This window comes from Carettochelys insculpta, chromosome 23 (assembly GCF_033958435.1).
Source record: "Carettochelys insculpta isolate YL-2023 chromosome 23, ASM3395843v1, whole genome shotgun sequence".
Lineage (NCBI taxonomy): Eukaryota > Metazoa > Chordata > Testudines > Carettochelyidae > Carettochelys > Carettochelys insculpta.
Window position 1 is genome coordinate 8,671,240 of NC_134159.1, and position 279,291 is coordinate 8,950,530.

Here is a 279,291-nt window from a genome sequence, read left to right on the forward strand (position 1 = left end):
GCGATGGTGCCCATGCTATCGGTGCTGCTGAGCTAGGCTGGGGCCCCGGATGCCCGCGGCTGAGGCTTGGAGTGAGCGCGGCTCGGTGGTGTGTGGGTCGGTGCAGAGGCAGGCAGGCGAAGTTATTAATTGCCATGTTACACGGCCCATTTGCAGCCTTTCCTTGTCTGTTTTGAAACTGTGAAATGAGGCGCAGTAATCAAGGAGGGTTTTAATAACCATCCAGGCTCTGACATTTAAATTACAGATGGCATTTTCAATTAAACAGGCGCTCTCGGCAGGTTTAATTTAGCTATCAGTTCTGCTCTGTTCTTTAAGTGCTTTCTTACAAACAGTGATGAATTTCAAACAGGTTCCAACAGCAGGAGTAGGGGCTGCGTGGCTACTGAGGAGGGACCCCGGGGCTGGGCCGAGTGGTGAAAGCTGCTCCCTAGGTTCGGCTTGTCTGCCAGGTGCCATGCACACCCTGCAGCCTCCAGCACGCGCACAGGAAGTGGCGGTCCACCTGCACGCACAGTACACTCCTCCTCCTCCTTCCCGTTGCTGACGTTCTGTCGCACATGCACACTGGGACTCGGGCAGTTCCCATGCAGCAGGCCCTGGGGGCGTATACGCCTCTGCAGGCATAATGCTCGGTTCTGGGGCTGGTGTCGTTCAACATCTTTATCGATGACCTGGATGAGGGACTGGACTGCACCCTCGGCAAGTTTGCAGACAACACCAAGCTAGGGGGGGAGGTAGATTCGTTGGAGGGTAGAGAGAGGATCCAGAGTGGTCTGGATAAATTGGAGGACTAGGCCAAAAGAAATATGATGCGGTTCACTCAGGAAAAGTGTAGAGTCCTGCACTTGGGGCGGAAGAATCCCAAGTATTGTTGTAGGCTGGGGAGTGACTGGCTCAGCAGCAGTTTGGTGGAAAGGGACCGAGGGGTTATGGTGGATGAGAAGCTGGATATGAGTAAACAGTGTGTCCTGGTAGCCAAGAAGGCCAATGGCATATTGGGGTGCATTTGGAGGAGCATTTTGAGCAGATCTAGAGAGGTTGTTGTTCCCCTCTATTTGGGATTGGGGAGGCCACATCTGGAGTATTGCATCCAGTTTTGCGCCACCCCCCCGCCCCGCCCAGTATAAAAAGGAAGTGGATGTGCTGGAGCAGGTTCAGTGGAGGGCAACAAAAACAATTAAGGGGCTGGAGCACAAGACCTATAAGGAGAGGCTGAGAGATGTGGGCTTGTTTAGTTTACAGAAGAGAAGGCTGAGGGGTGATTTAACAGCAGCCTTCAACTTCCTGAAGGGGAGCTCTAAAGAGGAGGGTGAGAAACTGTTTTCAGTGGTGACTGATGGCAGAACAAGGAGTGATGGTCTGAAGTTACAGAAGGAGAGGTGTAGGTTGGGTACTAGGAAAAACTGCTTCACCAGGAGGGTGGGGAAGCACGGGAATGCGTTGCCTAGAGAGGTGGTGGATTCTACATCCTTCGATGTTTTTAAGTCCTGGCTTGAGAAGGTCCTGGCTGGGATGATTTTGTTGGGGTTGATCCTGCTTTGGACAGGGGGCTGCACTCGATGGTCTCCTGAGGTCCCTTCCAGCTCTGTGATTCTGTGAATCCACCCACTCACTGCCCTCTACACAGCCCCTCTGCCTCCTTCCCAGATACAACCCCGGCCAGGAACACTCACATGCATGTGCCCTGCCCTACCCAGTTATCAGCTGCTCTGTGCAGAATACCTGCCCTCTTTCCAGCACCTGCACTCTTAGCAGGAGCTTCGGTCTGATGTATGACTGGGTATTCCCATTGTGTGCCCAGTGTGCAGTCTGTCTGTCTGTCTGTCTGTCTGTCTCTCTCTCTCTCTCACACACACACACCCCCTGCCATCGTGTGCCCAGTGTGCAGTCTCTCTCTCTCTGTCGCTCTCTCTCTCACACATACACACACACACCATCGTGTGCCCAGTGTGCAGTCTCTCTCTCTCTCGCTCTCTCACACACACACACACACACACACACACACACACACCCCCCACCATCATGTGCCCAGTGTACAGTCACACACACACACACACACCCTGCCATCGTGTGCCCAGTGTGCAGTCTCTCTCTCTCACTCACTCACACACACACACACCCCACCATCATGTGCCCAGCGTGCAGTCACACACACACACACACACACACACACCCCACCGTGTGCCCAGCGTGCAGTCACACACACACCCTGCCATCGTGTGCAGTCACACACACCCCATCCTCTGCAACCCCTTGCAGATATCTGCTGTTCCCCATACAAACAATTCATCTACTGAGCTACATGCCCCCAGCAATTACCGAGACCTGCCTCCAAAACACACGCACCGTCTTGTATGGCTCTCCCCATGCAATGCTTCCATGCTCCCTTTCAGCACATGCCATCCAGCCCCCCACCCACCCAGTGGGGCTGAGCTACCCCCCACCACACAGCCCTCCCCATGCAGGGTGAGCCCTGCCCTACTGGGTCTGGAGCATCCCAGCAAGACCGGCAGAGCCAGCTCTGCAAAGAGGCAGCAGGCCAGGGGACTGGAAAGGAGGTGGTGGGAAAGGTGGGTTAACACAGGGCTTCCTGCCGCTGTGGTTTGCTCACGTCTTCCTTGGTTGTTGGCTGGTGGGTGACCTGTGGAGCCGGGTTTGTAAGGTGGGTGGTTTTTGTTTTTTTACAGGCTCGAGAAGCCGTAGCTTATCTCCTGCCTGTGTGTGCTGCCCTGCTGGGAATCTCTTCCCCACAGGAGGCTGAGGGCTGTGGGCCCAGAACCTCCGGTGAGAGCAGAGAAAAGGCCTTTGGGGCTTGTTTCTTTAGCTAGGATGCAGCTTGTTAATGGCCCCCTCCTGCTGCAGGGAGTTCTGCCCTGACAGGCAGCCTGGGCTGTCATTTGCAGCTGTCAAGCAGGCGGGACTGCCCCACCCCGGCTCTGTGAGCAGTGCTCTCAGGTGTGAGGCAGGGAAGGCGGGGAAGGTGAGCCGGCACCTCCCTAGCTGGCCAAAGCAGAGCCTCAGGAAAGATTTAGGCCCCCCTCCCCATGGCTCACATTCTGCTCCTTGCTATATTAATTCTGCCTTGGGGGCCTGAGCCCTGATTTGCAGAGTCCTTCTCTGTGTCGGAGGGACCAGCAGCCCAAATGGTGAGATCTCTGCAGTGCACCACTATAGAATATGCCTCCTGACCCCCCCATTAATGAAAGATTGATTTAGGCCCTGAAGCATGTGGATTTCTACCTCGCCGTCTCTGTCATTCGGTTCTCCGTCTCTCCCCAGGCTGGCCTGGTTGACAGGAGGCTGGGCTGCAGGTGCTTAACCCACTGTCTGGGGAAAGGTGCTGCCTTTGTGGCTGGGTGGCCATCAGCGTTCCTTGTAAGCTGAGCACTTGGGCAGCCACCCAGGAGAGATTCCTGTGCCGCCCAGCTGATTAGCAGAAGCGCCTGCAACCACCTACAGGGGGCAGCAGGTGTTTCTATGGTGATGCACATCTGCGCATGCTTGGGTGCATGTAACAACATTTATTCCACCCCAGCTGGAAAAAATTAGAGGGAACCCCGGTGGCCACCAACGGGGAAGAGGCCTGATGTGGCATAAGGAGACTGTTACACATGAGGGGAGCCGAGGGGTGACCCAGAGGACAAGCCACTCCCCATTCACAAATGAGAAGCTTGTTCTGCAGCAGCTGTCACAAGCAGCTGCCTCCTTTCTCGCTGCTGTAAAATGGGGGCACAATAATTTCATCACCGTGAATGATCCTAGCACTATAAGCTAAGATAATGATAAGGGTAATTGAATCTCATGGTCTGGGGATAAGCTGAGCTCCTGCAGGAGATCAGGAAGGAATTTCTTTCCCTTCTCCTTTGTGCTGCAGCTTTGCGCAGCTGGCTGGCTGCGCTGGAAGGTTTGGTGCCTTCCTCCTTGGGCCTGAGCCGTGGCTGGAGGATGAGCACTAGCCTTGAGCAATCATCTGTCCCCTCCGTGAGGGCCTGTTTCTCTTGGGGATGTGCCCCCTCATGCCCTAATCAGCAGCAGAGTCTGAGCCGGTGTTTGCCTCATGCTGGTGTGATGCCAGGAAAACAAAGGCAGGCAGAAAAATCGATCCTGTAATTGCAACTGAGAGAGGTGGGTGGCGTGTGTGACTGATGGAGGCGATCGGCATTTCAGGGCTTCGGAGAATTGTTCGGATGAATGCCAAGAACCAGTCTCACCATTAAGGCCATTGTAAATGGAAAGAGGATGGGTAGGAGCTCTCCTTTGGGAGGAGCCAGGGAGAGAACACTCTTCTCCAGCTTTGTGCTCACAGCTGGCTGGTAGCCAGAGCTGCCCCAGCTTTCTGGAAAGTAAGGTTGGTTGGGCCCTATTGCTTCTCACGGGTTGGCTGTGTCACCTTGTGCCATGACTGCATGCTCAGCAGGTGCAGGCCACCTCAGGCAGTGGCTGGGGGGCTTTCTGAGATTGACAAGATGCTGGTGATTCTCATCCAAAAGGCCTCACTGGTATAGGAGGAGACCTAGCCCCTTGGGTCTGATCATATGCAATTATTTTTAGGCTGGAGGGTGCTTGGCTGCCAGTCAGTGTTGTCTTTTAATCCATGAGCAATCACTGACCTCACTGAAACTGCTGGGGATGCTAATCACCTGCATTCAGGTTAATCAAGGGAGCACTTAAATGCCCCTGCATTTAGAGAGAGCTGAAACAATAGCAGGCACTGCTCCAGGTTGTGGACAGCGAAGGAAAACTGGAGTGAGAACTAACTCAGGGAGAATAGGAAGGGTTTCTTTGGACCCATTGCCCACGCAGGAGCTGGAGCTGAGAGTGGAAAAAGCAAACAGTTTCTGGGAAGGCCTGGGAAGCCCTGGTGAGTAGGTGTGGGAGAGGGCTGAAAAAGAGAGAGTTACATTGGGCATGGGATGCGCTGGAAGGGCAGGCTTGAATTTATGAGCAATCACACTGCTCCTGTTCCGGTACCTGTCCTGGTCAGGGAAACGGAACTTTGTGTGTATTCTTTGTAAATGAACTATAGTATGTCAAAATATATCAGCCTCAGGGTATCCTCCTAATGGAAACAACAGAGCAAGGCCTTGAATATTAGCTAACTGCATGGCCCAAAGGACAAAGTAATTACAGAGCCTGTGATATTTTTCACCCAAGGTGGGGTGGTAACATCAGTATCCTGGCCAAAGTGCAACCCAGGTAATTGCATCTTGTCTTTTTAAGTGACACCTGCATTTCAACTGAAGACTTTATTTTTCTTCATGTTTTGTCCCAGACTCATGCTTTGTAACCACACACACAAGCAACTGTTTTCACCTGGAACTAGCTGAATGTGGGAACGCTTGAGAGTGAAATCTGAATTTTGCAGTAACTGCGTCCTTACCTTCTGACCTCCATGTCCAATCCTATTGGTGTGATTTTTCATATGCAAGAAAGCGCAGGCCAAAACTCGTTCACCGAGATTATTCAGCAAATAATTGTGACTAACAAAATTTGCTAGCAGTCCTGAGTTTTGATGATTCATAAATGGGGATAGATGGCAAAATCCATTTATATAATACTTCATTCTGCATTTCTCGCCCAGCTCTCATTCTATTCCCAGAGGTGGCTGCAGTTCTGTAGCCTATGAAAGTGATCTTTTCATATTCCTTCCCAAGTTCAAAGTGGTGTTATGGGCTTCATTGCTTTGCTTATGCTCATTGTGAAGAACAGCTAGCCAGAAAACTCAAACAGTAGTAGCAAAATATTTTTAAGTGCACCATTAAGAAGCAGGAAGCCGGCTAAACAGCCAGGGGAGCCACTGGATAATCGAGATGCTAAGGGAACGTTCGAAAATGGTTGCTGGGTTGATTCAGCTCAATGAGGCTCATATGTCCGGCCCTGGTCCCATTTCAGAGTGCTGCAGTGGGGAAGCAGGTAGTGTGGCAGGGACAAGCACTGGGTAGCAGACAAGCAGACTCACATGCTCGCACCTGTTCATCTATTCCCCTCTAGCTAGCGAAGTCTTTACATAACACACACGTGCGTGCTCACACATTGTAATATCACATCAGCCAATGCTCCTATTCCCATTATCCAGAAGGAAAGTGAGTCCCAGAGACACTAGGAGACTGGCCCAAGGACACACTGAAAGTCAGTGGCAGAGCAGGATATTGAGCCCAGGTGTCCTTACTCCTTGGCTAATTCCTAAGACCTGGATCATCCTTCCACACCCTGTCACTTCCCACTGAAGAAGGCGGCACCAAGCTGCAGACAGGTGACTTCAGGGCACTCAGAGATTAATCAGGAGAGGGGCAAAAGGGACAGAGGTGAAGAGACAATGATGGGAAGGGGGAGAGACGAAGACAGAGATTGAGGACTCAGAAGAGTGATGGAGATTCGGGGAGATTTCTGTGCCACGAGGGAGGAGGGAAGGGGAGGCGGCCCAGCATCCAGGAGAGGGTAAGTCTTGCAAGTGGCTGTGTAGCAGCTCCCCTAGTTCAAAAGCTCAGAACCTGAAGCCCTTACGGGCAGGCTGGACACGGCTCACCCACGGCCGGAGACTGGGACTCTCCACTGCGGGGGCCTGATGGGATGTAGAAGGGCCAGTGATTCCCCTCTGGCTTTTGTAAAGCTCTCCTTGCCGGTGTGGGGGAGGCAAAGCCTTAGGGAAGGCCATGAGCCATACACTTGGCATCACCAGCCACTGAGCTCTTGCCTTCCCAGCTGAAACCCTGACAAAGGGGGGCCATCCAGGTGTACAGATGTCCAGCGTCATCCCCCTGAACCCAGCGCTGGGCTCCGGCCTGGGGCTGATTCCTGTTCCCAGAAGCTTTAGCGCATTTGCTTCTCCCCGACCTCAGGTCAGTCTTGAGAGCCGAGAGGGACGGTGCAGCTGTTCTCCTTCTGAGCCCGGAACAGGTCTGCCCCTTCCCCTCACGTCTCCTGGGCTCCTGGATGGCGTCTTCCATCCCAAGGCACCTGCTGCAGGGCACGTGAGCTGGGGCTTCCGGAAGAAGGGCCCTGGGCTGGACAAAGCCTGCCATGGAGCCTTGAGTTTCACTTCTGTCCCGACCCCCCTCTGGGCAAAGGCTTGTCAGTGTCCCATTGAGTGACCGCAGCAGGAGCAGGGAGTGGGTTTGGACGGCTCGCACTAGGAGCAGACGCTTCCCCTCTTGAGCTCGACTGAGGGAGCTGCGTGACGTGCAGGGGTATTATTTTGTCCTCAGAAGGAGGCTGCTGGAACTGAACGGCAGGGGAGGCGGCGGGACGAAAAGGCCCCAGCCTCCAGGGAGCGTTGCGTGATAGCGGCAGCACGGGTGGCCGGTGGCTCTTCCAGAGATCCGCCATGTTGGTTAGTTCTTGACTTGCTCGATAGTGACTGTGGGCTGGATCCATTCCCCTAAACCTTCCAAATCAGCCTTCCGCTGACCTGCAGCCCGGTGGGACCTTCGGCAGGCGCTCTGCCTGCCGCGTCCTGCATGCTGCTCAAAGCAGCCAGCGGCAGGGGCCATGTGCACCTCCGGGCCCCGGGCCCCGGGCCCCAATGGAGGGGGAGCTTTGTGCACTAACCCTGCCCCCAGCACCGTCTCACAGCTCCCACTGGCTGGAAACTGGCCAATGGGAGCTGCCTGAGCCGTGCTTGTGGTGCAGGCAGATCAGGGCGGCTCCCCCTGCAAGAAGTGTAGTGAGTGCTCCGAGAGTGCCTGGCCCCTGCAGCCAGCTGCTTTGAGTGGCGTGTGGGGGTGGGGCAGGCAGGAACCCTGCCCCAGGGTCCCACTGGGCTGCTGACCCGGTGTTGCCTAACCCCACTCCTACATCCCCACCCCCTTCCACACCCCAACTCCCTGTCCCAGCTCACAAATCCAACCCACTGCACCATCCCGCCCCACCAGCCCCTGCAGCCCGATCCCCTGTCCCAGGTCGCAATCTCCTCCTACATCCAGACTCCCTTTCAGGGCCTGACCCCAGTCTCTCTCCTGTGCCAGCCTCCATCCCAGACGCCTTCATCAGAGCATGTGGTCCGGGACCACTTACCAGATTCTTGGAGGAGCCCCCATTGAAAATGGTTGTTCACCTGTGGACGGGACTCTGCTTGGGGAGCTTTGGGGAATCATGCCCCTGTCCCCATTGCCGCCTGGGAAGGGAAGGAGCCGGTGTCTGTAATAGCCTCACAGAGCATGCTGGGAAAAGTATACATTTAAAAAAAAAAAAAAAAAAAAAAGCAGACCTAGGCAGAAGCACCGTTGTCCTTTGGTAGCCAGAGAGAAGGTGGGCCCGGTTAATGCTGGGGAGAAGGTTTCTACATTACTGGTGAGCTGAGCATCAGGCGTCTCGCTGTCAGAATCGCTGGGATTTCCATGGTCAAAGCCTGATCTTCCAGCGACGTAGTGGGATGTGTTGTCTCACATCCCAGTGATACAACGCTACGAAACCAGGATTCCCTCCTGGCACCCCGAATTTCTCGAAGGGCGCTTTGGCTGGGGCTAGTGACCTGGCATGGTGTGAAGTGGGTAGAGCTGGTCTGTCTCGATGAAGAGAAGACTTAGGGGTGATTTAATAACAGCCTTCAACTTCCTGAAGGGGAGCTCTAAAGAGGATGGGGAGAAACTGTTCTCAGTGGTGTCAGACGGCAGAACAAGGAGTAATGGTCTGAAGTTGAAGAGGGAGAGGTGTTGGTTAGATATGAGGAAAAACTACTTCCCCAGACGGGTGGTGAAGCACTGGAACGCGTTGCCTAGAGAGGTGGTGGATTCTCCATCCCTCGAGGCTTTTAAGTCCCAGCTTGACAAGGTCCTGGCTGGGATGACTTAGTGGGGGTGGATCCTGCTTGAAGCAGGGGGTTGGACTAGATGACCTCCTGAGGTGCCTTCCAGCCCTGTGATTCTGTGAAATGGTGAAATCAGCGTATGTGCATGACCTCCATGTGTATGTGGGCCCATGCACGTGGGCAGTCGTGGGCCTCCCTCTTTCTCTCTCCCCCTCCTTTTTGCATTGCATTCCAGCCCCAGCAGTTGAAGCAAACGCACCCATTAGGAGCGGCTACTGCCCTTGTGGGGAGGCCTCACTATTTTCTATTGCCATTAATTGCCCTTATCTAACGATTTGCCAGCGCACATTTTGCGAATTTTGCAAGGTGGGAATATGATCATCTGAAGCAGCTAATTGGGCTACGCAGTCTCCAAGGCCAGCTTCAGACTCCTGATTGCCTGTGTAGATAAGCCAGGTGATGAGCACTCTGCACGTTGAGGAGGGCAGGACTTCCACAGGCGTAAGCCAGGCTGCAGGGTCAATGAGTCAATTTGAAGGTGGTCTCCCAAGTCAGAAAGACGGTCACAGCGCATCAATTGGGCTGGAGCAGTCAGAAAACCAGCAGCGCTGCCTAGTGGGTAGTGCACGGGGAGCCCAGCTGAGATTCCTGGCTTGTGTTTTTACCTGTGCTGTGTGACACTTTGCAGCTGTTTTCTCTCCCACCCTGTAGTTAGTTCTGTTCAGGCTGTAAGCGCTTGGCTGCAGGGAAGTCTCTTAAGATGTGTTGGTACAGCGCTGGGCGCAGGGAGATGCTGCCTTCCACTGGGGCCTTTACGTGCTACTGATGCACACAGAATTAGTGATGTTAAACCTTGGTGGATGGAATAAAGAGGACCTGAATTCCACCCCTCTTCTGCAGTAAAAAAATGTTGGGGCAATGGCAGTGATCAAGCCCATTCGGAACAGGTGAGATGGGGACAACACCTGTGAGGCCCCGGTTATTAGCAGGGTTGAATGCAAACCTGCCTTGCTTGAAGACTGAAGTCAGAAGGGATCTGATTCCTGGTGCTGCCTGGCACCTTTGTCTGCTTTGTTTGCACCTGGGCTGAACGGGTGTGTCCCCCTCTTGGGGTGGAGTGGAGAATTCTGATCTGGGTAGCATCTTGCACCTGATTTGCCTAGGCATACCTGGGCAAAGTTCATGTGACTTCTCCCTCTTGGGACAGATCCGCTACAGGCAGGCCTGCTAATGGGGGCGGGCAGCTGCCCCTGGGGCCAGTCATTTGAAAGGGCCCGGGGCTGTCAGCCGTGGTTACTATGAAGGTGGCCAGAGTTCTGGGCCATTTAAATCACGTCTGGAGCCCTGTGCAGAACAGCCCAGGTGGCACAGAGTGCTACCTGGAGGAGACACGCCACAATCTGGGCAGGGCTACGGACAGACCACACGTAATCCCCCTACTTCTGTCCAAACCCCTTCTGCCAAAGCCCTGCCACTTCCAAGGGGCCCTGTTGTTGAGCCTCCACCCACTCCCATCCAAGTTGCCCAGGGCCTAGTGAAGTGTATCATCAGTACTGACTATAAGATAATTACCTTCTACAACTGTTAGCTAATGGCAAAGGTCTGTGCTGCGACAGTGAGGACACAGGGAGGCTGTTACAGCTCCTCAAATTCTGGGGTGCTGGAGGATGGGGCGTCTGGAGCCAGTATCCCCGTGCTCGGAAGTTAGTGCTTTTCCAATGCCGGGGTGAGGATCATAGCTGAAGCATTGCATGTATTATTCTCTGTTTGTTTGAAGCCACAGGTTAGACTGACTGTCGGAATAAGCTTTTAAGCCCCAATCTCCATAATTAAACAGGTAGAACGGAATCAATTCCGGTCGGTGTCATAGGAGATGGATGTTGCTCTTCCCAAGCTGCTGGCTGCAGGCAGAGCAGGATGTGGAGGGCTGGAACCAGGGGGCTGGCAAGTGGGTTAAAAAGGAATCAATGTTGGCGCTGGAGAGCAGAGCTGCTGAGCGGCTTTCTGGCAGGTACCCAGCGATTTAATGATGTGGTTAACATCTCAATAGCAGGGCAGTGTGTTTGCAGAGGAGGGAAAGGACACCAGCGCAGCCAGCTTTAGACAACTCACAAAAGGTTAAATGTTTTCAGGAGCGGCACCTGCTCAAAGGATTGAGCCGTCGGTGCTGCCAGGCACCTCAGAGATCCAGGGATGCAGGCCCTGAAGTGCAATAGTAGCTATGCACCCCATCTCTGCTGCTGCACCCCAGTATCAACCTGGCACCCTTGGCCATTCTCTGGAGTAACACGCGTCTCTGCCTTGCACCCTAACATTAGCCCACTCCTCCAACTGATCCCTTTGCACCATAGCAAAATAGTCTCTGGTGCAATCCAGGTCTTGCCCTCTACATGCAAGGCGGCAGAGGTGACCACCCATGTCAAACCCTCGTGACTGCTAGGAGAAGGAAATGGGGGGTGGCTTGGTAACTCATGGGCTCCTCCCCACTGGCATGGCGGCAGCATGATGGCAGCCCTGCTCCCTCTCCCTAGCTTACGCTAGCAACTTGAAACCCCTCCTCAGAAAAGGTGCTGCCAGCTCTGTCAGGACTTTACCAATGATGAGACAAACAGATGCACGTGCCACAGCCCTGGCAACTCTGATCACATGCTGAAATGGCCCAGCCCAACAGGGAGAGTAGATCAGTACCCACCCAGTTGCTCAGTTTCTTCCCCAAAGGGATGGCACTATGTCTCGTAGCATAGGAGGGGAGGCTCGTGAGAAGCAGGTTCTGTTTCTGACTCTGTCGTGGACTCCCTCCATGACCGTAGGCAACTTTGATTCAGTTGCCCCATCTGTAACATGGGCATAATGGGACTTACCCTACTTTCTAAGGTGCTTGAGATCCTTAGCTGGAGCAGTGCCATATGTCACAGGACCCCTCTGCTTCATGAAAATTACCTGATGAATATGCATAACTCAAAGATTCTTTATGCAGAGTATATCATGTGACATGTCATTTTAAAAGTTTTAACCTGCTGGGTCTGTACACCTGATTGTTGTGCATGTATCTTGTATGCGAGGTTAGAAATTTTAAGTGGGAATTTGGTTTATTAGTCCAGGTGCGCTAGTAAAGGCCATTAGTGATACTTTAGGAATTTAATGGGCGGGTGATCAAGTCAGCAATTTCTGAATGCTTTTGTGTTTCCTGTAAGCCCAAACTGTGGTTGGTACTACAAAGACAAGTGGCCGGGCCCCTGATGCTGAAACCCATTTTGGATCCGGTACTTTTGCACTCACGGTAAGAAAAATTTGAACTGAACACAAAGAACTCCTGCCTTGGGCAGCAGGGGACAGTGGGGGAGTGGCTAGATCCCAAGAGACCCCCACATACCACCTGCAATGCATGCTGGAAACATCTAAGACTGAACAGGGGGAAGGATTGGGCCCAAGTTCGGAGGCTGCCTAGCTTGCAAACGAGATGAGTAGAACGCCTGTTGGGGTAAGAATTTGCACGTAAGAAGTCTCTCGTTAGAATACAAGTAGTGTATTAGGGTTAACTAGTGTGTGGGGTTTATTTTTGGCTTAATAATTTACTTTGATCTCTCTGTTTTCTCTTCCTTTGCAATCGCTTAAATCCTACTTTTTTATGCTTTTTGGTTGTTATCAAGCCCCATGTAAATGATAGTTATCTGGGTGAGCAACCACCATGCATCTCAACGTTATAAGCATTCTCTGTGTGAAACTTTCTACCGAGCAAGACAGATTTATTTGGGGTTTGGTCCTCTGTGGCAGCTGTGTTCCTGGCTGCTGTCAATGGCTCTATAGCTGCGCCCTCCCAGGGCTGAGCTGGTTCAGTATCTGTGTCACTCTGCTATGGGGCTGTTAGCCCAGTTCTGTGCCTTGGCCAGGGAGACCAGAGCTTCTGGCCCAGCAGGACAGGATACAGAAGTACCCCAGAGGGCAGGCAGGCAGGCTCAATGGCATGATCAGCGCACTGGGTGAGAGCCCTAAGGGACTGCTGTGATCCAACCCATCGCACGGTGGCTGTGCAACGTGCTGTTACCGTGACAATAACCGTTCCCCTCTTCTTGCTGCCACTGTCTGTCCATCCACGCAAGCTGCTGTCCTGTGACTGGCGGAAACTTGTCCAACTAGCTGATGATGTTTTCGGCTGCCCGAGGAGGACCACTTATTTGTGAAGGAAAATAATAAGCCAGCAGGGAAGACGTCAGGCTAAGCAGAGCAGAATTGCCGCCGCCTCCTTTTGCCTCTGCCAGCCGCTGATTGTTGACTGTAAAGGGAACGGAGGGATTTAGAAGCAGCATGGTTCTATGGGTTTGTGCAGAGCTGTCATGAGTAAAACAGCAGGCGCTCTGCGTCTCGGTCTGCGGCGATGCTCGCTGGGGACCCAGGTCAATCGCCTGCCCATGCTGCAGTGTGGAGGAGGGAGAAACGGGCAGCTTTAATTATTTCTGCAGTTCAAAGGTCTGCGCGGCCATCTGCTGCATCCCCGGCGTGCGTGTCCACGGAAGGCCATCGCTGCAGCGGCATGCAAAGGAGAGGAAATCCAGCGCATTTGCTGTTGTCCCACTCTGCTGGCAATGGGAGAATCTTGAGATGGAGCGTGAGCTTAGGCTGAGCTCCCAAAACTCTGAGGCCTGTCGGGCCCCTCTGAGTAGCAGGAGGTGAGGGAGACCCAGCCACCCCTGCTCTGGGGCTGCATCTCTGCAGAAGCAGGGCGCTGCTGGGAGGGAGTTCACATCCTGCTGGCCTTCCAGACAAGTGGCACTACTGTGAGGAAGCCCCAGCTAGCCTCCAACCTGACTGGGCACTGTTAGTAAGAAATGAACCTTACCGGGGTCCAATTCGGTGCTGACGAGGCACCACAATGATCTGATGTGTCGCAGCAAACAAAGAGATGAGCTATAGGTGAAGGGACCTAAAAATAGCCTAAACTTCCCAGGCGCACCAGACTACAAGCAGCAATTAGACACTTAGCCCCTCTCACAAAACCCTTTAGAACAGACAAAATAAAACCCTCCGCCATTGAACCCCCAGGCTGATTAGGGCTAAAATTAAAGGCCTGTGAAACCTTTCCATGGAAATGGGGCCAGCCAATTAGTGGACTTGAAGAGCTTAAGAACGACGACCTGAGAGAAATCAGCACGAGGTTAAAAGTTTCCAGGAGCTGCACGTTCCCAAAGAGCTGAGCCACCCACACAGCCATGTACCTCAGGGATGCACCCCTGCGGTGCAACGACAGCTCTGCACCCCATCATGGGCAAGTCCCGTTACATCCATGTCACAGAGGGGGTGGCACAGAGAGATTACATGGGAGAAATCAGCAATTCAGAGGTTGCCCGTTCCGCCTGTAATGAACAACTTTATCTCGCCAATGATCGCAAATGTCTTACTCTTTAACTGTATGGTGGATGGGTCTGCTTTGCTTTTCCTCATGGCCATACGTGCCCCACAGGTGGGAGGAAAATAGACTGTTGAAAGTCTTGAATGGCACAGACCAGTTGGGTAGGAAGGACGGTCAAGGAGGTGGGGAACAGCTCTGGGGTTTCATAGACCAGACGTCAACTCTGGGCTCAGACACAGCCTTCCTGTGTGACCTTGGGCAAGTCCCTTAATCTACCCTGTGCTCTGACCTCTATCTGTGAACTGAGGTAACAGCAGAGCACCCTCAGCAACTTTCCTCTGGGTATGCACAGCTACACTCCCCCTGCATTGGCAAATTGGTGCTTGGAACGGCTGCCATATGAAGAAAGATTACAAAGACTGGGACTTTTCACCTTAGAAAGGAGACTAAGGGGGATACGGTCGAGGTCTAGAAAATCTTGCGTGGTGTGGAAAAAGTGAATAAGGAAAGTTATTTACTTGTTCCCATCACATAAGAACTGGGGGTCACCTGATGAAATTAATGGGTAGTAGGTTTAAAACTAAAAAAAAGGAAGTTTTTCTTCATGCAGCACAATCGACCTGTGGAACTCCTGGCCAGAGGATGTTGTGAAGACCAGGACTTTAACAAGGTTCAAAAAAGAACTCGCTACATTCCTAGAGCGAACAGTTTACCAGTGACGCTTCGGAGGGAGATTCCACGGTAATTGTTGCAGTCGCTTCTGTCTCCTTTGTTCTTATACAACGTTACAATGTTAGCGTCACGCATATCCTGTGGAACCTCACCCTCTTTCCAGCACAGGCACAGTAGCTCATGCAGGGGTTCCAGGAGTGTGTCCGCGGCATGTTTGATTACCTCTGGTGGTATACCATCCTGACCAGGGGCCTTTCCTGCTGCAATGCTGTCGATGGCTGTCTTCAGTTCATCCACAGTCGGTTCTTGATCCAGTTCGTCCATTACTGGTAGGAGCTCGATGGCATCGAGGGCTGCGTCAACCATGACGTTCTCACGTGAGTACAGCTCGGAGTAGTGCTCAACCCAGCGCTCCATCTGTTTGGCTTTGTCAGCAATAGCTTCACCAGATTTGGATTTCAGAGGTGCCATCTTGTTCTGGGTGGGTCCTAATGCCTTCTTGATGCCCTCGTACATTCCCCTGAGATTACCAAAGTCAGCACTGGTCTGGATGCTGCTGCATAGCTGGAGCCAGTGGTTGTTGGCACAGCGCCTGGCTGTCTGCTGTACTGTTCTTCTGGCCTCTCTAAGTGCTTGCTGGGTACTCTGGCTCGGTGAGCGTTTGTACTCCAGGAATGCAGCGCGCTTCTTTTCAATGACTGGAATCATCTCATCGGAGTTAGCTTCGAACCAGTCGTTCGTGTTTCTAGCTCTTCTTCCAAACACCGACAAGGCCGTGTTGTAAACTGTATCCCTCAGATGTTGCCATTGGGATGTCGCATTGACGCCCCCAGGGCTGCTGCGCAGATTTCCCTGGAGGGTCTCTCTGAACTTCTCAGCTTTCTCCGAGTTTACCGTCTTTCTGGCATCATCCTTGGCAGACTCCAGAAGATTGCTGAGAGGGTGTACCCCAAATCGCAGTGCGGATTCCGCACAGAGAGGTCTACCGTTGACATGGTCTTCTCTCTAAGGCAGCTGCAGGAGAAGTGCAGGGAGCAGAGGAAGCCACTCTACATAGCCTTCATCGACCTGACCAAGGCTTTTGACTTGGTCAGCAGGGATGGTCTGTTCAAACTGCTCCACAAGATAGGCTGTCCTCCACGGTTACTCAAGATGATCCAGTCATTCCACGAAAACATGAGAGGAACCATCCAATACGACGGCGCATTATTGGATGCTTTCAGAATCAGGAGCGGCATCAAACAAGGATGCGTGCTTGCTCCGACATTGTTTGGGATCTTCTTCGCACTCCTCCTGAAGCGCGCCTTTGGATCTTCAACAGAGGGCATCTTGCTGCACACAAGATCTGATGGGAAACTGTTTAACCTTGCAAGGCTGAAAGCTAAGACTAAGGTGCGAGAAGTCCTCATCAGAGACATGCTGTTCGCAGATGATGCTGCTGTAGTGTCTCACACAGAAGACCAGCTTCAAAAACTGCTGGATCAGTTCTCCAAAGCGTGCAAGGACTTTGGGCTTACCATCAGCCTAAAGAAGATGAATGTACTTGGTCAGGATGTTGCTGAATCCCCATCAATCAGCATTGACAACTATACGTTAGAGGTTGTCCACGAGTTCGTTTACCTCGGGTCCACCATCACTGACACCCTGTCGTTGGACACTGAGCTAAATAGGAGGATCAGAAAAGCGGCCACAACTCTGTCCAGACTCAGCAAGAGAGTGTGGAATAACAACAAGCTGTACACTCACACCAAAATGCAAGTCTACAGAGCCTGCATCCTCAGCACCCTCCTTTATGCCCGCAAGACTTGGACCCTGTATGCCCGCCAGGAAAAGAGGCTGAACGTCTTCCACTTGCGCTGCCTCAGGGCGCATCCTTGGAATATCATGGAAGGACAGAGTTACCCACACTGCCGTCCTCGAGCAAGCTGGAATCCCAACCATGTGCACCCTCCTCAGGCAGCGTCGACTCCGCTGGCTTGGCCACGTCCACAGGATGAACGATGGAAGGATTCCGAAAGACATCCTGTATGGTGAGCTAGCCTCTGGCAAAAGACCTCCAGGACGCCCCCAGTTGCATTTCAAAGATGTTTGCAAGAGAGACCTCAGAGAGGTAGACATCGAGCTGGACAACTGGGAAGAACTAGCAGACAACCGCAGCAGATGGAGGCAGGGGTTACACAAGCCTTCAGAAGGGCGAGTTGAAGATCAGACAGCTAGCAGAGGAGAAGCAAGCGCACAAAGCACAATAAGGACTTGCCAGACACCCACTACATCTGCAAGAGATGCAGCAAGGACTGTCACTCTCGTGTGGGTCTTTATAGTCACAATAGACGCTGTAAATGAAGTCCTCAATTGAAACTTTAAAGGGCGCGATCCATAGTCTATGCAGACTGAAGGATGCCTACTACTACTACATTCCTAGAGGACAGATCCAGCAATGGCTATGAGCCAGGCTGGGTAGGAATGGTGTCTCTAGCCTCTGTTTTTCAGAGCCTGGAAATGGGTGATAGGAGAGGGATCACTTGATGATTCCCTGTTCTGTTCATTCCCTCTGGGGCATTTGACACTGGCCACTGTGGGAAGACAGGATCCTGGGCTAGATGGACCTGTGATCTGATCCAGAGTGGCTGTTCTCATGTCCCACAGGGCTGGCTCTGCGCTCCCTCTCTGAGCGTTGTGACCTGGTGCATGTCAGCCAGTGGGACCATGACCTAGAGTACAGGATCCCAGCACCACTCGTATTTGGCCAGAGGCTGAATTGTAATGACCATCACTGAAACTTGGCCCTATGACCCCTCTGTCCCTGTGGGCTAAACCTGAATAGCACTGTGACCCTGCGTGCTGGGATGAGATGCCACTTGGTCTGAGGGCCCTGGTTTGAGAGGGCTCTCAAACCAAGTGGCAACTGCCCTGTTAGCCCCTCACGCCAGGCAGCCCTGCCCTCTGCTGGCGCCTCTCCAATGATCTGCACCAGGGGTACAGGCAGATAGCCGCTCCCTCGCCCCCCAGGCACCTCAGGGCTGGAGGGGAAATTTTGATGCCAAAATCCACAGACAATGGTGAAGCACTCAGGTACGCCAGGTGTGAGGGCCCTGTCAGTACCTGCCAGTCAATGCAGACCACACAAATAGTCTGCTGGGGGCAGTTGTTCCCCACAGCTCATTTAGGGCCTGTCGCAGGCTCTGGGCATGTGCCATGGTTCTGAGGAGGCCAAGGAACTATCTAGGTAGCAGTCGCATTAAAGCTTTCTTTGTCTCCCCCTCGCTCCTCCCCCCATGTGACTCCTCCAGGACTCAATGGCTTTGTCTACACAGCAGAGCTATTTCGGGAGACCTCAGTGCTCCGCATCAATGAAATGTGCCCGTTATTTTGAAGTATTTTTCGAAATCATGGGTGCGCTGTTTTGGCCTCCCTGTAGTCCTCGTTGCAGGAGCAGCAAGGGATGCTTTGAAGCAGCACACACTATTTCGATTTTAGGGTGCTGCGTAGACAAAGCCCATTAGTGCTGTAGAAGATTATCGTCGTTAGTCCCAGAGACTCTCAGGCAGGAAGAAAATTGGTGTGATTTCACCTGCTTAACACCGGGAGGCTGGCATCAGGAGGTGCCTGATCCAAAGCTTGTTAAACTGGATGGAAGTTTTCCCATGTTGGCTTCAATGGATCAAGCCCAAAGTGGGGAGAATTGAGGTGAAATTCAGCATTTTCACACCTTGCACCTTTTCTTGCCCGGCTTTGCGAGGACTGTTTCTTTTTTTTACTGACTCCAGCCTTCCTGTATGGATTATTACACTCCCACTTTGGCACTTTAATAAAATATGAACCACCCTGAGCACGGGGTAAAACCTATAGGCTTGATCTGCCTTATTGTCTGCACTTTAACCAGCCCCAGTTTCCACAAAGCCAGGGTTCATAAAGCTGGTGTAGCCAGGAAGCAGGCGGGTGTGATGTTTGTGTGCTTGTGCACTTCTGCAGAAGATTAGCCTTGCATGGCTGCCGGCTTTTCAAATGTTGTTTGGAGACCAAACTCAATTTTTCTAACTCAGCCGAACTGGTGGTGCAAAATTCCTGGTGTGAGCAGAAGGGATGGTGGGTTTTTTATTATTATTATTTTCAATTTTTTTTCCTTTTTACAAGGAATAATTCATTTTTCTACTGTTCCAAGCAGACAGTAATTGATCTAGGGTTTTGCAGCTTGCCTGCCAGAATGGTTTCATTCTTAATGTAGGAATAAAACTCTGTTAGGTCAAACACATGGCAATAAATACAAGAAGAACATTAGCTTTAATATATTGGATTATTCCACTCGGTGGTGACGAAAAATCCAAGATCTAATTCCCCGGGCAACACAAGCAAAGAAAATCACTTTCCTGGCCCATTTTTCACCTCCTGAGTCATTTTTGTCTGTCAGCGTGAGCACTGCAGGCTTCGAACAGCCTCCATTTTTTTTTCTTGAACAGTGTCAAAGAGAGAAGTATTTCCCCTGATTCCCACTAAATTGGCCACAAATTCACTCCACAGCATCTTTTATTTCTGGTGGTTATGGATTCCCTCTCTGGCAGGGCACTCGGTGCTGTCAGTGGCAGGGGAACAGTGATGAACTGAACAGGTTCGTGGCTGTAAATGATGCCCCTGGAGTCAGGCACTAGTGGGTGGGTCAGAGGTGGGCTTTCTCCTCTGTCTTCCTGCCATACCAGTGTTGTACCATCTCTTCTACTGCTGTGCTCTGTCATCCATGCCTCTGGCTTTCCAATACCATGGTGCTCCAAGGCCATCCACTCCCATCAGAGTATTCATCCTGTACCACCATCTACCACTGCTGTAGTCTTTCTCTGTGCCATCTGCTTCCATCATCACAGGCCACAGTCCTCACACAGCACAGTCTTCCATTATCTCCCATGGTCTTCTGATGCCCAAGTCTTGTATCCAGTTTCATCATCCCTAGTGGCCCCTTGGCCAAGTTTTCCAGTGATATCTCAGGGAAGCAGGGTTCCATCTTTTATAATCCCAGAGGCCCTTCACCCTTTTCATCCCAACAGAGTTCCCTGATAACATGAGAGGAGATGTGGGTGAAAAGCCAAAGAGGCCAGCCTGACTGTAACCTTCTTATTGCATCTTACCATCTTGCAGGTCAGGGGAGAAACCTCACTCTCTTCTGTTCCATATTCACAACCTCTGATGCTGAGGGATGCTGAGGAAGCTATTGGTGGCAGGGGGAGCACCTAGCTACTTGAGTCTTTGCATTAAATGCATCTGTCCTTCCACAGTTATCACTTCACCAAAGCAGAGCTCCTGTATCTAGTCCCTCTCTGTCTGGATTTGTCTAAGACCAGACTCCATAGTTATCTTGCTGGCAATTAATTGGCTTTTGTTCAGCAAGAGTGAACAAGATCTCATCTTAATCTTCTTCATTATTTCTCCTTGTACAGCAGAGTCAACACAAGATTAGGTTTAATTTACCAAAAAAAAAAAAAAGGCACCAAGTCATTGCTCATATCTGGATCCGGATGTTATCTGCTTTGCTTTGCAATACTCCATAGGACAATGTGGAAAAGCAGCAGCTCAGCACCGTTCTGGAGGTGGAAAGGATGTGTCATGGCTGGAGAATCCTGGGGATTCCACTCCTGTGGCACTGGGATTTCTCTCCCAGCCCCCGTGGGAAGCTCCAGCTTCCGGCGGGATTAATCCTGTTTCCCAAGGACAGGAGGGGCTCAGCACAGTGAGAGAGTCCACTCTGCTCTCTGGGTCTGTGGGGGATGGAGAGCCTTGGAGATGGAGCTTTGGGAGGCAAGGAAGTGAGTTCAGACGGACTCTCTGCCTGGTAAAGAATCCCTGGAGAGATGCTTTGCTCTGCGTCCTGCCTCATCCCAGCATGGGCAAGGCCGGCTTCCTTGAAATAGCCCCTCAGATGTACCTGCTCTGGGCTAGAGAAGCTCCCTTATGGGTGAGAGGTGAGGTCTGTCTTTGCTCTCTCAAGCTGATGCTCCTCATTCTGGCGATTAGGTTTAGGCTGTGGGCATCTGCCACACGGCAAAGTGACCCCGTAACATCAGCAGGTGCGGTTTGGCTCAAGGCAAGTCAAAGATGCCACTTGTTGGTACTCCCGACAGGACACATCCCACTGTGTCTCATGTGGTCCCATTGCGAAGGATCCAGAAGGGTTGGGAGGTTGGCTTCAAAGGTCAAGGAGCTCTTGCTGCATGGGGAGTGTGCGTACTGGTAGAGCAGCTGGAGAGCTTTGCACATACACACACTGTCTCTAATCTTAACAGTTACATTCAGGTCCCGGCATAGCAGAGATCTGCTTGGCCAAGCCTGTCTCTTCCACTGGGCTCCCCTGACAATGTTTCCTACATCTGCATGGAGCACAGCTCCCATGCGTTCCACAGGAAGGAGTCCCATTACCAAAGCCCACTTCTGTGCCCTGGGAGATCCCAGAGCATCTCCCCTAGGCTGGGATTGGATGTGTCCCCAGGTACGCAGCAGCCTAGTCAGGTGCTTTCCTTGCATTGGTTTCTTTTTGGCCTTCCTTTCCTGGGGTCCCCTGGCCTTGGCAGAGTGACAAGTTGCTTTGCAGTTTAATGGGTCTTTTATCCCTCTAAGCAAAACAGCAGCAGTGGCTGGGTGACTTTGAGCTGCTTGAATGATAGGAAGGAGGTTCTCCCTGGGCATCTGCACTGTCTCCAGGACTCAGGCTCCCCCATGAATTTGCCAACAGGCCAGACCAGGAGTGACTGGCTGCACGAGGACAGGAGATTGGGATGAGAGTTTTGCAGTTGAACACAGAGAGTAGCTGAGCTCCTTTTTGCACCAGCCCTGCTAAGCAGAGCCTGATGTTGCAGTTCCAGGAAGGCAATGAAATATCACATCAAATCACAGCGTCACCAGGCTTGGGTTTTTTCCTGCCAAAATGAAAAACTACAAAATATTGTGCTGGGTCTAAAGGCATATGGTGTTTCAACTGAAACTTGTTTGTTTGGGGGTTCGCTTTGGTTTGGGCGGCTTTGGGCTCATTTTTAACAAAAATAAATCGAACAAAATGTCAGAATGAAATTGCTTTGCGACAGAATGCTGTTTTGCAATGAGCAGATGAAACATTTTGTTTCCTCAAGGTCGAAAAGAAACATGTCAATGCCTTTCGGGGGAGGAAAAGTGAGTTTTCATAGAATCCAAGGTCTGGAAGGGAACTCAGGAGGTCAGAGTCCAGCCCCCTGCCTTAAGCAGGATCAACCCCAACTAAATCATCCCAGCCAGGGCTTTATCAAGCCAGGACTTCAAAACCTCTAGGGATGGAGATTCCACCACCTGGCTCAGTAACGCATTCTATTGGCTGAATTTGACACAAATTTGCAAATTGACCCAAAACTGCCCTCTTTGAGGAGTAAATGATTGTTGGGGATAATTTTGTCCAGCTCCCCTGCAAAATGCCCCAGAACACCATCGGCTTCTGTAGCATTAGAGTAACTGCTCAGAGCTATTCTTGCTATTGGACCTGCAAGACAGCTAGGCACATCCACCTGCCTCTCTCCCCTTCCCCGCCAACACCCGGAGTCCCATGTTCCCTGTAAGCTGTGCGCCTGTGCATCCATTCAGGAGACATTCAGCAGAGTGCCCAGAGCTGGTTTTTTTTCGTTTCTCCTGGTGGTGCACATTCACACATTCCTCAATGCACATAAAACTTACTCTGCACATGGCCAGAAAAGCTTAGGGGGAACATTGGCATCCACCAGAGTGTGTCCCTCCCTCCTGTATAGCAAGGACCTTTGGGTTGAAGTGCCATATCACACTGTTTCTCAACTGTGGTACACATACCCCTAAGGAGTACGCAAGAGAAGTCTGGGGGGTATGCAGCTCTTGAGCTGCATGCAGCTCTTTGAGCAATGAAATGCAGCTCCTGCTCAGAGCCACACGCCAGGAGAGCTCACCACTGCTTCCCCCCGACCCCAGCACTTGGTGGGAGAAGAGTATGGTGGCAGCTCCTGTGAGCGCCAGGCATTGAGGGGGAGGCTGGGGGGGACTGGCTCTGGAGGAGGGGTGTGGGATTGGGCTACAGCAGGGGACTGGAGGTGCCTGGCTCTGGAAAGGGGGGTATTGGGTTAGAGTGGGGGACTGGCTGTGGGGGAAGGGGAGGGTATTGAGCCACATATTATATATTGATTTTTTTTTTAATGTGTGTGTGTGTGTGTGTGTGTGTGTGTGTGTGTACACATATAGATATAATTTATACATTTATTTTATGTATATTTATATCTATGTCTGAAAGTTGTGGATGCTGGGGGGTGCTTATCATTTTTAAATTGGATACTCTATTAAAAATGGCTGAGACCCCCTCCTATAGCAGACCAGTGCAATCACCCAGGCCATGGCCTCAAGCGGGTGTGGTCCAAGAGAGGTGTGGGTATGAATCAGAGGCAGCAGGCTCCTTGCAGAGCCCTATAGGAGCCAGCTGGTGCTGCAATGACAAACCAGCTTTGTGTTCCCCCATCCAGTATGGACAGGGACCTCTGTGGGCAGAGGCGTGTCCCCTGCAGGACCTAAACTGGCTGGATATGGAAGTGAACCTGACACTACAGGCTGATCAGTCTCCCACTGACAAGAACTATTTGGAGAAGGACACAAACAAGCTGTCCCCACCTGTGGTTTTTGCCAACTCGTATGCAAGGTCAAAGGTCAGTACATTGAATGGGGACCTTGGAAAAGCCAGAAGTTGGCAAAAAGGGGCTGGTGGCTGAGTAGTCAGTACTTTTCCTGCTGTATGGTATTAAACCAATGCCTAGCATAGCGTGTGAAGGTGCTGTATTGCTGGAGGCTCCTTTGGTGTAGTCAACACTTCCCAGCTCTGTCTTTGGAAGAGCAAGATATTAGCCAGGACCCTGAAATTCATTTCTGGCTGTGTTAGAGCTATGTTGTTAAACTTCCCCAATATTTGAACTAAATGTAGTAGAGTCTTTCCCTTCCTGTACTAAACAGCTGTGTGGTGTTGAAGTGTTCCACCCCAGAGATGGCTGCACTTGTGAACAGGGACAGCCAGGTTGCCCTTAGATTCACAGAGAGCTGAAAGGAGCTACAGAGATGGAATATGCTTTTAAAAATAGCAGGGAAAAAAATGGAAATTGGCAAAATCAGCTACTTTGGGGGTTGTGGGGGTGCAGACCAGCTACAGTGATTGCAAACCAGAATCAAGATACAGCATTACATTTAAAAATGCCTTAAAATATTCCAGGTACTTTACACTGCAGTGGTAATGACTCCCAAGGAGGCAGCCAGTAAAACCTCGGCACTAGAGCCCTGCACACTGATGCTACAGCCAGGGTGCCCCCTGCAGGTGCTGTGACATAATGACCTCGGCTGTGGGCTGTTCCTGCACAGCAAAACTGGCAAGAGCTTCGCTAAAATCTTGGCCTTACTGACCTCGCTGAGAGTTTTGCCTTTGATTTTGGTGGCACTGGGATCGTATCCAGAGCCCCCCTGGGGCATACACAGCATGTGGGGCTGCGTCGGCTACCTGCAAATTAGAAGTATCAAGTTTTTGGGTGCCCCTACACAGCCTCATGTGACTGTGCCTAGGGATGGCCTTGACCCTTGTCTGCTGGTTCTTCTCTGGCCCAACCTCTGCCCCCCAGCTGCTGTCTTGGACAGTGTCATCAGGGCCTCCTTCTCCCAGCCTCCTTCCTCTCCCCACACCCCTCTCCACATGTGCTCCTATTGGCCAGCTGGCCACAGAGTTGAGGGCTCCCTTCTGCCACACGGGGGGTGGAAAGGAGCCCTCAGTCCCTGCAGCTCTGTGCCAGCCTCAGGGATGCTGAGCCCCAGCAGAAGCCACGCGTTGGGGGGTGGGGTCAAGGGAAGATGCAAGGGAGCCCTCAGCCCCAGCAGAAGGCACACTGAGGTGGGGCAGAGGGAAGGTGCAAGGGGGCAGAGGCACAAAGGAAGGCCCGAGACTGGCAGAAGCCTTTTGTGGGGACCAGGGGCAGCTGTAGGTAACTCCCATAGGGCCCCATAAATTGTAAGGAGAGCCCTGATCTCACCCCTAGATTCAGAGAAAGAGAAGGAGTGAGACAGTCTGGCAGATTAAAACCCCCTTGAGATGCAGTGAGCAAGGGGGTGCAGCTTGGGGGTCACAATGGCTATTTTACTGCTGCTCTCCTGAGATTCTTAAAGCACTCTGCAAAGGTGGGAGAGCCTCATTAGCTGTGTGTCACAAATGGGGAACCTGAGGCATGGGGCAGGGAAAGTGACTTACTCAATATCTCAGGGAAATCAGGGACAAGGATAGGGTGGAATCCGGCTCTCTTGATTCCCCTGCTCTAGCCAACCAATTACACTGCACCCTTAAATGTCTTCCTGAGGAGAGCCATAATGTACAACAGCGTCCGGGTCTCCCCCTCTACAGCAACAGCTTTGGCTTGAAGTGTTCTATGAAACCAGTGCAGTCAGCCACCCCGTGTCCTAGGGAGCGTGGGGTCAGACGGGGGGACAGCAGGGAAGGGACATGCCTGGGCCAGGGCATGGAGTGCAGAAAATGGAAGGAAAGGATATCTTGACATCAGAGTGGAAGCATCTCCTGGCTGTCCAGGTGCTATGAATTTGAGATCTTGGTGTGCTAACGCCCAGCTGCCTAGTGCTGGCTCACAACACCCGTGTAAATTAAAGGGAATCAATCTCCTCAGGAAACTGACTGCTGCAATTGGGCACGAAAAATACCAGATCGATTGCTCTTCTCCTCCTGCCCTCCCCATCCCTGAATCCAGGCAGGGGCGCGAACTCCTCCATCTGGCCCCAGAAATCCCCTGTGGGTAATAATAGCGGCTTTGTGTGGAAAATTCAATTAGACCCAACAAAGAGATGAATGTTAGTGCTTCTTCAGCAGGCCCCATCCTGGGCTGTTCTGTTCCTCCGTAAGAGGCTAACGGCAGGGGCTATTGTGAGAGAATCCTTTCAGTTCTTGTGACTTTTATAGCTGGGGCTGGCTGGAGCGGGCTTTTCAGAAAGGAAACCTGTGGTGGGCTCTGGCCCAGCAACTGCTGCAGAGGGATGATTGGCCATTGTGTGTGTCAGATGCTGCTTATGAGATGGGACACCAGCTGTTGTGGATGCATATAGGCTGTATCTAGTGCTTTGCCCCTGGCATCTCTCTGCGCTGTTGATGGGTTCTGGCCATGTTTAGGTAGCTATTAAGCTGCTTTTGTACAATCTCCCCCTCGATCCTCCCCTCCTCTTCAATTTCCAACTGGAAACAGAAGATTGCTCTGTCACCTGCCTTGCACTGTTGTACGTTGTTGCAAAGAACATGTTTGGGAGCTGTTGTGTTCCACCCCAGAAATGGGTGCAGTGTGCTTTGTCAAGTGTGAAATAGCATTATTCTCCTGGCTGCTTTTGCATTGGTACAGGCATGTGCTTCACCACTCCAGTCCTGATTTAAAGGTAGGTCCAGTGTTACTTGTAAGCTGGGCACTTGGACAGCCATCCAGGAGAGAGTCAGGTACTGCCCAGCTAATTTACAGAGCACCCACAGAAGGCAGCATGTGTTCTATGGTGGTGCACACCCACACATGCCTCAGTGCACATAAAATTCATTCCACACGTGGATGGGAAAAAATAGAGGGACTATTGGGTAGGTCTGTTCCAGAATGGCAGATGAGGTTGGAGATGGAGCCTTTGGTTTTTCTGAGCCTTGATGTTCCAGTAATGACAGCTTTTGAGTTTATTTTCCTTGGAGATTTAACTTATTTACCGGGGGGAAAAAGATGAAGATATAAAGACAAAGAAAAAAAGAATAAAAAATAAGAGCAAGATGTCTTTAACACAATCACCTGAATGTAGGCATCCTTAGAGCACACATTCATAAGTGAGGGGCCTTCAATCCAGCCATCCTTAATGTGCATGTCCTTAACTGAAGCATCCTTAACCCTGCCTCTTAGAATCATCCCCCATTTATTCAGTGGGGAAGATGGCAGGGAATTGCTGCAGGGGTTGTGCTCATTTCCCAGGAGGCAGGGAAATAACGGAGCAAGTGGGGTGGGGGGGTGTCTTAGACCATGGAGGGAGGGAAGCCAAAGCAACAATGGGGAGTGGGAGAGGTGAGAAGGGGAAGAGGATGCAGGCACAGAAGAATTCAGCTGAGGGGGGCCCAGGGAGTATGTACGCTGATGGGCACAGTGCACCAGCTGGCTGAGGGGAGTAACTGACATTAGCTGGTGCTTGGGATAAGGAGGAACTTCAGCAAAGCTGACCCTGCTGCGTGGTGCCAGGAAAGGCAGAGTGATCAAGCAGACAGTGCACCGGACTGGAAATCAGGAGACTTCTGTTCCATTTCCAGCTTAACCGTGGGGGAGGCCAGTCTCTGCCTCAGGTTTCCCTTCTGCAAAATGGAACCTGGTGCTTTGAGATCTGCTGAAGGGAAGTGCTATTGTACTCTGTAGGGCAGAGCCTGCCTTTTTGTGCTGTGTTTGTAGCGTGGGGCACTGGTCCATGGCTGGGACTGCTGGGCCCAAGGGTAATACAAGTAATAAACAGGAGCTGGGTGGGACAGGAAACTCTGGTCACCGGAGCTGTCCGTGCCGTAGCCCTTCAGCGGCACAATGGTGTCAAAGAGTGCAGACCTGTCTGCTCCTTTGTCATGGGTACATTAACTCCCACTGGGTCCCCGTGTATGACACCTGTGGAGTATGACACCTGCGCCCCAGGAGTTACACAGACACGGGTTTATAAGGACCCAGCCATGCTCAGGGTGCCTAGTAGATATCAGTTGTGAACTGGTGGACACTTGGCTCTCAGAACAGTGGGGTGGGGGCCTTTGGGTAGATTGCATTGCTGGCTGCAGCAGCCAGGTGTGCATGGCAGACACAGATAGGGATGGGGAACTAAAGCTAGGGCCATGGAGGGCCAGCCAGAGCCCCAGGGAAAGCCTGGGTGTGCTGCAGCACCCGCACCTCACCACACACATAGAGCTCCAGCACTATAGCTGCAAAGAGGGCCAGACGCAAAGCATTTAGAACAGATGCAAGGGACAGGCTTTGCAAAAGCACCGTGTTGGCATCCCCCTCCTCCCCAGTGGAACTGCCACAGTGGAGTGTGGCCACTCCTGTATCAATGGGGGCAGGGGGTTCTGGGAGACGGGAGCTGGGTCCCTGGAAGATTTCTTCTATCGGCCGAGCTGGGTCTGTGCGGGGGGTTTTCAGGGTGTCACTGCGTCCCGCGGGGCTGACACGGGCCTCAGCCCTGAGCGTTGCCGCTCACTTGATCTAGTTATTCAGTATAGACCAGGCCTATGGGATTCAGGCACCCAACACCCATTGCCTCTCAAAGGGAGTTTGGCACTTCCCTGGTGGGTGTGTTTTCAGGGGGACCCCCACCCCCAGCAGCCTGGGCCTGCTGACCAGTGAGTTGCAGGCTGCGTCAGCGCTGACAGGCCCAGCAGTGCCTGGCAGGCTAGGGGGGATTTTCTGCGCTAGTTCAGGGATGGCGGACCTGTTGTGGCACCACAGCACCATCTGCTGGGCACAGGAGATGCCAGCCTGGAGTATGGACGCTGGGCCTTGCCAGCTGCTCCTGGGTCCCCACAGCAGGAGGTGCCCAGGCCTTTGTCTGAGCTCCCTGGCCTCAGCAGAGTGACAGGCCAAGCCAGGGGCAGGGGTTGAAAGGCAGGGGGCGGATATGGAACCGGCAGGACCCTACTGGGCCTGGGTACTGCCAGCGGAGCCCCGGGCAGGCGGAGAGGCACAAGAATGCCACCCAAGTGCATGGAGAGTCTGATGCCCTGAGCAGCTCTGGCTGCGCTGAGGGGGTCAGTGGCAGTTCTGGGACCTCCCTTTAGAAGCGGGCAGGAGTCAGGCTCCAGCCAGGGTCTCTGAGCACAGGGCCGCTCCTCCTTTGTCTGGTGACCCCGTTTGCTCTTCCCCGCAGGCCAGGCTGAGCTGCTGCACTTCCCTCGGTGCCTCCCGCTGGCCGACGGGCAGGGAGGGCAGGACTGCTCCGCTGCAGCCGGGCACCGACTGCTGGTGGAGCGATGGGGGACCCCAGCGCCTGAGGAGGTGAATGTCGCGTCTCTGCATGTTCCGTGCAGGCCGAGGGGAGCCACAGCAGCTGCTTTCCTCTCCAGATGTGCACCTGGCTGGGGGAGCTCAGGGCCCAGAGCCCTGGCCCTACTCCCAGTTTCTAGGGAACATGATAGCAGGAGTTTTGCTTGTGCTGCAGATGAGCAAAATTCCTACCATGGCTGGTTACATTGATCTGTCCGTCCCAGGCCCTTGTCTCTCTCCCACGAGGACCGGCAGCTGACCCGGAGCAGGATATGAACGAGCGCCCTGCTGGCAGCTGTGAGAGCCCAAGTGCCAGGGATTGCAGTAGGGATGGGTACAGAGATCCAGCCCAGTAAACAGGGAGTTAACACTGGGTTTTGGTCCCACCAGCAGCCTAGGGCAGAGTTGTGAAGCAAGGGAGGGGACTCAAGGTCCAGCCAGGAGCTCCAGGAATGCCTGGGAGGCAGGTGGAGCCCGATCCTGGGCTGTGAGTAGGCAGAGGCTCGCCCCCATTTGGAAGGGGGCCGGCTCACAGCCCAAGGGGAGCCCTTTGCACCCACTGGCTCTTGGCTCTTAGAACCAAATGCACAGGAGGGGACACAGGCTGGGGGAAGCTTTTGTTGGTGCCAAACCAGCTCATGTGTACGCCAGGCCCCCCAGGGATGATGCCCATGAAGGTCCCAACGTTCTCTCATCTTTTCTATTCATGTGCAGAATAATTGCTATGCACCGAGGCCCGTGTCAGTGTGCACCACTGGTGGAAACAGACACCTGGCTCTGGACACTTTGCTAATTGTCTGGGCAGTGTTTGAATCTCTCCTGAGCGCACTGCTTACAGGAACACTGCTGGGGGGGCCCCAGATTTACTTCTGTTTCTTTGGATGTTTGATTGGTGGGGCTGCAGCCCGTGGTCTGCAAAGCAGGGGCAACAGGCTCCATCTCATAGGCCTAGCCTGTTCCCTAATGGGACAGGGATAGCTGGGATATTGGGCTGTGGGCTCCTTAGGGGCCGCAGGCACCCTTGGGCTGGAGGCAGCAGGCTAGCTCAGGCCCACCCCCACATCCCTGGCACAGATGCAGACACGCCGGCTGGAACACACCATGCTCTTATTTCTGATCTGCAGCCAGAGACAGCCGCGGGCTTGGACAGTGGCTGAGATGGTAAGAGGGCTGCTCAACTCACATGCAGCCTGACAGGGGGCCAGGCAGGCAGGTGGTGGCTCAGCAGCGCTTGCCCCAGGGCTTCCTATGTAATGAAAGAGTCTGATGCAACTTTCTTTCTACTTTCATAATTGATGTGGTAAGCCCAGAGGGTACCCGGCGGGTGCCAAAGGGCCAGGCCCAGACCGTGCCGGGTCGGGGGAGTGCTGAAGGGCCAGGCCCAGAGGGGACTGGGGGAGGGCACTGAAGAGTCAGGCCCAGCGAGTGCTGGCGGGGGGGGATGTGTCTAAGGGCCAGGCCCAGAGGGGGCTGGGGTGGGGGTGCTAAATGGCGAGGCCCAGAGGGTAAGAAGCAGTTCTGAACTGGCAGGCCCTGGCACAAATGAAACACTGCTCTCGCCGTCCGTAAAAGCCAGGCGAGCATGTTTCACTGGGTCATGGCGCACTTTGGGGCTAAGGCGTTCAGTTGGATGCGGAGCCCTGACAGTCCAGACAACATGGACAGAGGGACAGACAAACTCTCCCTCTTTCTCACCTGCCACCTGCCTGTCTCCTTTGTTCGGGCACATGGGCATAGCCCTAAGCAGTGTCATGAGGCACCCGGTGGGAGCAGGCAGCAGTGTTACCTTACGGGTAAGCATGTGGGTTAGTGGTGGAGCTGTGGTGTTCAGAGGGCCTTATTGTCCTCTTCAGCAGACGCCATTTAGCTGCAGTTCTGTAGGCTCTGGAAGTGTGATTAGCAAGGGGCTAACTACAGGCGAGAGGCTGTGGTGGCTTCTTTGGCTTGCTGCATTGCCTGGCTTTCCCTTCCACCTCTTACCTCAAGTGCGCTGTGGACGAGTCGGTGCTACATCCCACAAATACAATGCCCTGGAGCTTCCAGGCCAAGAAACGCCGGTGATGGCAGAGTGGGGAGCGCAGGAAAAAGTCCATTGTGAAGCACTTGGAAGAGGGGAAAGTGATCAGGAATAGTCAACATGGATTCACCAAAGGCAAGTCGTGCCTGACCAATCTGATTAGCATCTATGATGAGGTAACTGTGTCTGTGGACGTGGGGCCGTCAATGCTTGTGATACACCTTGACTTTAGCAAAGCCTTTGATACGGTCTCCCACACTTTCTCGCCTGAAAGTTGAGGAAGTCTGGATTGGATCCATGGAATGTAAGAGGGATAAAAGTGCCTTAATGGTCGGGCCCAATGGGTGGTGGTCAATGGCTCAATATCTGGATGGTGGTTGGTTTCAAACAGAGTGCCACAAGGCTCGGTTCTGGGCTGGTGCTGTTCAGCATCTTTATTAATGACCTGGATGAGGGACTGGACTGCACCCTCAGCGAGTTTGCAGATGCCACCAAGCTAGGGAGTGAGGCAGATACATTGGAGGGTAGAGAGAGGATCCAGAGTGACCTGGGTAAATTGGAGGATTGGGCCAAAAGAAATCTGATGCGGTTGAACAAGGAGATGTGCAGAGTTCTGCATCTGGAGCAGAAGAATCCCAAGCATTGTTATAGGCTGGGGACTGACTGGCTAAGCAGCAGTGCAGTGGAAAGGGACCGAGGTGTTAACATGAATGAAAAGCTGGATATGAGTATACAGTGTGCCCTTGTGGCCAAGAAGGCTAATGGCATATTCGGGTGCATTAGGAGGAGCATTGCGAGCAGATTTAGAGAAGTGGTTGTTCCCCTCTATTCGGCACTGGTGAGACCATATCGAGAATATTGTGTCCAGTTTGGACCCACTGGTATAAAATGGATGTGGATGTGCTGGGGCAGGTTCAGCAGAGGGCAGTGAAAATGATTAAGGGGCTGGAGCACGACATATGAGGAGAGGCTGAGGGGTTTGGGCTTGTTTAGTTTACAGAAGAGAAGACTGGGGGGTGATTTAATAGCAGCCTTCAACTTCCTGAAGGGGGGCTCTGAAGAGGATGGAGAGAAACTGTTCTCAGTGGTGGCAGACGGCAGAACAAGGAGCAATGGTCTGAAGTTAGAGGAGGAGAGGAGTAGGTTGGCTATTAGGAAAAACGACTTCACCAGGAGAGTGGTGAAGCACTGGAATGTGTTACCTAGAGAGGTGGTGGATTCTCCATCCCTAGACGTTTTTAAGTCCCAGCTTGACAAGGTTCTGGCTGGAATGATTTTGTTGGAGTTGATCCTGCTTGCAGCCGGGGGCTGGGCTAGATGACCTCCTGAGGTCCCTTCCAGCCCCAGGATTCTGTGATTACAAGCCCACAGGAGGGGCGGTAGAGATGGAGAGTGCAGGGGAGCAAGAGGAGATGGAGGTGGGTCAGAGCAGTTCCCTGCCTTGCAAGGTGGGGGCAGGGTTAACCACTGAGGGGGCCATCTGCAGAGGAGATGAACCTGCTCTAGCCCAACCCACCCAGGAGCTCTGGGTCCACCGCTCAAGCGCTCATTGCTCGTACCTTTAGCTCTAGAGGTGGTGATGGGCCAGCTAAGACGGTGGCTTTCCTGCATGCTCTTCCCTGGTCAGTAAGGCACACCATACAGAAGAGGTGGGGGAGATGCTCTTTAGAGGAAGTCTTCCCTAAGGCCCACCCCCTTTCCTGTCTACAAAAAGCCAGAGCTTGGCCCCGAGGTCTGGAGTTAGCCCAAGCTCCAAGAGAGGAGGGGCGCATGGAGAGGAGAGTGACAGTCTAGAGGCAGCTGGGTCTGGTTCCATTCACACACACGCTTTCTCTCTCTCTCTCTCTCTCTCTCTCTCTCTCTCAACCGTCGGGATTTATTTCCAGCTCATCTGGTGGGGCTCAGGCCTTCCTACAGACGTTGGCTTTTACTAGCTGAGCTGCTTCCTGTGTGTCAGAACCAGACAGGGATCCAGGTTGGGCTCCAGTACGTTCCCTTCCTGGGCCCAGTCTAAGACGACAGGCACGCTGCTCTCCCGAGTGCCTTGCATTACTAACACTAATAAAGAAACCAGTCTCCCCGCACAGCAAACTTTAATTAGGAGGTAGGCAACTGTTACTACAGATGGGGAGAGAAGCTAAGTGACTTGCCTTAGGCCACAGAGGGAGCTGAGTGGCAGAGCTGGGACATGGGACATCCGGGGCCTGCGTTGAGACCACAGGACCATGCTTCTCAGTGTGGACTGCGTCTAATTCTGGTAAGCGGCACTGTGAGTCGCTGCTCGGTGCGTCTGCTGGGGAGGGTTTAAGGTCTAAGGTTACATCAGTCCAAAGCAGAGGAAAGGTGCTGGAATTATTTATCGCCAACTCTCCTGTTCCCCCGACTCCAGCCTGGGCAGCATCCCAGAGCAATGCTGTGGCTGGCTGAAAGGGGAAAGAACTGCAGTTTATAAAAGCTTTCTAAGGGTCAGTGCATGGAGGGATGCAAAACCAGCCAGTCCCAGTCCCCGGAGGCGTGGGGAAGAGACGCTGTCTCTCCCCGTCTCAATGCGGTAAGTCGTGTTATGGAGCTCCTGGAAGTGGCACCATGCAGAAACCATCCACAGCCCACAGAGGATCCACAGGATCAGCTTCAGAGCATGGGACCCGGTTGGCTCGAGGAACCCCTACCCGCTAGGGCTCCACCATCACGCTGCTGTTGGTCACACGGACCCCGTACCATCCCTTCCAGAAGAGCGTGTCCTGGCCCCCGTGTTCAAAGCGCACAAAGCGAGCCCCAGGACCGTAGGCAGAGAAGGTGTGAGAGAGCTGAGGGGACAGAAAGAGACAAGCTGCCCCTGAATCTCCCCTCCGTAGAGTGAGGCTCTAACCCCACCTGTCTGGGCCCTGCCGCAGGGGATCATGAGCAGCAGGAACCCTGAGATCTCTGATGGTCCTCAGGCCCCAGTGCTGTCATGAGGCCACCAGCAGCTTTCCCCATCCATGCCACGTCCCTTACCCCCCCATCCACTCAGGGTGGGTCAGCAGGTTACGGAGCTGCATGGAACCCAGCTCCATGACAAAGCCACCACACTTGTGCACCAAGGTGACCCCAGCACAAGAGGAGAGATGTGCTCCCAGGGGAGAGGACCCCCCCCAGCCTTCACCCCATCCTGCTCCTTTCACAGCTGAGAAAGCTCCGAGCTCACCAAGAGAAACCTCTTCCTGTCATGATTCTCGTGGAATCATAGAATCCTATGGGTGGAAGGGATGTCAGGAGGTCATCAAGCAGGATCAACCCCAACTAAATCAGGACCAACCCCAACTAAATCATCCCAGCCATGGCCTTGTCAAGCCGGGACTTAAAAACCTCGAGGGATGGAGATTCCGTCACCTCTCTCGGTAACACATTCCAGTGCTTCGCCACCCTACTGGGGAAATAGTTTTGGCTAATATCCAACCTACACCTCTCCCTCTGCAACTTGAGACCATCGCTCCTTGTTCTGCCATGTGTCACCACTGAGAACAGCCTCTCTCCATCCTCTTTAGAGCCCCCCCTCCAGGAAGCTGAAGGCTGCTATCAAATCACCCCTCAGTCTTCTCTTCTGCAAACTAAACAAGCCCAAATCCCTCAGCCTCTCTTCACAGGTCACGTGCTCCTCACCCTGCCCTGTCCCGTCTCCCTGGCTCTGCCCATCCGTGGCTCACCTCGGTCCAGTCAGCATCATTATCCTGCGGAATGGCGATGGTGTCACTCATGTACTCCGCCAGCACGTCCTCGTGCTCCGACAGCAGCTTCACATGCAGCTGGTAGAGGCAGCCAGCATCACTGCGCCCCGCATACCTGCAGAGAGAGCCAAGCGGCCAGCCTCACCCTCGCTGGCCCCGCGGCTGCTCGGGAAACAGGTCAAGTGCCGAGAGCAGCCGAGCCCGTGGCCAGCACCCTCAGCTGCTGGCACAGACAGGGACAAGTCACGTCCAGGAAGTAAAGCCTGGACCACAAGGAGCATGGGCCTGTCTCCCACCACTGCCAGCAGCAGGGCGTGCTCGCACAGACCCAGAACTGGTGTGTGCTCACCAGCGTGTCCACAAGCAGTGTGGAGCACCCACCTGCCCCCTTGCCGACCTAAGCAAGGGTTGGAGATACGGGTCAATGGTTCCCAGTCCATACCTCCCTTCTCTCCCGCCATTGGCCTTTCCCCTCCCTCCGCTTACCAGTCCTTTGCCACAATCTTAGGCTGTGTCGTGTCCATCAACTCCTCCCAGTAACCCTCCGCCCTGAGGTCAATGACCTGGGATTTGCGGCACCACCTGGAAGATGAGAGTTGACCGGGTGAGTGTGGCCCTCATGCCTACATGGAGTAGACCTCAGCCAGAGAAGTGGGCAGCCTTACTCATAGGAGGTGACAAAGTATTTGTGGATTCCGTCGCTGGGAAATTCTTTTCCACGGTCTCCCGGCAGGTCCTCAATATTCCAGCCGTCACCGCCGTTCACCACTTCCCCCCAGTGCGCTAAACCCTCTGCAGGTGGCAGAACAAGAGAGGCTTTGAGTTATATAGTCACAGAGCCTCAAGCATCTTCGCTTTCCTCCCCGGGGATTTCTAACATATCCAGGCAGAGTGCCACTTGAGTTGTTCCGGACTCCCGCAGGGAGCCTGGTGACTCCGGCGGCACTGTCTGCAGTGCAAGGTAGGTTTGGGCTGAGGGTCGGAATTTACCCTCAGTTCTCAGCGCCACCTCTCTGACCTGCCTCCCTTCACCACCCAGCTCTGCCCAGCATTTCAGACTGATCTGGGTGCACATGGCAACAGTTTAACTACTGGGTGATGTTAAATAGCTGTGTGTGTGGACCAGGCTCCAAAGAGAGGCTTTTCAGGGCAATTTCAGACCAAAAATGTAAGTGTGAGCAAAAACAAATGCCACAGTTGATTGCAATGGTTCCATGAGTGTTTGAACAAGTCCAATGAAAACTGTTTGTGTTGTATTTCTGCTTTCACATTGCTGCAACTCTGTGCCAGTGCAGGAGAGGGGAAACCGATGGCGTTATTTCCTTCTCCAAGATGAAACGAAATGCACAGAACTAGCATTTGGCATCAGTGGAGACAAGCTCATACCATTTGTGAAATCTTTCTTAGGCTACTTCTGCACTATCCCAAAAGATTGACCCCCTCACAGTCGATCTTCCAGGGTTCGATTTTGCATGTCTACTATGGACATGCGCAATCACCCTCTTAGGAGCTGCACTCAACCCCTGTATTCCTTGTGAAACATGAGGAGTAAGGAAGGTTGACGGAAAAAACCTAGTATGGAGAGCCAATTTAGCTGAGCACAGATGAGTCGACTTGAGCTGCGCAATTGCTGTATCTAGAACTGCGTATCTGGTCAACTTACTTTACCTCATGTAGATGTAGCCTTAAAGCATTACTAAGAGTAAACTTTGGCTTTTAAAAGTTGGAACCAGTATTTCTTGGGTAAAGCCAGCAGATCCTGGTCATCTGTGCATGGAACTGAACCTGGAGCCTCTACTACCCAAGTGAAAAGCCAGCTGGCTAGTAGCTAAGGCAATAGCGCAGATTTGTTATTCTCTCTGGCTACATCTACACTACATCCAGCTGTCAAGAGACGTTACTGTCAGACGAGATCTTTCAGCAAAACTTCTGCCAACAGATCACTTCCGTACACACATAAGCGGATCAAAAGAGCAATCCTCTCTGTCGACCGAGAGTGGCCAGACGGCCCAGCCGCACTCTCCACAGAACGGCCAGTCGGAAGGTCAGCAAACAGGACTGCCCAGTGAACCTGAATCCCTGTCTACTGACAGAGGGCTGCCCCCGTTTCTCCGCCCCAGAACGTCTACACGACTTTTTTGTCGACCAAAACGGTCATCAAAGGTGTTATTCCTCAGCCCGGAGAGACAGAACGCTGTCAGCGGAAGTGCCAAGTTTCTTCGCCAGACGGTCGACAAAGCACATTTTGTGTGGAGATGCTCCGCCCTGGTTTTTCAACAAAAATCTCTAGTGTAGACGTAGCCTCTGTGTGATCTTGATGCACCTAGATGGGACAGCACCACACCCGGGACTTGTTTTCAGCTCTCCTCTAATGGAGCCAGAACAGACAAAAAGCCGCCACCACCAATGCTCCCAATCTTTTCCAACCATGTGTGGAATAAATTTTATGTGCACCAAGGCATGTGCACCACCAACGAACGCAAATCAGCTAGGCAGCACCTGAATCTCTCCTGAGCAGCTAGATAACTGCACAGCTTCTAGGGAACACTGATCATCACCCTTCCCTTCAGCCTGAGCATTTTCAGGATTGTATTGGATTGTTGGAAGCAAATCATTTCAGCCGTTGGTGAGTGACAAAGATTGATGCAGAATGACCGAATGGTCCATAGGCAGAGCAAGAACCAGGGGTTCCTGAGCTCTCAACTCTGCCACAGTCTCGCCATGCAGCCTTGGGCACATCATTTAACAGCAGATTTTTCAAACAAGTACTGCTCATGTTTTCTTTTGAAAATTCTCCTTTGGCTTTGAGACCCAAGTACTAGCCAAATGCCCTAGAGACCCTTAGAAACCAACCCTGTAAGGGAATTGCCACTGAATCTACAGCAGAGCCAAATGGTTCTGCAGTCCTGTGTCTTTACTGGCGCACAGTCCTTCCTCCTCTTTTTGAGCCCCTGGGGCTGGAGGGAAGGTTGGTTTGTGGTACCCGATTGCACAGTGCTTGGAAAGCATAAAGCACCACAGGTGGCACTGTTGTGGTAATGCTGCATTGGCCACTAACCTCACTGGGCCTGCACTTACGCCCAGTCCCAGCTGGTCTTTGTGTAAAGAGGATTCAGTGCCTGCCCACCGCCCTCATTAATACAACCCCAAAGTCTGATGCTGTTAATTTAGTCACATGCAGCTGCACAGGTTGCTGCATCCCACCCCAACCCAGGGCCTCCAACAGTGATCAGAGGTGCGCAGTGCTCAGTAACCAGCTATCACCGGCCCCTCTTCCCTGGCCGGGCTAAGAAGTTAAACAGTTCAATTACTCGCCTTCGCCACATGGGTTCTTGATTAAATTCCTCTTCCGCTTGCTCAGGAAGTAGAACGTTTGCCAGTTCTCAGCCTCCTCCTCAGGCTCCGCCCCGGTGAACCCCTCCTGCTGGCACTTCAGGAGCCAGAGAGCTGCTCCGTCCACGAGGTTTTTCCACTGACAGCAGACCAGGCGGCACACCAGCACCAGCTCCCTGGCGGGCATGGAGGCCAGGATCTGAATCAGAACAGCTTCAGGGAGGGATTCCATGCCCTGGCCAGGCTGGGCAGAGCTTTGAGAACAAGGGAGAGGATTTAGAACCCCGGAGCAGGTGATCAGTCCTTGGGGCTGGTATCCCACCTCTGGCAGTAGCCAATGCTTGCAGCCTGAGAGAAAGGGACAAAAGACAACCCAGCCCATGTTGCACCTGGCTGTAGGGCAATAGTGGTTAAGGGGGAACCGAATCCTCCTGAACCCAATGCTTCCTGACCCCTGAGCATCTCCTACCCTGGAACCTGAGGGTGGGTTATTCCTACAGTGCACTGACAAAACAGCAGAGCTTTCTTACTAAAGCCTGAGGCTTCCTGTGACAGAGCTACGATGTAGTAGCCCTAGGGTAAAGCTTGTTGGGTGCTTGAAGTTGGGCTTTTTCACTGGCCAGGCCCAGGGTCATCCGTATGAATTCTGGTGCTGGCTGCAGTCCAAGCACCTGCACCTCCGTCCTCTGCTTGGGGTAGGGAGGGTGACAGTCCATCCTGTATTTGGGACACCAAAAAGGCAGCCCGACTAATTTTTTTAAAGGGGACCAATTGTTCCCTGTTTGGGCCCTCCCCCCGAACCTTTTCCACCACCAGCTGCACAGGCAGATCACTTCCCCAAGCCTCAGGGGAGCGTGGGCGGCTGCCGTGTCCCTGACACTTCCCTGGGGAGTGCTGGCACCTGCTGCTGCTTCTCTGGGATTCCCGGAGAGCACTGGGGGCTACCACCTCCTTTCTGGCTCCCCAGGGCTTGGTGAAGCCAGGAGGAGCTGCCCCTCCCCATCTCCCAGTCCCATATTTGAGACCGGAAGATATGGTTGCCCTAGGGGAGGGGGGCGGTAGCTCTGCAGGAGAAGGAGCTGTGTGGGGCAGGAAAAGGGCAGGGAGGCTGGCGGGGGAGCAGGTGGAAGGGGGAGTGGTGCAGCTGGAGCAGGGGCAGTGGTAGGGACCACTGGGGCTAGGAGGTGAAGAAGGGGGATTGGGTCACTGCGACTGGAAGGCAGCTGGAGCAAGGGGCAGGGTCCCAGGGGCCACCAGAGTCGGCACTGCCTGTGGCCAGCACTAGGCATAAACAGCATGGGGCATTAGTAAAATGAGTGCACAGTGGTGCCCTACTCAGCTGCCTGTGCCTCTGAGCTCACTCCTTCCAGATGTCTTACATGGGAACCAGGCTGTTTGGAGAAAGAGCTGTTAGCCACCCGGCCTTGCTGGTGGAGTCACTTCTAGCCAACAGGCCACAGGCAGGAGGGTCTTTGGTCTCCCTTCACAAGGTGACTGATGTCTCTGTGTGTGCCCCGTGATGGTGCCCAGATACCAGGGTGATGGGCACACTGCAACTTCCTGACATAATACACCAGATTGTGGGGGGGGTTGTCTGACATTTGCAAGCCCTTCATTTCACTGAGGGGTCCCTTCGCTTGTGCACTTGGTGTAATGGGAAATATCTCGGGCGTGTCCCCTCTGCCTCTTCCCCCACGGAGGTTTAGTGATCCCAGCAGCTGGGTCAGAAGCCTCCCTTAAATCTCGCCTGCGGTCAGTGTGTGGACTTGGAAACCTTCCACACCATGGAGGCCAGCCCTTGGGCCCAGCCTTTGGAGCCGGCTGAGAGAGAGTAACCAGAGATGAATGTGCAGATTCCAAACACATCACTGATGGGGAGGCTCCATGACGGTGCTTTTATCCCACCTGACTGCAGCTGCTGAGGCTGCAGCAAGATGCGATCTGGAGGGGACCTGATGAAACTCACCAGGGAAATAGCAGCACCTAGTGCGGGAGGAAAGCCATTCACTCCATCTCCACAGTGCTGCCAGGAGCAAATGGAACAGAATGGGCAAACTGGCACTGAAGTGCCATGAGCAGCCAGTCCCCGGCACTAAGTGCTGTGTCACTTGAGCAGGGCGGGATCCAACACTTGCTGCTGTTGGTTATTCTGAGCCCAAAAGCTCTGCCTGTCAGCTGTCTCCCCTCTGCCCTGCACTGACAGCAGAGAGCAAGAGCCCTACAAAATTCCATGGCTATGCACAGTGGTTTCAACCCCCTCCGACCCGCCCAGGCTACCAGCTCAGTGTTCAACATGCAGGAAATCCCCAAAGGCCAGAACAGGCCAGACACTGATCAGACCGGCTCCAGTCCCTGCTGCCTTCCTCAGCAGCAGCAGCTGCTACACCTGCATGGACAAGCTCAGCACAGCTCCAGACCCCTGGGTTCTCCTTCATCTCGTTGCCCCAGCCCTGCTGTCACTTCCTCCCCTCCATTCCCAGGGATCTCCCTTTCCTCTACAGTGACCCAGGCAACTTCCGTAGGTTCCACTTCCAGCACTTTCTCTAAGCAGGGACTCACCATGGTAACCTCCACTAGGTCCCTGCAGCCCTGCCCTTGCCACACCTTTCCCGTGCCCTCTTTCCCTGGCTGCCATAGCCTCCGAGGAGCACTCTCTGCCTTGCCAAGAGAGCTGGGAGCACTGCAGGGTTAAAGCGCCTCTTCTAGCAATGCCTGGAACACACCAAGGATGCTGCAGCACAGGCAGAGGCTCTCGAGCAGCAACCCCCATCCTGCTGTGGGAGAGGAACAGGAGATGCTGAGATGTGCCTACCTCTGTCGCTGCTCGTGAGACGGCTGCACCCTTCTGGACTGGGCTGTCGCAGGCAAGTAAGCAATGCTCCAGCAGAGCCCTGCCCGCATAGTGCAGGCAGAAGGGGTTCCCCTCTTAAAGGGACAGTGCATCACCTGCTGCAGTCCATGAGGCTCTCGTATTGGATCTTCCGATACGGCAGACCTGGCTAGAGAGCGATGTGTGCCTGAGGCTGGGAGCTGGCCAGGGACTCCCAATTTCTAAGTCAGGCGCTGGGTGAGCTTGGGCAAGTCACTTGTTCCTCTCTACCTCCCCATCAGTCATTGGGGGGGGATGTTTACACCGAGCACCCTGCTGTTGGGAAGATGAATGTTCCCTTTGCCACCCCATGTTCCCCCTGGCACTAGGCACGTGTGTGTCTCATGCAAGAGCTCAGGGCAAGGGAACACCAAACCGCATATTAATGGTGGGGGGGCGGAACAGGGCCTGCTGTGCAGAGCTCTCTCCAGCTGTATCCCATAACTATAGCTGAGGCGCTGCGCTTCACCTCTGGGGGGCCACTGGAGCTCTGGAGGTGCTTGTGTAACCCACACACCTAGGTGTGGTTCACTGTGCCATGTGGTGGCACCTGGACCACAAACATGGCAAAAGAATGAGTCTCCTCCACAGGCTTAGCTGGGAGCCAGCTGGCTTTTAGCTCCAGCTGTAGAGGCCCGTGCACTAAGCTCCAGAGGTCCCAGGTTCAAGTTTGGCTTTGGGCGTTACACTTGCCCACTTTGAGTACTGGCTGAGGGGCATCCAGCAGCTGTAAAATGAGGCTTCTCAGCGGCCACACTGATGAGGGTAGCTAGCTAAATGAGGAGGAGAAAGCAGATCTCTTAAGGCACTTTCCCAAACAGGGGGGCAGGGCGTGAAGAGTTCCAGGCGGGGGCATGAGGCAACTCAGCTTCCGCCTCTCAGCCCCTGCCATGATACGGGAGTGACCCAGCACAGTGGCTATAAATAGCAAGCAGCTGGCAAAGACGCATGTGGAGCTGGGGATGTGGGAGGGGGCGGTTTGGGGCTGAGGGATTAAACCTGGGAATGGGCGTAAAGCTTGGGGACAGGGGGTAACAACTTTGTGTGCACGCTCTTCTTAAAATAGGGGTGACAAAGTATGGTTTCAAGTATCGGAGGGGTAGCTGTGTTAGTCTGGATCTGTAACAGCAATAAAGGGTCCTGTGGCACCGTATAGACTAACAGAAAAGTTTTAAGCATGAGCTTTCGTGGTCCAGCATCTGATGAAGTGAGTCTGTGCTCACGAAAGCTCATGCTCAAAACTTTTGTTAATCTATAGGGTGCCACAGGACCTTTCGTTGCTGTTAAAGTATGGTTTGGCATTATTTATTAAGGACCGTCTCGTATTCACAAACACTGTGGCTCTTGAAATACTGGTTTTGTAACTTAATTTGAAAAAAAAAAATGTCTCTTCTCACTATTCTGGTTGCAGACTCCCTGGTATAGCTATATTGGTAAAGCACGCCTAGTGCAGAAATGACTTCTACCAGCAATACTACTACTACTACTACAGCAATACTGCTTTCTGCCCGCATGGCCGCTTCAGGTCACTGCCCGCCCCTGCCGTACAGGCAGCCTAATCCTTACCCCCCAAAACTAGCTAGTCTACCAGCATTAGGTTACCATATAAAAAAAGAGGGCACCCTTGAGAGGGAGTGTATCGGTATCAGTATCTATCAACGTATCTTATATTAACGTGTTATATGTAGTACATCAATGCAGGTGAGTTGGTAGATACTGATACCAACACTCCTTCTCGGATGTGCCCTTTCTTGAACGGTCAAATAAGGTAACCGTTTGCCTAAAGCTACAGGAGTGGTTGTATGAGACCCCACTCCTGCCTTATCTCACTCCTCTGGCAGGGAGTGCCACAGGCTGACCATGCACTGCATGAAGAAAAACTTCCTTTTCTTAGTTTTAAACCTGCTACTCATTAATTGCACCACATAACACTAACAACTAGCAGGTTTAAAACTAACAAAAGGAAGTTTCTATTTCATGCAGTACGTGGCCAGCCCGTGGAACTCCCTGCCAACGAATATTGTGAAGACCAAGACTACAGCAGGGCTCAGAGAAGGAGACAAATTCATGGAGGACAAGTCCATCAATGGTTATTAGCTAGGAAGGGTTGGAATGGTGACCAAAGCCTGTGTTGGTCACAGGCTGGAAATGAATGGCAAGAGGCCGATTGCTTTTGTTGATCACCTGTTCTCCTCACTCTCTCTAGGGCATTAGCCTCGGGTGGAGGATGGGCCTTGGGTCTGACCTAATGTGGCCGTTCTTTGAGCATCCTGGAGGGCCCTAGCTCACCTGCCCTGAGGTTGTAGCTGCCTATCCCGGGCTTGTCAGCCTGCAGCCCCGCACTTGTTCCCATCCCCCTTAGCTTCAGCTCTTTAGGAGGATGGATTGTCCTGGGCCCTGCTCAGGAGCTCCACTAGCGGTGCGCTCGGCGCTGTACAAAACCCAGCCGCGGCCGGGGAAGAGGCGTGCCCAGGCGGACAGGCCCCGGCCGACTTGGCCCCGTGACAAGCGGCGCAGCCGCAGCCGCTTCCGCGGGCTTTTGCTTTCCTTTCCCTGGCAGCGGCCTTCCTCTGACCGGGGCCGGAGCGCGGCGGCTGGGGCGGCTCTGCAGCCGGGTAGGAAGCGGGCGCGGCCGGCTGCGGGGGGCGCACGGGCCGGGGATCGGGAAGGGAGGGAGCGGTCCGCGCGCCCCCTGGCCTGGCCCGGCCCGGCCCTGCCCAGGGGAGGAGACCCAGCGGCGGGCGGGGCTGTCTGCAGCGGTGGCCTGGCGCGGCTGCAAGCGGCCGAGCAGGGCCAGGCCGGATGGAGCCGCGTTCCTCCCCGGCCGCTGGGCGGGCTCCCGGCCCGGGGCCGCTGCTGCTGCCCGGTGTGGGGCGTGCAGCGCGGGGGCCTGGGGGTTGGCCCCTCCCGGGTACAGAAGCGCTGGTCCAGCCGGGGTGCGGCCGAGCGCCTGGAGCCGGCGGCGGGTGCTGGGCACCTCCCGGGGAAACCTTTGCCAAGGTGGCAGCTCGGTCACCACTTGGCAATGCAAAAAGCCCCTGCAGAAGGGCGTGACCAGCTTCCCCCTCTCCCTTCCGGGCTGGTCCCCCCCGTCAGATCGGCTCAGAGAGACCCGGACTTGTGCAACCCCCACCCCCGGTCTTTAGTCTCCTAAGCATGTCCCACCCCAGTGCCAGGCTAGACGCAGCCTGTGCAGGTTGCTTTCTCCAGCTCCCTCCGTGCCCCCACTTCTGCCTTCTTCCTGGCCTGTAGAGCCCTGGGCTCCCCAGGCTGCAGGTGGGACCACTCTTTAGGCCAGTATCTGGCCTGTTCTTCACCCCAATCTGCCCCTTCATTGGAGCTAACCTGGCAGGAGCTAATTAGGTTCTGTTGCACCCCTGCCCTGCTAGGCTCCCCTTCCCCCCCAGGCGAACCTGCCACCACCCCCAAAACAAGGCCAGCTTGCTCCCATCCTCCCATGGTGACCTGTCACATCAGGGCTTTGTCTGTGGCCTGTGAGACACTTTGTTTACTACTGCCCTATCCTAGGTGACCGTGTTCCTTAGGTCAATCTTGCAGCCTACTGAGAGGAGGGAGGATCTCACTTACCTAGGTTGCCCATCGCAGAGCTAGGGAGACAACACGCATCTAGAAAACAGCTTGTGTCTCCCCACGACTTAAACCCTCTCTGGGCATGTGTGTGTCTGATGGCCGACAGCTGCTGTATTTTCAACTGGTTTGATCTGTTGAGACTTAACGTTGCAAAGAGGGAAGACTGCAGCACTTACAGCTGGACACAGGAACTTTTAACATGAGCTACCCCGTGTTTGTGAGTACAACACAAACTTGGAGCCCCACATAAAAACACTGGTAGATTATTTTTCTGGCAAATCCGTTAGAAAGAAAAGAACCAGTCCGATCAAATAGTGGCCAGGTGTTTACCACAGTGGCAACTCGAGGGCCCATGCATGTGTAGGTACATATTTAAATACATATACAGTAGGATCTCAACATTCGCGGGGGTTCGGTGTTCAGAACCCTCTGAAATGTTGATTTTTGCAAATACGGGGGGGAGGCGGGGGAGGGGTGCCCAGGCCCGGGGGGAAGCGGCGACTTGCAAATAATTGAATTCGCGAACATTAAGTTCACAAATTGTGAGATCCTACGCTCTGTGTGTGTTTGTGCGTGCGTATGTGGTGGTTGAGAAACATGGTCCTAAGCTAATCTGGGGTCTTGAAACAAGTGTCATTCAACCTTTCCAGATTACTAACAGAGCAGAAGCCGTGCTAGTCTATACACTATCAAAACAAAAAGCAGTCAAGTAGCACTCTTCCAGATTACTGTACCCTTTGCAGGAGTTAGATTTTTTTTTTCACACCACCAAGTTACACTTCACTTAAAAACTTCTTACATGCAAAAATATCACAGAAGACTCCTAGTGAAAACTTGCTGACTCTCAAGTAAATGAACTGGAATAGAAATGCTGAATTTACATTTCAGCGTAAGGCATATGAAGCGGTAAAAACAAGTCATTGTCTGAAGGAACTTTTAGATTATACTGACTTTACTAGTGTTTTTATGTTGAAGGGGCCCTGGAGGACCTTGGTGTACCCCCAAGGTACACAGACCCCTGGTTGAGAAACACTGATCTATTTGACTGGAGGATGTGAGCACGTTTAGCACTTCATCTTGACTGACAGCCTCATGCCCTGCCCTGTGGGGTGGGGCTAGCGAGTCCCAGGAGTGTGTAGGCCAGGGGTGGCCAATCTTTTTTCATCGGAGGCCACATGACGTGTTTTTTTTACATCTTCTGGGGCAAATGCAAAATAACCCCAAACCCGCTCTGCCCCCTCCCCCCTTCTCCAGGCTTAATCCCTCTCAGCCCCAAACTCAGGATTAACCTACCTCAGAGAATGCCTGCTCTCCCCCCACCCACACTGCTCCTTCACGGCAGCTGCCGCCTCTTCCTCCTCAGCACGGCTACGGGGCTCCCGCCAGCTCTCCCACTCCCTTCCCCACCAGCAGCGCGTGCGGCTCCCTGCCCTGCCACGCTGAAATAATGGGACTCAATTCAATCGGTTTCATGGCCCAATCTCTCCTACTGGCTGTTAAACCCATTACATTGAGTTCCATTATTTCAGCAGGGCAGGAGGCTGGAGGAGGAGTCAGCTCCCGGAGCCACAAATGGCTCGTTGAAGAGACATGTGCGGCTCTGGAGCTGCAGGTTGACGACCCTGTACTCCACAGCCAGCTATCAAAATGGTACCACTGCCGACTTCGTGGGCCAGGCCATGTAGTGGCCACCCCAGTGTAGGCAGAAGCATTTGAAATAGGTTTCTCCTAAACAGCTGCAGATCTCACCAGGAAGACATCTGGCCATTATCTTTGGGCCGGCTAAGCCCGGTTACCCTGCATTTGGCAGAAACCAATCGACTGGATCTGTGTTCGGATGGTGTTTAGATTCCTCTAGCTTATGGTTCAAAGCCCTGTGTGGAGGTCAGGGCTGTTCTGAGGAGGGGTGCAGGGTGTGGGGAGCCACTCCCCAAGTGCTCCTGGCACTGTAAAAACTAACAGATTTAGTTGGGCATAAGCTTTCATGGGTGAACACCCCCCACTGCGGCAGATGCATGGAGTGGAAATCACAGAAGTAGGGGGATTATATATACACACAACCATTATCACAAGATGGGAGTCACTAATCAAGTGTAGGGCCAGTGTTAACAAGGCCAATTCAGTCAAGGTGGATGTAGCTCAATCCCTGCAGCTGATGGGGAGGTGTAAATACCAAGAGAGGGGAAATTGCCTTTCTAGTACAAAAACCATTCTAAGTACATATTCTGTCCTAATTTCATTGTGTTAAATCTGCAAATGAATTGCAGCCCTGCTTTTCTCTTTATAGTCTGGTTTTGAAGTTGGTAGAAGGACAGCTACTTTTAAATCTGTCTCCTCCTGGTTTTTGTATGTTACGTCTCTTGGCACAGGTCTGGACTAAATGTTAAGGTCCAAGTAAGGTATGCAACCCCAGCTATGTTACTTATGTAGCTGGAGTCTTTGTTAATTCAGGCTTTGGCGCCATCTCTGCTGAGGGAGGTTGATGGGAGGGCATGGGCCTTTCGACTTCCCTATTTCCTAACAAGGGGCAGGAATGCTGATGCTGACGGGGGTGTCATGTGAGTTCGATTTAGTGCATGCATATTGGGCAGGCTAAATTGAACTCTGGAAGATTGACCATGGCAGTGTCTATCTTCCCAGAAATGCAGACAAACTCTTGATGTCTGCCTAGCGTAATGCTTTGCAAGTCGTACTTCCACCTGTCCTAACTCCCTTGCTTTCTCCTTCCTTTCCCCACTTCTGCCCCAAGTCACACTGGGAGACCTGCTTTGCTTAGTGTTTCCAGCCTTTCTTTGCTGAATGTGCCTGGTGACTTTCCCCGGCCTGCATTACAGGCTGCTGGAAAGATGGCAAACATCAGTGACCTGCCTGAAGATGTCCTGGTTGAACTGTTTTCCTTGGTTCCTGCCCGAGAGCTGATCTGTCATTGCCGGCTCGTCTGCATCCTGTGGCGGGACGTGATTGACTTACCCACTCTGTGGAAACGCAAGTGCCAGCATGAGGGTTTTTATGATGCCAAGTGTGACAGGAATATCCTGGACTGGAGGATCTTCTACTTCCTCTGCAGCCTGAAGAAAAACTTACTGAAAAATCCTTGTGCCGAAGGTTGGCTTCCTTTTCTTGGGAAGCGGGGATGGGAGGGGAATTCCTCAGCAGCTGTGAGGACAGTGAGTTTCATAGCCCAGTGCAATCCTGAGCTTTTGAGCCTTCCTCCACTGTGAATTATGTGCCCTGGTTACACCCATTTGAGTTTGGCTACTGATCTAGTTGTGCCCATGCAACTACTAGCATCTGCAAGTGAAGCTGCACCCGGGGAGCCTTAAGTGTGGTGCTGGTGCAGCCATACCTGTGGCTGTAACCAGAACAAATCCCCAGCAGAGGCGGGACCTCGGCAGCATGAACACATGTAGCCAGTGTAAATGACATGGTGATAAAAACAATGGTTGCTGCAGTCTGATGAACCCTTGGCACCTCCACTCCCTGACCCCACAGCCAACGGTGGCCCTAGCGTGCCTGAGCAGCAAGGAGGTGTTACCTAGGTCACGCTAGGGTAGGCGAAGGGGATACTGGAAGTATTTAGCTGAAAACTTTCATACAAGGTTGATGTAAAGTGGCGGCAGCAGCGTGTCTGCTTGCTGGAGGGCCTGATCTGTGGCTCTGACACTTTGCTGCGAACAAATGCTGCTCTTAACACTGGTGCTGGCCGACAGCCATGCTCACCCACTTAAGAAATGGGCAGTAGACATGAGGCCCAAGGAGTCTCCCACAGGGAAACAAGATACACTGTGAAACCTGAAAACATCAGGTTCTCAGACTCATCTCCTTTCCCTTTTGGCGATGAACCTTCCTCTTGCTGGTTCAGTGGCCTCATTGCCCCCTTTATCATCCCATCCTAGAGGGCTTTCAGTTCTGGAAGCTAGACTCAAACGAAGGAGACAAATGGAAGGTGGAAGACCTGCCCGGAGAACATGGAAGAGAATTTTCCAGCCAACATGTGCACAAATACTTTGTCACCTCATATGGGTAAGAAGCAGGTTCTCATGCTTTGAAGCTGGGCCTGGGGAGGAGAGGGACCCCTGGTGATCTGGGAACATGAGGGACTCCAGGCAGGTGGGTGGAGCTGGGTCCAGGAGGAGAAAGTAGTAACTAGTTCCCTTGTGGAGACAGAGGAAGCATCTTCTCTGCCCCACTCGGAGGCCTAGTGTCAGCCAGGCAACTTCTCTTAAGGGCACTCAATGGCTACAAAGGCAGGGAGAGCTTTTCAGCACAGATGGAAGCTGTTCACAGCTTGGATTCTTGTCTCTCTTCTAATATAAGCGGTGGCCAAACAGCTTGTGTAAAGGATTGGTAAATGGACTATAACCTAGACAGAACTTTTTCTCGCTGTCTGTTGCCAGTAAAACTGAGCAGAGTGATTTCAAACTTGTGTGATAATCAGATTCAAGCTCTGTGTGAGTCTGATTCCAGCAACCCACAGTAAAAGCAGCTGAGTAGGGGTCAGAGGTGAGGATTAGCTGTTGTGGAGACAGCAGGGTGTGTGCTGCTGCATCGCAGAGCCGTCTGCTATCCGGGCGAGCGTGTTAGTAGTCCGGGCATGAGCCCTGGCTGTTAAGGAAAGGGAATCACTAAACTCCAGTGCAGAGAAGAGGAAATAAACTCAAATACAAGTTGCATGTGATGCTGAAAACCTGTGTGACTTGTTCTCAGGCTGTGTCTAAAGTCTCAGCTCATTAACCTAAAGGAAGAGGGTTACTGGGATCAGCTGATGGACGAAGTACGGCCTGATATTACAGTCAAGGACTGGTGAGCATTTACAACTAGATTCTCTGCCTATGCTACAACTGTGGATTTCAGCTGGGACTACATCAGTGGAGCTCTTTGATTCTTAGCCTCCGCAGCTCCTAATGATTTAATACAGAACAAGTGAAGCCTGGATTGTGGTGCTGGTCTGGGAGGGATCATAATCTAGTTTTGAAAGTCAGAGCCAGGACTCTGGAATTCCACCTTGTCACTGGCTCACACATCTGTGCCTCGGTTTCCCCTCTAGGGGATGATGATATTTTCCATCTGAACAGCTCTTTGAGGTAGTGTAAGGAAACACACCAGTTAATGGTAACATCACATTATGAATTAGTATAGAACTGGAGACACCTTTGCCAATGGGTGATGCAAGCTTGCTTTCCCATCTTGCTGGCACATTTCAACTTCGATCCATTTCCAAGCCCTTCTATAAAATGACTAGCCCTTGCCATACGAAGAGCAAGGAGGGCTTGTCTCTGGCATCGGACATCCCCAGAAGGGTGACTGCCCCCCCAGCGGGTGCGTATAGCTTTCCAGTGTCTGATCGCTCATGGTCTCTCCAGGTACGCTGCCAGGTTTGACTGTGGGTGCCGTTATCAACTCCGAGTGCAGCTGCTCTCTGCCGACTACATCGTCCTGCATGAGTTCTGTCCCGAATCAGTGGTCATAGAGCAATGGAGTGATGCAGAGTGGAGAGAGGTGAGCAATCCAAGGAGCAGCTGTTTGAGCAGCAGCTTTAGATCAGTGCCATGGTTTTAACATGTGACTCTAATCTGAACAATGACCAGATCACAATGGGCTTCCTTCCCCAGCACATCTGCTCTCTTTGGGCGTGCAGCAGAGCTGAGAGAGAGAGGTGGATTCAATAAGGAGTGAAAATGTTCAGCACTTCCTGTATCTATTGAAAAATGGACGGTTGAAAGAAATGCAAATACTGAAATGTTAAACTGGTGCAAGATGCTGTGTAGATGCTGGTTTGGTTTCTTTTAAACCTCTTGTGCTCTAACTAAACTAAATAGATAAACCAGAGGAAGACCTCACCAGTAAAACTGGGCACCTCAAGTTATATTGGAAAAATTGTGTAGTTAATCCTAAATTCAAAGTACATTGGTCTTGCCTGGTCTGTGGATTAGCTCTGACTTTGGAGCTTTCCTTGTACGTAGGCAGGATTTTCACTTGATATCCGTATTGGTTGCAGGATACAACTGACTGACATCAGGGTAATTCTCATTATCGAAAGTGTCAGTTGGTGGAATCATTTTTATTTTATTTTTAAACAAGTGTCCTGACCTACTGCCATCCTTATTATCAAACCCAGAGCTCTTTCAAGCAGAGTATGCCTATTGCTGTTCTGGTTTGATTTTTCAACACGAAAAATGTGCAGCTACAGGAACCTAGTTTCTCTGCTGTCTCCTGCTGTAGCAAAATATTCTGGTGGTTTACATTGCAAAGCCTGAAGAAGATGATGATTTAAAACTCCAAATATTTTCTAATAAACCTGCACCTATCGGAATCTAGCGTAACACTAAACACCTCGTTAACAGATTTTACTGGCTCTGGCATCAGAACACTTATCAGATGTGAATTGAAAAACTTGGAAAATTGATGTCCCCCTCAACTGTAACATCATTTGTGTTCTGCACTTCCATCACTGTAGCTGAGAATAGTTTCACTCTCTGGCTCTTAATTCTTCCAGTTTGGGTGCTCTTGTGGCAGGGAACCGTTGGTTAAGATAACAACCAGCCATTGCACTGACATTTCCAAATCCTTCCTGAGCATGCTGCCGTTAACATTTTGTCAGAACATTTTATTTTACAGAAAGGCCAAGCTGAGTCAAATGTCAGTAGTGTGTCCTCTTGAGCATGTCTTTAATTTGGTGTCTGAATTCCCTGTTCCCTTTGTTTTGAGGTTGGTGATGTTCCTCTTTCCTGAAAGTTTTATTTTAAAATACTTGCTGTGGGCCTCGACATTGTTTATTATGGGAGAGGTGCCATCCAGAGGAGTCATTGCAAGCAGCAGCTGGCCTGGAGTGAAGGGGGAAGCTGGGAAGGAGAGGTGACTTGTCAGAAATAGAAAGGCAGTTGAACTGGTGACTAGTGACCTAAAAAAGATTAAGAAATTGGTGAGGGCAGATCTACACTAGACCTGAAAGTCGTCGATCCTAGAAACACAACTCCAGCTACAACAGTTGCATAGCTGGAATTGACTTATCTAGGATCAACTTTTCTGGCCATCCTCACTAAGAGAGGTTGATGGGAGAAATCCAGGGATCAACTGTCAAGCCCTGATAGTTCGATTTTGTATGTCCCCACTATGCGCACAAAATAGAACCCCAGACGATCAACCCTGACTGCATTTATCTGCTGGTAAGTGTAGATGTACTTGTAGATAAAGAGTTTCAGAGGTAGGGGGTGTGGATGTTTCTCTGCTTGCTTTTGTCCACTTTGCACATAGTAGGAAGATTGATTAGGGGGCTGGAGCACATGACCTAAAAGCAGAGGCTGAGGGATTTGGGCTTCTTTAGTTTGCAGAAAAGTGAGGATGATTTGATTGCAGCTTTGACTTCCTGAAGGGAGGGTCTCTAGAGGATGGAGAGAGGCTGTTCTCAGCAGTGACTGATGGTAGAACAAGGAGCAATGGTCCCAAGTTACAGTGGGGAGGTATAGGTTGGATATTAAGAAAAACTGTCCCACCAGGAGGGTGGTGAAGCACTGGAATGTGTTACCAACAGAGGTGGTGGAATCTCCATCCCTAGAGGTGTTTAAGTCCTGGTTTGGCAAAGTCCTGGCTGGGATGACTTAGTTGGGTTGATCCTGCTTTGGGCAGGGGGCTGGAGTTGATCTCCTGAGGTCCCTTCCAGCCCAAGGAGTCTGTGATTTTTCTGGAACAATAATGTTGGGGGGTGGGGGGGAATAGGTCATAGAGCAGGCACTGTGAGTCAGGACAGGAGTTGCTACAGCAGGGTTGTGGGTCTGCTGCTGGAAGACTCTGGGCACCAATACAGGTAATCCAATGCAGTATCCTCCCAGGCATTGCGCTGACAGAACTGTCCAGGTGGAGGGACTTATGTCACTCAGACTGCTATAAATTCACTGGCTGCAGCCCAGGCTCCAAGAGCCACCCACCTGCAGAGCTGACACAGCTCTGAGACTTGCTGTCTTGGCCTGGTGTTGGGTTTTTGCAGTGCAGACACACTCGGTCACAGGACTAGGGCTGAGTCCATCAGGAAAAGTGAAAGATTTCTCTCTTACCCTCAGATCTCTTACACCTTCCGCAACTACAAGGCTGGAGTTCGTTACATCCTCTTCCGGCACGGAGGACAGGACACCCAGTACTGGGCAGGCTGGTATGGGTGCAGAGTGACCGATAGCTGCATCACCATCGAGCCAGAAACATCTGCACAGAGGGACCAGAGGAATACTCTGCTCCTGGAACCAAAGGACATTCCTAGTGCTTGAGTTAACCTTGGTGAGCTTTGCCAGTTTGGATTTTAGTTGGTGTCCCATTTCTTTTGCCTCCCTCATGAGTGTGTTTTCATACCCTGGCTGACATCTGACAAGCAAGCACTCGGGTGTGACAGCCAGCCTCCAAGCTCTGCCCTCCAAAAGGGCTCCTCTTCCCTGCATCTCCAAATTAACCTCATGCCTCCCGTCCAGGTCAGGCAGTGGGGTGTTTCTCCCAGCACAGGGGGTGTGCTTCTGGGCCACTGTCTGATAAGGAATCTGCTTCTCAAAATGCATGGCCCTGGCTGCGGCACAAATGGCCTTGTGACAGAAATGGAGACTCCTGCAGCATCTGGTTAAAAGAGACCTTCGAAAAGATGGGGACTAGGAAATGAGGGGTGTGCCTTTGGCTCACTATAGAACAGCTGAGAGATGTAAAAACCCTGAAAAGCTTCGGAGGATATAAAAAAGTGTGCTAACTCACGACCCTGCTGCTCACTTTCTGCCCTCTTCGTGTTAACTGAGCTGGGATTTAAAAAGAGAGGCCTCTGGCAGAGGAGGCCAGATGACTGAGTTGACAGCTGGGGGGCTTGGTTAGTACAAGTATCCCTGCAGGAACAGTTGATAGCAACAGATGTGAAGGAAGAGGGGGAGCCTGGAGGAAGACAGACATAAGAACAGCTGTCTACTACCGTTACTGTACCCTGACCCTGAAGTAAAGGGGGAGGCTGTCAACTGACTAGAAACATAAAATACAATAATAGCCCCATAAAATACCAATCGTGGTAGAGACGGAGGAGAGCTGGGGAGGGATACGATCAGTGATTAAGGCCTGCAGGACTCACAGGGAGCCCCTTGAGATAGGGATGGTTGTTGGCTGTTAAGAAATGTGAGTTCCCAACAATCTGCACTAGACTGCTTTCTTGGCATCGCTACTCAAACATCTGGATTCCCCAGGCAGCCACCCGTCCCTGGAAATTAAAACGAGACTCCAGAGTGTATTGCATAAAGCAAGCAACAACCCAGTGGCCAGGCCTCCTTCGTATGCTGAGAACAAGAACAACCCCTGGGACCTACACCCTCTCCCTCTTTCTTACTGCTTGGAGAGAAACTAGACCCTGATTTCAACCCTGAGTGTCCCTGCCAGCTGCAGATTGACCAAGTGAAGTGAAGTTGACGGGACCAGGCTGTAGCTGTATAGAACCTTCCCTGTACGCTTGCACATCACTGCTTTAATGTTTGCCTAAAGGGAAGGTGTAGCAGGATCAAGGACAGTAATGGGCAGGGGGAGAGAAAAGAATCATTTCCCCCCCACAAAGTGTCTGCCTTACACCCGAAGTGCTTGCACTGCTGGCTGGACAGTTGGAATGAATAAAGTGGTGTTTAGGCATATGCTTAGTGTTAGTCAATTTCTTTATCTCCCTTGTCTAACCGAGTTCTGCTCTCTGACACTGGCGTGGGGCACCAGGTGACTCCATGGTGGCTGTCTCACTGATAGATCATCAAAGGAGCTCAGTGCACTAAAGGTGTTTCTGTGCCAGCCTTGCCCCCGTTACGTAGGCACCAACAGCAACTACCTTCTTCCCTCTTCTGTCCTCAGCGGTACCGTGGGATTTAGCAGGTGCCCCACTGAGGTGGTCTGCAACCCCCCCTCCCTTTTTTTTTCTTTTAAATAAAGGGCGTTGTACAGAGTTAACTGAAATGCCCCAGTAAAGTTAAGGTGAGTTTTGCGATACATTTCAAGAGTAACTAACTCCTCCCTCATACAACTCTTGTAGGTGCACAGACCAGGGAACAGACTCCTGAGCTTGCAGCATATTAGTCCTGCACCACAGAAAGGACCCTGAGCAGGAGATGGGCCTATGCCTCATTGACAGTGCACCTGCCTATTGTTTCCCCCAGAGGATGGAGTGGAGACCCTTCCTAGAGAGGCAAGAGGCTGGGGCTGTGTCAGGGCTGCCTCTGCACTCTGACACCCTGAGTGCAGAAACTGGAGCCTGCAAGAGACCTTAAAAATACTTCACCTTTAAAGTTTCTGCTTTAAAAAACCTCCCCAAGATCACAGACTTCCTGACCTCGGGGGTAGTCGCTGCCCTCACTCAAGTGAGAAAATCCCTCTTTAACCCAGGAGAAGACACTTGAGATGTCTCCCTGTGGGGTAAACCCCAAGCTCTTAACACTCCCTGAGGAGAGAGCTTAGAAACAAAGAGCTGCAAGCTGATAGCTGGGCCTTTCAGTCTAAAGCGTGAATGTGCACAGACCCTTCTCTAGGACAAGATATCAAATCCCTGCCTTACAAAAAGTAATTTATTCACAAAACGAGAAAACTCAAAAACATTCTGGTTGCAGCACAGAGAATTACGTCTCTGGGATTCAGCTTAGAAGTTACAGAGGAAAGACTCACCATTAACCTGAGAACCTCCACACCAAGTGGCAAAATGAAAATAACTTGATACTGTCTGTCTAAACGTTTCCTTTCTACTTACATATCTATGTGCTGATTATGAGACAGCCAGGAGATTTACTGGATTCATTGACACATTTTTGGTCTCTCCCTGTTCCAGTCTCAGTTTCTCTTTCTGAGGCTACTGCTTTTCTCTCCGGAGCCTGTGCAGAGGAGCAAGTTTGGGGTCAGCCTCCAGCTGTGGCTGATCCTCTCCTGCAGTACAGATTGCGGAAGGAAGCAGAGCAGAGAGCTTGATAGCAGCCAGCTTTCCCCAAAGCTTCCCAGCAGCCAGGCTTGCACCAAACAGCTTGGATTGCAACAGTCAAGTCCCCAGACTTCTTAAAGGTGCAGAGGCCAAAAACTGTACTGCAAAGCAGTAAGCATGCTGGATCCATTAACACGCCTTCCCAGCACAGCCACGCGTTCCCTTTCTCCAGGCATAAGGCCCAGGTGCCCCTTCTTTTATCATTACATGTTTGTTTTTTTTGCAGAGTCAGAATTTGTTTTTTGCAGAGTCAATTTGTTTTTGCAGAGTCAGAATGCATTCTAAGCATTACAAAAACCACAGCAAGTCCCATGGTACCCCCTGACTTGCAATGAATGGTCTCTGGGCTATGTACAAGTCTGAAATGAGGCATTGTAAGTGGTACATCTGGGAGCCAAACCTGCTTTAGAAAGTGTGGAGGATATGATCAGAACGTAATTTAGGGTCCTAAAACCAGGGGGGCGGGAACAATTTTTATAGTGGGGGTGCTCAGAGCTTTTGAACCAAACTGGAATCTCTGGCACCCCTAGTTCCAGCACTGATCCCCAACCCTGAGTTTTTACTCTTTGTCCTGGCACCAAGCCAACTGTCCTGGAGCATAGGTCTCCTGTGACAAAGGGCTGTATCCAGTAGCAATCAAAACCTAGAACTTGAATCGTCCAAACTGCTGCAGGTTAATTACAAAGGGGAACATACGCAGTTAGGGCCATGACTAGTGTACATTAACTTTAGTCTGGTATTGCCAGCTCGCCTGATTTTAATGCATGTCTCATGACATTTGGTGTTTTTCTTAAAGGCCCAGGTCCTGGAGTCAAGTGATTTCATGAGATTCTCAACTTTTGCACTTCAAGTGTGTTTCTAGACCTCGCAGCTGCAGAGAAAAACCTTGCAAAGGTGAATTGAGTGCATGCTAAAAGATGGGAAGCCAGAGAACCATGTTTTTAAAATCCTCTTATTAGTCCCAGAGGAGTAGCCATGTTAGTCTGTATCTGCAAAAACAACGAGGTGTCCCATGGCACCTTAAACATGGTGCGTGCATAACCTTGGCTGGCTCCCCCAGCCTCCGCTGCCTCACACCCCTAACCCCCGCAACTGCTGGAGAGGGAGTGCAGCGCATCACCCCCAGAGACTGACACTTGCTTCCGGACAGGTTGGGGGGCCCTGCTAATTGCAAGGACAAAAAGAGGGGCCCGGCATACATTTGCTTGCCCTAGCTAGATTGGGAAGAACAGGAGGAGGCAGACCTTTAGGGGATGGCTCTCCAGGGGCAGAGAGAAAGCCCAGCAGGTGGGATTGGAAATGCCAGTAGGATGGCTGGGGTATAGGTAGGGCTCCTCTTCCACTACAATGCCATGGAACAGCGTTCCAGCACCACCTTTTCTGGTGCCTCCATTTTGGAAGGTAGCTGAGCAGATCTGAGCTGCACGTGGTTCTTGAAGGAGCCATTTGCAGCTCACGTGGCTGCCACTGACATTCTTCCGACTCCCTGCCTGCAGCGCTGCAAGAGGACTCGATTGGTTTTACCGCCATTAAACCAATTAAATTGGGTCTGTTCAGCGTGGCTGGGAGCCGCCCCTGCCATGCTCTGCATGAGGGAGGCTGGAGGAATGGTGCAGCTGCAGTGAAGAGCAGACAGCCCAGTGAACGAGCAGCAGGGGGCAGCAGCACACAGAGCTCCTGACCTGGGGAGGGTAAGTCACTGAATCCTGGGTTGGGAGGGCAGTTTGAGGCTAGGGAGTGTTCAGCTGCCTGTGGGGGGCAGGGGGAGGGTTAAGCTGTCTGGGAGGGGGGCTTGTTTTGAGGCTGCAGAGGGGGTTAAGCCACCTAGGGTGCGGGGGGGGCAGTTTGGGGCTGGGGGGGTTAAGCTGCCTGGGGGCACGAAGGGGAGCAGTTTAGGGCCACAGGGGCAGGGGGGTGGATTTGGGATGGTGGGGGGGGTTCAGCCACGGGGGGGCAGGGGTGATTTGGAATGTGGGGGGTTAAGCCTGGGGCTGGTTTGGGGCTGCGGGCAGTTCCACCACCTTTTTTTCTACAAAGAAAGCACTGGCTATAGGTCAATGCCACCTGCACTACCCAGCAGTAGGGAGTGGTGAGGCTAGACCCATATTACTCATCTCCACAAACTATAATGTCTTGGAATAACAAGGAGCTGGGAGCGTGAGTTAAATCTGACGTTCCCTTATCCAGTCTGCCCCCCACCGATTTACTGTCCTCTTCTGCATCAGTTTTGGGGCTCTCACCAGCCCACTGGGAGATCTGCGTAACTATGACTGGGTCCCATCTCCATCTCCATCTCCATCTCCATCTCCACTGCAGCTCGGACCTCCACCTCCTTCCCTGGCTTGCAGGCCCTTCTCTCCTGCCCCGCCGCAGGCAGGCAGGCAGCTGCCTTTTCCAAACCCGCTTCTAAATTGGAGGCACCTCCCACTTTTTTGGGTGCCCAACTGGAAACCCCTTGGTCTTGATTTTCAGAAAGGGCAGGAGCCTGCCGGCCCTCGTGGGCTTCATGAGGCGAGATGGGCCTTGGGTCTGACCCACTGTGGCCGTTCTTTGAGCACCCCGGAGGGCCCTAGCTCACCTGCCCTGAAGTTGTAGCCGCCTACCCCGGGCTTGTCAGGCGGCACCGCCGCACTTGTTTCTGCCCCACACACACTTGGGCTTCAGCTCTTTAGGAGGATGGATTGTCCTGGGGCCGCGCTCAGGAGCTCCACTCGCGACGCGGTGCGCTCGGCGCTGTACAAAAGCCAGCGCCGGCCGGGGAAGAGGCGTGCCCAGGCAGACAGGCCCCGGCCGGCTTGGCCCCGTGACGAGCGGCGCAGCCGCAGCCGCTTCCGTGGGCTTTTGCTTTCTTTTCCCTGGCGGCGGCTGTCCTCTGAGCGGGGCCGGAGCGCGGCGGCTGGGGCGGCTCTGCAGCCGGGTAAGAGGCGGGCGCGGCCGCGGCCGGCTGCGGGGGGCGCAGGGGCCGGGGATCGGGAAGGGAGGGAGCGGTCTGCGCGTCCCCTGGACTGGCCCTGCCCAGGGGAGGAGACCCAGCGGCGGGCGGGGCTGTGTGTGGCCGGGCGGAGCCGCGTTCCTCGCCGGGCGGCCTCCCGACGGCCTGGCTGGGGCTCGGCTGCTGCTTGGGGCGGGGGCGTGCAGGGTTGGGGAGGGCTGTCTAGGGCAGGGCGGGGGCCCCTGGGGGTTGGCCCCTCCTGGGTACAGAAGCGCTGGCCCAGCCGGGGTGCGGCCGAGCGCCTGGAGCCGGTGGCGTGTGCTGGGCACCTCCCGGGGAAACCTTTGCCAAGGTGGCAGCTCGGTCACCACTTGGCAACGCAAAAAGCCCCTGCAGAAGGGCGTGACCAGCTTCCCCCCCCCCCCCCCCGTCAGATTGGCTCAGAGAGACCCGGGCTTGTGCAACGCCCCCTCCCCCCCCGCGTCTTTAGTCTTCTAAACTTGTCCCACCCCACCGGTTGAGAAATGTGGTCCTTAGGTAATCTGAGGTCTTGAAACAAGAGCCGTTCAACCTTTCCTGATTACTGTGCCCTTTTCAGGAGTTGGATGTGTTTTGCCTACTGCCAAGTTACACCTCACTTAAAAACTCCTTACATGTAAAAACCTCACAGAAGACTCCTAGTGAAAACTCGTGGACTTTCAGATAAATGCATTGGAATAGAAATAATGAACTTGCATTTCAGCGAAAGGCATATGAAGTGGTAGAAGCATCATTGTCTGAATGAGCTTTTAGATTGTACTGACTTTACTAGTGTTTCATCTGTAGCCTGTTGTAAAACTAGGCAAATATCTCAATGAGATGATGTGACCCTGGAAGACCTTGGCGTACCCCCAAGGCTACGCATACCCCTGGTTGAGAAATACTGATCTATTTGACTGGAGGATGTGGGTACATCTTTGCCCATGAAAGCTTATGTTCCAAAATATCTGTTAGTTTATTAGGTGCCACAGGCCTTCTTGTTGATGCTGATGGGGGCACCCTGTGAATTCAATTTAGTGCATCTCTATCGGGCAGGCTAAATCTAACTCTGGAAGACTGACCATGGCAGTGTCTATCTTCCCTGAAGTGAAGACGTATCCTTGATGTCTGCCAAGCATAATGCTTTGCAAATCAGACTTCCATGTGACTTAATTCCCTTGTTTTCTTCTACCTTTCCCCACTTTTGCCACACGTCACTGGGAGACCCGCTTTGCTTAGTGTGTTCCCAGCCGTTTGTGCTGAATGTGCCTGGTGACTCTCCCTGACCTGCATTATAGGCTGCTGAAAAGATGGCAAACATCAGTGACCTGCCTGAAGATGTTCTGGTGGACCTCTTTTCCCTGGTTCCTGCCCAAGAGCTGATCTGTAACTGCCGGCTCGTTTGTGTCCTGTGGCGGGACGTGATTGACTTACCCACTCTGTGGAAACGCAAGTGCCAGCACAAGGGCTTTTATGACGCCAAGTGTGACAGGAATATCCTGGACTGGAGGATCTTCTACTTCCTCTGCAGCCTGAAGAAAAACTTACTGAAAAATCCTTGTGCAGAAGGTTGGCTTCCTTTTCTTGGGAAGTGGGGATGGGAGGGGAATTCCTCAGCAGCTGTGAGGACATGCTGCTGTTAACACTGGCGCTGGCTGACAGCCAATGCTCACATACTCAAGATATAGGCAGTGGAGATTATGTCCAAGGAGTTTCTCTCCCACAGGGAAACAAGGTACATTGTGAAATCACTGGGAAAGGTTTTCCAGTCTGTTCAGCATTCCTAGGGCAAAGCTGCCGCCTCCCACCCTGTGACTCTTTTTAAAGTGAAAACTTAAGAGTCTTGCAGAAAATCGAGGCCTGGGCTGAAAACATCAGGCTCTCAGACTCATCTCCTTTCCCTTTTGGCGATGAACCCTCCTCCTGCTGGTTCAGTGGCCTCATTGCCCCCTTTATCATCCCATCCTAGACGGCATTCAGTTCTGGAAGCTAGACTCAAACGAAGGAGACAAATGGAAGGTGGAAGACCTGCCCGGAGAACATGGAAGAGAATTTCCCAGCCAACATGTGCACAAATACTTTGTCACCTCATATGGGTAAGAAGCAGGTTCTCATGCTTTGAAGCTGGGCCTGGGGAGGAGAGGGACCCCTGGTGATCTGGGAACAGGAGGGACTCCAGGCAGGTGGGTGGAGCTGGGTCCAGGAGGAGAAAGTAGTAACTAGTTCCCTTGTGGAGACAGAGGAAGCATCTTCTCTGCCCCACTCGGAGGCCTAGTGCCAGCCAGGCAACTTCTCTTAAGGGCACTCAATGGCTACAAAGCCAGGGAGAGCTTTTCAGCACAGATGGAAGCTGTTCACAGCTTGGATTCTTGTCTCTCTTCTAATATAAGCAGTGGCCAAACAGCTTGTGTAAAGGGTTGGTAAATGGACTATAACCTAGACAGAACCTCTCCTAAACGTCCATTGCCAGTAAAACCGAGCAGAGTGGTTTCAAACTTGTGTGATAATCAGATTCAAGCTCTGTGTGAGTCTGATTCCAGCAACCCACAGTAAAAGCAGCTGAGTAGGGGTCAGAGGTGAGGATTAGCTGTTGTGGAGACAGCAGGGTGTGTGCTGCTGCATCGCAGAGCCGTCTGCTATCCGGGCGAGCGTGTTAGTAGTCCGGGCATGAGCCCTGGCTGTTAAGGAAAGGGAATCACTAAACTCCAGTGCAGAGATGAGGAAATAAACTCAAGTACAAGTTGCATGTGATGCTGAAAACCTGTGTGACTTGTTCTCAGGCTGTGTCTAAAGTCTCAGCTCATTAACCTAAAGGAAGAGGGTTACTGGGATCAGCTGATGGATGAAGTACGGCCTGATATTACAGTCAAGGACTGGTGAGCATTTACAACTAGATTCTCTGCCTATGCTACAACTGTGGATTTCAGCTGGGACTACATCAGTGGAGCTCTTTGATTCTTAGCCTCCGCAGCTCCTAATGATTTAATACAGAACAAGTGAAGCCTGGATTGTGGTGCTGGTCTGGGAGGGATCATAATCTAATTTTGAAAGTCAAAACCCGGACTTAGGAATTCAATTCCCAGCTCTGTCACTGGTTGCCATGATGTCTGTGCCTCAGTTTCTCCTCCAGGGGAGGGTGATATTTTCCATCTGAACAGCTCATTGAGGTAGTCTAAAGAAACACACCCGTTAGTGGTAACATCATATCATGTGTTAGTAATAGAACTTGACGCCTTTTGCCAATGGGCGATGCAAGCTTGCTTTCCCATCCTGCTGGCAAGTTTCAACTTCGATCCATTTCCAAGCCGTTCTATAAAATGACTAGCCCTTGGGCTTGTCTCTGGCATCGGACATCCCCAGAAGGGTGACTGCCCCCCCAGCGGGTGCGTACAGCTTTCCAGTGTCTGATCTCTCATTGTCTCTCCAGGTACGCTGCCAGGTTTGACTGTGGGTGCCGTTATCAACTCTGGGTGCAGCTGCTCTCTGCCGACTACATCGTCCTGCACGAGTTCTGTCCCAAATCAGTGGTCATAGAGCAATGGAGTGATGCAGAGTGGAGAGAGGTGAGCAATCCAAGGAGCAGCTGTTTGAGCAGCAGCTTTAGATCAGTGCCATGGTTTTAACATGTGACTCTAATCTGAACAATGACCATATCACAATGGGCTTCCTTCCTCAGCACATCTGCCCTTTTTGGGCACATATCCCTAAAATTATTTCTTCGTGGCCCTGCAGTAGCAGCACAGTTGGGGGAGAGGGAGGTAGGTTCAGTACGAGTTACAGATGCTTAGCATTTCCCTTATCTATTGAAACACAGTGTTGAAATGCAAATATTGAAATATTAAACTGGTGCAAGATGCTGTGTAGATGCTGTTTTGGCTTGTTTTAAACCTCTTCTGCTCTGACTAAGCAGATAAACCACTCTTAAACTCTAGAATACTGAAGGAGCTGATCGAGTAAGTATCGGAGGCTTTAGCTATCATCTTTGAAAAGTCCTAGAAGTCAGGAGAGATTAAAGAGCCTCTAAAAGGGGCAAATATAGTGCCCATCTATAAAAAGGGAAATAAGAGCAATCCAGGAGACTACAGACCAGTCAGTTTAACTTTTGTGCCAGGAAAAATAACGGGGCAAGTAATTATGGAATTCATCTGCAAACGTCTTGAAGAAAATAAGGTGATAGTTAACAGCCAGCATAGATTTGTAAAGAACAAATCATGCCAGACCAATCTGATAGCTTTCTTTGATCAGTTAACAAGCTTTGTGGAGAAGGGAGAAGCAGGAGATGTGGTATACCTAAACATTAGTAAGACATTTGATATGGTCTTGCATGATTTTATCAATGAAATAGGCAAATATAACTTAGATGGGTCTGCTATAAGGTGGGTGCATAACTGGCTGTATAACCTTTCTCAGAGAGTAGTTATTAATGGTTCGCAGTCATGCTGGAAGGGCATAACAAGTGGATTTCACAGGGATTTGTTCTGGGACCAGTTCTGTTCAATATCTTCATCTACAATTTAGATGTAGACATAGAGAGTACGCTTATTAAGTTTGCAGATGATACCAAGCTGGGAGGGACTGCAAATGCTTTGGAGGACAGGGTCATAATTCAAAATGATCTGGACAAACTGGAGAAATGGCTGAGGTAAATATGATGAAGTTTAATTAGAACAAATGCAAAGTGCTCCACTTAGGAAGGAGCAATCAGCTTCATACATATAGGATAGGAAGCAACTGTCTAAGGAGGACTGCTGTGGAAAGGAATCTAGGGGTCATAGTGGACCACAAGCTAAATACAAGTCACCAATGTGATGCTGTTGCAAAAAAAAAAAAAAAAAGAGCAAACATGATTCTGGGCTGCATTAACTGGAGTGCTGTGAGCAAGAATCTAGAAGTCATTCTTCTGCTCTACTCTGCACTGATTAGTCCTCACATGTAGTATTGTGTCGAGCTCTGGGCATCACGTTTCAAGAAAGATGTGGAGAAACTGGAGAAGGTCAAGAGAAGAGCAACGAGAATGATTAAAGGTCTCGAGAACATGAGCTATGAGAGAAGACTGAAAGAACTGGGCTTGTTTAGTTTAGAAAAGAGAAGACTTAGAGGGGATATGATAGCGGTTTTCAAGTATCCAAACCAGGGTTGCAAGGAGGAGGGAGAAAAATTGTTTTCCTTGACCTCTTAGGATAGAACAAGAACTGCTGCACGGGAGGTTTGGGCTGGACGTTAGGAAAAGCTTCCTTAATGTCAGAGTGGTTAAACACTGGAATAAATTGCCTAGGGAAGTTGTGGAATCTCCATCACTAGAGATATTTAAGAGCAGGATAGACAGAAATCTGTCAGGGATGGTCTAGATGGTGGTCTTAGTCCTGCCACTGGGGCAGGGGCCTGGACTCAATGACCTCTTGAGGTCTCTTCAGTTCTAATATTCTATGATTCTAAACCAGAGAACTAACTCACCAGTAAACCTTGGCACTTTAGCTTACATCAGAAAAATTTTGTGCAGTTAAACCCTAAATTCAAAGTACACCACTGTTGCCTGGTCTGTGGATTAGTCCTGACTTTGCAGCTTTACATGTACAGAGGAGGGGTTTGAAGTTAAGCATCTTCCTGGATTGGAGGCCACAACTGACTGACATCAGGGTAATTTTTGGTGTAGACAATGTTAATCAGTGGAATCAGTTTAATTTTACTTTCAAATAAATGTCCTGACCTGTCACTCATCTGATTCTCAAAACAGAGCTCTTTGAAATGGAATATGCCTTATGCTGTTCTGCTCTGATTTTTTTTTTTTTTTTTTTTTTTTTTTAAAGCAAGGAAAATGTGCAGCTACAGCAACCTAGTTTCTCTGCAGTCTCCTGCTGCAGCAAAATATTCTATTGGTTTGGCTTGCAAAGCTTGAAGAAGACTTAAAAATCCAAATATTTTCCAATAAACCTGCCACTATCAGAATCTAGCTTAACACTGATCACGTTGTGAACAGATTTCACTAGCTCTGCTGTCAGATCACTTATCAAGCTTGAATCGAAAAACATTGAAAACTGACTTGCCCCCGCCACCCCCACTGTAACATTTTGTGTTCTGTGCTTCTGTTATTGTAGCTGAGAATAGTTTCACTTTCTGACTCTTAGTTATTCCTGGTTGGGTGGTCTTGTGGTCAGGAACTGTTGGTTAAGATAACAGCCATTGTGCTGGTATTCCCAAATCTTTCCTGGACATGCTGCTATTAGCCTTTTGTCAAAGTGTGGGGTGTTTTTTTTGTTTGTTTGTTTTTCTTGTTTAAAGAAAGGCCAAGCTGAGTCAAATGTCAGTGGTGTGTCCTCTGTAGTGTGTCTTTAATTTTGAGTCCGAATTCCCTGCTCCCTTTGTTCTGAGGTTGGTGATGCACCTCTTTCCTGAAAGTATTATTTTAAAATAGGTGCTGTGGGCCTCGCCCTTTGCTTAATATAGGAGAGGTCCCAGCCAGAGGAGTCATTGCTCAGCAGCAGCTGGCCTGGCGACCGGGTGCTGGCAAACAGGGTGCGTGCTAACAGGAGGGAGTTTGGAGAGGCTGTCCTGGAGGAGGAGAAGGAAGGAGCAAACTAAAGCACCTTGGGGTAAGTGGCTGCTTATATTTGGAGGTTTTGGGCTTGTGTGTTTGTTTGGAGTTTGGAGTTTGTTTGTTTGGAGTGCTGAGCTGAGTGTGTGTTTGTTTGTTTGAAAGGCCGTGTGCTCAGGCAGGCAGGCAGTTGGAAGCTGATTAGGTTTGAATTGAAACACCGTGTGCTGATTGGCTGAGCTGTAGGCAGAGGGAGGAGCTATCAGGGAGGCTGAGCACTTAAACCCTGCTAGTAAGCGACCAGGGAGCTTTGCGACCGGGTGCTGGCAAACAGGGTGCGTGCTAACAGGAGGGAGTTTGGAGAGGGGAGTTGAGAGGGGGAGCTTGGAGGGAGCCAGTGACTTCTGTTGCCCTTAAACTAAATCCTTTATAACAACCTCTATCTGAAACATTTAATTAACCCTCATATATAACTAGAGTAGGAAATGGAGGCAGAAGCCCAGCAGCAGAGTGGGGGCTATCCTGTTTATTGTGTCGAGTGCAGTATGTATGACTACCTACCCTGTGGGCGGGTGGCGTATGTGTGCGCTCGATGCAAGGAGCTCCTGGCCCTCAGAGACCGAGTGCGTGCTTTGGAGGCCAGGGTGGCTGAACTGGAGGAGCTAAGGAAGGCAGAGGTGTTTGTGGATGAGACTTTCCGGGACATAGTAGGGCTGTCCCACCTCCAATCTGACAGTCCTGAGGCTGTTACGGAGGATGAAAGGCTCAGGGAAGGAGAGCAGTCAAGGGGAGCAGAGGGAAACCATCCCATAGTTGGGACCCTCCTTCCAGAGGGTGATGTTGTATCCTCTCGTGCCGAGGATACTTCTCCGGGGGAGGGAGCGCCAGCTGTTAGGAAGAAGCAGGTTTTAGTAGTGGGGGATTCGATCATTAGAAATATAGATAGTTGGGTTTGTGATGACCGGGAGAACCGTATGGTGACTTGCCTGCCTGGTGCGAAGGTTGCGGATCTCTCGAGGCATCTAGACAGACTTATGGGCAGTGCTGGGGAGGAGCCGGTCGTCGTGGTACATGTTGGTACCAATGACATAGGGAAGGGTAGAAGAGATGTTCTGGAGGCCAAATTTAGGTTACTAGGAAAGAGACTGAAATCCAGAACATCTTTGGTGGCATTCTCTGAAATGCTTCCAGTTCCACGCGCAGGGCCAGATAGACAGGCAGAACTTCAGAGTCTCAATGCGTGGATGAGACGATGGTGTAGGGAAGAGGGGTTTAGATTTATTAGGAACTGGGGACACTTTTGGGGTAGGGGGAGCCTATACAGGAAGGATGGGCTCCACCTAAATCAAGGTGGATCCAGACTGCTGGCATTAAACATTAAAAAGGACATAGAGCAGTTTTTAAACTAAGAGGTGGGGGAAAGCCGATTGGTGCGGGGGAGCACCTGGATCGGACGGAGACTTCTCTTACACGAGGCTCCATAGACAGGGATTCCCTAGAAGTTAGTCAGATAGGGAACGTGGGAAATAATATATGGGCAAGATCAGATGTGAAACAATCGTGCATAAAAAAATCCACCACGTCTGTGAAAGGCGGACATATAAATAGTGGTAGTTTTCTAACATGCTTTTACACTAATGCTAGGAGTCTGTCTAATAAGATGGGTGAACTGGAGTACCTCATATCAAAGGAGGAAGTTGACATAATAGGCATCTCAGAAACATGGTGGAATGAGGACAATCAGTGGGACACTATCATACCGGGATATAAATTATATCGGAAAGACAGAACAGGTCGTGCGGGTGGCGGAGTGGTACTATATGTGAAGGATAATATAGAATCAAATGAAGTAAAAATCCTAAAGGAATCAAAATGTTCCATAGAATCATTATGGATAACAATTCATTCCTCTAACATGAATATGGCATTAGGAATATATTACCGACCACCTAACCAGGACAGTGATAGTGATGCTGAAATGTTAAGGGAGATTAGAGAGGCTATCAAAATAAAAAACACAGTAATAATAGGAGATTTCAATTATCCCCATATTGATTGGGTGCATGTCACCTCAGGACGGGATTCAGAGATTAAATTTCTTGATGCCTTAAATGACTGCTTCTTGGAGCAGCTAGTACAGGAACCCACAAGGGGAGAGTCGATTCTCGATCTAGTCTTGACTGGAACGCAGGATCTGGTCCAAGAGGTAACTGTTACTGGACCGCTTGGAAATAGTGACCACAATATAATAACTTTTAATATTCCTGTGTTGGGAAGAACACCGCAGCGGTCAAACACTCTGGCATTTAATTTCAAAAAGGGGAATTACACTAAAATGAGGAAGCTAGTTAAACAGAAACTAAAAGGTAGAGTAATTAAACTAAAATCCCTGGAAGCTGCATGGAAACTGTTTAAAGACACCATACTAGAGGCCCAACTTAAATGTATACCCCAAATAAAAAAACACAGTAAGAGACCTAACAAAGAACCACCATGGCTAAACAGCCATGTTAAAAAGGCAGTGAGAGAGAAAAGGGCAGCTTTTAAAAAGTGGAAGTCAAATCCTAGTGAGGAAAATAGAAAGGAACATAAACACTCCCAAATTAACTGTCATAATGTAGTAAGAAAAGCCAAAAAAGAGTTTGAGGAACAGCTAGCCAAAAATTCAAAAAACAATAGTAAAATGTTTTTTAAATACATTAGAAGCAGGAAGCCTGCTAAAAAAGCAGTGGGGCCCTTGGATGATAAAGATATAAAAGGAGCGATCAAGGAAGACAGTGCCATTGCGGAGCGATTAAATGATTTCTTTGCTTCAGTCTTCACGGCTGAAGATGTTACAGAGGTTCCTAAATCTGAGCCAGCCTTTTTAGGCGACAAATCTGAGGAACTCACTCAGATTGAAGTGACATTAGAGGAGGTTTTGGAATTAATTGATAAGCTGAATAGTAACAAGTCTCCAGGACCAGATGGCATTCACCCAAGGGTTCTGAAAGAACTCAAATGTGAAATTGCAGAGTTATTAACAGTGGTTTGTAACCTATCCTTTAAATCCACTTTGGTACCAAATGACTGGAAGACGGCCAATATAACACCAATATTTAAAAAAGGCTCTAGAGGAGATCCTGGCAATTATAGACCGATAAGTTTAACATCAGTACCAGGTAAATTAGTAGAAACACTAGTAAAGAGTAAAATTGCAAGGCACATAGAAGAGCACGAATTGTTGGGCAAAAGTCAGCATGGTTTCTGCAGAGGGAAGTCGTGTCTGTCTAATCTATTAGAATTCTTTGAAGGGGTTAATAAACATGCGGACAAGGGGCACCCAGTGGACATAATATACCTAGATTTCCAGAAAGCCTTTGACACGGTCCCACACCAAAGGCTTTTATGTAAATTAGGTGGTCATGGGATAGGAGGAAAGGTCCTTTCATGGATCGGGAATTGGTTAAAAGACAGAAAACAAAGGGTGGGAATAAATGGTAAATTTTCACAATGGAGGGGGGTAACTAGTGGTGTTCCCCAGGGCTCAGTCCTGGGACCGATCCTGTTCAATTTGTTCATCAATGATCTAGAAAATGAGGTAAGCAGTGAGGTGGCAAAGTTTGCAGATGACACCAAGTTGTTCAGGACAGTCAAAAGCAAAAGGGATTGTGAAGAACTACAAAAAGATCTCAGCAAACTGAGTGAGTGGGCAGCAAAATGGCAAATGAAATTTAATGTGGGTAAGTGTAAGGTAATGCATGTTGGAAAAAATAACCCAAATTACACGTACTACATGATGGGGTCAAATTTAGCTACGACAGATCAGGAAAGGGATCTTGGAGTTATAGTGGATAGTTCTCTGAAGACATCCACGCAGTGTGCAGCGGCAGTTAGTAAGGCAAATAGGATGTTAGGAATTATTAAAAAAGGGATCGATAATAAGACAAAAGATATCATACTTCCCCTATATAAAACTATGGTACGCCCACATCTCGAGTACTGCGTGCAGATGTGGTCTCCTCACCTCAAAAAAGATATATTGGCATTAGAAAAGGTTCAGAAAAGAGCGACTAAGATGATTAGGGGCTTGGAAAGGGTCCCATATGGGGAGAGGCTAGAGAGACTGGGACTTTTCAGTTTGGAAAAGAGGCGATTGAGGGGCGATATGATAGAGGTATATAAAATCATGAATGGTGTGGAGAAAGTGAATATAGAAAAATTATTTACCTTTTCCCATAATACAAGAACTAGGGGACACCAAATGAAATTGATGGGTAGTAGGTTCAAAACTAATAAAAGGAAATTTTTCTTCACACAGCGCACAGTCAACCTGTGGAACTCCTTGCCCGAGGAGGCTGTGAAGGCCAGGACTCTATTAGGGTTTAAAAAAGAGCTTGATAAATTTTTGCAGGTCAGGTCCATAAATGGCTATTAGCCAGGGATAAAGTATGGTGCCCTAGCCTTCAGTACAAGGGCAGGAGATGGATGGCACGAGATAAATCACTTGTCTTCTGTTCTCCTTCTCTGGGGCACCTGGCATTGGCCACCGTCGGCAGATGGGATGCTGGGCTTGATGGACCTTTGGTCTGACCCAGTATGGCCATTCTTATGTTCTTATGTTCTTATGTTCTTATGAGAGAATGGGGAAGTGAGCTGGCAGAAAGGGGGAGGCAGTTTGACTGGTGACAGGTGACCTAAAAAGGGTTAAGAAACTGGGTGAGTGCACTGTGTGCTGAAGGCTGTGGTGCCTCACACCCGTTGCTAAAGCAGGGACAAGGGATTGTGAGCCTGTTGCTGGAAGCCTGTGGATACCAGTACAGGTAATGCAATGCAGCATCTTCCCAGGCATTGCACTGACAGAACAGTCCAGGTGGAGGGGATTTTGTCACTCACACTACTGTAATGTCACTGGCTGGAACCCAGGCTCTGAAAGACACCCTCCTGCAGATCTGAAACATCTGAGACTTGGTGTTGGATTTTTGCAGTGCAGACACACACTCAGTCACAGGATAAGGGCTGAGTCCAGCAGGCAAAGTGAAAGATTTCTCTTTTCCTTTCTTACCCTCAGATCTCTCACACCTTCCACAACTACAAGGCTGGAGTTCGTTACATCCTCTTCCGCCACGGAGGAGAGGACACCCAGTTTTGGGCAGGCTGGTACGGGTGCAGAGTGACCAACAGCTGCATCACCATTGAGCCAGGGATAGCGGCACAGAGGAGCCAGGGGAATACTGTGTCTGGAACCATAGGATCGTCCTAGCACTTGAGTTAACCTTTGTGAGCTTTGCCAGTTTGAATTTTGGTTGGTGTCAGATTTTTCTTCTCTCCCAGCCTTCCTCTGACAAGCAAGCCCTCAGGTGTGACAACCAACCTCCAAGCTCTGCTTTCCACAAAGGCTCCTCTTCCCTGCGCCTTCAGATTAACCTCATGCCTCCCATCCAGGCCAGCTCATGGAGTGTCTCTTCCAGTGTAGGGGGGTGTGCTTCTGGTCTACTGTCTGATAAGGAATCTGCCTCTTACATGGTGTGGCCTTGGCATTGGCACAAGTGGTCTTGTGACAGAAACGGAGACTCCTGCAGCACCTGATTAAAGGAAAGCTTCAAAGGGATGGGGAACTAGAAAATCAGGCATGTGCCTGTTGGTTCCTACAGAACAGCCACGCAGTGTAAAATCTGTATGGATGTAACAAGGTGGGCTAACTCACCACCCTGCCACTCACTTGACTTAAAGCCTTGTCCTCTGAGTGCAGCATAGGTCATCTACACATCTCTTCCACTTCACTCTGTCTTGGGAGAGAACTTCTAGCTGCCCGTGGAGGTACCCCAGGTGTGGTCCTTCAGTCTCAGTAGTTATTCTCCATGTTGTCTGAGGTCTTCCTTTTTTGCGTTTTCCTTGTGGGTGAACCCTGTGGCTCAGCTTCTGCCCCCTTCATGTTAATTGAGCTGGGATTGAAAAAAGACAGGCCAATTGATTGGGGTGGGGGGTACAGCTGAGGGGCTTGGTGAGTACATGTAACCCCAGCAGCAAGAAAGAAGAGGGGGAGCCTGGAGGAAGATGGACATAAGCAGAACTAGCCACTGCCACTGGACCCTGACCCTGCAGCAGAGGAGGATGCTGCCAAATCATTAGAAACATAAAACACAATAGCAGCCCGCAAAATACCAACCATGGTGGTGACGGAGGAGATCTGGAGGGGATATGAGCGGTGATTAAGGACTGCAGGACTCACAGGGAACCACTTGGGACAGGAATGTTAGTTGGCTGTTAAGAAATGAGTTCCCAACAATCTGCACTAAACTGCTCTCTGGGCATCGCTACTCAAACAGCTGGGTTCCCCAGGAAGCCACAAAAGCATCCCTGGAAATCAAAACAAGACTCCAGTGTGTATTGTATAAAGCAAGTAACAACCCAATGGCCGATCTCCCTCATATGCTGAGAACAACCACCGCCCCCCCACCCCCCCCCCGGGACCTACACACTCTCACTCTTTCTTACTGCTTGGAAAGACACTAAACGCTGATTTTGACCCTGAGTGTCCCTGACAGCTGCAGATTGACAAAGTGAAGTGAGGCTGATGGGACCAGGCTGTAGCTGTATAGAACCTTCCCTGTGCTCTTGGACATCACTGCTTTAGTGTGTGCCTACAGGGAAGGTGTAGGGGGATGCTAACGCCAAGGACAGGGCTGGAGGGGAAAGAGAAAGTTTTTGTTTTTTCCATAAAGTGTCTGCCTTACATCCGAAGTGCTTGTGCTGCTGGCTGCCCACTTGGAATAAAGAAAGTGATATTTAGACAGAGAAATTGACTAGCGCTATGCATATATCTCCCTTGTCTAACAGAGTTCTGCTCTTTGACACTGGCATGGAGCACAAGGTGACGCCATGGTGGCTGTCTCACCAACAGGTCATCAAAGGAGCTCTGTGCACTAAAGGTGTTTGTGCCAACCTTGTCCCCAGGCACCAATGGAAACTCTGCTCGTGCCTTTTCTACCCTCACCAGTAACATGAAGTTTGGGAGGCACCCCACGGAGGTCATCTGCAACCCTATTTTCTGATAAAAGGCATTGTTCAGACTTGTGAGAAAACCCCACAATAAAATCAAGGTGAGTTTTGCCATAAATTTCAACTCCTCCCTCGTTCAACTCATGTAAGTGCACAGACAAGGACCAGACTGCTGAGCTTGCAGCATGTTAGTACTGCACCTCAGAGAGGGCCCTGACTGGGGGCCAAGTGGGAGATGGGCCTATGCTACTGTGACACTGCAGCTGCCTCTTGTTTCCCCCACAGGAGGAAGTGGAGACTGTTCCTAGAGAGGCAAAAGGCTGGGGTTGTAGTATCTTTGCCATAGGAACCTTCTTTTTTTGAGGGAGGCCTGAGCCGCAGCAACAGCAGACCCCTAAAGTAACTGATGTCAGCAGGTTGTGGCAGAGGGAGGCCCAGCGTCTTGTGTTCCTGGGGACGTGTGGGATCCAGGAGATGTTCTCTACCCTCTCCTAGAACTTTCCTCTGGAACCATGTGGTCATCCTTTGCAGTGTTAAGAATTAGCCCCCTGGGTGCAGGGGTGCCAGTTACACTTGGTCACCGATGGTACGCTGACCGGTAGTCTGTGTACATCTAGCGCAGCCACCTTTGACAGAGTTCAGTCTAGCTCCACCCTGGTAGAACTCACTCAGTATTTTATTGAAAACTCTACCGATCACTCACTGACAGTGGACACGTGTTGTACGTAAGGCCCCCTCGTTCCTGTTGTAAATGGGGTGATTTCAGTGGAGTCACAGCAGGAACGAAGCTGGCTCCCAAGCTTGGGCCTCCAGCAGAACACACCAGCTTATCCAACTGGAATGCACAGAGGGGCACAAAATGGACATTAACAAACAAGTACCCATGTGCAATTGGACTGCCCTATTAAGGCTTAAATTGGGCTCATAAAAAGCAAAATGAGAAGTCCTGATTCCCACTTGTATCTGTGGATTTGCACACTCTCTCTCTCTCTCACTCTCTCTCTCTCTCTCTCACACACACACACACACACAGCCTGTTCACAAGTAGGAGTCAGTTCTACATAGAGCGGTAAGAGCACTTTAAACCATGGGCCCAGGGCCCTCTGGAGCTGCTCGAGGGACATTAAGTCGCTCAGAAAAAGCACCTATTCACAAGGTAAACTGCATCCCCCTAGAAGACACCTGATTCCTCTGGAAGAGCTGAGCCTTGCACAAGGTTGAAGGTGCTTAGAAGAGTTAACCTCAGGTACCTTTGTGGGCCCTTTCTTCTACATAAAGCTGCATCTGGAAGAGAGAAACAAGAAGGGATTAAGATCACCCTGCAGGGTAACCTAACAGGGGATGTAATATGCCCAGCAGGAGTAGGTTAATTCCTTCTTAGCAGAACTGCACTGCAGAGGGAGGAAACCAGACAATCACCTGGGTCTTCTCCACAGTTTGCACCTCTGATCTGACTATTTGTATGAAGGAATTTAGTCTTGCTCCTTTAAAGGAGCTCAGTTCCAAGGAGAGCCCTGAGTGCTGGGCACATTGCCAAGAGGTGTTCTGTCCTTCCCAGTCAGATGAGTGGGCAAAACGCACAGCTTCGATAGGCAGGAGCTATAATCTAACCCTCCAGCAGTTGGCTGTGCTAGGGGCTCTCACTTCAGAGAGCACGGAGCGGGATTGGGTGTTCTGTAGCTTGCCCCAGTCCCCAGCCCTGTACACACAGATGGTCTGAACCAGAGCTGAACTCCCTGCATAGCGGGGGCTGGGATAATAGGGTCAGGGCAGCCTGCCACAAACAGGCTGCATACTTTAAAAGAGGAAGGTCCCTGCCCTCCCATGCTTGCCTGGGCTCAGTGCGCTCACTAATACCAGCCTCCGAGCTCAGCAGGAGCTGCTGGAGTAAGATGCTTCATGGCAGTGTTGAGCCAATGCCCCATAGGTGACAGATTCCCCTCACCTTGGGAAGTAGGAATTGACTGAAGTAGCGTTCATGCCAGGCTGGGCCCAGTGCTTTGCTCACCTTTAAGATATCTGATGTCATGGTCTTCAGGGGGATCAGCCGGGGGTCATGCATGTGCACGTCTTGCTCATCTGCCAGGATCCATGGGAAGTCCTGGTGGCACAAATGGAAGAGCTTTCCTCAGAACAGGAAGAAGGACCTGGGGAGAATGCACTCCCCTTTCTGGGCTCCTCAGAGGGCTGGAAATGGGAGCAGTGTTGGGTGGAAGTAACAAGGACCCACAGCCACCTCTCCCTTTGACTTTCTGCACCCCGCAGGTGCCCTGCCTCCCCTTCTCCCCATTCATTGGGTCCATGATAGAGGAGTCAGGCGGGACACATGAGGATGTGAGTAGGACCATATCTCAGGCATGGGGAAGAGCAGAGGCAAAGCATGTGCCTGAGCAGAGGAATATGGGGAAGACAACCCAGCTGTGCTGGGGAGGTAAAGAGGAGCCCACAGCTTCAGAATGGCTTATAGAGGAAAGCCTCACTGAACAATACCACATCACCCATCCCTCAGCCAGGATTTAACCGCAGAGGCTGAGCCAAGGTCACCAATTACTACGGTTTCATTCTCCTATGCACCCCGAGACCTCACTCTCTTCCAATTCCCTCCCCAGAGCTCCACTTCCAGGCCTCACCTCTGCACTGGAGCTACAGCCTAAGAACAAATCAAAGCTGGTCACGGCTCCTAGATGGAGAAGGTGCTCATCACCTTGCAAGATCAAACCCTTAGTGACTTGCCCGTCTGGAACACAGGTATGCTATTTCCCCTTGGGTGGTGTGAGGCAGTGCTGGGTAACATCCACGTTGGCTGCTGGCCTATCCACCAATGTTTCCCCTAATTTTTCCCATCCATGTGCAGAATATTTTTTTCCTGCATGCACTGAGGCGTGTGCAAATGTGTACCACCAGTAGTAACAAAAAAAAAAACTTAGCTGTGGGCGCTCTGCTAATCTGCTGGGCATAACCTGAATCTCTCCTGAGCAGCTGCCCAAGCACACAGGTAGTAAGGAATAATGCTGTTCACTGAGCCCTCGAGGCACTGCCACCCTGCCTGCTTCAGGCCCTCCTTTGCAGGGCTTACACTTGAGCTCTTTATATAAAACCGGTAAATTCCACATAAACAAATTTGTCCCCTTCCCAGCACCACGGGCTGTCAGTCAACACCTCCCACTGCTGGCAGCTGTTCCCCCATCCTCCAACAGACTATCTGCCTGGGATTCATCTTGCTCCAGTCTCAGGCCTACCTGAGAAGCCAACCTACTTCATATGGCCCTAGCCAAAGTATCTCCAGTAGGAGCCTTCCTGCACCCTGCAGCGCTCCCTGTAACTGGCTGTGCCCAATGCCCCTCAAAGGGCCAGACACCTACAACACTGCTTGTAAGTTCTAACTGCAAAACTTCACACCTTCCTTGTGAAGGAGAGGTCTTGGAGATCTCTTCTAGACACCAGCAACTGCTGTGGCCCAGCGCCTCCATGAAAAAATAATAATAATAATAATAATAATAATACAGTCCCATTGATGAGAGGAGAATCCTAAACTGCAACAGCTAAATTCACTTCCCTTCTTTGCTTGCAGTGACCTGCGTGGCAATGAGCGGACGGAGGCATCACCTACCTTGATCACCTGGATCTTTTCCATGTTCCTTGTGGCAGCCTCCCGTGTATGAACCAGGACAGTGAAGGTGCAGCCTACAAGGGATGGGGCAGAGATGCGAGGAAGGCACTGTAATCACGTGGCAGGAGGCCTGGGAGGTAACAGGGACCAGGGTATGAACTGGGCAGTCCCCAGACAGAGCTCTCTCCTCTGGGTGTTTCGTCCACAGTTAGGTGAACCCTAAGGCATGTTTCTTTCCAAAAGAGACTGGGAAGGTAACCCTGTTGACTTTGCTAATGCTCTTCTTAATGCCACAATTCAAAAACTGTGCGCTCCACCTTCCCCTCTCCAGTAAACCTATTGCTACCTCCAGGCCAATGATGCAACTGGCCCAGGCCACCTTTTATAGGGTTAGAGTTTTGCTCCAGTGCTTTTTGATCAAAATTTTATTTCGATTATCTCTGCCAGCTGGAGGCCGCCCTCCACCCCAGAGCTGGTTGCAGTTCAGCAATACTGCATGTCTCATTAGCACAATTCCCTGTGATTGTGTGGGTGGGGGAGTGTTAAAGCTCGTGTGCAAAAGATTAAAACCTCTTAATCTCCATTTGAGCATCAGTGAGAGCAACTGTTCAAAGCAAACTCTCTGCTGTGTTTGTCCAGGAAAGACCTTTTCCCATCCCTTGTGCAAAATCAAGCACTGAGACTATCACTGGAGCAGTTGTCAGATCCCTTCCTATAAAAGAGGCGGCTTTCAGTCCTACCTGGGGGGTTGTTGTCAAGCACGGCATCACACACACTAATCTTCAGGATGAAGGCACGCAGCAACTGCTCCACATGGGACAACAGGGAGTCTGAGCTGGGGAGGAGACAGGTGGTTATGAGCGCTCCATGGCCCAGACATAGTGGTTGTTTCCAATATCAATTCCCAAAGTCAAATACAGGGCAAGGGAAGCAGGCATTGAATCACGGGACTGGTAAGAGGAAACCTTTACCTGATGGAAAGCAGAGGTGGCTGAGTGATCTCAAAGACAAATCTCTCCACTGGGTGGTGCTCTTTATCCAGGATCACCACCACCACCTTCTCCACATCATTCTGCAAACACAGACACAGGGTCAGGAGCTCTCCCGACATCACTGCACTGTATTCCCAGTGCTTTAGAAGGCTGTTGGATTGCTCTGGCTACAACTAAATTCCTTATCAGTTTATTATTGAATATGAAATCCCGCCTGGGGGTGGGGAGGAGCAGGAGGGACCATGCGCAGGACTTGTAGGGAACTGGAATCCACCCAACAGGACTTTGCTCTATAGCTATTGTTACATGGAGAGGCAACATGCAGACATCAGAGGCTTAGCCACACACAAATTCAAAGGACACCAGCAGTAAGGCCATTTCGGTTCCACAATTTAATTTATGAAAAAAATAGCATTTTAAAATCCTAAAGCCATTATACTCAATATATTGGAGTTGCAATGGCAAGAGTGGAAATATTAAGCCAATGATACTCCCCTGAGCTGTTAGCAACCAATCACTGCAGTTTTGTGGCTCAGCCACAAAGTGAACCTGCCCTATTTCAATCCTCCAAACTGAGCAATGCCAAACTGCGAAAAGGAGGAGACAGACTAAGGCAATGAGCTGTGCATAACTGGACCCCTTTACCCACGTGGAGCTCACTGCAGAAACAGGGCCTCCAGTGCACCTCTAACGTTGCTTACATTATAGTGACTTCCACAAAGCTGTTCACATGAGTAAAATTATTTGTGCCTAAGCATCGCCAATGTATGACCTTTGTAAAAAAAAAAAACAAAACATTTCCATTTTAATCATTTGTAACGTGTTTCAGTTAAGGACTGCGATGGGGTTCAGGAGTCCCCAGTCTCTGCACCCCGTCCGCAGGCAGGCATGACTCTCACTCAGCAGGTAGAACAGTGGGTTTATTAGCCGACAGGGCACAGCATCATACAGAGGGGTCAGTGCAGCAGGCAGGGACAGTCAGTCAAATCCATGTTGGGGATTTTGCCTTGCCCCCTCCTTTCTCTCTCTCTCGCTCGCTCGCTCTCTTCCCCCCACCCCAGACTAACTGCTTTCCAACTCCCAGTTACAATTCAAACCCATCAGGCTCCACCTCCTCCTTTGTCTGCAGTCCAGAGGTGTCACCTGGTCGCCATGGTTACCCTCAGCAGGAGCCCCACACCCTCTGTGAGCCACTCGGGTACACACACACACACACTCTCGCTCTCTTCCCCCACTCCCCCCCATCACAAGGACACATGTATAGTTTGTAGCCTGCTGGTGTCCACGCTTGTTTCAGGGTGAATAAATGAATAGCACCAAACCTGGATTCTGGTTGTGGAAAAACGTATAGACACTGATTGGCTCGCTGTACTAAACATAGGAAATATGGTCACTTACAAATACTGTTTCTACAAACATTGGGACAATTTATTTGACAGTCCTGTTTATGACCAAAACAGCTGCGGAGGGGCAGAAAAGTTACGCTCAGCACAGGGGTCTCTGTCATGGCCTCACCTTCTCTAGCAATGGCTTCACACAGTGCAGTGTATCCTGGATGTACTGATTCAGCTCTGGGTGACAGGACATCTGTGCAAACAGAATAAGAACTCAGTGCTCTGTTCTGATCAAAATAGAGAAGGGCTGGTGGACAGCAGGATCACCAGAGTTTGCTATTGTGATAGCATATTTAACCACTAAGTTGCCAGGTCCAATCCAGCAGAGGTGAGTGGTGACTGGAAGTTGATAGCATAGGATGACAGTTCAGCAGCTTATGGGAAATAAGCCTAGTGGTGTTTGCCCACAACTAGCCTAGCCAATGCCCACCTCAGAATTGCTCTACTGAGTGACAGTTCTTCCCAGCCAGGATTAAGGCAGTGTGGGGGGAATGCTGTACTGCTGCTGCCTGTGATCTTTCTGCTCTGTACGTAAGTGTTAACACTTCAGGTTCCAGTATTGCTAATTCATCCCTTGCAGGGCTACTAACCCCACTTTAAAAAAAATTAAAGGTTTGCATTTGATCAAATATAAACTAACTTAGTTATGCACCAGCCAGAACAAATTAATATCCAATATCTCACTCATGCCCAGAAGCTGTTCCAGTAGTATCCCCTCAAGCTAAAGCATTAATAATAATACCTCCCTCATATATAGCACTTTTAATCATTCAGCATGCTCTCTGCTTAACTGTATTTTCTCATAGCCATAGATCTACAGGAGATTCTCCTACCTGGACTGGGACATTGTATTTTTTCCTCTTCTGAAAGATGCCAATGGGATAAACTTCTCTAACATAAAGGATGAGATGAACTGCCACTTCCAGAAACTCTGAAAGAACATCTGCAACCACTGGAGAACAGAACAAAAAGATGGTGGAACAAAACCAGTAAAGAAAAACAAGTCCAGCAAATGTGTCACAGCTGCAGGAATCTGCTGTTTAACTGCTCTCCGTGATCTTATCTTTACACCGGTTGTTCTAAAAACTGCAGTGACTGTCCTCCCAAAGCGCTTTACTCTTGAGACTCTGCATTCACCACTGAGATGTAACCACCTGTAGGGTGGAATGCACCAGTTATTTTCCACCACAGCAACACTGCAAACAGTTATGACAGGAAGTAAAGAAGAATCCTGTAATCCAGCTGAAACTGCAGGTAAACTGGATGAAAGTAGAAATTAGTTATACACCCATGTTGAACTAATGTAATTATGCCACTGGACTAGGATTACTTTACAGGTCGTCCTTTGAAGTAATAACCAGAGCTTAACTTGTGACTTCCAAACACCATAAATAAGGTAATGCAGCAGTCATAACGTCTGACTTGCCATACTACAGCATAAAGGTGTCCCATTTTCCCTGTACAGGTTTTATCTCAGTCACAGCAGTAGCTGCAAGCTGAGGGATAGAAGGCAGAGCCAAATCTATCTTCCACAAGAGTTACGTGACACTCTGTGCCAGCTGGAAGCTTCATGCGCTTCTGGGGAACAATGCAATATACTACCTTGTCCAAAGTTGAGATCCTGCCGGGTGAGGGTGGTCATCTTTCCAGTAACCTGCAAACGGATTGGGAAATGAGTTTCTGTGTCTGTTCTCAGCTCAGGGAGCAATTCAGATTCCTCTCCCCCATTTCCTCCACACCCACACTCTTGCTTCTCTCTCTCTCTCTCTCTCACACACACACATACACACACACACTAATTGTTGGTTTGTGTAAAAACAGAGTCTAGATTTTGAAAGGCCACATAGCTCCCATCTACTTGGCCTGCCATTGTGGTTGCTCACAGATCTGATCTCAGGATCCCAGTTAAAGGGTGAGTGGGTTACAAATCACAATTTTGTACAAGATAACATCTGTCTGTGTTCTTGATAGCACCCCAAATTGTGAATGTGAATTAGCTCTGAATGATTTCTGTTGTTTGTGAATAAGGTTTTTTATTTTTTGTTGTTTTGGGATTTTTTTTAAAATTAAAGAAAACCACACCCATTTGCCTGTGCAGCGAAACTAAGATAGTCCCTTTCAGGTTCTCCTGTCCTAACAATGTGCAGCAGTATTTAAGTTGCAAACACTGCAGGGGGAGTATTAAAATTAAACAGCAACATTTCAGTGATGTGCAAAAACTTTTTGTAAAACCAAACACCCCTCTCCTGAGGTATTATTTAGCCTGTGTTACACAGCAGCTGAGCACCTTGCAATTGTTCGTGCATTTATCATCTTAATATCCCAAGTACAAAAGCATCCCTACCTGGGACACAGACTATGAATTTTAAAGATATTTAGGCAGTACTGCACTCAGTGCCACAATGCCTATCTGATTCAGAAACCTAGATCTCACCTCTTCAAGGGACCAAGGTACTTTGGAACCTAAATTCAACTGTCACCTGGTGCACCTAAGGCTTTTTCTTTCTACTGGTGGTGCACATGACCCATGCCTTGGTGCATATAAAAAAATTCTTCCTCTCAGGGATGGAAAGGATTAGATAGAGCATTGGTTGCAGGATTAGGCATCAGAAACTGTGCTCTTAATTCCACAGTAGTAACCCACCCCAGCATAAGGCTCACGACGGTGAGGACAGAGGACCATGGGTCTGACCCTGAACCCACCAAAGTCAATAGGAACCTTTACATTCATTGCAATGGGCTTTGGCCCAGGTGCGTACCAGGATTAGAGCAGACAGGGAAATGTACCAATCTGCTCAGCACAAACCAAGGCGCTGGGAGCTCCCTGTGGATCAAGGTTGTGTGTGTTCTTAATGCTGCTGTTTGGAAGCAAGTGACACTCTCAGTATCTGGTCCATGGACACGGGATCAGTTGTATTTAGTACTTTTCGGGTTCTTTTTTTAAACACGGTGGGTGCAATTGTGCGTGGTCAGAGCAGCTCCTGAGCAAGCCTGGATGTGGCAAGTGAGGCAGTGGCTCGCGCGAGCTGCGGTGCACCCCCTTCTCGGACGAGGGGGGGTTCAGCTCTCATGGCACGTGCCCAGCCCCCACCTGCAGGGCTTATGTGCCCCTCCCCCCATGGAACTCATTTCAGGGCACGTGCAATGCCGAACCCACCCCACCCCCGCCCGTTCCGGGGCACGCTCAGTGCCCCCCCGTGCGCCCAGCCCGGGCCCCCGCAGGGTCACCCCCGCAACCCGACCCCTCCTCGCTCAGGGCTATGCCCGCCCCCCCTTTCGAGGCCCCGGTCAAACCCCCCCCTTTTTGGGGCCCCGCTGGGGGCCGCCCCGTCATCTCACCGCCCCCGAACCCCCCTTTCGGGGCCCCGCTCATTGCAAGGCCCTATTCTTCCCCCCGCCCTTACCGCGGGGAGGCAGCGGCCGCTCCCCGGTTGCCAGGCTGTCGTGTCCGCCCGGCGCGGCCCTTTGACGTACCTCGCCGCCCCTGCCTGCCTTCCGCCGGGTCCTAGCGCCCCACCGTCCCTCTCTCGGGGCCGGGCCGGGCCGCGGCTGAGCCGAGCCAGGGTGGTCTGGTGGTCTTTGCGGGGACAGGGGGCGGGAAGCTCCGTATGAGCCCAGCTGGAGTGAGGCCCTTCCTCCCGGCTACAGGGTCTGCAGAGTGCGTGTTTCCACCGGACAGCCACGGCCTGATGCAAAGCCAGTGGGAGCCTGTCCAGGGGCTATGAAGGGGGCCGATGGGCCAGGGGGGTTCAAAAATAACTTTACCAGCAAGCAGATCCTAGAGCGCTTTCCTCAGGAACCGGCCCAGAAACCAGTTTAGCACTAATATTGCTTCCCTTCGTCGCATCATCTCGTTTTACAGGCAGGGAAACTGAGGCACCGAGAGTTGAGTAACTTGATGGCATCAGAAGACCCCACTGGATCTAGAGGCTTTCCTCCTCGGCTTCAGTAAAAGGCTCCAGTGCACCAACGTGGAGCAGATGAAATTTGAAGTGGCTGCGCAGTCCCCAGTCAAGCTAACGATGGTAAAGACAATTTTGAGGGTGGGCTGACAGAGTGGGGGCTTTCAATGAGTCCCTCTCAGCTTTGTTTCTATCTGTGTTGATGCATCATATGGCTTTGCAATGCTCAGAGGCAGACATACAGTAAACCCTCGATTTAAGGGATTACAGGGGAAAGGGGTGTTCATTCATGCTGAAAGTCCTTTCCATCCAAATGGTTACGTTGTGTGATGATGCACTGACCTTCCCAGCCCATCACTCACTCCTGTCCTCTGCCCCACGTCCCTTTCCCCCTTGTGCCCCATTCTTTCCCTCACACCTCCGTTTCCCTCTCCCAATTACCAGGAGAGGTGCTGAATGCCAGCCTGGCTCCTTCCACCTCTTGCAGCTCTCAGCGCTGCAGCTCCTCCAGCCCCTGGCTCCAAGCCGCCTGCACAAAGGTAGAGCATGGCTGCCTCCAGCACCATAGCTGCTGCTCAGTGTCCTTGCAGGCAGTGGTGGCTGAGCACTGACATGCTCCACATACACGGGGCTGGGGGAGGAGAGCACCTGCAGCCCCCCTCCCCCTCCCGCCCTCTCCTCCAGCCCTGGTAGCCCCAGCTGCTCCGGCAGCAAATCCAGCACCAGGGGTGGCTCTGGTGAGTCTCCGGCATTTATTTGCAGAGGAGCAGGTGGCTGGCAGACATTGTCCTTTTTTCCAAAATCTGTTATATTAGGGTCCATTAAATCGAGGGTTTACTGTACTCTGGAATTTAGAGGCCAATTCTGCAAACCATTATTCACACAAATATTCCCATTGATTTCCCTTAGAATGAATCCTGCCAGTGAAGGAAAAGCTTGCTGGTGTGAGCTCTTACATTACAAAGAAAATCTATGCATCTGACGAGGTGGGCCCCAGCCCACAAAAGCTTGTGCCCAAATAAACTACTTTGTCCTTAAGGTGCCAGAGGACTCCGTTGTTTTTGCTGAAACAGATTAACACGGCTACCCCTCTGAAACTTAAGAAAATATATTAAAAGTATTTTGGCTTTTCATAGAATCATAGAACCACAAAGTGGTAAGAGACTGCAAGGGTCAGCTAGTCAAATTTCCTGCCAAGATGAAGGATTTGCTGGGTTTGGGTGTCTAAAGCATCCAAGACAGATGGCTACCCAGTCTCCTTTGAAAACTTATGACTAAGGACTTATGACCAAATTTTGCTTCTCTCTGGCTGTGTCTACACTAGCCCCAAGCTTCGAAATGGCCATGTAAATGGCCATTTTGAAGTTTACTAATGAAGCGCTGAAATACATATTCAGCGCCTCATTAGCATGCGGGCGGCCGCAGCACTTCAAAGTTGACGCGCCTCGCCTCCGCGCGGCTCGTCCAGACGGGGCTCCTTTTCGAAAGGACCCCGCTTACTTCAAAGTCCCCTTATTCCCATCTGCTCATAGGAATTAGGGGACTTCGAAGTAGCTGGGGTCCTTTCAAAAAGGAGCCCCGTCGGGACGAGCCACGCGGCGGCGAGGCGCGTCAATTTCAAAGTGCCGCGGCCGCCCGCATGCTAATGAAGCGCTGAATATGCATTTCAGCGCTTCATTAGTAAACTTCGAAATGGCCATTTGCGTGGCCATTTCGAAGTTTGGGGCTAGTGTAGACGTAGCCACTGAGTGTCAGGCCACTTCTCCTACCTCACTCAGTCAGCCCACCTTCTAAATTTTCCCTACGCTCTTTCCTTTGATGGGGGATCATTAGGTTACATGGTCACTTCTTATTTCCTAAACTGCATTGCTGCACTGGACCTTTTTACTAGTGGCAAGTTAAAAGGCTCAGAGCTCCGGACACCGTAGCTGCTGCTGTAGTGGTGGTGGCTGGGAGCTCTGTGCGCTTTTGAATTGCTGGGCGCTGGGGTAGTTGCCACCTTAACCTTGTTCCCCCCCCACACACACATTGGTGGTCCTGCTTTTCCAACAGTAACGTGTAAGAACAGCCAGACTAGATAAGATCACAGGTCCATCTAGCCCAGTATCCTGTCTTCCAACAGTGGCTAGTGCCAGGTGCCCCAGAGGGAATGACCAGAACAGAACAGAAAACCGTCAGAGGGGCAGCCATGTTAGTTTGTTGCTTCACAAATAACAAGCAGTCCTGCACTACCTTAAAGACAAACACATTGCTTAGGTCATGAGCTTTTATGGGGATGTAAACCCAGAGGCACTGAGAGCATGTGCTAGGGAGAGTGAAATTTCTACTCTACAGTCTTAGCTGACAGCCAGCTGCCTTTCGTTTATGTGGTGGAGCACAAGGGTTTAGCCTTGCAGGTTCAATCCCTTCTGCTGACAACCTGGGGGTCTGTCACAGCTACACTAGAAGTGTCTGTTGATAGCGTTGTGTTTTTGTTGACAGAGTGCATCTACACACGAAAGCAGCCTGAGAGAACAATATGCTCTGTTGACAGAGACCAGCCAAACTACCAAGCCCTCTGTTGACAGAGCAGCTGACCAGAAGCTCTGCAAACAGGGGCTGCCTGGTGAACCAGAAGCCCTCTCTGTTGACAGCAGTGTGATTCCTCAGATTTCGGAGGACTAACACTGTCGAGACAAATGTGTACTCTGTCAACAGAGTGCTTTATGTATGTAGACCGGGATTCCCAACCTATGGGTCAGGACCCAAACATGGATCAACATTAGCTTTTCTAAGGGTCGCCGGCTGGGTGGCTCTGAGCTACACGTGGCTCTTTAAGGAGCCATTTATGGCTCCCACTGGTGCTGCCGCGCGCTCTTCCGGCTCCCAGACCCTGCCCTGCTGCACTGAAATGGAACTCAATTTAATTGGTTTAATGGCTGGCAGGAGGGATCCAGCTATAAACTAATTAAATTGAGTTCCATTTCAACGTGTCAGGGCAGGGAACTGCCCGTGTGGAAGGTGGGGGAAGGGAGTAGGCAGGCTGGGGGGAGTTGCATGGAGGAGGCGGCAGCCCAGCGAAGGAGCATCAGGGGGCAGTAGTGGCACTGCTGTGCGGTAGGTGGGGGAGGCATTTTGGGGCTGTGAGGGGTTTAAGCCTGGGGCTATGAGGGGCGCAAATCAACATTTATGATTTTTTTCCCCCAGGGGAGAACCCTCACCCCCCACCGGTTTTGAATTGCCTGGGTCACAAAGTCTTACTGAATTGTCAGAATGGGTCATCATCTTGAAAAGGTTGGGAACCCCTTGGGTGTGTGTACACGAGCCCCCTCCTTTTGGAAGGGGCATGTTAATGAGGGAGTTTGGAAGATGCCAATAAGGCACTGTCATGCATATGCAGCACCTCATTTGCATCATGGCGGCTGCAGCAATTTGAAAGTGCCACTTTTGAATCGTGCCGCCCGTGTAGCTGGGGCCTTTCGAAATGACCCCCAGGACTTCCAAAGCCCCTTTTTCCCATTTGTTTTGGGAAGAAGGGGCTTTCGAAGTCCTGCAGGTCACTTTGAAAGGCCCCCAGCTACACAGGTGGCATACAATTCGAAAGCGGCACTTTCGAAATGCTGCAGCTGCCATTATGCTAATGAGGTGCTACATATTCATAACAGCACCTCATTAGCATCTTCCAAATTCCCTTATTAACATGCCCCTTCTGAAAGGAGGGGGCTCCTGTAGACACACCCCTGGTATAGATGCTCTTTGAGTTATGTCGGCAGAAGGCCCCTTCTGTGGACAAAACTCTCTAGTGTAGACACTGCCTTAGTGTTCCAGGTAAAACTCACTTTCTCAGGGTCTTACCCACAAAAGCTAATTAATCTGTTCGTCTTTTAGTCTTTAAGGTGCTACAGGACTGCTGGCTACAGCTAATCAGGAAGTGAGCCAGCCCTGTTGCTCATTCCCAGCCCCTCACAAACAGGATTTAATACAGGGGGGCAAATTCCCTAACTGAGAAAGAGGGAAACATACCATGTGACGTTTTCTACAGACACCCCAGAGATCAGTAGGTTCAGGCATAAGCCAGAAATACAGAATGTCGTGGCCAAGGAAGCCGGGAAAGAATGTGGGAGAATTTGACCTGTCTTCTGGGAACTAAGACATCTGCGTGAGGAGCAGCCCCGGGGGGAAGGCTGAAGCCCCAGTGCGCGGTGGCTTTGCAGAGGAGAGCGATGCGATGAGTTTATCCGTTCTTTGCTGCTAACGCAGCTGTCCCCAAAGCTGGAGGGGGCCACCAAAGAGCCTAAACCCCCGCAATTTGTTCCACCCCGTTTTCCAGGAACCGAGACTAAGCTCCCCGGGGACCGAGCCCGGCAGCCGCCCCTCCGCCCGCCGAGCCCGGAGCTCATTGTGTCTCGCTGCACCGTTCCTCCAGCGACGGCCCCGATCCGGTCCGGTCCGAAGGGCTGCGGTGTGCACCGGGGCGGACGCAGGTAAGGGGGGAATAGGGGGCGGGGCGGAGCGAGGCAGCACCATCTGGGGGGGGGAACGTCCCTCTCCCCAGGGGGCTCCCGTTGCCTTTGTGTCCTGCCTTTGTCTCCTCTCTCTGGGGACCGGCGGCTCTGGGGGCGCGCCTGGGCTCGGGAGAGCGCCCCGCCAGCTCCCCCGGGCTTCCCCGGCGCTGCACATTCCCGCACTGCCCCGGGCGGCGCTCTGCGCGGTCTCCGCCCCTTCCCGGGCGGGGCGACCCCTGCCTGCCGAGCCGCGCAGACCTGCGCCGCGGCCCTCCCCGCCGCCTCTGACTCCAGCGGAGGAGCTGCGGACAGGTAGGCGGCGGCGGTGGCGGCTCCCTCCCTGCGCCCCGCACCTGGCAGCCGGGGGGGCAGAGTATCTCCTCCTCTGGGGGGCCCCCTCCCCATGCGTCCCCCCTCTATACCAGCCGTGGCCGGACCGCTCAACTTCCCTCCCCCCCCCCCCGCTGGGTGCCCCCCGTTTATGCCCTGCGGGAGGGGTCAGCGCCCCACGTGCACGGGAGACAATCGTGGGGTTCCCCGTCGCCCCCATCACTGGGCTGTTCTCGGTGGGGTTGGGCTTCTGCTCCTCCAGACCTGCACCTTGGGGGCTCTTGATTTCAGTGACAGCGCTTGATTGGGGTGGGGGGTTCCCCTTCACGTCCTATTCCTGCTTAGAGGCTCCTGGGCGGGGGAGATTGATTAAATGGGGGTGCAGGGGCTGATGCTGAGCCCGTGGTCCTGGGGGTGTTGGTCTAAGCCCTGGTGTCCAATTGATTCTGAAGTGAACTAGCCACATTATCCTGCAAATATGTGTATTGTTCAAGCAAACTAGCCACATGCAACCAGCCCAATAGCCCCATTTGACTAGTGGCCGGCGGATTGGACTCCAGGAGTCTAAAGTCACTTTGAGCCACTGGTGGCTTAGCTGGGGAGGGAAGCAGCCAGTCAGGCTCCAGTTTTCATTGTTGGTACAGGAGGGGTCTGGCTCATTACCGCCTTGTTTGAGGGGGTCATTCTACCTCCCTGTGCCTGTTTTCTCTCCCGTCCAGTGTTACTGGGCCTGGGGGCTGGGGTGGCTGGAAATGTGGGGGTGGGACATAGTTTAATCCCTTCAGACGCTCTTTGGAGTCGGGTGTCTCACGCACGTGAAGGGCTTGTTGCTTGTTTTATTACATATTGCACACTCAGCCCGTTGCCATTGGGGTTCGTTATTTTTCTGGTGGCAGGTTCCTCTGAGCCATAATAAGTTCTACCATCTGCATATCTGTGTTCCTTAATGCTGGGCAGGAAGGTGTGCAGCTACCTGGGGTGGGACCTGAGATGGTGAGATATTGATAGAGCATCCCACAGGTTAGGTCCCTCTAACTATCAAGCTGAACGGGTTTGGGTCTTTGGAGATTGGACCCTGATTGCTGGGGTCAGTCCTTCTGATCAATCATCCCCTCACCCTCTTCTCCATCCATGCAGAGACTCAGCTGCAGTTGCTGCTTCTCTGCTATTTTGGATACTATTCAAGGTTCTGGGTCACTTTAAGATCCTGGTGCTCTAGTCACTTTGTCTTCCTGACTTTGCTAGTTTTTGCTTTCCATCCTTCATTTTCCTCATCAGTTGCCCAGCTCCCTTTGTGCCTAAGATTAACCATACTGCCCCACTGATCCTAGACACCTCTCAGCCTGCGCTTTGCTCCATCGTGAAAAGTTACTAAAGTGGAAAGCTTTTCTTTATTTTTTTAAACTAAGAATTGTATTGTCAGTGAAACATAGCCACCTTTCAAATGCTCCTTGATTGCCCTCTCATCTTCTGCTGGCAAAAGGGGGGCTGTGATTCTGAATTAAATGCTTTGGGAATCAGCTGGTGGCTTATCACAGCTAGTAATGCATCATATAGAATTAATGTGACAGTTGTGCTATTCATACTCAGTCTTCCATCAGCCTAGCATTTGACTGCAAATCAGTTTGTCTTTTCATTACGTTTCCCTCTTATAAAGCCATGCATCTCTCTTACTTTGATATCGCGCAAGGAATAAGTTCAATATCTCGCTCTAAGTGAGCTAACGCATGGGTGCAAATTCCCCCCCACCCCAAAATTATCAAGCATCTCGGGTGAAATCCCCCCGGTGTAACTCCACTGGGTGTTTTTTATCAGTTGGCTGAAAGCTTTTCAGTTGAGCACGTCGTGTCCGTTCCTATTGATCGTCCCTCATTTGTCACTCTGCTTGCTGCATTAAATTAGAGATTCTTCACTGTGGTGGTGACAGCAAGTGACTATATCTGGGATGCTAATCTCAGACTCATTGCCATTTTAATCTCATTATTGGGAAGAGGAGACCCCGTTTAACAGCAGGTCACATGTCTCTCACCAATGATGGCTGTGTCAGCTGCTTTGTGAAGTCCTGGGGGAAAGCAGAGCAGAGGGTACTGCATATTCATCCAGGTGTCCCTCTTCTATTTCCATGCCATGTCCTGGCTGTCTGTTCCACCCTCTAAAACACTGGAGTCCTGGAACCGTCTTGCTTCCTGTGAGTGTCATAGATCCACTGAAGTCAATAGGGCTAGGCACATGAGTGAACATTATTCCCAAGGGTACAGGTTTCAGGATTCAGACTCAAGGAACAGGAAGACAAAGCCCATCTCTTAGGAGATGAGAGATTTGCAAGGTTCTCCAGCAGCACCTCTCAGAGCCAATGTAAAACTCCAGAGGCTAGTGGAAGGATCACGGAATCCTAGGGCTGGAAGAGATCCCAGGAAGTCATCAGGTCCAGCCCCCTGCCTAAAGCAGGAGCAACCCCCTCTAACTCGTCCCAGCCAGGGCTTTGTCAAACCGAGACTTAAAAGCCCCTAGGGATGGAGATTCCGCCACCTCTCTAGGTAACACATGCCAGTGCTTCACCTCCCTCCTGGTGAAGTAGTTTACCCTAATATCCAACCTGCACCTCCTCCACTGGATAGCAAAGATAAGTGCAAACCACCTACTCTAAGTGGGCCATGGAAGATGGAATCTCGTGAGGGGCATTCCACGTGAGACACTGCTTCTCTCATCAGGTCGCAGGAGGGCAGCACATGGTGTGTTACACAGAGATGGCTGTTCTAAAGACAGAGATTGCATGGCCTGATGGTCAAGCCAAGAGCCAGGAAGTCTCTTCCCAGCTTTACCGTTGACCTGCTGAGATGAGCCACTGAGATGAGCCGCTGTTTTCCAGCACTCACAGATTTTCCATGCTCAAGTTATGACACCGTGGGTGCACAGAGCCCTGGAAGCCTGAATTGCCGTGGCCTGCTGCTTGTGCAGTCGTTCACATCCATGTAAAGTGAGCATGACATGGAAGCATAACCCTACCCGTTGGTAGGGTAGTGTTATAAGTTCACCTTGCACAGAGGTTGGTGACAACCCAAGGTGCAGAGCAATGGAGAATCAGACCCTATCTCCTGCAAAAAGAGAGACGCCCTGGATTAGGTAGCACTTTTGAAAACTGAGCCTTACCCTCTCTGCACCTGTTCTCCACCCATTAATAAAACAGGGTTAGGAGCTGCCTGTCAGCATTATTCTGCTAGGGCTGAAAAGAGATCCTCGGATGAAAGAATGCACCATGGCAGTGCAAAGCTTTTATATTAGACCAGATGGGTCAGGCAGGAGGGACAACCCATCTCTGCCATCTAGGTTTAACAGCAGGCTATGTAGCAGGGTCAAAATTTTAGGCATTACTGGCTACAATGCAGGAGGCATGGGACAGGCATGTAATTTCCCAAAGCCCATCCCATCACAGCCTAGAGTCACAGTCCTTCCACAGTCACACTCTGGGTTACACTCATGCTCTCTTGTGCAAATGGGCTCAGTTTCCCATGAACCAAAGGGGAGTTGTGAGCACTTAGGGCATCTCTAAATTGGGGCTGTGACTTTCTTTTATTCACTAACTTATGTCACTGGAAAATGCTGCACCAAGTTAGATGACACAGTGAGTAAGTGAGCAGGAGCTGCAGAGAAGAAGGCTCTTTCACCAGATTTGGTGATCAGGAATAAGAGGTTGATGGACAAAGGGAGTGGGACCAAGGCTCAGGAACGGGAGTGAGGAAAGCTGAAGTAAGTTATGGACAGTTTGGAGAAGGAAGAGGGCAGTTTGAAAGTGGATCCTGAAAGGAACAGAGTTATGTGAACAGATGGTTTCTGCTTTGTTGTCTGTGGGAGCTAGTTCTGAGAGAGGCTGCATGGAAGCTGTCCTGATAGAAAGCCCTTTGCAAAGTCAGGGAGCAGAACATGCAAGAAATGCTCCAAGCCAGGGAGGAGGCAATTGGCATTTCCTGTACCGGGCATGGAGGGGGAGGTGTTTGAGATAAGTACACGTAAAGTGGGGATGCTTGTGAGGTGGCAGGGGCTGGTTCCTGAGAAACACGGGTCTCTCCCCAGACAGGGTGTGGAGTTCTGCAGCACTCACTGGCAGAAACAGAAAAACAGATGGAGAGAGCCCCTGCAGGGAAGAGAAACCTCATTTATCTGCACAATGCCATCCTGACTCCAGCCTGCTCACTGGATGCGTGCTAGCCCAGAGTGTACCAATTCTAGTTGCCTCCAGGCCCTCCAAAGCCCATCCATCACCTCCTGTATCCTTCCTTCCACTGAGCCCTGGCACAGGAGGTTAGGATTCATTGTCTGTCCTGTCTGCCAGGTGCACACCCAACACACAGATGGAGGGGAGACGTGGTCTGTCCCTGCAGCGTGCGTTCCTGGGCTGGGAGCGCAGAGTAATGTGTTTGCTGCAGCACTCCCACAATGAATTCAGTTCATTACAGCCAGGGATAAATCTGGCCCAGAGTTTCTGTTCAGTCCATTTTGATTCTGTGCTGGAGCACACGAGCTGGTTCTTCTGTCATGACTATCAAGAGCCCCAATAGTCTTTGTTCAGAGCTTCACCTTCCTTTCCTTATGAAGCGGGTGGCGTGGGAGGGGGGAGACATTTGAATGAATTTGGTGTTGGTTTTGTGTGTTCCTTTATCCACACACCAAACTCAGCACAGGCAGCATCAGGGCAAACCTCTCCCTCAATTGCCCTTCCAGTGTGGCCCAAGGAACCTCTTTTCAGTTGTGGGCAGGAGATGGCAGCAGTTCTGTGGCACAATAATCCTTGGTTTCTCTGCAGTGACTGTAAATAACAGCATATTACTGCCAGTTACACTGGTGGGTTTTGTATAATAGACACCAGCCCACTAGGAACTGAGCTGAGACACAACAAACTCCTGTTTTATATAAGCTATTGAACAGCCACTACTGGTGGTCCAGACTTGGAAGACCCTAAACCATCCTGTCTGCAGGGAGGGTGGTTTTGGGACCAGTGTCGGGCTTGGTAGTATTCATCTAAGACGCTCCAGTGTGTTAGCAGGTGTTGATCCTACTGGGAATGTTAAGTTGGCCTTGCTGACTTCTTGAGAGCAGCTGACTCATCACTCTGCCTGAATACAGTATAGGGGAGGCAGAAGTGCCTTCCTGGAGCAAAGAGGATCTAGGGAATGGGCTGAGGAGCACTGAGGGAGGAACCTGGGAGCAAGCGTGTCTGTGGGGAAGTTTATAATCTTTGATTAAGCCTGACTCCAAGAAAGGGGTGAATATTTGTCTCTGCTTTGGGTGGAATGTTGTTTTAGTGCAGGCTGGGGAAGGCATCTCCTTGAAGGGCCAAATTCTGCTGTGACTTAACGCCTATTGTGGTCAATGCAGAGTTTAGCCTGTTATGAAGAGAATGGAGTGGAGGCATCAAAATGATGCTAGCTGCTGTGTCTAAAATGCACATCACCAGGGAGGTGAGGCAGGTGAGGTGCTGAGTCAGGAGAGAGGTCACACTGGATGGATGGAGGAGGATCAGGAGCTAGGCTGGCTGCTGATGGGAAGGGCCACAGGGACAGGCCAGAAGAGACACAGAAACCAATGTGTGAAGCAAAGGATGCTGCAGGTGGGAGGCGAGAATTTGCAGACTGTGCTAGGAAAGAGGACTGGGCCCCAAGTGATGGGAAGTAGCTGAAGTCGAGTTCGTCAATTTCCCCTCACAGCAGCTCTTCACGAAGTCACTGCAGGGGAAAATGTCAACCCCACAGGAACCCGTTCGCACCAGGAGGCAGGTGAAATGCTGCTTCATGGCCCGAATGGGGTGGCAGAGAGCCTGCTCTGTCGTCTTACTGTGGCAAGGAGGGAGGAAGGGAGTGCAGGAGCCTCTTGGAACAGGACTACTGTTCAAACGCTCACGCCTCCTCTGCGAGTGCAAGGGGATATGCCATGGCATAGTCTGTCTCATTGAAGTGCGCTGCCTTCCTGAAGAGTTCAGGAACTACTGCTCGAGATTTTGTGTGAACCCAAATGAAATGTTATTTGTAGAATTACTCTCGGGGGGAATAAGATACCAGTGCTTCCCAACCAGGCAGCTTTCCTTGTTCATTTGCAGCCCTTAATAAAGGCCCTGAGTGCTGCCTGCACTAATATGGTTGGGTCTGATCTTCCAGGGTAGGGGGCTTTTTTTTTTTTGATGGAGTGGAAAATTATGGAAGGGCTTTGTTTCTGGTTAGCCTCCTGCCACACTCTAAACCCCCACACAATGTACTGTAGGGAGGTTCTGACAGTTTGCTGAGGAATGAACAAGCTGGGCTTTCGCAAGCAGACTGAAGAATTTCCCCTTATCAATTGCTCTTAGTAGCCAGGGCTCTCCTTTCTTCCTTGTGTGCTGAAGACAAACCCCTGCAAATGGTTAATATGTGGAGGTGCCAAGTTCTGCAGCCCCAAAGAGACATAATGACTCCTCTGGATATGTATCAGAGAGGTGGCTGAGTTAGTCTGTGTCTTCAAAAACAACAAGAAGTCCTGTGGCACCTTGCAGATTAAAATATGTTTTGGAGCATAAGACCTGGGTCTTTGCCCATGAAAGCTTATGCTCTAAAATATCTGTTTGTCTGTAAGGTGCCACAGGACTTCCTCTGGATATAGTTCTTGTCTCAGTCTCATGTTAAGCTGAGACCCACTAGGATCAAAGTCAGCCCCGGAAACATTTCTGGTGATCTAACCCAGCAGAGGAAGTGAAGAGCTGTAGTTGAATTTGTATTTTTCTGTATGTTCACCTATGAGAACCCCTGCAGCTTCTTTGTGGTCAATGTCCTCCAGGACTGGACTTCACATTGCTCTATCCAATCATGCATATTGCCCAGACTTGGGGAAACCAGCGTCCTAAATGTCATGGGGGTGGTGGTAATGTCCCGCAGAAGTAGTTATGCCAGAAATACCTAAGAAGTGGGAAAAGATTGATTTTGGAGGGATGGGAGAAGGGATGAGAGAAGATGTACATGATTTGGGCAGGGAAGTCCATACAATGATTATATGATGGTCTGAAGATCCACCTTAGAACAAAAAGTTGAACTGTAAAGGAGCCACCTGAGAAATCTGAATACAAAGAGAAGTAAATAAGGTTACTTTGCCCTGGCCATTCCATCAAAGGATCTCAAAAGGCTTCACTGCCCAAACAACCCTCCCCAATCCAGTGACACAGCAGCCCCATTTCACAGATGGGGAAACCGAGGTAAGGAGAGGCACATGGCTTGCCCAAGTTCAGAGTGAAACTTGGGGGCCAGAACTCAGTAATAGCAGCCTAAAGTCCCTGTCCCCTAATCAGAACATGACACTGCCCTCCAACCCTTGTACAGCCAACAGAGATGACTTTAAGACATCCTCTGCTGCCTGGCTACCCTTCAGAGAACTCTTCCAGGTTTACTCAGGCCCTGCTTTGCTTTCGCTTCCCTGGTACAGCATGTACTGGGCTCTTGACAGCACCTCTTGAGCTGCTCAGGCCCATTGCTGGCCCTGCAAGGCCACCATCTGCTTCCAGTTCTGTTCATCTTGAGATCTTCCTTTCAAGCAAGCCAGCTGCGAGGAATCCCAGAATGCCAACCTGCCTGACAGGAAGCCCCAGCACGAGAGCAGGTGCTGGGCAGCCTCACCATTGCTGGTAGGAGCCAGGCTTGCATCGCTCACCCCTCAGATGGCAGGAGGTGAAAGAGAAGGGTAGGGGGGGCTTGTCAGAAATCAAAGGGAGGCATCACCATTGATTAATTACCTTCATTTGCACATGAAACGGGAGCCTCTTGCCCCCTGCAGGCCTTGCACGTGCTGCAATAGGCTGAGGTTACCTAGGAGACTCATTCGCTGCCAGCCATGAGCATCTTCACGCTGTGTTCTCATTCAGGCCTGAATCTTGGCCCCTCTCCCACTCCATACTTCCACTCTCACAAGCCAGCTCCGAGGCAGCCCATGGTGCCAATGCACCGGTCTCCTCCATGGGCAGCCCGTCTGAAGGACCCCCTCACTCACTGCCCTCCTTTGCCCTGGGCCCCGCCTGCACATTGTAGCCGGGTGTCCCAAGAGATGAGGTGGGAGGAGCTGAGCTGCAAACATGCCTCTGCAATCCTGCTTGCCCCCAAAGCGAATGGGCTGATCATCTGCTTGACTGACATCAAAGAAACTGCTCCTTTACCCCAGCAGAGGCGTGGGTCCTGGGGTGCTAACTTGCCCTGTCCCTTGTACTCATTCTCAGACTCACTGCTTAGCTGGGTTAAGTCCGCCTTCCCTTTTTACATCATTGAGGCAACCACAGAGCCAGTGTTTTCCCATGCACCGGACGCCTCGACTGAACAATGGCTTTCTGTGGCTGTTTTTCTTGACGTAAAGTTTTGCGAAATGCAGGATCTGCCAGGGCAGCAGTGTCTTTGTAAGGAGGAGACATGGGGCAGGGTGAGTAAGTTCAGTGTGTGGTGGTACCACCTTCTGAGCACCCTCCTGCTGCTGCTAAGGCCTAGAGGGTGGAGAGCAGGAGGGGTATTCTGTTCTCAGCTCTGCCACTTTGTGATGTTGGAAAAGCGCTTAATTTCTTGGTGTCTCTCCCTATTTCTCAAAAGGGGATCACAACACTTGACAGTCTTTATGTAGCATGTTGAGAGCCTCAGATTGAATCCACGTTCGATGCAACTGAAAGGCAGATGCCACTGATAAAAGAAGAGGGGTTTTTTTTATTTCCATAATGCATAGGTGGCCTCTGGAACTCATTACCACGTGATATTGTGGAGGCCAAGAGCTTAGCAGGGCTCAAACCAGGGTGAAACTTTTATGCAGTTGACAAGAACATCCTGAGTAGAGCTATTAAGGGTTAAAAACACAGACCCCCAAGGCTGGCGTGCAGCTGTGGGACCAGGGAGCATGATGTGTTTAAAGGGCTGCTCTCAGCCCTGGAGGGTGGGAGCAGGGCAGCTAGTAGGGGAGTGTTGTAGGCGCTACAAGGCCTGGATTCTTTGAGGAACTTGATGTTGGTTATATGTTCACCACAGGTGCAGCGAGGGCCCACGACTATGGCATCTTCCTCCTGTTCCTTGTCCCCTTTCTTTGTCTTCTGTGCCCTGGTTTTCTCTGATGTCTGCACGGTGGAGTCTCTGGATGTCTCTGGAGTCTCCAACGATGAAAACAACCCAGAGAATAACAACCACCTTCAAAACCAGGAGCTGTGGCAGCAACAGCCCCAGGCAGGGCTCCATCGCAGACATGGCATAGCCAAGAAGGACAGGGCGCATGGCATGCCTTCCAGAGGGCAGGTGCCTGGAGAGGAGGCCCTCAGGCTGCTGAGTGGGATGCCAGTGGGGGAGGACCAGGAGGCAATCCAGCGGCCTGCTGCACTGAAGCAGCAGAAGGACGTGTTTCTGGGCTTTGAGTTCCCATATCCCGAGAGGGAGAACCAGTCCCCCGGGTCGGAGAGGGGGAAGAAGCAGAACCGGGAGCACCGGCGGCACAGCCGCAGGGAGAGGCTGAAACAACACAGAGGTAGCAGGACCCAAAGGGCTTAAGTCTTCTGGTTGTTTCAGACTGCAAAGCGTATGTGTGTGGAGGAGGGAAGGGCAGCGTGTGGTTGGTGGCTGAGGAGGGGCAGTGCGGAGAGGAGGTGGGTGGGGTGAGGGAGAAGGTTTACTGGAGATGGGCAGTGTGTGTGAGAGCTGTGGAAAAGCATTGAAGGGTGTCTGGGGCAGTGGGTGTGGCTGGGGTGATGGGGTGAGTGGTCACAATTCATTGCTGTTTTGTACAAATGGTCTGATTTTAGGAGGGAAGGAAACCCTGAAATTTTACGGGGCTTGGGGTGTGCTTGCCTTGTTGTGGAGATTTTAGAGTTGCTTTTGCTCAGCTGGTCCAGTCTACAAACATACCTCCACAAGGTTCAAAATCTCCAATCTTGACCTTGGAACATTACCAGAATTGGAAATTTCTGCATGCATAAAAATAACGTGGCTGAAAATCCATTTTTTTAAAACTAATTTATTTTTCCCTCAGAACTTCAATTTTCATGATTTCCAGTCAAACCAGCTTAGCAAAGAGAGGTAGCCTTGTTAGAATTGTCCACATCTGAAGAAGTGGATCCTGTCCCATGAAAGCTCACCACCTAAGAAATTATTTTGTTCGTCTTTAAAGTGCTACAAGACTGCTTTTTTGTTTGATGTAGCAAGGTTTGCGTAACATGTACATTTTTGCAGGTGCAAAATTGAACAAACGCTTTAAAAAGTTGCTTTAATTTAATAAGGAGGCTGTTTTACTTCTCCATTCAACCTGTGGATGCCAGGTCCTCAGCTGATATGGAGATAAACATCTCATAGAGCTGGAAGGGACCTCGGGAGGTCATCAAGTCCAGTCCTCTGCTCTCTTTGCAGGACCAAGCACCATCCTTAACAGATTTTTTTTTCAATCTATTTGTCCCAGATCCCTAAATGACCTCCTCAAGGATTGAGCTCATAACACTGGGTTTATCTGGCCAATGCTCAAACTACTGAGCTATCCCTCAATATAGTTGCATTAGAGCTAATGCAGCTATGCAAATTTACACCATTTGAGTATCTGGCTTCTGGCATTTCACCTCCATCTCTTCCTGATTGCCCTAAAAGAAAGAGCACTTAGTTGCTTTGTTATGGGTCTGATTGCTTCCCGCGAGGTTTGGGTGCGAGAAGACAGAGCACAGGACCTGGTTCAGGCAGTATTTTTCCCAGACTTGCAACCTTCCCGTGTAGGCAGAAGTTAAACTTAAGGCATACATTTATACTAATTCAGTTAAGCCAGTAGAAAGGGCTGTGTGGACATTCTTACTTCAGTTTATCTTAATTAGGAACAGGTTTAAACACAACCAAAATAAACTCCGCTTGAACTGAAATAAGGATGTGCACAGTGGGTTGCAGTGGCTTAAGTGCTTTGAGTTCAAATGGATTTAAATTAAACCACTGCCATTTCATTGTGAAGGGGGAACTACTCACAAGCACTTACTCTACTCATCTGGACTCCCATTGGTATTGGCTGAATCCCCTTATATACACTCATCGCTAAAACGAGGGACACACATACCTACCTTTGTTCACTAGACGAGCGAAGTCCCCTCTGCCAATAGATGCCTTACCCCCCTCCCTACAGCTCCAACCTGCCATAGGCTGAACCCTCCCACCCACCTCCCGGCCCCACAGCCCCAACCCTTTGCAGCCTGAAACCCTGCCGGCCTCACAGACCCAAGCTGCAGCTGCCTGCCCCCTCCCCCGCCCCACCCAACCCTCCACCAGGTTTTAACCCTCCCTCCTGCTCATGGTCCCAAACAGCCCCCAGCCTTTAACCCTCTCCAACCTCCCCCAACCCAAAGTTCACTCACCTTTCAAAAGCAGTGCCACCTGCTGCCACTCCTTCACCGAATTATGAGTACTTGGAACCAATCAGAGACTTTTAAGTGTATTTTAATGGTAATTTAGTGTCCCTCTTATGAGTTTTCACCTATGAGCAGAAAGGAGGGAACCAATTGCGCTCGTATAGCGAGGGATGAGTGTAGTTTTAAATCAGTGGCCAAGAGCTGCTTCTTTCTAGTCAACTGCCAGCTAAGCTGTTGGGGGCAGGAGAGATCTGGTTGTTTGTACAGCACCAAGCCTCCTTTGCAAAACCGCAGTGCATATTAATCATCATCATCATGAATAAAAACCCCTATGAGCCCCTTCTGAATTTCCCAAGGGAGAGATGGTTTTGGAATGAGATGAATTTGAACTGCGTCCACCACCCCACACAAGCACACGTGATGTCTGGCTCCAGATTCAAAGGCTGCAGGTGGTGTTGCGATGTACTATCCCTGTGAAATGCGTGTGCTCTTTTCTGTGGCCCTCAGCCAGGAAAGGAATGAGGAAGGTGAAGCTGTTGTCCTTGTCCTCTTCTGTAGGCAAAGGCCTGGATCCTGGGCCAAGCTCACTGTATAAGAAGCCTGAAAGCTTTGAGGGGCAGTTTCAAAACCTGCGGATGGAGGAATCCATGCGTCTGGCTCCCACCATGTTCCTCTTCACCGCGCTGGAGACAGCATCTTCTACTGAGGAACCACCAGCTCTACCAGCCACGTCCCTTCGGCCCCAGGTAAAGGTGCGTCTGTTAAACACACTGGACCCTACTGTGATGGGTTGCTCCCCCTCCTCTAGGGTGCCACCTGATATACTCAGGTACCACAAAGCTCAACTATTCCACCAGTCAGGGCTTCCTCGCCTTGTCCTCTAGTATACACGTAGAGAGAGATTCACCAGCTGCAGAAAAGACACACATGCTCAGCTCTGCATGGGAAGACTCGGCTAGGAAATTGCCCAACTCTTAAGTGCACCCCCTGGCTCCCCGGGTGCAAACACAGAATTGTATTGTTTTGTATTGCACAGAAAACTATACAGTGTACGCTCATCAAATTTCCTCCCTCCCTCATTGGTGAGGAAGCTATATACACAGCTCTTTGCCAGCCAGTTATGGATTCCACAAACTCGTATTAGAGGAAACCAAAACTATGTGTATTATTTACACAAGCTAGATTTTAAGTGATTATAAGGGATAGCAAACAGATCAGAGCAGATTGCCCAGCACATGAACTGAAAATGCAATACAGGCTCAGATACTAAAGAAACTGGTTACAAATTTCTCACCCTGAATGTTGTTTTGCTCTTGCTTGCAGCTTAGAACTCTAGACATTCCTCTCACAGGCCAGACGCTTTTTCCAGCCTAGGCTCAATCCTTTTCCACCCTTTTTGTCTTTGTTTCTTAAGCTTGGTCTACACTAGGAGAGTAAGTCGATTACAGATATGCAATTCTAGCTATGGCAATTGCATAGATAGCATTGACTTACTTGAAATCAACTTACCTGGCCTTCCTCCCTGAGGAAGGTCGACAGGAGACTTTCTCACGTTGATCTCCCTGACTCCTCATGCTGTTGAGAAGCACAGGGGTCCGCTGCTCACCCCAAAAGGTTAATTTCTTGCATCCCTACCAGGTGCGCGAATTGAGCCTCTGAGCAGGTCAATCTTCCACGTAATACAGATATGGCCTTAGATATTTCCAGGCCAGCCATCATCCTGGGTGGGGATTCAATGAAGAATTAACCAAGAATAATTCACTTTCCTGCCTTAGGTAGGATTTACATATGGTGGGAAAACTGGGACTCCTTTGTTTCCCAATTTGAGCCCCATTCCCTGTTAGTCCAGGGTGGAGTCCAGTACCAGGTGACATGGTCACATGACCCCTCAGAGCCAAAGCAACCATAAGTTAGAGGTTGTTTGCCCCATACCGGGAAGCTTCTCAGGGAGGTGGGAGATTAGCACCTTCAAAGTCCTATTGTTTCCCCTAATGGCCCATCCAGGCTGATTGTATTCTCAGTGGGGGGCGGGGGGGAGATTGTTCATTTCCTGGATGCAAACAGTTGAAACAGGTACATATAGTGCCCTTTTTGTTTAAAAAAAAAAAAAGTGGATCCGGTACTCAGCTGGCTTCCTGCCAGCCAACCCCATGGCTGGGACTGCCGAGGTGCCGGTACTCAGTTCCAACACAAAAAAAGCGCTGGGTACCTGGACAATATTCCCAACTTCAGATACAAAAATGACGCCTGCACACAAATAGGATAATCAGAGTCAGTACATCACAACCTTTCCAGTGATACCTCATATGATCTATCTCACATCAAACATATCTTAGCTATGCCATCTTCACATCATCATAATGCCCCTATGAAGAATGTGGGGCACAATGTCATGCCGACCACTGCCCCTCTGAGACTGATGGACAATTTCAAAGGAGCCTAAGGGTTAGGTGCTCCACTTCCCTAACTCAGGCTCTGCAGTGGCGTGGAGGCTGATGTTGGCTGGCAGTCTCCAGGATGCTGGGGGAGGAGAGAGGTAGTTGTTTGGTGTCACCATTCCAGTGATCAGCTTCCTGCTGAAAAACACCCTCTGCTCACCCTGCGTAGCAGCAAGATCACTCTGTCTGGGTCTACACTTGCCCCCAGCTTCGAAAGGGGCATGTTAATCAGGGCGATGGGAGATCACTGATGAAGCGCTGCAGTGAATACGCAGCACTTCATTAGGCTAACTCTCCCCCGCGGCAGCTACGAAGTGCTGGCACGTGTATAGCCGCAGGCACTTTTTTGAAGCTTCGAAGTTGCTGCGGGGGAGAATTAGCCCAATGAAGTGCTAGATATTCACTGAAGCATTCATTCATAATTTCCCACCGCCCTGATTAACATGCCCCCTTCGAAGTTGGGGGCAAGTGTAGACAAGCCCCCTGTGAGCTACAGTTCCCTCCTGCCCAGTATATTGTCAAACACAAAAGCTCTCCTGTGAAGTGCAACTGCTTTCCTTGGAGATGCCAGAGCTTCCTCGCTTGTGAAGATCTCCTCCATTGATTGAGACATCTCACCCTGCTGAGCCATTCAGCTTCCCAGAGGCTCCCTGGTTCCTGTTGCACAGACTGCAAGTGCTTTGAGAGATGGGAGGGCCTAGGCACTAGAAATTCATGAGTTCTTATTCTAGCGCTGCCACTAACTTGCTCTCTAACCATGGTGGATGGTTTTGCATACCGCATTGACCTAATTGCTCCTGCCATGGTTGACATTGTTCTTGGCTTCGGTGGCAACATCATGAGGCCAGTGCTGTCCAATCTGCAAAATGGGGGTAAAAATCCCCACTTTTGGGGGTTCATGTCTTAAAGCACCTGCCCGACTTTGCCTGCGGGGCCCTACAGAAATGCAGACTCTTGCCTTGCTGTTTGTCATCCACAGGTCCGTGTCAGGCATGATGGGGATGTGATGCCCACCCTGGATATGACTCTGTTTGACTGGACAGATTACGAAGACCTCAAGCCAGAAATGTGGCCATCTGCCAAGAAGAAAGGTATCAGATTTCCATGGGGCCTGCTACCTCCTTCTAAGGCTTGGGGCTTCCAGCTATCTGGGAAACTGAAGGACAGTCTGGGAGTTGCAGGAGATGGGAGACTAGGAGAGACAGCCAAAAAGCTTAAAGTTGTCTTATTGCATTAGTTAGATGGTACAGCCCATTCTAACTACCACACCCCAAACATGGCTATACCCAGACTGTCCACATAAGGATGCACATTTTAGCTCTGTAAATTTCCATCACACATCATTAACGTTTCTCTAGTGCTATGCGAAATCTGCTGAACCCTGGTTCTACCACAAAGGACATTTTTATGGATTTACCTTCTTCCTTTTATTATCCGAGGTGTATCCTGCTATAACAAGGAGTCCTGTGGCACCTTAAAGACTTGTGGATACAGACTAACACAGCTCCTTTCCTGATACTCGTCGTCCTGCGTTAGTCTGTTTAAATCTCCACATTAAGAGCAGACCACATCTCTCCTGTGTCGAGTGACGTATCTGGCATAGTCAGGTTTACCTGGAAGGAGACTGTGTTAGTATCAAGAGCAAAGGATGTCATGGTGGTTTTTCAAGAACTAAGCCACAAATCTAGAGCTTGAAAGTGTTGTTTTTATGACTGTTCCAATTAGCTATGACTGATTAAGTTGTCTCTAAATCCTCCCTCTGTCTATTTCATATTCTGGAGCAATTTGCCCTTAGCTGGTCCGGAAGATGTAGTTTGGGTTAGGTCTGGGATAAGGGAGATTTCAATAAACAAACAGAGCCTGTGAGGAGCAGAGATGAGACCTGAACTGTGATATTTAGAAAAGTTCTGATCCAGATCCAAAGTTTGAGGCTGTTTGACTCGAGGTGGGGTGTGGTACTTGGCCTACCTCTAGGAAGGAGCGCTGATCTCAGGAGCTTTCATAGACCATCTGTTCCACATGAGCAGTGGTGGTGCTGCTGCTTGTTTGGAGTAGCAAAAGGGAGCCTGGGGGAAAGACCAGAGTAGCTTGCACCTGCTAAAGACATGATACTACTTTATCAACCCAAACCAGAGGGATCTATGTCAGGCTGCTGGAAATGATACTATCCCATCAACTTCTATCAAATTCCATTTGCTCTTCTCCCTAGAGAAACACCGTAGTAAGAGTCCCAGCAATGGGAACGAAACCCGGGCAGCTGAAGGAGAGCCATGTGAGCATCACCTGGACTGCGTTCCAGGTGAACACGGGCCTTATCAAAATGAATTCATTTCTTGCAGAGTTGGGTGAAAACTCTGGAGAGTTTTGAAACCTAGGCTTGGATTCTGTGGGTGGGGTGGGGTGGGGTAGGGTAGGGAGTGACACCCACCTTTAATTTATCATAATTTTGAGAAATGGATGGTATGATGAGGTCAGCATGGACCCTGCTGGGAACATCCACACTCGAGAATGCCCTGGGGCTGTGACTGGGAGGCATTCCTGCTCAGGGTAGGTGCTGGTGGGGAGATAAGTCCACTGCAATCTTTCTCCTTGGACCATCTTTTGATGGTCGCTTGTTCTGTTGGCAGGATCTTGCTGTGACTTGCGTGAGCACCTCTGCAAACCGCACAACCGAGGCCTTAACAACAAATGTTACGATGACTGCATGTGCATGCAAGGTGAGTTCAGCTCATTGCTGGTGGGAGACCTCCAAGTCCTTGTCTACTTAGCATTGCTTCAGTGGCTGGCTACCACGTTTAAAGAGAGGCACTAGGGTCTAGTGAGTCGAGAGCCATGATGCCTGAGTGCTAATCTTCTCTCTGCTATTAATTTACTGCACTTCCATGGTCAATCTCTCAATTTCCTCATCTGCAAGTAAGGAAATTAATCTCTCCAGACCAGTCTAACCAGAAGAATGTGAGCAAAAATGTGTTAATATCCGTAAAGAGCTTTGAAGACATGCCATGCTCTCTAGCTCGATTTTTCTCAGGGGTGTGCATAGTAGCAGGTACGCTAGACCCAGGACCTTATTCAAACATGATGCTGTGATAGGTTGGCTTCTAAGGAAATCCCAGTGAGTCTGCCCCAGGCCCTGTCCCATGTTTGGGTCGTTGATAACGCCAGTATGTATTCTGCATATTGATGTCCCATGAGATGTGGTACTAGGCAGTATTCTCTGTAAGCTGAGCCCTTTGGAGGCCACCCAAGTGAGGTTCAGGTGCCACACAGCTGATTAGCAGAGCACTCACAGGTGGCAGCATGTGTTTCTCCTGGTGGTACATATTCACACATGCCTGAGTGCACATAACAAAATTTATTCCACACATGGATGGAAATAGAGGGAACTGTGGTACTAGGATAAATTTGCAGTTGAGTGACATTCTGGTCATATGTGTTTTTCTTATGGGGGAATTGAACAACCTGGGGGCCTCGGTAATAACATACAGATGCTTCCCCTTTAGTGGGCAGGTCTGAATGCAACTCAAAGCAGTCGTATCCAAAAGAGTGTTGTCCACTTAGTGAGCAGTGACATCAGCCCAGTTCCCAATGGACTACTGCCAATATCATACAACCCAGTACTCCAGGGTGATTTCCTTGGCTACCTCGTAGCAGAAGCAGGGAGACTGAAGTGCCTTCTCACCTCCAAAAGGGGATCTCTCTAGGTCAGAGGTGGGGAAGCTTGTACTACTCAACTTGTGCTGTCCTGCTCTGCTGCACAACAGAGGGCTCTGGTCACCAGGGCTGTCCATGCAGCACCTTCCAGTGATACCAAGGGCCAGACTCTAAGCTCTTTGCCGTCGGTGGAGCTGCCTGGATTCTCACCAGCTGGCCCAATGTTCTAAACCCATTTTCCAGTTTGTAAAGTATGGATCTGATTGACAGGAGGCTGATGAAGAAGAGACACTGAATGACAAATGTGCCAAGTCCCAGCCAGAGCTGAGTTACTTGGGCAAATTCCCAGTGTGAAGCACGCTTCTGAGGCAGGCTGTCCATTGTGATCCTTTCACAACAGAGGCTGCTGTCTGAGCATCGAGCTGTTACTTCTTCCCCAAAGGCTACATCAGCCTGCGTCACACATTCCCTGTGCTTTAGGACCTGATCCACCACCCAGAGAAGCCAATGGAGAGACTCCTATGGACTCCAGCGGGCTGTGGGTCAGGCCCTCAGCCACTGCTGTCCGAAGCCTCTGCTTCCTCTCAGGAAGTGTGGAGAAATGGTTTGCAAGGGGAGCTCCCAGAGCACTGCTGCTTTCGTAGCCACGCATTAATGTCCCAGGGGAGAGATCACTTAGTAATGGACCACGTAACCACACAGAGCTTCCATACTGTGTGCTGGCGGCAATAAGAAAAATCCATAGGCCCTTCAGAAGAGCCTGTGAACCACTCTGCCGGACAAGTGAAAGCTCAGTCATACAAGAACAGGCGTAACCTTTGATCAGTGAGCTAAATACCATCTAGTATGGGGCTGCCAAAATACGGCCCACGGGCTGGATGGGGCCTGCCAAACCAGCAGATCCAGCCCACAGCGCAGTGGGCTCCCTCTCTGCCCTGCCCGTGCACGCTGCTCAGTGACGCCAGCTGTGATGGCCATGTGCTTGTGAGAGTGCTGTGAGCCGGGGGGAAGAGGGCAGGTTTCATGTGCTGCCCCTTCCCCAGCACAAACTCGCAGTTTCTGTCCAACGGGAGCTGCCTGTTGGCAGGATAGGTGGCACACAAAGTACCCCTCTCCCCTATGCTCGCAGGATTCAGAGCACAACATGACCCCTGCTGGCTGCTCAGAGCGGCCCGCGGGGCATGGAAGGCAGGGAGCCTGGCAGAGGAACTTGCTGGGCTGCTGGCTGGGAGCTGCCCAGGTAAGTGTCTCCTGGCCAGAGCCTGCCTCTGGGACCCCAGTCCCTCTCGTTTCCCCAGCTCCCTGCCCCCACTCCCAGACCCTCTACCCCAATCTCCTGCATACTGCCCCAGGTCACAACCCCCTCCCAGAGCCTGCACTCCCACCCGAAACCCTCCTCCACATCAGAATCCTCTCCTGCAGCCATACCCACTCCCAGATCCTGGAGCCCAGTCCCCTGCTCCAAATCACAACCCCCTCCTTCACCCCAATCCCTTACTCCAAGCTCTTGCCTACACACAACCTCCATCTCAGATGCAGAGTACCCTCCTTTAATATTATGGAAGAATGCAGCCCTTGACTGCTTTCAAATTCTTGGCATGCCCCCATCCAACATTATTGGCCACCCCTGCTCTAGTGCATGAGTCCAGAAAACAGTAAGCTCTGCAAGGTCCGACCCACGTGATGGGACTTTTCTGCCATTCTGGACCAAATGGCTCAGTCAACGTTAGATGCCTGGGACAGTCCCCGTTGCAGTGGGTTCAGCCACTGACTCTGTGTGTCACCAGAAGTGACATGTCCTCAGTGCTGAGTTGCCCTCACTTCTGCCGTAAGACAAAGGCCAGCCTAATCCTTTGGGAGCTCTGTTCACCAGTGCGCACTCACGTACAATTGTGTGCATGTGTGTGTGTGCACGTGGGCACACTCGCACATGCGACGAATCCTCCCCAGAACAGATCAGCTCACGCTCATCATCTGTGTGTTCCCTGTAGGGCTACGTTGCTACGCCAAATTTCACCGGAACCGAAGAGTGACCAGGAGGAAAGGGCGCTGTGTGGATCCAGAGTCGGCCAGCGGTGATCAGGGATCATTTATTAATGTCTAGAAGGGGACGGAGATTCCTTTCCAGCCTCGAGGGTCAGGGACAAGTTATTTATGAGTAGCAGTGGGGAGGGGTGGGGAAATCTCGACCAAATGATTGAAGCTGCAGGCTCTGACTGGGTGGGGACTCAACAAGATTGACTCTGGTGATGAGCTGAGGGTTGTGGTCCTCAATGTTTTTCCTCCCAGGATTGCCCCCCAGGACATCTCTCCCACCTTGCTGGGACCCCTTCTCCCATCTAGCAGAGTGATTTGTGGCCCCTGACACCTGTTCATAACCCTCAGGTGGAGAATCTCTGGAAAGGGGTCTTACATTGTCTTTGCTGAGAGGGAAAGAGAATGCAAGACTCTCTTCTCACTGCAGCTAAAGCTGTCCCTCTTAGGTCAAGTGGAGGACAGGTCTTAAGTCTTTTACTCTGGTTATTTTCTGTGAAAAGATTGGGAGGCACTCCCTGGGAGTTCTGGGACAGGTGGGTGGGTGAGCATCCACATTCCTTCATGCTCGAAACTTCTCTGGGAGGTCAGAGAGGATGACCAGGAAATTGGATGCCCTGAACTGAACCCCTTTGCTTGGGACGTTCTCGTTCTCTGCAGACCTGAAATTTTGGCTTTCCCTACAGCTTATCGCCCACCACGAGACAGATTCTTTCTCCTCTACCTAGGGCCTCGGACCATGACACACAGTTAGGCAGTGCCTTAGCTTACAAGACCAGCCATAGGAAACCTAGGCTGCATGAGTGGCCTTCCCTCACCTTGGTGGGTTACAAGATTGTTGTAACAAGACGATGTCACAGGCTAAGGTAGTTTTGCTAACTGCACTTGTGTACCTAGAATTTGTGGGGTGTGCTGATTGGCTGCAGAGGGGGTGCACAGCTCCCACAGTTAATTCTGTGTGCAATCGGCAGGCACCTCACGTCACGGGCCCTTGCTTTACGTGTGCGCCATTTTATTAACACAGGGAGGGAAAAAACGATGTGAGAGGGAAACAGGCAGAATCCAGCAGCCCTGTGCCTGGGCCACAGAGAACACAGGGTCTCACGGGCCACACACACAGCCCTGATGGGCTGTAGGTTGCACGCCTCTGCACTGGACAGACAGACACTCAGCAGAACCTGAACTTGTCTGTCTGTAGGGTAATTTGAGAACCAGGTTCTCCGCCGGGGTAAATAGGTGCCACTTGATTGATGTCAGGGGAGTTGGGCCTGTTTACACCACCCGAGGATCAGGCCTTAAATGTGTAGGTGACAAGGCATTCGATGTTAGGGTGTCTTCACGACCTGGAAGATTGACTCTGTCACGGTCGATCTTCCAGGTTTGATTGGTTTGTTCCTAGTGGGGATGTGCAAAATTGAACTATCTGGGGTCAACAGTCGATCCCTGGTACTCCTCAGTCTTGTGAGGAGTATGGGAGGCCAGTGGGAGAGTTTCTTTCGTTGACCTCCCTCAGTGACGAAGGCCACATAAGTCAAATGTAGATAAGTCAATTCCAGCTACACAATTGCCGGAGCTGGAATTATCTACAGTCAACTTTAAGGTCTAGACTTTAGATCAGATCTGCTCCTGGCTTTGCCAGAGGCTCACTCTTGGGCCAGTTTGAGTCACTCCGCGGCTCTGTGCCTCTGTTTCCCCTGCTGTAACATGGAGGTGCCTCCCTCCTTCCCTGGTGGGATGAGAGGCATCAATCCACTCCTGTTGGTGACCTGGTTTTTGCACCTTCAGGTGCGCTGGGCTGCAGAAGGGCAAAGCCTAGTTATTGCTCTTGGCAAAGGGAGCCAGCCAGCTGTGCTAGGGGCATGCTTCCTTTCAGAGGCCCAGCTGCTCAGCATGCAGATCTGATCTGAGTGATGAGGCAGGTTCAGAAGGAGGCTCTGAGCAAAAGGATTCCCCTGGGGGCTGACACAGGTAGCCAAAAGCGCCCATCCTGGAGTCAGCACAGCGGTGTTGGGACCCAGCCCCACTCCAGCTTGCAGCCTGTAAGTTGCCAAGGGTGTCCCTTCCCTGACCTTCCTCTCTTTCCCATGGAAGACAAGCTGGTTGGGATGGGCTGAAGTGACATGTCCTGGCCTGCAGCTCTCACTCATTTGGGTCTCCTTGGGCATGCGGGTTTTTTAAATTGTTATTTATAGGAGTTTCCTGGGGAAATGCTGTTTTCCTAGTGAACAGACAATAGGTTCCAGTGAGGGCAGGTGGGGGAAGGCTGCTCCCTTGTAGTGCCTCCTGTGACGCGTTGCATGTGTGTTGGAGTGCGATGTAAATAAAGAGGTGATAGTTCTTTTGTCCAAGTCTTTCTGCTTCCTTGCCCGCCTGCATGCCAGGGACAGGAGCCCATCAGAGAGCCTCTGTGAGCCTATGGGAGAGGCCTCTGAGGACCACCTCCATGCTTCAGACTGTAGTGCAAAGGAATTGCCTTACTCTGTGGTGCCATCCAGTCCAGCACACCGTCTCCAACATCAGCTGCTTCACAAGAGGACAGAAAACCGCCTGGCACTAGGCAGCTATGCAATAGCCTACAACAGAGGTTTTTACCCATCTCCCAACAGCTGGAGGCAGCCTTATGCCAGAACATGAGGGGTTATAGCCTTCCCAATCCACGTTTTGTTGTTCTTACTATCACAACGCTTAATATGCTTCTCATCAGCGTTCCTTGTAAGCTGAGCACTTGGGCCGCCACACAGGGGGGACGTTCAGGTGCTGATCAGCAGCGTGTGTATAACATCCACAGCTGGCAGCATATGTATCTACTGGTGGTGCACATCCCCATGTGCCTTAGTGCACATAACAAAGTTTATTCTGCCCATGGATGGGAAAAAACAGGGGGAACCCTGTTTCTTAGGCATATAAGGAGCCCATTCTGGTTTTTTTTAAATCATGCTAAGTTCTTGATCTCTGTGATCCCACGACCCTATACGGTGGCGATGCGCTGTACCAGCTTACGTGGAAAAGTGACGTTGGTTTGACACTAAATTTCATTCTCGCTGCGTTCGTTAGTCCATCAGTGTGGCCTCAAAAGCTTCTGTGTTGCTTGAGAGAATATCTTTCGAACATAAAACCAAGATCTCAGCCCTTTTTGCAGGAGTGAGGATATTAACTCTGGTTCTCCGGTCAGATTCCAGTTTGAATTGTTATATTCCCGAACTTCCCCCTGCTGTTCCATCAGGATATGTTGGTCTCCATTTTCTGCCCTAAATTCTTATGTAGCGTTGCCATGCGCTGTTGTAGGGGAAGGCGGAAGAGCTCACATGGCGGTTCCCACTCCACAATGTCAAGTCTGACAAAAGGCCCAATAATGACAATTCTATAATGCTGTATATGTAATTAAAGTATGAGGACCCAAGTGTGCCAACACCGCCAAGTGAGATTTTGAGGGAGGAACTGGTGAAGGAACCCTTAAGACCAACCTTCTGATTTTTTTCACAACAAATGGTAAGACTTGGTCACAAATGAGGAGCTTTGGAACAAAGCAGGACAGGAACCACTTGATGTTCAAATCAAGAGAAGAGAGTGGGAATGGCTAGGTCCCACTCTCAGAAAACTATCATCCAGCACAGCCTGTCAAGCTCTCATGTGGAAACTGCAAGGAAAACTCAAAAGAGGAAGATCTTGGACAACGTGGAGAAGATCTACTGAGACTGAAGGACAACAACGGGGGTACTCCTGGGATCAGCTAAAAGTTTTGTCCCAAGACAGAGTGGAGGAGGGTTTAAGTAAGTCAAGTGGCAAAGTAGTAGTATGATTTCTGTCAAGAATTCGGACTAAAGCCTGAGTATTTGGGTCTAACTCTGAGCAGCAGGAAGAATGCAACTATCCAACAAAGAGCAGGAAGACCCCAGCCAACAGTCCAGGTTCATAAAGTAGTGGTGGCGCAGCCAATCTTATTGCCAACAACTGGAATTTAAAGACAAAAGTTCCTAGCTGATTCAGAGGTAGATTTCCCACATCTGGCCCAGGGTTTGCTGATGACAGGCATGTTCAAAACATAACTGAGAAGCCTCTGCCAGGACACCACTTTCCAATGTGGTTGTTGCTAGTCTGCTTGTGACATGGGCTCCAATTCTGCTGTGACCTTCACAGGCGCAGAGCCCCAGGCTCAGAGCTGCAGCCTAAAGAGTGATCATCTGTGTAGGTTAATTGCAGGAGCTGGGCCATGGAGTGGAATGGGTTAGTGAATGGAAATCACATTAAGCTCTAAGCAGAGTTAAACAGTGGCAAACACAGTTGCAAATTGTTGTGCTGTTAGGCTTTACAAGGTGCCTCAACCTGCCTTTTGTTTTCCTAGATGCAGTTAGTGGGCAGGAGCAGGGTTTAGACAACCAGTTGCCTGGCAGGCAGGATTCATTAGCTGCCTAAAGGCTGCATCAGTATCTGCAAGAATGGACGCTGGATCTATCACTGGAAGGGGAACAAAGAATCCACTGGCAAAAGACAAAATCTTTCCAAACCAAGCTGAGATCGTAAGGGAATTGACTATGTAGTCAGATCGTGTGCACTCTTCTCAGCTAAACTAGTGTGAGATGGGAATGACACAGCCTGATTTCTGCACCCACTGGATGGAAACTGGACGTCTGAATTACAATGTAACTGAAAGAAAAACTATCACATAAATAACGCCCCAAGCTATTGAATTGGACCCGGCTTCTCAGACTCTATGACATAGCAGCACGGCTCAGGCTGCAGGAGCTGACTTACCTCTGAGGTACCACAACATTTTTTCCTTGAACTCCCATGCTGCATCTTTGGGAATACAACAGGTGTGGAGACAGAGGACTGATGCTAAGGCTGTTTATTTCTATGGTCTCTCCTTTGGTCTTTCAGTGTTTCCCAGCCCCCCTGCAGCAATCAGTGGCCATTCTGCAGGAGAAAATGAAAGCGATCCCAATTATTCTGCATGTTATTCTCAAAGGTTTATTTACCCAGAGAGCTCTTGCAGATGAAGCATTTAGCGTTCATACAGGGCCTGCTTTTCTACTGCTTCAAGCAATATAGGACCTGATCCCCTGGGATCTAGAAGGGCTCCTGTTGTCCCCAGTGGTCTTTGGCTGATCCCCACACCAAGCAGAGCAGGAATTCGTGGAGCAATTTGCAAAGCCCCTTTAATTTAAGGTGTGCAGTGTGCACATGCAGTAAAGGTGTGCGAGAGAGCCACACCTAAGATTCTGCTCTTGAAAAATGACCCATGTGGTGCGGACCTGCTGCTCCAAGGTAAGCAACATTAGGAAGGAAAGAGAAAGGCCAACCTGCTGATTTGACACAATCGTCTCAGCAGCTCTCTGCTCTGCAGACATCGCTGCGCCGCGGGGATGTGCCTGTCCACAAGCGACAGCTGCCAAAAATGGTGTGTGATGTGGAGGCTCTTTTGCAAACCCCCAAGAGGCAAAATAAAACTGCTTGGGAATCGCTCGCTCAGCTCTGTAATGGGATGAACTAGTTTGAAAACCAACAAAAGGGCGTATTTCTTCACACAACACACAGCCAACCTGTGAAGCTCCTGGCCAGAGGCTGTTGTGAAGACCAGGACTTTGGGTTCCAAAAAGAACTAGATAAAATGTATGGCAGGTAGATCCATCAATGGCTATTAGCCAGGGATGGCACCCTCAGCTCTGTTTGTCAGAAGCTGGGAATGGGCAGCGGGGGATGATTACTGATTCTGTTCAGTCCCTCTGGGGTGCCTGGCATTGGCCTCTGTCAGAAGACAGGATGCTGGGCTAGGTGGACCTTTGGTCTGACCTGGTCTGGGTGTTCTTTTGTTCTCTGTGGTCAATCCACAGTATAGGCCAGGGGTGGACAAACGTTTTACGGCAGTCTCTACTTTTCATCCTTGCAAATAGCAGCTCACACCCCCCCCAACAACCTGTCTAATGTCATCCAAACCACCCAAAATTTCAGTTATGTTCATATGACACCAAAAAAAAAAAAACCCTTATGTAAGAAAATAAGTCTGTAGAATGTAAAAGCTTTATGAGTCAGTGTATCAATGTGAATACACAGCTATAAAACCAGTAACATAATTCAGTATTTTTAATTAGCTGGATGAGCCTGAGACTCAGCAGCTGATCATGCTTATGAAATTTCATGCCCACCCCCAAGGGGCCTACCCCCCACTTTTGTCACCCCCAGTACAGGCAATGGTGTCAGGTACAAGTCACTGAGCACTGAAAGTACCTGCTGCTCGGGTCCGTGTTATGGTGTAAATGTTGCCATTTGTACATGGTTTCCCATGGAAAGAATCAGGTCTGGATTTCTGGCAGTGCCTTATGTGAGCACATCCTCATTCCTAAAACAGCTTCCAGTAGCCAGTGTCACCTCTCCCTTGGTACAGTCAGTCCCCAGGAAATATCCCCGGTTGATCTCTTAGGCTTTACAAGGTGCTTTTGGGGAGACTTGCTCAAATCTTGCATCCGCTCGATGGTTTTATACCATGTCCTGGGAGTTACAATGCCTTACCAAGGATTCTGGAGCAGGGACGGTCCTGCTCCTGTAATACACCAAAACTCAAGGCCCGATCCAAGTCTATGGAAGTCTGCTGGGGTCTTTCACATTGCCTTTGGCTCAGCCCCTGAGTGAACAGGAAGAAATGGAGGACTGATGGCCCTGGAAGGTGAGTTTCTCCATCAACACAGAACAGGTGCAGACAAGCATGGGCAGCAATACCAGCTTCCCCCATTGCTCTGAAAATGCTTCAACCTCACCCTTAATTACAGGGCTCAAACTCTAGAGGGGAGAAAGTTCAGTCTCCTTGGTTTCCCTATTCTGGTGCCAAGGAGGGACCATCCAGTAACAAGGAGACTGGTACCAGCAGCCTACCTGGCATTGGCCACCAAGCAACCTGCTGATTGGCTCTGCTCAGCCAAGCTAGACTGAACCAGGAAGCTAGGCATGAAGAGCTCCATTGCTCATTAATGAGATTTTTGTGCCCTTGGAGTGTCCCTGGGGATCCTCTTCTATAGCTTCCTGCTTATCTTTGCCACCCTGTTTGTGTTGCTTTAGTTATCATGTCCAGGGAATGCAACAGAGGCAGCGGAGATAGTGCAACAGTCCAACAGTGAGGCAATTTGCAAGGTACAAGCAAAACAAAGTAGAGATAAAACCATGGCACAAATAGGCATTTGAGACGTGCAAATACACACAGTGCATCCAATAGCTGTGCTGGCTTTCAGAGCCAGGGGAGCATTAAGACAATTCTGAGTCCTTTGAGTCATTGGCACGCAATCCCACAATGATAACTAGGGATGAATTAACTGGAGAACAAAAGAGATGGAAAATGTGTCACTACAAGAAGAAACGAATGTCAGGCACTAAATGACAGTCACATCAAGCCACGTTATGGCACTCGCTGTACAGGGCATCATCATACATGACATCTTGCTCTGTACTAAGAGAAAGTGTCAAAGGGTATCAAGAGATCTGCCTGTGTCTGCATCTAAATAGAACTTTTGCGTACACTCAGCCTGGAGAATAGATTGTGACATGAGCATGACATTGTCTTTGATGGTGTCCTTTGGTTGGCCACTTAACTATACAGGGTGAGGAGCGCCCCCAAAGTAGGGAGCCAGCCCCAAAACCCAGTAAGTTATTTTCTTCTCTGGCCTTTCCCATTTGTCCCATCTTCTCCCATTCCATCTCTACGCTGAGGATGAATCATAGACTCATAGAATGATAGGTCTGGAAGGGCACTCACAGGTCATCAAGTCCAGCCCCCTGCCCAAACTAGGATCAACCCCAACTAAGTCATCCCAGCTAGGACACTGTTGAGTTGGGACTTAAAAACCGCTAGGGATGGAGATTCCAGGACCTCTCTAGGCAACGTATTCCAGTGCTACACCACCTTTATGGTGAAGTATTTTTTCCTAATAGCCAACCTACTCCTCTCCTGTAACTTCAGACCATTGCTCCTTGTTCTGCCATCTGTCACCATTGAGAACAGTTTCTCTCCAACCTCTTTAGAGCCCCCTGCTAAGGAATTTGAAGGCTGCTATTAAATCACCCCTCAGTCTTCTCTTCTGCAAACTAAATAAACCCAAATCCCTCAGCTACTCCTCATAGGTCATGTGCTCCAGCTCCTTAATCATTTCCTTGCCCTCTGCTGAGCCTGCTCCAGCACATTTGCATCCTTTCTATAATGGGGGGGCCCAAAACTGGACACACTACTCCAGGTGTGGCCTCACCAGTGCTGAATAGAGGGGAACAACAACTTCTCTAGATATGCTCAAAATGCTCCTAGTAATGCACCCCCCATATGCCGTTAGCCTTCTTGGCTACAAGGGCACATTGTTTACCCGTATCCAGCCTTTCATCCATCATAACCCCTAGGTCCCTTTCCACTGCACTGCTACTTAGCCAGTCAGGCTCCAGCCTATAACTATGCTTGGCATTCTTCCATCCCAAATGCAGAAGTCTACACTTGTCCTTGTTGAACTGCATTATATTTCTTTTGGTCCAATCCTCCAATTTATCCAGGTCACTCTGGATCCTATCACTATCCTCCAAAGGGCGCAATCCAATCCCTCATCCCGGTCATTAATAAAGATGTTGAACAACACCGGCCCCGAACGGAGCCTTGGGCCACTCCACTTGAAACTGACCGCCATCCAAATATTGAGCCACTGACCAGGTGTGCCTGATCATCAACCCAGCTTTCTATCCATCTTGTAGTCCATGTATCCAATCCATACTGCCTTAACTTATGGACAAGAATGTTGTGGGAGATGTATCAAAAGCTTTGCTGAAGTCAAGGCATATCACATTGGGCTTGTCTACACTAGCCCCTTCTTTGAAGAGGGCATGGTAATCAGCCCAAGCGGGGAATAGCAATGAGGTGCTGTGATGGATATGCAGCACCTTCTTAGACACATTGTCACCATGGGAACTTCGAAGTTGGCAACTTGGAAGCACCAGCAAGCTGTGGAGCCACGGGCGCTTCGACGTACCCACGCAACTTCGCATGCTCCCAAGGGCACTTTGAAGTTGCACAAGAATTTTGAAGTGCCCATGACTGCACGGCTTGCCAGCGCTTCCAAGTTGCTAACTTTGAAGTTCCCATGGTAAGAATTAGCCTAATGAGGTGCTGCTAGTGTAGACAAGCCCATCCACTGACTTCCCCATGTCCACAAAGCCTGTTACCTCATCATAGAAGCTAATCAGATTGCTCAGGCACAACTTGCCCTTGGTGAATCTATGTTGACTTCTTTTGATCACTTTTCCCTCTTCCAAGTGCTCCAGAATGGATTCCTTGAGGATCCCCTCCATGATTTTTCCAGGGACTGAGGTATGGCTGACAAGTCTAGAGTTTTCTGGATTATCCTTCTTTCTTTTTTTTTTTTTTTAAGATGCGCACTACATTTGCCTTTTTCTAGTCATCTGCAATCTCTCCCAATCTCCAAGAGTCTTCAAAGATAATGGCCGAAGGCTCAGCAATGTCGTCTGCCAGTTCCCTCAGTACCCTTGGGTGTATTAAATTCAGACACAAGGATTTGTGTACATCTAGTTTTTCTAGGTGGCTTCTTAACTTGTTCCTTCCCCACCAAGGGCTGCCCTCCACCTTCCCATACTGCATTGTCTAGCGCTGTAGTGTGCGAGCTGTCCTTGTCCGTGAAGACTGAGGGAAAAAAAACGCATTGAGGACTTCAGCTGTTCATACATCACCTGTCAATCAGTTACTACTCTCATCCAGTAAAAGCCCCTCACCTTCCCTGATCACCCTCTTATTGTTACCATGCCTGTAGAAACCCTTCTTGCTACTTTCACATCCCTTGCCAGCTGCAGTTCCAGTTGTGCTTTCGCTTTCCTGATTACTGCCCAGCATTCTCCAGCCATATATTTATACTCCTCCTTGGTCCACTGTCCATGTTTCCACTTCTGATATACATCCTTTTTGAGTTTAAGCTGATCAAGGATTTCCCTGTTCAGCCAAGCTGGTTGCCTACCATATTTGCTTTTCTTACTGTACAGCGGGATCATTTGTTCCTGCACCTTCAGTAAGACTTCTTGAAAACACTGTCAGTTCTCCTGAATGCTTTTCCCCTTCATCTTCATATTCCAGGGGATCCTGGCCATCAGTTCTGTCAGGGAGTGGAAGTCTGCTCTTTTGAAATCAAAGGGTCTGTATATTTCTGCTCACCTTTCTTTCTTTTGTCAGGATCCTGAACTCTACCATCTCATAATTACTGCAGCCCAGGTTGCCACCCACTTCTACCTCTGCTAGTTCTTCCCATTTTGTGAGCAGCCGGTCAAGTTGTGCTCAGCCCCTGGTCAGTTCTTTCAGAATTTGTACCAGGAAGTTATCCCCAACATTCTCCAAAAACTTCCTTGATTGTCTGGGTGAAGTTCCAAATCCTTAAAGGTGCCTCACAGAGTTCCTGCTAATTTTTTCCATCCAGGTGTGGAATAAATTTTGTTATATGCACCGAGGCATGTGCAGGTATGCACCACAAATAGAAACACATGGTGCCTGCTGTGGGGGCTCTGCTAATCAGCTGGGTAGCACCTGCATCTCTCCTGGGTGGCCGCCTAAATGCTCAGCTTACAGGGAACACTGGTGCCTAACTCCCATTGGAATCAATGGGAAGAAGGCAGATAAATACCTTTTGGGAATTTGTGCCAAAGTCCTGTTCCTCCTGAAGTCAATGCAGGTTTTGACCTTGACTTCAGCAGAAACTGTATTTTCCCTCCAGGAGTTCTGTATGGACATTTTTCATGGTGGCTGCCACCAATTCAGCTTCAGGGGTGGCTGTGAAGGTCTGAGGGCTGGGGTCAGTATTATCAACACATATTGCAGTAGCACCTTGAGGCCGACCAGGCTGAGGTCTGAGGCTCTGTATACTCCCAGGATAATGACAGATTCTTGGCAAACAAGTCACTTCCTGACATCTGTCTTAGCCACTGTGTTGCATAGACCTGAACAGGGTTTAGATACCACAGGGTTATTGCTTACAAAGCCATCAGTACCCTGTATCAGAGGGGTAGCCGTGTTAGTCTGGATCTGTAGAGCAACGAAGGGTCCTGTGGCACCTTATAGACTAACAGAAAAGTTTAGAGCATGAGCTTTCGTGAGTTAACTCACTTCTTCAGCATCTGAAGAAGTGAGTTAACTCACGAAAGCTCATGCTCTAAACTTTTCTATCAGTACCCTGGTTTCCTGTCTCCATTAGCATCCCTACCTTTGCTGCTTCTGGTGGAGGTGCCCCAGGGAGAGACTGTACGGAAATCATCCCAGTACTGGTGCAGCCCTGGCTTACAAACTCTGCAGAGCAGAGCCAATTTGTGCTTTATTCAGCGTTGAGCACAAACTCTTTGGGGGTAGACAATGACTTTTAATTAGATGTTTGTTCAGCTCCAAAACCAACAGGAACCTGAGACCTCATTTGGGTCTCCAAGTGCTATGGCAAGACTGAGAATAATTGCAGCTCCTTAAGAAATAATCAATAAAGTACTGGTAATAAATTTGCTATGATGACTGTCAAAATTAAGCTATCAGTTACACCCTTGTAAGAGCCAGTGTTTGGTATAAGGGACAAACCTGGGGATGGTGGGGCAGTCTTTTGGGATGGGGGGGAAGCTTGGGGATAGGGGATAGATTTGGGGGCTGAGAGGGGTAAAGCCCGGGGGGGGCAGTTTTGGGAACCAAGGGGATAGAGCCTGGGAATGGGGCTTTGCAAAAATCTTTCAAGTTCAAAAAGGTTTCCATGACCAAATAAAAGTGGAAAACACTGATCTAAAGCAAAAAGAAGTCCTGTGGCACCTTATAGACTAACAGATATTTTGGAGCATAAGCTTTTGTGGGCAAAGACCCGCTTCATCAGATGCATGACAAAGTGGGTCTTTGCCCACAAAAGCTTATGCTCCAAAATATGTTAGTCTAAAAGGTGCCACAGGACTTCTTGCTGTTCTCGAAGAAACAGACTAACATGGCTACCTCTCTGATACTTGTTCTAGAGCAGTGTTTCCTTAAACTGTCTTCTACAGAACACTGGTGTTCCATGAACAGCTCACAGGTCTGCTGCAAGCATCTGGAAAAATACACTGTTGGGATATGTTGTCTGTTGTTAAAACCACATACATTACTTTTTCCTTGCTATGATATCTGATTAAATTACTTGGTTTTGTTTTTGCTGTATATGTTGCTGTTTGGGGTTGTTGTTTTTTTTTTGGTTTTTTTTTTTAAAGAAAATTTTCGTAGGTGTTCCACATAAAAATATCATTTGGTGTTCTGGGGGCTCAGAAGGTTTAAGAAACATTGATCTAGATCATCCCTGACAGGTGTTTGTCAAACCTGCTCTGAAAAAATTGCCAATAATGGCAATTGCACAACTACCCTAAACCATTTATTCCAGTGCTTAACCACTTTGACAGTTAGAAAGTTTTTCCTAAGGTCCAGCCTAAACTTCCCTTGCTGCAATTTAAGCCTATTGGTTCTTGTCCTATCATCAGAGATTAATGAAAATAATTTCTTCCCTTCCTCCTTGTAACACTCTTTCAGGTACCTGGTAAGTATCATGCACTGCCTTGTATTACACCACCTTAATGGTACAAGAGCTTAGGGTACTTCCACATTCTGCTTGAGCTGTGAATTTCTGATTTCTCACTGGTTTCTCAGGGTCCCTGTCCATGCCTTGGCTGTATCCCATGTCGTCAGACTCGCTTACAAAACAGCATCTGATTGACTCCAATATGTAAGTCTTTTGGTGCAGACTAGTAATGAATCTGCTGGGATTCAAAAAGGGGTCACCCTAACTTTTTATTTTATAACTTGAGGCGAAGTTCAGTTTAAGCACAGCCTTCGGAGGGAGATTACTGTGAATTCCAGTCTCTGCTCTGATGCTGACGTAGCATATCGCCTTGGGCAAGTCACTTGAATCCAAACCAGAGAGTAAACAGAGCTATTTTATATCCTCTGCAAAAGCGAAACAGCCCACAGGCACCAAACAATCTGGCCAGTCCTGGAGTGTCTGCAGTTGCAGGGAGGAAGGGACGATCTATGGTAGGAGAGTGACTAAGTGAGACGGATGTATTTTCTGTTCAGTCATCTCATTTCTCCACCATAAGCTAGTACCCCTACAAGCTCTGGGCTAGGCCTGTGACCACAGTTTCCTTCTCTGGATGCTGATAAGAAAGAAAAAAACAACCAAGAGACTGTTAAAGGGGGAAACAAAATATCCTGGCCTCTTTCTCTAGGCTCTCTTGAAGCAATGGTGATTGTGAGCCTGCATATTTTTACATGCCCTGAACGGCTGTAGCTCCCTCGATTTTCCCATCTATCTCCTGCTGTCTGGGATTCCCTCTTTCCACCTAACAGTGGCTCTCTGTCCCTTTGCTTAGCTCTGACCTTGCCCAGGGACCTGCTGAGTGACTCAGCATGATAAGGAGACAAAGGAAAAGGACTAGAGAAGATACATTTTCCAGACTGCTCAGTCTGGTCAGTCAGACTCAGGGACGCCAGGAATGTGTAGAGCTCAGGGAGAGACAGAAAGACCAGCAGGCTCAAGAATTGCGCCACCTCGCTCTGAAGAACTTCAAACAACACACCCAGACGCTATTATTGAGTCTGTTCTGGTCTGGATATGGTCTGAAGAAGTGGGTCTGTCCCACGAAAGCTCACCTAATAAACTATTTTGCTAGTCTTTAAAGTGCTACTTCACTGCTTTTTGTTTTGATAGTGTATAGACTAGCACAGCTTACTCTCTGTTACCAGATGCTACAGTGTGTTGAAGAGCAAACGCCCAGGCCTGGCACTCCAGCAGCCATTAGGCAATGTGGAGAACAGTTCCTTCTGGCCAGGGCTACATGCTTCCTCCTTGAGGATTCAACAGTCCCAGCAGCAGCAGCCCCGGCCTTCCATCTGAGCAGCCAATGACAGTCGCTCTGAATGCAGCTCCCGTATGCTGTGGTGCACTGGGGTGTGGCCAATGTGCACATTAGTTCTTTGCTAATGAAGTTTAATAAAAGCCCTTGATTGCAAAAACCCAGCTTTACTTCCCCTGTCTTAGAGGGGAAAAGCCCCGCTCCCGAAAAAGCCATTGATACTCGTCTATGCTAGCAAAGTGACACCCTCTGGGAAATGCACACTGGCAAAGGGTGCTTTGGAGCAGGAATATTTCCCTCCCTATGATGTAGCCTTGACCCGAAACATCTGCCCTTGAAAGACAATGAGAAGTCCTGTGGCACCTTATAGACTAACAGATTTGTTGGATAGTAACAGAGGTTGCAGTGTTCGCCTGTACTCCAACAAAACAAAGCAGCAGAAATGCAGCACTTTAAAGACTAACAATGGTTTATTGGCGCATAAGCTTTTATGGGCAAAGACCCACATTGTCAGATGCCTTTTGCCCATGAAAGCTGATGCTACAATAAATCTGTTCGCCTTTAAGGTGCAAAGGGCTGCTCATTGTTTTTATGGATACAGACTAATACAGCTACTGCTGTGATAATTGCCCTTGACAGGACACTTCACAGCCATCCTGCACTGGCTCAGGTGCTTGTTAAATCTCTCCTGGCTTCTGTCCAGGTGTCCAATACTTGGGGTCATAAGCCACAAAAGCAAAGGGTAGGTTGGATCACCCAGAATCACAGCTGGCATTGCAACACCATTCATGTCACTTGGACAGCCATGGAAAAGCACCCCTGCATTCCTAAACATGGGAGCCTCATGGACATTCCCTGAGAGGCCAACATTAAATGTCAGTAAATCACCCACTGCAGCCTACCGATGCTTGCATGAGCAAGGAAATGCACCCTTTTCTGTTTATGCATTCAGGGGAAATGCAAGGGGATGGGGGGAATGGGAATATGCATCCCACCTATCACCCCACCACAGTTAGGGAAAGTCCATCAAATCAAATCCATGTAGTATTTCTTGGAGGTTGCTTCGTTTGACAAGCCCACTGCTGGACGCACTTAATGGCTAGGTCTCCTACTCCCAGCCCTCCATAGATGTTTTGCAGTCAGTTCCAAGAGCTACATCAGGCTGATCTCTGATTCTACATTGCATTGCACAGAATCGGTCCCATTGCCTGAGTCTCTTTATTCTTGTCTCTCCACATGCACAGAGGGACTGATCGAAAGCCCAGGAAAAGTCAGGGTTGCCGGGGGCGTATCTTTTGTCATGAGTGCCAATGGGTTTTGGATCCAGCTCCTATGTTAGGAGCGTGTTCTCTCGTACCAGGTAGGAATTCCTTATAAACACCTCTTCAGGGAACCTAGTTTTCAGAGGATTTGAATCCTATTCAGGGGATTTGCTTTACTTGTTTTTCAGCCAGCACAATTAGTGATATCACTTGTCTTAGTTTACGGTTTGCACAGTCTTGGGTTAGTTATACGGATGCTCTCTACTAATGCTATATTTGCTATTTACTCCTAGTTGTAACGAACCAATGGCCTCAGCCAATGCGTGCAACCCCTTGACTTGTACTGAGGCTATTTGGGGAGCAGCTGCAACACTTGGGACTTTTTAAAAACAGAGAGAGAGAGACGAAGAATCAATGTCCTTGGCTCCTAATGCAGGCCAGTGACTGAGGAGATGTGGTATTTCTCTGGGTCAGGAGAAGACCTTTTCACCCTTTCATCTGGGGCCCTCAGAACTGAGGCAGCAGTGAGGGATGTGCAGTGACATTTGAAACACCCTGGTCCTTTAGCAGCTTCCAAAGGGGTCTGGCCTCAGGGAGGACTGACTGGCACTCTTGCTTTCAAACATAACAATTGCCCAGGCAAAAATCTCTCACTGTCACCTCTGATTTGCAAGCCAAGACAGCTGGGAGCCCAAACAGCCAGGTGAAGAAGGGACAGTGCCCAAAATGCCCTGTCAGCATGGTACCTGCCTGGATGCCAATGGTCCCCTTGGTGCACTGATCAGTATCTGGGGTGCGTGTGGCAGGCAGCCAGCTGGGTATCCCACACCACAGTCCCTGGGACCACCGGGCCCCAGGATCCCTATTACTGAGAAGCTGCCCGGCCTGTTCCCAGGGGAGCTGGAATAATTTGTACAGTGGGGTGTTGAGAGCCAGCGAACTAAACTGCACCCCCTGTATATGATGGAATCCACGTCCAACCTGGAGGTGGGGGGACAGTACCCCCAATTCCTGCACCTTTGCTGCTGCCCAGCCTCAGCCCCGCTCCTCAGGGCGCTGTCCCGCCCCAGCCCCACTGTCCCCGCACGAGGAGGGACCCCCGGGTCATTCCCTGCTCCCCCTCGCGGGCTCCCGCTCCCCTCGGGGAGGGGGTTTCATTCACCCTCTGGGGGAGCTGCCGGGGTGACCGATCTCGGCCTGGGCGGGCGGCGCTGTGCTTCCCAGGCGGGGGCTGGTCTGGGGGGAGCCTCCACCGCGCCCCGGGGCAGCGGGACGAGTGCAGCGCCAGCCCGGCCGTGGACCCCGCCCCCGCCCAGCCGGCCCCACGTGAGGCGCTTCCCGCACGGTCACGGGGCAGGGCGGGCGGGGCGGAGGAAAGTTGGGCAGCGGCCGGGCAGGCGGGGGCGCCCCGCAAGCATGGAGGTGCCCGCTGTGAACCTCAAGGTGCGGGGCCGTGGGGTGGGGCTGGGCCCGCGGGAGGCAGCGCCGCGGGCGTGTGCGGGGCGCCCAGGCGCCTGTAGCCCGGCCCGGGCAGGGCAGGCCGGGGGCTGTCCCAGGGGTGCGGAGGTTGGGGGGTGGGGGGAGCAGACTCACCGGCCCTCTGAGCCGCGCAGGACAGCCTCCAGACGCTGGGGAGCCGGCGGGCTGAAGCCCGGCCCCAGGCCCTGGCAAGGGGGCCCCCCTCCAGGGCTGAAGCTCCCAGGCCAGTGTTCTCTCTATGGGCTGAATAAATTGTGCTGCGTGCACCGAGGCGTGTGCGGCTGTGCACCACCTGCAGAAACACACGGTGCCGGCTGGGGCGCGCTGTTGGTCTGCTGCGGGGCACCTGGATCGCTCCTGGGCGTCCATAGAAGCGCTCCGCTTACAGAGGACGCTGCCCACGACCCCCCGGCAGCTGGGCAGAAGTCCCTAGGGCACCACCCCACTGCAAGGCAGAGGTGTTGAGCTCCCCACCCCACAGCCGGGCAGGTGGAGAATGGGGTGCGGGGGGGGCTTCCCCAAGCCCCACTTTAATGGTAAAAGACCCACAGTTTGGCCACCCTGAATAACTGTACTTGGTTGTTTCGAGTCTTGTAGCCCTGAGTCTGAGCCTAGGGCTGTGGGTGAGCCTGGGTCACCCTGCAGCCAGGGGCCAGACCAGGGTTCCCTGTAAGCTGTGCATGTGGGCAGCCACTCGGGAGAAATTCAGATGCTGCCCTGTTGATCAGCAGAGGGTCCCCCCTAGATTTTGTTTTTCTGTGAGTGGTGCACACACCAAAATTGTTCTGCATATTGGATGGGGCAGAGTAGGGGAACATTGGTCCAAATGCTGTCATTTTTTCACGTGTGAGGCAGCTCAAGCTACACACCCAAGCCAGGTCTGTGTCCGACTACAGGGATGTGCTAGATGGGTAGGAGTCCCGGGTGTCCAATGCAGCGGGAAGGCCCAGGTCGTGGCTTGGAAATACCAGTCCGCAGACCGGGGTTTAGGGAGCAGTGTGCAGTAGAGAGACCCTCAGGATAACCCTAAGAGATGAGGACACACCAGATAGGCAGGCGTCTTTTGTTTTGACAATCTCCCTGTGACGGTCTCATGACTCTTGCTGGGGGCCAGGCATTTGCTAAGGGTCAAAATTCACCCTCTCTTCTAGGCTCTGCATGGTCCTTGCTGTATACCCCAAAGAGCTGCAATCACACGGTGCAGTGTGACTTGTAAAGCTGATGAAGTGCGATAGGGTATGAGTTGTATACTAGCCATTGGTTTTCTCAAAAATAGGTTCTCATTCTCATCTCGGGAGAGAATTTTTCTGTGGTTTAAGAATGAGCGGCAATCTTGGGGGATGGGCACTGGAGTCTGGCTTTCTTTAGCCTGGCTTTATCTTCACACCTTTGCAAGGCTCTCCCCTGGCTCTTCTTCTTGGACTTGTGCAGACCAGATTCTAAGAAGCCAAGTGGGGTTCTGGGAAGAGAAACTGGACTAGGAGATAGTCCTAACAAAGCAGGCATGTGCCAACTGGCTTTGGAGAAAGAGCAACCAAGTTCCTGAAAAGCTCAGTTACATTCCTGTCATGTATTTGTGCCACCCAGGCAGTGCTCCCTCTAGTTATTTCCATCCAGAGATGGAATACATTTTATATGCACCGAGTCTTGTGTGGATGTGCACCACCAATAGAAACACATGCTGCTAGTAGTGGGCACTGAGGGCGCTCTGCTAATCAACTGAGTGGCACCTGAATTTCTCCTGAGCAGCCACCCAAGTGCTCAGCTTACAGGGAACATTGAACCTAGGTTAGGGTCTGGCTGTGTCAAATATCAGGAAGCATGCAAGTTTTCTACAACGGAGGAGGGAGTATTTATAGCTAACTTTCCTTCTTGCAACATTAACTCTGTTAGTTATTAACCCTATTATGCATTTCTAACATACCCAAAGCTTCCTTTATCCACTGGGTAAGTGCTGGATGCATGAAGACTGCAGCAGGGACAATGATCAATTAACCACATTTTTCAGCGGCCAGCAAGTGATCCAGGATAAATTTCTGCACAAGCTTTCAGATTCTGAATAGACTTGGCTGCTGCTGGGCCAAACATTTTAGAAAATGATCCAGATATCCTGGGAGTTTTTGTATGGCTGAAATGGCTGTCGGGTTTTTTTGTAATGTGTAAGGCATAGTTTATAGTTTGCAGGACGTGGAATCTTTTCTGGTTAGCCAGTGGGCAGAGACAGATACTGAATCTGAGTGACCTTTCCCAGTGTGAGTGAGAGTCCACAACTTGGTGCGGAGCCCATCTAACCTGGGGAAATACAGAAGAATTCTAGCTCCTAGCTGTGGTTTAGGTCCATAACCTGGTCTCTGACTTGGCCCTCTGATGGATCTGAGGCCTTCCTCACATATCCGCTGCTGTAAGTTAGCACAGTTTCTTCCCAGAGCCCCCTGGCTGTTAGGCAGTGTCAGGTAGTTTATCTTTCCTCTGCCTATGTTTGTTTTTGAGGGGGAGAGGCCCCCCCTTTCCTGCATTCTTATCTTCAGTCTCTTTCTTTGCTGCTCATCACTTTGAATCATAGAACCACAGAATCCTAGGGCTGGAAGGGACCTTAGCAGGTCATCCAGTCCAGCCCCATGTTTGCCCAAACTGTAGCAGGAATAGTAACAGAGAGAAAGCTGTGCTAGTCTATGTACTATCCAAACAAAAAAGCAGTCAAGTAGCACTTTAAATACTAACAAAATAATTTATAGGTGAACTTTCATGGGACAAACCCACTTATTCAGACCATAGCCAGACCAGAATAGACTCAATATTTAAGACACAGAAAACCAAAAACAGTAATAAAGGTGGACAAATCAGGAAAAAAATTATCAAGGTGAACAAATCAGAGAGTAGAGGGGCAGAAGAGGAGGGGGGGAGCCAAGAATTAGATTAAGCCAAGTATGTAAACGAGCCCCTATAGTGACCCAGAAAATTCCAATCTTGGTTCAAACTACCTGTTAATGTGTCGAATTTGAATATAAAAGAGAGTTCAGCAGCTTCTCTTTGAAGAATGTTGTGAAAATTCCCCTTCAGTAAAACTCAGACTCTTAGGTCATTAACAGAATGGCCCAGTCGGTTAAAATGCCGGCTAACAGGTTTGTGGATCAGGAGTGTTTTTATGTCTGTTTTGTGCCCATTAACCCTTTGTCTGCAGGCATGAAACTGATAACAACAAGAAGGACAAGATTCCTCTCTGCATGATTATGAATAACTATGAAATGAACCAGTCTCATTAATTTTACTCTGCTGCAGCTTGGGGAAGTTAGGAAGACCAGTTCTGGAGTTGTCAGTCTGTAGATGTGGGAAAACACGCCGCCCCCGCCCAAAGACTGTGCTCCCAATGATAACAACATCTAGACTTTTCTGCCGCATGTTAAAGTGAAAGTTTACAGATTCTGGGCTTCCCACTTCCCTCTCCAAGGCAGGCTTTTTTTCACTTGCTAGAGGCAAGTGAGCAAATGGCCTTTTCAAACACTGGTCATGAGGACTGGGCTCCTTTCTGGCACTTTTAGAACGCTAAATTGTGTGGGACTTCTATGGAGGATTTTGCTATGGTGAGAATTTCTGGTAGCTGGGGACACCTGAAAGCTCTTGCTCTGGTCCATTTTTTTTTTTTACTGTCTGAGCACAACAAATACAAAGTGTAATTGTGAGAAACAAGGACATCCAAGTAAGACAATAAACAAAACACACTAAATAGCTGTTGTACCATAGATGCGGGGGGAAGCTGTTTTGAGTTAAATTTGCCTCTTATAAGATTGGCTCTATTAGGTCTGCTTGGAAAGCAGAGAACCTGGGAATTATCATGGTGGGTTTTTTTAAGTGACTCTGTAGCTGCTGGAACCAGGGCTTGACGTGGTTTCCATTACATACAGGGTTTACTGTTTGGTTCAGTGGCTTGCAGCACCCCCATGATATAAATTATTCCAGCGCCCCTAGGGACTTGTGAAAGCGACCAAACAGACAGCCCTACAAACCGATATCTGTTTATTTGCAGTGTGTGTGCTGCAGGAGCATCCCCATGGTGCTGTCCTTCCAGTGTCTCCCATCAAGATTCTGGTTGGAGGAGAACAGTTCCTGGTAGCTAGTCACCCTTGTTGTCTCTTGAATCTGCCTGTTGTGTTGTGTACCCTTATCATACTACCACAGCGCCTAAAGGCCTTTATTGTAGGAGGAGCCAAACAAATTATAACCAGAGAAGCCTTGCCCCCAAAGAGCTTACCATCTAAATAGAGAAGACAAGCTTGAGGTGGTAGGAGGGAAATATCCCCACTTCATGTGTTGGGATCTACTGGTCCCAGATCTCCTGAGATTCCAATTAGGTGTCTTGACCCGGGTGGGCATCCTTCTGTTTGCCCTGGTAGCTTTTAACAGGGGAAATGTGTATACAAAGGCTCAACCGAAAACCTTTCCGCCTTTAGTAGCTGTAACTTCTAGACTGGGGCTTAATAAGGGGGTTTGTCCCTTAGCAGAAGAGATTTCAGAGGCCAGGGATTAAATCCTTGAGCAAACGGAAGGGAATTCTCCCTTCCCACATCCCCGTGTGTAAGAGCCTGCTTGCAAAGTGACTTGTGTAATCTGACATGGAGGCAAAGATATTGTTAGGTGTGTATCCCTGACACCACGCTGATTCAAGATGCCGTTCTGAATTGGACTGAGACTGCCAGCTAACCTCGCAGGTAACCAAACAGCTGTTAGAGAAGGATATCTTGTCACTACCAACCAAGCCTAGTAACCAGGACAGAAAAGGACCCGTATAGCATTGCTAATACCCTTAAAAATCAGTCCTGGCATAGCAAGAGTCTGACCCCTCCCTGCCTGATAAGCATGCCCCATAATTTAATAACTGCAATATTGGTACAGACAGCTTGAGATGGGGAAAAGCTACCTAATTATGTTAAACAGGGAGGCTTTAGGGGATTCAGGGAGTATGTAATGTGCAATTAAATTCTACATAATTAAGAACTGCCCTGATATTGTGATAGTCTCTTGAGTAAACACTATTTGCATTTCTCCTTTTTACAAGGGAAGATACTGTATTTGACTGATTAGCAGCTTCCCTTTCATCTCCAGGGAGAAACGGGGTGGGATGAGAGAGAAGGCGTATTTTGTAGCCTTTCAGGAACAACTGAAATGAAAATCAGTATTAAAAACCTGTCTAAATGGCTTTTGATGGTGGGACAAAATCCAGCCTACCTAGTGTTAATGCTGAGTCCCAACTCTGCTACGGTATTGCACCTATACAGGAATGTATTGCATCTTAAGTCCTACACACTGTGATATTTAGGCAGAACAGGAGACGTTGGGGATCGCAGGCCACCTGTCATTGTACAGCTCTTGGCTTTTGCGAGTTTGTGTTGCAGCTTTGTTAGTCATTCAAATTTTTAAAAGCAATAGTTTTTGTATGGAACTAGAGAGTGGAAGAGTGTGGTCTTATCCTTGCAGCACCGTGCTGAGATCTGGGAGAGACCAGTACTGAAGAGGGACTGTTGTTTTGTCCTGTGTTTGCACAGCGCTTAGCACCAGGGAGCCCTGGTCCATGACTGGGGCTTGTAGGTACTGCTATGATACAGATAAATAATGATCCAGGGTTCAGTTCCCAGCTCTGCCACAGTCTGTCTGCGTGACCTTGGGCAAGTTACTTCAACTCTTGGTACTTCCGTTTGTAGGCTGGTAATGCTATACCTTCTTTTTCGGTCCCATCTCTTAGGGGCTTGTCTACACTGGTGTGGGGGGTTGCAGAAAACCCCCGTTTTCTGAGGAAAAAAAATCCCTTTTGTCCACACTGCAAAGCCTGTTACAGTAAACTCTCGAGAAGCATGATTTCGTTTTGTGCTTAACTTGCATTAACACAAGTTAAGTGCAGATTGAAACTGTGCCCTCTGCCAGCCTCTGGCTCCACCAGCTGGGAGAGCCCAGTGGGCACACAGCTGCTTGCGGCACGGTTTCTCCCATGCACTTCAACCAGCTGTGTGCCCCACAGGTGGGAGAAGCCGGAGGCTGTGTGGCTGCCCCTTCCCCCTACACTTCACCCAGCTGGGGGAGGCCCTGGAGCAGCAGAGCTCTGCAGAGGCTCAAGCTGCCTGCTTCCCCAGCCAGAGAAATTCCAGGGATGTCCCCAACCTCTCCCCCTCCAATTTATATGAAATTTGATTTACTCAGAGGTTGCCACGTACGCAACTGCTGCATAAATCGAGGGATTTCTGTATTCTGGAGTAAAACGTTGTTTAAATTGAAATAGCAACTTCACCAAAACAAATAACTTTTGCCCAACTCCCCAGCTTTCAATTTCAAAATGACTCAGTGTGAGTCAATTGCTTAAGCAGAGGTAATTACGACTTAATTGACTTCCAGGGAGGCATCCCACCGTTGCTCTTCTTTCAAAACTGGGTTCTTTCGAGTGAACGTTCAGTTTTGAAATGCTCTTATAGTGCGAATGCTCTTTTCAGAAATAGCTTATTTCGAAGTTAGAATGTTGAAATAAGTCATTGGCCAGTAGGCACGCCTGTAAAAAAGAAAAAAAAAATGATGCTTCAGTGCATGTTCTGCCTATGAGAAGTCTCAGTAAATGCAATGAGATAGGAACAGTCCAAATCCCTGTAATATGCAGACATGCAAAAATAGTTCCTCAAGTTCAGTGCAATGCATTTGGATTGTAAGGGCCAGACAGAGACACACTGACTTGGGTCGAGAAGTCCCAGTGATTTTAATAAGATGGTCACGTTACTTGAATATATTGTCATGTAACCCTAAATTGTGAACCACGTGGGGGCTGATGTGACTTTCATTAAGCACCCTTCTCATACAATATCTTTAATGACTGAAGACTGCCGTGAGATCTGCAAGTGTTGCAGTCTATATGGGCTGACTGATTGCATCTTCGATTTGCTCTGTGGTTCCACATTGATGCTTATCATGTTTTAGCGAGGTTCCCACCTCTGTACCACTGGAATATACGACACACATTTATCTGCTGGCTAAGTGCGTCTTAGGGAGTAGCAACAGAGCACAAATTGTTTGGACTCAGCGGGTTCAGTGCGTCACTTTTCATTCTGCTATTAGTTTCTGTCTCTGGACTGTTTCAGAATGGCTGGGGGAAGTTCACAGCAGAGGCTCAGCCCACCTTTCCCAGCTGTAAATCAAATTGAAAACAAATAGAGAGAAGATCTCGGGGCAGGGGGGTTAGTGGGTGGGTGGGAGAGAAAATCACAAACCACCAAGAGGAGAATGCTTGTGCTGCTGATTTGCTTTGTTGTAAGCCTCGAACTTCTTGGCTGTGCCTTGTTAAACTCAATGGTCAGAGCCATTGACATAAATATTTCTATTAAGACGGTGCCTGTAATATTATTGCCCTGGCAAATTTCGAGGCATTGCAGTGCCCGAAGATGGGACCTGAGCACTTTAAATTCCCCTTGAGTTCACTGGGAATAGACAGAATCCAGCACCTTGTTGGATTGACCCTGGGTTTTTTTTTTAAGCAGGAATCTGGGAGGCTGAACTCTTGTGGTCTTCAGACCAGGCAGAGTTGCTGAAGCTGGGCTAGGTCTGTGAACAGAATGGCAGGAGAGGAAAGGAGAACTGATTAAACCCTTGGAGCCAGCGGACAGAGGCTTTCACTGAGGGCTGATACAAAATGGCCTTTGCAGGGGAGCTGCGGTCATCCCTTGGCAGAGGGCCCCATGATTGGAACGCCAAGTCAGTGGCGATTAAAATGCTCTAATCAAATGTAGGTCAGATTGCCAGGCTTTCTACTCAAACTGTCCAACATCAGTAACTCCTTTAAAAACTCTGTGTAAACAAGTATCACTGGGTTAGTCTGAATCCACAAAAATGCGAAGTCCTGTGGCACCTTGGAGACTAAGAGCTATTTTGGAGCATAAGCTTTCATGGGCAAAGAGCCACTTCATCAGCTGCAATGTAGTGGAGATTCCAGAGGCAGGCATAAATATACAGGCTCATGAAAAGGAGGACGTCCCAATTAAGAGGAAGGCCAGAGTTAACAAGGTCAATTCAGTCAGGGAGGATGTAGCCCACTTCCAGCAGCTAATGTGGAGGCCACATCCTCCCTGTTTGCATTGACTTTGCCAGCTCTGGCCTTCCTCTTGATTGTGACGCCCTCCTTTTCATGAGCCTGTATAATTAGACCTCTGGAATCTCCACTGCATTGCATCTGACAAAGCAGGTCTCTGCCCACGAAAGCTTATGCTCCAAAATAGCTGTTAGTCTATAAGGTGCCACAGGATTTTGCATTGTTTCTGTGTAAACCAACTGTCCAAAGAGGTAAGAGCTAGATCAAACAAAGCCCAGCAGCAGAGGCCTGGGGAACCAGCTGTGTCCATCTGCAGTTGTAAACCTGCTCTCTGAACTGGTTTATTTCTGGGTCCTGTCTGGGGCTCTGTGCTGTCCTGGCTCTGGGAAGGCAGTAAGTACCGTTTCACTCCAGGTCTCTGCCATTTATCATACTTTTTGACCTGCCTTCTCTCTGCTCTCCTGCAGGCAATCGTTCTGGTGCACTGGCTGCTCACGGTGTGGTGAGTAAATTGTACGCTGCTCGGACGTGGGGAGCAGAGGGGGGTTCTGGAGAGCTGAGAGTCTGCTATTGAGGTGTGAGGCTGGGGGAGGGGGGGTTACTCTGTGCAGCATGGTTAGGCCTGGCTGTAATATAAGCACAGCATAGTGGTGTTGGTATGGCCCCGGCGGTGGGGTGCGGGGGCATCTCCCTTCCATCTTGTTCACAATCAGAGCTGGGGCCAGTTTGGGTGGCTGTGGTGGGCAACAGCCAAGGAAATTTCTCCTAGCGCTTCTCTTCTTTCGGGGTTGGTCCTGGCTAGTGCTCCACCCTTGTGCCAGGGGAGCCGTTTTGCAGGGGGCGTCACCTTTCAGACATGAGGTAAAAATCACACACCTCAAGGAACTTAATCCTCTGCTGGTGTAAACTGGTGTCGCTCTGTCAGTGTCAAGGGAATGACTTGGGACTCAGGCTTCCTGTTTATCTCCTGCCAACTAGTATGGCCTTGCAGGAGGCCTGCCACCTACTGAGCAGTCCCTAGTGGCCAGAGTTCCCTTTGTAGCAGCCTCCCTCTGCTCCTGCCTTTGAGGGGTCCTCAGTCTCCCCCACAGCTTTATACGTCCTGCCTCCACCTGAGGCGCCTTTAATGGCCTCGGAAAGTTCCTGCAGTAAAGTCCATCATGCAGTCCAATGGGTCACTCTTATTTCTGGCTCCTGTGCTGTCTGCACAGAGCTCACCCCCAGCTCTCTGCAGGGTCTCCTCTCCTTGCCATTTCTCCATAGAGTTTAACCTTCTGACTGTGGCTCCCTTCTCTTGTCAGACTCTCCCATGTCCTGAGGGAGAAGGCTGTTTGTATACTTCCTACATCCAGAAAGCTGCACCCGATTGGTTGGAAGAGAGGGGAGTCCTGCCCCACCCTACATTACAGGCCCCTGGTCTCAGATCCTTAAAGAATTAGAGTCCTGGGGTTTTCTTCTCATCAAACTTCTTATTCTCTGGGACTGTTCCCTCTTTCCTAGTACCAGGGCTTTTCCGAAGTCTTAGTTTCATTTCAGCTTCTTGGAACAGAGTTTTCTGGTCCCCTTTCACCCGTTACCCTGTTATAATTCCCACCACTGTCATGCCTGGGTACCTCAGTCTTTATAACACGTTTGTGAGGTTGGGCCGTGCTAGTAGCACTCATTTTATGGGTGGGAAACTGAGGCACCAATTCTAATGCCTGGCCCAAGATCTGATGGGGAGTTCATGGCAAGGTGGGGATTTGAACCTTGGTCTCCTGGGCTGATGCTTCATCATTGATTCATCCTGTCTTGACCACCAAAAGAGCCCTTGGCATGATTAGCACAAGTGAAATTAAGTCAAATGTTCTGCCCAGTTTCCCTTGCTATGTGTATTAATGCATCTCTGAGGCACTCTTTGTCATAGTATCTAGATACGAATATTGCATCAGTGTGAATTATTGGAACATTACTTAGGATGTCTGACAGAACTCTCTGCCAGTCAGCCACATTTAGACTTACGCGCTAGTCTGGAAGAATCAAACCACAATAGCTGGGGCTGGGTCCATCAACTGGTTTCTTAGGAACAGGCTTGCTAGAAGAAGCTGAGTTTTGCTGTGCACCCTGCATTATAGCCTGTCTCTGACCCCCTGTAGCTTTAATTGACTATAAAATCCTTCACTTGTTCTAAACTGCTTTCATGCTGTTGTGGACTACCAAAGAGCTGTCATATTTCACAATGGAGGTGACTGCATCTCAGTGATGGGTGAAAGGATCATCCTACCCATATAGGTTGAGAGTGAGAGTTTGGCTGTTGAAGCAATTTAGGATTCTTCAACATTAAAGGTGTATAATGAATTCAAGAATCTGTAAGTGATTTCACTCACTCTGTAGTAGAGATTAAAGCTCCCTGTGACAGAGTGTTTCTGTGGGGACTATTGCATTAAATATGTGAACAGCTTATATATAGGCTTGGCAGAATTCAACTGTTGAATTTTGATCATTTCAATGGGGAATGTCAGTTTTTATTTTAAGCATTTTTTCCTGAGATTTTATCAATTTAAATGCCAACAGGTCAGATTATTATTTAATAACCATAGAAGTTGCAAATCAATAATCTAAAGCTAAAACACACTGTCAGTGTTTCATGTGAAAATATGCAAAGTCAATATCCTTAAACTTGAGGAAGTTCTCAAGTTGCAGTTTCTTACTTTGCTTGTCTGTACATTTTGATTATCCTTGATGGAAAATTTCTTTTTGTTGGGATGTGCGTGTAATTTGAAGTTAAAGTTTAGAAACATTTACCAATACAAATCAAACCCTTTCAAATCTATTTATGTATCAGTGTGGACCAAGGATTTGATTCCAGAGGGGAGAGTTACCACCACTCCTCCAGGAACTAAAAGCAGTTGTGGGGGCAAGAGGGGAGTGTAATCAAGGGGATAAGCTTGTAAACACTTCCAGAGAGGAACCAGCTGGGCATAGATTTATGTACACTGTGTCAAACCAAGTTTCCAGAAACCAACAAAGAGGACTTTTGGGGGCATATAAAGGCTAATTTTAAACTGACTTAGGGCCTTCCTTCTGATCTAGTAAATGGACCCAGCAGAAGGGTTGGAAAGACACTGGTTGTCTCTGGTCTCATTAGACTGATGGTTGATTTCTTGTATGTTTATTATGCATGTTTAACCCTGTTTATTGTTTTCTTTATGCTTTCTCTACAATGCTTTTACCCTGAATAAATGGGCTTGCTTAGAAACAGCTGTGGTAAATTGTAACTGTGTTACCAGCCTGCAGGAGGGAGCAATGCATAAGGGCTGGCTTTTAGGCAATCTGGCTTGCTGAGGATAATGCAGTGTAAAGCAAGGAGCTGTGCAGGTTTAAAATCTCCCAGCCGGAAGTGAATGAGACAAGGCTCTGTCCAGAGAGAGAGGATGGCTGGAGACTTGACTGGGCAGTCCTGGAGTGGACCATGGAGGTAGAGATACAGTTGCAGTTACCTAAAATAGTGACAGTCCCAAACAAGGTCCAGGGCCCACTGTGGTAGGTAGAGTATACACACTTTGCAAAATATGGTCTCTGCTCCACAAGGTGTGCACTCTCAACTGACTTCATCTGGAATCAAAGCATTAGGCTAACTGTTGACTGTAAATTTTAGTTGTGTGTGGGTTTGGAAGCATTAGACCTTGGGTGGCCCACACATGACCCACAGGCCAGACTCTGTCCTGTGGAGTCTTTTCCTCTAGCCCACGGAGCCAGCAGTGTTGCCATTTTGAAAGCCGTCTGTGGGGCGAATGGTCAGCAACCTGCAGCTCCAAAGCCTCGTGTAGCTCTTTAAGGAGCCATTTGCAGCTCTGGACACTGCCGCCGCTGAGTCCTCCTCCGGCTCCTTGCCCTGCTGCCGCTGAAATAGTGGGAGTCAATTTAATTAGTTGAACAGCTGGCAGGAGGGATCCAGCCGTTAAACTGATTAAACAGTCCCATTATTTCAGTGTGGCAGGAGAGGGAACTGTTCGCACTGTATGTAGGGGAAGGGACTAGGAGGGCTGCATGCAGCCATGCTGAGGAAGAGGTAGTGGCCTGACAAAGCTGCAGCAGTGGGGCAGCAGTAGCAGCACACGCAGTTTGTTTGAGGTAGGTGGGGGGCAGTTTGGGGCGGAGAGGGGTTAAACCTGGGGGTGGGCAGATTTGGGGCTATTTTATGTTCGGCCCCCAGAACATGTATAAAATGGCCATGATGCCCCTGATGAGAAAGGGTTGGACACCCCTGCATTAGACCTTAATCAGTAAAGGTCAGTTTTACCTTACACACATATTAAGAAATAAATATTTCTGTCAATAATAAAAGTTTACCCAGAGGCAATCTGTGAAAAAGGCTGTGTGAGAACTTTAGAGTTTAAGGCTAAAATTTTGAGATACAATATTGACAGTTTGTGTTTTTAACAACAATAAAGTTTTAACTTTTTGAATTTCAAATTCTGCTGTCATCAAATAGTCAGTCGGACCCCATCCATTATTCTCTAAGCCTGTGGAAATTGAAGATAAAAATTTAAAAAGCTTACAAATAAATGGTGATATTAATAGTTGAAATTTTAAAAAATGAATTCTGCCAAGGCTGCTTACGTAATTAGGTTTTTAGATGTAAATACATCTCCATAACAGGGCAGAGATACATGTCTAGCTGCAGTGGAGGGCAACTGGGAACAACTTGTGAACAAACTTTAAGAAGCCCTAAAGAAACTTATCTTTTTGTTTAAAATCCCAACTCTTCGTTGGTAGGGGATTTGGTTGCACAAATTACATGTGTGCTATGGTGAATGCTTGAGCTCAATTGCCTTCATAGCTGATGATGGGTTGAGAGAGAGAACTCTGGGGAAAGTTAACAGAGACTGCTGGGGGAGTAATCTATGTGTTTTGTAGGGGGTGGATGCAGAGACCTGAGAGTGGTGAATGGAGAGGTCCTGTAGAACTCATTCTTGGCTCTGACCCATGATGGAACCAGACAACCTAGATTTTCAATATATGAAGAGCTTTAGTGGTAGGGAAGTAATTTCTTCATATTGCTGGAAGAGGTTAATAAGATAACCTCTGAGTCTTCCCTGGAGGAGAAAACCAGGCGTCTTACTAGCACGGAGCTAGAGTTCTGTACTGAAATCTTGCAGCATGCAGGTCTAAGGGGGTTGTGTTCCAGTGTTTCAGTTCACACTTGTCATGTCAGAGATGTTCTGAATATTTTTATTGTGCCTTGTTTGCCAGGGGCTGCATGGGACAATTATGGCTTCCAAGCTCCTACGAATGGGCAAACTTCACTGTCCTGGCAGTGGGAGTTTGGGCAATCGCTCGTCGGGATTCCATTGATGCAATAATCATGGTAAGTGTGGGATCAGGCCTCTGCCCCAACAGGCTCTTTAAGAGGATGTTGTGTGGGTGACATTACTGCTTTTAAGGGGAAAGCAGTAAAAATTCTTCTGAGCTGATTCCGTTTTTCTGCTGTGCTTGGAATTGGAAAGGGCACTTCTTATGCTCCAGGGGCCAGGTTTTCAGACTAGCTCAGCTCTCGTGTAGGCATCAAACTGAGGGTCACAAGTGCTCAGCCCCCATTCTTCCCAGTAGGATCTGCTGGGAACTGAGCAGTCCTGGAGGAACTCTTCACCCTGGCATCATGTTGCACAAGCAACAAAAAAGACACACGCACACACGAGTGACGATGCCACCACTGCTTTAAAACAACCCACTGTGTTCAACTTGTCAATAGAAATACATTGATCTGCCTCTTTAAAAGAGCCCTATTCTAATTACAAAATCTGTCTCTCAACATCTTATCCGCTACTGATAGAAGTAAGACTGAAGATGACTAGAGCGACAAGATATTTCTCCTGTAAGTCTTATTTTGTGCATTTGACAGCACTTTGATCAGTCCCTGGATTTTCTACAGCTTGTCCTGTTCCCTCCCATTCCGCTGGGAGAGAATTTTTAAAAAAAACTTGGAAATTTGATTGTGAACCCACACACGTTAGCGGGGGGCTTGGGCCAGTGTAGGACAGGGAAAGTACTGTTAACTATTGAAATTAACTAGTCCCTAATCCTGCAAAAACAACATACTTATTTGTAGGCATTTTGAGTGCGCTTGTAGAAGTCTGTGGAATGGCTTACAGCAATGAAGTTAAGTCTGTGGATAACTCTGATGTCTGCAGTTTGAGGAGGACCCTCCTAAACTGGAGAGGATTCGGAGCAGAGCCATGAGAATGCTGAAAGTAAACATCTTATGGCAGCGGTTCCCAGACTCCATTGCACTGTGACCCCCTTATGACAACAAAAAATTCCTACAGGTTGAACCTCTCTCGTAGGGCACCCTCGGGACCTGACTGGTGCTGAATGAGACAATTTGCCAGACCACAGGAGGTCAATATTGTCTAGCACATTACCAACAGTTCCACTGCTTTCCTTGTCTTTTAGAAGATATTTGGGGTAAATTAGGGCTAAATAACAGCACAGAACACTGAGAGCCAGGACTGGTGGCTGGAAACAAACTTTACGGGACTGTGGAAAACTTGGCCACATCCATGATCAGTGGTCGTCCAGCTCACTAAAATCATGCCGGATATGGATGTTGCCGGACGATAGAGTCCCAGATTAGAGGGGTTCAGCCTGTACATGACCCTAGGAGGGAAACCTGTGCCTGAGCCCACCCAAAGTGGGGGCTTAAAACCTGAGTCCCGTCACCCAGGATTGACACTCTTGGGTTTCCACTTTGGCCCAGGGCTCAGGTTTTGGCCCCTGTCCCCAGCAAATCTAATACCACTCCTGCTGACTCCATTGAAAAAGGACCCACAATCTGAGAACTGCTGCCTTATGGTGATAGACTCAAGGTACTCAATCAAATTAGTTTACCAAAGAGAAGATGAAGAATGACTTGAAAAGCTTGTAAGTACTTTCATTGGGAATACATATTTGATAAAGGGTTGTTGCATCTAGCAGACAAAGATCTAACAAGCTCCTATATCTAGACAAGTTTACACTGGAATCAAGGCATACATTTCAACAGAGTGGGGAGTTAACCATTAGAACAATTCACCAGTTCACCAGTGGAGACCATTTTAAAATCAAGACTGGATGCTAAAAGATATAATCTAGTTCAGATAAGAATTATTTTGAGTATGTTCTGTGTTATTTCGGAGGCCAAACTAAACGATCTGGCCCGAGAATCTATGATATATCTTTGCAGACATTCCATAAAGAGCCAGTACTGGGTAACATAATATATTCAGCAACAAATATTCATAATGGACTATAATGGCAGAGAAAAAGGAGGGTCAGGGCAAAACTGGGAGGCAAGATAAAATCAGTATCTTAGATGCCTATCTACAAATGCAAGAAGTATGGGTAATAAGCAGGAACAACTGGAAATGCTAATAAATAAATACAACTATGACATTGTTGGCATCACAGAAACTTGGTGGGATAATACACATGATAGGAATGTTGGTATGGAAGGGTACAACTCGCTCAGGAAGGATAGATGGGGAAAAAGGGAGGAGGTGTTGCCTTGTATATTAAAAATGTACACACTTGGACTGAAGTGGAGATGGGCATAGGAAACGGATGTGTTGAGAGCCTCTGGATTAAGCTAAAAGGGGTAAAAAATAAGTGTGGTATCCTGCTCAGAATCTACTCCAGGCCACCTAGCCAGATGGAAGAAGTGGATGAGGCTTTTTTTAAACACCTAACAAAATCATCCAAGGCCGAGGATTTGGTGGTGATGGAGGACTTCAACTATCCAGATATATGTTAGGAAACTAAAACAGCAACACACAGACTATCCAATAACTTCTTGGACTGCATTGGAGACAACTTTTTATTTCAGAAAAACCTACAGAGGGGAGAATAAAAAAAGAACAAGTTAAAAATCACTTAGGAAAGTTAGATGTCTGCAAGTCACCAGAGCCTGATGAAATGCATCCTAGAATACTCAAGGAGCTGATGGAGGAGATATATGAGCCATTAGCTATCATCTCTGGAAAATCATGGGAGACAGGAGAGATTCCAGAAGACTGGAAAAAGGCAAATATAGTGCCCATCTATAAAAAGGGGAATAAGAACAATGCAGGAAACTACAGACTGGTCAGTTTAACTTCTGTGCCAGGAAAGATAATGGAACAAGTAATTAAAGAAATCATCTGCAAACACTTGGAAGGTGGTAAGGTAATAGGGAACAGCCAGTGTGGATTTGCAAAGAACAAATCATGTCAAACCAATCTGATAGCTTTCTTTGATAGGATAACAAGCCTTGTGGGTAAGGGAGAAGCGGTGGATGTGGTATACCTAGATTTTAGTAAGCCATTTGATACAGTCTCGCATGATATTCGTATCAATAATCTAGGCAAATACAACTTAGATGGGGCTACTATAAGGTGGGTGCAAAACTGGCTGGATAACCTTACTCAGAGAGTAGTTATTAATGGTTCTCAATCCTGCTGGAAAGGTATAACAAGTGGGGTTCCACAGGGATTTGTTCTGAGACCAATTCTATTCAATATCTTCATCAATGATTTAGATATTGGCATAGACAGTACGCTTATTCAGTTTGCAGATGATAGCAGGCTAGGAGGGGTTGCAACTGCTTTGGAGGATAGGGTCAAAATTCAAAATGATCTGGACAAGTTGGAGAAATGGTCTGAAGTAAAAAGTATGAAGCTTAATAAAGACAAATGCAAAATGTTCCACTTAGGAAGGAACAATCAGTTTCACACATACAGAATGGGAAGCAACTGTCTAGAAAGGAGTATGGCAGAAAGGGATCGAGGGGTTGTTATAGTGGACCACAAGTTAAATATGAGTCAACAGTGTGGTGCTGTTGCAAAAAAAGCAAACGTGATTCTGGGATGCATTAACAGGTGTGTTGTGAACAAAACACGAGAAGTCATTCTTCCGCTCTACTCTGCGCTGGTTAGGTCCCAGTTGGAGTATTGTGTCCAGTTCTGGGTGCCGCATTTCAAGAAAGATGTGGAGAAATTGGAAAGGGTCCGGAAAAGAGCAGCAAGAATGATCAAAGGTCTAGAGAACATGAGCTATGAAGAAAGGCTGAAAGAATTTGGCTCATTTAGTTTGGAAAAAAGAAGATTGGGGGGGGGCATAATAGCGGTTTTCAGGTATCTAAAAGGGCATCATAAGGAGGAGGGAGAAAACTTGTTGTTCTTGGCCACTGAGGATAGAACGAGAAGCAATGGGCTTAAGCTGCATCAAGGGAGGTTTAGGTTGGACATTAGGCAAAATGTCAGGGTGGTCAAACAGTGGAATAAATTGCCTAGGGAGGTTGTGGAATCTCCATCCCTGGAGATATTTAAGAACAGGTTATATAAGTGTCTATCAGGGATGGTCTAGACAGTACTTGGTCCTGCCATGAGGGCAGGGGGCTGGACACGATGACCTCTCAAGGTCCCTTCCAGTCCTGGCGTTCTGTGGTTCTGTGATATTATATGAATGCAGAATCTCGAGTCTGAAAAGTAAAAGTTGGTAACGTACTCTCTATGCTCGTGCTTGGATACCACAGTGAGGGGTAGCAGTATGAGCTAGATCATTAATGTTAAGCACTAGATAGATCATTAATGCTGCGTTTACTCTTAGCGTTTCACTCAGCCTGGATAAAAGAGAGGCGTAACTCAGTTTCGCTTTAAAAACAACAAGAAGTCCTGTGGCACCTTATTGGCTAACAAATGTTTTGGATCATAAGCTTTGGTGGGCAAAGACCCACTTTGTCAGCTGCATGTACACCAGTTTCACGTTGCCTCTGTTACTTGCACAAAGGTAGTGTTAGGGCTACAACCAAGTTAGAAGAATATTGAAATCCTTGCCTATGATATTCTTTAAAATCTAATGCCATGTGAATCCCTAATTGGAACATCTATGTGCTTGCAGTACAAATACAAATATGGGTCCATCTTAGACTTGTCAAGTCCCACTTGATACCAACCCTTAAGTTTCTGCATTCAGAGAGACTTGGCAGAGTTCCCCCGAAGATGCTGGTTTGCTCTCTCCCGAGCTCAAGGTGCTGCGTGTATTTAAAAAATAAATCTCCCTCTTATCCAGGTAAATAGAAATGAGAAGGAAAAAAGGTCTGAGATAGGTGAGCAGGGAAAACTGGGAATGAGACCAAGGGTCTTCCTATTGGGAGAATATGTCTTTTACAGAATCCTAGAACACTAGAACTGGAAGGGAACTGGAGAGGTCATCGAGTCTTGTCCCCTGCACTCACAGCAGGACCAGGCACCATCTAGACCAGTGGTTCCCAACCTTTTTTATTAGTGCGGACCCCCAGTAACCCACACAAACCATTCGCAGACCTCCAGCAAAGCCAATCTAGCCGCTCTGTACGCTTCATTAAATGAAGAAGGAAACCACAACACAGCTTTTCAGACAGCGACTAATAAAATTATTGAAAGATTTAATTTAAAAATAATTGATTGTAACTTTGCAATTTATTTAAAACTTATTTTCTGTGATAATTTTTATTTTATTCTTTTTTCACGGGCCCCCTGCAGTACCTTCATGGACCCCCAGGGGTCTGCAGACCTCCACTTGGAAACCACTGATCTCTAGACCATCCCTGACAGGTGTTAGTCTATTCCAATCTTAGATATCGCCAAAGAAAAGTGCCAAGTGTTAAATGAACAGAAAAGAAGAGATGTCCCTGTCAAGGGGGTGTGAATGCCATGCACTGAAGGTCACCGTGATTACAGTGGCATGCTGGCTTAGAGGTAAGGCAGGGTAAAGCCAATAGCACATGAGTGCACATCTTCAAAGATGGGAATGTGGTACATCTTGAGACTCTGGCTTCTCTTGGTTTGGGCTGTTCAGCTCTTGTGGGTGGGTGACATTCCCACTCAATGTCCTTATGTTGCTGATTTCCAGTTCCTGATTGGCCTGTTGCTCACGATCCTCACCGACATCATTCACCTGAGCATCTATTATCCCCGGAGTAACTCTCTAACGGACCTGCAGCGCTTCACTGCGGGCATGGCCATCTTCAGCCTCCTCCTCAAACCCTTATCGTGCCTCTTTGTCTATCAGATGTACCGGGAGCGTGGGGGAGAGTACGTCTTCAACCTAGGTAGGCGGTCACAGATCAACGTATTCTGTCCTTTCCTGCTGCATGTCTGGCCTCTGCCTGTCTTCTGCGTCCTTCATGCCGTGGTCTCAGTCTGCGATATGCACGGCTGGATTCTGCCTCTCCTAGTGGATCTCTCTTTTGCCCGTTCAGTGTTCTCCCCTCGTTCTCTTCTTGTGCTCCCAGTATGTTTCATGCCTCTTTTTTTTTTATGTTGTTCTTTTCCCTTGCAGACCGGGAGTCCTCATCTGACAGTCACTTCAGCTGTGACGGCATTGACTCCACTGCTATCCCCCTTGTTCAACGTAGCTGAGCTGCCTGTCCATCCTCCCCGCTTAGCTGTCTGTGTCCCAGGCTCATGCTGGAAGCTTTTGTGTCTTTTCTCACCAACCAGTTCTGTTCCAGCTTGTTGGGACTGGGGCAGAAGGTGGCAGGGGAGGCCAAAAGGGAGAAATTAAGGCATGTTGAGGGAATGGGCAGGATATGGGAGTTCGGTCCCTTACATAGGAGTTTGCATTGCCTACACAACTAGGCATACATATGGGAGCCTGGCATCTCAGCCTTACTGTGTGGCCTTGGGTAAATTGTTTGTTTGTTTGTTTGTTTTAAAAAAACTCTCTGTGCCTCAGTTTTCCCTTATGATATATGGGACTAATATCTACCTTATTGGGGGAGCAGTGAGGAATCGTTGGTGTTGCCGATGTCCTGGATAGGTGAAACATGTCTGTACTGTAGTTAAAAATTCCTCAGTGACCTTGGCAGAGAAAAGGAGAGTGTTAGCTGCTGTGAAAGGCCCTTCTGCAGTGAGTATGGCACAAGTCCTGAGTCCAAATTGACTGGCTCGCCAGTCCCCACTGAGCTGCTCTTTTGGGGAGTCCTTGGCTGAGGGTCCTGTGAGTAGAAGCTGCCAGGTGAATCCTGGCTGTGGGATTGCGTCAAGCACCAGCCTCACTGATGCCTCCTCCTGCTTCCTGTACAGTGCTTTGGAGCCAGCTTCTGCCTCCTAAAGATCTGAGCAGCAACCTGCCACCCTTGTCTCTTCAGAAAGTAGCTTGGGCTAATGCACCTCCCAGCCCCTAGCTCTGACCTGCCTGGCTTGTAGGAAAGTGGGGGAGGGGTCAGGAGGGCTTTGCACTGCTACAGAAGATAGGGCATCCCAGGGAAGATGGGATCAGCTTGGGTGCTGGGAGATTCCAGTCACATCCCACCTAGTGCAACAGGCTTTGGCTTTGTTGCCTGCCACTCTCTCCTGCCATGCCATTCATGCACCTGAAAGCAAAACACATCAGAGCCAGCCCCTGTGGGTCCTCAGCATAATCTAGCCAGGTACCTTGGCACAAGCCCATCAGCTGCTTGCTGTGCTTGTAACCCAGACTTCCCACTGGCTGGCTTGTGGCAGGAAGAGAAGGCCTTGTTGGACAATGAGCGCTGCTGCCTTCCCCAAAGTTTTAGGTACTGCTCCTTCCAAGGGTGAGGCCTAGACGTGGATCCCATCTCTAGCTCTACACTGCTCTGTCACTGGACTGAACTCAGTGAAAACTGGAGCACTAGTTCCCTGGCTTCCCTCTGGCTTCCCAATGAGGTGTATCACTGATTTGAGGCTAACACATTCACCAAATGCCCCCCCTTGGCTCTTTCCTGTCCTGCTTTGTTCCTGTTACACATTTTCCTGGTCACTTGAGTGTGGTTCTTTCTATGCAAAACAGCCGTCTGTTGCTTGGCAGCTCCCCCAGCCCCCCGTTTGCTGTCAGCAGGGGCTGTCGTGCCAGCGGCGAGCATTGATTTAAGTAATTTTCTAGCTTCTGACAGTTGAGCAGCCCAGATTGACAAGAACCATCTCTCTCGCTCACATTGCCGTGGGGCTACACCAAGATACTTAACACAGCAAACCATGTTTGTAACCTTCACCAGGGCCCAGCTGTATTTAAAGACAAGTGTGATGTGTTTTGCTTTGTAACTGGGTCCTCAGAGCGATGAGGCCGGGCTTATTCGAAGAGGGACTGAGGAGTGAATCGTGTATTTGGCTCTTTGCTGATTTCCACCAGCTGGGCCTGGTGGCCCCAATATTCATTAACTGCAGTGTAGATTTAGTGTCCCCCCGATCCCACAAGAAACTATTCCAACAGGGCTCCAACAAACTGTATTTCAGCAGCATTTATTCTGGGAGTTATTGTGAGTGTGGCTAGTCGGCTCAGCCTCAGGTCTGCAAGAGCAGGACCTGTCAATGAACAAAAAGCCCCTGTGTCATTCTGAGCGAGAGCTAGAACTCATCCCCTCCACCTATTCAAATCATTTTGGAAGCCTGGCTCTACCCCTTCTGGGAAGCTCTGTGCATGTGCCTGGTACCCCACTCCTTTTAGGACCTAGCCCAGCCTAACACAGCCCAGCAGAGCCTCTGTGTAAGGTTCAGGCTCCTTCTTCCTGAGAAGAAGAATTAGACTGGACGCCTCACTTATGAAATGGTTGTACTACCCCTTTATTCAAACTCCCAGCTAACCCTTGTAATTGTAGAGGACCATTGGGCACCAGTGTTGGTTATTGTGAGCTGTCTACTAGAATTAGCTGTACTGGAGCAGTGACCAGGCTGGTCCATCCCCTCTACTAGCCTGCATCTGGTCATTGCCCATTGCTGCTTCAGAAAAACTGAGTCCAGCAGCTGGCGCATTGTGCATGCTAAGCAAGGAGGTTGACTGAGGGGGTCCTCCTTGCCCCCGTGCAAATTGTACAAGGAACGCTGAATGCTTTTACCTGAATGAGCAGAATTACAAGTAGCGTGTGTCACCAAATTCCTTTGGGTCAAGAGCACAGAGCTGACCTGCACACTGGTTTTATGTGGCTTCCTGAGCATTGTCTGAAAGCTTTTTCTGTGCCTCCCCATGCAGGTTTCCCTACTGTGAGCCGGGATCGCAGCTCATACCAGTCAATTGATCAGCAGGATGCACCTTGCCCATACCCTGACCTGGACAGCAAGCCAGCCCCACACCCTTACTGAGATGTTCCCCTCCTTGCTGGAAACGCGCAGGACCTCAACTGATGTTCCTTTCCCCCACCCAACACCATATATAACTACTCTTTCTGGGTTTTTCCCCCTACTGGGTGTAGGCAGTAAGATGAGCAAGCAAGAGAGGGTCTAATTTTACTCCTCTGGAGCAGCAATCCCTTCCTGAAACTGGGTGGGCTGGTTTGGTCCTGCACTGAGTTCCAGTGATGTCTGTGTAAGACTCAGGAGTAACCCTACCATAGCCTGCACCAGGATGTTACTATTGTCTGAGTAGCTGCAAGCATCTTCTCCATAGGCTCCCAAATGCTGGACTCTGCAACTCCTGCATCACAGATACACCTCACTACCCACAAGATTCATAGAGGAGCCAGCTTAAATGCCCATCTGTTTGGGCAGCCAGCGACTGAGCCCGGGGAGTGATGCTGGGTCATGTGGCCAAATCTCATATGTTGCTGATGGAGTTTGTGGAAATCTCCTGTTTCATGCTCATTAGTTCATGTTCCTCATGCTACTAACTGCCCAGGCTAGCTGAGAGTAATTACACACTGGGAAGAATAAAGGTGGGTGTGGTGGGCCAACGAGGTCATGGTCCCTCTCCCTGAGCTTGGAGTCTCTTCTGTTGATTGTACGCAGGTTTCAGGTCCACAAGGGCTCTGTGCGATTACTGTTAACTTGTTGGGTTGTAAATACATTTTGCCATCAAAAACAGTTTGCCTTCACTTGGCATCTAAATAGAACTTTTTTTTCTAAAATAAAATGAGCAGAGTACCACTGAAGTTGAAGCTCTGTTAAAAATTACACATCACTTGTCCCGCTGCCTCATCTGTAAGGTGGGAAATTGGTGATGAGTTAGAATTAAGACCGGTGGCGTGGAATAGTGGTAAAAAACAGCAGAAAAGGGCTTTATTTCTAGGTTGCTGGCTCAAGGAAGCAGTGGGGAACTTTACTTTGCAGTTAATCCGGATGGTGTGTATGCTGCATCTTTTGAGCATTCCCACAGAACTAAAGGCCTGTCTCCTGCAAATGTTCCAGTAGTTTCCCATTTCAAAAGATACTGCAAACCCTCTAACCAGCTCTTGTATTCTATTTATTAATTATCAGGTGTCACATTTTTTCTAGTGCCCTTGGTGAGGAAATCACTGTGTTTTACACACGAATGACAACATTGCTGCAAGGCAGGTACTACATTTTTGATAGCTTGTGAAAGGGATCCAGAGCAACAAAAAGCTCTGCCCAGCCCACCCAGCAAATCAGTGGCAGAGTTAGTGATAAACCCCTAAAACCCTGGCTACCCACAATTTTTAAATGACACTGTGAAAAGAGAGCCCTTATTTGAATATAAGCACAAGGGCCTTTGTAGTCACGATATACTAGATTCTGCAAAAGTGAGCAAATGTAGTATATGCCAGCATGCATTCCACTGCTGTGGCTCTGAATGCAGATTTTGTGATGCCTGCAGGAGAGCATAAAATCCAGTGCTTCCCGGAGATCCTATTTTAAACTTGTGGCAAGACACAGACAGAAATGTATAAGGTGCCAGGTAGAATACCCCCACGCCCCCTGCAGTGGCAGGGTTTGGTTCTAAGCTGTGTTCCCTATAAGCTGAGCACCTGGGCAGCTGCCCAGGAGAGATTCAAGCACCCACAGTATGTGTTGCTATGGGTGGTGCACCTCTGCAGGTGCCTTGGCACCCATAACAAAATTTATTCTGCCCAGGCTTGGAAATAATATAGGGACCGCGGGTTCTAAGTGGTTGACTTGCTGCACGTTTTTCATGATGCGCTGGGGACAGATGTCTGGACTATTGTTTTCTTTACCGTGCCCAAGAAAGACGAGCGATGAAAAACACCGGGCCCAGCTTGGGCAGGAGGCGAGGCAGAGCACTCCCTCTGCTGCCCCCACCTTTCGCAGGAAGAGAAGCCGAAGTGCCTGGTCTGTGAAGCCGGGCGCTTGCCGGAGAGGCTGGGGTGCGTCTGGGGGGGGCAGCGGTTCGCTTGCGGGCGGGGTGGCGCTTCTGACCCGCACTCGGCGGTGGGGAAACTGAGGCACGAGGTGGGGTTTTGTTGTTGAAACAAGCAGTCAGGCTGGGCTGCCGCAGGAGCGCCCGGCGGGGCGGGGGCGCTTTTCCCTCGGGGCTGGCGGAGCGGGGCCCGGCTGGGGGGCGGGGAAAGCCGCTGCCCGCCGGTCCGCTCCCGGCCCCGCCCCACCGGGTGTCGCGGGCTTCCGGCCGGGGCGCCAGCGGGGTGTCTCCGCCCCCGCCCGTGACGGGCTGAGAGCCGCGCCCGGTTCGAAAGGCGGCGGGAGGTGGACGGACAGACCGAGCCAACGGCCGGGGAGGGCGGGCGGACAGACAGGCACCCGGTAGGACCCCACCCCCAGACAGACGCGCGGCTTTACCGCCTCGACAGCCCGGCCTAGTGCTCGTCCTCTGCGCCCCTCCCCCCGCACAGACAGACAGACAGCTGGACACCCCCTCGAGAGACAGATATTCCTCTGCCCCCTCCGCCCCCCAGCACAGACAGACGGACACCCCCCCTCCCGCATAGCAGTCCTCCGCCCTGCCCAGACAGACAGACAGACAGACAGACAGAGCGCTCGTCCTCTGGCACCCCAGCACAGACAGACAGACGGACATCGGGCCATACCCCCTTAACACCCCAGAACCCCTCCCCCATCACAGACAGACAGCGATAGTCCTCTGCCCCCCAACACAGACCGCTGGGCGGTCGTTAGAAACACCCCCCCAACAGACAGAGGGACCTTCCCACCCCCCACCAGTGAGCACAGAAAGACGCGGTAGTTCTCTGCCCCCCAGCACAGCCAGGCACCTGGTAGGACCCCCTTGACAGGGAGAGACAGCAGTAGCCCTCTATCCCCAGCACAGGCATCCATCTGCCACACCGCTGCCCCCAAACAGACAGAGCAGTAGCCGTTCGGCTTCCACCCAGTAGAGAGATGCTGAAACACAAGAAAAACAAAAACACCCACCGTGGTTCAAAGACAGCAGGAGACCAGAGACAGCTCAGACAAACTGACTAACTGTTCAGCATGGACCTGCTTGATGGGCATTGGGGAAGGAAGGAGACAGGCCCAGGCAGGCTGAGTTGTTGAGGCGCACACGCCAAGGAAGCCAAGGGATAATAGTACATCCCTGAAGTTAAAAGTGTAAACCTCTCAGTGGGACAGCCGGGGACATCCAGATGCGCCCATGGCCATTAGGCATTCCAGCAGTGTGGGACGGTGGGTGGACATTTGGGGCTGTAGCTGTGGAACTAACTGATCTGAATGTTATTGCAACTTACTCCACCTGATCTGGTAGGCTTGGTTTCCTGCCCATGTCATGGGCCTGTGTTGGTGTAAGAAAGGCCTATCCACAAAGGCAGCCTAAAGCATGCAGAGGTTTCCCCTGAACTGTAGCGGGCATGGAGGACATGAATAGGAGGTGGAGCAGTAGGAAAAAAGAAAACATCCCTCCTTTCACAAGCAATTGTCTGAAATCAGGTAAGCAACTCTGCTCTGTCTGCAATGGGGTTTCTAGGTGCATCTCACTGTGTTACGTAGGGGCTCTGTCCAGGTAACGTGTCATGCTGGGTGTCAGGATGTGAGGCCCTGTACTTTTCATTAGCCCCTCTCTCCCCTGTTAGCTAATTTATCTGTGCCATCTTGAGGATGTAGCTCTAATTAGACATGGGTCAAAGCTCCTTTTCCAGGGACATCTGTACTCACAATGACAAGCCAGCATCACTAATCATGAGCGATAAGCCTCTTAAAGTGCCTCAGCTGGGGTGTGCTTGCTGCTGAGATTTGGGGCATTAAGTGGACAAAGCTGCAGGTTTGCAATGAGTTCAGAGGACCAAACACAAAGAAACGTTTGTTCTTGTCCCTGAGGTCCTGGCTGGAATGAGCGGCATGTCCTGTGGTGGCTATCGGAGTGAGTAACTTCATACAGGAGAGGTGGCTTAGACCAGGAGGACAGACAATCCTGCGGTTGATATGAACTACACAAGGATGTGCAGCTGGGGGGCTTGGGATGTGTGCCAGAGCGATTTCCTGCTGAGGACACCTTAGCATGGCTCCTCCTGGCTTGGCCCAGGGAGAGATTGTCCTCTAAACCCAATCAGGTACAGCTTCTAGTGCTGTGAGTGGACCCTCATGGGATCTGTTGGGGTTCTTGTCAGGCTGAGTGTGCAAGGCATACCATGTTGCAAGATGATGAGGAGAGATGGTCTGACCATGGATTAGTAGCCACTGCAGTCCTGCCCTTTTTCCAGCTCAACAAAGGATTGTTTGTGTGTGTGTCTAGACTTAACAGGTTGATGTTGTGTTAAAAGCTCTACATGTGCGTGGTGGTCTACTGCACTGAGCAATCAGGAAATCTCTATTCTGGGCTCACTGTGTGACCTTGAGCAAGTAACTGCTCTGTCTCAGGTTCCTCACCTGCAAAATGTAAAAATCTACCATACTAAATCTCCATGAATGGAGAAAGAATCTGAGCTGATCTAAGCGCTGCATGTCTATTCTGTATTTTAAAAAAAGGGGTCCCCTTTGTTATTGTTCAGGCCTAATAATACTGAAAAGGGATGAATTTTAAATAATCCCGTTGACGACGGATTATGCTGTTTGTTTCCTTTCAGTGCAGAGGCTGAAAACGGACTGATCAGTTTCATTGTTATGTCTTGTCAGTTTTGTTTTTCAGTTCTAGTGCACTAGCTCAATGTTGCAAAGTTGAGTTTCCAACTACTTGTTTGGTTGGTTGGTTGTTTTAAAAAATCCTGTTTATTGTCTTTGGAATTACAACATCATCAACAAAAAGTTCATTGGTTGGAGAGCCTGTAAAAACAAGCATTATTCTGAAGCCTGCTCCTTGGGCTGTGTTTGACCTATGTCTCTGCTAAGGCTTTTTTTTTTTCCTATTCTCGATATTTTAAAAAACCTTGTTAGCCTTGATCAATGAATCCTGGTTTAAAAGTGTGAAACTGCATCTACACTAGGGTCTGAGTGGCATTTTTCAACGAGTTAGCTAACCCGGGTTAGCTAATGTGGATTTACAGTAAATCCACCATTTAATAGACTAATGGTAGGGGGGGTGTCTGTTAAATCCCAAAGTCTGTTAAATTGGAGGGCTTACTGCCCACCCACCCTTGCCAGGCTCCTGCAGCCTAAGTTCCCCTCCTGCCACCCCAAAATGCCTGCAGCTCACTTCCACTGGAACTGCCACCACTTGAGGGGCTGCTGGAGCCCGCCATTGTGGTTGAGAGCCCTGCCACAGCTGTGGGTCCCGTTGCATGTGGCAGCAAAGCCCTGCGGCGGCGATTGGGAGGTCCCACCATGCATGGCAGCGAGAGCCTCGCCGTGTTTGGGGGTCCCGCCATGTGTGGCAGCAAGGGCCCTACCGCAGTTGGAGCGGTCCTGTGGCTGGAGGGAGCCACCACCACTACCAGAGCCACTAGGCACTCCTTTCACCAGGGTGGGGTGTGTATGCAAGTGTCACCTGCCCACATATGCGCCTCACCCCGGTGGGAGGAGCATGTGGTGGCTCTGGCAGAGGAGGCAGTGGCTCCTTCAGGCTGCGGCAGCGGTGAGTCTCCTAACATACTTTTTTGGGGTTGGAGGGGGAATTCAGGATTTTACAGGCTCTGGTTAGGTGGACTTTGGGAACAATGGGGGCGCTGGCAGACATCCATTGTTCCCAAAGGCTGCTAAATCGGGGTCCATTAAAGCAAGGGTTTACTGTTATAGATATCATTTTTTATCATCTACCCGGCACCTATATGAGTTGGATAAAAACAGTTGTTAAAATATAATCCGGGCCATGTGTTAAGAACCAAGTTCTTGGCAGAAAGAAATGCAGAGACTGGGATAGCATATATCTACATGGGGAAGACTGAGAATCTAGAAGCTACATGCAAACAAACTTAAAAGCAGACGGCTGTGATGCTGTGGCGAGCACTGACAGAAGGGAACATGGCACCTGAAGAGGCATATCCCTTTATGATTCTGGGCTCCTTATCAAACCCCCTTTTTTGCAATATGTTGCTAGCTGTATGGAAATTCCTGGGATGCAAAGAATCATCTTTTGAAGAGCCAGCATGCTGTGCTTTGAGATTATGCTTTATGCAAGAATAGGCACAAAGACACCAGCACCACACTGGAAACTTGTGGAAAGTCTGTTTGCTTTTTAGATGCCAGTCCCTAATTAAAATCTTCCCCTCTGCAATATGTTTGAAAATGTATGAAAGACAGTGACAGCCGTTCCCAAAGATAATTGTAGTATCAGTGAATGAATGTCTCCTTCCTGGCTTTGATCACATCAGTGGGTGAATTTTGTGTCAGATAGAGAGCCACGCTGGTAGCTGGCTATTTGGGTCTTTTTCTGGGAGAGAGGATGAAGTGCACATAGTCTGGAAATTAAGCCTCAGTCTGTGATACCTGACTAAAGTTAAGTTTTTTTTGGCTTTCAAGCTTATTGTTCTCAAACACTCTTGATGTGCCAAAGATGATTGGCATTCATTTCATAGTCTGCTTTGGCTTATTCCCCAGGATTCATCGAGTTGCCTGAAGTGGGGGGATGTGTGGAGGAGTGTATTTCACAATGTACTTTTCAGCTCATATTTGTTGCCCATTTCTTAAAAAATGTATCTAATTAAACTGCTGATTTCAAGCTGTTCCGTCAATCTCCCCTACTTGTTTCTGTTGGCTGTAAATGGGTGATTTTTCCTGTTTTAATCAACTAGCCAGCCAGGAAGATGGAGTAGCAGTGGATATTCCTTCTTGTAAGCATTAAAAAGGAGTGAATGGCAACTGTTCCAGCCATTCTTCTTATGGAAGTCAGGTAAATGAAAGGCCCCAACCCCTAGTGCTGCGCTGGTTTCTCAGCAGTAGATGTAAGCCTACATCCTGGCGGTAGGTTTGGACAAAAACAAGACTGCTAATTAGGGACCCCTGTGTACTGTAGTTCTACTTAAAACAGGCTCTGGTCTTGGAAGGTAGGCAAGAGCAATCTGGGGACCCTGCTTAAAATAAAGTTCAGCTGCATCCTTGTGACTATCATGTACCCCAGCCCTGGTGGAATTTGTGTGGCTGAGACCTAAGCCCTGCTGGGAGAGATGAGGGAGAAAGTCTATGCTCCAGTTCAAACCATGTTGTTTATAATTGTTTAAATATAGGTCTTGCTAGTTTCATGGCAACTGGGCCTAGATAACTGCATTACCTAGAGTGGTGTTGGAACCTCCATCCCTAGAGGTTTTTAATTCGTGGCTTGACAAAGTCCTGACTGGGATGATTGAGGTGGGGTTGATCCTGCTTGAGGCTGGACTCAGTGATCTGAAGTCTCTTCCAGCCCTAGGATTCTCTGATTCTACCCATGCTATAGAAAACCAGCTACAGACTAGACTGTGGACTGGCCAGGGGACAACTGTACTTGCATCTTACTAGTGAAACCTGTATTTAGTCAAGGTTCTAGCTGACAGATCCTGACCTGAAGCATAAGCAGGGTCTTAATCATATGGAGCAACATGCACAGTCATGCTAGAAAAGACCTTTTTTCCTAGGCTCCTGTTGAGATCTCAGACTATCCTCTCCAGTGCCCTCCTGCCCTGCCAAAAGGCAGTATCTCTCTTTAAGGGGAACTAAAATACTGTACGTGGTATTTTCAGTTCTTGGCGGGCCTGCTGGCAGGGGAAAAGGGGCAGTTGCCCCGGGGCCTGATGATTCAAAAGGCTCTGGGCTGCTGCTGCAGTAGCGATGGCCAGAGCCATGGGCCCTTTAAATTGTTGCTGGAGCAGTGCATTGGAGCACTGGGCTGCAGGGCTGTGGAGGCGGCACCGTATTTCAAGCCACTCTCCACCTCCACTCAGGGTCACACCGCGCAGAGGCTGTTGGCTTGGCTGGTTCTGGGGCTGCAACTGATTGGAAAGAGGAAGTTCGTTGCATGGGGAGCGCCTGAGGTGCGTGGGTAGCTGTGCTCTTGGGTTGTGGTGATGGACTAGTTATTCTCCCTTTGAAAGAATGGTTCTTGTTTTTCTGTAGAGCACAGAAACGTTCAGAAGAACGTGAATGTGAATCTGTATTTGGGCACTGGGAGCCGAGCTGAAGCTGCTTATCACTTGCCCAGTACTTCTGTGTTCACCGTAACCCCTGGCTGGAAAGCAGCTGGAGGCCCGACTGCACCAGCTGCAGAAAGCAAAGGCCCCAAGAAGAGGGATCCCAGCCTGATACAGACAAATCTCCCTTGCTCTTCACAGCCTTTGAGGGCTGCTACTAGCCAGCTCTCCAGCTTCTGCTCCCAGCAGCAAAACAATCTCTACTGCAGGCTGCAGCGGCACAACTCTGAGGTGGCCTGTGGTAATTTCCTGCTGCCCTCATCAGCTCCATCCAATGTAGATCTTCAGAGGCAACGTTCCTGCTTTGACATGGCTGGGCCAGCGGGGCGTGGGGAGAATGAGAGTGCTGACCTCGCAGTGAGAAACCTGCAGGACAAGAGGAAACCGAAGGAGGGGGTTAGCACCCGGAACCAGTCCTCTGCACAGTGCCCCCACCCTCACCTTCTAGAGGGCAGAAACCAGAGCAATGAGCAATCGGAGAAGCAGCAGCAACATGGACTTCTCGCGGCTTATGGTGCAGACCACAGGAATCCTTTACTAGCCACTACGGAGTCCCTCTGGCCCCCAGCAGTGCCTGTAGTCTCCTCTACTGGGCTCCTTCCCCATCACACCCCAATGGTATGTCCCTCGCCCGGGAGCTCCCAAGGCAGCGTGAACTCCTGTTATCTGGGGCCTGCCCTCACCTTGGACGAACTGGGCCCTGCCAGTGTGGCTGAGTCCCTCCCCAGCTCTGCGGCCCTTCAGTCTCTCCTGCAGTCCTCCAAGACCTCTGCCAGCCTGCACTGCTCAATCCAGAGACTTAAGCAAGAAGCTGCTTTAATGGGGGTATGGAGCTCCCTCCCTCTGGAGCCCAGGTCTTCCCCACTAGCTTGCAGGGTGTGCTTTGCACCAGCCATCCTGGGTGTGGGGGAGCGGCTTGCCAGAGAACAGAGCAGTGCTAAGCAGGCTAGGATGAAATGGGAGCCCCCATTTGTGAGGGACTGGGGTCTTGGGTCTGTGGCTGCTGACTTGGGGGACACCAGACCCACCTCTCTCTGTCACCAGTGCAGAAACACTGACTTGTATGTGCAGAGAACCAAAGATGCAGCAGGCATCTGGCCAGAAACCCTCTCTACTGGGGCCAGCTCAGTCTACCTGGCTGATAGGGACGCAGGCAGTCCCCACGGCTGCTTTTCTTGCTGTGGGTGTAAATCTCAGCCACTGCACACTCCTTGTGGGGAGGGCACATTTGGCCACATAAGAACTCTTTTTCCTGAAAAGCCACTTGGGACAGAAGAGTCCTCTGACAGCGCATCACCCTGGGCTGCGCGGTGCAGGCAGGCCCTTCCCCACAGCCCAGACCCACATGGTTTGCAGGTGTCACTGGAGACCCAGGAAGGTGGGGCTCCAATGAATGTCAGTGTCGCAGTGTACGGGACTCCAAGGGAAGTGCACCTGAAAGTCCAGTCTCCTGGAGACGCAGGGATTGGTCACGTCCAGCAGCTCAGTATGGGCTCTGGAGAGGGTGCCTCAGAGCCCCATGGGGAAGACCAGAGCGAGTCAGTCGAGGCATGTGACATATCGTCTGCAACCAAGAGGACAGCCCTGGTGAACGCCAGGCAGCCTGTGGCTGGTCCTGGCTATGGCCCTTTGAGGGAAGCAGCCAGCCAAGATGTCAGTGAATATTCTTTGGTGGCCGCTGACGTGGCTGGTATAAATGCTGCCAGCGAGGGAGGAAATGAAGAATGCTCCCAAGAGGCCTGCAGAGAACAAGGGCTCAACACTGACCAGGACCCATCTGAGAAGCTTCCTGCAGAAAGGCACAACAGGGAACTGCAGAACTGTGAGGAAGGCAGCCAGGCACAGGATGTGTTACCACCCTGGGTAAGGACCCTGTCAGTGCACAGCATCTAGGCTCTCCTGTTCATATATTTTCCTTGATGAGACAGAGCAGTGGTCCAACCAGTCTTGAATTGGATCTCTGATATAGGCCTGAGAGAAGCGTCACCATCTGCCTCTCCCTAGTGTCTTCTCAAAGATCCACTTGTCATTGTTTGTTTTAGCTTCCCTGGGGAAGAAGGGCACTGTGGCAGCTCTAACTCTGTTGCAGGCATTGCAGTAGAGCTCTGAGGGCCCAGTTCTCCAACTCTGCCACAGACTAATTAAAGGAAGCACTTGCAGAGCAAGGCTCTATTCAGCATGGATTGGGCTGGGGCAGCCAGCTGGGACCACCCTGCCTCATGGCTGGGGGGTTAGACTTTCCTAGACAAAATGGGGAGGGGTGTGGCTGGGTGGATAGGTGGGGGTGGATGATTGCGGGATAGGTGGGTCAATAGGCACCTGGCCGACCCCAGACTGATTTTTCCACCTGTGAGTTGTGATTACATGTGAAACCAGCATGTGTGGTGACTAATACCAGTGTGTCACTGTCTGCCCTTACCTGCAGGATCCAGAGAGCATCTTCTCGCATTTGGAGGTGAATGAGAGAAGGTAAAAGGGGCCGGGTGAGGGTTTGCCTCGGGAAATGCTGCGGAGCGTTCCCAGGAACCTGGGGCTTATGGGAGTGCTCAGAAATACCACAGGACACACACAACTGGGAGAGTATTTAGCCCTTTGAGTATAAATGGATGCAACATCCTGGACTGAGTATGCTTAAAAAATACATTGGCAAATCTTTTAACTTCCACCCTGGAAGCTACCAGCAGTAAGCAACCTTGGTTTAATATCTCCTCCCTGACATATACCCTCTAGCAGCAAAGGTGTTTCAGCTGAACTCACTGTACGCTCAGCAGAGAGCAGTGAATGAGTGAGGCCTTGATAAGGGACCTGAACCCTCAGCCTTTGGCTAAGAGAGGAGAGTGCTACTAACTTGGCCTGTTTTTGGCCCAGAGCTGTGGCTGATTACATGGCAATGAAGCTGCTTTGGAGAGGCCTGGGCTCACTTAGTCCCTGGGAGTGAGAGGGCTAGCTGAGGTGTTGATTGCTAGACAAGGAGGTGGATTCCTGCTGATGTGTCCTGGCTGGCTTTGACCTTCCTTGCTGATACCAGAGTTTGGTGCCTCCTTCTGTTTCAGTTCTCAGCTGCTGTGTAACAGGCAACGATTAGCCTCTTGTTTCCAAGCCTGGAGCAGCTACATCCTCAGGAAGAGGACTGCAGCTAAGGAGCTGTACAGACAGCAGCTGCTTCGCAAGGGGCTTGGGGCCCTTCAGTGGGCAGTGCAGCTGAGAAAGGTGCAAATGGAGATTGCCCAGCGCAGACACGCCCTGGCTGTGTTGGCCGTCAGCTTTCACAGGGTAAGACTGGTGGGGAGAGCAGAGGAGATGCTACTGGCAAGCTGTCATGCATCTTCCTTCCGCTGGAAATGTCAGATTCAGTTTGGAATGTGTTTGGTTGTGAAAACCCAGGCAGGGACACACGCAACCCCAAATGCAGGCAGGAGAAGGGAGGGAGATGGCAGGGGAGTTACTGCCCATACACACAGGAGCAGTGTGATGCATTGTACAGCGGGAGCCCAAGAACAGGGATTCTGATGGAGGCATGTCTCACCATGTCACCCCTCTTTCAGTGGAAGGAAGCTGTGGTGAAGCAAAACGAAAACCAGACCTCCCAGCAGGAGCCAACAGCTCTCACCAAAATGTTGCCAAGAGGTCTTGTCAGGCCAGGGAGGGGTCCAGCTGTGACAGCCCCTGCATGGAGGCGGCTGGTCACTGGGTCCCCACAGGAAGCTGCATGGCCCAGCAGGTAAGGTGGAATTTTCTCATCAATGGCTCTTTATCTTGGATGGGTGCCAAGCTGGAGCTGGAGGCAGAGGAACTCTCTTGAGCAAGAGGACCTTAGACAGAGGGAGAGCTGGTGGAGCAATCCTTCCCAGCTCTTTGGGTACAGGAGAAGATTTTGAGGTTGGGAATTTACACTTACAGCCTCCTAATGGGCAGATCCTACCTCAGGCTACGTGCTAACTGTGTTGGTCACATGTCAGCACTCTGCGAGAGGGGAAAAGGAGGAAACCTGCAGGGGTGGGGGGACTTCTCGAGTCCAGTCGCTGTCCATACATGTAGAGCAGGGTCAGTGAGCCATAATCAGACTATCTATCCAGCCCTGGCAGGAGAATGGACTTAGTGAGGGGAAAGACTTATTCGCTCAGGTTCTGTGGGAGAAGAGCTGAGTCTAGCAAGACTGGATCAGCCCTGGACGAACGAGAGGTCTTGATTGTAATCCCTCCCCTCATCTGGCCTCTGGTGGGCTCTGGAGTTAAACACAACATGGGGCTCTTTCAGGGTGGAGGCAGACCTGTGGCTGAAGCTTCATCGCCGGCAGAGAGCAGACGACCTCTGTCGGACGATGCAAGCCATCAGGGACCTGAGGCGGCTGGCAGGTAAGCACATGCTCCAGGACATTCAGACACATGCAGCTAACAGTAAGCTCCCAGGCTGGAGTGATATTGCTCTGCTGATGTGTAGTTATAGCCTTGTCTTTGCCCTTTCAGGACCTGGTCCTGTGAAGTGCAGGGCATTAACTCAGGTGGGAGTGGAGGCAGCTCAGCATCTCATCTTTGTCTGGTATCCTGTGTGGGTTCAGTGGTAGTGGTTGCTCTGGCTACAGCAATGTGAACTTTCTCCCAGCAGTGTCTGACCTTCGTTTGCAGGAGTCCCCTGGCTGGGTGATTGTTGTTATGGCTCTAAAACTTTCTAAGTGGTTCTCTTCAGATCCCTTTTTTCTTGTCCCCTTCCCCTCCCTGGTCTTATAACACAGCAGCTTTCAGATTGTGGTGCCTGCAGAAGGAGCTCCTGGACAAAGAGGAGGCCAGAGTGCAGGAAGCCCAGGCCGTGCTGGAGAAGCAGCAGCTACAGAACATTTTCCAGGCCTGGCATTCACGGAGCTTGGAAACTGCCCGCATTTGGCCACTGCTGACTCGGATCCGGAGAGAGCTAGCCACTCGGTAAGCAAAATGTGAGGCTTCTTCCTTCCCCTGGGAATGTCAGACCCAGTTTGGAATGTGTTCTGTTGTGAAAACCCAGGCAGCGGCCAGGCAGGAACACATGCAACCCCAACTAACTCTATGGAATGTTAGACAAAGCCCATCCCTCCTTATTGCTCTAAATACTTGGGGATTAAGTCAGTGTTTATGGGGAGGATGGCTGGAGACAGACGTAGCACAGACCAGCATGGGGCAAGCTCCCTTGCACAGCTCAGTCAAGTCAAGCCTGATCTCTGTGTTCTGCTAGTCGACTCACCAAACCAGAGACTGCCAACCCTGCGGAATTGTTAGACAGTATGGTGAGTCTGTGATGTGGGCAAAGACGAACTAGGAGAGAAAAATCTAACTCCTTTTCCTCTCCTGACTCCACCTGAGACTTGAATCTGGGTCTCCAGAAGTGAAAAGAGCTGGTACACTAATATCACAGATGCCTCCCTTTACCCAGTATTATCCCACCCTATCCCTTTCTCATAGCATCCACGTAAAAGACTAGAATGTGTTGCATGTATGAACTTAGTGTTGGAGGCTGAAGTCTACCACAAATTGTGGCGGAGTCTTCATCACTGGAAATGTTTAAACCAAGATTGCATTCCTGTCTATACGATCTGCTCTAGTTTGAACAGGAATTAATTCAGGGAAGTCCTAGGGCCTGTGTTCTACAATAGGTCAGAGTAGATGATCACAGTGGTCCCAGATGACTGAATCCTCTGCTTATCCATACACCAGGGACAGTACAGGCAGCAACGTGGCAGGTTCCCCAGCACAGTCCCACGAAGAGGTCTCACCACTGACCTGGGCAGAGCACATCTAGGATTGAGAGGATAGTTCAGTCGCTGTTACTCGTCCAGCTGTTAGCTTTTCTGTTGAGACTGTCAATAAGGAGGCCAGTGTTGGTTTGGCTGTGGTGGATTCCCATCCATCGGGAACTGGCCTGAAAAAGCCCAATTAATTTTATACAGGCCACCCAATAGCCATCCAGTTGTAAGATGTCTTCATTTGGAGTCAGGGCTTGGACCTACAAGTGGAATATGCTCGATTCAAGGATTTGTGGCATTCTCCCAAGATCCCTACTTTACCCAAGAATTCTAGTAATGAGTTAAGGACAAGAGAAACTTGAGTCACCCAAGTTCCATGGCAGAAATAACTAGAGATCCAGTGGATACAGCTTGACTTACTTTATTCTTTGGTCTTCTCAGGTGCTTCAGAGCCTGGAGGCAGGTCGTTGCGCAGAAGGCATTGTGCAGGCACAGCCTGAAGCATCACAGGGCAGGGGCCCTGAGGAAATGCTTCCAGCAATGGGTTCTGATGCTGCAGCTGAGAGAAGAGGACAAGAGGAGAGCTGTGAATTTGTTACTCTTGAGGCAGAGGAGATGTTACGGTGAGGAGTTGAGGGCCTATCTAGTCACCTTAAGATCAGAAGATACTAAAGGGCCTCTATTTTCCCCTCCCCATGCGGTGGTTGTTCCTGCATCCAGCTCAGTTTCTGAGCATTGAAGAGTCATCCCTGACAAATAGCTTCTTTCTCTCTCCTTTCTGTCTGTGACCTGAAAAGGACAAAAAGCCAACTCAGCTGCCAGTGGGCCTGTGGTGACAGAAGCTGAAGCTCATTCATGCTTGGCTGTAAGGAGATGGTCCCTGGGGAAAAGTGGTGACTCTTTAGATGATCTCTACCAGCAAATGAAGCTCCAGAGGATATTTCTGCTCTGGAAGGCGAGGCTCTTTCAGCAACAACGAGCTGAGTGAGTGGTAGGATCAGATGCTGAGGGAAAACCTGGATTTTCAGGGTGTCCATATGTACTCTGGATTCCTGAGAAGGAAACCACTTTGCCTCTCAAACTGCATCAGCTGTAGAGTTTCTCTATTGCTGACACAACGGGAATTATTTTCCAAGAAATGAACTGAAGTGATCTGTCTAACCTTTGAAGGCCTATGAGTGGCTTATTGTGGCCCCTTTTCCAAAATGGGTCTGCGCGTGTTGGCTATCCTCGCCAACCAAAGAGGAGCTCTGGGCTACTCTTCCAGGAGAGGGCACTGGCTAAGCGCAGGGAAGGAACTGCTGTTAAAGGTATCTTAACGGCAACCCCCTGAAATGTGTATGAGAAGCTTCTTCTCGTCAGGTCTGAATTTTAGAGCTTATTACACACACAAATGATCCATATCTAGTACAATGGGGAAGAGATGCCTCTGTTGCTGCCCCTGGTGTCAGGTGTGCCGCTGCCCGAAGGGCAAGCATTGCAAAGGACAGCCTGTTGGCTCTTCAAGGACCATCAGCAGGACCTTCTGCTGCAGTGCAGGAACAGGCACCGAGTCTGGAAACGGAGGGGTGGGGGCTGGTGCTAGAACTCTGCCCTGATTCAGAAAGCAGCACAGCACAGGCTTGCCCACTCTGCCTCTCTGACGTGCCTCAGTGAGCTAAGAGCTGCAGCAGTCTCCAAGTTCCACTCAGTCCTTAGCCTTTCTGCTGCCTGTCAGTGTCAGTTACCGTGGTGGAGTCCACCAGGAGGCCCCCTGGTGAGACCACCCCCACTGCGGAACAACCGTCCCATGGTAACTCCCTGTGACTGACCTGGGCTGGGTTTGAATGAGGCCCTTGAGGTGAGAGACCATTTAATCCAACACCAGTCTGGTGCACCATTACGCAAAGTTCTTATCCTCCCCTCCTCCTCCTTAGCTCCTTCTCCCAAGCTTTGGAGCAGCGCCGACTGCGGGATGCGCTGAGGTGCTGGCGCAAGAAGACTCTTCAGTTGAACCCTCTGAACCACAATCCCAGGGCACCTTGTGAGGAACTTCTTGCTTTGCTGGATTCTGAGGGGTCCTCTGTGTCTGCTGGTTTCCACGGCAGCACTCTCGCTCCTCTTGGTTCCCATGGCTTGCTGGAAAAAGTGAGGAAGTGCTGCTGACAGCCCTGTCTGTGCCTTTGCCCCTGTGCTGTGGGGAAGTAGGAATACAAACGTAAAAGCAGGGACAGTCGGATCCAGGAGGGCCCTTGCGGGGCTGTTTCATCCTGACAGTACTTTGAGGCAGCGCTGTCTAGTGGTGGCAGCAGTACACTGGCAGTCTGGAGCCTTACGTTGTATTTAGGGCCCTACCAAATTCATGACCAGGCAAAACACATCATGGACCATGAAATCTGGTGTCCTCCTGTGAAATTTGGCCTTTTGAGTGCTTTTTTCCTATACCCTACGGATTTCACTGGGAGTAGACCAGCATTTCTCAAACTGGGGGTCCTGACCCAAAAGGGAGTTTGCAGGAGGACCACAAGGTTATTTTAGAAGAGTCATGGTATTGCCACCCTTACTTCTGCGTTGCCTTTGGAGCCAGGCAACTGGAGAGCAGTGGTTGTAATGTTAGCTGTGTGCCTTGCTCTGAAGGCAGCACCCCACCAACAGCAGTGCAGGAGGGTAATAATACCATGCTTATGTCATCCTTACTTCTGTACTGCTGCGTTCAGAGCTGGGTGGCCAGAGAGTGGCAGTTGCTGACTAAGGACCCAGCACTGCAGGCAGCAGCACAGAGGTAAGGGTGGCACCATCATACCAGACCATCCTTATATCTGCACTGCTGTCAATAACTCTGCCTTCTGAGCTAGGCTCCTGGCCAGCAGCCACCATTCTCCCGCTGGCCAGCTCTGAAGGCCGTGCTGCCTCCAGCAGCTTCACAGAAATAAGGGTAACAATACCACAACCACCACTGCAATAACCTTGCAACTCCTGCACAACTTGGTTTTGGGTCTGGTCCCCCACGATTACAACACTGTGAAATTTCAGATTTAAATATCTGAAATTAGGAAATTTACCATTTTAAAAAGATAATTCTATGACTGAAATTGATCAAAATGGACTGTGACTTTGGTAGGGGGCTAGTTATATTTCTGCCACTGATAAGGGATGCAGCCTTGGGCAAGCCAAGGCACAACTCTATGCTGTACCTTCACTATGTGAATGTGAGGTTGTCCTGATGCCCTTCACCATGCCAGTATCACACTGTGCTGGGGCCCTTCGCACTGACCAGGTGCCTGTCACCTGAGCATCTCAAAGTGCCTTGCCCTGCCAAGTAAATTTGGTCACCCTAATTTTCACACGGGGAAGTGAGCCACAGCTGGGTAGTGCCATATGGGTCCGAAGTGCTGAGATTTGAACCTAAAATTTCTGCTTTGGCACAGTCCCCACACTACCCAGCTGATTTGCTTGGCCTTAGGCTCTGATGCTGGGTTTGTGTGCTAAGAGTCCCCCAAGACAGAGAGGCAAGAACTGCAAAGGGAATTCTTTCTGGTGGTGCCAATCCCCTAAGCCAGGGCTTAGAGGGCAGGAGCACAGGAGCTGCAGGCTGATGGTGAGTTCTGCTGTGTACTCGCTGCTTGACAGCTTGCAGGCACAAGGAACCCTGCCAGCTGCAGGGACCAGGATACAGGGACCTCTTCAGTGCGTGTGGGCTGGCTGCTGTTGGAAATGGACTGCAGAGCTGCAGGGCTCTGTTCTGCTTCCCACCATGCCACCAGCCTCTCGAGGGACCATTGAGATAGCAGGCTTTGCTGTGCTCCTCTGCACAGAACATTGGGGCAATCCATAGGTAGGCTGGGTAATAGCTAGTTTGAGGCCTGTCTTCCATCCATGTGTGCCCATGTCCCTGTACATGTGCTCTCTATGGCAGCAGAGTGGTGGATGCATTTTAGTTCCTCCCAAGCTCAGGGCAAAGAGGCGTGAGCATAAAGGCTGGAGGTCATTAGCAGCGCAGTGGTTGCTGAGTGCACTAAACTCACAGCCATGTGCTTTCCTCTGTGACCAGGAGAGCAGCTTCTGTGACAGCAGCTGGAACAGCTGTTCCTCCCTCTTGACCCACGAGGACAGCACGCACGTGCCCCAGTGTGCCTGCTCTCCGCAGCTGTACCACTGCCCAGAGGTTCCAGCTGAGCTGGTGGGTGAGCTTGGTTTGCAGCCATGCCCTCCTCTGCAACGTGCCCGAGTCAGGTGAGCTGGATCCTGGCAAGAGGTGGCTCTTCTGTACAGCTAGAAGTGGCTGGTTGCCTTCTCCCTGATGTCCAGTTCACTGCCCTATTCCTCCCTCCCCATCCTACTTGGCAAAGGGGGATCAGCCTGGTACTTGTCTTGCAGAGAGGATCGGTTTATAGGAGGCCAGCTCCAAGTGTCAGCACTGTGCAGACCAGACAGCAGGATCCCACCTCGCACCAGTTATGTCGTATGGGAAGCAATGAGGTTCCAAGGTGACACTCTGCAGGTAACGAAAGGTTTCTCTGCTTGGGTTTAGTCACTTGCTAACCCCACACCTGTCTGCTCTGTTGGGCAAGGAGGGTCACGCCCACCCAAGTCTGCACATCTCGCCCTTCTCCTCTTGGGAGCCTCAGCCACAGACGAGCAAAAAGATTTGTCTTGTATTGATATTGAGAGGGCCCTGTGTTACTTTGGTGGAGGGGTGAGCACAACATCGGTCCACTGCGAGTGGGTCAGTCTAGGTCACAGCAGCAGTGTGAGAGGGAAGGCTGACTGAGTCCAAACTGTGTTGGATTTCTGATCCCTTTCTCGTTTGTTTCATTACAGGCGTATGGTTCTGGAGATGAGTTGGAGAGTTCCTGCAGCTCCCTCTGGCACCACGCAGAGCGAGGGCTCCTGCAGGAGTATTTTTCAGTATGGTCTGCACAAACTCAGATGCTTTTAAAGATCCAGCAGCATCACAGGCTTGTCCTGCTCTCCCAGTAAGGGGCCCAGAGCCGGCCAATACTTGTCAGATGCTCTTCAGTTATAATGGTTTCCAAACAAGCTGTAGAAATGTCAGTTGGGTGAAAATATTGGTACTTACAACCCCTAGCTCCTCACTTCACTTCTTTGCTCTGCTGCCAACTTGCATGTGTCCTTGGACAAGTCACTTTACTTGTCTTCCTCAGTCTGTCTGTCTGTAACATGGGAAGATATTAAGACCCACTCCTCAGGGTGTTGTGAAGCTTAATTAATGCATGTAAAATATGGGGGTCATGGCTGGAAGGGGCTGCACATATGCCAAGTGAGAGTACAGTGGATGTCATTGGGTGCAAACTCCCCCCAGCAAAGGGATCTCAAGTAATGTTCCCAGTGTACTTTGGCTGACTGGTGTTTTAGAACAGGTCTGATGTAATTCCTGATGTTAGCCTCTCCTGTATCCTGCAACCCCCCCTCCCTCCCCCCAGGGTGTTTCTTGGCTGGCACAAGTGGGTTGTGGAAACTAAAAATCGGAAAGCCATGGCATCCCGACACCACCATCTCCATTGCTGCCAGGCTGCCTTGAACCTGTGGAAGCAGAGGCTAGTTCAGAAAGTGGAAGCTGACAGGAGATTCTGGCATCGGACCCACCAGAAGGCAGCAGATGCCCTGAGGTGGTGGCATGCCTGCTGGCAGAGTGAGTTACACGTTGGCATAGGCCGCCTGGGCCTTGAGCTCTGTTTGTAAGAGGGACTCGGGGTAAGGATATTGTATCAAACTGGTTGAGAGAAAATCCTGCCTGTGGTGTTTAGTGTTGGGCTCTGCAAATCCCAGAGGTCACACTGTAATGAATTGGCTTGTGTGTACGTGCACCACTGCCCTCTACTGGTAGCAGCCAGAATTGCTTAGTTGTGTGTGTTATGCCCTGTACTGCTTATCACTAAGGGAGATTCTCCTTTGGTTCAGTTTGAAGCAGGGGTTGTGACTTCTTCTCCTACAGTCCTTATAAAGTTCCAAGTGGCTGTGATGTGTACTGTCAACTGGGAAATCCTAGGTGACTACACTTTTGGTGCAACATAAAGGGCTGGATGCTGAAGTAATTGTCAAAACATCATTTAGCTTCAGTGGAAGCAGGACCCATCCCTGTGGAGTCTGTAAGAACCCTGTTTCCACAGCACCCTTCATTAGAGGCTTTCCAAGGGCTTTATAAACAGTAAGTTCCTATAATGCCCGGGGAGGTAGGGAAGGGTTTCCTTTTATCACAGGGATAGCTGGGATGCAGAAGATCATCAAAGTGTTTGGCTCAGGATAAAGCAACGAGGTGGTGGCAGGAGATGAATCCAGGTGTCCTGACTCCTCGTTCCCTGATCAAACCACTAGACCCCACTGCTTGGGAATTCTTCTCCCACACAGCTGCTGGTGTGGAAGGAATGGCTGGAAAACTCACACAAGTTTACCTGAGAGTTCTGGGCGTGCATCAGAGCCTTTCTGTCTTTGTGCTGCTGCCTCGCCCTGGTGAGGTGGCTGCTTTGGCCTGACTCCTGTGTTCGCTTTCAGAGCAGCGCACCCTGCAGGATCTGCAGCTGCAGTGGGCCCAGCACAGCTCCCAGCAGAGGAAGAGGACAGTCCTGCGGGCCTGGTGCTGCCAAGCTGCGAAGTGGAGAAGTGCCATTTTGTATGGGGAGCATCTCCTCCTCCGCAGGTTTGTCTGCTCCCCTGGAGGCTTTTCCTAGGAGTTGAAATGTCACTTACTAGCGCTGACTCTGACCTGCACAGGGTGGAGCTGAATGTGACAGTTCAGGGGAATTTTGCATGAATGACATGTCTGTGGAAATGCCCCCCACCTTCTCTTCCATCCCTGCTTCACTTCCAAGGTACACTGGGGCACAGCCCTTTCAGAGTGTCTGTGACCTTAGCCTTGAACTCCCTGCTGAGGCATCTCAGGAGTCCAGGCAGCAGGAGAACGCCTGGCAGGAGAGGGTGGCCTGGGAGAAGAGACCCAGCTTGAAGGAGGGACCATTTCTTCTCTCAGACTGCAGGGAGCCAAGAGGAGGAGGATTATTCCGCTTTCGCAAGAGTGTTTGATCTCTGCAAGGCAGGGTCAGTCCCAGGGGAGTCTCATTGAGTAGTTCTCTCCAGGTTGTCTTCCTCCTTTGCGAGACAGCATTGAATCCATGAAGTCGATAGGATCGCACCAGGGATGAACGGGGCCCTCTGTTTGCACAAGGACTTGGCAGCCTGACACTCCACCCTCAGTGCTGAAGGTGTCGGGGGACACATGGTAACAGCTAGGCCCCTGCTTATGACTCATGTGTCTCCCCTTCTTTGTCTGCCAGGAACCCCACTGGCTTCAGAAGGTTAATTGGTCGTCTTCCAGCTGCGCAGCTTCAGATAATAAACCCCTAGTGGCCAGTACCAATTCCAGAGCCTCTGCTCTGGGCAATTGTATGTGCTAAGCCAGGTGCAGCTATGATGGCAGAAAGCATGAGCCTTTTCCTTTTGAAGGTCCCTTTTACAGAAGGGAATTGTTCCTGGATGCAGGGGATCCCAGCATGGGCATCAGGAGAGGTACCCAGGCAGCAGCCAGTGTCCAGGAAGCAGAATCTCTCCTCAGAAGTCAGTCCAGTGGGGCAGGAAAGAAAGATCTGCTTGGCCGAGTGGGAAGAGTGTTGAATGAGACTGGAGAAGAAGCAGGAATGTGAGAGGAGTGGGGCTGGTAGGAAGAATGTGTTGAGTAGGGGTTGTTTTGGCGGAGTTGGGCCTCCCATGGTTTGTATTGCTCCCCACACCTGGTGTACTCAGAGGCGAAGCTTGTTTTTAAGATATCTCCCAGGTTGGCATGGGACAGTGTCAAGATACCCAGAACCCAGCAGCCTCCAGCGCTCTGCAGGCCGCTTTCCACTCCACCTTTCAGGCTGGCTGGTGGGGGCAGAGGAAGGCTTTGCCATGTGGAAAGCAGACTGCAGAGTCCATCAAGCCACTGTTCTCCAAGCCTGCAAGCTGGAGGAAGGCACCACCCAAAAGCTGCTGGCCTCTGGACAGCCGCAGTCCTGCAGACAGAGCTGACAGGCATCTCTACAAGGCACTGATCCTACAGACTCTCAGAGCTGGAAGCTGGTGCTCAGCAGGAGACTTAGTGCATACAGGCAGGACCATCCTCCTGTTTTCTGGTATGAGCAGACCCTGTGCCATGGGGACCTTGCAGCCCAGGACATCTGGAAGGAAAGAAGAGAGGGCTGTGCAGTGAAGCGCTGGAATTGGGCTGTCGCAGCACATGCTGTCTGTCTGCAGCAGAGCTCGGTCCACTAGCATCGTGAGCCAGGGCAAGGAGAGGAGTGAGTAGAGCAATGCCAGGCGACAGCAAAACTGCCTTAAGCAATCACCCGAGGGCTGTAACACTGGGTACCTGGTAGTGATGGGCCTTCAAGGAAAGATCTGTTCCAGGGATCAGCAAACCTGCTATGGGTGCCAAGAGTGGCATGTGAGGTGGGAACTCAGTCCCACCCCTCCTCCCCCCATGCAGCTGGGAGCATGCCCAAAGCCAGGCCACCTGTGATTAACCAAAGACCAACTAATGCTACCAAGCACCACCCAAATGGAATTGCTTTGCATCTTTATTTATTTATTACTGAAGCTGTTGTAAGTAGGACTATTAGTGACTTTAGAAAAGTATCACCAGTACTTGGACTGTACATAAGGTCAAAAGGTCAAATTTCTGCACTCCTCCTTGGAAAGGTTGCTGACCCCTGATCTGACCGAACTGTCGCAGGAGGGCTGGAAGTGATTGCTGCAAGCTAGTGATTGGGGCCCTTAGTGCAGGCCTCACTGACCCCAAAGTGTAAATGAAATGAACTAGATGTTCCTGAGGCAGGGAATTTTTGTTCTTCCACTTGGAAGGAAATCCTGTTCCCAGTGAAGCCCATTGGTTTCTGTAGGATCAGGATTTCAACCTCAAAGTGTGAAAATCCTGTTTAAAAGGCAAATGCTCCTCTCTTTTCCTGTGTTACAACTACCATTGGTGGCTATTACAAGTGAGAATTTCAGCATTTCTCAGCACAGGCAGCATAGAGAAACTCCTCATGATTATCCCCAGTCACTTTTAGCACAGGATGGCTGCAAGCGACTCAGGGCTGCAGTGTGTGTTAAAATAAGTTTGGCTGCAGTGTGTGTTAAAACCTCCTCCATGCCCTGGAGTTGCATACTACGCATTGCACAGGAGTCTTTCTGGTGGCCTGAGTGGTTGTGGTGGTTGTGACCCCTCTTTTTTTATAAAGCCTGCATCTAGGGATGAGTTGGACCAGAGGGATTGGCTTCCATTTCAGCGAATGTGAAAAATCAGAGTAAACAGTCTTGTGGAGAGAAGCAGTGACCATAGCACAGTGGAATATGAAACTATATACTGAACTTTTACAAACATCTCCTTTTACTGGGACTGTGGTTTAAACTAGGGTCACCAATGAAATTAAGAGGGAGCAAGTTTGAAACAAACAGAAGGAAGTATTTCTTCACACAACCTGTGGAACTCCTTGTCAGAGGATGTTGTGAAAACCAGGACTTTAACAGGGTTCACAAAAGAGCTAGTTAAATTCATGGAGGATGGGTCCATCAATGACTGTTAACCAGGATGGGCAGGAATGGTGTGCTTAGCCTCTGTTTGTCAGAAGCTGGGAATGAATGACAAGGGAGGGGTCACTTGATGGTCTCCTGTTCCATTTATTCCTTTGGGACACCTGGCATTGGCGAGTTGGACCATCAGTCTGACCCAATATGGCTGCTGATACATTCTTGTACCTGTACTGCTGTTAGTTCACCCCAGAATCCCAAGCTAAAGGCCAGACCCTGAGGTCCTCGGCTGGGACCATCCTCTTTGAAGCAGAACAATGAAGAATTCTGCATATAAACTACTGGCACGATATAGCATCTCTCTGTTCTTCGCCTTCATTGAAGTGAGGGGGGATAAGAACTCATGGCTGACCTACTGTTCACTAAGCCAGCATGAGACTCTTCCTCGCATCCACTTGGCACGTGCCAACGCCCTATATGACCCTGGTACAGGGCTCTGAAAGTCTAGCTCTGCTCTGACTGGGACTGAAGGATTTGGCCCCAATAGATTGTTCTTGCAAGGAGCCAGATTTCCATTAGAAAGCAGCAGAAACAAAAGTCTGGGATCACAAGCTCACTCCGCCTGGGTTAGCAATTCAATCCATGTTACAGCTGCCCCAGAAGGTGTGTTTGAGAGAGACACAATCTTTCCTCTGCCTGCAGCATGTCTGTCTATCAATAATCTTTCCACTGAGCACTCCTTTGAAAGGGATGCACTTCCCAATTTCCCACCTGGGTATGCTACAGGATGAGCCATGCCGTCTCCGAAGGGGGGCATTTTTCATGCTAGGCTAACCCTCTATAGATGCTCTTGATCTCAAGAGAGGCCTGTCAAGCGGAGAATATTTACACCTCAATCCTACAGCGCAGTGGGACGACTCACATAATGGAAACCCTGGAGGAAAGGGGAACAAAGAAGCCGGCCAGAAAGGAAAAGTGCATTGGCCTGTGAAACGGCCGCAAAAGGCCCTGCTTTGTTGCGTGTCAGTGTTAGGCTTTGGCTCCGAGGGGAAATTGTTCTGGACTAAGACAAGAAGGGAACTGCAATAGCTCATCTGGAAGAAGAGCGTCCCTACCCCTAGCTGTCGTGGGATAGCTCTTGCACTTCGTTTCTCCATGGAGATGAGCACATAAACGAGAGGGAGTCTGCAGCTGTGGACTCCGTTAACACTGGGAACAGTTTGGACAGGGAGGTAATGGCTGAGAGGCTCTAGAGGCTGAACTCCCTTCAGACTCCTGGCCTGGAAGAAGCTCTTAGGCTTCAGTGCAGTGGCAGGGCAGCATGGGCAATGAGGCCGACAGCCACTGGGGGCCCAGGAACGATGGTGGGGGGCCTCCGTGTCCCGTGGCACATTCAGAGCCTTGGGTTGGGGAGGTGAGGCCAAGGATAGTCAGCCTTTAGCGCTGTCCAGAGCACAGCACTGGGACCCCCAAACCCTCAGAAGCCGGGCAGAACCATGCTCCTGTGGCATTTCGCAGGTCCCCAGGACTCTGGCTACTGCTCCTGTGGCAGCCGTGAGCTCCGGACCTCTTTGAAATGCCGAGCCCCTATGCGCTTGGCCCCCCGCCCCTCTTGGTTGATGGGTGTGAGCGTGGGTAGTGTGTCCCTGTAGCACCTGTTCTCTGAGCACCCAGGGGTTTAGCATCCAGGGCTCTTGCTCACACCTTTTGTGAGCATTACCTTCACTCTGTAGGAGCCTTTGCGTAGCTAAGGATCATAGAGGCTCATCTTTAAAAGGTGACAGAGGAAAGCTGTTGTTCCCCAGGTCACAGGAAGTGAAGACAGGGAACCTGCTGGGACAGGCTGAGTGAGGTGATTGGGAGCACTGAGCAGAAAGCAGCCACAGTGCAGAAGTCTGGAGCCATTTTGCCTCACCCTCTCAGTGCCTAGGCCCAGCACAGGGTGAGAGAGGGGGTATAACACTGCTGCCAGTGCCAGGGAGTGGAGCAATCTGACCTGGTAGCTCTTTGTCTTGCTTTGAGCAGTTGTCAATGACCCCACCGGACCGGAGGTAGGGGAGACTCAGCCCCAGGCCAGGACCTGCTGGTCTCTAACTGATGCAGTGATGTTACTTCAGGAACTACAATTGCTGATTCTTTTCCAGGGTCCTAGCTGCCTGGCTCCAGGTTACTACCCGTAGCTCTGTGCAACGTAAAGCCCTCGCCCAGTTCGAGATCACCAGGGAGCAGCGCAGCCTCGCATTGTGTTTTGCCCAGTGGAGGATGGAATTCTTGAGAACTAAGCAGCAGCAAAGGAAACAGAGAGACTGCCAACAGCCAAGGCCTGCGTGGGTGAAATCTTTTCTGCGCTGGAGAGTGGCCACTAGGGGGCGTAAAGCCCTGTGCTTAGACTCCAGCCCTGGGGGCAAACAGGTGAGCAGCTTCTGCAGAAGAGCCCTCCCTGTTCTTGGAAGGAGAGTGCAGCTGGGTTACTGGGCTCTGGCCTGGTCTACGCTAGGGATCAAAGTCAATCCAGATACATATTCTAGCCGTGCTAATAGCGTGGCTAGAATCGACGTACTGGGATCACCTTTGTTCCCTGGTGTAGATTGGGGTCTTTGGGCTCACGCCGATGTCCCTCGCTCCAGGGTCAACGGCCGAGCCCAGGGAGATGGATTTTGCCATGTTTGCACTGACATGGCGAAATCGATCTCCGGAAGGTAGATCACGATGTGTGGACCCTCCCCAGTAAGTGTAGACATACCCTCAGAAGCTATGGGGAGGGGGCCCATCTCAAAACTGAGATCCAAGAGCTCTGATTGTGGGCTAGTGTCCACAACTGTACTGGGCCTTTCATCAGGAGGGGCTTTGCAGGCTGAGGGCATGCTGCTTCCCTGCTGAAACGCAGCCACCTCTGAGGTGGAGCGCAGGGAAACATGCTAGCCAACAAGGCTGGAGCAAATCCCTTGCTCCCAAGGAAGGTGCCAGTGGACTATATACACCCCCCAGAACAGACTGATGCTGGTTATCGTAGTCCTTTCAGAAAGGCCCACAGCTAGCAGGCTGCACGGGGGACTCTGCTTGGATGGCTTTAGGCAGCACTGCTGGGATTTGACTCGTATTGTGTCAGACCCAGGTTTAACTCAAGAAGTCCCCTGTGCGGTGATGAACCCCAGTGTCTGTTTGACTAGTGTGTGTGGGGGGAGGGGTTCCTCTCCTTGCTTTTGTGTTAGGTCTTGACTGCTGCTTTATCAATCCTGTCCTCAGACCTGCAAGTACTGGACGAAAGCAGCCGCCTTGTCGCAGAGCTCCCGGCAGCAGTGCCCCCTGATAGGAGCCAGGAAGTGCAGAAAACTGCCTCTGTCCTGGTCGAGCAGTAAGACTCAAACCCACCTCCTCCTTCCTGAGGGGTGTAGAGGGAACAGTGGGGGGTTGTGGGAGCATGTGGGTGTCCGTCTAGACGGGAGCCATCTAATGTCCCTCTAACCTTTCCCATCTGTGTGTAGAATAAATTTTGTCATGTGCACCGAGGCATGCATGGATGTACGCCACCCATAGAAACACTGGCTGCCTGTTACGGGCCTTCTGCCAATCAGCTGAGCGGCAGTTGAACATCTTCTAGATGGCTGCCCCAGTGCTCAGCTTACAGGGAACACTGGAAGCCATCCACTCGAGCTCTTCTGCAAGTGGTTTGCTCATTCATTGAATAGGATGGAGGCTGTGATCTATTTGGGGGCTTTGGGAGCTAAGTAGGGAAGTGCCCCTACCAGCACTGTAAATAGCCACGGTGTCACACCCTGTGTGACTTACTGTGGTTCCTCCCACAGAATTGAGACGATTCAGAGAAAAGGGTCCTGAACCAAGCACAGCCACCTACCAAGGGCTCCTTCCCAGTGCCTTCCGTCGTTGGCTGGTGATCTACAGAAACCAAAGCAGGGTGGAGAGGCTACCAGTCCCTCAGCTTTTGGAAAGGCCTGGTGTGATGGGAGGGGCAGGTGGACATGCCTGTCCCCAGGAGAGCGTCACCGAGCTGGTACTAGCTGAGCAGTATGGAAAATGGCTTAGGTAAGCACAGGCTGGATTGGATCTGAACGGGTCAGCACGAAGGGGCCTGGAGGAGGAGTTGCTGGTCACCTTACTGTCTGTTCCTGTCAGTCAGCGCAGGGTAGTGAAGATGGATGTAGCTGACATAGCAGGACCTTGAAATCACTGTTCTTTTTCCTTCCCTGGGGGCCTGACCCTATGGCCTGGCTGTGGAAATGGATGGAGAATTTCTCAGGTCTCCTGCCTGCACATGCTGGTTTCCACGCTGCTGGGAGGCATGCAGCATCTCTACAAACAATTGATTGTGCTCTGGGGGCTCCCAAGCAGGGAAGGGGTCTGGGGCAGCGGACTGGGCAGGGGACACTTCTGGGTCACTGGTTTGAGTCTGGACCAGGTGGGTAGTGACCAAGAGCTGTTACTATCCTATGGGCTATGCAGAGTGAGATGGGGTGTCAGTCCAGGCCCTGGGGTGGTTATTGTTGGGTGGCTGGGCTGGGCAGTGTGGGGAAACATGGACTTTTAGCCTCCAGGGCTGCTAATCTGTCGGCACTAAATGCATCAACCAACTGGGCAGGGAAGGGCCTTGTGTCGCTATGAGAGAGGAGAGGGCACTAAGTCATGTCCCGTCCTCTCTTCTGGTCGCGTCCTTTACGGCCTGTGGAGAGCACGCAGCAGACGTGTGCGCATCTCCAGCCACGAGGCGCAAGGAGATGTGTGCAGGTTAGGCATAAGAACCGCCCATGTCGCTCTGATCCTGGCCTTGCGTGGGGGCCAGTTCCCTGGAACCTGCCAGGATAGCAGTGTCCTTCCTTCTCTGCCTACAGGACAAAGTACCTGCGATGGTGGAGACACAACGTGCTGCTTTTCCGGTTCCAGCGCGGCAGGAGGATGCGCTCTCTGGCGAGCGGCTGGTTGCAGTGGAAGGAGGCCAGCAGTACAGCACTGATGGTGCAGGCACTGGTGAGTGAACATCTAGGCCCTTATCCGGGGTCTGTCATCTCAAGCCCCTGCCCTCCTGAGAGCGAATGTTCCCCACCCACATGTCATAGATGGGGAAGTCCAAGGACGATTAGGTGGCTTGGTCATTGAAGTCACACAGCTAGTCCATGGCCAGGGTGGAATCTAGGATTCCTGTCTCGTGTCTCTGACAAGCTACTCACATACACCTTCCTCTGTGTCTCCTCCTGTCTTTCCAGCTCATTTATGTAATCCCCAGCCGCCTCTTTTTAGTACAAACCACTCTGTTGTCCTCCTTGGACCAGCAACTACATAGGACCTGTTTTAAGCCCCACTTAATGGTCCTAGCAACAGCTGTGCTCCTTCACCTGGCCTCTGGCAACTGTACCTGGAGCTCCACTGGTGTGCAAGCATCCAAAGAGGGGTCCGTAGCCCAGAGAGCTGGCAAACACAGCCTGAACGCTGGCTGGAGAGAGTGGGAGATGAAGACCCAAGCCAAGGGACTGAGCAGTTTGCAGGAGGAGTTTTGTTGGCACTCAGGCTAGTTGTGAGAATGGCAGGGGGGTGGTAGTGTGAGTGGTGAGAGCCAGGCTGTGGGGAGGCAAGCCGGGTTTTTAGGATGTGACTCAACTGCTTGGAAGAAGCATTTCCAGGTCACATGGGCCTGCTGGGTGTACCCTGAGAGACATGGCCAAAGGCAGCAGTTTTGTGAAACAGAAGAGGCTGTACGGAACAGTGCTGGAAGCGGGGTGGGCCTGGAAGCCAAGGAGGCAGGTGGTGCCTGGCAGAGGGAGCTAACCTCTGAGTGCTGCCATTTCTCCTCACAGGTTGGGCAGAGGCTGCTGGAAGGAGGCTGGAGGATCTGGAGAAGGCGCTACCTGCAAAGCCAGGTCTTGCAGGGCTTCCTGGAGGGTGAAGACCGGAGCCTGCTCACCAGGGTAGGAGCTTATTGCACGTTCTTGATCTCTCAGTTGGTAGCTGAAGCTTCAGTTCTGTGGACTACAAATTAATTGTATTATGGGAGCACCTAAAGGGTCCACCCAAGTTCATGCCCCATCATGCTGGGCACTGCAAACACCTGGTGAGGCCAGTTCTTGCCCTAAAGAGCTTATGGGCTAAAAAGGCTGGATAACAGAACTCCTACTGCCAAGCCGCAGTGTGCAGAGCACAGGGAGAGATGGGCACTGCAAGGACACCTAAGAGAATGAGGGTTTTTCATGCTAGTCCCATGGCAGGCGGGGTCCCATTCTGTGGCTACTTGCCTTGATGGGAAAGAGAGTGAGGCCTTTTGGTGCACTGGGATAATGGACCTTTCATCATGGGAGACTTTGCTGTTAAATCCTGGCTGAGGGGATGGCAGGGGTTGCTGTTCTCTAGGCCAGTGAGGGGAGTAGCATCTTCTGCCTTTGATGGAGCCAGTGGCATGGCCTTGTTCTCCCAGCTACCAGGCAGCTGTTTCCATAGAATGACTCAATTTTGTGCTCTGACTAGCAGGGTAACTACTGTGGGTTGGGAGATGCTTCTGCTTGGAAAATGCTGACCCAGCCCTGAGCCCAAGGAGCTTGCCTGGGCGAGGGGAGTCAGAGAGCTTGTCCCCCATGGACCCTCCTGTGGTTGCCTGGTGCAGGAAGGAGAATGAGCTACAGGGTTAACTGTTCATGGGAATCTCGCTCCTGCCCCTTCACGCTGTATTGCAGGGGAAGTGGTGTGTCAGAGGCCATATACAGCCAGCATCTAAGGATGACCTCCTGTCTGCAGCGCTTGATCCCTCTGGTGACAGACTTGGTGCTCTAGTCAGCCTCCCTCAGTGTTGGACAGTGTAGGGGGTGGCAGAGAGGCACCCAGGCAAACACTCTTTGGCCCTGTTGTGGAAGTAGGAGATCCCCATCACCTTCCACGAGGTGAGCCAGGCCATGCTTAGCCCTCCTGAGCGCCTTCTTAGAAGTCAGAGGCTTACACTTAACACAGTGTGTAGAGAGCGCAGGACCCACTAGGCCAGGCGGCCTCACCCCAGGGATCCAGGACCTCTAGTCACCCTCTGTGATGCAGTGAAGGTGAGGGCGGCTGGGGCTGCATTGCAGAGTGCTGGCGGCCACTCACCGGTGCCCAGGCTCTGACATCTCCCCTTTCCATTGCAGGCCTTCAGAAGGTGGCACCAGCTGACAGCATCCCGGCTGGAGGGCAGAGGACACTGCTGAGCTACAGGAAGGACAGGCCAGAGCTTACCTCTTTGGGCCAGCTGAGAATGTGGCTGGGTATTGAAAAGGGGATGCTCTCCTTTAACTGCTTCCCAAGAAAGCCGGGAGTGTCGCTTTCTCAGAAGTGCCCCTGCCTGACAGTCGCAGCAAGGGTCAGCATCTGGCAGAGCCGCTGCCTGTACTGCTAGCAAGGGAAGAGCCCAGGAATTCCTAGGAGCACAGTGTATCTGGCCCCAAGCTCAGCTTCAAAGCGCAGGATACTGTGCCTCCTCCCTGTCCTGCTTTGGAGCATATCTATTCAGTGGGCGGGGGTCCAAAGGGCACTTTCCTAGGCCAGGGCAAGGCAGGACCAATGCACTTCGGGGGGACAAGGGGCTTATGGTTTGCAGGCTGCATTCTGTGCTGAATGAGAGTTCCGATTAAAGGTCAGCCTGGCACCAGCTCTTGCCTTTGAATGGGATTCAGCTGGGACCCTGCCCCACAACTGCCTCCATCCTGGCCAAAGATACCGAGATCCAGTTCTCGGATCGGGCTGGGAGAAGAAATCCAAGCTCTTCTTTCTGCCTCGGAGGGGACTTCTGCTTGTGCAGCTGAACCTTCCAACTCCAGCCCCTGCTTCTTAGTGGGCTGTGCTGGGCAAGTGGCAGCCCAGGCTGGCTTGACCCTGGGCGTTATCTTTAGATCTGGCTCTTCCCAAGGGGGATTTTCATGCAGCCCTTGGCTCCTGCACCCGTGCCTGTCCATTAGCTCCTCATTAAGCCCCGCAGTGTGTGGCCAACCTCAGTCCCTCTGCCTCCCGCAGGGCCCTTTTTCTGCTGAATAGGTCTGGGATGAAGAAACCCGCTGAGAACAGCTGAGCACCAAAGAGCTTTGCTGAGGCCAGCTGGGCATGTCTGCCCCTGCTCACTGGTGCTCCTGTCCCCTCCCCTCATTAGATGCTGGAGTGATTGATGGATGGAGGGTGATTACAGGGCATCAGCTAGTCCCCAACTAGGCTAAAATTAAAGGGACAGACGGATGCAGACAGTCCTTCTCCCCACTTGCTCCTGTACAAAAGCGAGCGCCCAGCTGGGCAGGGATTTTGAAATCCCTCCAGAAGCTGCCCTGTGCTGGCAGTAGGACATTGGCCCAAGCTGTGCACTGCGGGTTTGGCTAATGCTTGGCGTAACTGAAGCAGGCACCTGACTGGCTGCTCGCTGTGGTGCTCATTTCAGACACAGCTCCCTGTGCACTCAGCTGTCAGTTCTGTGTTCTTCCTCCCCCAGCTCCCCTCAGTGGTACGCTCAGTTCTGCCCCCACTGCACTGGGACCGGAAGAGGCACCACAGCTGCTGCTCTCATCTCTGCAGGGGAGTCTGAGGTTTGGCCACAAGTCACATTTCGCTCTGTGCACCGACGCTAGTGCCAGGAATCTGTACAGAATGGGCCTTTCCCTCTGCCCAGCTAGGCTCTGACTGTACCTGCTGCCAAGTTTAAATAGAACTGCCAAAGTCTGAAGACGGATTGTCTTCCGAGCTTGTGTTGCACTAGAGTGTTCCCATGGAGGCAAGGCTAGAGCAGTTTGAGACAGAGTCCTGAAGGGTGCTGCTCAGGGACCTAGGCCGAGTACCCTCCGCCGGAAGAGGCTGGCATCAAAGCTGAGCACACAGCACAGCAAAAGGGCTCCCCCACGCCAGACTCTCCCCCTGCCAGCTCTTTGGAGAGACAGTTGTAGCACAACACTGGTAGAAGAGGGCAGCACCTGGTCTTGCTCCACAGCAGATAACACTGCTTGAGTGGGGCACACAGTCAGAAAAGGGCACTGCCCCATGGTGTCACAAACATGAACTGTGTTTTAGTGGTGTCAGGTTTCAGATACCTCTATGCTGCAGCAGTTCAACGCAGTTGGATCCACAGTCCCTCCTTGGGCAGGAATTAGGGACAGTTCCTCTTGGCCTGAGCACGCTGGAAAATGAAAGCACTCAGGCAGGCCCCCTGCAGTGTGTTGTGACACTTTAAGTAGCAAGGGAAACCTCAAAAGCAAAACCGCCTCCACTGGCTGAGGGAGAAATCCCCAACCCTGTTAGCCAAGTCTGGAGCAGGGTTAACCAGTTCTGCAGTCCAGCTGCTGTGCTAGGTTGTACGCACACCCCACTCTACCCTACCCCAGTGGAGGTCAGAGCCTGTAAGATCCAGGCAGTAAGCAGTTGTTGCACAAAACACTAGCCTCAATGCTACAAACACCTCACTGCTGCCTATGACCAAACTGTCTCAACCTTGAGCATGGAGAGGGTGTTGATCTGACCCTAAAAGCTGTTTTGAGTTGGGTTTATATCCAAAAGCAGGTAAAATACACTCGCACTGCACAGTGTTGACTCACTTATTAATCCAGAAATCAGGCACACCTTTGTGTCAGCTATTTATTTAAAAAACAAAACAAAATGTTTTAAATTGTTAATCACAAAATTAGAGATGGAACTGACCGGGAGATTCTCTTATGTCTGTTCTCTAAAAACAAACAAAAGCGGGAGAGGGGACAGGAACCGTGGCTGGAAGAAAATTTGACCTCGTCTTTTAGGTCAGTTAGTGTTCACACACTCCACAGACAGCAGGCTGGGGTGAGTGGGCAGGTCTCCACTACCATCCATTAAAGCAAACCCTGAAAAATCACACTGGAACGCAGCTTGATTGTTTGCTAGAGTGCAGCCTGCAACGCTGCTGGGAGGCTCAGGCAGTTTCAGCTGCCGTTAGCGCGCGCGCGCACACACACACGCACACAGTCACACAGTGGGTGCATTCAGTTTGTAACAGAAGAATGCTGGGAGCCCCTGATGGAACCTTTTGCTCTGGGAGAGAAGAGCCCATGCCTTGGGCAGAGCAGGAGGGAGAATGCAGCTCAAAGAGGTGGCGAGAGCACAGAGGATACGGCCCTCTAGTGTCTGGTTCCCTGTCAGGCCGACCCGGGCTCCTGGCCCCCATGACAGTTGTGCTTCCTGCAGTGAGTGGGTGGATGGTGGCCTTGAGCGGCTGTGACTTTCATTGCTCTGTGGGACAGTTCAACAGCTCGAAAGTGTCCTCCATGACCTGCCACAGGCAGTTCTCCAGTGGGAACTCGTTGTCCACCAGGTTGACCAAGTAGTAGTTGTCGTGGATGTACTGGATAATCATGCGAGATGGAGACTCCTCTTCATACAGCTTAGCCCACTGCTCAATCCACAAAGCGAAGGCCTCATCCTGCCGGGATGAGGGCAGAGAGCTCAGTACCATCACTAAGCTTGTACATTAAGTCAGCTGCGACTCCTAACATTACTGAGGGGAAGCCAGAGTGAGCGTGGCATGGTGTCTGCCCCACTCTGTAGCTGAGAAGCTGAGCAGTCAATCAATCAGGGCAGCTTCTGGCTTTGCAGAAAGCATGTGTTGGTGTATTTTTGCTCCACCACTGCTCAATATAGCTTCAGCTACTATAGGAATGGCATAGAAATACTGGGGCTGGGTGTCCCATCTTGCAGTTCTCATTCAGGCAAAACTCCCATTGCATAAAAATGGCACAAGGCACACAGGATTGAGTCTACCTAGGCACTAAATGTGGCCTCTGACTGTCCAAAGGGTCTTGAGAAAGACAAAACCCCTCAATCCAAACCCCACAACTTTCTCCCTAACCCCCCAGCAGGGGAGAACTTTGATGTTTCTCCACTGGAGCGTGGCTCTTACCTTCCAGTACATGAAGCTAACTGGATCCACAACGGTTGGCTGAATGATTTCTCTGCCAGGGAAGATGCCCCAGGTGACGGCATTGGGCTGCAGATCAGGAGCGTTGGTGATGTTTTCACCCTGCCAAGAGGAGGACAGGACCTTGGAAGCAGTTTCTAGAGAAAGATGGCCCTGGACTGGGAGCAGGTGCAATGGAGCAGCTACACAGTGCAGAGATGCTTTCATGGGCACTGCCTTTTCTGAAATTAAGCCAGCCCCTTTCCCACACCTGTGAAAAGCCATCGGGTCAGGAAGGAGTTGCCGGGTTCACCACGCTTGACTGCCAACTCCCATCTTCTCACCCTGGTGGCAGACTCACCCCCTCTCCTTATGAGCAAGGCCGCCTGTGTTGCGGTGGAAGGGGAAAGCTGCTCTTACCCGGACGTTGACGATGTGGTAATTCACACGGAGCTCATACTTCTTTGTCTTCAGCACTCTTAGCAGTGCTCTGGTGTTCTCGCTGGAGGTGAAGAATTCCAGGTACGCCTGCATGGGTGGAAGGAACAAAAGCCCAAACTCATCACGGGGGTGGAGGGGAGGAACCAGCAGGAAACCCAGCTGTTGAGGACCCACCCAGTTCTCTGAAATCCCAGCAGCTAAAATGGGGACAGTACGAAGTAGAACACCAGAGTGGCCCACGCTATCCCCATTTTTACGGATGGGGAAAGAGGCAAGTCAGTGGCAGAGCCAGGAATGGCCAAAGGGCGGAAGTGGTGCTGGTCTCCCAAGTGCCAAGGACATAGTGGTAACATGGAGCACAAGACCAGTATATTAATAGTGCTTTGCAAGCAGCCTCTTACCCATCTCCTAGCTTAGGTCCTTCAAACCTAAGGGATCCAAACTCAAGTCTGCAGCAGGGGATCCATAGCTAAGTCAGAGCCCCTGCACTTGTCACTGCAAGTGCCCATAGAGCAGCAGGTGCTGGCTGTTGGCTTGACATCTTTGTCCCACGTTGGCAATTTCACCCCAGTGAACCGGCTGAGGTTGATCCCAGCTGGGCTCTCATGAGGGCCCAACTAGTCATAGCAGCATCTCTTTTATCTTGCATGCTTGGTGTGTACCAAAGACAGCCTAAGTCCAGCTTTGCCGTGCTGGCTGCTGCTCTGGGCTGGTTTCAGTAACTGCCTCCCTCCCAGCTAGGCACTAGCTCGGCTTCCTGGCCATTGTGTGGGATGATTGATTTCCTTGCTCCTGGGGACTCTTTCTCCGCTGAACTGCATTTGCCATCTGCTGGCCCAGTGGCTTTAACAATCCCAATCCCTTTCAATGGGCTCACATTGTTCCCCAACATGTGCTCTGCTCCCTCTGACTCTGGGGGATCCTGTAATAACATTTCGCATGTCTATGGAGCCATTCACTGGAGGAGCTTAGAGCTGCTTCTCTCACATGGGACAGGCAAGAGAAATACAGAGATTGCTTGCTGCCATTGTCTGACCACTGTATGGTTATGCCATGCTCAAGACAGGCAAGGAAGAACGGGACAGACAGAGCACTGGTCTAGGACGCCAGCGACCTGGGCTCTGCGCCTGGCTCTGCCATTAGCCAAGTTGGGGGACCTTGGGCAAGATGTTGGCCTGCTCTGTGCCTCACTTTCCCCCACTCTGAAAGCAGGTGATGACAGGGATGTTACAATGGTGAACTGCCTCCAGCTCGATTTTTCTCCTGCTACCTGGCCCTGCTGTGACCACAACCATGAGGTCCTGCTGCCCAGCCCACTAGCCCCTCTGCAGCCAGGGTTGCTCAGACCCAGTATGGCTGCCACTGGCAGAGTTCACTGCCAAGGCCAGTTAACCTGTTAGCCCCGTGCTTTCAGTTAGCCATTTTTAACATGCCTAAATGACAATTCTTTGCAAAACTCTTTCAGATCAGAGGAGAAATGTTGCATCAGAATTAGGCATCTGTCACGAGAGCGAAACTTCACCGAGAGTTTAGGGAGGCAGAATAAATCACCACTAGCTGAGCAGGACACTGGGTTTAACACCCTGCCTCTTGCCGTCATTAATGGTCCCATGACCATTTTTCTCAGTTTTCTCAGGGTTCTATTTCCTCCAAAGGACAGTGCCTCCTGTACCACCATGCGTGGCCCTGGCTCAGGACTGGTTTGGAGAGAACAGCGCCACCTCCTGGATCCCCTGCAAGCAGCACCTACAGCCAGGCCAGGTCCTTAAGTGACTAGGAGGCCTCTGGGAAAACCCCAAGTAGGCCTCTCCATCCCCAGATGCAAAACACTGCGAAGACGGGTAAGTGGCACTGTGTTACAAATAGGACAATAGAGGCTCAAAGAAAATCCTCTTGCTGGACACAGAGCAAGATGCTATTGCTTCCTGGGACTCAGGCTTTTGGACAGTAACAAGCGGAAAGGTCTGGCAGGGAGTTCAGGGAATTGAAGCTAGACTTGCCCTTGACCCAAGGAACCCCAGCTCTGCACGACTTTGGAAAAGAGGCTGAATGGAAGAGGCTGGTACATGAATTGAGGTAAGACCTCCCCAGGGCTCAAAAGCCTGCCTGTTGGCGAGAGGCTCCATCTATCCCATATATCCCAGAGGAGACTGAAAGGGAACTGGATCACGGTCTAGAAGTGCCAGTGTGGAAGAACAGGCCTGTATGCAGGAATTGCCAGGGAAGGGGGGGCAATGTGCTTGTTTTGTAAATGTGGACCACAGTTTGTTTTTTTTTTTTAAACTATAAAGGAGTGCACCAAGCGCTCTCTCAAAATAGTCATGCAATACATGTGCATAAGAGAAGCTAATGAAAAATGTGAGTGGAAATAGTGATTGGTAAAATGATTTCCTTATTGTCTGCTAAAAACGTATATAGTAATAAAGGTTTTATAGAAATGACCTTTTGAGATCTTGTAATATCGTAAGTGAAAAACAATGTTCCCTCCCCCACTTATCTGTTGCTAGTGGCCAAGGGCATGCTGGGAAATGTAGTCCCTTCCCTGCTCCAGGGCCAGCTCTATAGGCAGGTAGCGCTGCAGTTTCTCTTTTTGAAGTTTTCTTTACTGCAGGATGGCTACTTTTAAATCTACTACTGAGTGTCTAGGGAGACTGAAGTGCTCTCCTTCATGTTTTTGTATGTTACCATTCCTGATATCTGATTTGTGACTGTTTATTCTTTTATATAGAGACTGCCCAGCGTGGCCAATGTACATGGCACAGGGGCATTGCTGGCACATGATAGAATATATTACATTAGTAGATGTGCAGGTAAAAGAGCCCCTGATGGTGTGTCTGGGTCCTGTGATAGTGTCACTGGTATAGATGTGTGGGCAGAGTTGCAACCAAGGTTTGCAGGATTTGGTTCCTGATTTGGAGTTACTGTGGTGTGGTGTATAATTGCTGGTAAGAATTTGCTTCAGGTTGGCGGGCTGTCTGTAGGTGAGGACTGACCTGCCTCCCAAGGTCTGAGAGAGTGAGGGATCATTGTCCAGGATGGGTTGTAGATCAGTGATGATGTGCTGGAGAGATTTTAGCTGGGGGCTGTATGTGATGGCCACTGGTGTTCTGTTATTTTGTTGGACCTGTCTTGTAGCAGGTACACATCTGGCTCTGTCAATCTGTTTCTTCACTTCTTAAGGTGGGTATTGTAGTTTTGAGAATGCTTGCTTGGTAAAGGGATATTCTGTATACTACCCAAGAGCCATAAACCTGGGAATCCTGGATGCCCCATCATCTCAGTCATTGGCACACTCACTGCTGGATTGTCTGGTCTCTCTTCTCTGACCCTACGCTACCAGCACTCCAAGCTATCTTCTAGGCAACACCAACTTCCTGAGGAAATTACAACGCATTGTTGGTGTTCCTGAAAACACCATCCTGGCCACCGTGGATATAGGGGCCCTATATGCCCAAAATCCCACATGAAGATGGACTACAAGCTGTCAGGAATAGTATCCCTGGTGATGCCCCAGCACAACTGGTGGCAGAGCACAGACCTTGGGAGGCAGGCCAGTCCTTGCCTGTAGCCAGCCTGCCAATCTGAAGCAAATTTTCACCAGCAACTATACCTCACACCACAGTAACTCCAATTCAGGAATCATCAGGGGCTTGTTCACCTGCACATCTACTAATATAATATATGCCATCATGTGCCAGCAATGCCCCTCTGCCACATACATTGGCTAAACCTGACAGTCTCTATGTAAAAGAAGCAATGGACACAAATCAGATATCAGGAATGGAAATATACAAAAACTTGTAGGAGGACACTTCAGTCTCCCCGGACACTCAATAGTAGATTTAAAAGCAGCCAGCCTGTGACAAAAAAACTTCAAAAACAGACTGCAAAGAGAAACTACAGAGCTACAATTCATTTGCAAATTTGACACCATCCATTTAGGAGTGAACAAGGACTGAGAATGGCCAGCCAACTACAAAAGCAGTTTCTCCTCTCTTGGGCCGTGTCTACACTATCCCAAAACTTCAAAATGGCCATGCAAATAGGATAGGAATAAAGGGATTTTGAAGTTGCCGGGGTCCTTTTGAAAAGGACCCCCATCTGGACGAGCTGTGCTGCGGCGAGCCACAGCAATTTCAAAGTGCCGCAGCTGCCTTCTAATAAGGCGTTGAATATGTATTTCAGTGCTTCATTAGTAAACTTTGAAATGGCCATTTGCATGGCCATTTTGAAGTTTTGGGATAGTGTAGATGTAGCCTTGGTGTTCACACCTCTACGTCAGCTGCTGGAAATGGGCCACATCCCCCCGACTGAATTGCCCTTGTTAACTCTGGCCTTCCTCTTGAATGGTACTCTCTTCTTTTCATGTGTCTGTGTATTTATACCCGCCTCTGGAATTTCCACTCAAGTGCACCTGATGAAGTGGGTCTTTGCCCATGAAAGCTTATGCTCCAAAACATCTGTTAGTCTGTAACGTGTCACAGGACTTCTCATTGTTTTTGCAGATACAGACTAACATGGCTACCCCTCTAATACATGATCCAGTGGCTGGAATCTGAAGCTAGAAATAAAATCCCACTTTTTTTTTTCCTTAAAAACAGTGAGGGTAACCAGCCACTGAAATCAAGTATCTAAAGATGGGATGGATTCTCCATTGCATGAAGCTTTAAAAATCTAGACTAGATCTCTTTCTGAAAAGGTACTTCTTGATCATCCAGCTGTTGTTGGGCTGGACGCACAAAAATCAAAGAAAGTTCTTTGATCTCCTGCATAAGAGGCCAGGTTCAATGTTAAGGGTCCCTTCTAGCCTTCTCCATTTATAGTTTGGTACCTTCTGGAAGACGTAGCCCCCACTGGGCCCCCAGCCCACAACGGGGTCAGTGGAGGGTTTGCCATTGATGTTTGGCTGGGAGTTGACAGTCAGGATTCCTCTTCTGTTCACCTTCTCCAGCTGCTGCTTCAGGAGGTTGGTTTCAGCTGCAAGAGGGTCATCGTTCCAAGGCAAGCAGGTTACCTGCAGGTAGGAGAGAGGGTCAAATCCAAGAACCTATCCATTGCCATAACCTCAAAGCACTAGGCAGGCAGTGCCTCCTTGGACAAGATGCCAGCAAATGGGGATGTTGGCTGCCTACTTTGGAGGTGAGATGAGCTACTGAGGACACCTCCCACAATGTTCCTATCTTATGCAGGCTGACAGCTCAACCTTGGGTGCAAGTTACGATCTCAGACAGCTTCTTTAAAGCCCTACTCAGGCTACATCACAGTCTCAGAGATCCCCTCAAATCAGGGGGGCTTTCCAGGCTGCAGTCTGGATTCATGGGGGGTTGTCCCTTCTTATCAGCTTTGTCTTTACTGTGGAAAAAAAAAATCAGTCCCACCTGGGATGGTCTTGGCACTTTCACAGCACAAGGACATCTTTGTCCAGGTTTGCTCTGGGTGCTGGAACTCTCATGCTGAGAGTCCCCTCCAAGCATGGTCCTCCATGCTCACACAGAGTGAGTTGGGCAGAGCAAAGCTCGGCGCCCCGTTCAGGTGAACATCACAAGGTGCTGGATGCTTTTGAGAGGCCATGAAATAAGCACCACTGTCTCTACCCAAGCCAGTCCTCATTCTTTGTTGCCCTGACCCCCTCCAGTGGCCTTCCCTCTCCAGGCCCAGCCCCAGGCCATCACTCACCTTGTGCCCCTCCCTGTTAGGTTCTCCAGAGATGTAACAGGTGAACACCTCAAAGACGCTCTCTTCGCTGGTCAGCTCCTCCCCCCACATCTTCAAGAGCTCCTCACGAGGTGACTTGCTCTTCAGGTAGAAGAGGTAATAGTCTTTCAGTTCACCAAAGGCAGGCGAGGAAGAGTTCCCCCTGCAGCATGGAGCAGAGAGACAGGTTTCTGTGCTGCCTGAGGTGGAACAGGATCTGCTGGACTGTACCAGGGGCTGCGGGGAAAGCTACCCCACCACAGCAGAGAGAATAGTCATCGTGATCAACCAGGAAGCCACACCCCCACTCCCCGGGGCCACCCATTCAACTCCAGCAAGCAGCTCTGCCCCAAGCACAGCTCCAAGCCAAAGATTCTCTTAGCAAAGGATCTCCTAATGGTCTAAGTGACATGACTCCAGAAGGGTCCAACACCCTCTGCCTTTCTCAGAGCCACCCTTCCACTTCCATTGAAGGCAGAGCAGATGGTCCCATTACTCAAATGGCTTCCATCTCCCCTCCCACTCTCCAGCGCCCTTTGGCCTAGGCTAGACTCACCAGCGGCCATTGGGAAAGTCGTCCCATTCCTGAGTCCGGTATATGTAGCTCTTTGGCCGGGAGGCCCAGAAAATAGGCCGGACATCTTCGACTCTCCTCTTAGGGTGGGCGCTGACTGCCCAGGGCAGAGGCCGTCTTGGGGACAAACAGAGATTGTTAAGATGGTTTCTCTGTCAGATCCTCCATGATTTGGGATTGAAAGCGCTGCCAGTAACTGCATTTTACTGGCAAGGCAGAGCACAGACGGAAGCTGACATAAGAAGAATTGAGAGACCTCAGTGAATTTAGAGAGGCACGTCCCCCACTCAAGACACGGTGGCTCACACCCAGGCATTCATTATCCCCTCTCTCATGTAACCACCCAGGTGGCAGGGCACTTTCTTAAAGATGACTTGCACAGATTCAATAAACAAAGACTCCTGCCCTTTTCTGGGGCCTAGAGAAGCTGGAAAGGTTGGGTTTTTTTTGTTTTTTTTTTGGTGGGGGGGGCGCGGGAAAGAAAGACACAAATGTTTGCTTGTGGCATAGTCTCCCATGCCCCCTCCTTGCTGTAGATCCCCCCTGCTCAGGGAACATGTTCCCTATTTTGAGCTGGAGATCACAGTAGGAGCTTATTAAGCACTTACCAGCAAGGGGCACGGAGGATGAAAAGTTCCTTCCTCCCGATTGTTCATTAGGCATTTCAGTTAATAAGTATTTGCTCAAATAACAGCCCTAAACACACACCCGGCAATATGTTTAAAGAGTCCAACAACAAAACGCCTTTCCCCTCTGTTGCTGCAGCTCTCACAACCTTTGTACTTTGAGGTCATAGTGCTCCCAGCTCTCCAGTCTTCCATAGCATCCCCCAGGAAGGCTAGACCTGCATTTCTAATGCATCAATACAAACAGCAGAAGGTGGCAGTGGGCAGAACCGCCACCAAAGGTTTCGGTCTCCTGCCGAAAGCAGCAATAGGTGCTGACTTTTTTTTTATCGTCACAGGTCGTATCTTTTGAAGGTAATGATGTGACAGGAGAAAGATGCCCCCAGAAACACTCTGCTCACCTGGGGTCTTCTTTCCAGAGGCCCAGGCGTTTGAGGATCTCCGTTGTGGCCACTTCTCTGTTGAGGGTGTAGAAATGCAGCCCGGGCACCAGGCCACTGTCCAGCAGCTCGCGGCACATGGTCACCGCCAGTTCCACCCCATAGTTCCGGATGGCTGCATCGTTGTCCTTGATGGGCTCGATCACTTCTTTGATCTCCTGCGGCACCTCCAGTTTGGAGAGCTTCACAAGCTGGCGCAGAGAATGGTAACCCTGGGCATGGGACACAAGGGAAACCAGAATGGGTAAAAGACAAGGGAAAGTTTCAGGCCTGCTAACGAGGTGTCTCAATTTTCAAGGCTATTTCTGTTCCTTATCTAGTTTTCAAGGTAACAAATCGCACCAGGAAAGATCCCAGCTTGGGAGAAAGTTTTTTGTAATAGTCAAAGCACGAGATGGAGTCAGGACTCCTGTGTTCTGTTCCTAACATTACCACTGATTTTAGCGCAACTGCAGACAAATCATTAATACCACCCCAATCCTTAAAAAAGGGGCAAATATTTACCTTCTTCACAGGAGGCAAAGAATTGGAGGAAGGGGGCCTAATTCGTTTTTAAAAAGCGCTCAAGACCTCTACTGAAAATGCAGAAGCATAAAGAGGAACACAAAGCTCTGAGCTGTTCTGTACTGACAACATCCTGGCTGGTGTCTTTTAAACTGTCAGCTCTTCAGGGAAGAGAGATGCTGCGGTTGGCTGATGGATCCAGTTTGCCCTGGCAAGGGTTGGGGATCTCACCTGGATGGGAAAGATGCCAGGTACAATGGGGCAAGTGATGCCAATGGCCTGACAGTCCTTCAGGAATGTGAGGAAGGTCTCAGACCTGAAGAAGAGCTGTGTGATGATGAAGTCAGCCCCAGCAGAGACTTTCTCCTTCAGGTGCCTCAGGTCAGCTTCATAACTCTCTGCTTCAGGGTGGCCCTTCGGATAACCTTCAGAAAGAGGAGGTAGGAGTAGGTAAGCCAGGAGGCCACATGCTATCTTCTGAAACACTAGAGCATCAAGCATCTGAACTGTTCAAGACGGAGTCTAACACCCATAAGCCATCACTCAGTCCTGCCAGCACAAGCTGCAGCTCCCTGTGCTTGAAGACAAATCCCGTCACAGCTGGCCCAGAATAAAAGGCGTATACCTGCCACACAGATGTCAAAGTAGTCATCAAACTCGCAGCGAATGTGCTTTACCAAGTCGACGGCATAGTTAAATCCTTCCACCTCTTCCTCCCACGCCTCACCAATGGGGTCTGTGTGAGGAGAAATGGACAGGTCTGACCAATGGCTCGCGTAGAGAAAAGCTCCGTCAGTACTAGATAGTCTGTAGTGGGAGAGAGGGAATCTCTCAAGTCCAGTGCCTTTCTTACAAGGTTTCCTGCCATGGGCCCCTCACCTCCACCCCAGAGCCACCACACCTTCTATGTCAAGGTTAGCTCAGCTCCCTGAAGAACTTGTCTCAGCCCTAAGCCAAGAGGGCTGTGCTTGTTCTTGGGTAACAGGGAGAGCAGATTCAGACAGATGCTTAACTCCATGGCCCAAGAACCTGGAGGGATGCTAGGGTCACCTTCCACCTTCACTGGAGGAGACGGTACCTCTGGTATTATCCCAGGCTGAGAGGAAGGCTCACCTCCTCTCAGTGCCATGATATTCTTCAGCCCCAGCCTCTTGGCCTTCTGCAAGTGCCCCGTAATTTCCTCCTTGGTCTGGTGGCAACATGTCATGTGCAGGATGGTCTCCAGGCCACAGTAGTTGACGGCTGTGTTGGCGATGATCATTGAGGAAGTCTCCTTGTCAGAGCCGGGGTCCCCTGCCGGGTGCCAGGTCACATCAATGAAGAGGGGGCCACCCATCCCCATGCGATCGAACCTGCAGAGTGTAACAAAAGCAGCGTTCATTGCTAGCCTGGGATATTGCACTCAGTACCAGACAGCGCGTGGCAGATGGGAGGAAACGTGGACAACAGCAGCAAGAACAATTACTGAGCTGGAGCAGCCACCTCAGGAGACGAACCCAGAGCTAACTCGTTCCAGGTGGGTAAAGGAATGATTAAAGGCCACCAGACCCCACCAGCTCAGCACTATGTTCAGGGAGGTCCAAAGGGGTGGAACAAGCCATTGAGGTGAGATTTTGTTTTTAAAGAGGAGGAATTCTAGACTGGATCTGCCAGGAGACGCTTCCTCCTAGCCACATTTATGAGGCTGTGGCATCTTCTTCCAGAGGAGCAGATGACGGTCCCTTGGCTATGACACATCCCTAGGGAAGACTGTGTAAGGGGGACAATAGCAGGGGCCAGTGCAACTGCTGGGGGGAGGAAGAGGTCTAATCCAACTCCTGATTCCAAACTGAGGCCTGCTCCAGATGGAAGGGACGCCCCTGCCTTACCCAGCAACTGCTTAGCTCAGGCTGGAACTTGGCCAGGGCGTGCGATGCAGGGCCCTGCTGTTCAGTTAGCACAGGCCAGAAACAGGGCAGAGGTTTTCAAGCCCCACCTTTGGGCACTGCCACGGGGACTTGTGAGCCAAGGGGTCCTTCCAGCCTGGCCTTGGCACAAAGGGCAGAGTAGTCACCACACTGCAGAGGTTTGGCCTGGACACAGGGAGAGGGATATACAGCAGCCTAGAGCAAAGCATCTTGATGACTGGAAAGCTAACAGGATTCAGGTTGCCAAGGCCATGGGCCCTGCCAGAGTACACCAGCTACTAATCCAGCTGGTTTGGTCACTGCCGGGGCAGAAATGAATACACAGTGCTTCATGGAGAGATGCCTATACACACCCCACTAATGCACCTTCCAGGCCCTGCCCACTAAGCAAGTAGAGGATTGTTCCCCTTCCTAACCCCCCAGTGATCAGCCCAGACTCTGAAGCATGAAAGCGGATTCCCCTTTACTAGGAATATATTTGCATGACAAATGATCCAGCCCTCTTAGATACCCCACCATGATGTTTAACTCCACAGGGATGCAAAGATGAATTACCTGGAGTCCATCACCCTTCTCAGCAGGGAAGCACAGACCCATTACCTGCTTCTTTACCTGGAAGGGAGACAGAGCACAGGCCTGAACCTGCTCTATCAGGATGTCCCCCAGTCAAAGACATTGCACCTCCTCCCCGTATCTCCCACTTTGCAGGGCTCACCTGGAGATCAGGTTGACTGCCCCATTGGCTGTCCGTGGGGGGAAGAACTCTAAGGAGAACCACTTGTCCCCGGAGTCTTGTCGCCGGCGCATCTTCTCCCGCAGCCGCTCATGGCGCTCAGCATCCAGGATTGGGGTGGAGCAGCGTGAGCTGTCCTTGGAGCTCTCGCTGCCACTGCTGCTGCCTTCTGACTTGGAACTGGCGCTCCCATTGCTTGTGCCATGGGGCTCCGTGACCATGATGTTATTCTCTGGAAGGTGGAGGGGGACGAGAATGGGTATCACAGCCCTGGGGCTTTGGTGGGGTGACTGGGAAGGTAGTTTACAGGAGGCTGCTCCAAGCAGGAGCTGGAAGATGGTACAGAAAGACTAAGTGGACAGCACATGATATAAGAGTTGCCTCCCTATCGAAACTAGCAACCAAATCCTGAAGATTTGAGTGGAGCAGGCAGGAGACTTGGGGGTTGCTAAAAACCACTCCATAACCTCGTGTGCCTGCACAGTCCACTCACGTTTGCTTAATGGTTTTCAACTATACAGAAATCCCCTGAACAGCACTGGGATCAGAAGGGAGCAGTAGTGGGGCCTGTGGCATGACCTTGGTGCCTGCTAACACTCCCGAAGGAATGCTGGCAGGTACTGCTGTCCCTTTCTCCAAACTAGCTCCTGCAACACCCTCAGCCACCCTACTTTGCAGCCACATGTAGAGATGGGCCTAAATATACAGTGACCCGTGGCACCCTTGGGGAGCATGTAGTGATGCAAGTCAGTGTGTCTTATTCACCCCTGGGGTAACTCTGCTGAAGCCCCTGGAGTTGAACTAGGAGTGATTTTTGTCCCTCATCAGAATCAGCAGGTTTAAAGGGCTCTTGCTGGACTTTTGAGTGCTCAATTGTTTATTTACCCCAGCAACCTGCTGCTGCTGGTGAAAGCTAATCTGACCTGGACAGCGACTGGTCTTGCCAGCAGCTCTGTCCAGAGTGGGGTGGAGCTGGTCACCTCTCGCACAACACATGCCCATAGCAGTGCCCTGCTGGCGTTCTGTTGACTCCCAGACAGCAATGTCCTGTACACAAGCAGGCTGAGAGAGGCTGGAGCGTGACCCAGCATGCCCTCCACTCAGGGCACCACATTGCCCTCCACCCCCATCAGAAATCAGATGGAAGGATCCAGCACGGTCATCTAATGCCCTGACGTGTGCGAGGTTTGTGCCCTCTGGTTACATACTTAGTGCTGCATCCAGTCTGGTCTCATGCAATCCCACTTCCTAGTTAATCCCTCAGCATTCCATCTGAATGAGGGTCTCCCTGTCCTAGCTTCCCCCAGCTAGGCACATTTCCATTCCCCCACTATGCCCTACTGGCTCCTCACCCACCACACGTGCCTGCGTGCAAGCCATACAAAACCCCGCTCCGCCATGACCAGACAGCCAGTGCTTGGTTCCTTAGGGGACGAGCTGCCAAACAGCCCCTTAAAAGTGGGGATGCACTTTGTGATTGGCAAATCTAACCTGAGCTGGGGAATGAAAACAGCCCAACCTGCTACTCATCTTCTAACTCTATCACCGCTGTTAGCCTGGCTTTACAGATGGGGACACAGAGCTGCAGACATGTGAACTGACATGCTTAAGGACATGCAGCTACTCAGTGGCAGAAGTGGAAACAGACTCCAGACCTCTTCACTTCCAGTTCGGAGCTTAGCTTGCTGGCCTAAAGGCAGCTTGTGAAATAGCTCCTCTCAGCTTCGCTCCACCCAGTGCTTTGGAACATGCAACTAAATTTATAGTCCAGGTCAGGCCAGGACATGCTGCTTTAACGCCTCAGGCCGTAGGAGGAAGCAATGGCACAAACACTGTACTTTTGGCACCATCTGTTCATGTCTCCCAAATTAGCGGTGGCAGTTGGACTTTGCTCTCCCTTTGCCACTTGCCCAGGCTGAAACAATCAGGAGAAAGGCTTAGCTTAACCTCTGCGGACCTCTAGTTGGTAAGAGTTGTTGAAAAAGGAGTTGGGAGCTGCTGGTGCCAAGAGGGATGGGCTTCCAATAGTGTGCCTACAGACATGACGTGGGTATACAGCAGTCACTCAGAACCACAGAACAATTACAGCCAGAGCAGAAACCACCAAAAGCAGCAATAAAAACTTGGAGCTTGGGGGGGGCGGTTCAGTAACTGAGACATGAAGCCTGATCCTCTCCACTCCCACTGGGCATCAGGGGTTAGACTAGTGGTTTTTAACCTGCAGCCCAATCAGCAAGCAACTGCACCCACAGGATATCCTTAGGCCTATACATGTAGTACTGGATGCAGCCTGCTGCAATAAATAGGTTGAGAAACAATGGTCAGATCAAAGGTACCAGGAATAAAAACTCCTAGGTTCTCTTCCCAGCTCTGTTACAAAGTTGCTGCTGTTCCTTGGGCAAGTCACAGATGTGCGTCAGTTTTCCTATCTGGGATTACAGCTCCAGGGAAGGGATGAAGCTTCACTCATTAGGGTCAGTACTGAGCTTTGAGATCCTTTGATGAAAGGGGCAAAAGGAGGACAACATATAGTTGTAAGCCTGGAAGAAAGAACCTGAAGCTAAATTATCTCCACCAGCAACATGCAAGGCCAAATCCTCTTCTTCAGATTCAGTAAGGGCTTATTGGTAAAAGAAGACAGACAAGGGTTGGTAATGTGTGAGAACCAATCATCTGATCAGCCTCCAGCTTCACCCTAGGTTTGATTTGTTCCCTGTACTGGTATGCTACTGCTGAAGTGGTATCTGTGATTGTGCAGAGACAGCAAAGAGAGGATCAAGAGCCAGGGAAGGGTATCCATGGACTTACAAGGGGGAAACCAGCTGGAGTCTGACACTGGGACTCACTACTCCCTGCAGTTAGGAAGTACAACGTTTCAGAAAGGCAAACATCTTTGCTAAGACTTCAGATGTGCCCAGCAAGAGCCACCAAGCAGGGATCAATGCTGCCCTTTGTGCTAGTTGAAGGAGAGCCAGATTCCTTTGTGGTGAAAGAAGTTACCTGGCTTTTCTTTGACAAACTGTGTCTGGACAGCATCCTCCCTCTCCATGCTAATCAGTTACCTTAAATAACCTCAAAGCAATTAAAGGGAAGAGCATGTGACTAGCTGCTCAGATTATCCCTCCCCAAAGCAGAGTAGAACCAAAAAGAGGGTGCAGTCAGGGCAGGGCTTCAGACGGATGTCTATTTTGCAACTTTGCGATGGAAGATCCAGGAGGCGCATCCCACATGAGGTATGGCCCATTGCCCAGGTCTCAAACACTCCCAAGCTAAGGGGCACCTCTCCCTGGGCAGCTTAAGCCAGGTGGCCTCACACAGTGGTTCTCAACATACCTCTATCCAGGGGGTGAGGCAGACATCTTCCAGCGGGCACATCAACTCACCTAGGAGCCAGGGTGTCCAACACACTAGCCACATATGGCTATTTGGCAAGAACAGTACATAGATTTTCAAAATAATGGTACTAGTCTGCAGTAGCAGAAATGGTTGGACACCACAGGTCTAGAGACCTGCCCAGTATTACACCAGGCTCCGTAAAAAGCACTAGCCAGGTCTGCACCAACTAAAATCTCAGACAAAGACTGAGTGATACAATTCAATACAGCCCGCACCAAACTGTCAAGGCGTTCTTGCTATGCCGCTCAATTTATTTTATAATTGTATGGTAAAAAGGTCTCCCCGCTCCCAGGCATGCACCGACCTCAGGTCTGCTCTCCCCCACGCACGCACGCACGAGAGAAGGGGTTGCAGCAGCTGGGCTGATCGGGGGTGGGGGGTCTCACGCCCCGCATGATCCCGGCCCGGGCATTGCAGGGGGGTCTGTCTCCCCCACGCATGACTCCCTCCCCCCAGCCCGTGAGCGATCGGGGGTCTCCCGCGCACCCCGAGGGAGGAGCCAGGCCGACCCGCTCCCGCGCGCCCCCGGCTCCTACCCAGCCTCCTGCTGCCTCCGCTCCGACAAGTTCCCACGCGCGCCCGCGACTACGGGAGCGCGCATTAAATTCCCCTCTAAGGGGAGGAGCCGCCCAGGGCTTCGCGTTCAAGTCACGTGATCAGGCGCGCCCGACTCCCCGTCCTCCCCCCAGGCAGCGGCTCGGCGCCGCTCCTCGCGCGATCCCCCTCGCAGGCGTCACGTGCTTGCGCTTGGGTCACGTGTGTGGTGGGGGGGGCTGTCGGCGGGCGGAGCAAGATGGCGGGGTGCGGGGCCCCTTGGTGCTGCTGCTGCTGCTGCTCGCGCTGCTGCGGGGAGAGGGAGAGCCGCACCCCGGAGGAGCTGGTACGAGCCGGGGCTGAGGTCCGCGCGGGGACCCCGGGGCACAGCGTCGCGGCTCTTTTGCCTATATGCAAATCAGCTCGTTACAGCGTCTGTCGCCTTGGCAGCCGGGGCGGGCGGAGCCCTCCGCCTGCGCCCCCGCCTTCCTCGGCACCTCTGCAGCCCGGCCATCCCCGGCCCCGCGGTGCTCCCCTCCCCTCCACGCGCCGCGCGCTTCCTCTCGCCCGCTGGGGGTGGCGTCTGCCCGTGGGGTTCACTCGCCTCTCACCGCCTCCTGCCGCGCCCCGGCCTCCTCATCGCCCTGCACTGCGGCACGGGTGGGAGGGCGCCCGGTGTCTGCAGGGAGGCACAAGGGAAGGGGCTGTTCCCTGTCCGCCCGTTCTCTTACTGATCTGTTCCCCAGGTCCCATGCAGAATCAGCCCCCCACACACGTGCGGCGCTGGCCCGTCTGCCTTGGCCCTTCTGTGTGCTGGAGGGAGGTGGCAAGGGTCTGGCGCTGGGCTGCTGGGTAGGAAGGTGCTGGGCCTGGGCCAGCCCCCTTGCAAGCAAGCACCTGCACTACTCCTACTGTGCAGTGGTAGAGAGGTCGGCGTGTTAGTCTGTAGTCCAGCAAAACAAACCAGCAGTCGTGGAGCACTTTAAAGACTAACAAAATAATTCATGAGGTGATGAGCTTTCCTGGGACAGACCTTAGTCTTTAAAGTACCCCACCACTGCTGGTTTGTTTTGCTCATGCTGTGTACATCATTCCCCTGAGTCTTTCTGCCTGACTCATGCTGTGGGTACCAACGTTTACAATAACACAGGAAGGTGAGAGCAGAAATTCATCATAGCTAAAGTGGAATAAGTTGCTGAAGAGAGTAGGGTGAGTTCTCATTTTTAAGTTTTGGCAGCAGTCACCTAAGTACCAACCTTGGGGGTTGGCAGGGGTGGTACTCAGGCAAATAGTTTGAGCAGCCACTGTTAATATTAGATATTAGCTCTACCAGTGCTAGTGTATATCTGTCTAGTTGAGCTGGAAATTATACCTCCCAGCTGCTTTGTATGTGGAGAATAATGAACTCCCAAATTGTTGTCTTGGCTGTGCCAGTGTCTTTCTGGGCAGTTCATATAACTCTGGTGTTGGTTTCCCCATCCCAAAAATAAAAATACTCTCCCGCTTTGAGGTGTTTTATGTGGGTTATTTCATGTTTGTACAGTGCTTTGATGATTAGAAGCATGGTTAGTGTGGCTCGTCACTATGTATGATGCTGTGTTTGAATATCTCTGTATCGCTCCAGGTTCTGCTTTCTTGGGTCTGTCAGTGAGCTGGACAAGATCATTCTTGCCATTATGTTCTGGGACTGAGGGATGACCTCCCTGGCAGAGAGCAGCATGGGGAGGCAATTTTTCATTAATGTTGGCTTTATGCAGTGCAAGAATGTGAATTCTGCTTGGAGAGCTGTGTCAGCTCTGCATCACTCGGCTGGCTCCAGTGTTTTCTCCAGCAGTAGGACCTGCCAGATTCCCCCTCTCCAGTATTTTGGAGCACTGCCTGTACTGGGTCCCTTCCAACCTTGGGGCCTGGATTAATCAGTGCAGTGATGACAAACACCTGTTGGTGCATAATATCTGGTACCTATATGTTAGTATGCCTGGCAATTTTCCTGTCTCTTGGGTTTGTTTCATAGACCATCCTTGGGGAAACACAGGAAGAAGATGATGAGATTCTTCCACGCAAGGACTATGAGGTGAGAAATGAAATACCCACAGCTTGTGAAATGTGTGTGGAAAGAGGTGGAGGGAGATTGGGTCTCAGTCCTTTTGTAGTGGCACAAGCACCAAGCCATCATTGCAGCGAGCACTCACTGGCACCTTTGGAATCAGTAGAGATGCCAAGGGTTGAGTGGGCAATGGAGAACTATTTCTCGCTGCTACAGATGGTTTTGCTAGGTCAGAGTTCAGGTCCAGTGGTTTGAGGGAAGATATTCAGGGGCCATTTAGCTGGGAGCCATTCTGAGGTCCAGGTTTCAAGAAAATCACACTGTCCCCCTTTCATGAACATGATAGTCATCTGAGCCTGTAGTTCCATTTCTTCTTGTTTTCTGGTAACTTCAGGGTGCATATATTGAAAGCCACCTACAGCTGGCTTGTTGAAATGTCTGGGAACACCCTGGCCAGGATCAGCCCCTTCCACTCACCGGGTTCTGATTCCTAGGGGACGCGTTCATTTTCTTAGTGTGGGGAAGGATGCATTCATGGTAATTGTTGCTGTCACCTGGGTTGACACGAGAGCTTCCTTTCACCAATTGGCTTGTAAAGGTGAAGATGCATCTCAGGCAAGCTGTGTTTGCAAGTGCAGCAATGCAGCCAGGAAACAGCTCTGTATTGCTTTGGGTCTTCTGTCGTATACAGTTGAGACCCTGTATTGTATCTTGCATTTGAAGGGTTTGTCTTCTCTTCTGGAATCTCTCTAGTTGCCTGGAAAGGGGTTTCTCCGCTGGTGATCTTTATCTCAAGCAGTTCATATTTCTGGGGAGCTGAGGAGTTGGGGTGAGGATGAGCCCTGTAGAACTCTTCAAGCAATGCATAACTTTTAGGAGAAGGGTTAGGCCATATCAATGGAGTCCACTTCACTGTGGAACTGGCACTCTTATCAAGCTAAAAACCCTGTTTAAACGCATGTGTTACAACTACTTTAGATTACATTCGGATTAAAAATTTCAATTGCTTTGCATCTCCTACACTTGCTTCTTTAGTTTTGTATTTTGCACAGTTTGGGCAATAAACTCAATTGTTCTGTGTCCCTTCTTGGTTCACAGCTGCTAATAATGCTGTAGGATCTGGGTTTCTAGCCCTGCAGCTGTAATGTTTTAATCTCTCAAAACCTCTCTTTTCATTGAAATGACTTCCAAATGCTTCTGCTCTTAGGGGCATCTGTCAAACTTACATATGGGGCCTGAGCTATTGCTGGGACCCATAAAATGCTTCTCCATCCCCAGCTGTGAACTTCATAGTTCTAACTCAGCATGGTCAGTTTAAATTGTGTGTCTTCATTAACCATGTGGTGTTCTTTGCCAGAGCTTGGATTATGACCGATGTATCAATGACCCCTACTTGGAAGTACTGGAAAGCATGGACAACAAGGTAGGATCCTATTTGCTCTTGCATTTTGTTGGTTTAAGAGAGCCAAATACACAGCCGTATCCTCCACTGCAGTCAGATTTAGGTGACCCTGTTCAGATGGGAGAAGTATTATTTGCCCATGTGCTCTGCTCATTTTTTTCCTCTTAATAGGGCAGAAGAAGCTATGGCTTTCCCACAGCACTCAGTGCCTATCCTGAGCCTCAGGCCTAACATGATATAATTCAAATTCCCTCCCCAGAGTCCTCTAACACCCCTCAGGATAATAGTCTGTGCCCACTGTTTTCTCTCTCCAGCTGGTGACTGTGAGATCACATTTTTCTGGTTCCCATTTGTGTGATCTTTCACTTGCCTATATTTCTTTGCCCTAAACAGAAAGGCCGGAAGTATGAAGCGGTGAAGTGGGTGATGGTTTTTGCCATTGGAGTCTGCACTGGACTGGTAAGGATATTGTTGAGTAGTAAGCAGGGAAATTATTGGAACCAATGACACATCAGGAGAGCACTTTGTCTGTCACTGTTGCTGGGCCTTTCTGAGCATCACAAGAGAATGCATTTGAATTATGTTCTTTCTGAAGGCCAGATTTTTCCCCTGAAAGCCCTCTTAGTGTGTTTTTCTTACAGGGTTTACCTTGCAGATTCCCAAATGCTAATAATCTGATTGCAGTGAATCCTCCCTTAAGAAACCTCTTAATGGAATGATAAAATACACTATGAAGTTGGAATACAATCATATCTTCAGACATATTGCAGGCTAGCTTCACTGTGTGTGTATTTGGATCTCCTGCTGTGTCTTGGAAGATGGGGAAGATCTGTGGATGCCTCAGGTTTAATATAGATTGTCAAGATCTGAACTCCGTTGACAGATCTTCTCCTGTGAGACAAATGGCAGCTTTCCCCTACTGCCGATATGCTTACATGGAGTATCTCCTTCCCAGCTCTTATGAGTTAACTCGGGCAGTTAAGGAGAGATCGTTGCCTCATCTTGGCTATAAGAAGGAGGTTGTTGCTTTTAAGAAGAATCTGGCAGAGAGCAAGTCTGAACATACGGAATTACTTTGCCTTGACCCTCCTTCCCCATTCATGGGATTTAGCACTCTGAACGTCATCTGTGATGCATAAGTCCTTTATTACCAGTGTTCAGTCAGACTGCTGCTGTCCCAGTGGGGTAATCTGTTGGCACTTGCAAATATTTAGTCTCTAATGCCATGTTTCTGCTCTTCTCTCCCTTTTACAGGTGGGTCTGTTTGTGGATTTCTTTGTGCGACTCTTTACCCAACTCAAATTCCACGTGGTACAAACCTGTATCCTTCATGTGGTGTCTGGCTTATTGTTGGACCCAAGGGCCCTCTTTTCCTTTGAAACTGTGGCCTTATCTTGAAAGGATTGGTTCAACTGTAGGAACTTGCCTGGGCAGAGGGGTTTATTAATCAATAAACTTCCTACTGCATTCTGCTTCAGTAGCTGGGAAAGTCTCGCTGGGTCAGGTGACAGAGCATGAGTAGCTTGGTATCCTGTGTAATGGGTGCTCTCTGCCCCAGTCTTCCTATCACTGAAGTTATTAGCAAAACTCCGTTAACCAGGATCTGGGCTTTGAAACATTAAGACCAAGGACTGGACTCTAGAAGAGGATCTGCATTTCTTATTGTCCTTCTCCGTGGCTGTGCCCTGTGAATTGACTAATTGGAGAGCACATGGAAGGGGAATTTATGAGGTTTTTGCAAGGCAGATGGAAGTCAAGACTGCTTTGCAGTTGCTGGGTGTGGTACTCAAGGAGTGGGATGCCACCCCTGAGAAAATGATCCGTTAAAGAGCCTCATTAGCCTTTCAGATACTCCTGCTCGCTTGTGGTTTGGACACCTTAGGTTTAGTCCAACTTGGCCAAGGAGGTTGGGATGGGAGCCTGCCTTGTGAAGGCTGGTGGCTGGAATGGGAGATTCAGACTTGGCCCTGACTAAGAAGGGGCTGGCTGGCTGAAGTGTGTGTTCCTGTTGCCTTGACTCCCTTCCTGCAGCGGTGGAGGAGTGCAGTGAGAAGGGCTGCCTTGCTGTGTCTCTACTGGAGCTCCTGGGATTTAACCTGACCTTCGTCTTCCTTGCCAGCCTTCTTGTCCTGATTGAGGTGAATCTGTGTTTGATATGTCCTTTCCTCCCCTCTCCATCTCTTATGTCAAGCTGGTGATGTGCGCCATCTGTTCCTTCCTGCAGGATCTTTCAAGCCAAGATTTTAGAGCATTTTACAAAGACTAATGAATTTAGCCTCTCAAGCACTGTGTTTCACTTAGTTCATTGGTGGGAGGTCATTAGTGTGCTGAGGTGCTGACACACCATGATGGGTATCATGTTTTCCCCACAGCCCGTAGCAGCTGGCTCTGGAATTCCAGAGATTAAGTGTTACCTGAATGGAGTGAAGGTGCCAGGGATAGTCCGTCTGCGGACACTGGTGTGCAAAGCTCTGGGAGTGCTCTTCTGTGTGGCAGGAGGTAAGAGGAAGCTGGCAGATGCAGCGTGGACTAAGTTGTGCTAGTGAGGAACAGGGCTTGACTGACAATCTCTAGGTCAGCTGGTGAATATTGGCTCTGCACCTTTGTAGCCAAATATGACAACAAGGAGCACGGAGACCCTGCTCAGTAAATGCTTTCTGGGAGCGCCGAGAACACCCTGCCTAGAATTACCTGAACATGCAGCAGGAAGCATTTCACCCACTGTGCCTTGGGAGGGTGCAGACACCTGAGAATGACATCCCTTTCTGAGGGTGTGTTTAGCGATTCCAAGTGCCAAGCCTCCGGTGTATGGCTGGTAACAAGTACTCAACGTGCAGAAGCATGTGTTGGCACAAAGATGAATGCCATTGGGACATGCCTGCCTGCCTTTCACTGCCTGGACTATTGACATCCTAGAGTCATGCTGCACCCTGAGTTTCCCCTTTGATCACATCTGGAGGAGCAGGCAGCGATCTTACCTTGGGCATCTCCACTCAGCCTTCATGCTGGGCAGAGTGTTGGAAATCTGGTTCTCCATTGGCACAGGGTGACTGGCTTCTATGCTGCATTGCAAAGAAGTGCTGGTCCCCTCTTCTAGTCCTGCAGTGCAGGATTGAGCATGCTGGGTTTGTCCACAAGTGTATGGCTTGTGCAACAAGGATGCCTTCTTTTTTTCAGGTCTCTTTGTGGGGAAGGAGGGCCCCATGATACACAGTGGCGCTATTGTTGGTGCTGGCTTGCCTCAGGTTAGTTCTAGCAGTGCTTTTGAGACTCTTTGTGATTTGGGCTCTGTCTGGGATAGGTTAGGTAGTGAGGATGTTGCTCTAAAGTTTATACCTTCTCAGCCCCTTGGTTAAGATCAAGTGTAGTGTCTGTTGGATGAGTTCTCTTAGAAGCTAAAAGTAATGACCGACAGATGATGTCACTGGGTTGACCTGGTTCTGCTTCCTCTCCACTGTGCATTTTCTAGGTCAGAAATTCGGGCCATCTTAAATCTGTGCAAGTGCCTTAACCACCTCCTTCGTTCACCTGTGGTGCACTAGTAGAGGGTCGGGAAAGCGCAGACCTGAGTAGGGAAAAAGATGAGATCCTTGTGACAGATTCATTCACAGAGATCCCCTTGAGACTGTCGTCTAATGAGCTGATTATACCACTGAGCCTGCCTACCTGCCCTCTGGGGCATGCCATCCACCCAGTCTTGGTGAGCCAGAACCTATAGTCTCCCGCAGCCAAGGCACAGAATTGGGGTCACAGACACTGAGAGCAGCTCATCCCTGAGATGTCTGTCACAGGGACTTGCACAGCCCCAGTGGGACCAGAACCCAGTTAAATCCGTCTGCATAAAAATTTTGTACTGGGAAAGAGATGCACAGCTGTTCTCCCTCACACACATACACACCTGGACGGTTATTTACTGTGAGTTTAATAATAAATGAAAATTATTTTATTAAATATAAAAAATAGGCTTTAAGTGGTGGCAAGGGATAAAAGGTTGATCAAAGTAGGTTACTTTACTAAGCTAAAAAAACCCCAACAACACGTCAGCTTAATATTCAAAGAAACTTGCAAATTCCTACCCTAACAGTAGTTCTAATCTTTTCTCTCAAGCTTGGTAGCTTCCTATCTTGAACATGATACGTCACTCTTGTTCAGCCTTCCATATTTCCAGGGGATGTCCTGGTGTCTGGCAACTGCTCCATTGTTTAGTTTCTTACCTATAAATACGTTATGCCCAAGGCAGGGATCCTTTGTGTTCCGTTTCAATCCTTTCGCATCCCTGTGGTAAAGTACTACATCCAAAATGGGCTCCAGCATTAGGTGACCTGGCCACGTGTCTTGGCAGGACCAACCATAGTCCAGATTTACAGGAAAGGCAAGACTATTCACAGGGCATTCCCATGAGTACCAGACCCTTAAGTTCCTAGAATATTATTAATGATCTTTATTAGCGCATCTAGGTATAGAAACAGGTTTATGCATCAGATTTTAACATCACATACTGGAACCGTGCATGCACACAAGTAGAATATACCCATTCAGGGGATTACAAGCTCTCCAGTGGTGAGTTAGATGCCACATTTTTGCATGAAGCGTATTTGAGTTAGGCATCTTCATATTCAAAAACATATTTCTGTAAAATATGGCAGGGGGATGGCTCCTCCCAGGTGTGTGAATAAGGCTAAAGCAGCACAGAGGGTAGCTGTTTGCCCTGTGCCAGAGCACCTGCCAAATGAGAGTGCTTTCTGCAGCCTCCTGGCTCAGCCTCTGGCGTGTGAGTGCTGGCTTCAGGGCCCTATGCTCCAGTGTCTGGAGAGCCTCTCTGTTCATGGTGGGGGACAAAGAGGAAACTCACCCTAATCCCAGCTGGATACAGTACCTGTTTAGGCCAAGAAGTTTCAGGAAGGGAGGAAAGCATTGGGCCTTTCTCTCTTGCATGCTGAGAGGAGAGGTCAGCAGAACCAGATAGCGTGTGCTGGGCGGAAACTTTCCAGGGCCGAAACTCCCAGCTCTAGCATGCACTGAGATCTGTAAATAGGATCGGCTAGTAGAGCAATCAGTCTGTTGTTTGAGTGTACGTTTTCCTCGTCTGCTTTCTGCCATGTCTTCTAGTTGGAGTAACAGTATGTGGGCAGAGGAGCTCTGTGTCTCGCAAGTGTTGGTTGCTCCCAGAGGGCTGTTTTGGGAGGGAGGGGGCTTCCTTGGTTCATCCTTGTGTGTTTTGAGTCTGTCCTTCTGTTTTCAGTTCCAGAGTATCTCCTTAAGAAAGATCCAGTTTAACTTTCCCTACTTCCGAAGTGACAGGTACTGTACCCACGGGGTGGGGTGGGGTGGGGGGAATAAGATGGGTGAGGGTGGGAATGCAGGTCTGGGGCGGGGGTCAGTCAGCCCAATGAAGGGAAGGTACATAGTTATGTATCCAGGTGAGATTTCTTCATGGTGTATATATGGTCTTGACATAGTCCCCTCTTGCACTGCCCCCTCTGAAAGGTGCTAGGGACACAAGATTAGCCATAGTGTAACAGACCACTGCTCCCTTTGATCCTATCTCCTACTTTTGGCTGTGGCCAGTATTTAGTACTTTAGGGAAGGGTTATAAATCTTGCAGCAGGGAGCTAACTGCATGACGCTGCCCACCGGGCACAGCTGGCTACAGGAATATGACTCCTTCCTGATCCCATCAAGCAGCTAAGTTAGTCCGAGGCTTGATTCCACTTTCCTTAGTGCATGTGCACACACAGGGAAATTGTGACTTGATGAACCCTTTGTTTCCCTCTCTGCTTAGGGATAAAAGGGACTTCGTGTCTTCAGGGGCTGCTGCGGGGGTTGCTGCAGCCTTTGGGGCCCCAATCGGGGGCACCCTGTTCAGTTTGGAAGAAGGTTCCTCCTTCTGGAACCAGGGGCTCACGTGGAAAGTGGTGAGAACTTGGGCTCTTTAGGTCCCCCTTCCCTGTGGGACAGGATTCGAGTTGGAAGCCAGCTTGTTAGGCTGTGAAGAATCCCGAGTTCCTGAATCTGGCACATTGAGTTCTCCTGGCACAATAAGGCTGCTTGCAATGTCCATGCCAGAGAAGAGCTTCCTAATTGTCAGGGTGGTTAAGCATTCAGCTATATTGCCTAGTTAGGTTGTGGAATCTCAGTACTTGGAAACTTCTAAGGGCAGGTTAGACAGACACCTGCCAGGGATGGTCTGCATGGCGCTTGGTCCCACCACAAGTGCAGCGGACTGGACCTGATGACCTCTTGAGGTTCCTTCCAGTTGTGTGATTCTGTGAATTACAGCTGCGTATCAGTGGTGCATCTCCTGAATGCACTTGGGGTCGGAATTGTTCCACATTGTTGGGGCAGCACTGAGAAGTGGCTTTGCTCCTATGTCACTTCCAGGCCGTGGGAGCGCAGCTGGCAGATATTAGATCCTTGTCTCCTTTAGTGATGTGAGAAAGAGACTTTCCTTTGTCTTCAGGTGGGAGAAATTCTCAGACTCAGATTGCTTCCCTGGGCTGGAGTCGGCAGGCTTCTAGTGCAATTTGATTTGTTCTGAGAATAGCAGTGGTTGGTGCTGTGATTTGGCTTGCCCCTGCAACCCCAAACTTATTGTGCATCTTGAAAGCTGAGGCAGGTTTCCCTCTGCAGAGTGTATTGAAGGATCTCAGAGCTTCCCCAAGATTGTAATGCAAATTCAGGCCTCAATTTATAAATTACACGCACCAACAAGCTGTGTAAATGCCATGTAATCAATTATAGCTACTGCAGATCAGTGCCTCTTACTAGAATGAAGAGCTGGTTACAGGATTTACTGAATTAAATTCTGCAGAGCTGTGTTATGCAAGAGGACAGATTAGATCATTGGCTTTCAACTTTACCACATGACTGTCCCTCTTTCAGGAGTCTGATATGTCTCACATAGCCCTAAGTTCCTCCTCAATTAAAAACATCTTGCTTACAAGATCAGGCATAAAAATGCATGTCACAGTAGACTCGTACTGGAAGAGAGCTTGTTTTCTCATTCACCATCTAATTATAAAATCAATTGGAATATTGTACTTACATTTTAGTATATAGCATATAGCAGTGTAAGCAAATCCTCATATAAAATTATAGTTCATACTGATTTTGCTAGCTGTAAAACCAGGTAAATCTCTGGATGAGTTGATGTGCCACCTGGAGAACTTCTATATTTCCCCCAGGGTTATGCGTACTCTGGTTGAGAGCCACTGGACCACATGATCACAATGATCTTTCTCTGGTCTTACTCTCTGAACACAGTAAGGGGGCGGGTTAAATTTTGGGAAGTATTAGTAGGTTACAAGTTCCCTTCCCCAGACATGATATGTGTGGTAAGATTGGCCCCACTATTGACCTGGGTGTTTTTCTCTCTGACTTCCTGCTTCTCCAGCTCTTCTGTTCCATGGCTGCTACCTTTACGCTGAACTTCTTCCGCTCCGGGATTCAGTTTGGAAGCTGGGGATCTTTCCAGCTACCTGGGTTGCTCAACTTTGGGGAGTTTAAGGTGTGTTGTGTTTGCTTTATGGCCTTTCCAGTCGTGCCCCAATATAGCTCCCGGCTGCTGTTGTGAAAGGAAGTGACACTCGTCTGAAATCCTGCAATGGGGAGAGGAGAGCCACTAGCTGGAACTCCCTAGCTGCTCCCTGCTGAAGGGGGACAAGTGCTCCTCTGCGTTGACAGAGGGAATGAATCCTGGTCTGTTGTCAGTCCTGTTAAATGTTTTCCACCTCTGAGAGATTCAGTGGCTGCTTTGGTGTGTCTGTCTCTGCTCTCTTGCTTCCTGCTCTCACTCCTGCATTTCTCCTCCTTTCTTCCCTCCCCGTCCTCCCTCACCAGTGTTCCAACTCTGATAAAAAATGCCACCTCTGGACAGCTGTGGACTTGGGGTTCTTCATTATGATGGGGATCGTGGGAGGCCTTCTTGGAGCCACCTTCAACTGCCTGAATAAGAGGCTGGCGAAGTACCGCATGCGGAATGTACATCCGAAGCCAAAACTGGTCAGGTATCCGCGCTCCTTTCCATCCGCTTTGGTGTAAGCGGACTGTCCGTCCCAGCTGTCTGTGTCCACAGACCCTCAAAGAGTAAGAGCCACAGAGGCTAAAGGACTGAAAAATCGGGACTAAATGAGAGAATGTAAATCAGTCTTGGTGAAATAACAAACCCTGGGAAACCTTATAGCGTCTGTACAGAGAACGCTAAGCTCTCCTCAGCTGCTGCAATCGAGCTATATCCCTGTAATGCTTCTTGTAGTGTAAAGGAGCCGGGATTCTTTTATGATGAGTATGAAGGAGATTCTTTGAGGCTGCTGTGCACAGACCCAGACATCTCTTCCAACTAACAATACAGCTTGTGTTGCCTGTGCATCACCGCTGGGGGTCTCCCTAGGTCTTGTTTCAGACCAAGTTGTCATGGAAGGAACACTGATTGAGGACAATGCCTTTTACCTGATAGGTTCGTTTGATCAGACTATCTGAAGTCAAACTATGTCCACTCAGTTGATGAAGGAAATGAGTGCATAATACAAGCTCTGGTTACTGGAAATCACCATTTAGCTAACAACTGAATGATACAAAAAAGCCCATGAAAAGCCTGTCTGTCAGGTGTTGCTATGGATGTAGCCTCACCATGTGCTGTACAGACAGAGAGCCCTACACTTTGGGGCACGTGGAGAAACAGAAGTGGCTAAAATTAGAGGAAAGGCTGTAGCAGCATCTCAGATCTTAGTGTGGGCCTCTGATTGATGTAATAGCAGAAAGGGTCAGTGCAAGTTCAGTGCAGAATTAAATGTGTCCAGATACTGTCACATGCCAGAGAAGAGTTTTCAAAGCCTGTTATCCCATCTCAGAGGCGGAGCCTCCTACCTAGCACTGACTTCTTTACCCCTGGCTGGGTGGTGGATCCCTCTGCTCAGCCAGCAGAGCTGGTTGGAATGAGCATGACCACTAGACAAGCCTGCAAGACAGGCTGATTTTTAGATTCTGCGGACTGCTTATTGGAGCCCCAGATTGCTGGTTACTCCTAGCTTTTGTAGAGTAGCATTGGGATGCAGGGCCTTTTACAAAAAGCCAAGGGCTGCATTATTCTGAGCATGGTTTTTCTCTGCATGGTTTCTGCTTTCTGCTTGCAGAGTCTTGGAGAGCCTGCTCGTGTGTCTAACAACCACCATTGTGGTGTTCGTAGCTTCCATGATTCTAGGAGAATGCCGGCCGATGTCTTCTACCAGTCATAGTGGCAACAGCACCCTGAGCCTTCAGGTAACACTTGTCATAAAGAAGGGCACTGTTTCCATCGCCCTCAGGAAACACTTGCATAAAGCATGCCCACATAATGCATCCTCACCTGCCCTCGCGTATGCTCCTTACACACCATGCATAGAGCTGCGCTAACAGACTCCATCACCTGCAGATTCGGCTGCGTACATTGACAAAAGATGAAGATGTGAGAGAATATTACCCTATGGGCCAGCCGGTGGCAATTGTGTATCTGGCCTCAGTTCAAGTCCTGTGTCACGTGTCTGGATGTGATTTCCCCCAGAGGCAGTGCTGAAAGTTGCTTGTGCCCCTTGCAGGTTTACTCCGGTCCTGGTGGCCACTTGCGGTGTGGTGTGATCGGGTTCTATATTAACATAACATCTGATTGCTGTTGGTTAGGGCTCTTCATCGGAGGACGTGAATTCAAGCATCAAGACTTTCTTTTGCCCCAATGAAACTTACAATGACATGGCAACCCTCTTCTTCAATCCCCAAGAGTCAGCCATCCTGCAGCTCTTCCACCAGGATGGTGAGTATCCAGGAGATGACATGCTCAGGTTCCCTGCCAGCATCTTTAGAGTCTAGTCTAAGTCTTACCTGTGCTTTCATGGCAATCTGAGAGCCAAAAGCATCTTCAGATTCCTGCAGCTTTCAGGTCCTGCTGAGAATCTGGGCTAGTGCTCCAGCTGCAGGGCTTAGGGTGTGCTGTCCTAATTTCCCCCTCGCTCTGTCTTGTCATCCTCACTGGTGTTCACTGGGACTCTGAGACTAAGGAGCTGCTTTGAGGTGGAGAAGAAAGTGCTCTATGTGGGGAGATCCCAGCTTGACTCAAGAGGCCTGTGCCCCTGGGTCATAACTCTTCTTGTGTTGCAGGTACTTTCAGCCCAGTCACACTCTCCCTGTTCTTCCTTCTCTATTTCTTACTCTCCTGCTGGACGTATGGGAGCTCTGTGCCTAGCGGTCTCTTTGTCCCGTCGCTGCTTTGCGGGGCTGCCTTCGGACGCCTGGTCGCCAACCTCCTCAAAAGGTGCATTCAGTGCGTGTGCTGTCAGACGCTGCCGACACCAGCTAGACTCTTGTGTCACTCAGTCCTGACCCCGGGGATGTGTGTGTTTCCTCCCTAGCTACATCGGGCTGGACCACATCTACTCGGGGACCTTTGCTCTCATTGGGGCAGCCGCCTTCCTGGGAGGAGTAGTCCGCATGACGATTAGCCTCACTGTTATTCTGATTGAATCCACCAATGAAATCACGTATGGGCTTCCGATAATGATCACCCTGATGGTGAGCACCATAGCCACACCCCTAGCTTGGTACTGGCCAGGCTTTGGCATCCCTCTGCTTGGCTGAGGGAGGCTTCTATGCATATCCCTCCTATCCACTGCCTCTCAGGTTTGAGAACCAGGAGTCCTGAGCTTGGAAAGTGGGTGATCTGCTTTCTGTCTATGCAGGTAGCCAAATGGACAGGAGACTTCTTTAACAAGGGCATCTATGACATTCACGTGAGCCTCAGAGGGGTGCCGCTGCTGGAGTGGGAGACAGAGGTGGAAATGGACAAGTAAGGACATTCCTCTTAGGTGAACCTTTTTTGGAGAACAGATTGTGGTTCTCTGGCCCGGTGGTGAATGGGCCATTCCTTTCTCTCTCCCTGTGGAACTTGTTGGGGAAGCAGCTTGAGACTGTGTAAAGCCAGCAGTGGGATGGGAAAGCTGGGCTTGAGGAAAGGTGGATAGCGGAGTGATCAGAGTAAAGGCACGCCTGAGTGCTGTCCCTTTCTCTGTCCCAGGAAAGTCACCTGACCTCCCTGAGCCTCCCTTTTCCCATCTTTAAAGGGACTAATAGTCTCACTGAGGTTGATGAATTAGGTGGTGGATGGTTTTCAGTCCAAGAACTTATTTGCTCTTTGAGCGAAGGGAGGTAGCAGGGCAGGTCTGCCTGACTCAGCTATAAAATTACTGATCCCAGGTACTTCCTCATGTATTCAGACGTGTTGCTTCCTGTAGAACAGCACAGCCTAGGGTTAAAACAGAAGACAACAGTGAAGGCCTTGGTGACAGTATTGCGTTAATACACGGCTGTTTCATGTCAAGTGTCTCTTCGTTGCGTTTGTTTCCCTTTCCTGGCGGTGGTGCTGGAACCGTTCCGTTGTCTAACCTAGATTGTAATCTCTTTGGGACAGGCGTCTGCCATCTTGCCTAATGCATTGCATGCTTCTGTGATGCTATGTAAGATGTGAGTAACAGTGGCCAACCTTAGAGCTGCTCTGCAAGCAGGGTTTTTGGGAAGGGATTGCTAAAGTGAAATGAGCCCAGTAGGGTTCTCTGTGATGCTAGTTGTGTTGGCAGTTAGTGCGTTGGTGCCTCCTGCAGCCGTGTAGTGACTTTGCATTTCTCTGCTGCGTCAGGCTGAGAGCCAGCGATATCATGGAGCCCAACCTGACGTACGTGTATCCCCACACCCGCATCCAGTCGCTGGTCAGTATCCTGCGCACAACAGTCCATCACGCTTTCCCTGTGGTGACGGAGAACCGGGGAAACGAGTGGGAGTTCATGAAGGGGAACCAGTTGATCAGCAACAACATTAAATTCAAGGTAAGGTGGCTGTCCTGAGAGCCTTGGGGATGCGCAGCTTTTCTCTGATCACATAGGGAGGCAGCTTCCTGTGTCACGCTGGCTGTCCATCCCAAGTCATGCTTGCCTCAGTCTGCACCTTGTCTCAGGCGTTGTTCCTACAGCTGAACACGTTTTGCTGTCAGGAAGAGTTTCCCAGTATCTAAGTGTGTGGCAGCAGGGATGGGGTGGAGCTGTCGTTCTGCATGAGGAATTCTCCCCAAGGACAGTGGTGGAAACTCATTCGCTCAGGGCAGGGTTGACTGGGAGGGAGAGGAATGTTAGCGAGTGTGCTGGATGGAGCTCTCCTGAGTTAGCAAGAAGGTTGCTTAGCTGCACAGCAGGCCTGCTCCATCTCGAGTGTGTGTCATTTTTAGAGAGTGAATCCTGCAGTCCTGGCCATGCCTGCAAATGCAGTGTAGGCAGCCCTTGGGAGAGCTTCACTGCGGGTAACCCTTTGCCAGCAACCTGAACCAGCTCAGAGGTTTAGATCAGAAAGGACTCATTCTTGCACTTCATGTTCCGCACTTGATATGATGCTCAACCCCCTCTTTTGCATGAGACCTGTATGCCTTGGTTAAAGGTTCTGCTCATGCTCCACCCAGAAATCCAGCATCCTCACCAGAGCTGGAGAACAGCGCAGGCGGAGCCAGTCCATGAAATCATACCCCTCAAGTGAGCTCCGCAACATGTGCGATGAGCACATAACGACTGAGGAGCCGCCTGAGAAGGAGGATCTTCTGCAGCAGATGCTGGAGAGGAGGTGAGGCCCCGGTGGCTGTAAACGTGAGGGGATTTATGTATGGTGCTTATTTAGTGCCAGTTACTGTAGCAGCTGAGCACCTCACAGTCTGAGGCAGAGCAGGGCCAATGCACAGAAGGGCAGCTGAGAGGGATGAAGTGACTTTCCCAAGGCAAGAACTGTCACTCTGGAAAGTCTGCCGCAGAGCAGAATGATCCGTTCTTCCCTTTCTTTTGCTTTCCTTCAATCTCCTCTCCTTTACTCCTCTAGACATCCCTGCTGCCTCCCGCTGGGCCTGGTGTACCTGACTGTCTCCTAACTCCTGCTCCTCTTTCATAAGGGGCATGGTGCTTGTGATACATGCCAGCCAGCTGTATCTGCAGCGTGGGTGTTGGGGCAGCACGGTTTTTGCCCTCATGTACCTCACCTGGCCTGGGTCATCGCTGCTGAGCTTGCAGCCACTGTTCTACTGCTTGGATCTGTTTTCAGTGTGGATGGCAGCCTTCTGGGAACTGGGCAGAGTTCCCCAGCTGATTTTCACAAGTGTGTGGTTTAATGGTGACAACAGGGGCTCCTGGTTGGGTTTCTGGTTTGCTTCTGTCACTGAGTTGCTGTGTTGGAGCAAGTCACTTAACCCTCTTTGTCTCAGTTTCCTGATCTTTAGGAGAAATGGGCAGGTGTTTTCCTCAGTGAGAAGTGTTATTTTGAAATGCTTACATGAAAGGCAGTCTGTACATACAAAGCCCTCCCCATCTGCCAGACTGTGTTGTATTTAAGTTCTTCCTAGCAGTGCGGATTGTAACAAATGGTGTGAAATCTATCACAGATATACTCCCTACCCCAACCTGTACCCAGACCAGTCCCCCAGCGAAGAGTGGACCATGGAGGAGCGCTTCCGACCTCTGACCTTCCACGGCCTGATCTTGCGTTCACAGCTGGTTACCCTGCTCGTCCGAGGAGTTTGTTACTCCGAGAGTCAGTCGGTGGGTCTTGCTGATTCTGGGGCAGATGCAGATTCTTTGAGGGAAGAGAGGAAGTGAGAACATTTCACCCCTGGGCCTGGCACGAAGTGTTTTTAGACTCCTTTTGTCACCTTAGACGCTACAGTGCGGAACTGTCAAGGTTTCAAAGTGAGGGTTGCTCCTGTTATGTAACAGTGCGAGCATGGGAGTAAAAGGCCCTGTACCAAACAATAGCAGCTTCTCTATGACAATACACAGTGTAGTATGTAGCGGTGACATTCTTTGTGGGAGGAGTGAAGAGGAGAGGAGAGTCTGACAAACTATGGTGCACCCATCAGCATGGTGTCATTGTATCCTATATCTCTGCTTCTTGGTGGTTTTCTGGACAGATATATCTCTGGGCATGTAGGACACAAAGGCTGTGTCTACACTAGCACAAACCTTCATAATGGCCATGCAAATAGCCATTTCGAAGATTACTAATGAGACGCTGAAATGCATATTCAGTGCCTCATTGGCATGCTGCTGGCCTCGGCTCTTCAAAATTGCCTACATTTGTTGTGAGAATAGTAACAGAGGAAGCCGTGCTAGTCTATACGCTATCGAAACAAAAAGCAGTCAAGTAGCACTTTAAATACTAGAAAAATAGTTTATTAGGTGAGTCCCACGAAAGCTCACCTAATAAACTATTTTGCTAGTCTTTAAAGTGCTACTTGACTGCTTTTTGTTTTGTTGTGAGAAGTGTGTGTTTTAGTTTTCCATCTGATCAGCAGATAGGAATAAGGGGATTTCAAAGTTGGCAGGGTCCTTTCGAAAATGAACCTGTTTGGACGAGCCATGCAGCAGTGAAAAGCGGCAATTTCAAAGAGCCGTGGCCAGCAGCATGCTGGTGAGGCACTGAATATGCATTTCAGCGCCTCATTAGTAATCTTCAAAATGGCTATTTGCATGGCCATTTCAAAGTTTTGTGCTAGTCTAGATGTAGGCAAAATGATCCAGCCTGTTTGGTGCCCAACTCCCAGCAATATGTCTTGGTGCCACCTTCTAAAGGTGGGAATGGACATAAACCCTGCAAGGATCAGAGAAAGATCAGTCTTTTCCTCTGCCAAAAGCAGGATTCCTTGTATTGATTTACGCGTGTCCGGGTCTGTCATGAGCTATTGCAGAGAATCCCTCTCCAGACATGGGGTAATTCTGTGAGTGCATTGAGGGTTCTGGAGGTTTGGGGAGAGTTCCAATCTCAGCTGTGCTCTTGCATGGCTGGGCCATGTAGCTACCTTAGGAATACCCTTTGGGGTGGGTGATGCTTCTCTTCAGTGAGACCTCTTTTTTTTGAATCTCAGAGCACCAGCCAGCCTCGCCTGTCATATGCTGAGATGGCTGAAGATTACCCCCGTTACCCAGATATTCATGACTTGGACCTCACGCTGCTGAACCCACGGATGATAGTGGTAAGAGATGCTGATGGGACTCTGGTGCCGTGGGGTGGTGCCCTTTCTCCTGGGTGCATGTGTTCAGGAATCTTCCAAAAACTCTTCCCCACCTGAGGTTACAGAGGCACTTCGTATCAAATCTTACTCCCAGTTCTGATCTCCATATGCTGCTGCTTCATGACAAGGCCAGATTGATTGAATCCATTCTGGGTGACATGAAAAATCCTGCACCTCTGACATCTCAGTCTGAGATTCTTTCACCCATTTCCTAGCTGCCTGAATTTAAGAAACCAGTTGGATGTTGGTGAGAAAACAGCCCCTATTCTCCATGACTTGTCTCTTGGTTTAAGTGAATTTAGATTTCATTCTTCATGTCTCCTGCAACTGTTCAAACACTTCCTGCTGTGGGATTGGAACAAGACATTCTGCCCATTTACCTGAAAGAGCATAAGACCCATAGAGTCTACAGGACTAAGAGCGCCCTTATCAGACCCTTGCTTCCAGGTAAAGGGAAGTACACTCTGAAAGTACCTGGTATAAATCACCCTGGTGTTTCCTTCTTAACTCTCCCCAGGACGTCACCCCTTATATGAACCCGTCTCCCTTCACGGTCTCTCCAAATACTCATGCCTCGCAAGTCTTCAACCTGTTCAGGACAATGGGGCTGCGGCACTTACCAGTGGTGAATGCAGTTGGAGAGGTGGGTCCTTTTTGCAGCAGTGTTGTGAATTTTCTAGACTTGAGATAAGTCCTCTTGTTGTGGCATTTCGCTTTTTGTGGGGAGTGTTGTATGTCCCCTGATCTGTTTCAGCCCCAGATTGATGTTCAGTAAATCTTTTCTGACAGCGAGTGGGATATGACTTTCAGGGATTGGAGAGCTCTCTCACCTCTATATGGTGTGACAGTGAAAACCGGCTGACTTGAAAATCTTTATTCAAGGCTGCTAATATATTGAATCCTTCACTTGTGCTGGGTCTGGATCCAGCCCTGGTTGGCTGTGCCTGGAAGGTAATGCTGTCTGATGCCTTTTCAGGCCTCTTAGCCCATTTCCCAGCAGGCAAGGGTCTGCTTCAGAAAAACCACCACAGATGACACTAATTACCCTCCTATTCTGATAGCTTCTTAAGTAGCCCAGGGCTGAATAACTCTCAAAGGCAGAAAGCTGCCCACAGCCCTGAGAACAATCTCCCCAGGTTATGGCTGGGGCAAACTCTTCTGTCAAGCAGGAACTTATTTGTAAGAACAGAGACAGTCAAGTATAGAACCAACTGAATTATCCAGACTTCAGACAAATCTTATTGTGGCGTTTGCAATGCCCACATTGCCCTGCAGGTGTCTATAGCTTCCCATAAACATAGTAAAGAGTCAGCATCCCTCACACTTGCTGCCACTGGATAATAGAATCCATAAAGCACACCCAGGGCTTAACTGCAGAATATGTGGTCGGGGTAGTGTCTCAACTCATGTGTTGGGTGAGCTGTTGCACTGGTCGCTTGGTTGAAAGAGTTTATCATGTGATGTGAAGCAAAGTTGTCCCAGAGTTTGTACATCTTATCTGATGCCTAGAAGTAGCGCAGATGTACTTCAGGGACATAACTGGTGTGGTAGGCAAAGAGGAGGCTGCAGGAATTTCTCTGAGTGTCAGGATTTCTGTTGTTTACCCCACTGAGCCTGCCAGCGCAAAGCAAACACTGCAAGAAGAAGCTTTTGCGTGGTTATGTCTTTCTGCTGACCCTACAGAGTATATGAAGGGATCCTAGCGTCGATGTTTACATGCCTTCCCATTCTGCTGAATGCGTCTGGTATTTCTGCCGCTGACCATGTTCACAAGGTTCAAATCTCACCCAGCTGCTAGTGAGGCAGAGCCGCGCTAAAGGAGAGGGAAGTGGTGGCTTCTCTCTGAAACCAGGAAACATCCAGCCTGTAATCTTGTTTTAGCCTTAGCCCTCTAGCTTGCCTGGGCTTCCTGGAATTTACTGCTACCTTAAGTCTCTTGTTTGCGGTCCCAGAGTGGGGCTAATGAGTAGTCTCTGTCTAGTACACCTACACGAGGGTTGTGCTGGTGGGAAGAGACAGCAGTGAGTCTGAGGTTAAAAAGGTAATTAACAAAATTAACTAAAACGTCTCAGTCAGAAGTGCCTAATTCTACTGACTCCCGAGGAGAGTCCAACACACATCTGGGCTGGACTCAGTCCTTGTCAGGGTCCTTACAGTAAAAGTTAAGCTGATCCTGGTTTTGGTTGCCTTTGTAACTGTAGTCTTAAGTACTTTCTGGCTGTGTTCCTTACTCTCCGTTTCCTAGTGTGTGTGTGGCACTGTTAGGGGGGAGGAGGACCCAGCTATGCACAGCTGGGCCATGACCAGATGGGTTGTTTGGAAGAGTGGGCATCTGAAATCAAGTGGACAAATAGCACTGAGGCACTGTTTTCCTAAATGAGACACTGAAATGTAACTAGCACCCTCTAGGAATGGACCAAGCCGCTTATGCGAGATATTAAAGTGAGGCTGACTAGAAACCTGACTAGCTGGACCATATAGAAGGTAAATTTGAAAGAATCCGACAGCTTTACTCTTTCTTCTGCAGAGACTGGAGTGCATTAACGCATTGGCTGGAGCAGTTCCATTTAGTTGCCTCACTTAAAGCATCCTCTCTTTCCAAGGATCCTGAGCACCTGCTGCTCCCAGTGGCACATGGAGCATCTCTTGATATTCTCTGATATTATGCATCTGACCCTGAAAACATTGGCTTTATTATGTAGCACGCAAAGCAAAACAACCCCATGTGGGCAATATGAAACCAGTTTCAGGTGAAGAAAGTCTGATGTTGATGACTTGTCTGTGTCTCTGTGGCTTTGACTATTTGCTGGTTTTGTACAGGTGTAATTAGTTTGGTTAGTGGCTTGATTTTCTTCTACAAATACAGCTGAATTTGGAACAACCCCTAGGATGGTCACAGTTATACCTGTATAAAAGTGCCTGATGCCAATACAGCTTATTCTCCTTGCCAAGTGGTTAAAGCTATAAAGCGCCTTTATATTCACAGGTTTTGCTACAATTCGCAAACCAGTATCATTACACAGGCCTAACTCTGGTGTGTAGACAAGCCTTAAGAAAGGACGTCATGTCAGAGCAGGGATTAGAACTTGAGCAGGCTCCCAGCCCTGTGTTTAAACCAAGCATCTCGGAGAATTATCCTTGATTTCTAGCCTGTGCTTTTTTTTCCCCCCTACACATCAGCCAGTTGAAATGCTACTGCCTCCTCTCCTCCACCAAGCCCTTGTCTCCTAACATGAGTTGCTGAAAATGACTTGTGTCTTTCCTCTCTCCCCTCACCAGATTGTTGGCATAATAACGCGGCACAACCTGACGCATGAATTTCTACAGGCAAGGCTGAGACAGCACTATCGGACCATCTGACTCCGCTGCCGGTATGGCTCCCTCCTTCCTCCAAGCCTGCACGTGCCCTCGCTTTCTGCTTGGAGGCCCCAGGTCCAAGGACATGATGGTTGGCTTCTCTCTTGCATAGTCTGTGGACCAGAGAACATCTCACTGGTGGAGCGTAGAGGAGCTATCTTGAGTCCAGAGCTGCTGGCTGGCCTTAGAGAGATGCTTTGTTTCCTTGCTCTTGGCTGGAATGCTTTTTTCTCACCGGCTGTCTCCTTCCATCAGAAGTTGCCCTGCACCGCTATTCCTGTAGAAATGTCTGCAGTTTTGAGGGCAGAAACAGTGCCGGCTACACCATGTCCCGTAAGGAGCAGTGCAGCAAATTTCTTGTTGGTTTTGTCTCTTCCCCACTCTGGTGCAGTAGTTGCCTTACTCTTGGGAGAAGGGCTTTGTCAAAGCTGAGATCACCCACTGCAGTTTGCTAATATCCTCAAAAACTAAACTGCTGGTTATTCTCAGCGACATTAACATTTTACCTCCTTTGAGGAAGATGCGGGGAATTTTCTGCCATCAGGAACTCTTTTTCACTCTGGCTTCATGTTTTTCAATTCAGTTCTTAAAGCTCCTGATTTCCTAATGCCCTTCAGGTGCTGGAATCCCCGCTGTGTCTTACAGCAGCTGGCTGCTGAGAGCATCTGGGCAAGTCAAGAATCCAAAACAACTTGCTTCTAATCTCTCTCTTCTGGATAAACCCTTAATACATCTACAAAAGAAACTCGGGAGAGAGAAATCCCATCAACCTCTTCACTGCTTCCCCTTTGAAGAGAAGCCTTTTAATAAGGCCCTCTTATCCCTTCCCTGTAATGCTGTGTTGTACCTCTTTTGAGCATTACATCATGTGCTGCTGCAGAGATCCTGTGTCACTTGGGGGTTCTGGATTCCAGGGGCCTCTGGCTGTGGAGAGAGGGGGAAATGGGGTTTTCTTTTTTTTTTTTTTTTTTCCCCTCAGCCGAGCAAGCCCCGAGCTGAACAGGGTGAAGTGTATGAGCCTCACTACTTCAGCTCTGATTCAGAGGCTCTGGCAGCAGCAATGGCTTATCTTGGCTCCGTGAACACAGAAGGTGTGATTCATGTTCTGCCAGACAGAAGGGGCTGTGGGAGATTGAGACTTCCTGCCAGCCGGCACTCTGCAGGGAGCTTAGTCTAGGGACTATCCAGCAGCTCTCAGAGCACCTGGGATGTTGCAACAGCAGAATCACCTGCTGGGTAAAGTCAGCACTTAGAAGCCAGTCAAAGGCAGTCATAGGCAGTATGTTTCTCCAGCAGGTACAGCCCTAGCCAGCAGTGCGCTGTTCCAGCAGACTCCTGCCCTAGCCAGCCTCATGCCTTCAGGGGTTGCAGAACTGATGGGCTTGATAAAGCGCAGACAGTGCTTGCTTACTTCCTCTGAGATTGGTCCAGCCAACCTGGGGAATGCATGCAAGTCAAGCTTCCCCAGAGACCTCTTACCAACCCTTTGGTTAACTTGTTTCATGCTGCTCCTTGCTGTGGAAGGAGTCTTTATTCTAAAACTGAGCCACCTGGAGGCCTCTCCCTTCCAACCGGAGAGGGACTCTGAAAACTGGACTTTCACGTGTCAGTTGTAGAATCCATGGTCTTTGAGTTTGTCTTGAAGCTGCGTGTTCCCATGTGGAGCAGCACCATGGGCCTTGTGGCAGAGGTTGCATTACTCTGACCCCTCTAAGGTAGGAGGAGGTGGAGTGCACAGAAGATACTTGTTGCAGGCCGGACCCTTTACTAAGCACGTCTCTTCCATTAATTGGTGAAGCTTTGCCCTGCAGCCTGGGTTGTGGGTGGTTGAGTTGGTACAGGGAGATCCAGTGTCTGGGACGCAAGAGTTTGGCTCCATTACGTGTAGTGGAAAATGGGCTGCCAGCATGCAGAGCAGTTACTTGCTTTGGGGGTTTTCTTACCCCCCATACTGCTCCCAGTGCAATCTAGCAAACCCTTCCGTGGGTTTGGTCTTTCCCTTTTTATCCCCACCCCCAACAGCATTGACAGCTGACTGCCTGTGAATCCCTGCTCTTCCCTGAGTCTGGAGTGCAGGTTTTGGCCCTTTTTGCGTATCCTGCAAAGCAGAAAGGAAGGAGCCTTGCTGCACGTTGTACAGAACTCCCTTCGGCACACGACTTTCACCCTCTTGGGTCCATCTGGCTACAGCAGGCAGCATCCATGCTCTGCGTTCTGGCCTGCATGGTGCCGTGTGTGGCCGAGGTGCACTGAACAGTCCTTACGCCTCCCTTCCCCCGTCCTGGTGGCTTGTGGCAGCGGTTTGGTCTCCTTCACCATTCCAACTAGCCCAAAGGGGGTGGGAGTGATCCCACCACTCGCCAGAGCAGAGCAACGGCACCTTCCTAGAGCCGTCACCTTTCTTGTACCCCTTTCCCTGGGGCTCCATCGCTGGAATGGGAGGGGCACCAGTGTACTTCTCCATGCCCACATCAGAGATGGCTCAGTCCCAGCCATCCATCCAGTTCATCAGGCAGGGCATTAGTTAAAGGAGGCTGCCAGTTTGGCTTGTACTTTTGACTTGGGGGCACCTTGCTCTATATATGTGTTTGTTGACTAAGGGTCTTCGGCCTGTTTCACCCATCCCTGTAGCTGGACTGTAAGTAACTCACTTTTCCTCTGCTGTGGATCGGGGGCAGTACTGGTTTTGGTAGCTGGAAAGAGACTGAGCTGGTCCAAGAAACTCCAGGGGATACCCCTTCCCCCTCTCCCCTTAGGTGAACTGGAAGTTTGGAAACACTTGTGTTGAATTAGTTTCAGTCCAAAGGATTCTGGCACCTGGACAGTCCCCAAGCGCAGTCTAGCAATCCTGCATCATTAGGCTGAAGATACCCTGAGTATGGGCATTTAAGACACAAGGTGTGTCAGCTTTGGTAACACAGGCCACGTTGCATGCACCATTTTATTGCTTCATAAGCACGGTGAGAGATACTGTCCTTCCCCCTCTGTTCAGATGCCATCTGGGAGTTCTCTTCCCTCGCCCATCAGTTTGTTAATTTTGCATCAGTTACTTTTGCCAACCATGTCCTGTTTGTTCAGTGTATGAGTTGTGGCAGTGTAATTTTGCCAAACCACACCTTGGCCTCACTAGTGAGTTGTGGAGCTGGGAGCCCGAGGTGTAAGCCATGCTGAAACATCTTGCTCACATATATCTGAGCACCTTCCCTAGGAAAGGCTGTGATTCCAGCTTGTGCTCAACCACACCTGCTCTGCCTAAGCATCCATCTTACTGAAGACCTAACACTCGAGGAAACCATTTCCTTTCACTGCTGCAGCCAGGAGAATGTATCAGCCCAGCTGCTTTAAAGGGAATCCACAACCGGACTCGCCAGCTGTGCTCAGCAGTGTCGCATATGGCCCATAGCAGGGAAACTTCCTCTCTGAATCAAGTGGTCTCATGGGTGTTGTGTGTGCGGTTCTGAGATGCAGCACAGACGGGGCTCTTACCGCAGGCTTTCCGGCTTACCACAGTTGCAAAGCATCCCCAATTCCCTCCTCCACTGAGACATCTCAGACTTAGCTGATGCTGAACTCCCTTCCCACAACTGCTTCAGCTCTGGCACTGACTGCTTAGCAGCTAACAAAGACGCTCTACTGGAGCCTGTAATTGTCATCCGAGTAAAACTAAGAGAGAGAGTCAATTGTAATGGAACAGTATTGATGGCAAAAGCTCTGGACAGCAGAGCGCGCTACCTCCTGTTTCCTGGGTTCCTGTGCAGTGTTAATGCCTGGTAGCGAGTCTTAACTCTTCTGTACTATGAGCCAAGCCACTGGCAGCCACTTATCTTTTTTTTTTTTTTTTTTTTCCTTGCACTGTTTTGTTACAAGATGATGTAAGCTAATCCCACGGGGTATATAAACTATTTTTTTTAAATTTGTATGAATATATATTTTTATTTGAATTTTGGCACTTGGGATGTAGCCTTGTAACCGTAACATGTCAGAGTAAAATCTTTGTGTGTGTGTCCTTCCGCATCTGCTGAGCCTTGTGGTTTTCTTCCCCATTGCGTGAGGGATTTTTTTTTAAACTTTATTGGGGTTTTTCTCCCATCCCAGTAATAATAATGGTCAAACAGCCATATATCCATGAACATGTTTTCAAGGTAGGAGGTCATGTGTGCTGGGTTTGCTGTAAGCTTTTTGGGCCAGGCCCCTCAACTGTCTGTATATTGTAAGGCACTGAAGATAGGCATCACCAGCAGGGCCGACAGCCTACAGGGGAGGGAGAGTTGGTAGGGGGGCAGTGGCAAGGGCCATCAGCCCTTTGTGCTGCTTGGAGCACAGTGCTGGCCCCCCCTACAGTCCCCACCAGCCCTCAGAAGCTGAATGAAGGAACTCTCCCCTGGTGTTTCAGAGGGGACCTATGCCGTTTCCCCCTTGGTCCCCCATTATCAGGCATGGGCATCAACCTACTGTTTCAGGTAAATGGCTATAGACTCATATCCTCTGACAGCTGCTAGTCCCGGCTGCTAAGGAGAAAGGACACATGCCCCCCTGAGAAGTCTTTTCCTCCTCTTCCCCTGAGATCCAAATTTGACTTGTGCAAATACATTTATCCCTTTCAAACCCTGTTTGTTTTCACAGTTTCTGTGGTAATGCTGGAGGTTCTAACTACCTTGCCCCATGTCTGATCAGTTTTGCAATCCTGTTGAGCTTGTGCCCAATACATTCACTACAACAGAGGACAATGCCACCACTCATAGGCCCAGTTCCATACACACTGACATCACGTGGGAGTTTTTGCCATTGATTCCAATAGTGGTCAGATTTGTCCCCTGTGGTTTATAGATTGTCTCTGAGGCTGTGGAGATGCTATTCTGCTTTCTTAGTTGGCCTTCCTCCTTGCACCTCAGTAAGCTTAAAAAGGGATCTAGATGGAGGGTAGGTGCTCAGCTTTTTCCTTAGCAGAGGCAGGTGTTTGGTGGTGCTCTCACTTCATCCTTAGTGCCTGTGTAACTGGTTGGGGAGGCTGGGCTGGCTTTGCTGGCTTTGCTTTCTCTCAAGTAGCTGCGCTGCCATCTCTGTGCCATAGAAATCGCTACCTGCCACAAAGCTCAGCTTACCTTTAGTCCTAGCAGTCGCTAACGTGAGTCAGAGCTGCTTAAGCTGTCCCCTAAAATATAATTCGTGGAGGTGGCAGCAGCAGGTGCAGCCCAGGCCCCCCTCTGCATCCTAGGAGACACTCCTGCTGCGCTTTTGTTCATCTTAGACTGTCAGGCAGATGCTGCTCTTTACCAGCTGCTGAGTTACTAACCTCTACTTCAGTGCAGCCCAGCGTGAGCCCCTCTGGGGGAGGGCAGGCTGGGTAACTTCTAGGGGAAATGGGTACAAGGGCACCATTTCATGACAGTAGAGGGCGGAGAGGAGGGAGCAGCCCTGCATATCAGGACACCACTTGCTCTCCTTCCAGTTACATAAGAATGGCCACACTGGGTCAGACCACTGGTCCATTTAATCCAATATCCTGTTGTCCAGCCATGGCCAATGCCAGATGCCTCGGAGTGAACGGGACAGGTAATCGTGACTTGATCCCTCCTGTCATCCAGTTTCAGCTAAGGACACCATTTCTACCCACTTGTTCTTCTGCCTGTCCCCCTCCCGACTATCGGAGGGTGGGGAAAGTGCGTGAATTGTGAATTACTTTTCTGTCCTCTCCTCTCACCAGCCAGGACCGAGAGGCGTGCGCATAAGCCGTGCACTTTCCTCTCGCTCCCTGGCAGGCAAACGAGCAGAAGAGCAAGTGGTATCTAAGCACACATGGCTGCTGCCCCTACCCCAAAATGGTGCCCTTGAACAGAAGCCAAACATCTTTTGGAGGGAACCATCGCAGGGGTTGGGCCTGAGGGACGGACAGGGACACACCTGCCCTTCAGGGAGTGGGGACATTGAAAACTTGAGTTAGTGACCATGGGCAGCATTGTAACTTCTCTAGTGCTAGTCTCCTGCAGTTCCCCTCAGTTGAGAATCAGGGAAGATGTGTCAGCTGGGAGGGAAGCGCCTTTACTCAGTCGATACCTCGTCACATGCGCACGGGGCTGGGGTAGGAACGAGAGCTGTCCCTTTGCATTTGTGTCTCAAGGGTGATGGGAAAAATGAGGCAACTGGCTCTGTTTGTCTAAACGGGTGAGGCAGCTCAGGGCTGTGGCCATCACCAGGCAGCTCAGTGCATCTGTAGTTCACCTGTCAAAACCAGCCTCAGCAGGTATGAACCAGAGATTGGTTCCTTGGCTACAGCACGGTCAGCTTTGGGACTGGGCCAGGTATGTAGGTGGAGTAGAGGGGCTGTTTAATTCATAAGCCAGAAGCAGTGAGTGTCTTGTTCAGAGAAGAAAGGCGTAAACTGAGCAGGGAGTGCCACTCTTTGCCCTTGGTATTAAACTCTGTACAGCTGAGTTAATACAGTATCTATAATAAGACCACACTTACCCGTCCCACTGCCTCTGCTCAGCCTTAAAGGGGATTTTTGTCATGTTAAATCCCAGCGTTTGTTAGGAAACCCCAAGACACTTGTTTACATTTACCAGGTATATTAGTGCAGGCCTATGAGGTTTTGCTGTGGTTTGTGAACTGCATTTGTGTACACAGGTCACATAGGGAATGGAAAAATTAACCGTAGCCTTTTATTGTGCTCATTTATTTGATGAGGGGAAAAAAACCACCCCTGCACTTTCTGTCCAAGGTGCTGAAATCTACTCTGGCATTCTTTTCAGTGACAAGGGACTAAAACTATCCCTTAACCCTTATGCCTCAGGGAGAAAGCCAATATGCTGTATGTGGTTTGACTCATGCTAAGGTGCTGGGCTTGGGGTGGGGGAGGGAGGGAGAATTGTTTGCAAACTGGTGAAGACCAATAGCGGCTGAGCTTCACTTGTTGTAGCTGCTGCAACATAAGTCATCAACCAGGAGCTAAGAAGATGCATCTGATTTTGGAAGAGGTTGGGGTGTTCAGGGCTCGAAGGAAGATGATCGGGTTTGCCTCCATCTCCAGGGATAGCTTCAGAACTGAAGGAAAGAAAAAAGACAAGTGGAGTCAGTGGTAAACTTTTCCGTACTCTTTTGGGAGGATTTATTGTTTGTACCATTGGTGCATAACCTGCTGGGGAGGGTGTACCAGGTGTGGTACTTCAGCTCATGCATCTTGCCATATGTTTTCAGTTCTGAAATCCCCTGAGTCGATCACCAGCTCCTCCAGAGAGCAGGCTCCAGCGCGCTAGGTGCTGTACGCTCACACAAGAGACTACTGCTCTGGAGAGTTGACTGTTTAAATTGACAAGGCAGACAACGAGGGGGAAAATTAATATCCCCATTTCACAGAGGGAGACTTGGGCTTCAGTAAGATGAAGCCACTTGCCTGAGCTTGCACTGTGGCCCACCGCTTAACAATCCTTGCTCTTAAAAAAGAATTGAATCAGAACAAATGTAGCATGTGGTTTTAAAGAGTGGAATAAGACAGGAGCAAATTAACCAGCTATGGGCATTTCAGCAGCCCTCTTCCACTGAGTCATCCAACAGCACCCCTCTTTTTCTCCATCCTTTCCCCTGACCGCTCCCTTCCCCCCACCTTCTGTAGCTGGGCTGCTGCCATTTTAAGTCATTGGGCTCCCTCTGTCTTGATCCCATCCCGAGAGAGGTTAGAAGCAGTTTCCTCTCCAGTAGCTCATTTAAGCCTTGAGTGCAGCCTTCCCATGGTTTGTAATAGTGGGAGTGGTACATTTTTTTTTAGGGGGGTTGTTATCCATATCTGGGATCTGAAAGCGACGGAAAGGTAATAGTCGTTCACTTGCAAAATGTTATTGGGTGAGCCCAGGACCTTGTAGAGGCGAGTGAGCTAATGTGTGATGACTTTACAGTCAGCATAGATGAGGCCAGGTGTGTTCGGCTCCATGCTGGCTAGTTATAGGTATTCCTCACTGGCACGGGGTGGTGTAACGTGTCTAGAAAACATGAAGCTGTCGAGGACAGGCCCTGATTGTAACATTATCAGCCTCACACAGGTTGGCTCTGAGGCTGTGATCTAACCCAGTGAGAACAACCCCTGAATGATGTGCTGCAGTAAGAAAAGACTGTCTTCGAGTCTGAATAGTGAGGGAAATTTGCATCAGATATACCTTAATAAATAGCAGACAAGTCTCCCATGGGAAGAACAAGCAGAAGCCCCTTCAGCTGAGGCTGTAAAAACTAAATGGAGCAGAATGTTGAAGGGGCACAATGCTGCTTTGTCTTTTGTGGTATTTAGGATGGAAAATTCCATTGCTCTGGAATGAAATGCATCGCCCTGGAAAGGATTCTTCCTAGAGTGGGTCTTCTAGCACCCATGATGTTGTCCGAGTGCACTGTTCCATGGGGCTTACACAGCACTTTATGTTAAACTAGGGCATTGAATTCTAGGGACTGAGCCAGAAAAGGACACTGTCTTCATTGTTCCTAAAAATTAGCATTTCCTGAAAGCTCCGAAAAGGTGAGGAAGAGAGCACGTCACCCAGTGCCCTGTTAGCAGGGGCCCAAAGCCTGGTTCAAGACCCATTATTTTCTAAATTATTCACCTGGACACTGCAGCACAACAGCAAGAGAATTGTGGTAGATGCAGTGTTCTCTGTAAACTGAGCACTTAGGCGACCACTCTGGCGAGATTTAGGTACTGCCCAGCTGATTAGCAGGGTGCCCACAGCCACCACCATGTATTTTTATTGGTGGTGCTCATCTGCTTATGCCTCAGTACACATAAAACTTATTCTGCCCATGGATGGAAAAAATTAGAGGGAACCCTGGGTAGGAAACCCCCTAAAGCCCAACCTCCATCTTTCAGTGTGGACCAGTCACTCCACCTGTGACTTCTTGGGAACTCTGGCCAGATCATAACCACCTCTTCCTCACTCTACTTGGTATCAGTCCCCCAGCTGTGCATGTCCATTCACTTGCCCTCTTACCCTGTAGCTGTTGCATCCAAGTCCACTTTGGGCTCCTATTCTATCTATCCGTTGGCCAAAGCAATCCGAGAACCTTCTTGTGCTGCGGGGTGAGTTCAGCAGTGCTCGGAGTTGGCTCCTCAGGGCAGAAGCAGGTTTCTCCGGCTGCTCCCAGCTGTTGTGCCCATAGGCAAGGCCTTTTCTTGGGGGTCTAATGGATTCTTTGTTCCAGGAAGCTAGAGGCTGTGAGTCATCACCTGGGGCTTCCTCGTTCGGCTCGTTCATTTCTGGGGACAGACCTGCACCTGCTTCTTCTGATGGGATCTTATCCTCCAGGCTATCCAGCAGGGTCTGAAATGTAGAGAGAGGCATCCGGGGAGATAACGTTACCCTAGAATTGTCCTAGGCAGTGGAATCTTAGAATCATGGAACCCTAGAACTGGAAGGGAGCATGAGAGGTCATTGAGTCCAGCCCCCCTGCCCTCACAGCAGGACCAAGCACCGGCTAGAGCATCCCTGACATCTGTCTAACTACAGTCATGAATCACAGTGCACACCTTCCCCGACTCCCTCAGCCAAGGTTGCATTGTTTTCTGACAGTGCTGCCCGCTGTCCTACCTTGAAGTCAGCAAGTTCAGCAGCTAAGGCCGAACTGGGCATGGGATGAGCTTTGAGTCTTCCTTGGGGCTTCATGGTGAACAGCAGCAGCAGCAGCAGGAACCGGAGAGTATTGGTAGCCACCAAGCCCATGCTGTAGTCCAAGTTTGTCTCCCGTCTCCAGTATTGAGCCCCCCTCTCGCTACAGGCTGTGATTGCGGCCCCTCCCTTTTTTATACAGGCAGAGTTGGAAGGAGTAATGCCCAAGGAATGAAGCCTGCCGCATTCTGTCACTTGCCCGAGATAAAGGATCTCAGACAGGAGCTGGCAGAAGATTCCCTTTTAAAGTTATCCGTTCCATGGCTCGCTGACGCTGGGGCGGCAAAGTTTCATCCACTCCAGCGGAACAACCGAGCGAGGGCCGCATTCCTGTTGATTTGTCTCAAGAGGTTTCACACTTCAAAGGTGTGAGAGAAGCACCAAAAAACATCCCCCCCCGCCCCCCGCCACCTTTATCTCTCAGCCATGCCGCCAGATTCTTGCTTCTTAACAACGGAAACAATGAGGCAAGTGTTGGACAACTGGCCCCCAAACCTTGAATGGGCAGATATGGGAAGGAGACTCCATGAAAGGAGGCAAGAAAGTTAAAGCGAATGACCTAGACATGTGGGACCAGATCATCAGTTGGTGTAAATCAGCAATTCCCAAACTATGGTCCAGTGGAACCCTGGTGTTTCATGAGCTACGGCAAAGTGTGCTGCATTGAAATTGAGTAATGACGGTCTCTTCCCCATTTGCAGGGAAAACAATACATTTGGGGATGGAATTTTCTCGATTTTAGAGTTTTCTTGAAATTACTTTACAGTAACCAATTTTTCTTAACATTGCTGCTTGTTAACAGGCAACAAGCGCTTACTTTAAGTCATCGCTTGTGTCTCTTAATAGCTTAGCAGATTTAGACCGGCAGTGAGTAACTTTTTTTGATAGAGGGCCAATTTAAACTATTGTCACTATCCCGAAGTCTTCGCGGGCTGCAGTAACATGAAAATAAATCAGGCGTTTTGTTCACCCCATCTGGCTCATCCATCACATTACATTTATTAAGTAAAAATGCTGATTTTATTTATGTTTTAATCTGTCCTCCCTGGTATATTTATTTTGTTAATGTCTGGTTTCATTATTATCTGTTAAAATGCATTTACCATACCATAATTTAATAAATATTATGAAATATTTTCCATTAGTAACATTCCTCGTAGTTAGCATGATGATGTAAAAAAGATGAAGTGTTCCACAGATAACACCATGAAGTCCAAGTGTTCCACAACTGGAAAAATTTGGGAGCCACTAGTGTAAATCAACATAGCTCTGTGGGGTTGGAGCTATGCAGGTTGTCCATTAATTCCTGCACCAGCTGAGAATCTGGCCCATATTCTTCTGTCCCATTCATTGAAGGTGCAGAGCTATGTAACACTCTTTTCAGCATGGTAGGGCTTCCTGCTCTCACTGCCAGCGGTCAGGAATTTCATTCAAGAATGAGGCTAGGAAGGAGGAGAGGGGTAGAGAAGGAGAGGAAACTTTTCAAAGGCACTTTTCAAAAAAGACTCCGCACCCTATTTAGGGCAAAAATTGCAGCACCAAAGTGAGGGAGATGTGTACAAGACCAGGGCAATTTGGTATTTCAGACTATCTTGTAGTGCAGGGATGAGCAAACTTTCTAGGTCGGGCCCCACTTTTCATCCCTGTAATTAGCAGGACCCCCGCTGGCTTTAGTCAGGCAGCTGCGACTCTTCGTTCCATCACTAGCACGTTCCCCTGACTTTATTAGTCCTTTTCCCCCGCCGGTGCCGAGTGGGAAGAAATATTTTTAAAGCGTTGATGTGTCTTCAGAGGTTTTGCTGGACTGGGTGAGAGGCAGCTCCAGCTTGGGCGGGATTTGTTGCTGGAAACAGGGTCGTTCTTCCTTTTCCTTTCCCTGCGGTGCCTCACGTAGAGTTGCTCTGGTGCGTGGTGTGGGTTTGCTACGGCTCCTGCCTGTCTCGCTGCTGTGATGGGTAGGGCAGGGCTGCTGATGAAATCACAGAATCATAGGGTTGGAAGGGACCTCAGGAGGTCATCTAGTCCAGCCCCCTGCTTCAAGCAGGATCAACCCCTACTAAGTCATCCCAGCCACGACCTTGTCCAGCTGGGACTTAAAAACGTCAAGGGATGGAGAATCCACAACCTGTCTAGGCAACGCATTCCAGTGCTTCACCACCCTGCTGGTGAAGTAGTTTTTCCTAATATCTAACCTACACCTTTCCCTCTTCAACTTCTGACCATTACTCCTTGTTCTGCCATCTGACACCACTGAGAACAGTTTCTCATCCTCCTTTTTAGAGCTCCCCTTCAGGAAGTTGAAGGCTGCTATTAAATCACCTCTAAGTCTTCTCTTCTGTAAACTAAGCAAGCCCAAATCCCTAAGCCTATGCTCATAGGTCTTGTGCTCACCTCTGAAAGAGCTCTGGGGTAGGCCTCATGTGGCATGTTGCTCCTTGAGGGCCCGCTCTTGTGCCCTTTGAAGACAACAGCTGACCAGCCAGCCAGGCCAATGTGAGGCAGGACCTAAACACAAGACATTCCTGCCAAGCGGTAAGGACACAACTTGCCCCGGGAGCTAGTGATACTCATGCCAGCTGCCTCGTGATTGCCCCAGAGAGAAGTCCCTGGAGCAAGAGCAATACCAGCGCCAGCTTCCCCTCAAGCAGACCAGGAGCAATCTTCTCTAGGGATGAAAAGGGAGTTTGCTCACCACTCACCACCACTGAGATTGCTAACAAGAGGGGTTCAAGGCCAGGCTGAGGAAGCAGGACAAGGGAATATCAAACCGTTTCAGAGGTTGTAATAGTTTGGGGCTGGGTTCCCCTACTCTATGCCTACAAATCAAATTCTACTCACCAGTGACACCCCACCCAGCAGATTGGGCAGTTTGTCATAACACAGCTGACCCTCTTCTGCCGGGAGTGCTTTCTGCAGCAGCAGCCAGGTAGTTCAGGTGACATTTGAATTATCCTCCTCATTGCCGGAATACAAACGTAATGTTCCATTGAGCTCAAGGCCCAGGCTGGCCAGCTGTCACACAGGTTGTCAGCAGACTCAGGCGGACGTTGCCCTTCAGCTACACTCCCTTCACAAGCTGAACTTTTGAAATGAAACTTCAGATTCTGTATCACATGATAACAATACCCCAAACTTCTCCCTCTGTCCTCGCCCCTGCAAAACACGTGACAGTTTCGCCACAGTGAGCCGGTCCAGTTTGATCCCAGCAGAAAAGAGTTAAAAAACTTTAAACCCAAATGCTCACATGTGGTGCAATGTGGGCAGGGCTAGGGAACCTAGACACTTTTGACGATGTAGGATCGGGTGACTCTATTTTGTTTGCATGAACAATCTCAGTCTTATGGGCAGTGTCTTTAACTAACATGCCCAGGACAAAATGGCCACCCAGCTCTTAAACTACATGTCCCAGAATGCCAGTGCCCTGGTGTCAAAGGTCACATGGTCCATCCAGGTATAAAAGTGCCCCCCTGTAGAACTCCATTTACAGGGGGTTTCTGCTACCAGGAAAATAGTGAGGGAAATGAAGTAACATTGCTCCAGCTGTCCCTGGTGAGCCTGTAATACAATCTATCACGTCATCAGCACACAATAAGGTACTTTCTTGCCAATTAATGCAGGGTTTGGATGGGGCTTCATGTGGCTGGTATCCTGTTTACTTTTCCCCGTAATAATGCCTTTGGTAATCAAAGCATCTCAATATGCACTGGTGTAAATCTCTCTCTTTCCTCCAATGTGGTTTCTGTCCAGTTTTGGACAATTTAATCCTTGCTGTGGACTTGGCTAGGTTTGTTGACATAGTGGTAGCTGGTAGCGACAATGGATTACCTATGGCAATGGAAAACCCCCCTTTTTGTCACTCTGGGGGGTATTTAGGCAGAGGAGGAAAGAGCACCCCAAAAGTTACTTGGGTAGCAGTGCAGCTGCTTTCATTTCTGAATACTTGAGTACAATCAAGATGTGGTGTGTGTAACTTTTACTCAAGTAGTTTTCCAGAGGGCCCCTGGTGACTTGTACTTAAGGACCCCCCCCCCCAGCAGCTGGACATTTACACAAGTAACTTTGGGGGTACTTCTTGTGCCTCTGTATTTAGGCTATGGTGTTCCAGTGCAATAGCTGTGCCGCCGTAGCGGCATCATGCATGCCGTAGCGCCCATGCCGTAGCGCCCATCATGCAGACTCAGCACTAGTTGTGTAAGAAGAGGCTCCTGTGCTTTGCAGCCGGATGATACGTGTGCGTTGTGCGTCTTGTGCAATGATCATTGTGTGTTTTGTGATGTGTTGCTCAGATAGGAAACCCACTGAGAACAGCAGCTCACTTCATCCAGGTCACGGGACAGGTCATGTGTGTACAGCCTCTGTTACTTCTGCCCTGTGTGGAGTTTGATCCTAGATGTGGAAATCAAACTCAGCAGCCCATTAGAAAAACCCCGTTACCTCTTGGAGAATTTATTGCTAAGGGTGTGCAGTGCCCCACCCATGGGACCGCTCAAGTCGTGGTACAAGAGAATGTTCAATTGGTGGGAAGAGCATGGAATAGAGCTATAGAGCAGACCTCTGTTCACTTCCTGGCCTGACCTCCTTTAGGACTAAGAAATACTCAGCAGAGGGAAAGCTGATACCTTTCCTCTGTGCAAATAGCGAGCCAGCCATGTCACTAGGGGTATTTCTACCCAGCAGCCAAGGGTGTGCTTCCCAAAACAGGTAGACAGATGCCCATGCTCTGCTCAAGTCAGCAGGCTAAAAATGGCAGTGCGGCTGCGGAGTGCTGGTGTCTTGGGGTAGCCACCTGACCCCCAAGTCCATACAGGAGTGACTAGCCGGAGCTCTTACCTCCACCGCAGCTATTTTTAGACACTGTGTAGCTGCCAGGTTGACACAACTGTGACATCGTTGGATTCTGTTTTGCAATCGTGTGCTTGTGCCAAATATTGTACAGAGCAAGCCAAGTGAGGTTTCCACTGAAAGCTTATGATTTGCTGATTCTGTTTGTGGTGCTCAGACCCATGTATCATTTTTGTATTTGAAGTTGTGAGCATTGGCAGTGGAATTGTATTTCAAACGTTTGCTTCTGAGAAACCTCAACAGGAGGTTTGACCAACCTGATGTGAAAGGGTTGTTGGTGAAGTGGAGTGCTTGAGGGACAACGGGCCTTCAGTGGTTTCGAGCCACATCTGAGGCACTTTTCTGTGACTAGTCAGTCAACACGTAGACCTAAAAAAGCACTGAGTCAGGCATGGACATGTGACTTGCTCATGTGACGAATTATATCTTGGGCATACCTATTTTCAAGTAGTGAGAATAGCGGAATTCCCTCCACATGAGCAAGGGTATAAGGTGGCCTCGGAGAGCTTCTCCATCTTTATCCTTTCTCCAGCTCATCACTTCAGGAGCATCTTTGCTATAAATCGAGCCCAAAAGGACTGGTGACCCCATCCTAACACAGGATGTATTCTAGAGATTTATAAAACAGATTAATCCACCTCTGCTTCAGGCTCACATCAGTTACTTTGCATTGATGTATGTAATTTAATTCCTTTAACGCTTTTACTCTCAACTGTTTGCATGCTTGTTTGTTTTCTTTCTTTGTTTCTTTTTTAATAAACCTTTAGATTTTAAGTTCTAATGGATTGGTCCAGCCTGCTCTTTCAGGCAAGATCTAAGGTATAAATTTACCTGGGAATGGGGCTGGTCCTTTGGGATTGGGAGAATCTGTTCAGATTAGGTGAGGTTGGTTTTCATCATCTCTCATTTGAGTAAGGAGCGGGACTGACTTTTGCACCAGAGACGCTGGAGTGTGTAAGGGGATTGCTTGTGTGACTTCTTGCAGGGTGGCTGCACTGAAGTTGTCTTTGTGACTGGTTTGGTGCCTTACAGTGGAGGACCCCCCAGTCATGGGTCAAAAGTAGCCCTGTTTTTAAGCAGTTCACCCTGACCTGACCCTCCTAGCAGTGCCCCACAAAACTACCTATATTACAACAACCTAAGAGAAAGGAACAGAATTCCCTTGCCCACAGCCCTTTGGAGCTATCACAAAATAACTGCTGCAGCTAGTCTTGGACTTTGTATGGACCAAGAACCCTGCTGTGGTGCTGTTACATTGTGTTACTGTGTCTGCTAGTCATGGCCTCGTCTTGGGGGTGATGTTACCAACAAGTACTGTCAGTGAGAAGAAGTAGCTCTTTCCAACTTGTACATCACATCCCTGTAGGGTTGTTGTTGAACTGGGGCTGTGTACTCTTGGGCAACATGTTACTGATCTTCCCCCTGGTGAGAGTCACTAAGACAAACACAGCTGGGGTAAACTGATGCAGGTCCCACAGCAGTCTTTGTGGTGATAGAAGCAGCAATATGTGTCAGTAACTCCTGGAGGACAGTAGGTAACATAATTCCTGCAGGTCTACCATACTGAAGGTGCGGGAAACCCTCACACTGAGAAGGGCTGAGAAGTGCAGCAGGAAGGCGAGAGCAAAGGAAACCTTTAATTTATGGCTGCTCTGTACCCTTTGGGCCACGGCCACCTTTAATCTCAGTGGAAGCAAGTGGAATTCTCAGGCAACTTGACTTGCCCCAGCATAACTGTCTCCTTCAGTGGGTTTACCCCTGTTTTACACTAGCATCTTTGAGATCATGGCTCAGCCGACTGCAGAGATCCCTATCTGCTTGGGTGAACACTCAGGAGATTGGCACAGTGGCCACAGCTAGGGTTTTTTTCCTATGGGTGGTGCACATTGACACATGCCTCAGTGCCCATAGAAAAAAAATTATTCCACACACTGATGGGGGAAAAATTGCTTCTGGGACAAATTAATTTCAGCACCAGTGCACAGACCGGTGCCTTGCTCTTCTGCCAGCCAGGCCTGGCTGTGGGGTGTGTTGTGAGGAAAAGATTCTGGACTTGAGATCTTCAGAAATTGTTGCTTAAAGTTAGGCACCCAGTGAAGTAACTTTATTTCCAACAGCACTTGGAATCCATCGCTTCTGTAGTCCTCAGTGTAAATTGCTAGGGGTTAGGCATTTTAGCAAATCAGGTTATGTTGGCCTATGGCTTGATTTAGGTACCTAAACATGGATGTTTAGGTGCCTAATTTTAGATGGCTATCTTTTTAAAAAGCTTGGTCTGTCTGTTTCAGATCACAGAGGTAAATCGGGAGTTAAGTCCATTGAAGTCAACAATTACATGAGTGTAAATGAAATCGGGATCAAGCCCACAGCATGCACATGGCAGTGATTAAGTGGAAAGGATGTCCCCTGAAGCTGAGAATGGTGAACAGAAACTGCCTCTGGATCATGGTAATCAAATCTTCAGAGCTCAGAAATCTCGTCCCTATATGCCAGAAACTCTGCAGCAGAATCTCTAATGCCTCTCCCCCGATATGGGAATGCTGCAAACACTAGAGGTGGACTGTGAATCTAAAAGCATCTGATAATAGATTTTTCCCTAGGTGCTTAGAGACTTCATTTTGTGTGTGCAATTAACCACCCTCCACAGGCTCCCAACTATTTTCCAAGATGACTCTGAGTGATTGAAAATCTCTGTCCCAGCTTCCCCAACCATGCTGCTTTTGAATCTCCACTCTGTGAGATTGTACCTCACCAAGAGCAGCGCACCTAATAAAATGTAAGCACTTGAATTCAGGAGAGTACAGGGGTTTTTAATGCAACAGACTGGGAAAAAAATTCAACATAAAAGACTAATGTGTTAGTTTTATTTAAACACGTTTTGGTGCTAAAGTAAGAAATGTTCTTATAAAACATCAAATAAATAAATAAATAAATAAAAATAAATAGGAATAACTTTTCGCATGGAAGAGTTTAGGAAGCACATGTAAAGCATCCTGGGAGAAATCAGCACGGTAACACAGGCTTCAGAGCACTGGAGAGTCCCTTTAATTCTTCCTGGAACCTGCAAATGAGTCATGAAAATTAGTTACGGCCTTGAATGCACTTTGTTCTGTCTTTTAGTCTTTGCCACCCTCATTCTCATCCTAGTGCTAGGTTTTGAAAATGAAATCTCCAAGCTGTGTTCTTCATTAACAGACGGAAGGTGGTTTTATTGGGTGACCTTTGACAAGCCACTTCCCTGGCTATACCTCAGTTTTCCCATGGGCCTAGAACAAGACCTCACACTCTAGTGTAAGAACAACAAAAAGTCTTGTGGCGCCTTATAGACCAACAGATATTTTGGAGCATAAACTTTCATGGGCAAAGACTCGCTTCATCAGCTTATCCTCCAGAATATCTGTTAGTCTATAGGGTGCCACAAGACTTTTTGTTGCTCTCAAAGCTACAGACTAACACGGCTACCTCTCTGATATCTGACTCTAGTGTAAAGCACTTTGAGATCTATGGATGAAAATCACTATATAAAAGCTGAGCAATTTTGTTAAATCCCGGGTTAAGTAAATTGTCTGGGGAAAGGGTGGGTTAGAAAAAGACACCTCTCCATGTGATGTCAGAAATCATTACCAGGGATGCTTTTAAAGGACACTGCCAGATTAAAAATTATAACTAGGCTTGGAAGAATGAGATTTTTATCAGTAAATGTCAGTGGATATCAATTTCACTGTACACACAAATGAAAAAATATACAGCTGTGGGTTAATTGAAATTTACAGCTAAGCAAGCTATGATGCTGCTTGAGAACATAGGGCAGTTTGATTTAAGGATATGGACTTGCTATGTTTGGTTGTGTGATATTGACAGCTTATGTTCCTGAATGTTCTCAGACTCTGAATCTTGACATCTGCTGTCATAAATAATTGTCTGCGCCCCGGCTAGTTTCCTCCCACTGAAAAATCAAAGGTTAAAAATGCTTAAAAATAAACATTGATGTTATCAGTTGGAATTCTTTAAAAAGATCCAATTCTCCCAATCCTAGCTATCACAAAATAAACTTTCCAAAAACTTGTAACAATCACCTAAGATTATTAAAATAGCGGCTGGAGCCTCAGCTGGTGCGAATCAGCATAGCTCCAATGAGTCAATGAGCACCGTTTACACCAGCTGAAGATCTGGTGCTGAAATCAGAGGCAACGTCCACCGGAGTGTTTCATTCCGATAGCATATTGGCGTTTTCCTGTACCAGCAAAATCCTCCGAACATGGACGCAGCTATAGCAGCAAAGCTGGGCTTTTGCAGGCATCATTTATTCCAACCTGGCGCCCATTGCTATATCCACAAAAGTGCTCCTTTGCTGAGATAACTGCATCTATAGCAGGGAGGGTTGCTGGTCGCATATCCCACCTCCCCAGACCATGAGCGACACAGCCATGCCAGTCAAAGACTAGCACAGCTATCACCTCAATTACTCCTCTGCCTCTCTGCAGCTGAGTTTACTCTTTGTACTTTTCTCAGCCGGGTTAATGAAAACAGACCTAGACTAATGCTGCAATGATGGGTTTGCAGTCACCACTGGCTGCAGTGATGCAGTATTTATATCCAAACAAAACGCTATATATGTGGAGAGTCTTCTGAATTAATGAAAGGCTGAATCTCCCTAATCCAGCACTCTTGAGACGTGACCAGTGCCGAATGAGAGAATTTGCCAGATCACGGGAGGTCAATGTTGTCTAGCAGGATTACCAACATGTCCACGGCTTACTGGGCTCTTAGAAGACGTTTAGGAATAAATTAGACCTAAATAACAGCACAGAACACTGAGAGCCTCTAAACAAACTTTATGAGACCATGGGAAAACTTGGCCACACCCATGATAAGTGATTGTCTGGCTAACTAAAATCAGATTACAGATGTTGCTGGATGAGACAGTGCCAAATTAGAGAGGTTCAACCTGTACAAAATTTTAATTTTAAATATTTTCCTCTTAAGCAGAAGCCAAATGTGAGGTACATCATTTCTTTAAAAGCAGGGCATCCTAGCCTCAGAAGCATCTCTTCGTGCAGAATTTAACGCTGTGCCTATCACTTTGGTGTCCAGTGTTCCTAGTAAACTGAGCTCTTGTGCAGCTACCCAGGAGAGATTCAAATGCTGCCCAGCAGATTAGTAGCATGCCTGAAGCCAACCACAGCAGGCAGGAGGTGTTTCTGTTGTTGGTACACCTCCACACATACTGTGGTGCACATAACAAATTTATTCTGCCCCTGCATGGAAAAACAGGGGGGAACATTTGCCATTTCCCTATGCTATTAATACTGTTATTTAAATCAATGCATACAGGGGCACTCATTTGTATGGTGATTTGCAAAAACAGGCTTCAGTCCCACACTTGACCCCTTGTGCCCATGCAGTTCCCAGCTGGATGGATCCAGGGGCAGGATCTGAGCCATAGACTTGTAGGTCTTTTCTGCACAGAGGGGGCAGTTTCAAGAAGGTGAGACCGAGTTTGGCAGGACACCGTTCTGGAGAAAGAGGGTGGAGTGGGTTTCAGCCATGGGTTTGGAGACGGGAGCCTGGGGTAGATGGTAAAAGGCCCAAAGATGAGAGTGTGGGACAGGTGGGAAGAGAGGTTGAGACGAAAGGAGTGAGATGTGCAGTGAGCAGGAGGGAGAGGAGTGGGAACGAGAAGAACACAGGCCGTGACCAGACAGGGCCGTCCATCGGGTGTTCTTAGCCTGTCAACTCCTTACAGGGATCGCCTGTTTGCTCAGTGTTCCTACAGCCTCTCCCTCAGTGGGGTGCTGCTCTGTGGCCAGGGCTCCTAGGTGTTACAGCAACACAAATCAATAAGAATGGTGCCTCTGGAGGGAGCTGGGTTAGGAGGGACTCACCGTTGCAGCCCATTCCGCTCAGAGAGCCGATCCTGTCGATTCTCCTCCCAAAGCAGCCCGATTCTCTCATCATCTTGGGAGCTTGCAGCCCCCTCAGTCGCTTGAGGAAGGGGTCTCTATAGGACAGAGGGGCACCTGGGGCTAGCCTGGGCTCAGGCTGCGGGTCGCTGCTCTCATCAAAGAGTTCAGGGGGAATCTCTTCCTGAGTGTCCGGCACCTGCTGGTCAGGGTTGGGCTCCAGGGCTTCCATCAGGGAGAACTTGTCCTCCAGCCTCTCCAACAGAGCCTGCAAGAGAAGGGCACAGGCTGAAAATCCCATCCCAGTGGAATTCCCCCCACTTTCCCTCCTACCCACTCAGTCTGCGCCTGTGCCATTAGCAACCACCCCTCGCTCACCCAGCCTGGGAGAGTCACCTCTGTCCTCTTTGTCCAACCTGAAATCTAGCAGTTTGCTTTTGCCTGTTTTGTTAGGGGCAGTTGTTCTAATACTTTTAAGGAGCTTGTTCTTTAAGGGTTTGGTCCTGCACAGGTCTGCTCACGCTAGTCCCAGTCCAGCAGAGCTCCTAAGCATCTGCTGAACTATAAGCAAATGTACAATCCTGTTGAAGTCACTGGGGTCCTTCTTCATGCATGTCCAAGCCTGAATGCTAGCAGCTATGACAGTGGATGCTATAAATTCCTCAGGTGCCTAATTTCCCAGCTGTGGGGGTTTTTTGGAGGGAGTCTGGCTGTGTGACCAAACAGTGCTTTAAGAAAATGAAAAAGTTCCCACCCACCAGCCTTCTTTCCTGCCCACACCAACTCAGGTTTGTTCCTAATGTTTTCCGAATGTGAATGTGTACGTTTGTCTCCTGCTCCAGTGCCACCGGCATCTTCTGCTTCTCATTAGTGAGAGATCTTATGAGGGACCTCACCTCAAAAGATGTTGTCTCCTCTTCTAAAGCTACATAGATCCCTTTAGAATTATCTCGAGAGGAAGGGCCCTCCGTTCTACTCAAGCATTAAGAAAAGGCAGCTTCCGTCTTGAAGAGGCAGAGTTTCCACAGCCTCAGGACCTTTTTTATCCCTGGTTATCATGAAATACATTTGAGGGCCCAACAAGGGGATACCCGAGCTTTACAAGGTCAGTGCTCTAACCACTGAGCTATTCTTCCTCAAGACAATAATAGAACCGGAAGGGACCTCAAGAGGTCATCGAGTCCAGTCTCCTGCTCTTGCAGCAGTACCAAGCACCATCTAGTCTACATCATCCCTGACAGACATTTATCTAACCTGCCCCTAGGTACTTGAAAGATGATAATCCCTGCAACTACCAAGGGTCATCGGATGAACCACAAGCTGAAGGCATCAGTCCCTCCAGGCTTCTGGGTTCTCCAAAGTGCCCTCCACCCCAACCCCTCCTCACATGGTTTGGAATTGACTGTGCAAACCATGTTAAGTTGGCTGGGTCACCTTTTCCCCTGTGAGTCCTTGCTAGCTACACTTCTGCCCTGGAGAGAGGCGGCGGCAGCACACCAAACTCTACTGAGACCTATGAAATCTATCAACTCAGAGCAGAGAGTCCCTCACCTGCATGCTGGCCAGTTCTCTGGCCGGGCTGAGGCCAGCAACGGGGATGGTTCTGCTGGACTGGAAGTGGATGAGCAGCAGCAAGAGGAACCCGCAGGCAAATGAACCTTTAGCGTCCATCCCTCTGGATCGGGTCAGTCTATGTAAAAGTTCAGGCTTCTTCAGAGATGTCCCTTCAGGTCTCTCTCTTCCTTGTCCTGTTTTCTCCCTCCCCTGGCTGGTCTTTTATACCCTTTGGGTGTGATCCCTGCTTCCTATGTTATCAGTGGATTTATCTGGGGCACATTCCAGTCCCATGGCAGGCACGCAGCTCCGTCAGGAGAAGATTCCCTTTCTTAGCTGTCATTAGGAGGCAGCTGTTGCCACAGAGGAATGTAAGTCACAAGCCAGTGATTTCATGTCACCTCCCCCCTTCCCCTCCGCCTCAATACCAGGAGCAGAGATTACATAGTCCACTTGGAAATTCTTAGCGATTTTGTTATAAGAGACCCTCGTGGTCAGATTCCCAGAAATGGGGGGAAACAACCCTCAAACAACTCCAAAGTCCCCATCATTGGGAGGGGACATCAGCTCGTCCAGGGAAAGGAAGAGCCCCCAGGCCCTGGATTTGGGGAGGTAGAATCTGGAAAAGACAGAGCTTCTAAAAGTAAATATAGAGCGCTGGACAAGCTCCCCTTCTATATATGGAATATGTGCCGCTGCTGCTGGGTTACCAAGGTGTGTGCTGAACCTCCAGACCAGGGGCTTTTCTCTTCTCAGTGGAGTTATGGGGAAATCTCCCAACTGGGATTGTCTTTGTATTTGTTCGCACAGCTCCTGCCACAAAGGGTCTCTAATCTCACTTTCCTGTGCCCTCTCCCCTCCTGCAACACAGCTGGACCTTTAGGCTGCCTTTGCAGAGGTGCTGAGTAACCCCAGAACCCCTTGACCTCAGTGGCAATTGTCTAAGCATGAATTGCAAGGTTTGACCCTGAATGAATTTGACTCATGCATGATAAGCAACCATAGGTTCAGGAATTGTCTTCTCCAAGAGCTGGATTCTGAGGCACTGGTGCAGAACAGCTCCTTCCACAAATAGTCATGCTGACTTCAATGTAACTGCTGTGGCTGCCCAGATAGAACACCCCAAACTCTGTCCCCCCAACACAACTTGGAGAGGATGCTGGTGGAAGATCTCACTGCTAGCCTCCTCTGGAGGGGTTCTGAGGCTCTGCACCAGGCAGTGGGGAGCTGCTCCTCTTCCTCTTGCTGGCTGGATGCTGGGGTGGCAGTAGAACCGTTGCCATTACGAAAGTCAGTAGTGGTAACTGTTTCATCGACACTCCATGGCCACCTGTATAACCCAGATGCTGCTCAGTGTGAAGAAGGGCATCAGACTCTGGCCCTATGATAATGTGTGGGATGCTCCCAAAAGAAACTCCGCCATTGCCGGTCCTAAGCCTGGATGAAAAAGGAGGAAGGTTGGGCGTCGGCCTAGCAACTTGATCCCGTAAAAGGTGGTGTCTGGCACATAACACTGGGGGAACGGGTCTTCAGGAGCTGCAGCTTTCAATAAGAATTCAAAGCCCAAGTGCTTAACTGCAATTATCACGTTAGATACCTTTGGAAAATATTCATCAATCCTGAATTCACCCTTGGGCCCATAACAGATGAACTCATAAAAATGGCTCTGTTGATAGATTTTGCAGGTGAGATCAAAGCTCCCAGACAGAACCCTCTTTGAATCTTCCCAACTGGAGCAGCCAAAGCTGCCACAGAAGGAGGGATTCCCCAAGAAACTGGATTTCCCAGCCTAAGCCACAATTAATTTCTTTTTAATAGGATGAAACAATCACTTATTGAAAAGAATCTCCCTACACATCATGTACATAATTATCTGAGTGTGTGTATAATATATTTGTGTGTGTGTAGAGCTGTCTATTGAAAATGCATACGTATAGTTGTGTGTAATGTACATTAAGGTTGCAAAGCCAAGCTTTCTAAACTTAGGAAATGCTCAAATGAAGGGTGACTGGGCAACTTTACATTAGCCCCCTTGTTTATTTGCTTTACGATAGTCTTTAATTACACCCTCCCATGCTACTTCCTCATCCACCCGCCTCTCCAAACCCCCCCACCCGCATCCCTAATGCTGTGTGCAGGAGGGAGGGTGTGCAGTTAATGAGAAGCTACTGTAGAGTTTTTCTTATTGTTCAGTGTGTGGCCGTGGGCCTTATTTGGTGCACACAATTCAAACCCTTCTCTAAAGAATTATTAATGCCCTCCTGGGCTTTTCTGTGACACTCATCACCATGGTATCTGAATGCGTCACAAATGTTAATGCATTTATTTTGAAATTAAAGAGGAATTATTCCTGATTTACAGGTGTAGGAGCTGAGATGCAGAGATTAAGGTCAAAGTATCCACTAATTTTTGATGCTCAGTCTGAGTTGCCCAAGGCCTGATTTTTCTCATTTAATACATGAGCCCTTTGTTTTCAGTTTAAGCTAATTTCTACTGAAAAATGCCTGGGTTTTACAAAAAGTCTTATTCATGTGTTCCAATTTTCACCCTATTCCTGTATCATTCAAATATACATTTAAAACAAAACAAAACAAAAACAAATGAACATCAACAACTTGTTTTATTAGGAAAATATAACACATTGCTTAAAACAAATGTGCTACTACAATACGTTAGCCTCCGTGTAGATGCAAAGCTGCTTGTAGAAGTCAGACTACCTATTAATCTAGAACAGGGCTGAGCAAACTTTTTACACTGGGGCCCCACTTTTTGTCCCTGCATTTAGCAAGGCCCCCAGCCTGTCTAATGTAATTGAAAGAGATGGAAATTTCAGTTATGGTCATAAGAAAAAAAAAGAAACCCTTTTAACATGTTTAGGAAAATAAGTCTGTGGAATGTAAAAACTATTAATGGCTATATAAATGCAAATACACAGACATAAAAACAGTACCAGGTCAATATTTTAATGCCAGGGATGAACCTGGGACTGTTTTTATTGTGCTGATTGTGCTGTGCCCCCCCTTGCAAAATTTCCTGCCTTCCAAGGGAGTCTACCCCCCAAGTTTGCTCACCTCTGGTCTAGAAGAAGCACACAATAAACAAACAGGCATGCATGCAAGCTCTGAAGTGCTGCACATGGGAACAGAATGATGAATCTCACACTCAGCACATACACACTTCAAGCTCTTAGCAGATAACAGTTTAAAGAGTTGACACACTAAAATGGGAAGAAATACAGCCTGTCAGAATCTGTCAGAATCAGAACTTAAGGGTGTATTCAAAAGCTGTTTTAAAAACACCAGAGAAAAGGCTGGAGTGGTGTGTTGGGAATGTTGTGACCTGGCTACTAATAATGTATGGGCTAATAATTCCGAGTTTACAGCAGTAAATAGTTTATTCAAAGGAAAAGTTTTATTTGAGGATTAGAGGCACATTGTTTTCCAAAACTCCCAGGTGCCGTTGTGTTTCAAGTTCAGTTTTAGTCCTGCAGCAAGCCACACGGGACAGAATTCAAAGTATTAATCTTCTGAATATTTCCCTCTCTCAAGGTTTATTTTGGTGGATGGAAATTTATTCAGAAAAAAGAATAGTCGTGGTTTGTACTTGCTTGAAATGGGGATAAACTGCTCTCGCACAAATCACAGCTATAATGTTACTGATTTGATTTTCGCCAGTGCTTGTTCTAGGCATAGAAACAGATAAATTCCTTAAGAAAAATAAATAACTGTAACCAAAGGGCCCTCTTCGTACCCCCCTATATGGCACCTGCCACGTTCACAGCACAGCTCGGGCTTCAATAGCAGCTGTGCAGCTGACGGGCGGGGGCAGGAGATGGGCACTGGGAAAAAGGGACCATAACTAGCTGCTGCCTGGGGGAAGGATGATCTTTTCTTAAGTGACTGTCCCAAGGTGGGCCAGGAAATCAGTGGCAGAGGTGGGGACAGACCCCCCCCCCTCCCGGCGCCCCCTCTCCTTTGTGACTCAGCCTCGGAGCAAATCAAACAAGGGGCGGGCTTAGCCTGCCCTGGGCAGGAAAGGCGGGTTTGTGGGGGAGGGGGGAGCAGCGGGTGCTGAGTAATGAGAACCCCGGAGTGCCGGGATTGGCTACTGGTTGTAAAGGGCCCGATTCTGCCCTGGACGCGCTGGAGCGAGTGGGGTGGAAGAAGTGCAGAGTTTGGCCCACCCTTCGGTCAGACTTTCCCTCTGTTCCTCCTGACACACCCTGGCCCCTCGCGCGGGCTGCCCACGGCGGGGTTGGGCCCGGCGGAGAGAGCGGGGCGCCAGGCTTGTTGGAACCGGGCCCTGAGCCTGGTTTCCCCTTTGCAGACGCGCCGCCCGCTGGGCAGCCCGGGGAGTCGCTGTCCCTGCGCCCAGCCAGGGCCCGTCCCCGCGTGGGGAGATCCCGGACCGTCGGCGCTGGGGCTGGGGGTCTCCTGCTCCCGAGGGGTCTCTCGGCCGTTTCCTGCTCCCCGCCTCGGCCGGGGGAACTGCGGGGGCGGGGGAGGGTCCGTGTCTTTCCTCCGGGGAGCGCGGGGCGGAATCTCCCTCCAGCCCTGCGCCCCCGGCTCCGCCACCTCCCGGCACCGGCTGTGCGGCCCGGGGCTGGGGACCGGCGCTCCCGCTCTCCACCCCCCGCCGGGGGAGACAAGGGTGGAGACGCCCTCGCCCTGCCCGAGTCCCCGCGCTCGGCCCCCGGGGACGGGCTGATCACTCCGCAGAGCCCGGGAGCCCAGCCTGGGCGCGGGGCGGGGCGGGGCGGGGCGGGGCTGGGGGACCCCTGGCGGGCGCGGCGCGACGCACAGGAGGCGGCTGTCCAAGGTGCTGAACCTGCCGCGCTGGGTACCGGGGCCCGCGGCCGAGGCAGCTGCGCCCATTCCCGGGGGGCCCGCCGGGAGGGGGAGCAGGCTGGGACCTGGCGCAGCAGCGGGGAGCCTCCTCCGCGAACCCCAGCGAGCCGGGAGCAGCTGCTCCCGGGCCCCCAGGACAGGCTGCGGGTGGCCCCGGCGGTTTATACGCCGCCCCCCCGGGGCCCGTCCCCACCCGTGAGGCAAAGGCGGATGCCCCCCCAGCCCCCCGCAGGGTGTCCCCGGGCACCCAGACACCTGGCCGCCCACACCGGAGCGTCTCGGGGGCCTCTAAGTTCAGCTCCTCCCGCTCCGGACCCCTAAAGCCCGGGAGGACCCGCGCCCAGGCCAACCCGCCTGGACTGGGGCTCTGCTCGGCCCGGGCTGAGCCCACGGCGGCCACCGGTGACTCCCCCACCCGGGCTCGGCCTGGCCCTTAGGCTCCCGGCGGGGCGGGGAAGCGCCTTGCGGAGCGACCGGCCTTCTCCGACCGCACTGCAGCGCCAGCACCGCGGGGGGATCTCCGGCTCAGCCCGCTCCTAGCGGGGCTCCTCTCCAGCCGCCCCTCGGCCTCCTGCAGCGGCGCCCGGAGGCGCTGGCCGGGCAGGGAGGGTGGGAGTCTGGCTGTCCGGCCCTGGCGCCGGGGAGGGGGCTCGGTCCGGAGCGCTCCTCTCTGGAGCCACCTGCCCCGAGTGCTACTAACGGCCCCAGTGGTCAAGGACCCCGCCCCGCCCCGCTGCGCCTTTCCTCCCGGCTGGTTCCTGCCCCGCGCCTGCAAGGAGAGCTCAGCCCCAGGGGAGCTGCGCAAAGCCACTGGGCCCCAGGCTGCCCTGGGTGGGTCCCCGGTGGGAGCAGCCCTGGCTTGAGCAGAGCACTCCGAGAGCTGGCTCTGTCCCTGCCCGGGGAGAGCCGGGGCGGGGGCGGTCAGCAGCGTCCTGCCCTGCCCCATTGCTCAGCCCCAGCCAAGGGAACCAGCCCCCTCCTCGCCCGCCTGCAGCCAAGGGGCCCAGAGGGTCGGAACTGGCGGCCCCTGCCTTGGGCAGCGCGTATGTGGCTCCGGCCTGGGATCTGTGCAAGGCCACGTGAAGGCGAGTAAGAAGCAGGGCGGGCGGTGAACAAACCCCGCTGCCTTTGGCGTGGCTGCAGCATGCAGGGTTGCGGGGGGGGGTCACTAGCAGGGCCGGGTAATGAAGCTGATGTTTGGCCTTCCTGCTGAGAGCAAAGATCAAAGATGGAGCAAGTGCCCTTGTGCTGCCCAGGGCCAGGTAAAGCCCCTGTTCTGGCCCAGGCTGAAGGTGTTACATTTGTAAATGAACATAGGTGAGTGCTAGGCAATCGGACCCCCAGAGACTCTCTCCCCACTGGCAGCTCCTGCGCTGCTGAGGCGGGCATGGGGGTCTCCAGCTTCTTCCAGGTTATGCTCTGGTATTGGGGCTGGTGGGGTCCTTTATTCTCTGCCAGTAGAGGTGCCAGCCAGCAGTGACGTTAGCTACCGCCTCCCACTACTTTTCCACTGGCTATTCTGTGCTGTCCTGAATGGCCACTTGCAAGCACGTTGCCAACCTTCTCTGGGCAGGGCTGTGCCCTATCACATGCCAGCAGGGCGGCTGTCTAATGGTATTTCCGTCACAGGCTTTCAAGTGACTGCCGCCTTGTCTGCACTGGAAATTTGTGCCAATCTCAGCCACAGATAGCCAGCAACTGGGGAAACTCCCTTAAGGCAATCCCCGGGCATAGACAAACAAACAAGTGATTTACAACCCTGGTGCTTCCCTTTGCTTGAAACTGGAGTAAACTGCTGTGGTACAAATCACAACTTCTTGTCTAGACATAGATTTTGTGCTGGGGCTAGAGATAGGAAGTTAACAGGGAGAGCCAGGTCTAATTTCAGTGGATGGGGTTAGTATGAGGGTGCTAAGTGATGTTGGTGGCCTGTGATAGACAGAGGGTCTGGCTGGATGATCCAATGGTCCCTTCTGGCCTCAAACTCTATGACTCTTATCTCTGTGGGCCTCACTCAGTGTTTGCTTAGTCCTCAGGCCAGTACAAGAAACAAAGGCTGAGTTCACCACCACCAGACTAGCAATGAGGAATCCTGGTTTGTGCTTCTGGCTCCACTTTTCGCCAGCCAGGTAACCATGGGAAAGCTACTTCCCCTTTCCCCCTCCCACGCTTCCTGCCTTGTTTGTTTAGCCTGCAAGCTGTGGCTGGTTTTCCATTGCCCAGTAGATTGGGTCCCGTAAGCTATGTGCTTGTGCAGCCTCTGGGGAGAGACTGAAACACTGCCCAGCTGATCAATGGAGCACCCAGACCCACGTTTTTGGTTTTTAGTGGTGCACATAAAAGTTTATTCTTCATATAGATGGGCAAAACATCTGCACAGGGATAGAAAAGGTTAGAGGGAACATTGGTCCTGATTTCTGGGGGAGCCTCTCAGTGCCATGGTACTAAAATATCTCCGAGGGCCTGATCTAAAGCCCACTGAAGTCAGTGGGAGTCTCTGCTGAACTCAGTGGACTTTGCAGCAGGACTTCAATGGGAACGTCGCATGTAAAAGGATTTAACCCCCTGGCACTGAAAGAAGAGGATCAGACTTGGAGGCAGGGCCACATGCTGGCGGAGGGGCTGGAACAATTTCTCTGGTGGGGGTACCAAACTCCAAACCCTGCATGTAACGGAAAGCACCTCAAGTGTGGGGGTGCTGCAGCACCATTAGTGCCTCTCGTTCCAGCACCTCTGCATCCTGGGAGACACTGAGCCCCTCTCACGATGTGGGCTTCAGGAGGCAGATGTGGTGTGTGAGACAAAGGCCCTGATGCATTTGAGAAGAGGTCACTCAATTCCCTTCATAGCATTCCACAGAATGTGGTGTTTGTTATGGAAGGAGGGTTTTGTCATTTAAACAATGGGAGGGCACTTCTGGTCCTCTGGCTGCTTTCATACCCTCTGTATGTAAATCCATATCTGCTGCTTCGTTCCATCTCCTCTAGCCAGATGGAAACAACAATGCCGCTAGGGCTTTTTTCCCCATTTACCTTACTAGCAAACTAGCTTCAAAGGTTAGCCGAGAACACTTTAAATACTAATTGTAATAAGAAAGTTACCTAAAGGGCAAACACATCCAGCGTGAGTCCTTGGGATTTAATTAGAGAACCTTTGATGTGATGTAAATTGTTCTGGTGACATTTTGAAAAACAACATTTAAAAACCAGGACACCAAATGCCCAGGCAAAAGGTTTAGCTGGTAACACTCTTTAGGGTTGGAGTTCTTGTCCAGTTCGGGTGCACCTTTGTTTACCTCCTGTAGGATTCTGTTCAAAAGTGGGCCATTCCCTGTCTGAAACCACAGTGATCTAGACTCTGATCTCCATTACATCAATGTAAATCTGGAGTAGCTTCACTGGCCCTGGGAGTACCCTGGAGTAAGAGATCAGAGACTGGCACAGGATGGCCAGGAAGTAAGCCTCCAGAGTCTAAAGCTATAAAGGGAGACACCTCCCAGTAGATTTCTATTCCTATTATCCCTGGCCAAGGCTTGAATAGGGCTAGATTCCACTGGGGCCAAATTTGGCTCTGGGGTTGTGATGAGGGGGGAATTACAAGCATATTTGTACTTAGCTCTTTGGGGCTGGGATCATCTCTGCTCTGTATTGGTGTGGAGCCTAGCAGAGGAGGCGTCCTGCTCTGGGATTGGGTCTCATAGTCAAGACTGTAATACAAATTAGAACAATAACTTCATCACAAGCTAATGAGATTCCACCATCTGTAATTACGTGACCTAGCACTGCCGAGAGACCTCAGTTTGATTGATTTCTCAGGCCTGTCTCTTCTCCCAGGTGCTGAAGGAACTAATTGAGAAATTAGGGAAGGTTATTTAAGAGGTTATTAAAGCTGAGCTGTTTGGTTTGCTCAATTATCAGTGGAGCAATAAACAGCCTATTCTCTTTCTTTATAATAGTTGAGTGCCCATATTGGAAGTATACCACCTGCATGGGATGGGCACAGATAGGCTACCATCATGCAATCAATGTCCAAACCAAGACAGTACATAAATGGACAGTTCCAACTAGTTCCTGACTGATGTGGTGTGGTCCTCAAATGGATCAACATTAAATATAAAAAACTATGTGACCTGGCCCCCCCATCTCCATGGCAAAAACAAGCCAAAGGAAGTATTTCTTGATGCAACACACAGCCAACCTGTGGAACTCCCTGCTAGAGGATGTTGTGAAGACCAGGACTTTAACAGAGTTCAAAAAGAACTAGATACATTCATGGAGGATAGGTCCATCAATGGCTATTAGCCAGGATGGGCTGGGATGATGTCCCTAGCCTCTGCTTGTCAGAATCTGGAAATTGGTGACAGGGGAGGGATCACAATGATTACCTGTTCTGTTTATTCCCTCCGGCACACATAACATTGGCCACTGTTGGAAGACAGGGTACTGGGCTAGATGGACCTTTTGTCTGACCCAGTGTGGCCATTTTTAGGTTCTTATGCTTGTGCCATGCTGACATTCTTTATAGCTACGTAGCTTTTCTGTGCTCTGGGCACATGCCTGGCATTATTCAAATGTCAGTGGCAGGAAGGCCCAAGTAGCTAAGAGGAAAAATGGCACATGACCAAAATTATTTGAGAACTTTGGGCCAGGGTCCAATTAAACCAGTGGAAACCCAAAGTCACTCTGCTGGCTTACACAGTGGCTTGAACTAATATAACCGAGATTGCAATCTGCTCATATTTTCTCTTCTGCTTTTGGAAAGTGGCATTTGAAGCAACCAGCTCCTGTAAGAATGTAACAGATCTTGAAGCGAAATAACAGATTTAGGAGAATATAAAGAGCTGGAAAAACTTCTAAAATATCCATCAACTTTCAGTTACTCCAGAAAAACTCCTCTGAATGAAACAAGCTAGAGAACCATGCAGGAGCCTTTTCCTATTCAAAACCACAGTTTGTACTAAAATCGGGTAAATAACATCACAGCACACCTGAAAATTTTCCATCAATTCCCCATCTGCCAGATTATCTCATTTTTCAGCTTTTGAGTATCTGCAAGCACATAGCAATTTCCTTAATGGTATATGTTTGAATTTATCTGACTCAAGAGTTTTTGTTCTTGTTTTTTGTTTGTTTGTTTCATTCTGTATTTTATTCAATGGCTCGTTTGCCATTGTTCAATACCCAATATTCAAATCTGGAATAGCATTGCCAAGCTGCAATTACTCATATAGGTCCCATGTTTAATTCCCCATTGACTCTCCCTTGTCATATCACTGGCAGGATTTTTGTATCTTGGCAGCTTATTTTTTATCCATTGTTTGGGTAGGTTCTGAAATGTTTGCGTGAAGGGTGCTGCAGAAGGGCAGCGTGCAGCTCTTACACTAAAGCTGAGCAAATAATAGACTTTGCAGTGTAGGCGCTGAACTGAAAAACCTGGTTTGATTTGAGCCAAAACTTTTTTTTTGGTCAAATGGGAAAAACTAAAAAACCCTAAAAATAAAAAACCTCCAAATGTAAATCAGTTGAAGGGTTAAGAGCTGGCCCAGATGGGCTCCTCCCCGTCCCCAAGCAATTCAATTCATTCTGAGTCAACCAAAACAGATTGCTTTTTCCAGGTTTTTGATCCATTTAGCTGTTGGAGGTGCATATCACCAGTTCTTTGCTTGTTTCTTTCTTCTGTTTTTTTTAACTGGCCAGTTTTGAAAGCTTGATGCAACTCTAATTCAAATTCATGACTAACCATTTTGACTTCTTCCCCTGACCCCAACCAAACATAGTTCCCCAATTTGGGTCCAAACTCAGTGAATAGTTTGGGGCCCTGAAAAATGCATTTTTTGGTGCAGAAACAGCTAATGGAAAAAAGCTTCAATCTGTTCTACTTGTTACTAAGCTTGGTTCCAACCCTGCAACTGAACCCATGTGGGTGATCCGCTGACTTCTGGCTCAAGTGTGTACTGTTCTGCCCACTCTAATACAAGGGTCTGCACCAGGACAGTCATGACTGAGGAATATGCCAGCATTCTGCCTACATGCTCGTCTTCTTTAGCTCAAAGAACAGACAAGATCTAAAGCAATGAGCTAGTCTGCCCCTTTCTGCTGAGGCAGGGTGCTGTGTGCCTAGCTCAGACTTGACAAGTGCTGGGGTTACCTTCTCTTTACCTAGAGAGGTGGGGGAATCTCCATCCGTAGAGGTTTTTAAGTCCTGGCTTGACAACATCCTGGCTGGGATGACTTAGTTAGGGTTAATCCTGCTTTAGGCAGGGGGCTCGACTAGGTGACCTCCTAAGATCCCTTCCTGCCCTAGTGTTCTATGATTCTTTGATGCTTAAAAACCTTCCCCCGGACAGGGATTTTATCACCTGCCTTGATCATCTGGTTCAGGGCTTAAATGTTAGAAAGAATTAGATTTTCTTACTCTCCAATCTAAAGCTCACGTCTGCGAATTAAGCTGATTACTTCTTGTCCTACTGGGGGAAAACTTCACCATCTTCCTTATGACAACTTCTTACATATTGGAAGACTAAGTCCCACCTCAGCCTCCTCCTTTCATGTCCTATGGTCATGATTGCAGGCAGGCAGTCTGCATTTGTAGTGCAAATCTTCTCTGAAACCAAGATGACATTGGCCATGCTGAGATGATCCTGATGCTGATTTTTGATCATTGTAATACAATGGTGAGCTTCCTTTTCTCCAACAGATGGGAGTGGAAACCTACCACCATACAAAACCCTTTCAACTTAAAGCTACGTCTAGGGCCTGCTCCAACCTGCCAGATCCCTCCAGCCTCTATTCGGCTTCATGCTGTATTGGACAATCATGCGTCATTTCAAGAATATTGGAGAAATGCTCTGTTTTGCACCCATTTGGTGAAAAGCAGCACTATATAAACCAGAGACCGTGCATGAATCATTTCACAACTAGGACGCTCAGATGTGCCTAAGCAAAGAAGCAGTTTTGTTCATTCCCGTTGATACACCTGGTTAATTTTCAGAATGAAAAGCAAAGCTAGGCTCTTCGGTGGAAAATATGGTGAATGCATAAGACCTAACAAAGCATGACAGCTGCCTTCAGGAATTACTATTTGATTTCCTACTCCTGAGCTGTCAGATTGTCACTGCATTGGCTGCATGAGCTCCACTCATCCTGTGTGTGTGTGTGTGTGTGTGTGTGTGTGTGTGTGTGTGTGTGTGTTGCTTTCAGGAGAAAATAGTGATGGGGCGTGTTTTGTTTTCTCTGCAGAAATGTAGAGAATAATGAACTTGAAAGAACAGTGGATAAAACGGGGATGAAAGAGAGATGAAGGGGCAGCCATGAGAGCATAAGCAGATGGTGGCTTCTGAATGTTAAAAGGATTTATAAAGGTTAAAGTAGAACCACAAACAAGAAAGAAAAGGACACCTCCATTGGCAGGAATTCTGTGGTTAGTGTTCCCCCCAATGGGGTTCTGATGGTTTCCATGGAACTGTGAACGTGAATTTGTCGTGTAGCTCCTGGAGCGCGTTTGTGGATTCTGTGCAGAAATGTACTTGGAGATATACAGGATAGGAATCTGCCCTTGTTTGACAGCAAGGTAATGCTCCTGGATGGCCTACATCTTTTATGTGCACAGTGTAAATCTGTCAGAACTCTGATCTGGATTTCGCAGATGCTCCAAGAACATTTACAAAGCTGCAATGAGGCTTAGTGGAAGGGTCCTCCTAGCCTCAGAATGGCTAAGGGCAGGTCCAGAAACTTACTGATATGTCCACACTGCAGCTCCTGTAGCCAGATCTGAGCATAGCTGAGCTAGCTTTGATCTAGGTCATTGGATACTAAAGCAGTGAAGCCTCAAGCTGCTTCAGCCTGTATTAGATATCTGAGTAGTTACCTAGGGTTCTGCAGAAGCTTCCACAGCCCGTGCTGAAGCCCTGTTGCTCTGGGGTGCCAGAGTAACTAGATTGTCTCCATGAGCTCCACTCACACCTGAGACTGAAGTGTAGACACACTCTCCAGCTGCAGCTATTTGGCAGGTGCAGGATCCCTGTGGATGGGGCAGAAGAGCTGCTCCATTGGCATTCGTTGGAGTTGTGTGTGCACCATTCTAGGGGAATTTGCTTTGAGTGTGTCTGTGCACCCCTGTTGCATGTTCTTCCTAGGAACGCTGTAGGGAACATGTTCCCAGGCAGGGTGTTTGCACTGGACAGAGCCTCTTTCCAAGAATATGCCACAATTATTCAGGTCAGCAAATTGTAAATCATTGCTTGCAAGAATTGTCACTGGGCACCTGATATTCAGACTGTAACTCTTGCCATCAGGAAAGGGAAGCTCTGGCCTTTTCCCACCGGTCTCCTTTTCCCTTCACTCAGGGGTGTGAATCAACCAACCCCCTCAGCCATATAAGTTACACCATCACAGGCACTCCTGGGCACAGCTCTGGGTTGGCGGAAGAGCTTCTGCCTTTTGCTGTTCATGGAGGCTCTTGTACCCAGGCCAGTCAGCCTGGGTTCTACACAGAAAACCCACAGAGTGCCACCGGCAGGCAGGGAAGTCTGTTACCTGACCCCCGATTGTACATGAACAATCCCAGTGGTGTCAGGGGCTCAATCACCAGCATCGGGACTGCCCACCTAGCTCCTTGGTGAGCGGCCTGTGGACTCAACTATGTTTGCACTCACCAGGTGTCAAATAACAGTGAGCAAGTTGGGGGCCACATCTGCACATGCAGGGCTTGTTTGGTGAAGACGCTCCATGCCGACAGGCGAGAGCTCTCCCGTTGGCAGAATAAAACCCCCTCTGCCAGCAGCAGCGAAAGCACAGGAGTGCTTATGAGGGTGTAACTTGTGTGGCTGAGGGGGGCGATTGATTCACGTCCCTGAGTGATGTAAGTTCTGCTGACACAGGCTGTAGTGCAGATGTAGTCTGAGGCAAGATTAAACAGAGCTGGGTTCAGGAGCTGAAGTGTTTGCTGGAAAGAGCCTGCCTGGGTAATTTTGGATATCACCTTGACTTTTGTCAGAAAGCTAGTAGGTCTCCCAAGGGATCGTTGCATGAGAAAAGGGATCATGAGGAGCTCCTCTTTCAGGAGGACAATGTTTTTCTAGACAGGACTGAGCCTGGGACATTCAAACCTCCCTGCAGCACTTAGCTGGCACTCTCTGTGCCACTTAGCAAGGAAGATGAAAGCTTCCTTACAATGGGTGCACAGTAGGCCCTCGTCACTGTAACTTGCTTATAAAGTGTGTATCATTCCCTTCCACCTGCTGGACCTCAGAGAGAATAACAACCTACTACTGCTGCAGGTTAATGAAGTGATTGAGGCAAATACTTCAGTGCTACAGGGAAAGGGTTTGACTCCAGGTGAGGGTGGTTCCATCAGTTATGTTGTGTTTCTTCAGCCTTTTATTTCTTCCAAAGCTGCTTTTCTGAGGTAATTTTTAAATGCCTTTTTGTCTTCAAGTAACCCCTAGCACCGTGCATGCTAACCATTGAGCAGCCGTCAGATGAATTTGAATAACCCATATTTATTTGACCAAATGTAAATCAGGGCAACACTTTGTACTCAGGAATAACAAACTGGGAAGCAAATCAGAGTGAAGGTTTGGAACAAATTCACCAAGTGAGGAAAATGGATGTGTTTTCAGCACAACGAGGACAGCTCTGGGAGGGTCTTTTCCTACACATGGCACAGAAATCAGACAGAGAAATGAAAGAGAGTGCAGCTCTGCTAAGTTAATACTGAGATACCAACAACAGCCTGTTTCTTAGTGGTTACGTAGAGTGTGGGATGGCACGGGGGGAGAGGGGACATGTTCAGGACAATATCTGCAGGGGATTTAGTGCAGCTGGATCAGTCAGAGCCGAACATCTCATGGAAAGGCCACAGGTGCTCTGGGTCCTGAAAATCTGAGTCCTGCCAAGGAAACAAAAGGAAAGGGTGACAAAGGAGGCCAGCAAGGTCTCACTGACAGGTGCTGATTGACTTCTCTGTTCGAGGGCCCAGCTCTGCTCACTTACCCTGCTCCCTGGGGTTCCTCTGGATTTACACCAGGGTCACGGGGGGCAGGCAAAAGCCTTTCTCAGCTGACTTCTGAGGCGGGACAAACTGATGTAGAGCAGGCAGGTGAGGCACTTGGGGGAAAGCTTAACAAGCCAGTGCTCAGGTGGGGCTGGGGATGTCAGTGGAGTTGCACTAGGATGAAGGGGGTTCCTCAAGTCTCCGAGGAGGAAGGATGGCAACTGCCAGATGGACCGGTTCTTCCATGAAGGCACAGACTCTTCCCCCACCGTGCTCTCATGTCCATCCCCCCTCCACACACACACACACACACACACTCTCTCTCTCTCTCTCTCTCTCTCTCTCTCTCTCTCTCCTGCCGCATCTCTCTTACCATCCGTTAGCATCCCAGGCCACTCAGGGAGCCAATTCGGTCCAGCTTGACCCCAAAACAGCCCCTGGCCAGGCCCTTTTTGCTCCTGCCTCTGTATGACCTGGATGAGCCCAGGAGATCACTGAAGAGCCTCTGGAACGTACTGTCCCTGAGGGGGACCTCTTCAGGCTGGGCTCTGGAGTTTCGAGCCCATTGGAACTCAGAATCCTGTTGGTCGAAGGCACCTCTTGGGCTCATGTCTTCTCGTTCCTGCTCCATCTCCTCAGAGGCCAGGGGTTGCTCCAGCTCCTCCTCTAACAATCTGGACAGGCTCTGAAAGACATGGAGGAGAGCAGGAGAGGTGCAGCGAGCACGTCAATCAGTGTCCCTTCTAATTTTTCCAATGGTGGAATAAATTTTGTTATGTGCACAGAGGCATATGCTGATGTGCACCACCAATATAACACACATGCTGCCAGCTGGGGGAGGCTGTGGGCGCTCTGCTAATCAGTGGAGCAGGCAGCACCTGAATGTCTCCAGGGCAGCTGCCCAAGGACTCAGCTTACAGGGAACACTGCCATCCATTATTGTCATGTAAATTGATGTCACCCCCTAATCTGGAATGAACCTGTTTCAGCCTTGGTGTAGATGGGGGAAAAATGTGCTAATATGTCAGCAAAGTAATGGTGATGATCTCTTCCCTCCTAATGACTCCACTTTATGTCGGTCCCTGGCTTGCAGATGCAGTACATCCATAGGACTGCTACGATCTTAGTTTGAGATGGAGAAGGAAATTGAGGGGTGTAAATAGAATCTCTCCTAAAGCTCAGGGCCTGATTCCTGGGATGATAAATGCTGAGGCTTGGGGCAGGGGAAAGAAATACAAGAAAATGATGGAGGGGCTGCAGAGGGGCTAGGCAGATCCTGGAAGGATTCACTCCGCAGGATTACATGGACTATAGGGATAATTAGGAGATATTCTTCCTACCAGAGATATTTAAAATGCTTCCTATTAACAGCTGAGGATCTGTTCTCTCTCACCCAGGTTCTCAAGTCAGTGACTGAATCCTCTGCAGCCCTGTTGTGAGATAATTCCCTCCTTTTTCATAGAATACAGCCCAAATCAGATGCCCTGGCTAGGGACTGAGGCGGTTTGGAAACTGGCGGGGGGGAGCATTTGCCAGGGCTTGGGGAAGTACTACGGGTGGGATAGGGTTACCATATTTGAACTTTCAAAAAAGAGGGCACCCCTGAGAGGGGGGTGTGCCAGTATCTACCAATTAACATTGCATTAATGTGTTCTCATATATAATAGACTATATATTTTATTTATACCATATTTATGCACAGGTTGAACCTCTCTGATCTGGCACCCCCAGGACTGAACCAGTGCCAGGTGAGAGAATTTGCCAGTCAACGGGAGGTCAATATTTTCTAGCACATCACTAACACTGCCACTGCTTGCTGGGCTCTTAGGCAGCATTTAGAGGTACATTAGCGCTAAACAACAGCACAGAACACTGACAGCCAGGACTGGTGTGCGTAAACAAACTTGGTGGGACCGTGGGAAACTTAGCCATGAGTGGCATCTGGCAAACTAAACATCATGCTGGATTATGGAGTTTGCTGGATGACAGAGTTCCAAATTAGAGAGGTTCAACCTGTGCTACATTTCCAGCAGAACTAGAGAAGTTGTTATTTCCCTCTCTTTGGCACTGCTGAGGCCATATCTGGAATATTGCATGCAGTTCTGGGGTCTCCAGTACAAAAAGGATGTGGATGCATTGGAGAGGGTCCAGCAGAGGGCAACCAATATGATTAGGGGGCTGGAGCACATGACCTATGAGGAGAGGCTCAGGGATTTGAGTTTGTTTAGTTTGCAGAAGAGAGGAGTGAGGGGCGATTTCATAGCAGCTTTCAACTTCCTGAAAGGGGGCTCTAAAGAGGATGGAGAGAGGCTGTTCTTATTAGTGAGGGATGGCAGAACAAGGATCAATGATCTGAAGTTACAGAAGGAGAGGCATAGGTTGGATATTAGGAAAAATTATTTCATCAGGAGGATGGTGAAGCACTGGAATTTGTTAGCTAGAGTGGTGGTGGGATCTCCAGCTCTAGTGTTTTTTAAGTCCCGGCTTGACAAAGTCCTGCCTGGGATGATTTAGTTGGGGTTGATCCTGCTTTGGGCAGGGGACTGGACTTGATGACCTCCTGAGGTCCCTTTCAGACCTAGGATTGTATATAACACATCAATACAGTGTGACTTGGTAGCTACAGGCACGCTCCCTCTCAGGGATGTCCTCTGTTTTGAAAGTTCAGATATGGTAACCCAATGGAGGGCAGTCACACTCTGGGTATGAAAGTGCTGCTTCCTTTTCTTTGACATTTAATAACTAACCAATCCTGGACTGACCCTAACTCTGCAGTCTCCCTGCCCCCAAGGGAACAAACAGCCCTTGAGCTCCAACTATCTGATGTCCATCAAGATAGAAGTCACGCAAGGAATAGTTTGGGTTTATTCCATTAAGTAACCCCCATTTGCCAGCTATGGGACTCTGGTGTCCTGAGCTCTTGGGCATCTTCCTGCAGCCTGGGAGGGCTATGAAGAACCATAGCAAGTCTGAAGCTTTGGAGCAAGGAGCTCCCAATTTCAAGGACTCATCAGCCCCCCCTAGTGTTGACACAAGCAGCTCCTCTCTTACCTGCAAACTGGTGATGGGTTTGGCTTTTGCCTGATCCTGGCTGAGGAGAAGCAGCAGAAATCCGCAGCAGAATATTAGCTTCAGGTCCATCCTTGTGTTGTGTTGTCTCAGGGCGTCTCCAGCTCCTCTTCCCCTTGAGTTTCTCCCTTTGCAATGTTGCTCTGTGTCTCCGGCGACCAGTCTTTATATCCCTCCCTAACGCCTCCCGGGCCACCGCAGAGCTCCTGCCACAGCCACGATTGGCTTGAGAGGTTCTGATCAGCTTCTGTTAGCCCAAGGGGAGGAGGGAGTTTAACTCGCTTGTAGGCTGGGAATAAGACGAGCATTTTGCTCTCCTCGAGCTTTGTGGCAGCCTTGTCCTCTCACTGTTGATCTGAAGCCTGCTGTGCCAAGGCCACCTGTGTGTCAGTTGACTTCACTCTGGGTTGTCTGACTTAGTCTCTAACCCTTCTGCTTGCTTTTCTGTGCTTCTGGAGAGAAATAAGAAAGACATGGGGAAAGAGGCAGGGTCTGCAATACACCCCCTTACGCACAGCCTCTATCTCACTGCAGAAGAGCACATGTGTCGGGAGATCTGGAGCTGTAGAACAGTGCATTATTTTAATTGCAGCGGTGCCTGGTGAGAGGAGGACAAAGGAGCATGCAAGGGAATTCCAAGTCCTGCCAATATGAGCTGTTGTCTCAGAATGTTGCATTTGCTGAGGTTTATGTTTGCACCAGTTTGGGTGACAAAGAGAGAATTTAGAACCTGATTCAAGGGCTGAGAGGATTCCTGAGTGTTTAGACTGGATCCAGCCTGAGAACATTCTCCTGGGTGTCTTTATACATGTTCTTTTCCCCCTAAGAGCATAACATTTAAATCTGGGACATGCCTGAATCAACTCCTCTTTCCCCTGTGCCCCATTGTAGGTGTTAACGCCGAGTTCTAGATGTGGCTAGAAGTAGCTCTCTCTCTTTCCAGCCCAGATCCAAACCGCCCCAGGCTACAGGGGAATCTGAAGTCACCTTAGCACTGGCAGCCCCTTCTTCCGCTCCCTCTTACCTTTTCCCACCGATCTCCTATTCCCTTCTTTCAGGCCTGCTAGCATGTAGGAGCAGCCCAGGGTTATGAGCAGGACTGGGCTCTTTCAGTGCCCAGCTCTCTCCCTGAGGCTTTGCTGCAAGATCAGACTCTGCCTGGGAGTGGAGGCTGGAACGGCAGCTCTGTCCCTGGAGCAGCCTTCCCTCTTCTTCCTCCCCTGGAGCGAGGCTGGCACTGCCAGAAGTGTTAGCCGGAAATAGTGGCTCTGACAGGGGAGAAGGGTGAGTGAGACCTTGTCGGGAGGGCCAGCCACAGTCTGGACTGGGTTAAGTCCAGCAAATTAAGGTTGTTGAGCATTTTGCTATGCATTTACCAGCACTGGGGTGAGCTCTGTCTGCTCAATGGCCCTGTGCATTTCTCTTCCAGAGGCCAGGCCAAGTGGGAGCTCTGCCTGCAGAGGGCTGCCTAAATCCTTTGGCTTTGACACAGGGCATCCCTAATAGTGCTGGTGCCCTATGCAAGCCAGCACCAGAACTCCACCCCCATCAGCAGCCACTCTGAATGAGGGGAGGTGCTGATGCTGTGGGGAGAGGGGTTGCCCCGTCTCCCAGATTGGGACAATTTACTGCAATGGTGCCCAGTCCACCTGGTCTAGGAGATCTGCAATGCGGGAGTGAGGAGGGAGGCGTGGCAGGGAGGAGGATCAGGCAGCTGCGCAGACAACTGGGGAGAAGTGTTGCTTTTAAGAGGAAAGTGCCATGTCCCTCCAGCTGCCTGCAGTGCAGATGAGCCCTGTTCCATGAGTCCTCCGGCCCCACGAATGCCACTCAGTGAGCAGGACTGGATGCTGAGCCCTGAGGGGGTGGCTGGGGGATGGGGTCCACTGGACCAGCACCGAACTGTGGGGAGCAGCCAGGGGATGGGGGCCTCTGGAGCCCTGGGAAGGGAGTTGCAGGAGGCAGCCAGAGCCCTGACACTGAGCCTATGGGGAGGGGAGAATGGGGCTGGGGTCTGCCAAAGTCTATAGGCAGCCATGAATTTGGGGCAATTTGGTGTCCTAAATGTCTTGGTGGCCTGTGTGGCTGCATGTTTTGCATTTGGGTAGGGATAGCCCTGCCCCCTCTAACATGCACTGGGGCAAAATGGAACCCTTCCAGGCTGCAGCAGAGAAGCCACCACCAGGGATCCCTGAGAGATCATGCAGTCGGATGTCAAGCGAGCAGCAGGGTCATGGGGTGATTGTTAACATCCCAGCCACTCCATTACTCCCTGGCATCCCCACCCATCCCTGTCCAGGCAGCCTTCACCCCTGCCCTGCTGGTGCTCAAGAAAATGGGAGCCTGTGACAGGGCAGACTAGGTCCCAAAGCCTCCTGCTGAAGCTTGTGGTGTTGCCACACCCCAGCCCAGTAAGCCATAGAGAACTCCTCCAAGAAAGGACAGTGTCCACAGAAAGAAGCAGCCAATTAGGGGCCAGGAAGGCCTATAAAAGGAGCGGCAGGACCAGAGTCAGCTTAGTGCTGCTGGGGATCTCAGGGAGAGAGGACTAGGGGTGACTGGCTGACTGAGGGAGCGGCAGCACCATGGAGAGCTCTGAGTGGAGAGCTGGTGAGGGCCTGCAGGTTCTGATGAACTGATTGAGCCCTGAAGTAAGGGTGAGCACTCTGCCTCCACTCCTGGAGGCACCACTCCCTGCCCAAGTTGGGAACAGACTGAAGGACACGATATAGGGCACTGAGATGGGCCCCTGTTAAGTGGGGTTTTGTTTGACGAACACAGAGTGTGACTTGGCTGGAGAGCTGAGTAGCGGAAGAGGCTTTGACTGGAGGCAGCGCAGGCACCTGCTTGACCAGATGGGGACACCTGTGGAAGGTGAGTGTCACCCTCCTTACAGAGCCTCACAGGCAGAAAGTCCATAGATTAACCATTGTCTCCATATGAATGACAGCTGAGCCCATCCTGAGACTATGCAACACCCTAATCAGTTATCAGAGAGCTCTGGAGGTGACTCCTGTTATTGGGAGCTTTCCTGCACAATGGGAAGGACTGTCACTTTGTTTACATGAGTTTCTTGGAGAACTCTGATGTCAGCCTAGGGGAATTGCTGTGGAGATGGCATGAAGTTATAGAGTCTGTCTAGGCTGAAGAAGGATTGAATCTTTGTTACAAGCCTTTTTAAGAGTGTCTCAACTGTGAAGAACTCATAACAGGTGCTCAGATACTATGGTGCTGTGATTGACAAACGACCCCAAGACCAGGCCTGTCTCATTTTCTGGACTGTTTGGCACCTACTTTCAGCCCCCAAATTAACCATTCTATCTGATTGGAGAAAGTACAATTTAATCAGCCACTTCCCCACCCTTGGGGCCTAAAATTTGGCCCACTGAATGCAAATTTCCCTGGAAAAGGAATAAGAATACTAATAATGTCACACAAAGATCTCTTCCCCATATGTTGGGCAGCACATTTGGGCTATTAAGATGAATAGAACTAATAAGACATCTGGCTTTAATTTCGTCAAGATTGAGATTCACGTTGGCACCGGCTGTTTGGAATGAATTTTTCTCTGTGTGAGTGTGAATGTATCTAGCATTTTCACTATTTATTCCTCTGTGAAATCAATTTTAACCACAATGGCTAAAGGCCTCTCTGGAAATGGTTATTTTAAGGAGATGAGTTGTAAGCATTCCCTTGACAGAGGGTCAAGATGGATGTTATTAGATCTCTGGCTGTTTTGTTGGTACAGCCACATTTAATCTGAGCCCTATTGAGAAAGGAAATCATTAAAGCCACAACATTTGCAATGACAATGGGACAAGAATATTTTCCTTCTGGAGGATTTGAGATTGGATCTGCAAAGCTTCAGTGAACAAATATATAAAGATTGACAGTCAAGTGTCATTTCTCCTGCTATAAACTGGTTCTCATTTGCTGGGGAGATGAGGGGGAATTCGGCTGGTCCTATGGCTGTATATAACTATGAGATTAGTTATTTTGACCTTGTGAACAGTGTCCCCTGGAAGCTGAGTGCTTGGGTGGCCACCCAGGAGAGATTCAAAAAACCACCCTGTGCCCACAGCCAGCAACACGTGTTTCCACTGGTGGTGCACATCCACACGTGCCTTGGTGCATGTAATAAAACTTATTCTGCATGTGGATGGAAAAAATTAAAGGGAACGTTAACTGTGACCATCCTGTAATTTGGAATCTTGCTTCAGATTTGAATTTTTAAAGATATCTCCATATTCTAACTCCTATAGGGGGTCAGTTTTTTGGTCATCCTCTCACTTAGATTGCGCCATTAGCTGGGAGGTTGCGGGAGATGTAGGAAGAAAAGAATAGAAAAGAATCAGCCCCTCCCCTTTTATTGCCCATCTCCTTTTGCCAGTCTGGCAGCCCTTTTTCCTTCCCCAGTGCCACATTCCCCTTCAATGTTTCAGTTACACTATCTCACACTGACTCCCTACTGTGCAACTGACAATGCAATTTGCCATTCTTTCTCAAAAAAAATAACGAGAAGTCCTGTGGCATCTTATAGACTAACAGATTTATTGGAGCATAAGCTTCCATGAGCAAAGATCCAGAGGCAGGTATAAATATACAGACGCAGGAAATGAAGGGAGGACCAATCAAAAGGAAGGCCAGAGTTAATGAGGTGAAGTCAGTCAGGGAGGATGTGGCCCACTTCCAGCGGCTCATGTAGAGGTGTGAACACCAAGAGAGGAGAAACTGCTTTTGTAGCTGTCCAGCCATTCCCAGTCTTTGTTTGATCTAAAATTGATGGTGTCAAATTTGCAGATGAATTGCAGCTCTGCAGTTGCTTTGCAGTCTGTTTTGGAAGTGTTTTTGTTGCAGGATGGCTGCTTTTAAATCTACTACTGAGTGTCCAGGGAGACTGAAGTGCCCTCCTACAGGTTTTTGCATATTTCCATTCCTGATACCTGATTTGTGTCTGTTTATTCTTTCGCATAGAGACTGTCCAGTTTGGCCAATGTATATGGCTCAGGGGCATTGCTGGCACATAATGGAATATATTACATTAGTAGAGGTGCAGGTGAATGAGCCCCTGTTAGTGTGGCTGATGTGGTTGGGTCCTGTGATTGTGTCACTGGTGTAGATGCCTGGGCAGAGTAGACACTGAGGTTTGTTGCAGGGATTGGTTGCTGAGTTGGAGTGACTGTGGTGTGGTGTATAATTGCCGGTGAGCATTTGTTGGCGGGCTGCAGGCAAGGACTGACCTGCCTCCCACCGTCTGTGAGAATGAGGGATCGTTGTCCAGGATGGGCTGCAGATCACTGCTGATGCGCAGCAGAGGTTTTATCTGGGGGCTGTATGTGATGGCCAGTGGTGTTCTGTTATTTTCCTTGTGGGGCCTGTCTTGTGGCAGGTGGCTTCTGTGTACATGTCGGGCATTGTCAGTCTGTTTCCTTACTTCCTCAGGTGGCTATTATAGTTTTAAGAATGCTTGGTAATTCTCTCTGAAGTCGCTCCGTGGCCTCCAGTCCTGGGAAGGGTGTGGGTGAGGCAGAGGCCCTGTGGAACAGCAGGGATTTGAGTTATGTGACGGATCTGGCTAAAGAGAAAGAGGTAACTCAACCCAAGAGTTGTCCTAACCACCTGGCATTGGGATGACTATTGCCCAAGGAGAGTTCACGGGTGGGAGAGGATATCTGGCAGTCTGGGAGCATGGCAGCATGAGCCAAAAGCTGTTTCTGGGGTGGCTTTGGACTCTAGTATGGGCAGCTGTCCATCTGTCTGTCTCTAATACAGCAGTACAGGCGGTGGAAGCACTGCTGTCACCCTCAGAGTCTCTCCGGCAGAGGAAGAGTGAGCCAAGAACACTTACCAGGCGCTGGGATGCTCTTGTTGCTACTAACGTCCTAGGAATGGAGCAGACACTGTGGGAATTCGAGACAATTTTTCAGTCCACAAGGAAGTTATGTGGCTTCAAAGACAAGCCCTCCCGTCCTTTGAAAGGACGTGAAAACACTAGATGTGTGGGACTGAATTATTGCCACCAGCCTGGCACGAGGCTTTCAACAGAACTTCACCATTGTTTCTGTGGTGGGTTCAGGCCAAGGGCAGGTAAATACAGGTCAGAAATATCCTTGCAGTATGGATGGGCAGACCAGGATTACCATATGAGCCTTTGGACCTGGGCGTTTTGGGTTCATGTCTCTGCTGTGTCATTCACCTCTTGGGGCCTTGGGCAAGTCCCTTAATGTCTCTGTGCCTCCATTCCTCATGTGTGAAATGGGGGCAATACACAGCAACTTGTTAGGTATTCAGGCAAGAATCAGCTAGTCTTAATCCAGAGAACTGCACCCAGATGTATGTATTGAAGAGCATGTTGTTTAGAAAGACAATGCAGTTCGGAGCTAAAATTTCTGGATGAAGATGCCACCACAGGCAATCAGGAACACCATCTGTGAAGTTACCACAGCAAATCTGGTGGCATGTAACTTTGTTCTGACCCATAATTATTTCCAATTTGGGGACAACCTAAATGCTTAAGTCACAAGATCAGCCTTCATTCCCTAGGGGCAGGAGTGGAAGTGAATTCTAGATGCAGTCTGTCCACTTTGTAAAGTCTGTGGAAGGCAGTGCAAAAGTGCTAGCTAAATGCAGGATAAATGGATTTGTCACCAGAGGTGGAAGGATTCATATAAATCATTTTTCATTTTTACTGTCTAGTTGTCGGGTCCAGCAATAGAGACAGAACAGACCCTGGGATATAAAGAGAATCTAGCCAGAATAGACAGCCAATCAGCTCAAGGGGAGAGTGTTCTGTATGTTTCCCAATATGATAAAGCTACTCTTCTGCAGCATTTGCTCTCTCTGTACCCATTCAAATATATAACAAGGGGGGGGGGGTGTGTGAGTGACTAGTGTCCATGTCCAGAAAACCCTGACAATGCTATTTAAAGACTTGCATCCTCTAGTGCAGTGTTTCTTAAACTGTGTTCCGTGGAACACTGGTATTCATTCCATGAACAACTCACAGGTTTACCACAAGCACCTGACACTTTTTTGATGTCATACCCTTATAGTGTCTATTTTTTGTTATTAAAACCAGCTACATTTTTGCTTCATTTTGGTGTGGCTGTGTCTGTTGCTGTTTTGGTTTTTTGGTCTGGCAACAGTTTTTCAAAGAAAATGATCATAGGTGTTTGGCATAAAAAATTATTTGGTGTTCCATGGTCTAAAAAAGTTTACGAAACACTGTTCTAGAGTATTGGTCATTCTTGTATTTGCAATATGTTTTAAATCTGTGGTGTCCAACCAGTTCTGGCTACTACTATAGCAAACTGGCCACATTGTTCTGAACAAATATTTTTTCAAGCCAACTAGCCACACTCGACCAGCCTAATAGCCACATGTGGCTAGCGCATTGGACACCACAGTTTAATTGTCCTCTTTCACACTGTGATTAGTAACAGAGAGATAGCCGTGCTAGTCTATATACTATCAAAACAAAAAAGCAGTAAAGTAGCACTTTAAAGACTATGACAATAATTCATTAGGTGATAAGCTTTTGTGGGACAGACCCACTTTGTCAGACCATAGCCATACCAGAACAGACTCAATGCTTAAGGTACAGAGAACCAAAAATAGTAATCAGAAAAAAATGATCAAGGTGAGCAAATCAGAGAGCAGAGGGGTGGCGGGGGGGAGAAGTCAAGAATTAGATTAAGCCAAGTATGCAAAAGAGCCCCAATAGTGTCCCAGAACCTAATAAATTATTTTGTTAGCTGTTAAAGTGCTACTTTACTGCTTTTTTGTTTTCACACTGTGGTTTATTTATTTGTATTGTGGGCCCCAGACACAGACCAGGGTCCCCTCGTGCCAAGTGTTGTACGCAGAATAAAGAACTTAAACGTTGCCATGTGAAGTGCAGACGTGTTTCACGGAACAGACAGACTATTAGAGACCAGACTGTGGTCTGTCAGGCTTAGTGGTCAGAGCAGGTATCAGGAGGTAGAAAGTGGCGCCAAGGGTGCGATCCAAAGTCAGAGGCTGAGACCTGGAGTCAGACTACAGCCAGGGCACAGGAGGCCAGGAGCTACCAAAGTAGGAACAGGGGACAAGTCAGATCAGCAGAGTTCAGGAGTCCAGGGAGAAGGGTGGGAAGTGATGCAGCAGCCAAAAACTCACCTCGTTTGTTCTTGTGCCACTTACTGGCTTAACTAGCACTGCTGGACCAATCAGTGGAGCCATCACTCCTGTGGTCAGGGCCTCAGGCCGGGCTTGGCTCCATTAGCCATTCAACCCATCAGTGACTAAAGCTGTAGGATGGTGGCTGGGCAGTAAATTGGACGCCTGCGGGTCTGGGTTCAGCACTTAGAGGGCAATCGGTTTCCATCCATGCAGCATCAGTCTCCTGAGTGAAATCCTCCGAAGGAGATGCCGGTTGGTAAACCTCTCCTGTTTCTTGTACATTGTTCATGCCACACTCCCTCTGCTGGGTCTGGATGAACTTTGGAAATCTGGGGTTTAATATGCACAACCAGTTTAAGAACAGCCATTGGGCTTGATCCAATGAGAAAACAAAGGCTTGGTCAGGAAGCTGCAGTCATAGAATCCAATCCTAGGGCTGGAAGGGACCTCAGAAGGTCATCGAGTCCAACCCCCTGCCCAAAGCAGGAGCAACCCCAACTAAATCATCCCAGCCAGGGCTTTATCAATCCAGGACTTAACCTGTAGGGATGGGGATTCCACCACCCCTCTAGGTAACACATTCCAGTGCTTCACCACCCTACTGGGGAAATAGTTTTTCCTAATATCCAGCCTCCCCCACCCCTCTGTAACTTGAGACTATTGCTCGTTGTTCTGCCATCCATCACCACTGAGAACATCCTCATTCCATCCTCTTTAAAGCCTCTCTTCAGGAAGGCTCTGGGGCTTGCTGGGGAATAGCAGGGGACCAGGCAATGAGTTTGCACCCACTTCCTAACTGTCCTTCAGCCTTCCACGTGCAGGGAAATTTCTCTATGGAGAAAGCCTGAAGAGAAACACTGATTGTTCTGCGTCAGCTGGCATGTCTCCCCCAGACGTACTTCCCAGCTCACTTCAATGCCTTCTCCCCATTAGCAGCTGAGATCCAGGCTCCTCAAAGGACTGAGTCAGCCACCTGGGGCGAAGCAGCATTTGCTGCTGCTCCTCTGTGCAAACCACATGTGTATGGAGCACAACAGAATCCTGCTGGGAGGGTGGATTTGGGAAGAACTGGCTGGCTTGGTCTTTCGGCTCCTGACAGTTGCAGCCAGATAACAGCACTCTCCCTAAATTGGGGGGAACACAGGGAAAATTCTACACCCCAAACATAGAGAGATCTGGCTCTGCTGGTGACGTGAATGCTCTGGTTGCTGCCGAGGTTCCCTCTAATTTTTTCCATCCATGGGCAGAATACATTTTATGCACACCAAGGCATGTGGGGAGGTGCACCACCTGTAGAAATGCATGCTGCCTGCTGTGGGTGCTCTGCTAGTAAGCTGGGTGGTGTCTGCATCTCTGCTGGGTGGCTGCCCTAGCACTCAGCTGGCAGCAAACCCTGGTTGCTCCTGACTCTCTGCATAGACACCCAAATAATCCCTTTCTTCATATGCTATTGAGTGACCTCTGAAAATGGGAAAGGACGGGGCAGGATCTGCACAAGTGAGGCTGACCTTCTCTGGCCCACTGAGGTCTAGAAACTGATCACTGAAGCCAAATTTGTAACCCAACAGACCTGGAAAAGTGGCAGGTCTATGAAAATAAACTCTGAAGCTCAGCCACAAACCTAGCCACTTAGCACAACCATAAATGGCCCTGCTGATGGAGACTACATTGCAGAGATGTTAAAGCAAAGCATTGGGAGTTGGCCCCGGCGGAGTTTAGTCCCAGATTTGCTACAGATCTGTCATGTGGACATGGGTAAGTCACTTAGCTCCTTTGTGCCTCTGCCTTCCCATCTGTAGAATGGGAATGATGCCCCTGCCCTACTTTGTAGCAACATGGTAAGGCTTAATTAATGCCTGTAAAGTGCTTTGAGATCCTCACGACAGGTCCTATTCACCCGGCAAAGTGTGATTATTAGCAATATGCCTCCTTTTGCATTTCTGTTCCAGCCACCAAGGGTCAGCTGGCAGGGGCTGGGATCTAAAGCCGGAAACCTGCAACATGCTCCGTTGTGCAATGAGCTAAGGCACTTCAGTCCCATTTGTGCAATGTGTCGGTTTCTTCATTATGCTCCTCTCTGCTAGCTTGGTGGCCCTGCAGCCTCTCCTGACCGGTCCTGCCTGTTTCTGGTTCACAGCAGCCAGCTGAAAGGGCAGTGAAGTGTGTGCAGTGTTTCCATCAAGGCAGGCTCACCCGTTCCCTGACGGAAGCTGGCATGCGGGGGGGGGGCTTTATTATTAGCCATTAACATTTTCCTGGGGTATCTGAGCATTCACCTGGCTGGCCCCCTCCGGCTGTTTGGTGGCATGGCTGTGCCCAGGTTCAGTGCACAGCATCACATGCCTATGCCTGGCTGGCAATTACCCAGCAAAGATGTTCAGCTGCCCCACCCCCCATCACTTTGTCATCTTCACCTTTCATCCTGCACTGACAGCCCGGACGTGAGTGTGGCCTGTCTGCAGGGTGCCGCTGTTCCCTGGAAACCAAGCAAGATCCAGGGCCATATTCAGCTCCCTGGCACTATCAGTTGTACCCCTGTGTAACTGAGAGCAGGCCTCAAGGACGTCAGGGACCCCCCTAGCCTGGTGTGAGAGCCTCTGCCCTCCTGCGGACTGTCACACTCCTCAGCTGTTGAGCACAAACCAACCTGTAAGGAATGGGGGTGAGGAAGAAACTTTCTGCGCTGGTGGATTTTCTTCCACAGCTGCCCATTGCAGCGTTTCTTGCCCCTGCCACTGAAGCGGATAGTTATGGCCACTTTGAGACACAGCCCCCCTGAACCAGATGAGTCTGAGACAATACAGCTCTTCCTGTATTGCTTTTACATTTGCCTTACCCTGTGACTATACGGAGATGCTGCCATTGCTGGTCTCTCGCATCCACTCTTATCCAGGTCTCACTAGTGTAAACAGGGAGTAATTCCTATTACCCCAGACTCCCTCCCTCTTATTGATAATCTCACCTGCTGAAACAAAAGAGCGTTCCGCTGCCTGATGAGTCTGGAGCCCCGTGTACTGCTCTAATTTAGAGCAATGGTGGAGATTGGCTGGGGCTGAGGGGCGAGGCCATCTGTCTCTTTGGTATGGGCTGGGGGTGAATTTGCCCAAGCTGAAGTATCTCAGATCAAACATGGTCCTGGTGAGAAGCAGGGAATGCTGTGACTCAGTGACGGTGACAAAGATGGAGCTGTAGTGATCTTCCCACTAGGGAAAACTCTTCCTTCCTAAGGGGAGTGTAGGTAAGAATGGCTAAGCTCTGAAACCTTGTTCATCTTGGAAAGACTTTCTGTGTTAAAAGGCCTTCCTCCTGCACACATTGCTTGGGGATCACAGGGTGCAAACAACAGGGGCCCAGAGAGATTATGGCCTCTGTCCGATGTCCAGAAACAGCACTCTGCCTCCTGCCTCACCGTCATTACTGCTCACTGATATCCCTGGTGGTGGTCCCTTCCAGGACCTCTTGTTGGTGTGCAAAAGCAGAGAGGGGCTGGAGCCATGTGGGGAGGAGCAGGCCGCCAGCCTGGCATTTAACAGCAGGTCAGGGTTGTTCTGGAGAGTTGGGCTTTGATGGAGAAGGGCTCGGATAAGGCTTGTCAGGCGCATTTATCACATTCTGTTGACGTTAATGGAGCCCAGCGGGCAGATGGGATTAAGGCACAAAGCTGCAAAAGTCCTGACAGTCTGTGACTCACTCTTCCTGCTGGTAGTGGCCTTGAGCCAGATCCTGATCTCAGCCAGGCTGGTGCGAATGCAGAGCGAGTGCACTGAAGCTAATGGAGTTACTCCTCATCCAGGCGGGTGTAACTGGGATCAGAGTCTGTGTCTCTGCTTGCCGCATGCTGGGACTTGGCTGACACTAGCACCGATGGGGTGCAATATACTGGTTAGTTAGGGCGAACGCGCACATACCCACCCGTCTCTAGAGTAATGATCCCACACCTTTCATAGCCTGGTCCTCTAGTAGGAGGTAGCAGCTCTTAGAGAAGGTCCTTGGGTCAGTCCCATGCTAGCCAAAACTTCAGTGTAATCTCTTTGATGTCTCCATCCAAAAGAATGTTTCATTTGTCCCCCTAAGGACACACAATCCAGCTGCCTCCTGCGATTGCTCAGCAAACTGGATCCTGGAGAGCTCAGGGAAGAGGGCATCAAATAATCTAGTTAGATGAATACTAGGGCAGGGAACAGGGTAAAGCAAAGGAGAGAAGAGATGGCAGGGAGGAGAGAGAGGAGGATGGGGAGAGATGGTGACGGCTGTTGGACCAGCAAGGGGCAAGCCTGTGAGCGAGGAGAACCGGAGAGGCCCTTGCTGGATGAGCCTGGAAAGAGAAGAGTCTCTGCTGGAACAAATCAGGAGAGAGCGTTCAGAAAGGGTTGTGCCCGAGACACCCATAGGAATGGAAACTGGGAGGCAGCTGCGGCTGCTGCTGGTTTCCTTTGTGCAGGTGGAGACTCACAGGCTGGCCCAGACCAGCCTCCCAGATCCCGACCAGTGTTCTCTGTAAGCTGGGCACATGTGTGGCCACTCAGGAGAGGTCCAAATGCTGCTCAGCTGATTATCAGCGCGCCCACAGTTTGGGCTTTTTCCCACTGGTGGTGCACATTCGCACATGACTTGGTGCACATAAAAATTATGCTCCACGTGGCAGAAAAAATTGGTACGTGGATGAAAAGATTAGCGGGAGCATTGATCCTGACCCTTGGGGACGGTCCAAGTGTGGATCCAAACCTTGTGGCTAAGGCTTGTGTCTAGAGGGAGGGTGAGCAGCAGGTCCCAGTGCATCCTGGAGCTGGGGTTTGGGGAACTTCCAAGCTGGCAGGCTGTAATTAGCCACTTTGCAATCTGTCCAGGACACCTGAGTGCATCCCCCTGTCGCCCATAACTCGTATAACTTTGAAGCAGCTCTTAATGGCAGTGTAGCTGCCAGCTGCTCACCCGTCTCCTAATGACTTTTACAACAATCCTCAGCAGTTGTAAAGAAGATCTTGTGTTGCTGGTTCACCCTCCTTCTTTACACAGGTCTCTGTGAAGTTGTGATAGTAACAGATGTTCCGTATAGCTGAGTACCTGCTAAGAGAAACCAGCTTGGTGTGACCCTTGGCTCATAGCTCTCAGTGGGAGCCAGACAAAGGCTCTGGACTTGGTGGAGGGTGTGACATGGGCAGTGTCATAGAATCCCAGCTGGTTGGAGCTAGGAAAGTGGCCTCCTTAGCATATGGATCTGAAAGCAATGCTTTCCGACAGCCTTCCCCAAGCCATCAGGTGTGGGCTGACCTCTGCTGGCGAATAGAGAACAAGGCTCAATGATTATCCTTGGAAAGCCGTGATGGAAAGGAAAAGCCATGCTGGACATGGAGAGGTTGTGATGAAATGGCTTTTGCAATCTTTGATCTGAGAACATGGGCTGTGCAGTGTTGTTAAGGACAAAATAGCCTTCCGACACACAGACAGCCACACTACGCTGCTGTCCAGCACAGGAATGTGTGAACCTCAAACAGAGAGAGAGTGTGGGTGTCGAGCCAGGCTGTGAGCTGAATCCCCATAACACTACAGTTCTGAGGAATTCAAGTTCCCACTTTTACAAAGAAATATTTCTCACCTTTATGGCTGTGATGGACAAACCTCCCTGTGCTACCCAGGGGAACCATAGCTCAGCTCCCCCAGTTGAGCCCAGTGCATTGCCTCTTACGTGGAATGATGAGGATTTAAATGGCACGATGCTTTCCCATACTTCAAGCCTGCTGTTCATGTGCCACACTGGTGCCTGCAGCCTCCATAACTAAGGATATGTCTTCACTACAGGGAAGCTCGACCCTGCCACAGTCCATCTTCCAGAGTTCAATTGAGGGTGCCTAAATTGAACCGACATGATGCTGTGTCCAGGCTGGTACTTCTGCCGCCCGTTAGGAGTGAGGGAAGTTGACAGGAGTGCAGGAATCCATCTCCCTAAGTGGAAGCCTCAACTGCATGCTTTAATTTGACCTTTTGCTGTGGTATAACCCTGCCCTGAGTGTGCAATGTGTACAACCGGTTACGTAAGCAAAGGGCAGAAATGGCACCAGTCCAGAACATCGTGCCTCAGTTCCTCTCCCAAGAGAAATGCAAGGGTAACTTGGTGAAATGTTTAACTAAACATTTAGTTACAGCATATCAATCCTTCCATTATCAGGGGAGACCAGCTGTGGCTTGAAAGGGGTACCTCCCTGCAAATGTGATACAGTCTTCCAGACAGAATGGGTTTGACATGCTCCAGATTGATGGGTTGTGTGTGCGAGGAGATGCAGGTAAGTGTGCGTAGTTGTGGGTAGGGAGATGTGAGTGCAGGCGTTTGTCAACTGAGAACAGAAGTACCTAGGGAGCAGTGTTCTCTAATTTTATCCACCCATGGGCAGAATAAATTTTGTTATGTGCACCAAGGTGTATAGGGATGTGCACCACCAATTTAAGTAAATGCTGTCAGTTGTGGGTGGGAGACGTTGGCACTCAGCCTAGTGCTGAACTTGATGACAGTGCTGAAGGATGCTCAAGCACCGAGGCTATCTTCAGGACTGGGTTTGGGGTGACTTCATAGGTTGTAACCCAGGGGATGTAGATGATGTCATTGGCTCTGTGACATGGCTGGAAGTTGCCAAGGGCACGTCAGAGAATAAGCCAGTACATACTATAGCAGTGGAGAACTCTGGAGAGAGGCTGTTTTCAGTAGTGAGAGATGGCAGAACAAGGAGCAATGGTCTCAAGTTATAGCGCGGGAGGTGCAGGTTGGATATTAGGAAAAACTATTCTGCCAGGAGGTTGGTGAAGCACTGGAATGCGTCACCAAGAGAGGTGGTGGAATCTCCATCCCTAGAGGTTTTTAAGTCCTGGTTAGACAAAGCCCTGCCTGGGACGATTTAGTTTGGATTGGTCCTGCTTTGGGAAGGGGGCTGGACTCTATGACCTCCTGTGTTCTCTTCCAGACCTAGAATTCTGTGATACTAGTCAGCTGGGTGGCACCTGAGTCTCTCCTGGGTGGCTGCCCAAATGCTCAGCTTGCAGAGAACATGGCTGGGGAGACCAGAAGTGTTCTTGTGGTAGATAGATAATCTACCTCTGAGTATGCACAAGTGTGTCTAGGTAAAACCTCCATGCTGCAGCAAGGAGATGGCAGCTTTTCATGAACACGGCATGCTTCAATGAGACCAACAATGCCACAACACACCCACTGTTTTCAGCTGAATCGACTGTTCATAAACATGACCTTTACTTACATTTACTGTGGTTACCATCTTACCAGAGAGGTTTGCGACACAGCTGTGCATACAACAAGCTAAACTAGGATCAAATGCATTCAAGTTTCAAACCCACCACAGAATACGCTGCCTTAGACAGGTGAGCGCAGACATGTTTTCAAAACCTGCTCAACGCCGTGCCAGGGATGCTGAGTAAACGAGTAACCATTGGAAGCAGGATCCCCTCCCCGCCAGACCGCTGGAGCCAGGACACGGCATTTAAAGCACATCCCAGCACCAACAGACTCCCACCCTCCCTCCCCCTTTCCACAGCAGGGAAGGGGGGCAGGCTCCCTGCCAGCCTGTTCAGGCTAGGAACAGCATCTCAGCTGCCTCTTGGTGTGAAGAGCCGCTGCAGGGGGGAAATTGACAAACCCTGCACCAGCTGGGGCTCAGATAGCTGCTTGAGCCCCATATGGTGCAGGGTAATCCATTCACCATCTCCACCCTGCTGCAAAGAGCCGCAGTGAGGAGGAAATACCTGAAATTTCACGGCACGCTTGGACAGTGCTCACGGCACACCAGTGTGTCATGGCACACTCATTGACAGCCTCTGGACTAGGGCATGGAGGGAGGAATATTGCTGTCGATGGGGCTAATTAATCTTCCCTCTGTTAGCCAGCGCCTGCAGCCCTGGGTGACTCTCTCACTCTGCCGTTCCGCCTTTGCCAGCTCTCCTTTCCCTTTCCAGAAAATACTTGTGGTGTGAGCCAAGCCCCTGGAAATAGCTGCATCCTTATGTGGCTGAGGGCGCTGCGTGCCCAGGCTGGTGGGGCCGGATATTTTAACCGCCGCTTCTCAGCGCTGGCAGAGGAACGAGTGGCGTTTCAAAACTGAACACTTTGAAAGCTCAGATAAGGGGCTCAGGCTACGGGGCTGGAGCCTGTGCTCATGTTTTAGATAAGCCCGGCTGTCAACGCCAAAGTCACACCTTCCCCGCCGCGGTCAGCACCCAAACGCGCTGCGTTTCCCATTAGCCCCGGCTACCAAAGCCCCCCATCCCAGGCCTTTCCTGCTCCTCTTCCAGAGACCCCCCAAGCACTTGGCTTGTGTCCTGGGGGTGACACTGAGGTGGCTGCTGGCGGAGGGGCGCTCATTTGGTGGACCTTTCGCACCCCAGCCAGTGTGTGCTCTGTGCCTACCAGTGTCCCTTGGGACACGCTCCCTGGCTGGGAAGAGAAGGTCTGGAAGAGCAGGGCATTTAGCAGGCCTGTCCTGGCAGTTTGATTTATGTATGCTGTGTCTGCACTCTGGGCACTAAACCAGCAACAGAAGGGGATTTCCCTATCACCGTAAGAACACCACTTGCCCACAAGGAGAAGCTGGGTGGGTTGGCAGAGGCACGTTTTCATTGACATGAGGTGTAGTCAACATAGGCATGCTAGGCAAAAATATGTCTTTTCATATCCCAGATCAGGGTTCCCGCAGCTGGCAGCATGCGTTTCTGTTGGTGATATATATAAAATGATGGGGTCTGACTTAGCTGTCATACTCAAGAATGAGATCTTGGAGTCATTGTGGATAGTTCTGTGAAAATATCCACTCAATGTGCAGCGGCGGTCAAAAAAGCGAACAAAATGTTAGGAATCATTAAGAAAAGAATAGATAATAAGACAGAAAATGTCATATTACCTTTATATAAATCCATGGTGGGTCCACATCTGGAATACTGTGTACAGATGTGGTCGCCTCATCTTAAAAAAAGATATATTGGAATTGGAAAAGGTTCAGAAAAGGGCAACAAAAATGATGAAGGGTGTGGACCGTCTGTCTTATGAGGAGAGATTAATAAGACTGCAACTTTTTAGCTTGGAAAAAAGATGATTAAGGGGGATATGATAGAGGTATATAAAATCATGACTAGTGTGGAGAAAATAAATAACGAATTGTTATTCAATCCTTCTCCCAACACAAGAACTAGCTGTCACCAAATGAAATTAATAGGCAGCAGGTTTAAAACAAACAATAGGAAATATTTTTTCACACAAAGCACAGTTAACTTGTGTAACTCCTTGCTGGAGAATGTTGTGAAGACTGTAGTAAACTTTAAAAAAGAACTAGATGCATTCATAGGGGATAGGTCCATCAATGGCTATTAGCCAGGATGGGCATGGATGGTGTCCCTAGCCTCTGTTTGCAAGAGGCTGGAAATGGGTTACAGGGAACTGATCACTTGATGATTATCTGCTCCCATTCATTCTCTCTGGGGCACCCGGCACTGGCCACTGTTGGAAGACAGGATACTGGGCTAGATGGACCTATGGTCTGACCCAGGATGGCTGTTCTTCTTATGTTCTTATCTGCACATGCCTGGGTGCACATAAAATGTATTCTGCCCTTGGATGGAAAGAAATAGAGGTAACCCTGGTTTATGCCCTTAATTGTGTTTCATCAGGAGGAATAGCATTGTGCTGGCCTCTGTCTGGGCAACTAGAAGGAAGCCATGTGCACAGAGAATTCAGAGGCAGGGCGTGTTCTCAGCCTCTGTCACCCATCTGGAATTCCTTACATAGCTGCAACTTAGCTTGACCAATGGGTTTTCTGTTTTTTAAATCATGTTGCTTCACTTGGAGTAATACTTTTTTTTCCCCTAGTGTTGAAGTGTGAAAACCATCATGAGCCATGACATCATTATCTCAGGCAGAGCAGGAAATGACCAGCAGGTACTGGAATATGAGCCCTGAGGCCAGTGAGAGAAGGAACCTGATATAGAAACATTTCTTATGCTTATATTGGTCAGATTCTTATTGCCAGTTTCATGGTACACGGAAATCTTTAATACGTTGGTGCACAGAACTGTTTTTGGCTCCTGGTTTGATATGAGCAGTGGTGGTGTTTAGAGTCTGTTTGAGGAGCCAGAGGTGTCAATATAAAATAATGAATAAGTGACTAAGGGAATCCAGATCTCACAGTTTCTCAATTCAAGTGTGTTTGGGAGGTGGAGCTTAGAGAGAGGCCCTCACTGCTCTGCACATCTGTGCTTGGGCAGAGTTCTTTGCACACGCATTAAGATTATTAACAAAGAAGGTTGTACGCGCTTTGGCATAACTCAAGCTGGTTGTTGGATGGGTGAGGGGTGTGACAATGACATTTAGGGAAAATCCCACAACGTGGACCTGTTGTTTCAGAGCAAAAATCTCCTTGATTTTTGCAATACACGTTACTTATGAGCCTCTAATCATAAACCAATGTTTAAAGCCATTTAAACACTCAGATCACTTAACCACCTCCTGTAGGTGCCCCCTCTCCTCTTGCCGGTGAAAATCACAACTATCTCATGAGAATTACTCCTGGGCAAAGCTGATGGGAATAAACAGGGAATCAGGACCATAGAGGAAACACAATTTCTACGAGAAAATTTTCCTGAGGTTTTGGTAAAAAGCCTTTGGCTTATTTCGTAAATAGCTGGGTTTGGTGGTGACCTTGACAAAGCTACAGCCTCGAGCATGTCAGCCCGTCACTTCTTTTTTTTTTTTTTTTCCTCACACCCCTTGGCATCCTTCATTGTAGGTCCAGCTTCAGCCCCATCCTTGCAAACCTGGTGCTGGCTCGTTCTCAGGCCCATCACAGTTTTTTTTACCTTCTTCATAGCTCTGTTCTCCCACTCAGATCTTGGCAGTCTGAGGGGTTTGTTCAGTCAAAACTTCCGATGTTTATGAGTCTATTACTCCACAATGTGATGAGGGCGAGTGATTTAAACATTGGCTCAGCCACCTGGAAACTTCTGGCTTTTACTTGGAGCTTGTTTACATGGGGGTATGTCTGAAAATTAATCCCCACCACCCAAAGGTGTGAATTTAAAAGGGATTCATTAAACCACGTTAAATCCCTGTGCAGATGCTGGTCAGAATTAAAGTGGTCTTAACGTGGTTCACAACTAATTCCAATTCACTTCAAATGCACACTTCTAATTAATTTGGATTAATTTTGCTGAATGTCCCCATATAGACATGCCCTTAATTTTCCTCTATGGCCAGGACAAATCATTTTCCTTCTCTGCTTCCATTACCCCATCGGCAACACGGGGCTAGTCCTTATCTACATCACGGGGGTATTAGGCAGAGCAATTAATGTCTCCACATTTTAATCATAAAACAGGGTAGATTAATATTTTACCACCTGTCCAGATGATGAATTAATACATCACTGGTTGATTCACAAGGGAAAACCAGATAACTGCTTGGTTATCAATGGCTTTTTCATTCACATAGACTTAGACTGCTGCTGTGGAGCCCTTCTTCAGAGCTGATGGGTCTCCATGCACCACCTGGCTGCCATGGGACATGGACTCCTAAAATGATCCCCCCTTTTCCCCTGACTGAGGGGGCTATGAGGAGCAGCAGTACATCCTGCTACTGTGTTTTTCAGGCTTGAGAGAGTTCGAATCAGACTGCTTAATAGAATCATAGATTGCTAGGGTTGGAAGGGACCTCAGGAGGTCATCAAGTTCAGCACCCTGCCCAAAGCAGGACCAACCCCAACTAAATCATCCCAGCCAGAACCTTGTCAAACCAGGACTTAACAGCCTCTAGGGATGGAGATTCCCCCACTTCTCTGTCGTGCGTTCCAGGGATTCACCACCCTCCTGGTGAAATAGTTTTTCCTAATATCCAGCCTAGCGCTCTCCTTCTGCAACTTCAGACCATTGCTCCTTGTTCTGCCATCAGTCACTACTGAGAACAGCCTCTCTCCATCCTATTTAGAGCTCATGTTCAGGAAGCTGAAGGCTGCTATCAAATTGCCCCTCACTCTTCTCTTCTGCAAACTAAATAAACTCAAATCCCTTAGCCTCTCCTCGCAGGTCATGTGCTCCAGCCTCCTAATCATTTTGGTTGCCCTCAGCTGGACCCTTTCCAGTGCAAACATATCCTTTCTATCCTGGGTGTCCCAGAATGGGGTAGCTCTTAACTTAACTTCCAAGCAAGACCCTTCAGTGCACTACTGACATTCTGGTCCCCAGGCCCAGTGAGTGGTTTCCAGCAGATCTGCCATCAGGGTGCTGAGTAGCAGTGCTGAAGAGCCATTTGTAGAGGGTAGAAAGTATGGAAGGTGAGAATTTCTGGAGCAGAGAAATGGGAAGCAGCGGCCCGGGGAAAGGGGCAGAGATTATTCTGAAGAGCTCATCACTAATGGTGCAAGAATGACAGTTCCCCATCTGCTGCAGTTTCCCTTATCGGGTAACGTTAAAGGAGGCAGCCTGTCGACACATCCACCTCGCACCCCGCTCTGCACTCAGCCGCCTGCAGATACAGAGTGGCTTGAACATGTTCCAGTGCTTTCTATGGGAGTTTCCTATGACTCCTCACCAGTGAGCCTCCCCATTGGGCAGTCCTGGTGACATCACCACCGTCCCCCGTGTAGCCGCCTTCCTGTGTCACATTCCCAACTGAAGAGCCTCTTGCCAAATCTTTGTTGTTCTCCAGGGTCTTTTTAGGAACAAAGTGTCTAATTTTAGCCTCCTTGCAAGTAACACCTTCCTGAAATAGAACATGATTCCCTCCTGACTTGTGTGTGCTCGTGGGAGTTGAAAAACAAAGACCTTGGTGCTTAAAATTCATACCCAAAGCCTCACTCAGAGAACATTTAGACTACAGGGAATCTACCCATGGGCATTTCAGCAGTGCCTCAGGCTTGGGCTGAACTAGATAGGTGTAAAAAGGTGCTGGGAAGATAGACTTTTAAGTCATGGGCCATTGTAAAGTGATACAAGTCTGAACCAAAACGAAAGACCCTTTCCATAAATCAAAGATCATGTCGACATTAGAAGGGTCTGTGGGAGCAACTATCGCAGCAAACAACAGGTTATACCAACGACAGTTGTTTTGCTGATCTAGCTTACACCGTTTTTGATGCAAGAGGTGCAGAGGCTCCAAAGAAATACACTGCTGAGTCCTTTGCTAGTCTAAACACATTGTTAGTCGGGTATTCGCCAGCATGGCTGTATCAGTTAGGGGTGTAAAAAGAAATCACACTTCTACCACCATAACTATGCTGGTAAAACTCTTGCATCTAGACCAGTTCTAAGAGAGAAATGTGCCAGCAAGGAACATGTGTGTGTGTGTGAGTGTGAGTGTGAGTGTGAGCAGAAATGAGCTAAAACAGCTAGATTTGAATGCCCCCAACTCTGAAGAAGTTTCAGTCCAAATTGGGGTCCAAATTTTGTATCCCAAATCCACTTCTGCCCCCTGGTAGTGTAAACTCTCAGGGCCAGGTTTTCCGAAGATCTCTGCACCACGCAGTTGTCCTTGCCCTAAGCCAAGATGGAGGGGAGCTTAAGAAGGCCTTAACTGAAATATCCCCGACACTAAGTCCCTTCCCAAACAGGAGGAGGGTAGGAATTCAAGATCACCTCATGATTTCTTGGAACCAATCTGTCTTAGGGTAGGTTTATATGGCAAAGTTATTTTGAAATAACTATCCTTACATCTACACAACACAACTGTTGATTGTGAAATAATTTTGAAATAGCACTTGGCTTAATGAAATAGGTAAACCTCATTGTATGTGGAATAGCACCTATTTCAAATAGGGGCTGTGTAGCCCGGAATAGAGCCTATTTGGAAGTAAGCCATGGTGTATCCAATGGGCCTGTTTCAAAATAGCCAAGCGCTATTTGGAAATGCGTGTTGTGTGTAGCAGTGTTATTTTGAAAGAAGATGTTCTGGAATCTCTTTTTTGGGCTAGCTTATTTTGAAATAGTGCTGCTGTGTAGCCCTACCCTTAGATATTTCTCTGGCCCCTGTTACCACAGTACTGAGCACCTCACAGTCTTTCCTGTAGTAACCTTCCCAATACCCCTGTGAAGCAGGGTCACTCACCCCATTGTACAGGTATTGAAGTGAGACACAGAGAGGAGATGACTTGTCCAACATCACGTAAGAAATCTAGGGCTGAGTAGGGACTGGAACGATAGCCTTCCACATCCTAAACTAGTATCCTACCCACTAAATCACATTATTTTGTGGTCTCTTTGTATGGGGCTAAGAGGGAAGCGGTGCCGCCTCAGGTCTGGAACCCTGGACCAGATCTCAAGAGACCAGCATTCTTGTCACACTTCAGCCAGCGACCTTGGGCGAGTCGTTTCACCCTTCAGATTTGCCCTCAGTAAAATACAGTTATTGATGCTCCTCTCCTTGATGAACCACTCCAAGGTCTCAGGATAAAAAGTGCTATGTAACAGCTAGATGGGATTGTTAGGCCATGGATAGGAGTGTGAGGCACCAACTCTATTAAAAAGTTTTATTCATGTTCCTGCACTTTTCCATTAGCCTGCGGCTCCAAGCTCAGCTCTAGCTTAGATGACTAATCTAAGGCACTGGAAGGCAAAGACTCTGTTTTTAATTAGTAGAGAGTCTTGGTGGAGTTGGTGAAAAGTGCTGTGTTCCACGGAGCTCTTCAAATGGGAATAGAAGAAGGGTTTTCAGGGGTCCTTGTCTTTATGTCATTTCCCTCTGCGTGGGCTCCCTTGCTCTGACTCCTGTACCTTTCAGAGCTGCTAATTAACCAGCCTGCAGGTGAGCTGATCAGCCAATAGCCTCCCTGCTGCCCCCAGTGCAGCATGCCCTGGAGCATATGGGAAAAGGACTCTAGGTCCCCAGCTGGGTCCCACACTGCCCACTGTTCTTGGTCCTTTGTGAGCAGCCCTGTGAACAGGGGGGTGGAGGTGGCAGGGTCTCAGGGACTGTCTATTGCATTGTCTCCAGAGGCCGCAGAAGTGGTAATAGCTCTAAGGTTTCACTGCTGCCATTGTTCAGCCAAGACCTAAGACTATTGACTGCTCACATAAGGTGTGTGTGAAGAAATTGCTGATGCTTGAGTGGGCAAAGTCATGGGCCCCCTGGGCTTTAATGGAAAGGGCCTGAGGGGCCATGTGCTCTGAAATTTACACAGAGAAAGCTGCAAATTAGACCAAAGCCATAAAGCAAGGCGGTTCTGCCACTAGGGAGCAGGAACTTACTTCTGGGCAAGGCATTCTTGTTAGCACGTGCCTGGAGCTGCTCCGGACTATTGTGAGCATTCTATCCTGGGTGTTTAATGAATGCATGGGCCAGGATCTAGAATGGAACTGTTTGATTCAGACTTGGAGTTCCAGTTCTGGCCCACCGGACTTAATTTGTGTTATCACTTGCTGGGGCTGAGTGCTGGCACCTCTGGGCTTGGCAGTTCGTAGCCCCAGCACCTCGGGGCTTGCCATGCTAGTTACCAAAGGAAAACAATTGCTGCACTTCTTTCATTACAAGTTGAGCACTACCCATCACCACTAAAGCCAGAGGCCAAGTGTATGTGCGGCAGGTAGAAGGTGCCAAATGATTGGTTGTGTTTAAACAGAATCTGTTGCTCTCTTGCATTGCTGAGGTCGAGTGGAGGGTTTCCCCTAACGGTGGCTGGAAAACAATTCTGTTGTGTGAAAAGCTTTGAGGCTTCAACATTCGTCTCTCTTTCAGTGTCTCAGGCAGTCCCCTGGGATTTGGATGATGCGTGTTCAAG

General features: G+C 50.0%; 11 protein-coding genes across 17 annotated transcripts; 6 read left to right on the forward strand and 5 right to left on the reverse strand.

Moving 5' to 3' along the window:
* Positions 1-33,323: 33,323 nt before the first annotated feature.
* LOC142000933 (F-box only protein 2-like) lies at positions 33,324-38,075 on the reverse strand. Its single transcript, XM_074975636.1, has 5 exons — positions 37,826-38,075; positions 35,176-35,302; positions 34,997-35,092; positions 34,490-34,625; positions 33,324-33,610 (listed from the first exon to the last, which is right to left on the reverse strand). The coding sequence occupies exons 1-5, from the start codon at positions 38,073-38,075 to the stop codon at positions 33,476-33,478; spliced, it is 744 nt and encodes a 247-aa protein (XP_074831737.1). The 3' UTR covers positions 33,324-33,475.
* A 5,161-nt stretch (positions 38,076-43,236) lies between these two features.
* On the forward strand, positions 43,237-59,533 carry LOC142001075 (F-box only protein 44-like). 4 transcript variants are annotated; one of them, XM_074975969.1, is made up of 7 exons: positions 43,237-43,327; positions 47,138-47,408; positions 48,200-48,326; positions 49,011-49,106; positions 49,667-49,802; positions 52,361-52,571; positions 59,506-59,533. In XM_074975969.1, exons 2-6 carry the CDS (start codon positions 47,150-47,152, stop codon positions 52,559-52,561), a joined length of 819 nt encoding a protein of 272 aa, XP_074832070.1. In that variant the 5' UTR covers positions 43,237-43,327; positions 47,138-47,149; the 3' UTR covers positions 52,562-52,571; positions 59,506-59,533. The 4 variants fall into 4 exon arrangements, with proteins under 4 accessions (XP_074832070.1, XP_074832069.1, XP_074832067.1 ...); XM_074975968.1 differs by lacking the exon at positions 59,506-59,533 and adding an exon at positions 54,325-54,967; XM_074975967.1 differs by lacking the exon at positions 59,506-59,533 and adding an exon at positions 46,673-46,702 and having other exon boundaries at positions 43,296-43,327; positions 52,361-53,936.
* Positions 56,873-78,635, forward strand: LOC142001076 (F-box only protein 44-like). 2 transcript variants are annotated; one of them, XM_074975971.1, is made up of 9 exons: positions 56,873-56,948; positions 59,506-59,776; positions 60,177-60,303; positions 60,988-61,083; positions 61,635-61,770; positions 69,790-71,821; positions 74,330-74,468; positions 75,292-75,467; positions 78,523-78,635. In XM_074975971.1, the coding sequence occupies exons 2-6, from the start codon at positions 59,518-59,520 to the stop codon at positions 69,979-69,981; spliced, it is 810 nt and encodes a 269-aa protein (XP_074832072.1). In that variant the 5' UTR covers positions 56,873-56,948; positions 59,506-59,517; the 3' UTR covers positions 69,982-71,821; positions 74,330-74,468; positions 75,292-75,467; positions 78,523-78,635. The 2 variants fall into 2 exon arrangements, with proteins under 2 accessions (XP_074832072.1, XP_074832073.1); XM_074975972.1 differs by lacking the exon at positions 56,873-56,948 and adding an exon at positions 58,100-58,174.
* MAD2L2 (mitotic arrest deficient 2 like 2) lies at positions 72,379-81,180 on the reverse strand. Its single transcript, XM_074975973.1, has 9 exons — positions 81,121-81,180; positions 79,319-79,370; positions 78,550-78,668; positions 77,838-77,909; positions 76,302-76,402; positions 76,071-76,165; positions 75,331-75,404; positions 73,729-73,821; positions 72,379-73,004 (listed from the first exon to the last, which is right to left on the reverse strand). Exons 2-9 carry the CDS (start codon positions 79,356-79,358, stop codon positions 72,963-72,965), a joined length of 636 nt encoding a protein of 211 aa, XP_074832074.1. The 5' UTR covers positions 79,359-79,370; positions 81,121-81,180; the 3' UTR covers positions 72,379-72,962.
* Positions 81,181-85,965: 4,785 nt separating this feature from the next.
* On the forward strand, positions 85,966-108,230 carry DRAXIN (dorsal inhibitory axon guidance protein). Its single transcript, XM_074975965.1, has 7 exons — positions 85,966-86,081; positions 95,444-95,930; positions 98,335-98,528; positions 101,194-101,305; positions 102,424-102,513; positions 102,842-102,931; positions 105,857-108,230. The coding sequence occupies exons 2-7, from the start codon at positions 95,465-95,467 to the stop codon at positions 105,967-105,969; spliced, it is 1,065 nt and encodes a 354-aa protein (XP_074832066.1). The 5' UTR covers positions 85,966-86,081; positions 95,444-95,464; the 3' UTR covers positions 105,970-108,230.
* A 14,123-nt stretch (positions 108,231-122,353) lies between these two features.
* Positions 122,354-145,440, forward strand: AGTRAP (angiotensin II receptor associated protein). The gene is made up of 5 exons (XM_074975529.1): positions 122,354-122,464; positions 131,024-131,058; positions 135,792-135,906; positions 141,444-141,642; positions 144,522-145,440. The coding sequence occupies exons 1-5, from the start codon at positions 122,438-122,440 to the stop codon at positions 144,629-144,631; spliced, it is 486 nt and encodes a 161-aa protein (XP_074831630.1). The 5' UTR covers positions 122,354-122,437; the 3' UTR covers positions 144,632-145,440.
* A 1,442-nt stretch (positions 145,441-146,882) lies between these two features.
* Positions 146,883-175,909, forward strand: C23H1orf167 (chromosome 23 C1orf167 homolog). Its single transcript, XM_074975605.1, has 22 exons — positions 146,883-147,001; positions 147,960-148,141; positions 152,669-154,605; positions 155,168-155,211; positions 155,796-156,015; positions 156,288-156,463; positions 157,000-157,097; positions 157,475-157,661; positions 158,897-159,078; positions 159,253-159,439; positions 160,372-160,582; positions 162,486-162,667; positions 162,812-162,935; positions 163,256-163,410; positions 163,879-164,087; positions 164,948-165,092; positions 170,098-170,365; positions 171,200-171,308; positions 171,760-171,997; positions 172,801-172,936; positions 173,761-173,871; positions 175,072-175,909. The coding sequence occupies exons 2-22, from the start codon at positions 148,063-148,065 to the stop codon at positions 175,129-175,131; spliced, it is 5,058 nt and encodes a 1,685-aa protein (XP_074831706.1). The 5' UTR covers positions 146,883-147,001; positions 147,960-148,062; the 3' UTR covers positions 175,132-175,909.
* Positions 175,910-177,511: 1,602 nt separating this feature from the next.
* MTHFR (methylenetetrahydrofolate reductase) lies at positions 177,512-193,804 on the reverse strand. Of its 2 annotated transcripts, none has more exons than XM_075018157.1 (12): positions 193,669-193,804; positions 189,719-189,968; positions 188,210-188,448; positions 187,722-187,832; positions 187,328-187,521; positions 186,554-186,804; positions 185,509-185,643; positions 184,935-185,115; positions 184,090-184,272; positions 179,238-179,345; positions 178,821-178,940; positions 177,512-178,343 (listed from the first exon to the last, which is right to left on the reverse strand). In XM_075018157.1, the coding sequence occupies exons 2-12, from the start codon at positions 189,955-189,957 to the stop codon at positions 178,146-178,148; spliced, it is 1,959 nt and encodes a 652-aa protein (XP_074874258.1). In that variant the 5' UTR covers positions 189,958-189,968; positions 193,669-193,804; the 3' UTR covers positions 177,512-178,145. The 2 variants fall into 2 exon arrangements, with proteins under 2 accessions (XP_074874258.1, XP_074874259.1); XM_075018158.1 differs by lacking the exon at positions 193,669-193,804 and adding an exon at positions 189,559-189,615 and having other exon boundaries at positions 189,719-189,844.
* A 121-nt stretch (positions 193,805-193,925) lies between these two features.
* On the forward strand, positions 193,926-232,665 carry CLCN6 (chloride voltage-gated channel 6). 2 transcript variants are annotated; one of them, XM_075018058.1, is made up of 24 exons: positions 193,926-194,012; positions 195,681-195,740; positions 197,071-197,136; positions 197,509-197,574; positions 198,370-198,436; positions 199,147-199,253; positions 199,488-199,614; positions 200,293-200,360; positions 202,358-202,416; positions 202,898-203,030; positions 204,509-204,622; positions 204,955-205,121; positions 206,247-206,373; positions 206,770-206,899; positions 207,244-207,397; positions 207,495-207,654; positions 207,822-207,928; positions 208,775-208,961; positions 209,585-209,742; positions 210,548-210,704; positions 212,027-212,134; positions 212,691-212,816; positions 215,453-215,544; positions 232,302-232,665. In XM_075018058.1, the coding sequence occupies exons 1-23, from the start codon at positions 193,926-193,928 to the stop codon at positions 215,531-215,533; spliced, it is 2,616 nt and encodes an 871-aa protein (XP_074874159.1). In that variant the 3' UTR covers positions 215,534-215,544; positions 232,302-232,665. The 2 variants fall into 2 exon arrangements, with proteins under 2 accessions (XP_074874159.1, XP_074874158.1); XM_075018057.1 differs by lacking the exon at positions 232,302-232,665 and having other exon boundaries at positions 215,453-219,544.
* Positions 220,792-226,260, reverse strand: LOC142000930 (natriuretic peptides A-like). The gene is made up of 3 exons (XM_074975631.1): positions 225,094-226,260; positions 224,497-224,826; positions 220,792-222,571 (listed from the first exon to the last, which is right to left on the reverse strand). Exons 1-3 carry the CDS (start codon positions 225,223-225,225, stop codon positions 222,566-222,568), a joined length of 468 nt encoding a protein of 155 aa, XP_074831732.1. The 5' UTR covers positions 225,226-226,260; the 3' UTR covers positions 220,792-222,565.
* Positions 232,666-232,802: 137 nt separating the features above from the next.
* LOC142025582 (natriuretic peptides A-like) lies at positions 232,803-237,663 on the reverse strand. Its single transcript, XM_075018059.1, has 3 exons — positions 237,468-237,663; positions 235,899-236,184; positions 232,803-233,074 (listed from the first exon to the last, which is right to left on the reverse strand). The coding sequence occupies exons 1-3, from the start codon at positions 237,585-237,587 to the stop codon at positions 233,058-233,060; spliced, it is 423 nt and encodes a 140-aa protein (XP_074874160.1). The 5' UTR covers positions 237,588-237,663; the 3' UTR covers positions 232,803-233,057.
* Between the last annotated feature and the right edge of the window lie 41,628 nt (positions 237,664-279,291).

Bases quoted from the DNA above. Each gene is read 5' to 3' on its own strand.
- LOC142000933 (XM_074975636.1), bottom strand. From the start codon at position 38,075: ATGGAATCCCTCCCTGAAGCTGTTCTGATTCAGATCCTGGCCTCCATG. The intron at 35,303-37,825 runs GCGAGTAATTGA...TGCCACCTGCAG, and splicing joins CAAGAACCCATGTGGCGAAG to AGGGTTTAGCGCACTGGGGG. The intron at 33,611-34,489 runs GTGAGCCACGGA...CTGTCCCCTCAG, and splicing joins ATGATGCTGACTGGACCGAG to CTCTCTCACACCTTCTCTGC.
- CLCN6 (XM_075018058.1), top strand. From the start codon at position 193,926: ATGGCGGGGTGCGGGGCCCCTTGGTGCTGCTGCTGCTGCTGCTCGCGC. The intron at 200,361-202,357 runs GTTAGTTCTAGC...TTCTGTTTTCAG, and splicing joins TTGGTGCTGGCTTGCCTCAG to TTCCAGAGTATCTCCTTAAG. The intron at 207,929-208,774 runs GTAAGGACATTC...CTGCTGCGTCAG, and splicing joins ACAGAGGTGGAAATGGACAA to GCTGAGAGCCAGCGATATCA.
- LOC142025582 (XM_075018059.1), bottom strand. From the start codon at position 237,587: ATGGACGCTAAAGGTTCATTTGCCTGCGGGTTCCTCTTGCTGCTGCTC. The intron at 236,185-237,467 runs GTGAGGGACTCT...CTTCTCTTGCAG, and splicing joins GAGAACTGGCCAGCATGCAG to GCTCTGTTGGAGAGGCTGGA.
- MAD2L2 (XM_074975973.1), bottom strand. From the start codon at position 79,358: ATGACCACCCTCACCCGGCAGGATCTCAACTTTGGACAAG. The intron at 78,669-79,318 runs GTAGTATATTGC...TCTGTTCTCCAG, and splicing joins GGATCTCAACTTTGGACAAG to TGGTTGCAGATGTTCTTTCA. The intron at 75,405-76,070 runs GTAGGACTGAAA...CATCCCTTGTAG, and splicing joins GCTTGACAACAACCCCCCAG to GCTGCACCTTCACTGTCCTG.
- LOC142001076 (XM_074975971.1), top strand. From the start codon at position 59,518: ATGGCAAACATCAGTGACCTGCCTGAAGATGTTCTGGTGGACCTCTTT. The intron at 60,304-60,987 runs GTAAGAAGCAGG...ACTTGTTCTCAG, and splicing joins TACTTTGTCACCTCATATGG to GCTGTGTCTAAAGTCTCAGC. The intron at 61,084-61,634 runs GTGAGCATTTAC...TTGTCTCTCCAG, and splicing joins GATATTACAGTCAAGGACTG to GTACGCTGCCAGGTTTGACT.
- MTHFR (XM_075018157.1), bottom strand. From the start codon at position 189,957: ATGGTCACGGAGCCCCATGGCACAAGCAATGGGAGCGCCAGTTCCAAG. The intron at 187,833-188,209 runs GTGAGCCTTCCT...CTCCTCACACAG, and splicing joins TATCATGGCACTGAGAGGAG to ACCCCATTGGTGAGGCGTGG. The intron at 185,644-186,553 runs GTGAGCAGAGTG...TTTGTCCCCAAG, and splicing joins CTCTGGAAAGAAGACCCCAG to ACGGCCTCTGCCCTGGGCAG.
- DRAXIN (XM_074975965.1), top strand. From the start codon at position 95,465: ATGGCATCTTCCTCCTGTTCCTTGTCCCCTTTCTTTGTCTTCTGTGCC. The intron at 98,529-101,193 runs GTGCGTCTGTTA...TGTCATCCACAG, and splicing joins CCCTTCGGCCCCAGGTAAAG to GTCCGTGTCAGGCATGATGG. The intron at 101,306-102,423 runs GTATCAGATTTC...TCTTCTCCCTAG, and splicing joins GCCATCTGCCAAGAAGAAAG to AGAAACACCGTAGTAAGAGT.
- AGTRAP (XM_074975529.1), top strand. From the start codon at position 122,438: ATGGAGGTGCCCGCTGTGAACCTCAAG. The intron at 122,465-131,023 runs GTGCGGGGCCGT...GCTCTCCTGCAG, and splicing joins TGCCCGCTGTGAACCTCAAG to GCAATCGTTCTGGTGCACTG. The intron at 131,059-135,791 runs GTGAGTAAATTG...CTTGTTTGCCAG, and splicing joins CACTGGCTGCTCACGGTGTG to GGGCTGCATGGGACAATTAT.
- C23H1orf167 (XM_074975605.1), top strand. From the start codon at position 148,063: ATGGAGGACATGAATAGGAGGTGGAGCAGTAGGAAAAAAGAAAACATC. The intron at 155,212-155,795 runs GTAAAAGGGGCC...CTTCTGTTTCAG, and splicing joins TTGGAGGTGAATGAGAGAAG to TTCTCAGCTGCTGTGTAACA. The intron at 156,016-156,287 runs GTAAGACTGGTG...CCCCTCTTTCAG, and splicing joins TGGCCGTCAGCTTTCACAGG to TGGAAGGAAGCTGTGGTGAA.
- LOC142000930 (XM_074975631.1), bottom strand. From the start codon at position 225,225: ATGGGCTTGGTGGCTACCAATACTCTCCGGTTCCTGCTGCTGCTGCTG. The intron at 224,827-225,093 runs GTAGGACAGCGG...TCTACATTTCAG, and splicing joins CTGAACTTGCTGACTTCAAG to ACCCTGCTGGATAGCCTGGA.
- LOC142001075 (XM_074975969.1), top strand. From the start codon at position 47,150: ATGGCAAACATCAGTGACCTGCCTGAAGATGTCCTGGTTGAACTGTTT. The intron at 49,107-49,666 runs GTGAGCATTTAC...TGGTCTCTCCAG, and splicing joins GATATTACAGTCAAGGACTG to GTACGCTGCCAGGTTTGACT. The intron at 49,803-52,360 runs GTGAGCAATCCA...TCTTACCCTCAG, and splicing joins GTGATGCAGAGTGGAGAGAG to ATCTCTTACACCTTCCGCAA.